Here is a 229,063-nt window from a genome sequence, read left to right as displayed (position 1 = left end):
ATGTAAGTTGATGGGGCCATTCAGACATTCCGTGTTTTTCATGCAGCGGGTGTCCGCTGCATGAAATTCACGACGTACCTATACTTGAGCGGTTTTTTAAGTCAATGGGTGTGTGAAAATCACGTGCAGCACACGGACGCACTTCCGTGTGCTGCACGTGATTCACGCAACAGTAGATCAGGAAATGAAGGGAAAAATAAAACCACTTCCATTTCTTTTTCGAAACCTCAAAACCACGTGTTATAAGGATGGCATATGCGTGAATCACGCAGCCATGCACCAAACACTTATTACACACGGAACTGCAACGCGCAAAAAACGCTGCGTTTTTTGCGCGCGCATAATCGCACAAGTTCGTGTAAATAAGGCCTTAAGGTGATACTAAATTTAAACAGATTATTTTTTAATGTACTACTTTTACAACAATATTCTGAGCCATAACTTTTTTTGTTGTCAATTGAGTGATGTGAGGGCTTGTTTTTTGTGACACGAGCTATAGTATTTGTTGGCACCGTTTTCGGAGTACAACTGACTTTTTTTGTTCAATCCTTTTATTACATTATTTTGGGGAGCCAAGGGAACCAAAAAAAAAAGCAATTCTGGAGTGTAGTAGGAACTCGGGCTATGACAACCCATGAGCCCGCTTCATATTCCTCCCCCTGGCAACTGTCATATGGGGTATGTGGATTAGGGATAAGGAGTTCAGAGGTAACGCCATCTTGAAAATTTATGTCTGCGGGCCAATGCATGCTCACATGATAATGTCATCACCTAGTGCTAAAGTATGCGTGGGGACCATGGTAAATGGTGGGGCAGAAAGCCTAGTACCCTGCTGTAGCTGTTGGCTTTATCCACGTACTAACATGGATCAAGTGGAAAATGAGCTCTGGCAAGAGTAAAAAAGTTTTTTAGGAGGAGATCCCTCCGCCAATGGTTCTCAGTAGAATGTACAAAGGGCAGAGGACCCTGGCATAGAACTATTGGGAATGTGATCTAGGGAGGATGATGTAATATGTGCAAAAACTGACCTGTTCGTTCTCTACTAAGCATCAAAGATTCACCCTGTGGAGCTTCTCTTTGCAGGAAAGTTGCAGAGCTATTCCACGTGAGGCTGTCGGCTGAATACTCTTTCCTCTCCTTTAGTATAGCACTAAAAGGAGTTGTCCAGGAGGAAAAAAAACATGGTTGCTTTTTTCCAGAAACTGCACTACACTTGTTCATGCGTTGCCTGCTATTGCAGCTTAGCTCAATTGATTTTAATGGGGAGGTTCTGCAATACCACACAGAACCTGTACACAGGTGTGGTGCTGCTTTAGAACAGGGGTCTCAAACTCGGCCGGGTAAGTGTGCCGCATATAGAAAAAATGGGAAGTTGACGGGCCGCATTACTTTCAAATTTGATACAATACAAAATTATTGTTAATCAATTAGTTATTTGAACTACTATAACACTATATTACTAGAATAATAATACTACATTACTATAATAATAGCGCTAGGTTTAAAATTTACGATATTTCTCCACATGCTTATTTCAACAATCCAGCTTTCCAGTTTAAGTGTCGCTAAATGCAGTCCAGCGTCTCAGTTAGCACACATGTCAAGATTGGGCAGCCCCTTTTTAGATAGTGCCGCAGTGCCCTCTGTGGATGCTGCCGCAGTGCCCTCTGTGGATGCTGCCGCAGTGCCCTCTGTGGATGCTGCTGCAGTGCCCTCTGTGGATAATGCAACACACCCCTAGATAAGGCCACAGTGCCCTCTGTAGAGGCTGCCCCAGTGATGTCAGGGGCTTGCCCAGAGCTGGAGTCCCAGGCAGAGCGCTAGTAGGCTCTTCCTGGGACTCCAGCTGTGCTCCTGACATCACTGGGACTCCTGCTCTGGGGAAGCCCCTGACATCATTGTCGATGTATGGACAGCGATGTCAGAGGCTTCCCCAGAGTCCCGGAGCAGAGCCGATAATAGCGCTCTGCCCGGGACTCCGCTCTGGGGAAGACCCTGACACACTGACCATATATGGGCAGCAATGTCAGGGAATTCCACAGAGTCCAGGAGCAGAGCCGACACCAGCGCTCTGCTCGGGACTCCGGCTCTGGGGAAGCCCCAGACATCGCTGTTCATCGCTGCTCCGCTCTGGGCAAGACCCTGACACACTGTCCATATATGGGCAGCGATGTCAGGGAATTCCACAGAGTCCCGGAGCAGAGCCTGTACTAGCGCTCTGCCCGGGACTCCGGCTCTGGGGAAGCCCCAGACATCACTGTTCATATGTGGACAGCGATGTCAGGGAATTCCAGAGTCTCGGAGCAGAGCCGATACTAGTGGCTCTGTGTCCCGCGGGCCTCAGATGACAGCCCCAGGGGCCGCATGCGGCCCGCGGGCCGCGTGCTTAAGACCCCTGCTTTAGAAGAATGTAACCATGTTCTAATCGTGGACAACTCCTTTTAGGCTGGGTTCACACTGAATTTTTTTGACGCAGAAACCGCTCCGCAAAAACCGTCCGAAAATGCCTCCCATTGATTTCAATGGGAGGCGAAGGCGGTTTTCTCCCGCGAGCGGTAAAACAGTCTCGTGGGAGAAAGAAGGGCATGCCCTATCTTCGGGCGTTTACGCCTCTGACCTCCCATTGACATCAATGGGAGGCAGAGAAAGCTTATTTAGGAGCTTTATGCCCGCGGCGCTCAATGGCCCCGGGCGAAAAACACCCCAAAAATCGGCATGCAGGCAGAGACCCCCACCATTGCTGAAACAAAGTTGCTGAGCGCTCTGCACCTCCAGCTGCACGAGACATGGCCTAACAGGTGCCTGTCCGTTTTATACTGATAGGCAGTAATACACTGCAATACAGAATTATTGCAGTGTATTATAAAAGCGATCAGATGATCGCACAGTAAAGTCCCCTAGTGGGACTAAAAAAAAAGTTAATCAGTTTATTAAAGCATAATAACTAAAAATCCTCAAGTAAGGAAAATTAACCCACTTTTTCCCTTTACAAAATACTTTATTATGAAAAAAGTAAAAAAATTATACATATTTGGTATTGCCGCGTCTGTAACAACCCCACCTATAAAGCTGTTACATTTAACCCACACAGTGAACGCCTTAACCCCTTCCCTCTTTAGCCACTTTTGACCTTCCTGACAGAGCCTCATTTTTCAAATCTGACATGTTTCACTTTATGTGGTAATAACGTTGAAATGCTTTCACCTATCCGGGCGATTCTGAGATTGTTTTCTCGTGACACATTGGACTTTAAGATAGTGGTAAAATTTGGTCGATACATTCAGTATTTAATTGTGAAAAACACGAAAATATAGTGAAAAATTGCAAAAATTAGCATTTTTCTCAATTTAAATGTATCTGTAAGACAGGCAGTAATACCACACAAAATTGTTGCTAATTAACATCCCCCATATGTCTACTTTAGATTGGCATCGTTTTTTGAACATCCTTTTATTTTTCTATGACCTCACAAGGCTTAGAACTTTAGCAGCAATTTCTCACATTTTCAAGAAAATTTCAAAAGGCTATTTTTACAGGGGCCAGTTCAGTTGTGAAGTGGTTTTGAGGGCCTTATATATTAGAAACCCCCAAAAAGTCACCCCATTTTAAAAACTTCACCCCTCAAAGTATTCAAAAATTTAGAAAATGTCTTAACCCTTTACACATTTCACAGGAATTAAAGCAAAGTAGAGGTGAAATTTACAAATTTCATATTTTTTTGCAGAAATAAATTTTTAATACAATTTTTTTTATAACACAGAAGGTTTTACCAGAGAAATGCAACTCAATATTTGTTGCCCAGTTTCTGCAGTTTTAGGAAATATCCCACATGTGGCCGTAGCGTGCTACTGGACTGAAGCACCGGCCTCAGAAGCAAAGGAGCACCTAGTGGATTTTGGGGCCTTATTTTTGTTAGAATATATTTTAGGCACCATGTCAGGTTTGAAGGGCTCTTGCGGTGCCAACACAGTGAAAATCCCCCAAAAGTGACCCCATCTGGGAAACTAGACACCTCAAGGAAATTATCTAGGGGTGTAGTGAGCATTTTGACCGCACAGGTTTTTTTACAGAAATTATTGGAAGTAGGCCGTGAAAATTAAAATCAACATTTCTTCAAAGAAAATGTAGGTTTAGCTAATTTATTCTCATTTCCACAAGGACAGAAGGAGAAAAAGCACCGTAAAATTTGTAAAGCAATTTCTCCCGAGTAAAACAATACCCCACATGTGGTAATAAACGGTTGTTTGGACACACGGCAGGGCTTAGAAGGGAAAGAGCACCATTTGGCTTTTGGAGTCCACATTTAGCAGGAATGGTTTGCGGAGGCCATGTCACATTTGCAAAGCCCCTGAGGGGACAAAACAATGAAAACGCCCAAAAAGGGACTCCATTTAGGAAACTACACCTCTTGAGGAATTCATCTAGAATTTATTAGAATTAGGCAGTGAAAATAAAAACAGTCCTTTTTCTTCAATAAGACGTAGCTTTAGCGCAAATTTTTTCATTTTCTCAACAAATAAAGGAAAAAAAGAACCCAAAATTTGTAAAGCAATTTCTCCCGAGTACGGCAATACCCCATATGTGGTCATAAACTGCTGTTTGGACAAACGGCAGGGCTCAGAAGGAAAGGACCGCCATTTGGAGTGCAGATGTTGCTGGATTGGTTTCTGGGCGCCTGTGGGCCCAAAACAGTGGAAACCCCCCAGAAGTGACCCCATTTTGGAAACGACACCCCTCAATGCATTTACCAAGGGGTGTAGTAAGCATTTTAACCCTGCAGGTGTTTTGTAGAAATTAGTGTTCACTCGATGTTGCAGAGTGAAAATGGGATTTTCTTCCATAGATATGCCAATATGTGGTGCCCGGCTTGTGCCATCATAACAAGACAGCCCTCTAATTATTATGCAGTGTTTCCCGGTTTTAGAAACACCCTAAATGTGGCCCTAATCTTTTGCCTGGACATATGACAGGGCTCGGGAGTGAAGAGTACCATGCGGAGTGGAGGCCTAATTTGGCGATTTACAAAGTATTGGTTCACAACTGCAGAGGCTCAGATGTGAAATAATAAAAAGAAACCCCTGAGAAGTGACCCCATTATGGAAACTGCACCCCTCAAGCCATTTATTAAGAGGTGTAGTGAGGATTTTCACCCAACAGGTCTTTTCCATAAATGAATGCACTGCGGATGGTGCAAATTAAAAATTTATATTTTTCCCTAGATATGCCATTCAGTGGCAAATATGTCATGCCAAGCTTATGACACTGGAGACACACACCCCAAAAATTGTTAAAAGGGTTCTCCCGGGTATGACGATGCCATATATGTTGAAGGAAACTGCTGTTTGGGTACGCTGTAGGGTTCAGAGCCGAGGGAGCACCATTTGGCTTTTGGAGAGCGGATTTTGCTTGGTACTAAATTTGTTTGAGTATTGCTGGTGGTTTATAATGTGGGGGTACATGTAAGCGGGGCGGAGTATATAAGGGGCATAGTCAGGTGGTATGAAAAAAAAGTAATAATCCATAGATGTGTGTTACGCTGTGAAGCAATCCTTTCCGCACAGGCCAGTGTCGCACTGATAAATGGTGTAATTTCTTATCCCCCTTTTGGTCCACACTCTGCACCTTTGTAGTTTGAGGAATTTTGCTGGGAAGTGTTGTCCTGGTATAATACGGGCACTGTCGCTTCCAGCGGATATGTTTGGGCCCTCCCTTTCCTGGTTCCCTAATTTTAGGTCCTTGATAAATCGCCTCTTCAAACAGAAGAAATGTTCCCCTCGGGCACAACTGCATATTTTTTTATTTCCTGACTTATTGGAGCCATAACTAATTTTATTTTTCATAGACGTAGCGGTATGAGGGCTGGTTTGTTGCGGGATGAGCTGTAGTTATTATTGGTACCATTTTGGGGTACATGTGACTTTTTGATCACCTTTTATCCTATTTTTTGGGATGCCAGGTAAACAAAAAAATGCAATTCTGGCACAGCTTTTTTCGTTTTTTTTATACAGCGTTCACCATGCGTTATAAACTACATATTAACTTTATTCTGTGGGTCAGTACGATTCTGGCGATACCTAATTGATAGCATTTTTTTATGTTTTACAACTTTTTTCACAATAAAATTACTTTTGTAAAAAGAATGTATTTTTTTTCTGTCGCAAAGTTGTGAGAACCATAACGTTTTAATTTTTTTGTCGACGGAGGTGTATGAGGGCTTGTTTTTTGCGGGACGAGCTATAGTTTTTATAGGTACCATTTTTGGATACGTGCGACTTTTTGATCACTTTTTATTCTAATATTTGTAGGGCAAAGTGACTAAAAAACAAACTCTGGTAACGTTTTTTACGGTTTTTTTTACGCTGTTCACCGCGTGCAATAAATAATACAATATTTTGATACCTCAGGTCGTTACGGTCGTGGCGATACCAAATACATATGGTTTATTATTATTTTTCAATAATAAAGGACTTGATAAGAGTAAAAGGGGGATTGTGTTTTATTTGATTACTTGAAACTTTTATTGTTTTCAAACTTTTATTTTTTGCACTTTTTTTTACACTTTTTTACACTTTTTTTATACTTTTTTTTACACTTTTCTTCAAGTCCCACTAGGGGACTTGAAGGTCCAACGGTCAGATTTTTTTTTTTCTAATACATTGCACTACCTATGTAGTGCAATGTATTAGATCTGTCAGTCATTCACTGACAGCAAGCCGATGAGGCTTCGCCTCCCGGCGGGGCCTAATAGGCTTCCGTAATGGCAGAGCAGGAGACCATTGTGTCTCCTGTTGCCATAACAGCAGTCGCCAGTCCCGATTGCCTGTCAGGGCTGGCGATCTGCTAGTAACCGCTACGATGCAGCAATCGCTTTCGATTGCTGCATCGAAGGGGTTAATGGCAGGGATCGGAGCTAGCTCCGGTTCCTGCCGTTACAGGTGGATGTCAGCTGTACAGTACAGCTGACATCCACCGCTGATGACGCCGGATCAGCTCCTGACCCGGCGCCATCTTGCCGGCAGCTACGGAAGCCGATCAGGCTCCGCCGCCGGGCGGATCTTGACCGGCTTCGGTGCTAGGCAGACCGGGAGGCCAGTATTAGGCCTCCGGTTGCCATTGCAGCCACCGGAACCCCGGCAATTTCATTGCCGGGGCTCCGATGAGCTGCAAACACCTTAAGTGCAGCGATCGCGTTTGAGCGCTGCACTTAAGGGGTTAATGGCGGGGATCGAAGCTAATTTCGGTCCCCGCCGTTACAGTCGGATGTCAGCTGTAAGATACAGCTGAGATCCGGTGATGATGGCACCGACTCAGTTTCTGAGCCGGTGCCAAACATTTGACGTACATGTACGGCATTTTGCGGGAAGTCAATGCTTTCCATGACGTACATGTACGTCAAATGTCGGGAAGGGGTTAAAGAGGCTCTGTCACCAGATTATCAAATCCCTATCTCCTATTGCATATGATCGGCGCTGCAATGAAGATAACAGGTAACGTGTTTTGTTTTTAAAAATGATCGTTTTTGGCCAAATTATGAGCAATTTTATATTTATGCAAATGAGCTTTGAAATGGACAACTGGGCGTGTTTTTTTTCGTATTTCCAACTGGGCGTGTATTGTGTTTTTAACTGGGTGTGTTTAGTTGTTTTACTAACTGGGCGTTGTGAATAGAATTGTATGATGCTGACAAATCCGCATCATACACTTCTCATCGTTCCCACCCAGCTTCTTTCACTAAAGACACACAGCGTGACGTCACCCACAGGTCCTTCAACCTTGTAGTCTGACAAAGAAGATACATCGGCTGAAAGGCGTCCAAAAGGTTAATATGCTCGTCTCTAGGGAGTTTGCTATGCTTACCTGCACATGGTGATGCTGCTGCAAATTCAACTGTACGCCTGGAGCTGTGGTGTTTTCTCTCTTCCGGCGCCAAGGTTGAAGGACCTGTGGGTGACGTCATCACTCCCAGCCAGCTTCTTTCACTGCAGACACAGCGTGATGTCACCCACAGGTCCTTCAACCTTGGCGTTGGAAGTGAGAAGACACCACTGCTCAGAAAAAGCTGTAAAAAAAAAATGACCATCGGCACAGAGCATCGTAAGACCCATTCAAATGAATGGGCTGATGTTTGCCGACGCTTTTGAGCCGCATTTTCGGACGTAATTCGGGGCTAAAACGCTCTAATTACGTCTGTAAATAGTGTGTGTGAACCCAGCCTTACTCTCTGACACCCTGCAGTCCGGTCTCCTTGGATGAAGTTTTATCCCTTGACGAAGAAGCACAGAATGAGGAGGGTATGTATACTGTCAGTTACTATACTAACTGGGGCCCATGTAAAACTACACGGGCCCCTGTTACTATAGTAACTGATAGTATACATACCCTCATTCCGGAGCGCAGCAGAGGTCCAAACGTCTCTTTAGGTCATGACGCTTTTTGGTTAATTTTGGTCATCTTGTCTAAAAAATGTAATAAAAAATGATCAAAATGTCGCAAGTACCCCAAAAGGGTACCAATGGAAACTACGGGTCGTCACGCATAGACAAGCCTTCCCGCAGCAATATCAACTGAAAAATAATGTTATGGCTGTCAGAAAATGGTGACACTAAAACATGATTTTTTTTTTTATAGAAAAGAGTATTTTTATTGTGGGAAAGTAGTGAAACGTAAAAAAAAACAATATAAATTTGGTGTCACTGTAATCGTATCGACCCTCAGAATAACGTTAACATGTTGTTTATACTGCACGGTGAACGCTGTAAAAAAAAAAAGAAACAAAATGGTACTAGAATTGCTGTTTTTTTTGCTTCCTCATCTCCCAAAAAATGGAATAAATAGTGATAAAAAAAAGTGCATGTACCCCAAAATGGAACAAATTAAAATTACAGCTCATTCCACAAAAACCAAGCCCTCACACAGCTCCGCCAACGGAAAAATAACACGTTATGGCTCTCAAAACGCAATGATGCAAAATGAAGGACCAGACTAATTTTTTAGGTCCCATAGTTCTTCACTAAATACCCCGCATCATCATTTGCTAGTCCCCACACGTGAACCCCCATAGATTTAAAGCGGAGATGAGGAAACTTTAGGGCCTTGTGCTTCTTATAGGGCTAGTGAAGAAGTCAAAGATTAGGAAATTTTTTGTAGACACAAGAGAAACAAAGAGTCATGCACTATTTAGTGTAAATATGAAAAATGTCAAATCTTTTATTATACAAAACATACTAGATAAACTAACAAAGCGGGTCCCATAAATATACAGCTATACAGAGGCTACACGTAGATGTTTAATAAAATGCAAAACAATGGTGTATTCTATGTAAGCAAGAGAATGCACAATGGATATAGAGTAGCATTATTGATTAATTTGAATATATATCCACATAGAAAAAATTGCATTTAAGGAGTAAATATACTAGAACAGCAAAATTGGCTGCTATGGTCTGGTATCCTATCAAAGGATGTGTATATATAATAAGTAACGAAAAAGGAAGGGGTGAACCCAACTCCTTATCAAAAAAGTGAATGAAAAGATCCTAATGAGATAACTTACCCGTGGGTGCTGAAGTAAACCATGTTCCCAGGTATAGCACCCTGACGCGCGTTTCGCGTTTAATCGCTTTCTTAAGGGGTACTAGTACTATGTGGATATATATAAAAATTATCAATAATGCTACTCTATACACATTGTGCATTCTCTTACATGGAATACACCATTGTTTTGCATTTTATTAAACATCTACGTGTAGCCTCTGTATAGCTGTATATTTATGGGACCCTCTTTGTTATTTTATCTAGTATGATTTGTATAATAAGAGATTTGAAATTTTTCATATTTACACCAAATAGTGCATGACTGCTTGTTTCTCCTGTGTCTACAAATGATTCGGTGGAGTTTCTATCTGTTACTTTTAAATATTTTTGGAGGTGAGATACAGTTCTTTGAATCACCTAGCCAAAGTGTTACTTCCTCTGGGAGATATATGTTTAAAGGGAACCTGTCATCAACATCTTACCTGTTAAACTCACCTGACCCCTCAATGGCCGCAGCTGTCCAAAGTTCGTTCCCGTTCTCTTCTCTCCTGAAGTCCAACTCTGTCCGTAAATATCGTCGTTTAAAGTCTTTGTGCCTTTTATGGTAATTATTTTTCACTCTGTGACGCAGCTTCTTAACCCCGCCCACCGCGGCCACCTGTCCGGCCCTGTCTGGCTAAATCTCGTTCAAAACATTACGCATGCGTGCTACACTACCCAGCTGTAGCATGACTGTTGCCGACGAGAAGTGTGGTGGAGAGCAATACAGCACAGCAACAAACGCTTACTTCTGCACTGCTTCGTCCACTCTGCTGTCAGGAAACGGGGCCTGGATTCGGAAGACGAACCAACGGTGATGACGTCACACTGAGCGCCGCGCATGCGCAGTAAAGTAATGAGCACAACAGGTTTAGTATCTCAATGCGCAAGCGTGGAATTTCGTGTGCAGTGCAGTGAGAAGAGCTGTCAATCAAAAAGGAGGCGGAATCAACTCAGAAACGCTGGTGGAATGAAAATCTGACTCTTTAAGAATGAAGATTTGACTCCTGCTCATTTGCATACGGTACCACTGAAAAATGGAATTCTAAAGGTACAGAGCTTACTTAGAACATATTTATAGGTTAGATAATGATTTTTCACCCACTTTCACCAGATATTGCTAGCTTGATAGTTAAAATGCTGGTGACAGGTTCCCTTTAAAGATTAGGCAATGCTGGAGAGAAGATATTTTGTATAATACCCAATAAACCCGGCCTGTGCATAAAGGATTGGTTCAAAGCATACCTCACCAATCCATGGATTATTAATTTTCTTATTCATTCACCCCATTATTACATTATCCTATTATGCCCTGATGTACTCTGCACAGCTTACATATACCATGATGCACTCCGCCAAGTTTACATATACCGTGATGTACTCTGCCCAGATTACATATGCCCCCACATTATAAGCTGAAATACCAGTAAAATGCCAACCAAAATCTACGCTTCAAAAGCCAAATGGGGTCCAACTGAGCCTGGCAGTGTGCCCAAACAGCAATTTATGACCACATATGGGCTATTACTGTATTCTGGAGAACCCGCTTAACAATTTATGGGGTGTGTGTCTACGGTAGTACAAGCTGGGTACAACACATTGGGCACTGAAATGGCATATCTGTGGAAAACTGCAATTTTCAATCTGCATCATCTATTGTGTACTAATTTTTGCAAAACACTTGTGGGGTCAAAATGCTCACTACACTTTTAGATGAATTCCTTGTGGGATCTAGTTTCCAAAATTGGGTAATTTTTCTGGGGTTCCACTGTACTGGATGCAATGCAACATGTGTCAAAAAATGAATCCTGTAAAATCTTCACTCTGAATACTAAATGGTACTCCTTCCCTTTAGAGCCCTGCTGTGTGTCCAAATAGCAGTTTATGACCACGTGTGGGGTATTGCCCTACCCTAGAGAGAATGCTTTACAAATGTTGAGGTGCTTTTCTCCTATAGTCCTTGTGAAAATGCTACATTTTGGGCTAGAACTACATCTCTTCGCAAAAAAATGTAAATTTTATTATTTTCACATCCCAATTCTAATAAATTCAGCAAAAACCTGTGTGGTCAAAATGCTCACTACACCCCTAGATCAATTCCTCAAGGGGTGTAGTTTACCAAATGGAGTCACATTTCAGGGATTCTTACTGTACCGGTACCTCAGGGTCTTTGTAAATGCAACATGGCGCCCAGGAATCAATCCTGCAAAATCTGCGCTCCAAATGCCAAATGGGGCTCCTTCCCTTGTATCCTGCCGTGTTTCCAAACAGCAGTTTATGATCACATATGGGGTATTTCCCTACTCTGAAGAAGTTGCTTTACAAATGGGTGCTTTTTCTCCTTTATTTGTTGCGAAAATGAAAAACGTTGAACCACTTCTACGTCTTATTGGAAAATAATGTAATTTTTCATTTTCACTGCACATTTCTAATAAAATCTATGAGACACCTGTGGGGTCAAAATGCTCACTACGTCCCTAGATGAATTCCTCAATGGGTGTAGTTTGCCCAGTGGAGTCACTTTTGGGTAGTTTCCACTGTATTGGTACCTAAGGGGCTTTGCAAAAGCGACATGGTGCCGAGAAACCAATACAGCAAAATCTGCTCTCCAAAAGCCAAATGGCGCTCCTTCTATTCTGACCCCTGATGTGCATTCATACAGTAGTTTATTACCACATATGGGATATTTCTGTACTCTGGAGAAGTTGTTTTACAAATGTTGGGGTGCTTTTTCTCCTTTATTTGATGAGAAAATTAAACATTTTGACCTAAAGCTACGTCTTAGTGGGAAAAAAAATGAATTTTTCATTTTCACGGCCCAATTCTAATGAAATCTATGAAACACCTGGTGGGTCAAAATGCTCACTACACGACTAGATGAATTCCTCTAGGGGTGTAGTTTCCAAAATGGAGTCACTTCTGGGGGGTTTCCACTGTACTGGTACCTTAGGAGCTTTACAAATGCTACATGGTGCAGAGAAATCAATTCAGCAAAAACTGCACTCCAAAAGCGAAATGGCGTGCCTTCCCTTCCGAGTCCTGCCGCTTGCCCAAACAGTAGTTTATGACCACATGTTGGGTATTTCCGTACTCTGGAGAAGTTGCTTTACAAATGTTGGGGTGCTTTTCCTCATTTATTTGTTTAAAAAATTAAAAATTCTGAGGTAAAGCTACATCTTATTGGAAAATAATGTAATTTTTCATTTTAACTGCCCATTACTAATAATCTATGAAACACCTGTGTGGTCAAAATGATGCGCACTACACCACTAGATGAATTCATCAAGGGGTGCAGTTTCCAAAATGGGGACTTTTTTGGGGGTGTTTCCTTTGTTTTGGCACCACAAGACCTCTTCTAACCTGACATGGTGCCTGTAATATCATTTAAGAAAAGGAAGGCCCTAAAATCCACTAGGTGCTCCTTTGCTTCTTGGGCCTTTGTTTCAGTTCATTAGCACACCAGGGCCACATGTGGGATATTTCGAAAAACTGCAGAATTAGGGGAAAAAAAATGTTCCGTTGTGTTTCTATGGTAAAAACCTTTAGTAATACAGGAACAATGGATTAATATTGAATTTCTGCAAAAAAAAAATGAAATTTGCAAATTTCCCTTCCACTTTGCTTTAATTCCTGTGAAACGCATAAAGGGTTAAGAAACTTTCTACATTCTGTTTTGAATACTTTAAGGGGTGCAGTTTTTAAAATGGGGTGATTTGTGGGGGTTCCTAATATATAATGCCCTCAAAGCCACTTCAGATCTGAACTGTTCCCTAAAAAAATAGGCTTTTGAAATTTTCTTGAAAATTTGAGAAATTGCTGCTAAACTTATAAGCCTTGTAACGTCCTAGAAAAATAAAAGGATGTTCAAAAAATGATGCCAACATTAAGTAGACATATGGGAAATGTTAACTAAATTTTGATGTTTTTCACCCAAAAATATTGGATTTAGTGACCAATTTTTTTCACTAACATAAAGTACGTCACGAGAAACCGTCTCAGAATCGCTTGGATAGGTAAAAGCATTACAAAGTTATTACCACAAATATTAACACATGTCAGATTTGAAAAATGAGGCTCTGTCATTTGGTCCAAAAATACACGCAAATGCACATTTTTTACAATAAATAAACCTTATAAAATATAAGTCCCAAAACATAAAATAATAAACAGATATTTGATATCATCACGACCATAACAACCTGCATAACAATTTTGTAGAATCATTCATGATTATCACTGTGTGCTGTAAAAAAACAAAACTAGATAAACTGCAGTGGAACTGCTTTTTTTTCCTGCATTTTTGTCAAAATAAAAATTTATATGAATTTCACAACAATGTAAATGAACCAAAAAATGGCACCTACATAAAGTAACACTCCCCAAAAAACACAATTTGGCAAACACCCCTCAAGGAATTTATCGAGGGGTATCGTGAGAATTTTGACCCCATGGGTTTTTTGCTGAATTTAGTGGAATGAGGCCGTGAAGATGAAAATCAAAATTTTTTCCCAATAAAACGTAACAATTTTACAAGCCATAAAGGACAAAAAATACCTTAACATTTGAAAAGCAATTTCTCCCAGTTAGGGCAATGCCCCATATGTGACAATAAACTGCTGTTTGGACCCACGGCAGGGCTTAGAAGGGAAAGGGCACCATTTGGCTATTGGAGCTCAAATTTTGCTGGAATGGTTTGCCCCTGCGGGACCAAATCAGTGGAAACCCCTAAAAGTGACACCATTTGGGAAACTACAACCCTGAAGGAATTTATCAAGGGGTATAGGGAGCATTTTGACCCCACAGTTTTGTTTTCCGAATTTAGTGGAATTAGGCCATGAAATTGAAAAGCTAAATTTTTTCCGATAAAACGTGGACATTTTCAATTTTTACAAGGAATAAAGGAGAAAAAGAACCCCAACATTTGAAAATACATTTTTCACGATCACGGCAATACCCCATAAGTGGTTGTAAACTGCAGTTTGGACACACTGCAGGGCTCAAAAGCGAAGGTGCACCATTTGGAGCTCAAATTTAGCTGGAATGGTTTTTGGGTGCCATGTCACATTTCAAAAGCCCCTACGGGGCCAAAACAGTAGGGGCCCCCAAAAGTGAACCCATTTGGGAAACTACACATCTTAAGAAATCTATCTAGTGGTATAGTGAGCATTTAGACACCACAGGTCTTTTGCAGAATTTATTGGAGTTAGGCCGTAAAAATTTATATCAAATTGTTTCCACTACGAAGTTGAATTTTTTCATTTTCAAATTTAGTGGAATTAGTCTGTGAAGATGAAAATCACCTATTTTTCTGTGGAAACATAGAATTTTTTTCATTTTTACAAGGAATAAAGGAGAAATAGCACCCCAACATTTGTAAAGCAATTTCTCCCGAGTACGGCAATACCCCACATGTGGTCATAACCTGCTATTTGGACACGTAGCAAGGCTCTAAAGGGAAGGAGTGCAATTTGGTGGAGATTTTACAAAATTCGTTCTCTGACACCATGTTGCATTAAGCTAAGGTACCAATACAGTGGAAAACCCTGAAAAATTACCCTATTTTGAAAACTACATCCCTGAAGAAATTTATCTAGGCGTACTGTGAGCATTTTGACCCTGCAACTGTTTTGCAGAAATTAGTGCATAGTGGATGTTGCAGATTGAAAATGTGACATTTTTCCATTGATCTGCCATTTCAGTGACCAATATGTTGTACCCAGCTTGTGCCACTGGAGACATACACCCCATAAATTGTTAAGCAGGTTCTCCAGAGTACAGTAATACCCCATATGTGGTCATAAACTGTTGTTTGGGCACACTGCCAGGCTCAGAAGGAACGCCTTTTAGCTTTTGGAGCTTAGATTTTGCTTGGTAGTAATTTTGTTTGGGGTTTTACTGGTATTTCACCTTATAATGTGGGGCATATGTAAACTGTGTGGAGTACATCAGGTTATATGTAAGCTGTGTGGAGTACATCGGGGTATATATAAGCTGGACGGAGTACATCAGGGTACATGTAATATGTCAGGAGTACATCAGGGTACGTGTAATAAGTCAGGAGTACATAAGGGTATATGTAAGCTGGGCAGAGTACATCAGGGTATACGTAAGCTGTGCGGAGTACATCGGTATATGTAAGCTGTGCGGAGTACATCAGGATATATGTAAACTGGGTGGAGTACTTCAGGGTATATGTAAACTGGGTGGAGTGCATCAGGGTATATGTAAGCTGGGCGGAGTGCATCAGGGTATTTGTAAACTGGGCGGAGTGCATCAGGGTATATGTAAGTTGGGCGGCGTACATCAGGGCATAATAGGATGATGTAATAATGGGGTGAATGAATAATAAAGTTAATAATCCATGGATTGGTGTGGTACACTTTAAACCAATCCTTTATGCACAGGGCAGGTTTTTTGGGTATTGTACAAAATATCTGCGCTCCAGTATTGCCTAATCTTTGACTTCTTCACTAGCCCTATAAGCAGCACGAGGCCCTAAAGTTTCCCCATCTCCGCTGCATCTACGGGATCCACCTGTGGGGTTCAGCAAATGATCATGTGGGGTTTTTAGTACAAAACTACTGTACCTAAAAAAATTAGTCTGGACCGTCATTTAGCATCGTTTTGCATCATTGTGTTTTGAGAGTTATAACGTGTTATTTTTCCGTTGACGGAGCTGTGTGAGGGCCTGTTTTTTGTGGAACGAGCTGTAATTTTTATTGGTTCCATTTTGCGTTTTTTTAAAAAAAAAAATTTTTAACACAATTTATTGCATTTTTTGGGAGACGAGGAAACTAAAAAACAGCAATTCTAGCACTGTTTTGTTTTTTCCTTTTTACAGTGTTCACCGTGCAGTATAAACAACATGTTAACTTCACTCTGCAGCGACGGCAAAAAAATCATGTTTTAGTGTCGCCATTTTCTGACAGCCATAACTTTTTTTATTTTTCAGTTGATATCGCTGTGGGAGGCCTTGTTTTTTTAAGTGACGAACTGTAGTTTTTTGGGGAACTATTTTGGGTACTTGAGACTTTTTAATCACTTTGTATTACATATTTTCTGAGACAAGGTGACCAAAAAAAGAAATTCTGTAAGTGTTTTGAATTACATTTTTTTTACGGTGTTCACAGTCCAGTAAAAATAATGTGATATTTTTATAGTTCAGGCCATTCCGAATGCGAAGATACTTATTATGTATAGTTTGTTTCATTTTTTTTCATTTATAAAGGACTTGATCAGGGAAACAGTGCGATTATTGTTTTTATTACCTAAAACCTTTTTTTTTTTCTTAAACATTTATTTTTAACTTTTTTTTTTTTTTACACTTGGGGACTTGAAGACCTGATCTTCTGATCGCCTGTACAATACACTGGACTACTTATGTAGTGCAGTGTATTGTAACTGTCATTTTTCACCTGACAGTTAAAGAGGCTGTCACCAGTTTCATACTTCCCTATCTCCTACCTAATATGATAGTCGCTGAGTTGTAGATAACTACTGTGTTTTGTTTTTTTTAAAAAAACAAACGTTTATTAGTGACAAAGTTGTGAGCATTTTAACATTTATGCAAATTTTTTGTAAAAGCCCAACTGAGCGTTTTTTTAACTTTTCACTTACTCCCGCAGTTTCTTCACCGGAGCGTCGGGAGAATGACCAGACATCTCCTCCAGCCGCCTCCTGGCTGGCATTATCCCGACGCTTCGGTGAAGAAACTGTGGGTGTAAGTGACCACACAGTGTGATCTCCCGAGATCACGCTGTGCTGTGAATAAAGCTGGGCATGAATGAAGAGAAATATATGACGCTGATTGGTCAGCGTCATACACTTTTCTTTACAACGCCCTTTTGGTTAAAGTAAAAAAAAATTACCAGTTGGGCTTTTACAAAAAATTAGCATAAATGCTCACAACTTTGTCACTTTTTTTTTTACTTTAACCAAATGGGCGTTGCAAAGAAAAGTGTATGACGCTCACCAATCAGCGTCCTATATTTCTCTTCATTCATGCCCAGCTTTATTCACAGCACAGCGTGATCTCGGGAGATCACACTGTGCCATCACTTATACCTGCAGTTTCTTCACCGGAGCGTCGGGATAATGACCAGTCATTAGGCGGCTGGAAGGTGACTAGTCATTCTCCCGACGCTCCGGTGAAGAAACTGCGGGAGTAAGTGAAAAGTAAAAAAAAACGCCCAGTTGGGCTTTTACGAAAAAATTAGCATAAATGTTAAAATGCTAATAACTTTGTCACTAATACATGTCTTTTAAAAAGAAAAAAATAAATACAGTAGTTATCTACAACACAGCGCCCATTAGATTGGTTAGGAGATTTGGAAGTATGAAATTGGTGACTGACCCTCTTTAAGCCTATTTGGTCCTGCCTTGGGCAGGATCTAATAGGCTTCCGTACCTGGCCAACCATTAAACCGTTGCTAGGCTTCCTGGTTGCCAAAGCAACAATCGGCACCCACAATCTCTCGCGGGGGAGCAGTGGGGTACAGAGGGAGCCCCCTCCCTCTTTCAACCACTTCAATGCGGCGGACGCCATTGGGCACATTACAGCTGACGCTCTCTGAAGATGAAGCGAGCACAGGTCCTGTAACCGCTCCATCTACATGATGGGTCTGGTACGTTGGATTGTGGTAAATTACTTGCAATTCCAACGTACTAGACCCGTCATTTTGCGGGAAGGGGTAAAGATACAATTGTATATTAAATACCAACAAAGTGCAAAGGGCATAATCGGACCTCATCGCAATGTGTATAATTCATGATAAATATAATATACCATCACATGTAATCTAAAATACATCCAAATCAGTGTACAATCTTTAAATATCCATAATTCAGGGGCATAGCTAGAGGGGGGCAGGCGGGGCTCCCGGGCGCAATTAGGAGGGAAGGTAGGGGGGAGCGCCAATGCTCTGGTCAGGGCTCCCTCTAGAAGTGGAATACCCAGCCAGAGCGTTGCCCATGCGCTGTCTGGGGGTTCCACTCCTAGAGGTAGCCCCTGACATCACTGTCCATATATGGACAGTGACGTCAGGAGCACCTCCAGGAGAGGAATCCCCGGCCAGAGGGTCGGCAGTGCTCTGACTGGAGATTCCACTTCTAGAGGGAGCCCTAATGGTGCTATCTACAGGGGTGTGTGCGTGTGTGGAACTTTCTACAGGGAATGCGTGTGGCACTATCTACTAGGGGGGAGTGTGGCAATATCTACAAGGGGGTTGTGTGGCTCTATCTACAGGTTGGTGTCTGGCACTGTGGTGATATCGGGTGCTCGGTGTCGCCATTGTGGGTGAAATAATCAAGGTGGACACAGAAAATAGTTTAACAGTTAAAACAGCGTGTTTATTTGAGGGAGACACAGAGGGGGCTCAGTACACATACCACCAGCTGTGATAAAGCCTATTGGTTGATGATATATACTTTGCTTTCTTTACTTTGGACCCAGGATAGCCCTGAAAAAATGGCTGACTCAGTCCTTCAACTGCTTTTTCCTAGCAACTGTCATGCAACAACAACCAGGCCTCCTGTGCACGGAACAGTCCAAAAGGGAAATTCTATGAGGGGAGATAGAGGGAAATACTGGGAGTGTCCAGGAGGGGAAACAGAGGGGAATAAATGGACGATACAGGGGCCGATCACCAGGCTTCATTTAAGAACAACTGTCTAAAGGCGGTACGGGTAGGAAAGACTGACATGATCTGACACTTGGAGCCAGAATACCACTCCTGTTCCGTCACAGGCACTTCCAACTAGGGGGGTGGGTAGTATGTCTACAAGGGTGGTGTGTATGGCACTCTGTACTGGGGTGAGTGGCAATATCTACAGGGGGCTGTGTGGCAGTATCTACAAGGGGGGTGTGGCACTGTCTACAAGGGGACTGTGTGTCAATATCTACAGGGGGGCTGTCTGGTACTATCTGCATCGGGGCTGTGCAGCAGTATCTACAAGGGGGGTGTGGCACTATCTACAGGTGGGGCTGTGTGGCACTATCTACAAGGGTGCGTGGCACTATCTACAAGTGGAGACTTTTCATTATGTCACCATATAGTCTCACTAGCCTCAGTTATACAATCTGTTTTAGTCCGGCACTGACCTCTAATTTATTGTTATGTTAACTACTTTATATAACTATATTGCTTGCAAAATGTACAAATGGTTTTATGCTCGAGTTACATAAAAAAAAAATAATAAAAAATAATTACACCTCATTGATTGGTAGAGAAAGCAAACATGGCGAGGGGGAAGGAGATGTCGGGTAAAAGGTTCAGGGGGGGGGGGTGCCAAATGAATCTTTGTCCCGGGTGCAGGAGAAACTAGCTAAGCTGCTGCATAATTGCATTCCATTACTTACACATGTATCAAATAAAGTGATCTAACAAATTTAGCATACAGGAAATAAGAGATTGGCACCCACCCAGGAGATCTAACTATCCACATATTCGTGTGTCTATGTTTGTTGCTGGCACTATTGTGCCTGTGTCCCAATCACAAGCGAAATGTGTGACAGCATGTGACAATATCACATGTTGCTGATAACAATGCACACATATCAAGCGCAACTGCGCACATCTCATTGTGACCCGAAGATACCATCTCATTGTGACCCGAAGATACCTTCTTACTAACTGGCAGACAGTCAACATAATAGTTGGCTATCCCAAAAGGACCCAGTGGAAAACGCCTCAAGTGTTGAATTTCCGTTCCCAAGGCAACGCCTGTAAATAACCGATGTTTCAATGTTTTTATGACAGCAAATTTGAGAAAACACTCACCGAGGAGAAGAAAATACATTAGTTTGATGTTGCTGATTTCTATGGATATAAAGAAAAGTTATTTACAATATTATGTTGTTTATTTAACCTGAATTAACCTGTTGCGTACCTGCTTCGCAATAGTACGGCACACACCGCTTATTGAAGCAAACCTGCTCCGTACTATTGCATGGCAGGAATAAACAGTCACTATGTGAAATCACATAGTGATAACGAAGAGGCAGCAGCTGTCATTGATAGTCGACCGTCTCTGTTACCAGGCTGGGGACCAATCAGCATGCCCGCATGCCGTCTTCAGAGACTGACCAATCACAGTCGTCTACAGGAGAAAGCTCCTCTCGCCATCTCTGATCTCCCCATTTCTGTGAGATCTGTGAGGAGATCAGAGAGAGACCTACACGTGAAAAAAAAAAAGCCGCTTTTTATTAACCCCTTCCTGCAAATGGGCGCACAGTAATGCCCTGAGGATGAAGCGGGCACAGGAGCTGTGCTCGCTTCATCTTCAGCTAGTGTCGGCTCTAATATACAGCCGACATCCCACTGCAAAGGCGGCAATCACAGTTATTCCCGATCACCGCCGTTTAACCCCTTAAATGGCACAATAGCGACAGCGGCATTTAGTGATTGACACAGAGGAAGGGGGGCTCCCTTTGTACCCCGTTGGCCCCCGCGAAAAATTGCGGGGTGCCAATGGTTGCTATGGCAACGACTTCCTGCTCGGCCAGGTACGGAAGCCTATTAGGTCCTGCCGTGAACACGGTAAAAAAATAAAATAAAAAACAATGGCAGAAATTCCTTTTTTGGTCACGTTGTTTCCAAAAAAATGGAATTAAAAGTGATCAATGTTGCAGGTACCCCAAAATTGTACCAATAAAAACTACAGTTTGTCACGCAAAAAACAAGCACTCACTTCGCTCCATGGACAAAAAAAATTAAAAAAATTATGACTCTCAGGATATGGTGACACTAAAACATTATTTTATTTATAGTAAAAAGTGTTTTTACTGTGTAAAAGTAGTAAAACATTTAAAAACAATATAAATTTGGTATCGCCGTAATCTTGACATGTGTGTCTGCCAAACGCTGCCAACTGAGCCGCCGGACTGCATTTAGCGACAATTAAACTGGAAAACTGGATTGTTTAAATAAGCACGTGGAGAAATATCTCAAATTTTAAACCTAGCGGTATTATTATAGTAATGTAGTATTAATTTTATAGTAATGTAGTGTTATTATTATTATTATTATTATTATTATTATTATTATTATTATAGTAATATAGTGTTATAGTAGTTCAAATAAGTAATTTATTAACAATAATTTTGTATTGTATCAAATTTGAAAGTAATGCGGCCCGTCAACTTCCCATTTTTTCTATATGCGGCCCACTTACCCTGCCGAGTTTGAGACCCCTGATCTATTGTGTACTAATTTTTGCAACACCTGTGGGGTCAAAATGCTCACTACACCTCATGATAAATTCCTTAAAGGGGTGTAGTTTTCCAAATGGGGTAACTTCTCGGGGGTTTTCACTGTACTGGTACCTCAGCGCAATGCAACATGGCGTCAAAAAACAATTTTGTAAAATCTCCACTCCAAAAACTAAATTGTGCTTTTTCCATTTAGACCCTTGCCGTGTAAGCCATTTACAACCACATATGGGGTATTTCCTTACTCAGGAGAAATTGTGTAACAAATTTGTGTCTTTTCTCCTGTATTCCTTGTGGAAATTAAAAATTATGAGCTAAAACGACATATTATTGGTAATAAAAGATTTTTTCATTTTCACATCCCAATTCTAATAAAATCTATAAAACATCTGAAGGATCAAAATGCTCACTACACCTCTAATTAAATTATTTGAGGGGTATAGTCTCCAAAATGGGATCACAGCTGGGGAATTTCTACAGTACTGGTAATTCAGGGGCTCTGCAAATGCGACATGGCCCCCAGAAACCAATTCAACCAATTCAGCAAAATCCAAATGGCGCTCCTTCCCTTCTGAGCCCTGCCGTGGGTCCAATCAGCAGTTTATTACTGCTGGGGTGCTTTTTCTCCTTTTTCGCTTGTAATAATTAGAAAATGGATTTAGACCAATTGATCTGGATGCCCCACAGAATCCCGAACTCCTGATACATGCGGACAACATGCTCCACATCCGACAACTGCCTTTGATACAGGAGCATGTCATCCGCGTACAAGAAAATTTTTTCCTCCTCGGCCCCGAACAAAAACCCCATGATACCTGGATCTGCCCTTATCTTTAGTGTCAGACATTCAATAACAATTGCAAACAAAAAAGGGGATAAAGGACATCCCTGTCGGCTACCTCTAGCTAAAACAAAAAATTGTGAATTTATCTTACTCACACCCACCTGAGCCTGGGGGGGGGGGTCCTATACATAAGCTTGATCCAGGAGACAAAATTTTCTCTAAACCCAAACCTCAAAAGAACTGCCCACAAAAAATCTAAATTGACCGAATCAAACGCCCTTACTGCATCGGTTGAGAGAATTCCCTCTTCCACCGCATAATTCTCTCCATACTGTAAATTAGTAAAGACTTTACGTAAATTGTAATTAATGGCTTTACCTGGAATGAAATCTGTCTGTTCTGGGTGAATAATATCCTCTATAACAGAGGCCAACCGGTTCGCCAGAACCTTGGCTACCAAACTTGATATCACAATTTAAGAGAGAGATCAGACGGTATGACGATCTTTATCTTTCTTCAAGATAAGAGAAATTAAAGCATCATTCATAGACTCTAGGCTTCCTCCATTGTCCCCAGGAACTCCCCCAGAATCTGCTCTTGATACTTAGAAAAGAATTAGAATGGAATCCCATCCAGCCCAGGGGACTTTTCTAGTGGCACTTGTTTAATAGCCGCCTCATATTCGACCCTTGACAAAGGTACCTCCGGAGCTTCCCTCTGAACCTCTGATATTCTGGGGAACGCTATTTTATCCAAATATCATTTCAACAATCCAACGTACAAGTTGTAACATCTATGGCCGAGGGCCGTCGTTCACACTTACCCTCTGACGGTCCTGGCCATGGACATCTGTGTTCTCAGCGACCTCTTCCTCCTGGGAGACACTGGCACTCACTTACGTATTCTCGGACTGTTTCCCGCAGGGCGCACGCGCCTGCGCGTGCACGGCCTTAAAGGGCCAGTACGCGTCCAGCTGTCATTACTCAATAATTAGCCAAAATGGCTGCTGGACTATAAAAAGGGCTCTGCCCACTTGATCCTTGCCTGAGCGTTGTTGTATACCTAAGTTTGTCTTGCAAATGGTCTCCCCGTGTTTTCCAGTTCCCAGTGTTACCCGTTCCTGCTGCCTGTACCCTGTATCCCGTGCTATCGTATCTACAGTGAGAGTCAAGTCGTGTCTTCCGCTGCATTTACTAGCCATCTACAGTGAAAGTCAAGTTGTGTCTCCGCTACTGTCTACATTGCCTCAGGTACCCGTTCTGGACTATAGACATTGTTTTGTACCTAGTTGGTCAGCTGCTACCCCGCTACACGGTACGGCCCAGTGGGTCCACACCCCGCGCCGTGACACAAGTATCCTCAGGTGCATATACTTCTTTATAAAAGGAAGCAAATTCGTTGGCAATTCTTACGGCATCCGTAATAATTTTCCCTGAATTTCTTCTAATCGCAACTGTTTCCGACTGCCCCTTCCGATTTTTCACGCAAGATGACAAACATTTTCTTCCAAATAATATTCACCTGAAATAATCTCATTTTTCTGCAAGGATCCCTGCCTTAGAAACTCGTCCTGCCTATTTTGAGACGCCTGCCATATCGCTGCCTTATCATCTGATTGACAACGGGTATACTCCTCCTCTGCTCTATTTAAATCCTGCCTCAAAGAGTCTACCACTTGTCTCTCTCTCCTGTTCCTCTCACATATGCTTTAAATGTGTCCCAAATTAATCTTCTAGATGCGGTCCTCTTATTAATCTGGAAAAACTCCATAAACTGAGCTAAAGCTTCCTCATTTTGTTTCATTCCAAGAATGCTCTCACAGAACAACCAAGCCTTATGGTCTTAATTTCAACAAGCAATGGTGAATGATCCGACAGGCCTCTTGCCTCATATTTCACCCTCTTGACTAAGCCCATCATTTGTTTATTTGCCAGAGCAAAGTCAATTCTTGAGAGGGATTCCAAGGTCTTAGAATAACAAGAGAACTGAAATGTGTCTGGGTGAAAAATCCTCTATGTATCAAACCATCCCATCACCTCCAAATAACACCCAAAAGAGTGACTAGTACTCCCAGGTTTTAAAGGGGACCTCCAGTGCTGATCTTTACTTCATCTGGAACCTTATTAAAGTCCCAAATTAGGAGAAAAGAAACTCCAGGTTTATTAGCCAGAAACAGGGTAACATTATCCAATGCCAAATAAGCAAAATGCAGGGCAACATACACTGACCCCAATACCATGTCCACTCCATCAAATCTCCTATGTAATAACACAAATCTTCCTGCATCGTCCACTAGGACCTCATGCATCTGAACCATAATACTCTTATGGACCAAAATACTCACTCCTCTAGAAAAGGACGAATAGACAGAGTGGTACATATGGGAAACCCACCCCCCAGATAGACCACCGAGCATCGTAGGAAGAAGATGGGTCTCCTGCAAACAAATCACAGCGGGCAGGTAATTCTGGATTAAATTAAAAACTGCCAATCTCTTAAATTTATTCCCCAGCCCCCTAAAGTTCCATGATAAAATTTGCATACTCCAAAAAGGACAAAAAACGAAAAAAATAAATAAAAAATCACATCCCCTCCTTCCCTTCTTTGTTCGCCAGGTCCACCCCCCTACCACCCCCTCCCCCTGAAGCCCCCCAGAAACCAATATCTACATTACAGGGAACTCCTACACGTGGTATTGCCCCTACCCCCTAACTCCATACCAAAATACCACATTTTGTGTATCTACACTGCCTGCATGATAATGTACCTAAACACCCTCTTGCCTTTCTATCTTGCTTTACCAGACCACATTTTTATCCACCGTTAAATCTCCTAGACATACCACCCCACATCTTATTTATAACATTCTCCAACAATCACAATTCCTTAGAACAGTCAGAGTCCATCCGGGCAACAAACAGCTCTCCTTATGGAAAACCCATAGTCCATCCAGATGGTTGCCTCCTCAGAGGAGGAAAAAAAAAAGTTTGCCCCTTATGTATCACCCGTAACTTTGCCAGGAATATCAAGGGATATTGTAACTCCGCTTTTCTCAGACGTTTCTTAATTTCAATTAACTTAAGCCTATTTTTGGAAGTAACCATTGAGTAGTCCGGAAAAAGCATTATCTGGGCTCCATTTACCACCATATTCTCCCTTGATCATGTATTTCTTAGGATTATATTCCCGTCTCCTGCACATAACAGCTTGACCAGAATAGATCTTGGGGCCTGGCCTGCAGGTCTGGGTTTAAACGGGACTCTGTGAGCCCTTTCCATAGTAAAGACTATGGATGATACTGCCTCTCCAAACCTCTCCAGCAGCCAATTTGTAATATATTCACAGCAATTTTCTTCTTCTAACCCCTCAGGGAATCGCATGCAGCGAATGTTTGCTCTCCTGGATCTATCCTCAAGTCCACCAATTTACTAGCAGAATCTTTCACATCTCACTCCAAAATGTCAATCTTAGATTTTGAAGTGGTCACCGTATCTTCAATAGAAGAGACCCTTTCCTTCGCTTCCTCCAGCCTCTCTCTTATTTTAGACAGGTCATGTTTAATAAGACTCGTATCCGCCTATACTCCCCCTATTTGGACAGTTAGAACCGCCACTCTCTGACTCCTCTCCTGCCATAATATAAATGCTCTTCCAGGTTACCCTGTTTTCCTCTAGAAGTCAAAGAGGCGGGGAGGATAGGAATTTATCTTTCCTTGGAGGTGCAGCTTTGCCTCCAGAGCCCCCTCTGTATCTTTTGCTTGCTGGAACATTATCCTTCTCATGTTTCTTTGGAGGCATATCTGCACCAAAAATATGATCTAACCGAAGTCACAGATCAGACCACTTTCCACTGAGTACTAAACAGACAACCAAAAAAAAATAATCCCTTTTGAGTAGAAATAATCAGCAGTACTAGCAACTGAAAAAAGTTAAAAAAGGAAAATTAAAAAAAAAGCAGCAGCAAGCAAGTAGCAGATAGACAGTCAGGCAGACGACCGTTTATAAATCAACACATATCAGCTTCTAAAAGTATAATGCACAGATAAACTCTGATATTGATAGGAACGATCTCACCCCTCCTGGTTTTGAACTCCTTAGGATCCTGGACTTATACAAGAATGTAGGAATGCAACCGTGCAGGCCTTGATGATAAATACAAAAATTAAGACAGGAGAGGCAAAACTGGAGTGCAGATAAAAACTTTGACCGAGCTCAGCATGCAAGCTATTAGTCATATCAAGGTGTAGGAGAGCCAGTAGACCAAGTTAGAAAGCCAAGAGGATTGGAGCTAGCTACAGGGAGTAGCATGTAGCAATCTTAGTAGCAGCATTAGCCCAGCCAAATCAGTGTGCCAGCTACATCAATTAGCAGGGGCTGGGTCCAGAGCAGCATAGCAGTGCATCGCAGGACAGAGGAGGTGGGGGTCACATGCCTGCTCCTTCCTCCCTAGAATGTATTCTAATAAAACGGAGGCCCCAAAATCCTCTGGGTGCTCCTTTGCTTCTGACGCCTGTGCTTCAGTCCATTAGCTCCCTACGGCCACTTGTGGGATATTTCTAAAACCTGCAGAATCTGGGCAATATTGAGTTGCATTTCTCGGGTAAAACCTTCTGTGTTACAGAAAAAAATTATTTATTTTGGCAAATACAATGAAATTTGTAAATTTCACCTCTAATTTACTTCAATTTCTTTGAAACGCCTAAAGGGTTAAAACACTTTCTGAATGCTGTTTTGAATACTTTCAGGGGTGATTTATGGGGGTTTCTAATATATGGGGTCCTCAAAGCCACTTCAGAACAGAATCCGTCCCTGAAAATATAGCCTTTTGAAATTTTCTTGAAAATGTGAGAAATTGCTGCTAAAGTTCTAAGCCTTATAACGTCCTAGAAAAAGAAAAGAATGTTCAAAAAATGATGCCAACATAAAGTAGAAATAACTTTTTGTGTGTGGTATTACTATCTGTTTTACAGGCAGATACATTTAAAATTAGATAAATCATAATTTTTGCAAATTTTCTCAAAATGTTGGTGTTTTTCACAAATAAGCAATGCATTTATCAACCAAATTTTTCCACTAACATAAAGTCCAATATGTCACGAGAAAACAATCTCAGAATCCCTTGGATAGGTAAAAGCATTCCCAAGTTATTACCACATAAAGTGACACATGTCAGATTTGAAAATAATGGGGCTGGTCCTGAAGGCCAAAATTAGCTTGGTCCTGAAGGGCTTAAAGAGGCTCTGTCACCAGATTTTGCAACCCCTATCTGCTATTGCAGCAGATAGGCGCTGCAATGTAGATTACAGTAACGTTTTTATTTTTAAAAAACGAGCATTTTTGGCCAAGTTATGACCATTTTTGTAGTTATGCAAATGAGGCTTGCAAAAATCCAAGTGGGTGTGTTTAAAAGTAAAAGTCCAAGTGGGCGTGTATTAGGTGCGTACATCGGGGCGTTTTTAATACTTTTACTAGCTGGGCGCTGTGAAGAGAAGTAACATCCTCTTCTCTTCAGAACGCCCAGCTTCTGACAGTGCAGATCTGTGACGTCACTCACAGGTCCTGCATCGTGACGGCCACATCGGCACCAGAGGCTACAGTTGATTCTGCAGCAGCATCAGCGTTTGCAGGTAAGATAGACTTACCTGCAAACGCTGATGCTGCTGCAGAATCAACTGTAGCCTCTGGTGCCGATGTGGCCGTCACGATGCAGGACCTGTGAGTGACGTCACAGGTCTGCACTGTCAGAAGCTGGGCGTTCTGAAGAGAAGAGGATGTTACTTCTCTTCACAGCGCCCAGCTAGTAAAAGTATTAAAAACGCCCCGATGTACGCACCTAATACACGCCCACTTGGACTTTTACTTTTAAACACACCCACTTGGATTTTTGCAAGCCTCATTTGCATAACTACAAAAATGGTCATAACTTGGCCAAAAATGCTCGTTTTTTAAAAATAAAAACGTTACTGTAATCTACAGTGCAGCGCCTATCTGCTGCAATAGCAGATAGGGGTTGCAAAATCTGGTGACAGAGCCTCTTTAAACCATTCTTATTGTCCGACATGCAGATTGGGCTGCTTTGGAATGTAAGGATTAGATGTAAATGACATAGACATGTGATTTGAAGATCCCTAAATGTCTATCCCATTACGGCTGAGACAAGACTCATGCCATCCAGTTATATTCTGGGGGACATGGGTTTGACATCAACGGTAGCGGTGGACACTATACACTGACGTGGAGTGCTGTGATACCGCGGATTATCAGACTGGTAACAAATGGGACACGACGAGGACAGATATAATAAATACACAGCTTTATCATAATTATCTGGTGTTAAGCACACTATTCAGAACCCGCCAAGGGAGGTGTATTGCTATAAGCATTGAGACGTCGGTTATTTACAGGCGTTGCCAGGGAACGGACATTCAACACTCCCTATTTTGAGGCGGTTCCACTAGGTCCTTTTGGGAAAGCCCACTATTCTGTTGACTGTCTGCCAGTTAGTAAGATGGTATCTTCGGGTCACAATGAGGTGTGCGCAATTGCGCTTGATATGTGTTCATTGGTTATCAGCAACATGTGATATTGTCTAACCTATCAGGGAGTGATTGGGACACATGCGCAATAGCGCCAGCAACAAACAGACACATGGACATGTGGATAGTTAGATCTCCTGGGCGGGTGCCAATCTCTTATTTCCTGTATGCTAAATTAGTTAGATCACGATATTTGATACATGTGTAAGTATTGTATTGCAATTATGGAATTTTAAAGATTGTACACTGATGTGGGTGTATTTCAGATTACATGTGATGGTATATTATATTTAGGGTATGTGCACACACAAACTCAAAAACATCTGAAAATACGGAGATGTTTTCCCTTGGAAACAGCTCCGTATTTTTGGACCTTTTTGAGTTTGTGCGTGCACATACCCTACAGACATTTTTAATTATACTCGCGTTTTTCGCTGCGTTTTTGATGCACGTTTTTGGAGCTGTTTTTCTAGAGTCTATGAAAAACGGCTCCAAAAACATCTCAAGAAGTGACATGCACTTCTTTTTTCCAGGCGTCTTTTTACGTGCCGTTTTTGAAAAATGGAGGCGTAAAAAAATGCCCCGTCGGAACAGAACGCCGTATTTCCCATTGAAATCAATGGGCAGATATTTGTAGGCGTTCCGCTACCGATTTTTCAGTGTATTTTGGGACTTTTACGGCCCGAAAAACAGCTGAAAACACTCTGTGTGAACATACCCTGATCGTAAATTATACACATTGCCATGAGGTCAGATTATGGACTTTGCACTTTGTATTTATTATACGATTGTATATTTAATGATGTTATTCAATTATGTTAATTTGTGTATGAGATGGGTGTGTGTATACACCCAGGTATCACTCGTTCACTTTGCTTGAAAAGGACTCTACGTTGGAGTCGAAGCGTCGCCTTCTCACCATGGGTGAAAAAAATATTTATTTATTTATATATATATATATATATATATATATATATATATATATATATATATATATACTATAATCACCACAGTGTACCAATGACGATGTGCCTTTAAGATGACTGTTTCTCCACTTGCAGCTCTGTTATTAGAGAAGAAGAATTAAAGCTGCATAAAATAGATAAAGAATTATCTTTAAGCATCAGCATGTTTTTTTCACTTGTCATCTCATTTCCAGAAAAGTCTTTCTAGGAGGATGAGGGTCTGAAAAGCACAAACATTATATTTTGGAAATAGGCGTTTGGATGTGGTTTAACCCAATTTGCAGGTAAGCTGATTCAATTAATAAATTAAGTCTAGAGTCTAGCACCTTTTATAACTTTTGTAACTTATGTTGTAAAGAGACATTCTCCCATTCTTGCTTTGCACTTTCTTGTGTGCGTGTTTTTGACCTCTCCTTACTGCTAACTTAAAATGAACAAATCAATGTGAATGTTTCAAGATTTGCTGTGAAAATAGGATGTTGCCAGGGTTTGCACAAAATAGAACCGTCCGCAGATGTGTCCGCAGCTAATTGTAAACTCGATGCATGACACAATGTCAGTGTAACAATGTTACTTCCGCGTGCCGCGCGTATTTCGCGCGTGATTTGCGCTACAGTAGTAAAATAAATGAATGAAAAAAGAAAAGCACCTCCTGCTTTTATGTTTGTAAACATAAAAACAGAGTGTCATCACGCTACCATATGCGCGGAAATCACGCAGGCATGCACCAAATACTCATGCCACACTGAACTTTTGCCGCCGCAAATGCACACGCTCGTGTCAATAAGGCCTTAGTGTAGTGTTCTGCTACTACTACAAATCCAACTGCCGACCGTAAAAATCGGCCGTAATTTCAGACCGCAATTACGGTCTGCAATTATGGACATGTTCACTTCTATTGCCCACTGACACCTTCCGGTTTATTTACGGGAAGGTGACCAGCCCGTAGAAGTGTACCGCAAAAGATAGGACATGTCCTATTTTGCTTTTTACGGTCCGTGCTCCCATACTTTGTATGGGAGAACGGGTCGAAAATGTGGGCGGACGGCCGTGCCCACAATTGCGGCCCGTGATTACTGGAACGGCCGTGTACGTGGGGCCTTAGGTAGTTGCTCTGTTTTCTACTCCTTTACTTTTTTGCCTTCTTTCTTGATCTAGTCTGGAATAATAATGTACCCACCTCTCTCTCATCTATGTTTTTGTTTTGCTCCTTTACAAAAGTAAATTGCTGTCTCCTACTCTTAGGCATCATTCACACATGAATTTGATTAGTATTTTGCGTCTGTTTTGTTTTAGCCAAAATCAGGAATAGATCCTAAACACAAAAAAGGTGTAATGCAAACGTTTATATATCCTCTTTTTTGTATCCTTTACTGATTACTATGGAAAATACTGATCAAATATGCAAGTGTGAATGAGGCCTTATGAGTCGAGGTTAAACATAGGGTCCCATTAGACGGGCACATATTCTTTGATGAACTATCGACGAGCGATGATTTAGCGACTCGTTAGCATCTCGTTGCATTTGAAAGATGGTCTATTACATGTGACAATAAGTGATTTTCATTTTCGCTGTTCTGTCGTTACTGCGATCGTTGCTTATTTACCCATACACCAATTACACACAAAGATTATTCAGCTTGTAGGGGGTGTGCTAGGGATAGTAGGTTTGACCAAAGTGCCAAATGGGACACAAAAAGTGCGTCTAACACCTACTAGCCCTCCTTCCACAGCAACAGTCTCCAGTTTGAGAAATTGTTTTTGTAGAAACGGCACTTTACTGGCTCCCAGTACACCTTCCAAGATGTCCATTATGGCAAAACAGAAACTAGCCATGGAAATTTTCAGGCACATTGTTGAAATGGAGTAATATCATCAACCCCCAAAGCGTCAGAGGTGAATTTGGACAAAACAGTGGCTTCAAAAGTGAGAAAGACTGTCTCATATGGGTTTACATTGTGAGTTTAGAGAAAGCAACCCAGACAACTTCCGCAATTATTTACGGATGTCTGAAACATCCTTTGAAAATCTATTGGAGACTGTGAGACTGTATATAGAAAAAAGACAAGGTCATGCTTGACGTAATACCTGTGGAGCAATGATTTGCAGCATTACTCTGCACATGTTGTGCAAAAGGATTATTCTATAATGCTCAGCAGGGGATATTGCATGTGCAGCCTATTCAGCTGCACAGGGTCCCTGAGGGATAAGGGGCCCACTCTGTCTCTGAACGGTTTTAAAACAAGTGTCCAGCTGTCAGGGGCCTATGAATAGCTCACGCTGCCCTAGATACTGACATTAAATATACCTGCATTTAGTCAATAGTAAATATTGCCATATAGATAGTGCCCCACTATAAATAGTAGATATTGCAATATAGATAGTGCCCCCAATAAATAGTGACCAATACATAATTCTTACCTATCCTTGTTCCCAAGAGGAGTTCAGTACTGCACTACAAGGGGTCTCTTCTGGCCCACAGCAAGGGCAGTTTGCAGCCTCACACTGGCGACAGGAGGATCTCAAGGTATCATGATGGCCAACAGCTGGTAATGCACAATCCTGGGTAGGCCGTAGCCGTCTGCCACTTTGTATATGCCACCAAATGAGTTGTTTTGATCCAGGGATCCAAAAGAGAAATGAATTGTGTGTATATATATATATATATATATATATAATTACATATTTATTCATTTTTTTGTATGAGCCACTTCCCTGCAAAGCAGCAGGAAAAATACAGTAAAGTCTGCTGTCCCTCACCTCCCAACTTTGCTCACGTTCTCCGTGGGTCCCTGATTAATGACACAGACACTGCATCATCCCCATGAGCTGATCACAAAGCATCTATGATGGTTGTGCTGCTGTGTGATTGACTAATAACTGATGCTGCATTGTCTGAGAAGTTTGCTGTCACGTCCTGGGATGGAGGAGCAACAGGAAGAGAGAGAAAGAGTCCTGTAGCCAGTGGCAGATCCCCATAGGTCAATTATGGGCGGCCGCCCGGGGTGCCAATGGCTGCACAAAGACCACATCACAGTTTTGTCACATTTTTGTCGCGAATCGCAGCAAAAACTGCAACAACACTGAAGGCCTTTTTTTGTGATGCAGGCGGCACGATGATGTCATTGTGTCGCTCCGCTGGATGCGGCCTGGTCAGAAGAGACCAGGCCTGCATTTTTGGAGAAGAGGACGGCGCTGGAATAGGACAGGTAAGTGTGGCACTAACTACTGGGGGGTGGCACATTCTACAGGGGGCTGTGTGGTGCTTTCTACAGGGGGCTGTGCGGCGCTATCTACAGGCGGGCTTGTGCTATCTACAGGGGGTGTGTGGCACTATCCACAGGGCATGTGTGGCACTATCCACAGGGGGCAATGGCGCTATCTACAGGGGGGTGGCGCTATATATAGGGGGTGTTGTAGCACTATCTACAGAAGTGGTGTGTGGCACTATTTACAGAAGGGCTGTGTGGCACTCACTACAGATGGTGGCGCTATCTACATGGGGGTTGGTGCTATCTACAGGGGGTGTGTGGCACTATCTACAGGGTGGCTGTGGCGCTATCTACAGGAGGGACTGTTTGGTGCTATCTACAAGGGGGGTGGCGATATCTACGGGGAGGGGGGTGGCGATATCTACAGGGGTGTGGCACTATCTACAGGGGGGCTGTGTGGCACTATCTATAGGGGTGTGTCATTATTTACAGGGGCTGTGTGGCCCTATTTACAGAAGGGCTGTATGGCACTATCTACAGGGGGCTGTGTGGCGCTTTCTATAGGGGGGTGGGTGTGGTACTATTTACAAGGGGGCTGTGTGGTGCTAGCTATAGAAGGGGTATATGGCACTATCTCCAGGGCGTCTGTGTGGCGCTATCTACAGGGGGCTGTATGGTGCTATATACAGGGGGTGTGTGGGGCACTATCTATAGGGGTGTGTGTTGGCCACTATCTACAGGGGGGTGTGGCACTTTCTACAGGGGGATGTGTGTAGCGCTATCTTCAGGGGGCTGTGTTTGTGATGATATCTACAGGGGGTGGGTGTGAGGCTATCTACAGGGGGTGTGTGGCACTTTCTACAGGGGGCTGTGTGTAGCGCTATCTACAGGGGGTGTGTAATGCTATCTAGAGTGGCTGTATTTGGCGCTATCTAAAGGGGCACTGTGTATGCTGTGCTTTACTTTACAGTGTTTAACACAATTATATTCAGGGGAACAGTGTTTGGTACTATTTTATTCAGGGGCGCAGAGTATGGTTATTATTATATTTAGGTGCACAGTTTGTGGCACCATGAGTGGCACCTTTATAGGTGTGGAAATGTTGGAAAAGTGAGGAGCCGAAGACATCCGAGTGGCAAATTCTGCAGAAATGGGTCATGGCCGGGAGAAGTCGTCATGAGGTTTGGACCAGATGGAGAAGAAAAGAGGAAATAAATCTACTAGAATGTGAGAAGACATCACCTGTGAGTCACTGGATTTATAGAGAATCTGTCACCTCTCCTGACATGTTTATTATATGAAATCCTTGTATTGCACATAATGTCTTTGTGCAGTACAGGACTAATAGAAATATTGGTATTACCATTCCCCTTGTCAGGAGGATGTGTTCTTGCACAGTGTGATACTGTCAGTGATCGTTGGAGACTGTCAGTATGTAGGGACACAGACCTTTGCCAAGGGGAATCGTAACCCATTTGTTAATGCTTGCACAAAAACGTAGTGTTAACAATGGTTACGGCGCGGCAGGGCAATGGTGGAGAAGGGGGGCCTAAGTGTGGGTAACAGCCCAGGGACTATGGTCTACTTAATCTGCCACTACCTGTAGCCTATAGTATAGGCGCTACTGGTAGTTTACCTTTTAAGGGAACCTGTCTTTCACATTATGCTGCCCTTACTGATTGCAGCATAATGTAGTGACAGACATGCTGATTTCAGAGATTTATCATTTATATTATGAACCTTTTAGTCAGAACTTACATGCAGAGCCCAGGCAGTGCCGCGAGAGATGATTCTGGCGTATTTATGAGTTGACGCTTGTTCTGTCCACTCTCTGGTAGCTCTGCCCACTCTTTGTTTATTAACAGTTGTCTCTCTATGCAAAGTAATATAGAGACATCTGGAAGCAGAGAATGGGCGGAGCAAGCAGAAAGTAGGCATAGTTAGTGGCAGCTGATGAAATACTTGGACTCATCTCTGACGGCGCTGCCTCGGCTTTGAATGTAAGTATTTAGCGAATAAGTGACAGCATCCTGAAATCAGCATGTCTGTCACTTCATTGTGCTGCCCTTAGTAAGTGCAGCATAATGTGGATTACAGGTATCCGTATATATGTTAAAATTAACCTCTTCACTGCTTTAGACTACCAAGGATGTTGTCATTAACACTTCCAATACCCTACTTCCCATAGATGTTATATTATGAACATGCAGGCATTTCCTGTACTGCCATAAGGAAACATGTTCTCCTCTAGAAGCAGTACTTCTATCACAAACTCACCTAGCCCGGCTCCAGCATAATCTCTCCATGAAAACGGAAGCCACATTTAGTCTTTCGGCGGGGACAGGCAGGGATGCTGGGTGGGGCATGTGCAGAGCACAAGGCCGCCTTGCCATTTTGAGAGGAAGAAACCATATTTAAATCGGCTATGGTGTCGCCACAGCACCAGTTGTTCAGATAGATTCCCTAGCTCTGCTCTTTTTTCCTGTATATGGTGTATGGATTGTCTTAACCCGTTAGTGACTGCCAATACGCCTTTTCACTGGCTTTATTCTGTAGCATACGCATGAAAAACTTTTGACATTTCATAGTGATATGTCAGTAGTTTTGATCGGTGGGGGTCCGAGCACTGAGACCCCCACCGATCGCTAAAACGAAGCAACAGAAGCGCTCGGAAGAGCGCTGAGCCGCTTGGTTTTTCTGATCGGCTTTTCTCGGAAAGTTGAGCAGTTGGTGTGCGTGCTCATAGACTTTCTTTCGAGCCTGTATGCCAGTAACTCGGCTTTCAGAGAAAAGCTCACCCGAGCTCTTCTGCCACTTCGTTTTAGCGATCGTTCGGGGTCTCAGCGCTCGGACCCCTACCGATCAAAACTTCTGACATGTCACTATGACAATATCAGAAATTTTTCAAAAGTTTAGTTACCCTTTAAGGCGCAGGTCTGAGGTAACCGTTGTATTGTAGAAGATATGTCCAATTACCCCTTTACATGAAAGAGCCGTCCAAACTGTAACCCCAGGTTGATTCAACTGTTCTTCAATTGTTGCAACAGGGTTTTCTGTTGAGTAATAAACACAGTTGTGCCTATTAACAGCACCTGAAAGTTTGAAGTTGGCTTCATCGGACCAAGTTATTTTGCTATGCCACCAACTTGTATTTCTTCATTCAAAATTACCTACCAAAATTGTAATTAGACTGTTTGAAAAATCTCCCCCCTATATGCCTACTTATGCACCCCCCTGTATATAATTTGCATGCAAAAATCACATGCCTGTCTTTTTGGGATTACAGTTACTTACAGTAACTGGCATGCATGCTTTGGCATTATAAAAACGTGCAATTTTTTGTAGAGCATACTTTATGTATAAGAGGTTTGCCTAAGTAAGTGTTTTAGTCAAACCTGTGTAAACCTCTGCTTGAGTTTTAGTTACAAGTGTGGAGTTATTTTTTTTAATCTGCTTATTGAAGGTGGTTTCAAAAATTGCATGAAAGTGGCCATGGCTGCTAATTACTGGGTAAAGCCTCATTCAGGGTTCGTTCACATCAGCGTCTGTTCCGTTCTTGGGTTCTGTCAGACTTTTCCGTCAGGGGAACCCATGAACGGAAACCAAACGGAAACCATAGTGTTCCGTTTGCATTACTTTTAATTTCAATGGTAATGCTTCCGTGACTAATTGCTTCCATTTGTCTCCGTTCGGTAAGGTTTCAGTTTTTTCTGTAGAATCAATAGCATAGTCGACTACGCTATTGATTCCGCCAAAAAAACAACATTGCAAAAGATCAACCTGGTCATGACTGTAAACTCACGTACATTATTCAGGTTGTCTGCTTTCAAAAAATTGTATATGGTTTGGGGGTTTGCTATCTTTTTAGTCCTCTTATGACCGGGGCTGTTTTGGGCATTCATGTTTTGAAATTCTGCATTCTAAGGTCTCTTTCACACTTCAGTATTTTGCATCGGTATTTTGAAACAAAACCAGGAGTGGATTCAAACACAGAAGAGGTAAAAATCTTTCCATTCTACTTTTTCTCTATGTTTGTCCCACTCCTGGTTTTGGCCTCCACATACTGAGGCAAAATGCCATGTCAAAGAACTAAGGCCCCATGCACACGACCGTATTTACATCTATCCGTAAATACGGATCCACAGTCATCCGCAACTTATCCGTAAATACGGTCCGTATTGCATCCGTATTTGATCTGTATATACAGTCCGTAAAAAAGAGAGGGAGGCTGCAAATGATGTCACCAACATGTTGCATAGCAACCCTTACATAATTACGGACGGTTTACTGATGCATATCTGTAGCTGTCCGTATATACCTAATCTCCCATAGGCTTCTATGGGAGAGTCCGTGACGTAATTACGGACAAGAATAGGACAGGTTCTATAATTTTTTCTGCACGGACACCCATCAGTAAAAATATGGAAAGGTGTCTGCGGCCAATAGAAATGAATGGGTCTGAAATTACGGTCCGTAATTACGCATGAAATATACGGTCGTGTGCATGGGGCCTAAAGGTAAATTATTATTATTTGTTTCCCAATCTACCCCAAAATGTTTTGTTTACTTTTGGCAGGACACATGGGGCTTTCTTATCATTTAACTGGTTGCCGACACAGGACGAGAATGCTCGTCCTGAGCGGCGAGTACTTGGCGCCTTAGGACAAGCATTCTCGTCCTGTGTGACAGCCGTCTGTGCGCGCGATCGAGAGCGGGGCAACGGCTGTAATACACAGCCACGGCCCCGCTCTGACAGTGGAAAGGAGAGAAACATCTTCTCTCCGCCGTTAACCCTTTGAATGCCGCGATGAAAGCTGATCGCGGCGTTCAAGGAGAGGGGACTGCACTTTGATCGCGTCACAGAAGATAACTGCCCATAACTTGTATGGCCAGACAGCCCAGGGTCCATTGAAGGACCCCAGGGCTGTCTGAACATATTTCCTGTTGTTAGGGCATACACAGGCTAATGTACTAGGCTAATGTACTAGCATATAGATCTAGTTACAAAATCAAAATCAAAATGATAAATCCCTATATGGGATTAAAAAAAAAGTTAAATGAATGTAAAAAAAGTTAATGATAAATAAATAAATAAAAAGTAAAAAAAATACACAGAAACACAATTTTTTTTATAATAAATAAACTTTTTAAAATATGAAATAATATAGACATATTTGGCATCGCCACGACCGAAACAACCTGTCCAACAAATGTATAACATTATTTATAATGATCGGTGTATGGTGTAAAAAAAATAATATTAAAACTGCTGCGGAACTGCTTTTTTTCAGCATTTTTGCCCAAATAAAAATTGATAGAAATTAAACGATAATCTATTCGTACCAAAAAATAGTACCTACATAAAGTACAACTCGTCCCGCAAAAAACAAGGTCTCATACAACTATGTCGTACAAAAAATAAAAGAGTTATGAGCGTCGGGATGCAAAGAGGGAAATATAAAAAAATTGTTCTGTCCTCAAGGCCAAAATTGGCCGTGTCCTTAAGGGGTTAAAACTGCAGCGGACATTAATTAACTTTGTAGATATTTTTCAGGGAATAATGGTCAAAAACAGGAAAAAAATACAGTTTTAGGCCCGTAATTATGATCCGCAATTACGGACCATAATTGTGGATCAAAATACAATTCATTAATTTCTATGTCCCAGGGACACCTTCCCATATATTTACGGGACGGTGTCCCGGCCGTAGAAATGATCCACAAAAATAAGAACATGTCCTATTTTTTTATTTTACGGACCGTGCTCCCATACTTTAAAATGGGAGCATGGCCCTGCGTGTCACGTGTTTTAAATTTGTGATGAATTTTTTCATTCCTAAACTCTGTTAGTATAATAAAAGTGGATTCTCTTTTAAAGTGGTTACGGTTTTACACTAAGTCCAGTTGCTTTTGCCATTTAGTGCTTGCGGAGAGATGGGTTCTTGGAATTTTACCGGTGCCTTTGTCTTGGAGGACTAGAGGGACCAGCAGGGCGGAACAGAGCAGCATGGCAGCGTGAAAGAGTAACTGATTATGTTTATCCCGTGGTGTGCCCAACCGCGTCTTTTAAAAAGGATATTGGATAGTGCCAATTCTCATACATATATTGCTGATACAAAATTACTTTTAGCGGTAAGGTGCAATTTTGCAATTGTATATTTCCCAAGAATACATTTGGGGACTTTTTCCTTATCCACACATTCTAATTATTCCACAAACTGCAAGTTAGACTGTTTAAACTACGATTAATATTTACTGGTCGTTTCCAGAATGTGGATCAGGAAAATGTGGATCGGTCCGTCAGAGTAGAGAAAAAGTGTTGCAGCTGACGTATCGGTCAATCTCCTAGCAGTTTATGGTCAGTAATATTTGACAGTGTCTCATGGGATGGACAATTACCGCCCTCTCCAAAGGCAGATGCCCAGAACCGGCCTGTCGACATCCAAGACCGAAATACTGGGTTGCTTAAACTTGGGGGGGGGGGACGACGACTCTAGATTACCTAAAATCAGAATAACCGGGAAGGGAGAGGCAAGACACGTGAGCACACTAAAAAATTTGAGCAATTAGCAATGGTTTGCCCTATGGTGGGATGAGATTTTAGTGAAATAACATAGGACGAGGCAATCCATGCTAAAGACAAAAGGGGAGGAGTCGCAAGATTATTTTTTCTCCTATGTCAACACAATCGATGATTTGTGATAAATGGGTAGCTAGATGATACAGTTTAAGGTGGGAGAGCCTTTGGTCTACAGAGAAGGGTTCGTTTAATTCCATCTGGTTTCCCTGCCAAAATAATGGTGTTTTGAATGGAAGTGAGCGTATTAAAGAAATGTGCTGGTATATGAACAGGTAGGGCCCTGAAAGAGAATATTCATTTTAAATATCTGACATCTACCAAACCAGGTAAATGTCCGCTTACACCATCTGGAACAAACGTCTTGTATGGAAAGTGGATTGGAGATTACAGGGGTGGTTTAGTAGCTAAGTTTAAATGACTGGTATCAAGATCAAAATGGCAATAAGAGCATTGTCAAAGAAGCAAATGTTGTCTATAGTTGACGACTGCAGAAGATGAAGATCCCTATGCTGAAGGAAGAAATAATCAAGCCTAGAGTACAAGTTGTGGGGCTTGGAGTAAAAAGAGAAGTCCTTATCAGATGGATACAAAATGCGTTAAGTATTTATCAGCTGGCGGTTGTGTAGAGTCCGTCTGATCTGACAGAGACAGGCCTATGTTAACGAAAAAAAAGTTATAGCTCTTTGGATGTGACGATGGAAAAAACGCATTGCTTGCTCATTAACCTGTTCCCACTCTGCAACGCAACTGTACGTCCTGGCGAGGGGTTGCTTCCCGCACCAGGACGTACAATTACTGACGGACAGTGCCCATGGACTGGGAGGTCAGCTGCCCCTGACAACTGACACTCCACTCTTGCCGGCCCATCTCCGCTGATTTTGGCAATTAACCTCTTAAATGCGGAGATCGATTGTGATCGCCGCATTTAAGGAGTTTGTAGCACATCGGCAACCCCCACAATGCGATCGCGGGGGATGCCTGACGGTTGGCATGGCAACCGGAGGCCAAACAATGGCCTCCGGGTCTGCCATATACGGAAGCCTCCAGCTGGTCCTCACACGCATCCTGTCAGAGTGACTGTCACGTCACACTGACAGTTATAATACATTGCATTACGTAGGTAGTGTAATGTATTATAGCAGCGATCAGTGCTGCAGGTCTTCAAGTCTGAAGTTAATAAGAATGTTTTGCAAAAGTGTAAAAATAAAAGTTCTACTTTAAAAAAACAAGAATTGCTTTTTTCCCTATAAGTATTTTAATATAGGAAAATAATTAAACCGTTAAAGTACACATAGGGTGGAGGGTAATTTATTAGGGGATTTTTTAAGGTTTCAGAAAGGCTTTGGCGGAATTGCGGATTCCAGAGGTTAAAACCAGCCAGGAGCAGAAAGTCCAAATCAGTAAGCAAAGGGTAATCCACAGACAAGACGAGGTCCAGTTCCAAAAAGTGCAAATCGTCAAAAGGTACAGGGTATAGTCTGTAGCTTGATCAAACACATGGAAACCAGGAAAATCACAAGCAAAGAAAACTGAACCAACCCATATTTAAATACTCCACACTTCAATCTGATAAGTAGAAAGACAGACAAGTGGAATAGGCTCAACAACTAAAACCAGAACCGCCCAGAAGCTAGACTAGAAGTCATGGTAATCATAAAGGGACGGACGTTTCCTAACACATAAAACAGAGAGAAATGCTTGATGCACCTATAAATATTGAAGAGGTTAAAGAGGCTCTCAGAATATCAGCTAAAAATAAAGCCTCCGGGATTGATGGGTTAGGGGCAGAGATACAGTATATAAACAATTTATGGAAGTTCTGATACTAGAACAGGTACAAGTGATTAATTTGTCGTGTGCTGAGGGTCAACTGCCGTGTTTCATGTTGGAGGTGATGATAACCCTGGAGTGATCCTGTCTGCTGGGCCCTGTATCTAAGCCTATCACATGGTAGGTGTAGATACATGGCCCATGTGTGATCCTAACTGATGGGCCCTGTATCTAAGCCTACCACATGTTAGGCTTAGATACAGGGCCCCAGCAGACAGTAATCTTTTTTTAAACTCGTTTTATTGAAAACATATAGTACAAATGCATTTAAATCATACACTGTGTACAAAAAGGAAAGCAGAGATGTGCACATTTCAAAGCATTTCAATTTGACACTTTTAAGAAGAATACATACATGTGAGCAAACATTTATTCACCTTGGGAGGACGCGGGTCCATCCATCTAAGAGCAATAGCTTTCCTTGCCATAAACAGTATTTCCCGAAGGAATATTTTCATGTAATGTGGCCAGCATTCGTCTTGGAGAATTCCGAACAAGCAAATCTGCGGAGTTGCCGGGACTGGGATATGCAGAATTCCAGTAGCCACCCCAACCACCTCCTCCCAGAAAGAGGAAACAAATGGACATGCCCAGATCATGTGCCAGAAGTCGGCCCTATGAAACCGACACCTGTGGCATTCCGTACTCGGATATCTACCCATTTTTTGTAGCCTAACAGGAGTGAGTTAGCTTTGATGTTTCATGGATAGTTGTATCATCCTGTTATTGGCCGCTGGGGACACATAGAGTGGGGAAGAAAGAATCTCCCCCCAGTCCTCCTGAGTGAGGTCGGGTATCTGTGCTCTCCATTTGTCCTTTACCGGTAGTGGTATGCTAACTTTGGCCGATATGAGGGACGTGTATAAACCTCTGGGTCCTTGAGATCTAAATACTCCTATCAATGGAAATTGTGAGAATGCCGTATCTGGGGCAGGGAACTGGGCCCTGAGAGCATGGCGCAATTGCAGGTACCTGTAGAAGGCAGACCTGGGCAGTGTAAATTCCGACTGCAGCTGTGTAAAGGACTTGAGACTATTTCCCTCATATACATCCCTAATATTGTGTATCCCATATTGAGTCCAAAATACTGGGGCCAGGTCCTCTGATACCTGGGTTAGGAGTGGATTTGACCATAATGGCATGTCTGTCTGTACATCAGAGTACCCATAAATTCCCTTAGCAGCTGACCATACCTGGGAAGCCACCCTATGAACAGGTAGTACATTTTTGAGTGCAGTCATGGGCCCCTCCAATACTGGCCAGAGGGTAGGTATTTGCAGGTAAACCGCCAGGTGCTGTTCTCTATTTGGCAGTGTCATGTCTTTTACCCATGCTTTTAGATATCGTAATTTCACCGCTAGATAATACAGAAAGAGATCCGGCAAGGCTGCTCCTCCCTGTGTTTTGGGCCGCTGCAAAGTTGTGAGACTGAGTTTCGACCTATTGGCACCCCATATGAATGTTGGGAATAAGGCATGTATCCATTTAAAAAAGGTTTTGTACACTGGTGTCGCTGCATGTTCGAGGACATACAGGCATTTGGGGAGGATGACCATTTTAATTAAGTTAATCCTGCCAGTTACAGCCAGGGGGAGAGTACTCCAGACCCTGAACTTGCCCCTTACATAATCCAGCAGTGGTACGATATTAGTATCATGATCATTCCTATGGTCCCGATTTATATTGATACCAAGATATTTAAATGAAGAGACCACTCGTAGACCTTGTACAGTGTCTGGCCATCCCATTCCCTGCAGGGGCATAAAAAACGACTTGGTCCAGTTAATATGAAGTCCTGAGAACTTCCCAAATAATTCTAAAGCAGTGATCGCCACGGGAAGCGTCCCCTTGGGTTGAGACATAAGGAGGACCATATCGTCTGCATACAAGCCAGTTCTTTCCACCCTTCCCCCCAGGCCTATCCCTCTGTACTCAGGGTGTTGTCGAATTCTTAGGGCTAGTGGTTCTATAGCCAGGGCAAACAGCAAAGGGGATAGGGGACATCCCTGCCTTGTACCCCTCTGCAGACAAAAATACGGAGATAACACCCTGTTCACCAGAATTTGTGCCCGTGGTTCCTTATATAGAAGGGAAATCCACCTGAGGAATTTCGGACCAAATCCAAATCTATCCAGAGTCTCCAACAAGTATGCCCATTCAATAGAATCAAAGGCTTTTGCGGCATCCAACGATGCCATTGCCCAGTCTGCCTTCATAGCTTCTCCTATCTGTGCAAGTATCTGTACCCTACGGATGTTGTCGGATAGCAGACAGCAATCTTATACAGTATAAGATTACTGTCTGCTGATGCCCTGTATCTAAGCCTAACATGTGGTAGACTTAGATACAGGACCCATCAGATAGGATCACACAAGTAGTCAAACAACCGAACCTGTAAAAAAACACAAACACACCAAAAAAATTAGTAACACATAAGCAAAGCAATTATTATCTTACCTTTCCTGGGTCCAGCGCTGGAGACGCAATGTCAGCGAGCTGAGTCCTATATCTAAGCCTATCATGTATGATAAAGTCCGCTGAAACAATGCATTCAATTCTATCCAGTGGCGTAGCTATAGGGGTTTAAGGCCTCATGCACATGACCGTAGCCATGTGCACGGCCGTGATTTTCGGGTCGGCCGGCAGCGGAGTGTCACCCGCGAGCCGCCCGCAAATTGCGGGCTGTGCACATGGCCGCATCCATTATTTCCTATGGGCCTGGCTCCTGGGCCATGCACGGACTGTGGAAACCACGTTTGTGTGCATGGCCCCATAGAAATGAATGAGGCCGCAATTCTCCCGTGGACTTTCGGGGGAATTGAGCCCGCAAAAGCGTGTTCGTGTGCATGGGGCCTTAGACTTATAGATAAACACTGATGCTTATCCTTTTTTTGTGTCAACTTCTGTATTAGGCTCGTAAGGCTGACACAGAAACTGCCACGAAAACAAAATGTAAGATTCCAGCCCTTGAGTACTATATGGCGTTATTATGAGGGCTTAAACTACAACAAAAACTGTCTAAAAATAGCAAAGAGGGGGGCGATAACAGTCTATTTTGCTTGTCACCCAGGACCCCATTTTCTTAAAGAGTTAATTGGCATAAGCGAAAAACTGAAATGATAAGTTCAGCTCTGCTACATCTTTACAGTTTTTAAAAAGTGAAAGGCTTGAGACTAGATTTAGGCCAGAATTGCACACACAGTTTTGAAGCAGTTTTTGGGACGGTTTTTGGCTCAGTCTTTTGGGCCAGGCACAGGAGTGGGCGCAAATGGGGGAGGTGCATCCGTGTTTTCTTTGTACCTTTCCTTACTTTTGTATCTAAAAAAAAAAGAAAGATTACTAAGATTCTATTTTCAGCAATCCTAATAATGAAATCAATATACCAGGGCTGGGAAAATCTTAGAAGTCAGGTAGTCAATGTGCTTTGGAATTTCTGCTTGTACTTAACTTTTCGGGTTGTTTTCTATTGATGTCAGGGGATCTTTGATTATATGTGTAAAAAAAATCAAACCGAACCCCGCCTTTCCAGCCCTGGAGGTGCGTCTCTCCTTCCTGGGTAGGTCTTCCACCAACCCCATGTATTTCACTCAGGTTCTCCCTGATGTATCTTTGCTCCCACTAGCCACGATGTGCCCAGCTGATACGCTGTCACCACGTCACATATTTGCATACTCCCAGTTACATTTTTATAGTGTCACTAAGCGTCGGGCCCATCTTCACCGGCCGCTTACATACTTTGAGCGGTTATGTGTTTCCACCAGGTCCCCTGCGCACGCCATCTCCACACTCTATAAACTACACCTATCCCAGCGATCCCCTCATCTCCCATCCTTCTGCAGGGCCTGGGAGACAGAATTGGACGCGACCTTCTCTAATGCTCAATTGAGACAGTGTTCCTACCTTTTCCAGAAGGCCTCAATAGCCATCCGAGTCCAGGAAACTAGCTACAAAATTATTTCTAGGTGGTATCGAGTTCCTGCTGCCCTGCACAAATGTTACCCATCTGTACCTGTCGAGTGTTGGCGGTGTGTGGCGTCGGGGGCTCCTGTGTCTCACATTTGGTGGAGTTGCCCTAATTTGCAGTTTTTGGGAGGCGGCTCTTAATATTATAGTGGAAGTTACTGGGGTTTCGGTCCCTAATTCACCTGAGGCGGTCCTCTTATTCATGTTCACTATGCCGCTACCCATTTACAAATGTTCTTTAATTAGACATCTCCTCCAAGCCGCCAAATCGGTTATCCCTCGTAAGTGGAAACGGCAGTCCCTCCGCTGCTAGATGAGTGGTTTCAGGAGGTCGCTTTGATACAGCGAATGGAACAGCTTCTGGCTCATTCCCCGGCCACTTCTATACGATACAAGGATACCTGGTCTCACTGGCTTACGTTCCTCTCTTCTTCCACCTATCGCACTGCAGTGACCTGAGAAAATCATCCTTTCCCATGAGACTTCGTCAACGTACTGACTACAGACTGGTGTTTTAGGGTTTGTTTGCTCTAACCACATCTCTGACAGGCGCATGGCTGCTTCTCATTTTCTCTAGGATGTTCAGGTGCTGGAGTCCAGGTTCGCCACGACCTCCCTTTCTCTGTTTGTTTCCCATTCCATCTTTTCCTTCCATCATTGTGTCTATTGTGAGTGGTCATTGCTTCCTGTGATTGCGCATATATGCTCTTACCATTGCATTTTAGGAGGTCTGGGGGGCTGGATTGGTGTATTTTCTTTTCTTTTTGTTACAATGCTCATTTCCTTTCAGCTTCCTCAGACTGCTGTGATTGTATTTTGCGCTTGTTATGGCTTGTGATGTTCACTCTCCTGTTTGGGCTGTGCCCTGATTGTCATGTTCTTGTTACTAGGGGGACACATTTTTTCCGATTGTGTGTGTAATTGTTTGTATTAAAATCAATAAATTTTTGGAATATGTTTAAAAAAAATCAAACCAGATCCTAAAGGCAATAGTAATTTTTCTGCCCCTGCAATATACCATTTACCCCTTAAGGACGTGGTTTGTCACCACATTCCAAAATAAATAATGTTTTCAATTTTTCTGTCAACATAGCCGTATGAGGGCTTTTTTGTGTGATCTGTTGTATTTTCTAATGGCACCATTTTGGGGGACATATAATGTATTGACTTTTATTACATTTTTCTGGGGGGAATGGAAAAAAAAACAGCAATTGCGCCATTATTTTTTTTTACTGCGCTCAACGTGCGGTATAAATGATGTGTTAACTTTATTCTGCAAATTGCTACAGTTACTGAGATACCAAATTTATATGGTTTATTTTATATTTTACTACTTTTGCACAATAAAATTATTTGTTTTAATGTAGCCGCATTCCAAGAATCATCAATTTCCTATTTTTTTATTACACAAGGCTATATAGGGGCTTGCTTTTTTCTGTATATTTTGCTATTTATTTAACTCCCATAGGCATCAATGGAGAGGGCCGCGGCCACCTCTCCATTCATTCTCCACCTGGTTGCGGCAGCCACCCCACTAGGCAGACATTTATGGAATACCCTTTTAAATCTAATTGACTAAAATAAAATACATGGGCCATTCCCTGTAGGGTAAGGCCCCATGGAGTGGCAATCACGAGGCCACGCCAGCACGTTATTCGGCGTGGATGTTAAAATGCTTGTTAATGGTCGTGCGTTTAAGGTAAAACTGCTCTTAACCTGCAAAATTGTGTGCCCATAAATGGTATATTCATTAATGGCTGTACAATTTGACAGGTAACCAGCAGTTTTACCCACAATAAGGCCTTATTCACATGAACATGTGTTTTTTGCGCATTGCAGTTGCGTGTGTCATCAGTATGTGCTGCGTGGCTGCGTGATTTTCACGCATATGCCACCCTTATGACACGCAGTTTTGATGTTTAGAAAAAGAAATTAAGGAAGTGCTTTTATTTTTTCCTTCATTTCTTTATTTACAGTTGCGCGAATCATGCGCGACACACGGAAGTGCTTCAGTGTGCTGCGCGTGATTTTCACGCACCCATTAACTTCAATGGGTGCGTGATGTGTGAAAAATGGCCAAGTATAGGGCATGTCGTGAGTTTTACGCAGTGAATGATTTTCACGCGCGTATCACTGACATTAAACACGTTCGTGTGACTAAGGCCTTACAGGCGGCTATTAATGAGCAATTTGACAACCCCTTCAATGCCGCTCCTTGGGGCCTTACCCTTAAGGAGAGCCAATGTTACTCAAAATCAACCAATGCTACATCAGCTATAATCCGTGGCGTAACTACCGCCGTAGCAGCCGTAGCGGCTGCTACGGCGCCCGTGGCATGAGGGGGCCCGTGTCAGGATAGGGGATACATGTGTGATCGCTGGCAGCGATAGGGAGAACGGGGGACTGAAAGTCCCCTGAAGTTCTCCATCACAAACCTCGGACTTCCGGGGTCTGTGTCGGCAGCTCCGTAGAAATGAATGGAGCGCCAGTCGCGCTTGTGCGAATGCGTGACCAGTTCTCCTTTCATTTTTATTGAGCTGCGCAGACGCCGGAAGTCAGAGGTTAGTCATGGAGAACTTGGGGGGACTTTCAGTCCCCCGTTCTCCCTATCGCTGCCAGCGATCACACAAGTATCCCCTATCCTGTGGATAGAGGATACATGTCTTTTGTCTTTTCACACTATAGGTCGCATTTTTTTGGGGGGTTGGGGAATGCTGTAAGGCGTTCCCTACAGGGGGGGCTGTATGGCGTTCCCTACAGGGGGGGCTGTATGGCGTTCCCTACAGGAGGGGGCTGTAAGGCGTTCCCTACAGGGGGGGCTGTATGGCGTTCCCTACAGGAGGGGGCTGTCAGGCGTTCCCTACAGGGGGGCTGTATGGCGTTCCCTACAGGAGGGGGGGGCTGTATGGCGTTCTCTACAGGGGGGGGGGCTGTATGGCATTCCCTACAAGGGGGGCTGTATGGCGTTCCCTACAGACCCCCCCTGTAGGGAACGCCATACAGACCCCCTGTAGATAACGCCATACAGACCACCTGTAGATAACGCCATACAGACCCCCTGTAGATAACGCCATACAGACCCCCTGTAGATAACGCCATACAGACCCCCTGTAGATAACGCCATACATACCCCCTGCAGATAACGCCATACATACCCCCTGCAGATAACGCCATACAGTCCCCTCTGTAGATAGCGCCATACAGCCCCCCTGTAGATAGCGCCATACAGCCCCCTCTGTAGATAGCGCCATACAGCCCCCTGTAGATAACGCCATACAGCCCCCTGTAGATAACGCCATACAGCCCCCCTGTAGATAACGCCATACAGACCCCCCTGTAGATATCGCCATACAGACCCCCCTGTAGATAACGCCATACAGAGTCCCCCCTGTAGATAACGCCATACAGACCCCTCTGTAGATAGCGCCATACAGCCCCCCTGTAGATAACGCCATACAGCCCCCTTTGTAGATATCTACAGAGGGGGCTGTATGGCGTTATCTACAGCGGGGACTGTATGGCATTATCTACAGGGGGGCTGTATGGCGTTATCTACAGGGGGGGCTGTATGGCGCTATTTACAGAGGGGTCTGTATGGCGTTATCTACAGCGGGGACTGTATGGCATTATCTACAGGGGGGCTGTATGGCGTTATCTACAGGGGGGGGCTGTATGGTATTATCTACAGGGGGGGCTGTAATAAAGGCACTATCTACAAGGGGGGGGGGGTTGTGTGACACCTAGGGGAGGGGGGGCCCCAGTCAAAAGTTTGCTATGGGGCCCAGTCTTTCCTAGTTACGCCCCTGGCTATAATGTAAAAGTTTAAAGTAGAAATACAGGGATGACTTGATGGATACAAGTTGCATATGACTGGCATATGATGCCAGGGATGAAATTAAAATTTTTAACAGGTGAACTAATTTGGCAGAACAGATAGGGCACGTTCACACGTGGCGGAATTGCTGTGGAATTCCGCTGCGGACAGTCCGCACTGGAAATCCGCAGCAGACAGTCTGTCCATTGGTTTCCACACCTTTTTAGTTATCTTCGTGCAGATGTTGCGGAATTTGGTGTCCGCAGCATACACTGGGTGTTGCGGACTTGATGCGTACTTGTGGCGTAATTTCTCTATTGTTTTCAATGGAATTGCAAAATTACGCAATGAAATCCGCAGATGTTATGTGTGTTGCGTTGCGGATTGCTTTCGCGAACAGGATATTTGATCATTCTGGCTGGACCTATGTGTTTCGAGGTCTATAGCCAGTCTGAGATGGAATGTTTTAAAAGAGAGCACCTGAATCCGCAACGACTAATCCACAGCATTTTATTTCACATTTTAGGCAACGTAATCTGCAACGCAGATTATGTGCAGCATTGATGCGGACAGTGTCTGCAGAATTCCGTCACGTCTGAACATGCCTATATACGTGCCCAGGGGGCTGCGGTGTGTTGTGCCATTTTCTAATAATCGAATAACAATTACAATATTCCAAATATACCATCTATTTCAGTGGACTTTAAATATATATTTTTGCATGTTGCAGTAATATCCTAGAAACTTCCTAAGCTTGTGTATCTTTCTGTCCAGAATGTTTAACTGCATTGCCACGCTATGTACAGTACTGTGCAAAAGTTTTAGGCAGTTGTAGAAAAATTCTGCAAAGTAAGGGCTTATTCAGACGAACGTATAATACGTCCGTGCTACGCGCGTGATTTTCACGCGCGTCGCACGGACCTATGTTAGTCAAACATAGCCGTTCAGACTGTCAGTAATTTTCACGCAGCGTATGTCTGCTGCGTGAAACTCATGACATGTCCTATATTTGCCCTTTTTTCGCGCATCACGCACCCATTGAAGTCAATGGGTGTGTGAAAACCGCGCACTGCACAAGACGCACTTCCGTGTGCCGCGCGTGATGCACGCTATAGTAGTCAAAACTATGAATGAACCACGTGCTTTTCTGTTTACAAACATAAAAACAGAGTGTCATAATGATGCCGGCTGTGCGAAAATCACGCAGCCACGCATCATATGCTGATGACACCCAGAGCTTTTGCGCGCGCAAAACGCACACGCTCGTGTGAATCCGGCCTAAGAATGCTTTAAAAAATAGAAGTCTTAATAGTTTTTATTTATCAAGTAACTTAATGCGAAGTGAATGAAGAGAAGACAAATCTAAATCAAATCAATATTTGGTGTAACCACCCCTTGCCTTCAAGACAGCATCAATTCTTCTAGGTACACTTGCACACTTTTTAAAGGAACCGGCAGGGACGTTGTTCCAAACATCTTGGAGTACTAAACACAGATTCTCTGTGGATGTAGGCTTCCTCAAATCCTTTTGTCTCTTCATGTAATCCCAGGCAGACTATGATTAGATTAGGGCCCTGTGGGGGCCATATCATCACTTACAGGGCTCCTTGTTCTTCTTTACCCTAAAGATAGTTCATAATGACATTGGCTGTATGTTTGGGGTCGTTGTCCTGCTGCATAATAAATTTAGAGCCAATCAGATGCCTCCCTGCTGGTATGGCATGATGAATAACTATCTGCCTGTATTTCTCAGCTTTGAGGACACCATTATTCCTGACCAAATCCCCAACTCCATTTGCTGAAATGCAGCCCCAAACTTGCAAGGAACCTCCACCATGCTTCACTGTTGGCTGCAGACACTCATTATTGTACCGCTCCCCAGCCCGTCGGCAAACTGCCTTCTGTTACTGCCAAGTATTTTAAATTTGTTCTCATGCATAATTGAGTCGCTTGGCCTTGTTTCCATATCAAATGTATGGCTCTTTGGCCGCAATTCTTCCATGAAGACCACTTCTGGCCAGACTTCTCCGAACAGTAGATGGGTGTTCCTGTGTCCCTCTGTTTTTTTCCACTTCTGAGCTGATTGCACTGCTGGACGTCTTCTGGTTTTGAAGGGAAGTAAGCATGATGTGTCTTGATCTGCTGCACTAAGTTTTCTTGGCCAACCACTGTTTCTACGGTCCACAATGTTGCCGATTTATTTGTGCTTCTTCAAAAGAGCTTGAACAGCACATCTTGAAACCCCAGTCTGCCTTAAAATTTTTGCCTGGGAGAGACCTTGTTGATGCAGTATAACTACCTTGTGTCTTGTTGCTGTTCTCAGTCTTGACATGGTGGACCTGTGACATGAAACTGTCTTCTACAACCTCACCTTTGTAGCTGTTCCTCACCCAGTTTTAAGCCTCATACACAGCTGTTTCTGTTACAGTTAATGACTTATGTTACAATCAACCTACATATGAAAATTATGATCATTATCACGTGTTTGGTAGCATTTGTTAACCATACGCCTGACTATAATCTTACAAAATCCATGACTTTGTACAAGTTTACGTAGAAAAATTGATTCGGTTTTGAAGGCAAAGGGTGGTCATACCAAATATTAATTTGATTTAAAGTTCTCTTTTGTTTACTCACTTTTTATTTTGTTAATTGATAAAAAAAACTATTAACACTTCTATTTTTTAAAGCATTCTGTCTTTGAAGCATTTTTCCACAACTGCATAAAACTGTAAGTTCTGTATATAATTACATAAACACACATATCTACCTACCCACACTTGTTATATTAAACTCACCCATTATGTATAGACCTGTATGTGCACATTCAGTACCTTAAGCATGCCAAGCGTGCTCAGCTGTGCACTGTGAGAAGGGCGAAAAACAGTATGACAAATATCCCGGCTAATGCACAGATACGGTGCCAGAACCAAACTTAGTACATACACTACCGTTCAAAAGTTTGGGATCACCCAGACAATTTTGTGTTTTCCATGAAAACTCACACTTATAATTATCAAATGAGTTGCAAAATGACTAGAAAATATAGTCAAGACATTGACAAGGTTAGAAATAATGATTTTTATTTGAAATAATAATTTTCTCCTTCAAACTTTGCTTTCGTCAAAGAATGCTCCATTTGCAGCAATTACAGCATTGCAGACCTTTGGCATTCTAGCTGTTAATTTGCTGAGGTAATCGGGAGAAATTTCACCCCATGCTTCCAGAAGCCCCTCCCACAAGTTGGATTGGCTTGATGGGCACTTCTTGCGTATTATACGGTCAAGCTGCTCCCACAATAGCTCTATGGGGTTGAGATCTGGTGACTGCGCTGGCCACTCCATTACAGATAGAATACCAGCTGCCTGCTTCTTCCCTAAATAGTTCTTGCATAATTTGGAGGTGTGCTTTGGGTCATTGTCCTGTTGTAGGATGAAATTGGCTCCAATCAAGCGCTGTCCACAGGGTATGGCATGGCGTTGCAAAATGGAGTGATAGCCTTCCTTATTCAAAATCCCTTTTACCTTGTACAAATCTCCCACTTTACCAGCACCAAAGCAACCCCAGACCATCACATTACCTCCACCATGCTTGACAGATGGTGTCAGGCACTCTTCCAGGATCTTTTCAGTTGTTCTGCATCTCACAAATGTTCTTCTGTGTGATCCAAACACCTCAAACTTCGATTTGTCTGTCCATAACACTTTTTTCTCCAATCTTCCTTTGTCCAATGTCTGTGTGCTTTTGCCCATATTAATCTTTTCCTTTTATTAGCCAGTCTCAGATATGGCTTTTTCTTTGCCACTCTGCCCCGAAGGCCAGCATCCCGGAGTCGTCTCTTCACTGTAGACGTTGACACTGGCGTTTTGCGGGTACTATTTAATGAAGCTGCCAGTTGAGGACCTGTGAGGCGTCTATTTCTCAAACTAGAGACTCTAATGTACTTGTCTTGTTGCTCAGTTGTGCAGCGGGGCCTCCCACTTCTCTTTCAACTCTGGTTAGAGCCTGTTTGTGCTGTCCTCTGAAGGGAGTAGTACACACAGTTGTAGGAAATCTTCAGTTTCTTGGCAATTTCTCGCATGGAATAGCCTTCATTTCTAAGAACAAGAATAGACTGTCGAGTTTCACATGAAAGCTCTCTTTTTCTAGCGATTTTGAGAGTTTAATCGAACCCACAAATGTAATGCTCCAGATTCTCAACTAGCTCAAAGGAAGGTCCGTTTTATAGCTCCTCTAAACAGCAAAACTGTTTACAGCTGTGCTAACATAATTGCACAAGGGTTTTCAAGTGTTTTCTAATCATCCATTAGCCTTCTAACACAGTTAGCAAACACAATGTACCATTAGAACACTGGAGTGATGGTTGCTGGAAATGGGCCTCTATACACCTATGTAGATATTGCATTAAAAAACAGATGTTTGCAGCTAGAATAGTCATTTAGCACATTAACAATGTATAGAGTGTATTTCTGATTAATTTAATGTTATCTTCATTGAAAAAAACTGTGCTTTTCTTTCAAAAATAAGGAAATTTCTAAGTGACCCTAAACTTTTGAACGGTAGTGTATATACAGCACCAGAACAAAGTTTAGTACATATATACATAACCAGAACCAAGCTCAGTACATAGATGCAGCACCAGAACTAAGCAGAGTACATAAATGCAGAACCATAACAAAGATCAGAATATAAATACAGCACCAGAACAAAGCTCAGTTCATATATAGAGCACCAGAACCAAAGCTCAGTTCATATATAGATCACCAGAACCAAGCTCAGTACGTGAATATAGCGCCAGAACTAAGCTCATTACATAAATACAGTACTAGAACCAAGCTCATTATTTATATACAGCACCAGAACAAGGCTCAGTACATATTAACAGCACCAGAACAAAGCTCAGTACTTATATACAGCAACAGAATAAAGCACAGTTCATATATACAGCACCAGAACCATGCTCATTACATAAATACAGTACCAGAAGCAAGCTTGGTACATAAATATAGTGCCAGAACCAAGCTCAGTACATAATTACAGAACCAGAACAAAGCTCAGTAAATATATACAACACCAGAACCAAACTCATACATATATAAAGCATCAGAACGAAGTTCAGTACATACATACAGCATCAGAACCAAGCACAGTACATATATACAATGCCAGAACGAAGCTCAGTACATAAATACAGCATCAGAACCAAGCCCAGAACATATATACAATGCCAGAACCAAGCTCACTACATAAATACAGTATCGCAACCAAGCTCAGTACATATACATGGCACCAGATCCAAGCTCAGTACATAAATACAGCACTAGAACCAAGCTCAGCACATAAATACATCAACAGACCAAAGCTCAGTACATATACGTAATACCAAGCACAAATACAGCTCAGTACATTTGCAAATTCAGTGTAACCCCTGCCATATAAGTTTGTACGGTGTAATACTACAGCTTCCAGTATGGCCTTAACAATGGTGAGGATATGCTGGAAGTTGCTTTTTCACAAAAAAGAAAGATACCATCCATCATTTATCTGCAGATCATACCGTGACTACAGTACTGATCAGTCAGAGGAAGAATAAAAATGAATATTTAGACCCACAAGTAACATCTTCTTAGATTCTAGTCGTTCTTTTTCTTTTTTCTAAAGAAATTGTCATTTAGATGTTTTTGGCTCCTCACTTTTACAACATATCCGCACCTATGAACTAATAAAAAGTCTCATGGTGCCCCACACAATGCCCCTGAATATAATAGCACCATGCACTGCGAACCTAAATATACCAACATACACAGTGTCACTTAATACTATTGTGTCAAACGCTGTAAAATAAAGCAACACACACACACACACACACACACACACAGACACAGTGCCGCCTGTAGATAGTGCCACACACATTGCCCCCTGTAGATACGGCCCCACATAGAGCCCCCTGTAGATAATTCCACTCACAGTGCTCCCTGTAGATAGTGCCATTCACAATGCCCACTGTAAATAGTAAATAGTTCCACTCACAGTGCCCCCTGTGGATAGTGCAACTCACAATGCCCCCTGTAGATAGTGCCATCTAAGATGCCCCCTGTAGACAGTGCCACTCACAATGCCCCCTGTAGATATAGATATAGTGCCAATCACACTGCCCACTGAAACAAAAACAAAAAACATTTTATACTCAGCTGTCCCCATATCTACACCGTATTCTAGGAATGCAGGCCTGGTCTCTTCTGACAAGACCTACTCAAGCAGAACGATGCAGGTGGCTTGATGTCGTCATCACGCCACCTGCTTCACCAAATGGCGGAGCAGGGTACTGAGAGTTCCCTTGCCTCGCCAGGGCTAGGAAGACTGCTCAATTGTATCCACATTGTAGGGACATGGATAGAAACTCATGTTTTTTATTAAAATGATACATGCATTTTTTATGGGGTCTCTTGTGGCTATTTTTTTGCAAACAAAGTGTTTTATTATCTGCATTTTTTGTGGAATTTTTCACATTGCAAATCATGTGATTCAAAGATCATGTAATGTAAAATTCCTCTTTGCAACACATGATCCCTTCTGAAAAAAACGCCACAAAAAACGCATTGACGTCTGTTTTTTTGGAAAGGGAAATAAACCTATGGAGGTTTATGGGAAAAAAACACAACAAACTACAGGAAAAAAATGTCAAACCAACCGTTGCTGCGAATTTAGAAACAAATGTCACTACGCCAAAAAAGCAAGTCAAAATTTTTAAAACGCCAACGAAAAAATGCAGTGTTTGTATCGTGTTCAATATTTCAGCATTGACTTTCAACTAACATCTGGCCATAGCATTTTTTGCAGCAGAAAACGCCAGGAAAACTCCCCAAAAAATTTGTCATTTTTCCTAAAAACACTGTGTGTGAAGTCGCCTTTATTCTTTACTTCAGTATGTTAACATATCAACCAGCCTGTAGTAAGGGGTATTGTGGCTGTTTCAAGCGACAGCATATTGGAATCATTGCTATAATGAACGGGCAACACCTTCCAAATTTTTCGCTGCACAGCACCACAGCTGTCCAGGCTCTGTTCAGGTACTGAAACTCAGCCACATTCAGTTGAAAGAGGCTGCGTTGACGTTTTCTGCAATGCTCCTGGACAGTTGTGGCGCTTCATTCTCTTACTTGGTGGAGATCCTTGGGGTCAGACCCCCGTGATCAGCAAGCAATGGCATATTGTAGCGAAAGCCGCAATACAACTTTAACCACTTCTATAATGTGTACAAATGATGAAAATATGAATTACCTGTATTAAGTATGTGTACATTATTGTTAAATTGCAGTTTGAAATCTCAAGAGACAGACTGTTTAAATAAAAGAAACAAAAGAATTCTGTCATCTGGCAAAAAAGTTGTTCCATGAGAGCCCAAAAAAATCGGAATGATGTTGAACTCTTTTCTGTCAACAAAAACAAGTTTTTCCAATGCTTTTTTAGGGAGAAAGAAACCCCCCTGCACTCCCATCGCTGAAATACTATAAGGCCAGCATCACAAATACAGTTTTGATTGAGTTTTTGATGCAGTTTTCTTTAGTCAAAGCAAAAAGTAGATCCAAAAGGAAGAAAAGAAAATCGATAAGTAATAGTGTTCCCTGGCTTTATAACTCACAATATACAATATCAGACCGGAGCAGGTAAAAATATAAAGATAGGGTGAGATCAGTGGCATAACTATATGGGTCGCAGCGGTCGCAATTGCGAGCGGGCCGAAGCCAGGGGGCCTGTGGCCCACCGCACCACATCAATGAAAAGTTACTATAGTAACTGGGGCCTATATAATACATGGGCCTCCGTTACTATAGTAACTGAGAGTACTTACCTTACTCGTTCCGGAGGGCAGCGGAGGTCCTGACATCACAGTGTTGTGCGCAGTTCATGACGTCACAACGCTATGCATTGTACACAACATCCCGACCCTGGATGGAGTCAAGATCTCCGCTGCGGCTGAAGAGAAGGCTAAGTTTAATACCACTGTCTGTTGGAGCTGATAGGTCGGGGTCTGACTCACGGGACCCCCGCCAATCAGCTGTTTTGAAGGGGGTGCAGCCGTTCATACGAGCGCTACGAGCGCTACTTCCCTTTCATTCCAGTCACTTTCTCACACTGAATCGCCGACACGGACGTGTCAGCGATTCACAGTGTGAGCAAGTAAAGGAAATGAAGGGGGAAGCAGCGCTCGCACGAGCGCTGCACCCCCTTCAAAACAGCTGATTGGCGGGGTCCTGGGAGTCGGACCCCGACCCATCAGCTATTCATGGCCTATCCTGAGCATAGGCTATCAATGTTTAGGGACTCTACAACCCCTTTAAGCCTACCATGTGGTAGGCTTAGATACAGGGCCCCAGCAGACAGTAATCTTATACAGACAGTATCACACATGCACATGGGCCCTTTATCTAAGCCTACCATATGTGTTAGGCTGTGTTCACATCACCGTTGCTGCACTATTGATTCCGTCAAAACAACGGAACCCTGTCAGAACGGTGAAAAACGGAAACCTTTAGCAACTTTTCCGTCACCATTGAGAGCAATGGTGAGGCAAATGGAAGTTGAGGTTTCAGTTTGCCTTTCCGTTGAGGGGTTACTCGACGGAAACCTCTGATGGAACACTTCAATGGAAGGGCAGCAGTAATGTGAACAGGCCCTTACTAATGTTTTTTTTTTGTATTTGTGTTATTTTACAGGTTTGGTCGTTGGACTATGTCGGATTCGAGGACTACTTCGATGACGGCTTTTTTTTATTATCAATAAAATGGTTAACAAGGGTTGTGTGGGGGGGGGTTTATTTCAATAAACTAATTTTTTCTATGTCTTTGTATTTTCTTTAAACTTTATTACTACTGCCTCAGTAATGGCCGCTGACTGATTGACATTACTAAGGCGGGGCTTAGTGTTAGCCGGTGAAAAGGCTGACACCAACCCCCATTATTACAACGCGTCACCAGGGGTACCAGGAAGAGTCGGGTACGATTCAGTACCTGACCATCTGTAGCGATGGTCGGGCACTGGGGCGGCCACAGGCTGGTATTATCACTCTGGGAAAGACCAAAAACAGTGGCCCTTCCTACCCTTCTAATGCTAGGCTGCTGCTGTGTTGTATTTGGCTGGTTATGAAAAATGGGGCAGACCCCACGTCATTTTTTTAAAATAATTAGAAAGAACGATGTGGGATTCCCCCATTTTCATAACCAGCCAAATACAACATAAAAGCAGCAGGCTAGCATTACCAGGGTGGGAAGGCCCACTGGTTTTGGGCTTTCCCAGCCTAATAATACCAGCCTGCGACCGCGCCAGTGCCCCTCCATCACTACAGATGGTCGGTACTGGATCGTACCCTGCTCTCCCCGATACCCCTGGTGGCAGTGGGTATCTGGATAATAATGGGGGTTAGTGTTAGCCTCTTCATTTCTAACATTAAGCCTTGCCTTAATAATGGACGTTGTCAATCAGCCAGCGGCCATTACTAAGGTGGTAGATATAAAGTTTAGAAAAATACAAAGACATAGAAAAAAAGTTTTTTATTGAAATAAACATCCCACACACCACCCTAGTTATCCATTTTATTGAGAATAAAAAAAAATGCTGTTATCGAAGTAGTCCTCGAATCTGACGTAATCCAACAACCGAACCTGTAAAAAAACACAAACACACAAAAATAATTAGTAACACATAAAAAAGCAAAACAATTGTTATATTTACCTTTCCTGGGTCCAGCGCTGGAGCCGCAATGTCAGCGAGCTGGGCCCTATATCTAATCCTATCATGTGTGATACTGTCTGCTGAGCCACTGTATCTAATCCCATTATGTGTGATACTGTTTGCTGGGCTACTGTATCTAATCCCATCATGTGTGATACTGTCTGCTGGACCACTGTATCTAGTCCAATCATATGTGATAAAGTCTGCTAAGCCACTGTATCTAATCCTATCCATAGATATAGGGTGGTAGTGCTATAGATATGCTGTCTCCTATATACACATATACATACACGCACACACATTTTTTTGGGGGGGACACATAGGTATTTGGGCTATTTCCCCTGATGTTTCAAGACCTTAGTGACGCTCCTGGCTGCTAGTGCTGCATCGTTGGGTCACTTAGCAGATCCAGCGAGGCAGCTGAAAGCTGCGGGCCGTTGGCCATGAGAAGTTTGGCGGGTGGGAGGCACAAGAAGAACCTTTGCATCGGGGCCCATGAGTCTTTAGCTACGCCCCTGGATGAGATCCTAAAAAACACCCTAATGAATAAAATGCAACAAATGTTTTACTGTTCTGACGGCACGAAAAATGATTGTCCAACGTGAAGTCAATCAAATTAATGTGTCCCAATCTTTCAGCGAATAGATATTCCAAAAACCGGTGGAGGTGCAGATAGTTCTTCTGGTCACTGTAGTTCCACAGAGTTGCTGCTAGTCTCCCAACGTCGACAATCCAGGCATCATGTGAACCTATAATTCACATGGAAATTCACATGGAAATAAAAAGGGACATAGTGCAACACCCTTTAACACTGTGCAATTCACGCTTGTTTTATTCCATACTCACAGGAAAAACATGATATCAAGGCTATATAAAAACTGATGAAATCAGTAATGCATAAGCGGCACACCAAACACTCTTGCCCGACCCTGGGTTTTGCCCCAGAGGAAGCCGGAAGGGCGAAACCCAGGGTCGGGCGAGATTCTTTGGCGTGCCGCTTTTGCATTACTGATTCTATCCGTTTTTATGTAGCCTTGATATTATGTTTTTCTTGTGGGTTTGGAATAAAACAAGCGTGAATTGCACAGTGTTAAAGGGTGTTGCATTATGTCCCTTTTTCTTTCCACACTGGAATTATAGGTTCACATGATGCCTGGATTGTCAACATTGGGAGACCAGCAGCAACTCTGTGGAACTACAGGGACCAGAAGAACTATCTGCACCTCCACCGGTTTTTGGAATATCTATTCGCTGAACGATTGGAACACATCAATTTGATTGACTTCACATTGGACAATCGTTTTTCATGCCGTCAGAGCGGTAAATCATTTGTTCCAAAAAAAACAACAACTGATGTATCTCCTTTCTTTTGTGTCCATTCCTGTGTTGGGCTCAAAAAAGAGCCAAAAACTGCATCAAAACTGAGTGTACGATCCTAGTCTTATGGGGCTGTGCAGGAATAGGTTAAATTACCACAATGTACATTTTTGTAAAAAAAAATCTTTCCAAAAAGTGTAGAGGAAAACATGTTGTGAAAGAGGTCCAATTCATCCATATTAGACAAAGCCATTTAAAGCTTTTCAGTCACACTATGGAAAAATCCTTGTAACTTGATGCCGGTAACTAGATATGTGAATAAACATGAACTGCTTAGAAATAATTTCAGATTTTATAGCTATTTCACTAGGGTTTATAGAGTTATTAATTATTATAGAGTTATTAATTATTGCTATTTTCCTATCAATGTAATGATGTTTTGTTAGAAGTGTTTACTTCTTTCTGAAGCCTTCTGAATAGTTATTTAGAGCTTTTTCTTTTGTAAGAGCTACTTATAGTGTAGTCCAGCCTCTATGCGATGCAATCGTTTTTACCGGAAAAGGAAGAACAGAAGGATTCTGCAAACAGCCTGGCAGTATAGTTTCCTTCCCCACCACAGACAGAATCCCATTAAGAAGTGTACCCAGGTATATAGCTGTTTATGAATATTTGCATTGTGTTCTACATTGTTTGATTTGATGAATGCGTGACGTTCTATTCTCTCTTTTTCTCTACCTCCTATATAATTCGATTTCACTTGGCTGTTTGTATATGTACCTGTGTTACAGTAGATTATGTATACTATTTGTCCTATTTAAGCTTCAGAATGAAGTTTAATTCATAGTAACAGTTGTCTTAAAGCCAATATCTATCATTAGTCACAAAAGGATACCTAAGCCATCTTATAAAGGGTTGTTGTTATTTTATCATGAAAATGAATGAAAAAGGTCATCTGTTTCTTGTCTGCAAATATTGAACTAACTCATCTACCAAAACTTTATAGCATTCTCCGCTTATTTGCTTTAGAATTAATTTATGACAAATTCCTTTAAACAATGAATATTGTATGGTCTACGTACCAATAGCTAATAACATGACACAACACTTTACAATATTGTTAAGTTCCCGAAGAATGCACCTGAGATGTCTCAAAAGCTTGCATGCTTAAAGAGGCTCTGTCACCAGATTTTGCAACCCCTATCTGCTATTGCAGCAGATCGGCGCTGCAATGTAGATTACAGTAACGTTTTTATTTTTAAAAAACGAGCATTTTTGGCCAAGTTATGACCATTTTTGTATTTATGCAAATGAGGCTTGCAAAAGTCCAAGTGGGCGTGTTTAAAGTAAAAGTCCAAGTGGGCGTGTATTATGTGTGTTACATCGGGGCGTTTTTACTACTTTTACTAGCTGGGCGTTCTGACGAGAAGTATCATCCACTTCTCTTCAGAACGCCCAGCTTCTGGCAGTGCAGACACAGCCGTGTTCTCGAGAGATCACGCTGTGACGTCACTCACTTCCTGCCCCAGGTCCTGCATCGTGTCGGCCACATCGGCACCAGAGGCTACAGTTGATTCTGCAGCAGCATCAGCGTTTGCAGGTAAGTAGCTACATCGACTTACCTGCAAACGCTGATGCTGCTGCAAAATCAACTGTAGCCTCTGGTGCCGATGTGTCCTCGCTTGTCCGACACGATGCAGGACCTGTGAGTGACAACACAGCGTGATCTCTCGAGAACACGCTGTCTGCACTGCCAGAAGCTGGGCGTTCTGAAGAGAAGTGGATGATACTTCTCGTCAGAACGCCCAGCTAGTAAAAGAAGTAAACACGCCCAGATGTAACACACATAATACACGCCCACTTGGACTTTTACTTTAAACACGCCCACTTGGACTTTTGCAAGCCTCATTTGCATAAATACAAAAATGGTCATAACTTGGCCAAAAATGCTCGTTTTTTAAAAATAAAAACGTTACTGTAATCTACATTGCAGCGCCGATCTGCTGCAATAGCAGATAGGGGTTGCAAAATCTGGTGACAGAGCCTCTTTAATCTAGTATTTTAATAACACAAATTTTTAATAGTATTGCTTTAATGGATTAATTTAAACACAATCCTAACTACTGTAGCATCACTTAATTTTTTGTATACCTTCATGTTAAAATAGCAGATCACCATTTTGTCATATAACATTTTTAATATAGCATAGATAAAATCATAATTACAGTCTCAAAATGGCATTTTTAGGTACGCAAAGCCAGGGAAAGACAGTCACATTTCAAAATAATAATATTAAAATGGTACATCTAAAACTACAGTTAATTGAGAATGCATTTCTTTTAATAACTAAGTTTCAACAGTCTAAAGGCAACTTACTAAGTAGGCAATATAGAAATATAAGACAAAAATAGAAAGGGGAAGCAGCGGACTTAAAGCTGAGCATAATAACAGCAGTAAAAACTGTATAATTCTAAACAGTTATCTATACATTGTATGTGTATACAGTATTATGAAAACGTTTGGGCAGGGCACTTCTTGCCAAATGACAACTATGGATTTTGTTAGCTTTAAGAACCACTGCAGGAAACAAACATAAATAAGACATATTTTTGCAAATTGCAATGTTCTGTGTAATAAACAGAAGGGTTCCCTTAACCCCTTAGTGACCAAGCCTGAAAGTGCCTTAACCCCTTCAGGACTGAGCCTGTTTTGGCCTTCAGGACGAAGCCGATTTTTCAAATCTGACATGTGTCACTTTATGTGGTAATAACTCGGGAATGCTTTTGCCTATCCAAGTGATTCTGAGATTGTTTTCTCGTGACATATTGTACTTTATGTTAGGGAAAAAATTTGGTCGATAAATTCAATATTTATTTGTAAAAAACACCAAGATTTAGAGAAAACTAGCAAAAATTTGCATTTTTCTAAATTTTTATGTATCTACTTGTAAAACAGATAGTAATACCACACAAAATACTTACTAGTTTATATTTCCCATATGTCTACTTTATGTTTGCATCGTTTTTTGAACATTCTTTTATTTTTCTAGGACGTTACAAGGCTTAGAACTTTAGCGGCAATTTCTCATATTTTCAAGAAAATTTCAAAAGTATATTTTTTCAGGGACCAGTTCAGTTCTGAAGTGGCTTTGAGGGCCCTATATATTAGAAAGTCCCCATAAATCATGCCATTTTGAAAACTACACCCCTCAAAGTATTCAATACAGCATTCAGAAAGTGTTTTAACCCTTTAGGTGTTTCACAGGAATTAAAGCAATGTAGAGGTGAAATTTACAAATTTCATTATTTTTTTCGAAAATTCATTTGTAATAAATTTTTTCTGTACCACAGAAGATTTTACCCATGAAATGCAACTCAATATTTATTGCCCAGATTCTGCAGTTTCTACAAATATCCCACATGTGGTCCTAGTGCGGTAATGGACTGAAACACAGGCCTCAGAAGCAAAGGAGCACCTAGTGGATTTTGGGGCCTCCTTTTTTTAGAATATATTTTAGGCACCATGTCAGGTTTGAAGAGGTCTTGTGGTACCAAAACAGTAAAGACCCCCCAAAAGTGACCCCATTTTGGAAACTATACCCCTCAAGGAATTTATCTAGGGGTATAGTTAGCATTTTGAACCCACAGTTTTTTTGATAAATTTATTTGAATTAGTATGTGAAGATGAAAATCTACTTTTTGTGAAAAAACATAGACATTTTTAATTTTTGCAAGGAATAAAGTAATAAAAACACCCCAACATATGTAAAGCAATTTCTTCCGATTATAGCAATACCCCATATGTGGTAATAAACTGCTGTTTGGACCCACAGCAAGCCTCATAAGAGAAGGAGCACCATTTGGATTTTGGATTTCTGATTTTGCTGGAATAGTTTTCAGTGCCGTGTCGCGTTTGCAATGCACTGGAGGGATGAAAACCGTGGAAACCCCCCAATAGTGACCCCATTTTGGAAACTACACCCCTCAAGGAATTTTTCTATGGGTAAAATTAGCATTTTGACCCCACAGTTGTTTTGCTGAATTCATTGGAATTAGTCTGTAAAGGTAAAAATCTACTTTTTTTCTGTAAGAACTTAGACATTTTTAATTTTTACAAGGAAAAAAGGAGAAAAAGCACCCCAGCATTTGTAAAGCAATTTCTCCTGATTACGTAAATACCCCATATGTGGTAATAAACTGCTGTTTGGACCCATACCGGGGCTTAGAAGGGAAGGAGCGCTATTTGGCTTTTGGAGCTCAAATTTAGCTGGAATAGTTTTTGGGTGTCATGTCGAATTTGCAAAGCCACTGAGAGACCGAAACAGTGGAACTACACCACTTAAGGAATCTATCTAGGGGTATAGTGAGCATTTAGGCCCCACACGTCTTTTGCAGAATTTATTAGAATTAGGCCGTGAAAATTAATATCAACATTATTTCCACTAAAATGTTGAATTTTTTCAATTTCACAAAGGATAAAGGAGAAAATGCACCCCAACATTTGTAAAGCAATTTCTCCCGAGTACGGCTATACCCCACATGTGGTCATAAATGTTTTTTCATTAGAAAGTAATTAACCCTTTCCAAACTGATCCATGTTTTGCTTTTTCTTTTTCGTTTTTCCTCCCCGCTTTCCGAGAGCCACAACTTTTTATTTTTCCATCAATAGAGTGGTGTGAGGGCTTATTTTTTGCGGGACGAGCTGTAGTTTTTATTGATACCATTTTTTGGTACATAAGTCTTTTTGAGCACTTGTTATTACATTTTTTGGTAGAGTGAAGGTGACCAAAAAACTGTGATTTTGCAGTTTAAAATTCTTTATTTTTCACGGCGTTCACCGTGCGAGTTCAATAATGGTATTTTGTAATAGCTTGGACTTTTACGGACGCAGCGATACCAATTTTGTGTATTTTTTTTATTTTTTTTACATTACTTTAGAGAAAAAATGTGAAAAGGGTTTCTTTTTGGAATATTTATTTAATTTTTTCCACTAATAATAACTATTTACTTTTGTTTTTACACATTTTATTAGTCCCCCTAGGAGACTTGAAACAGCGATCGTTAGATCACTTGTAGAATACACTGCAATACTAATGTATTGCAGTATATTGTTATTTTTACATGCTCCTGTAACAGTGCGATCGCTGTTTCTGTCCGTTAATCCCGGGTGTCAGCTGTAAAACACGCTCCATACATCACCCCCCACACCACGACATGCTATTAAGTCATGGTGCGCGAAGGGTTTAATGCGCAACGGATAGTGCAGAGTTAAAATTAAAATTTTCTACTGATGTGCCATTTTAGTGCACTATATGTTGTGCCCAGTTTGTGGCATAAATACCTCATAAAATTTTAAACGCGTTCTCCCGGGTATGGCGATGCCATATCGGTGGACGTAAATGGCTGTTTGGGCATGCTGTAGGGCTCAGAAGGGAGGGACGCCATATGGCTTTTGGAGCGCAGATTTTGCTTGGTAGCTCTGGCGTTTTGCTGGTATTTCAGTTTATAATGTGGGGGCATATGTAGGCTGCGCAGAGTACATCAGGGGCATAATAAGAGGGTATAATAATGTGGTAAATAAATAATAATCCACAGATATGTGGCCAGTGTGGCACTTATAAGTGGCGCCTGATCTTATCCGCTTTTGGAACACTGCACATTTTGCATCGCCATATTCTGGGAGCCAGAACTTTTTTATTTTTTCACCACCGGAGCCGTGTGAGGGCTTATTCTTTGCGGGACAATCTGTAGATTTTATTGGTACCATTTTGGGGTACATGCCATTTTATTGATCACTTTTTATTCCATTTTTCGGCAAGCCAGGTGACCAAAAACCATCAATTCTGACAATGATTTTTATTTATTTTTTACAGCGTTCACCCTGGGCTATAAATGACCATTATACTTTATTCTGCGGGTCGGTACGATTACGGCGATACCATATGTTTATCGTTTTTTTATGTTTTGCAGCGTTTGCGCAATAAAATCACTTATTTAGAAAATAATATACTTTTTGTGTCATCATATTCTGAGAGCCATAAGTTTTTTATTTTTCAGTCAATAAAGCTGTGTAAGGGCTTGTTTTTTGCGGGACGGGTTGTAGTTTGTATCGGTACTATTTTGGCGTACATGCGACTTTTTGATCACTTTTTATTGTATATTTTGGGAGCGGTGGTGACCAAAAAATAGTGATTCTCGCATTGTTTTTCGTTTATTTTTTTTGCGGTGTTCACCGTGCAGGAAAAATACTATTATAGTTTTATAGTTGGGGTCGTTATGAACGCGGTGATACCAAATATGTGTACTTTTTTTTACGTGTTCATTTTCCTATAATAAAAGACTTATTATAGGAAAAAAAGAAGTTCTTGTTTATATCACTTATAACTTTTATTTTTACACTTTTTTGAAAACATTTTTATTCTTTTTTTGTACTTTTTTCACTTGTCCCACTAGGGGACACTTAGACTTGCACCTCTGATCGCTGCTGGAATACATTACACTACCTACGTAGTGTAATGCATTCCAACTGTCATTCTGACGCAACAGTCACACTGACAGGAAGCCTAGGAGGACCAGCAGAGGCTGATCCTCATAGGCTTCTGTACATGGCAGCCCGAAAGCCATTGTCTGGCGTCCGGTTGCCATGGGTACCATCGCCAGCCCCCGTAATTTCACATGGGGGCTGCCGATCGGCGCTAAACACCTTAATTGTGGCGTTCAAAATCGAACGCCGCAATTAAGGGGTTAACTGCCGAAATCAGCGGCGATGGGCCGCTGATCGGCAACGGGGAATGCAGGGCAGACACCCTGCACAGTTAACCGCCGCTGCGGTGTAGCGCAGCGCGGCGGTTAACTGTCAAAGCACAGACGTTTCTGCACGTCAAGGTGCGCGAACTTACTGCACACATTGACGTGCATTAACGTCAAGGTGCGGGAAGGGGTTAATGACCAAGCCAGATTTTGTAAATTGTGTAAATTTATCAGATAATAACTCTGCAATAGTTTTGCATATCCAAGTAATTCTGACATTGTTTTTTCCTCACATGTTGTACTTTATTTAGGTAGTAAAAGTAGACGGATACAATTTGCGTAAATTAATAAAAATTACAAAAATGTATGACATTTTGGAAAAAATTTTCCTTTTCCCTTTTTTGAACTGCAATATGTCACATTTATACATACATACTGCTCACTTTTTTTTTAATTAAATATATATTTACATCTCTACTGTATTTTAGCAGCAGTTTTGAAAACTTTTTTTTTTTTTAGCAATTTAGGAGACTTACAACTGTTATAATAATTTTATACATTTTGAAGTACATTTTTTTTTCCTGCACCAAGCCAAGTTTTCAGTGGCTCATGGATGTCAGAATGTTGGAAACCACCAAAAATTACCCCATTTTTAAAACTACACTCCTTAAAGAGGCTCTGTCACCAGATTTTGCAACCCCTATCTGCTATTGCAGCAGATCGGTGCTGCAATGTAGATAAGAGTAACGTTTTTATTTTAAAAAAAACTAGCATTTTTGGCCAAGTTATGACCATTTTTGTATTTATGCAAATGAGGCTTGCTAAAGTCCAACTGGGCGTGTTTAAAGTAAAAGTCCAACTGGGCGTGTATTGTGTGTGTTACATCTGGGCGTGTTTACTTCTTTTACTAGCTGGGCGTTCTGACGAGAAGTATCATCCACTTCTCTTCACTCACTTCCTGCCCCAGGTCCTGCATCGTGTCGGACGAGCGAGGACACATCGGCACCAGAGGCTACAGTTGATGCTGCAGCAGCATCGGCGTTTGTAGGTAAGTCGATGTAGCTACTTACCAGCAAACGCTGATGCTGCTGCAGAATCAACTGTAGCCTCTGGTGCCGATGTGGCCGAAACGATGCAGGACCTGGGGCAGGAAGTGAGTGACGTCACAGTGTGATCTCTCGAGAACACGCTGTGTGTCTGCACTGCCAGAAGCTGGGTGTTAACTAACAGAAGTGGATGATACTGATTCGTCAGCATCATACACTCCCATTCATAACGCCCCGCTAGTAAAAGAAGTAAAAACGCCCCGATGTACACACATAATACACGCCCAGTTGTACTTTTACTGTAAACACGCCCACTTGGACTTTTGCAAGCCTCATTTGCATAAATACAAAAATGCTCATAACTTGGCCAAAAATGCTCGTTTTTTAAAAATAAAAACATTACTGTAATCTACATTGCAGCGCCTATCTGCTGCAATAGCAGATAGGGGTTGCAAAATCTGGTGACAGAGCCTCTTTAAGGTATTTATAAGGGGTGTTGTAAGTATTTGGTCCCCACAGGTTTTTTTGTAAGAATTCATGCAAAGCAGGTGCAGAATATTATTTTCTAATTTTTCCTACAAATGTATAATTTTAAAGACAGATTTCTTTGTAAAGGGAACATGAGAATGAAGAAACACACCCAAAAATCTATCATCCTGTTTCTCCTGTGTTCAAAAATTATCCCCATTGTGGCCCTAATGTGCTGCCTGGAGAGGCTTTGGGCTGCCAGAACGATAGAAATCCCCCATAAATTACCCCATTTAGAAACTAGACCCCTTAAGGTATTTATCTAGGGGTGTAGTGAGTATTTTGACCCCACAGTTTTTCGATGAATTTAATGCAAAGCAGGTTAAAAAAAATTAAATTTCACTTTTTCAACAAATGTACCATTTTAAAGACAGATTTCTTTGTAAAGCGAACTTGAGAATTAGGAAACACACCCCAAAGTCTATCACCCTGTTTCTCCTGTGTTCAAAAATACCCCCGTTTTGGCCCAAATGTGCTTCCTGGACACACGGCAGGGCCCAAAAGGAAGGGAGCACCAGTGGCTTTAGGGACACATATTTTGCTTGAAAATGTTCTAGGCCCCACTGCACATTTGGAGAGGCTTTGGGCTGCCAGAACGATAGAAATCCCCCATAAATTACCCCATTTAGAAACTAGACCCCTTAAGGTATTTATCTAGGGGTGTAGTGAGTATTTTGACCCCACAGTTTTTCGATGAATTTAATGCAAAGCAGGTGAAAAAAAAATAAATTATTCACTTTTTCAACAAATGTACCATTTTAAAGACAGATTTCTTTGTAAAGCGAGCATGTAATGACGGGGTAGGGAGACAGACAGGTGAGCCCTAATCTACCCGCCACTCAGTCCCTGCCTACTTGCACAGCCCGTCCTAGGTGACGGCGTACAACTGGGCGACGGTCCCTACGCTCAATATGTGCACGACAGACAAACAGACAAGGGTACACAGAAGCTAAGGGAAATGGCGCAGTTGCCCACGGCAACACCGTGAGCAACAAGAGTAGTGAACAAGCCGAGTCAAGCCAGGAGTGTATGAGGTACCAAACGCAGAGCAGGAGAGTAGTCAGTAAAGCCAGGGTCAATATGAAGCAGAGGTCAATAGTACAAGCAGCAGCAGCAGAGCCAGGAAACAGGCAGAATCACAGGCAAAGGAGGAGCAGGAAATGAAGGTATAAATAGACAGAGGGCGGGAGCTAGCTCCGTCTGGCCAGGCTGTGATAGGCTCTCCCACTTCTCAGCCTCCCAGCCCGAGTGGTAGATGATCGAGTTACTCTATCAGACTTAGGAGCAGGTGCAGACTGATTAACCACAGGCGTCGACACAGAAGCTGTGTCTGGCAGATCCTTTACAGAGCATGAGAATGAAGAAACACACCCCAAAATCCATCACCCTGTTTCTCCTGTGTTCAAAAATTATCCCCATTGTGGCCCTAATGTGCTGCCTGGACACAAGGCAGGGCCCAAAAGGAAGGGAGCACCCGCTGGCTTTCAGGACACATATTTTGCTTGAAAATGTTCTAGGCCCCACTGCACATTTGGAGAGGCTTTGGGCTGCCAGAACGATCGAAATCCCCCAGAAATTACCCCATTTAGAAACTAGACCCCTTAAGGTATTTATCTAGGGGTGTAGTGAGTATTTTGACCCCACAGTTTTTCGATGAATTTAGTGCTAAGCAGGTGAAAAAAATTTACATTTCACTTTTTCAACAAATGTACCATTTTAAAGACAGATTTCTTTGTAAAGCGAACATGAGAATGAAGAAACACACCCCAAAATCTATCACCCTGTTTCTCCTGTGTTCAAAAATTATCCCCACTGTGGCCCTAATGTGCTGCCTGGATACACGGCAGGGCCCAAAAGGAAGGAGCACCCGATGGCTTTCAGGACACATATTTTGCGTGAAAATTTTCTAGGCCCCACTGCACATTTGGAGAGGCTTTGAGCTGCCACAACGATAGAAATTCCCCATAAATTACCCCATTTAGAAAACTAGACCCCCTTAAGGTATTTATCTAGGGGTGTAGAGATACACAACGCAAAAATGTAAAAAGGAGGAATTAATGGGATTTCTCAGATAATATGGATATATATTATTTTATGCAAATTTTGAATACATTTTCAAATGAAGTGATAGAAAAATATATCTGTGTAAATTGGCTGCTGTGTTAGAAATATATTGCATTCTTATCTTGGGGGACCATACAGAAGAAAAGCGACACTATTTTGTAATAAGGGAGGCATGTGCCTAGAAATGTATTTGACCGTCTATATGATTATGTCTTGCTAACAAAGCAGTTTGTCCCACATTTGTATCATTCTGATGCCGTTGTGAACAGCGTTCTGGTCTGATGTGTAACAAATAATAGCGTAAAAAATAATCTGTACTGGAGTGAAGGGCAATATATACACCATTGATCGTTGCCTCGGTAGATTGACTGCCTTTGCCTGACCCAGTATTGTCTGTGACCAAGCCGTTGAGACTCCAGGTGGGAGCTCTTCATTCCGAGCTCATCTCTCTGTATGTCCTGTCTAAGGCCGTCAACCCCGTGCTGCTGGGTTTGCCTTGGCTCCGTCTTCACGCCCCAACCCTGAATTGGAACTCTGGAGAGGTTCTTCAGTGGAGCCCCAAGTGTCTAGACCGCTGTCTGGGCCCAGCCTTCTTCGCCTCAGTCATTGACAGGGCTACCTCCTTGTTACTCTCAGTTCGCTGATGTGTGTGTCGACAAAAAGGAGGCAGAGATATTGCCACCACATCGATAATACGACTGTCCTATCGACTTGGTTCCTGACTCTTCTCCTCCTTGTGGTAGAGTATAACCTCTTTCCTTGCCAGAGACCCAGTCTATGTCGGCCTACATTAAAGAGAATCTAGAGAGGGGCTTCATGTGAAAGTCTTCATCCCCGGCCGGAGCCGGGTTTTTCTTTGTCAAAAAGAAGGATGGATCCCTTCGACCCTGCATTGACTACAGGAGTCTCAATCAGATCACGGAGAAGATCAGGTACCCCTTGCCGTTGATTTCTGAGCTCTTTGATCGTATACGGGGGGGCGAAAATTTTTTCCAAGCTTGACCTGCGGGGGGCCTACAATCTAATCCGGATCCGTCAGGGAGACGAGTGGAAGACTGCCTTTAACACACGTGATGGACACTACGAATATTTGGTCATGCCCTTAGGTCTGTGTAACGCTCCCGCAGTATTTCAAGAATTTGTGAATGACATATTTCGTGACCTCCTCTATGTCTGTGTTGTGGTGTAACTCGATGATATCTTGATTTTTTCCCCAGATCTTGTGACTCATCAGGGCCATGTCCGCCAGGTGTTGCTTAGATTAAGAGAGAATCATCTCTACGCCAAGTTGGAGAAGTGTGTGTTCCAAGAGAAGTCTCTACCCTTCCTGGGCTATATCATCTCTGATCAGGGTCTAAAGATGGACCCTGAAAAGGTCAAGGCTGTCCTGGAGCGGCCACGTCCCCAAGGCTTAAGGGCCATACAACGCTTCCTGGGATTCGCCAACTTCTACAGACTGTTCATCCCCAACTTCTCTTCTCTGACAGCTCCCATCTCCACCCTCACTAAGAAGGGTATGAATGCCAAAGTATGGACTCCAGAGGCGGAGATCGCATTTGAAACCTTAAAGAAAGCCTTCACGTCTGCCTCCATTCTGCACCATCCTGATGTGTCCCTGCAGTTTTCGTTAGAGGTGGACGCCTCCTCTATTGGTGCTGGTGCTCTATTGTTCCAGAGGGGTTCGAAAGGCAAGACGGTGGTATGTGGTTACTACTCCAAGCTGTTTTCTTCTGCAGAGCGCAACTACTCGATTGGGGACCGGGAGTTACTGGCCATCAAGCTGGCTCTGCAGGAGTGGAGACACCTACTGGAAGGCACAGCTCATCCAATCCTGGTCTTCACGGACCATAAGAACTTGACCTACCTACAGATGGCTCAACGACTGAACCCCCGTCAAGCCAGATGGTCATTGTTTTTTGCTCGGTTCCGGTTCGAACTCCACTACCGACCTGCCGACAAGAATGTGAGGGCCGATGCCTTGTCCAGGTCATTTGAGACAGAGGACACTGTGGAGTCCCCACAGAATATTATCGATCCTTCCTGCATCTACTCTGTCAACCCTCTGCAGGTTAAAGACTTTCCTCCAGGAAAAACTTTCGTACGGCTGGCAGACAGAGGAAGAATCCTTTGCTGGGGTCACAGTTCCAAGCTGGCAGGACATGCGGGTGCCCGTAAACCCAAGACCTAATTGCCCATCAGTTCTGGTGGCCCACGCTGCCCAAAGACGTCATAGACTTTGTCTCCTGTACGGTGTGTGCAGCCAACAAGGGTGCCCACTCCAGACCGGCCGGTCTGCTTCAACCACTGCCTGTGCCCGAGGCCCCCTGGCGGCATATTGCTATGGATTTTGTTACAGATCTGCCTCTCTCTGCAGGATGCAGTGTGATCTGGGTGGTGGTGGATCGTTTTTCAAAGATGGCTGATTTTGTTCCCCTGACTGGCCTGCCTTCTGCCGCTCGACTGGCTGATCTCTTCATGCAACACATCTTCTGTCTGCATGGATTACCTCTGCATATTGTCTCGGATAGAGGGGTCCAGTTCACTTCTAATTTCTGGAGAGCACTCTGCGGCCTACTCGGGGTAAAGTTGGACTCCTCAGCTTACCACCCTCAGTCCAATGGGCAAGTTGAGAGGATTAATCAAATTATGGAGAACTACCTACGGCACTTTGTTTCCAGAAGACATGATGACTGGGTGCAGCTGCTCCCGTGGGCGGAGTTCTCTTATAATAACCATACCAGTGAGTCCACCACCTCCAGCCCGTTCTTCATAGTCTACGGCCAACATCCTCAAATACCCCTGCCCGGCTCTACTATGTCTCAGGTGCCTGCAGCCGATTCTACTTTCAGGAACTTTCTGCAAATATGGCAGCAGACACAATCTGCTATTCTGCTGGCGGTGGACCGCATGAAGAGAAAGGCAGACACTAGAAGACGAGAACCTCCCCAGTTTCTTCCAGGTACTAAGGTCTGGCTGTCTTCTAGGAATATCTGGCTGAGGGTGCCATCTTGCAAGTTTGCTCCCAGGTTCCTTGGACCCTTCGAGATTCTGCTGCAGATCAATTCTGTGTTGTACAAGCTTCGACTACCTCCTACCCTCAAGATCCTTAACTCCTTCCACGTCTCCTTGCTAAAACCCGTGGTTCTGAACCGCTACTCCAGGACTCCTAGTTCCGCAGTGGCTCCTGGCGGTTCATCCGGAACTTTCGAAGTGAGGGAGATCCTGGCCACCAAGAAAGTAGGAGGCAGGACATTTTAGTTTGGTGGATTGGAGGGGATTTGGTCCAGCAGAGAGGTCTTGGGAGCCAGAGGAGAACATCGATGCCCCTGTCCTCGTGAAGAAATGTATTTCCCGCTCTGGTCCCAAGAAGAGGGGGCGTAAGAGGGGGGATACTGTTACGTTCATGGTCGCCGTTCTAACTCACCCCCTGACGATCCCAGCCATGGACATCTCTCTGCTTGGCGTCCTCCTCCTCCTGGCAGACCGGGGCACTCTCTTCCGGGTCCTCGTGCTGTTTCCCGCAGGGCGCGCGCGCCCGTGCGTGCACGGCCTTAAAGGGCCAGTACGCGTCCAGCTGTCAAAAATCAATTATCAGCCCAAATGGCTACTGGACTATAAAAAGGGGCTCTGCCCACTGGTTCCTTGCCTGAGCATTACTGTATACCCTAGTTTGTCTTGCTAAAGGTCTCCCAGTGTTTTCCAGTTCCCAGTGTTACCCGTTCCTGCTGCCTGTACCCTGTATCCTGTCCTATCGTTACCTGCTGTGAAAGCCAAGTCGTGTCTTCCCGCTGCATCCGCAGAGTCACCTGCTGTTAAATCCAAGTCGTGTCTTCCCGCTGAATCCGCCGCATCACCTGCTGTGAAAGCCAAGTCGTGTCTTCCCGCTGCATCCGCGGCGTTACCTGCTGTGAAAGCCAAGTCGTGTTCCTGCCACTTTCTACATTGCCTCAGGTACCCGTTCAGAACTATAGACATTGTTTTGTACCTTGTTGGCCAGCTGCTACCCCGCTACGCGGTACAGCCCAGTGGGTCCACACCCCGCCTCGTGACACTGCTGAATGCACTTGGGCACGCAAATCATGAAGATTGGCTGCTGGTAGCTCACTTTGCAGTTGCTGACTAATGGCGTCGCAGATGTGCTCGATGGGAAACAAGTCCGGAGCCGCTGCAGGCCATGGTAGCACTTTTAGGCCACGCAGGCTGCTCACAGTAGAATGAGCAACATGCGGCCGGGCGTTGTGCTGTTGAAAAACGGCTTCTTGAATTCTTTGGAGAAATGGCCATACCACTGGTTCCAAAACCAAATCAATGTAACGTCGGGCTGTTAGTGTACTTGAAATGAAGACTAGAGAGTCCGGCTACTGTACATTATGCCACCCCACACCATCTTCCCGATAGTAGGACCGGTGTGACGTTCCCTTGTGAAGACTTATTCATGGCGTTGACATGGTCTCCAGATCAATCTCCGGCTATCATTGTATCCAAAACAAAAGCAGGACTTATCGCTGAAGAGGATACACCCCCATAGCCGTCTTGCTGTGCACCATGATGGCCTTTGAGAGCAGCGGCGTGTGGTTAATGGAAGACCTGTAGCTGAATGTCTGGCTAGTAGCCCAATGTCGTGCAAACGCCTTCTGATGGTTTGTGTCGACACTGGTTGCCGCCCTAGGCTTGGGATGTGACATCTAATTTCATTTTCAGTACAGAATGGATCACTATCCACCATTCTTCCAATCAGACGACCCATCCATGCAGAGGTTCGCCTCGCGCACCTCCTGCTGTCATTCCTGTTCATTCTTCTCCCAACCTCCAGGACACGCAACGTTGAACATTGCTGACGTCTCGGCCTAGACTAGTAGCGATCTGCCGGATTGCATCTGAAACTGGTAGATGGTACGGTGTATACCACAACTAATGAGATGAGTGTTACTGAACACTATGAGCCAGTGTCTAAACCAAGGGGTGACACACAAAGCCACTTCATGGATGCGGAAAGGTCCCTGAATGTAGGGCACAACACATGGAAATACGGCTGTGATCAGCAAAAGCTAGTAGTGCCTACAAGGGATGAGGATTCCATGCTTGGCAACATAGAAGAGTTGCTGGAGCACCCGTATAATACACCCACGGGTGATTATCAAATGTCTGTTACTGTAGAGGTGACCCTAAGGGTATGTTCACACGTAGTCAACAAAAACGTCTGAAAATCCAGAGCTGTTTTCAAGGGAAAACAGACCCTGCTTTTCAGACGTTTTTTTACCAACTCGCATTTTTCGCGGCGTATTCACGCCGTTTTCGCGGCGTTTTTTACGTCCGTTTTTGGAGCTGTTTTCATTGGAGTCTATGAGAAAACAGCTCCAAAAACGTCCAAAGAAGTGTCCTGCACTTCTTTTTACGAGGCGTAATTTTACGCATCGTAATTGCCGTACGACGCGTAAAATTACGCGTCGTGTGGACAATACAGCGTTCTACCCATAGAAAGTAATGGGCAGATGTTTGACAACGTATTTGAGACGTATTTCCAGACGTAAAACGAGGCAAAATACGCCTCGTATACGTCTGAAATTTGGCCGTGTGAACATACCCTACGTGTAATTATGTCCCAATGTAAGAGCTTTGACCCTGGAGGGAGGTTGAAATGTGATCAGTCCTACGGCCTTTATCAAAAGGGGGGGGGGGGATATGTAGTAGTGCAGCTACTGGACAGTGCAGAAACTGTCAGGTTTTTAAGCAACCAAAGAGCATGTACAGCAGAGAGGGTTTTTCTCTGCTGTTGCTTGGGTGTAATGCCCGGAATAGGGCCTTGTTTGCAGGAGTGTAAAGAAGAAGGGCGGGCTTTCACTCCATACAGACAGTCCGTGTCTTGGGCTGTCTGATGAGCCTAGGTAGGCTTCACCTGAGGCGGCCCTTTAATTGAGGTGTGTGCTGTTCACACAGTGCTCTCAGTCTGGGAAAGACAGGCATGCTAGCCTGTGAGAGTCACCAACGTGTAAGGTAAAACTGCCTATGTTTTGAGGTACTGGGCACAAGGCTCAGGGTCTCTTAGTGAGGGACAATTAATGTTTAGTTAGAGGCTGGACGGCCTAGGGTTTTTTTTGTATGTTTTTTGTTGTAACACTGCTTGCTGTGGTGAAGACAATAAAGCTAGCTGCGGCTGGTTTAAACTTTTATTCAATGAGTTTGAGTGAACTTTATATGTGTGCCAACCATCTCACCCTGGAGATGGCGATCCTGTGAGCTAAGTGGTCCCCAAGATGTCACAATATATATATATATATATACACAGTGGCAAAATCCCATTGAATGTACTGTACCTGCAGACAGGATTCAAACGCTCTCTTGGTGTTTTTCCTGTTTTGTTGCATTACAACCTTGAATTTATTTTTTTTTTGCGGAGGGGTGTTGCACTATTTGATTTAGGCAACATACCTACTACTTTCAAGGTGGAAAAATATGTTTTAGTAGTCGACTGCGCTACTGATTCCGTAAAAATAACGGAAACCTGCCGGAATGGTGACAAACGGAAACCATTAGCAATGTTTCCGTCACCATTGATATCAATGGTGATGCAAACCGAAGCTAAGCTTTCCGTTTGGCTTTCTGTTGAGGGGTTCCGCGATGGAAACCTCCGACGGAACCCCTCAACGGAAAGCCAACACTGATGTGAACAGGCCCTAAAAGAGAAAGCATAGAGTTTTAATGTGAATGAGTTTTCACCCACTCAAAGTCTATACTTTGTGGAGCTGCCTATTTCTGCAATTACAGATGCGAGTCTCTTGGGTTATGACTCTATTAGCTAAGCACATCCCAGCACACTGGGATTTTTGCCCATTCTTCCCGGCAAAACTGATCCAACTCCCTCAAGTAAGATGGGTTGTGTTGGTGTACAGCAGTCTTCAAGTCAGTGCGTTAGTATAAATAATTCAACGATACCTTTTACAAGTCCAAGTTGAATAGTCAGTGTGCATGTCTGAACTAAGGATACAAAATCCACGCATGCACAGAAGGAGCAATAATCTCTCTATGTGCTATGCAATCTGACCTAAAAGGCTTAAAACTATATCACCCGTACAGATCATGTTAAATAAAATTGAGTTTTCTAAGCATCAATAGAAGAGGGGAGATGAACAAACAAATAATGTTTTCCTAAAATGAAATCTGTATACTATTAAACATGACCTAAACAGTATTACGTTATTATCAGTGATCCATGAGGATTATTTTTGTTTAAATAATTGCTCCCTTGTCATGGTTATGCAACATGCTCTAATACCTGCTGTCTTAATTGGGATACTGAGTAACCCGCTGAAATAAAGTAATGAGGAACAGGCAACGTACAGTGGAGGAAATAAGTATTTGATCCCTTGCTGATTTTGTAAGTTTGCCCACTGTCAAAGACATGAACAGTCTAGAATTTTTAGGCTAGGTTAATTTTACCAGTGAGAGATAGATTATATAAAAAAAAAAAAAGAAAATCACATTGTCAAAATTATAAATATTTATTTGCATTGTGAACAGAGAAATAAGTATTTGATCCCTTTGGAAAACAAGACTTAATACTTGGTGGCAAAACCCTTGTTGGCAAGCACAGCAGTCAGACTTTTTTGTAGTTGATGATGAGGTTTGGACACATGTTAGATGGAATTTTGGCCCACTCCTCTTTGCAGATCATCTGTAAATCATTAAGATTTCGAGGCTGTCGCTTGGCAACTCAGATCTTCAGCTCCCTCCATAAGTTTTCGATGGGATTAAGGCACTGGCGTAGCTATAGGGGTCGCAGCGGTCGCAATTGCGACCGGGCCCCGAAGCCAGGGGGGCCCACGGCCCCCCGCACCACATCAATAAAAAGTTACTATAGTAACTCGGGCCGCGGGCCCCTGTTACTATAGTAACATACTTTACTTACCTTCCTGGTTCCGGATCGCAGCAGAGGTCCTGACGTCAAGCGCTGTGCGCAGCGCATGACGTCACAGCGCTATGCGCCGCGCACAGCATCAAGACGACAGAACTCCCGCCGCGGCCGAAGAGGAAGGTAAGGTTAGCCCTGACTGGCGGGGTCCGACTCCCGGGACCCGCCAATCAGCTGTTTTGAAGGGGCCGCAGCACTCGTACGAGATCTGCTCCCCTTCATTCCTGTCACTTCATTCCGGTCACACTGTGAATCCGTGTCGGCGATTCACAGTGTGGGCGAGTAGTGAAATGAAGGGGAAGCAGCTCTCGTACGAGTGCTGCGGCCCCTTCAAAACAGCTGATTTGTGGGTCCCGAGAGACACATCAGCTATTGATGGCCTATCCAGAGGATAGGCCATCAATGTTTAGGGACTGTACAACCCCTAAGCCTACGTTGTAGCAGGCTTAGGGGGCCCATGAGACAGGATCACAGATTGTGTGATCCTGTCTGCTGGGCCCTGTATCTAAGCCAATCACATGGTAGGCTTAGATACATGGCCCATGTGTGATCCTGTCTGATGGGCCCTGTATCTAAGCCAATCACATGGTAGGCTTAGATACATGGCCCATGTGTGATCCTGTCTGATGGGCCCTGTATCTAAGCCAATGACATGGTAGGCTTAGATACATGGCCCATGTGTGATCCTGTCTGATGGGCCCTGTATATAACCCAATCCCATGGTAGGCTTAGATAGATGGCCCATGTGTGATCCTGTCTGCTGGGCCCTGTATCTAAGCCAATCACATTGTAGGCTTAGATACATGGCCCATGCGTGATCCTGTCTGATGGGCCCTGTATATAAGCCTACCACACTGTAGGTTTAGATACAGGGCCCCAGCACACAGTAATCTTATACTGTATAAGATTACTGTCTGCTGGACCCTGTATCTAAGCCTACCTTGTGTTAGGCTTAAATACAGGGTCCCACAGACAGTATCACACATGGGCCCTGTATCTAAGCCTAACAAATGTGTTACTAATTGTTTTTCTTGTGTGTTTTCTTACAGGTTTGGTCGTTGGACTACGGCGGATTCCAGGACTACTTCGATGACAGCTTTTTTTATTATCAATAAAATGGTTAATGAGGGTCGTGTGTTTTTTTTTTTATTTCAATAAAATATTTTTTCTATGTCTTTGTGTTTTTTTTTAAACTATATTACTACCGACTTAGTAATGGCCGCCGGCTGATTGACAGCGTCCATTGCTAAGGCGGGGCTTAGTGTTAGCCGATGCAGAGGCGAACACTAACCCACTTTATTACCCTGGTACCCACCGCCACCAGGGGTGCTGGGAAGAGCCGGGTACGATCCAGTACCTGACCATCTGTAGTGATGGTCGGCCACCAGGGTGGCCGCAGGCTGGTATTATCAGGAGGGGAAAGGCCAAAAACAGTGGCCCTTCCTACCCTGGTGATGCTAGGCTGCTGCTGCTTTATTGTATCTGGCTGGTTATGAAAAATGGGGGGGACCCCACGTCATTTAAAAAAAAAAAAAATAATTGGAAAGAACGATGTCGGGTCCCCCCCAATTTTCATAACCAGCCAGATACAACACAGCAGCAGCCTAGCATTACCAGGGTGGGAAGGGCCACTGTTTTTGGCCTTCCCCAGCCTAATACTACCAGCATGCGGCCACCCCGGTGCCTGCCCGTCACTACAGATGGTCGGGTACTAGTTCGTACCCGGCTCTTCCCAGTACTCCTGGTGGCGGTGGGTACCGGGGTAATAATGGGGGTTAGTGTAGCCTCTGCACCGGCTAACATTAAGCCCCGCCTTAGTAATGGAGGTTGTCAATCAGCCGGCGGCCATTACTAAGGCGGTGATAATAAAGATTAAAAAGATACAAGCACATAGAAAAAATATTTTATTGAAATAAAAAAACACAACCTTCATTAACCATTTTATTGAGAATAAAAAAAACGCCGTCATTGAAGTCCTCGAATCCGAAGTCCAACAACTGAACCTGTAAAAAAACACACAAAAAGAATCAGTAACACATAAAGAAGCAAAATTATTATTCTTACCTATCCTGGGTCCAGCGCTGGAGACGCAATGTCAGCGAGCTGGGCCCTGTATCTAATCATGTGTGATACTGTCTGCTGAGCTGTGTATCTAATCCAATCATGTGTGATACTGTCTGCTGGGCCCTGTATCTAATCCAATCATGTGTGATACTGTCTGCTGAGCTGTGTATCTAATCCAATCATGTGTGATACTGTCTGCTGAGCTGTGTATCTAATCGTATCTTGTGTGATACTGTCTGCTGGGCCCTATATCTAATCCGATCATGTGTGATACTGTCTGCTGAGCCACTGTATCTAATCCTATCATGTGTGATACTGCCTTCTGAGGCACTGTATCTAATCCTATCATGTGTGGTACTGTCTGCTGGGCCCTATATCTAATCCGATCATGTGTGATACTGCCTTCTGAGCCACTGTATCTAATCCTATCATGTGTGATACTGTCTGCTGAGCCACTGTATCTAATCCTATCCATAGTTTATAGGGTCGTAGTGCTATAGATATACTATGCTGTCTCATATACACACATTTTTTTGGGCGGACACATATGTATTGGGGCTATTTCCCTGACATTTTAAGCCCTGAGGGTATGTTCACACGGCAGCGTCTGTTACGGCTGAAATTACGGTGCTGGTTTCAGGAGAAAACAGCACCGTAATTTCAGCCGTAATGGCATGTGCAGGCGTCTTTCGCTGCGTCCATTACGGACGTAATTGGAGCTGTTTTTCTATGGAGTCCATGGAAAACGGCTCCATTTACGTCTGAAGAAGTGACAGGCACTTCTTTGACACGGCGCGTAAAAAAATTGACCGTCGGCACAGAACATCGTAAGACCCATTCAAATAAATGGGCAGATGTTTGCCAACGCTTTTGAGCCGCATTTTCGGACGTAATTCAATGCTAAAACGCCCGAATTACGTCCGTAAATAGGGTGTGTGAACCCAGCCTTAGTGACGCCCCCGGCTGCTAGTGCTGCATTGTTGGGTCACTTAGGAGACCCAGCAATGCAGCTGAAAGCTGCGGACCATCGGCCATGAGAAGTTTGCGGGGGGGGGGGGGGCCCAGTAAGAATTTTTGCATCGGGGCCCATGAGCCTTTAGCTACGCCCCTGGATTAAGGTTTGGAGACTGGCTAGGCCACTCCATGACCTTAATATGCTTCCTTTTGAGCCACTCCTTTGTTGCCTTGGCTGTATGTTTCGGGTCATTGTCGTGCTGGAAGACCCAGCCACGAGCCATTTTTAATGTCCTGGTGGAGGGAAGGAGGTTGTCACTCAGGATTTGACGGTACATGGCTCCATCCATTCTCCCATTGATGGTGTGAAGTAGTCCTGTGCCCTTAGCAGAGAAACACCCCCAAAACATAATGTTTCCACCTCCATGCTTGACAGTGGGGATGGTGTTCTTTGGGTCATAGGCAGCATTTCTCTTCCTCCAAAAACGGCGAGTTGAGTTAATGCCAAAGAGCTCAATTTTAGTCTCATCTGACCACAGCACCTTCTCCCAATCACTCTCAGAATCATCCAGATGTTCATTTGCAAACTTCAGACGGGCCTGTACATGTGCCTTCTTGAGCAGGGGGACCTTGCGGGCACTGCAGGATTTTAATCCATTACGGCGTAATGTGTTACCAATGGTTTTCTTGGTGACTGTGATCCCAGCTGCCTTGAGATCATTAACAAGTTCCCCCCGTGTAGTTTTCGGCTGAGCTCTCACCTTCCTCAGGATCAAGGATACCCCACGAGGTGAGATTTTGCATGGAGCCCCAGATCGATGTCGATTGACAGTCATTTTGTATGTCTTCCATTTTCTTACTATTGCACCAACAGTTGTCTCCTTCTCACCCAGCATCTTACTTATGGTTTTGTAGCCCATTCCAGCCTTGTGCAGGTCTATGATCTTGTCCCTGACATCCTTAGAAAGCTCTTTGGTCTTGCCCATGTTGTAGAGGGTAGAGTCAGACTGATTAATTGAGTCTGTGGACAGGAGTCTTTTATACTGGTGACCATTTAAGATAGCTGTCTTTAATGCAGGCACCAAGTTGATTTGGAGCGTGTAACTGGACTGGAGGAGGCTCAACTCTTAATGGTTGGTAGGGGATCAAATACTTATTTCACTGTGCACAATGCAAATAAATATATATAATTTTGACTATGTGATTTTCTTCTTTTTTTTTAATATAATCTATCTCTCACTGGTAAAATTAACCTACCCTAAAAATTCTAGACTGTTCATGACTTTGACAGTGGGCAAACTTACGAAATCAGCAAGGGATCAAATACTTATTTCCTCCACTGTATATCAGATTTATATTTGCCATGTGGTCCCGTACATGCTGGGTGGTTTCCCCAAAATATATGAGACCGCATGGGCATATAAGTTTTACATAGTTACATAGTTAAAAAAGACACATGTCCATCAAGTTCAACCAAAGGATGGGAAAAGGGAAGGGAAAAATTTCTACACATAGGAACTAATATTTTTTTGTTCTAGGAAATTATCTAAGCCTTTTTTAAAGCCATCTACTGTCCCTGCTGTGACCAGCTCCTGCGGTGACTATTCTATAGATTCACAGTTCTCACAGTAAAGGCTTGTCGCCTCTGCAGATTAAACCTTTTTTTCTCCAGACGGTGGGAGTGCCCCCTTGTTTTTTGAGGGGGTTTTACATAGAACAGGATCTCATCCCTGTTTTTTTGTATGTGCCATTAATATATCTATATGTTAGTCATGCCCCCCCCCTTAGTCGTCTTTTTTCAAGGCTAAATAGGTTTAATTGTTTTAATCTTTCCTCATAACTTAGATTCTCCATGCCCCTTATTAGCTTCATTGCTCTTCTTTGTATTTTTTCCAACTCCAGGGGCATCCTTTCTATGAACTGGAGCCCTGAACTGAACTGCATATTCTAGATGAGGCCTCACTAATACTTTGCAAAGTGCTAATATTATATCCCTGTCCCGCGAGTCCATGCCTCTTTTAATACACGACAATATCTTGCTGGCCTTTGAAGCAGCTGATTGACATTGCATGCTGTTATTTAGTTTATGATCTACAAGTACACCCAGACCAGATCCTTCTCAACAAGTGACTCCCCCAGTGTAGCTCCCCCTAGGACATTGTTGGCACCCAGATTCATAACTTTATATTTATCTACATTAAACTTCATTTGCCAAGTGGACGCCCAAACACTTTGTTTGTTTAAATCCGCTTGCAATTTACGAACATCTTCCATAGACTGAACATTACTACATAGCTTGGTGTCATCTGCAAAAATAGAAATAGTGCTATTAATCCCATCCTCTATAACATTAATAAATAAGTTGAATAATAGTGATCCCAGCATGGAACCCTGGGGTACACAACTTATAACCAGGGACCAATCAGAGTAGGAATCATTGACCACAACTCTCTGGATACGGTCCTTGAGCCAATTCTCAATCCAATTACAAACTATATTTTTGAAACCTATAGTCCTTAATTTACCCATTAGACGTCTATGCTGTACACCGCAAAGGGGGAGCAACGTAAAAAATATTTTATTGGGAATTGTTAACCTGTTTGTGGATGTCATACGGTATCATCAATAATTACACTAGAACATTGGCACATTCCCCTGTTCAAACTGTGCTCAAACTTTCTACCCAACGAATTGTTGTCGTGTTGTATGTTTAAATTAATTGATAGAATTTAAGAGTTGGATAGAATGGAAGTTTATACTGTAGTAAATTCAGTTGTGCTGGGTTCAGGTTAATAGAAGAGATATTGATTACTAGTTTGATGGTGTACCTTTGAGCAGGTTTGGACCCATATGTTTTCTCCTAAGGTTCCTGCTCAATCGTCTCATGGTTTTGATGGATATCGTCTCGGTCTTCCCAAAAAATGTTGTCCTATGCATGTAGATGGGGCTTCACTGTTAGAGCTAGAAGAACCCTGATCATGTGGTCGTCATCTAAAAAAGTCATAGCCTCGATGTGTAGAGTGCTGAGGATCCTGCCATCTAAGCACCCGATGGTGGAGATATTCTTCAGCATTATGCAGATATTTCTGATGTTTAGTGGATTCTGTGTTTTTCTTAAAATCTGCTAGGATCTTATATGTTTTCTCCTTTAAGAGCAGTCCAGTCCTCGGTGGGTAAGGTGTGAGATAATTGCAATTCAATGGCTTCCACACTTCCCTTGGATTCTGTAATAGATCATCTTTGGAGAAACTAAATTGTTAGAAACTTTAGATCTAAAGATTTTTTTTTAGAATGTTCTCAAAATAAGAATAATATGTTTGACCTTCACTAACTAAGGTAGGTCGCAAGCGAGATCTCAGGCCATGCGGACTATGATTATTTGTATAGTACTCAGCCATAGTGATACAATTTAATTCAAGGGAAATCATGCGTTGCGATTCCCTCTGATAATCTCTGGTCCTAAATTCATGGCCTAGAATATGTAAAAATGAATTCAGTAACTTCACTCCGGCAATGATCATAGAAGCAGTCTTTGCATTATAAGCAAATGTATTAGTAGGGGGATTGATAGACATTCATGACGGTTGCACAAAAACAGTACGGCTAAATCCAATGTATAATGTTGGAGCACTCCATCAAAGAAAGTAGGTGCCAATGAAATGACCAGAATAGGTCCCAATAACGCTATAAAAAGTCCTCGGCTCTCAGTATAACTGCCTAATCACACGTTAGCAACTTTATTTGAAAGATCAATACAAACAGCAGAAAAATATTTTCAATTAATATGGTTGGTATAATCACTCTATTTGTGTATATCAATATACCATTTATTCAAGAATCGGACGCTCTCTGCAGAACCACAAGTCTGTGTGTGTGTGTTCTCGCGGGAGGGAACACGGCGCAAGCCGTCCTCAAAACGGCTGCGTAAAAAAACAGCCCGTCGGAACAGAACGCCGTTTTTCCCATTGAAATCAATGGGCAGATGTTTGGAGGCGTTCTGCTTCCGATTTTTCGGGCCTTTACAACCCGAAAAATGGGCGAAAATAGGTTGTGTGAACATACCCTTACAGTTGTAGTGGGGGCATGGATATTTCACATCCAGGGGACGAGGCTCACCCTTATTCTTTGGGCGATGTTGATGATGACTGACCATGGCAGGCCCCTGGGTCCTTGGACATGCTGGCAAGCATGGCAAGCTGCATGCTTTCTTGCTTATGTGCTGACAAGCGTATCATTAACATAAAGCAAAGGGATGACTATTGGATAGCCATGTTGTTAGACCCTCGATATAAAAGCAAAATGGGCAAGTTTTTTTTCTGCTTTCCAATGGGAGGGTAAATTGGAGTACTATCAAGAGAAGTCTAGTATTTTTGGAAGGCTTTTTAAAAAAAAATAACAGCAACTTATTCTTCATTTTTCAACCACAATCAGGCACACCGCCACAATTTTTTTTTTAAAATAACACCAAACCTGTTGCATTTAAAAACTCCCCATGAAGGGATAATTTTTGGAGTACTTGGAAAAGCCATTGCTTCTTCCAATCCCACTGCCGTGTGCCTCTGCCCCAAAAAGGGATAATTTTTGGAGCGTTTTTTTCATTTAAAAATAAATAAAAAATCAGACAGTGCAGTGTGTGTTTATTACAAGCGGCTACCATCCATTCACCCATAGCCATATATGTTGCTGTCAGTTTGACATTACTAGGGCTGTGTTTGCATTTGAGAGCTAGAAATGGGTGGAATTTTAAGGCCACAACAAAATAATTTGGCCCAAAAAAACCTCTGACCCGAAATGGCCGAATCAAAAACGAAACTTAAGAGTTTTGCCCATCTCTACTCAGGATATTTTCCCAGCGTATATGCCAATAGTGCACCAAAGATTGGGTGTGAATCAAATTGAGCCTATATGTTAACCATAACCTCACCAATCTGACTGATATGATCTACCCTTTTCCTGTCCATATGGATGGATGGATGTATAGAGACATAAAAAAAAAATACAAAGAAGAGCAGCACCAAAAAAGAGATTAATTCCTTTTTTGAAGGATTGTGTGTGCAAGCCTCAGGGCCACGACATGCTTGAGAAAGGCCCATGCTGGGGCTGAAACATCGCACTTTGCCATATGGGTGAATAAACTTTTTTCACTTTTGATACTATGATGTGGAGTGTTGCCTATTCTTTGGATCTCTGTATAGAGACATAGATAAGAGTGAATAAAAGTGAACAAATACCATTTTATAAGGCACATTATGCAATATTTTGTAGGAAGAATTATATGAGCAGTATACTGTATGCACACATTTTTATGTAGTTCGAATTTGTACCTATGGTAACAAATAAAGTAATGCTAGCTATGGTTAATAAACCATTCTAATTAACAATGCAAAAATTAAACTGTACATCAGTTCTGATGTGTATTCTTTTAATTACAGGAGTCAATCATTCTCATTGTCTACCAATAATGGAGTGGATTAAGCATATCCTTTCACAAAATGCTTTGTGGACTCTCAAACATTTTTTACTGTGCATCTTTCTTCAAATTAATTCATGTTCTAGTGATGATTTGTCCCAGAGAGCACAAAATCTTATGGAGTCACACCCTTTAATCGATGGGTGAGTATATCTGTTTACATCTTTACTGCTATTTTTATAATGCCAACAATTTCCTACATCACATTACACACAGTGGGACAGGGCAGTGTATATATTTAGCTTCCTTTTACACCGGCCCATTTTGGCCATAACAACAAACGCCGGTTAACGAGACATCTTATTGGTCGGTTCTCGTTGCTCATTTCACAAGGAGCTATTATCAATAATGTATGGGGACGAGCGGTGGTTACTACGATAGCTTATCATCATACATTTCTATCATGTCGGCAGCACGTCTCCTTGGGAGACGTGCTGCTGGCAACGATAATATTTTCTGCTACAGAAACTATACGATCAGCCGATGAACAAGCGTTTACTTGTTCATCAGCTGATCGTTGCCCTGTTAACACAGTTCGGTCGTTATCCCGATAATTGGCTTGTGTAAAAGGGCCTTAAGGGCTTATTCACACCTGCATATTTTGGTCCCGTATTGTGTTTGTATGAAATTAGCAGAGTATACGTCAATGTTAATATATGCAGCTATTCAAATGTTTTTGGGAAATTTAAATCTACTAATGTGGTGTATTTTCATGTCAAGGGAGAAGCAGCACTGTGTTTCACAAAAGTAACCAAAAAAACCATGTTCACAAGGCGGAATTTTCACACGGATCTCGACGGAAATTCCGCACTGTAATCCGCATGAATCCGCGTCCCATTGTTTTCAATGTGATATTCACGCCATTGTTCACACAATGCATATTTTTTCCACTGCGAATTTTTGATCTGCATTAAGGAAAAAAAGACGTCACGATCTGTGCTTTTGTGGACTCACTAGGCCGCACCGCCATAGCTGAGTAGCAGCTGGCCAAACAGTGTACCAAGTCTATACAATGTCCAATCACAAGGGTAACTGTAATAGCCAAGACAGCAACGGAGGCTTAGACACAGATGCAACTTTGACGGTAGATGATGAAAAACGTGCCAGATGACACAAGACGTGGTGTAAGACAGCAGGCATAGTAGACGGCACAACACAACTCCAACACTAGAGATGGCACAGGAACAGATACAGCACGGGATACGGATAGCAGGGCACGGGAACACTGGGAACAGGATACGACTAAGGGACCATTTGCACGACTAACATAGGAATACAAACAACGCTCAGGCAAGGAGTGAAAGGCAGAGCCCTTTTTATAGTCCATAGTGATTAGGGCTAATTAACAATATATTACATGTGCACGCGCTGGCCCTTTAAGGCCGGGCTTGAGTGCGCACCCTCCGGGACACTGCAGAGCGTAGCGGAAGCGAGCACTTGTGTCTCCTTAGAAGGAGATGCCGACCAACAAGTCCAAGGCCGCAGCCGTCGGGGGGTGAGTTGGAATGACGGTCCGTGGCCGTGGACGTTACAACTACTTGTTGTGGAAGCCACGACGGGTAGCTACATGCTGATTTGTCCCATTAAATGAGGTCTGTCTGGTTCCAATGTGGTGTCCATCGTTGTAAATGGGAAGAATAGCGCTGCTTGCTGTGCTATTCTGCCTATCAAATATGATGTAGTCTAAAATAGAGGTTTCTAATGGAACCTCCGACGTAGAAGTGAAGAGAGCCTAAATGAGGCCTAATTCAGAACAAGAAAAGAACGAAAAATTTTTAATTAAAGCAATGAAAAGTCGATTATGAAGACAGAGAAAATGATTTACAAAAAAAACCTTACAATTAACACAACTTTCATGAATATTTCATGAAAACATGGGATTTAAAGTAATAATTAATACAAAAAATGACTATATACAATATAAAGCAGAAATAAATATTATTATTTTTTTATATTTTATGAATTCCCATTCATAAGATGACATTTAAAATGGTACAAAATATTGTTAACTCATACAGTACCTTAATTTTCTTTATTATAGACACAATGACCTTGCCCTGCAGCTCAGAAGGATTTACAAAAATAGGTTATCAGAAATTAATTTGAGGACTATCAATACCACAAGGACCAATTTGAATAAACTTAAAACTGGTCACGTTGGAGCTCAGGTACCTTTATTATTATTATTATTATTATTATTATTATTATTACTTATTATACAATAATGAAAGTTATTATTTAAATATATTTTAACATATTAGGTCTGATAAGGGGAAAATAACAATTTCAAGGTATGTCATGTTATTCATTACACTTTTTTAATTTTTTACTCATGCTCTGAATTGATAATAATGAATTGATTTAAGGGTTTTACATTAATATTTGACTGCAAAGAATACCCATCAAAAACAGGAACTATATGGCCAGTTTCACACAGGAGAGAAATGCTGTGTATTTTCTGTGTGTAAAACCCGCACCGGATTTCAGTACCAGCCATATGTATGAAAGTTCAAAAAATCGCATACACATGCTGCGGAACATTTTTGCTCATTCTGTTGTGGCTGTTCATAGTGCATTACACCTTTTCCAATGTAGGGGTGAAATCTGCAGTGAACCTACAACAAATCCACTACGTGTAAGGGTACCCTAAAGCTGCCAATACAATAAGAAAAAATGTCCACCGACAATGCCTAGGAGGATCCCAACTGTCCCTTGATGGCAGATGTTGGGGCAAATAACATTGGGTTTCAGCATCATAGTTATGTACGACGCTAGCAGTCCCTGCCTTGCTGCGGGACAACTGTCCTGTACTGGAATCATGTTTTCAGTATGGAACAGTAGTTCCACGGAGAGGCAGGGTCTCCTAGCGTCATACATAACTATGATGCTAGGAGCCCGGCTCCCTGCAATGTGTTCGGTCCCGGACTTGCAGCCGAAATACGTTCCATCCTTTACGGACCGAACATGCTCATGTGAATCGAGCCTTAATGTAAAACTACAACTCCCAGCATATCCTGACAGTCTATCCCCACATATTTAAATTATTTTTTTTGCAGAACCCTCTTGTATAGAGATGAGCGAACTTATGAAAAGTTTGGTTCGTCTAGTTCGCCGAATTTCACGAAAAAGTTCGATTCGGACCGAACTAGTTCTGACCGAACCTGTAATTTCCGTGCGCCGAGCATAGTACTGTCCAGGGTGCTGAAAGAGTTAATGGGCTGCACTAACTCTTTCAGCAACCTTGACAGTACCATGCTCGGCGCGCGGAAAATACAATTTTAATGTAATAAAAAAATAAAATAAAAAAATGTCATACTTACTTTCTTCCTGTCCGGCCTCCAGCGATGACGTTTCATCCATGTCGCCGCTGCAGCCAATCACAGGCTGTAGTGGCGGTCACGCACGTCAGAAGGCCAGCCTCCAGGGATGACGCTTCATCCCACGTGACCGCCTCTGCAGCCAATCACAGGCTGCAGCGGCCTCTGCAGCCAATCACAGGCTGCAGCGGCCTCTGCAGCCAATCACACGCTCCTCTCCTGAAATACTCTGTGCTGCCTTAAACTCTGTGGACAGGTCAGGATCCTGTTTCTTTTAAATGCTGCTGGGGAACCCGCTCGATCCACTATATAAGGCTGCGCTACAGTGCAGCATTTAAAAGAAACAGGATCCTGACCTGTCCACAGAGTTTAAGGCAGCACAGAGTATTTCAGGAGATGAGCGTGCGGATCTTGTGCGGGGTGGTGACTTGCCAATCATGTGAAGGTGTTATTGAGGACAGGAGTGGAGGAGAGGTAACAGACTGACCTACGTAATGGTAAGAGCAGAGTTCACAGCAGCACAGAGTATTTCAGGAGAGGAGCGTGCAGATTCAGTGCTGCTGTGAACTCTGCTCTTACCATTACCATTACGTAGCTCAGTCTGTTACCTCTCCTCCACTGGATCGAGCGGTTTCCCCAGCAGCATTTAAAAGAAACAGGATCCTGACCTGTCCACAGAGTTTAAGGCAGCACAGAGTATTTCAGGAGATGAGCACGGCCGGGCACGGCCGGCAACGGGCAGCCGGTCGTTTTTCCGAGCCGTGTTCCGATTATAAAGTATAGGAGCACGGCCCGTAAAATAAAAAAATAGAACATGTTCTATCTTTTTAACGGCACAGGAACCTTCCCGTGAGAAAACGGGAAGGTACCCGTGGCTAACAGAAGTTTATGGGCCCGCTATTTCGGGTCGTAATTACGACCCGTAATAACGGGTGTTTTTACGGTCGTGTGCATGAGGCCCCGTAATGACGGGTTGCTACATGTGTGCATCCGTCATTACGGCAGTGTTGCTAGGCGACATCAGTAAATAGTCACTGTCCAGGGTGCTGAAAGAGTTAACTGATCGGCAGTAACTGTTTCAGCACCCTGGACAGTGAATTCCGATCAGAATATAGAGTAACCTGTAAAAAAAAAAGACGTTCATACTTACCGAGAACTTTCTGCTTCCTCCAGTCCGGTCTCCCGGCCGTTGCCTTGGTGACGCGTCCCTCTCGACATCCGGCCCGACATTCCTGGATGACATTACAGCCCATGTGACCGCTGCAGCCAATCACAGGCTGCCGCGGCCTCTGCAGCCAATCACAGGCTGCAGAGGCCTCTGCAGCCAATCACAGGCTGCCGCGTCAGAAAAGAAGGACTCGTCACCAAGACAACGACCGGGTACGTATGAAATGCTCTTTATTTTATTTTTAATCAGCAGCCTCTTTTCTAGATCAGTGATTGATAGAGACAAGTGGCTGCCGATTTGTATAATATTTTTGACCGGGTTCGGTCAAAACGTGTTCGGCCGAACCCGGTGAAGTTCGGATTCGCTGTGAACCGAACTTTTCTCGATGTTCGGACCGAAACCGGGTTCGGTTCTCCCGGTTCGCTCATCTCTACTCTTGTATACAAAAGTGTGGTCAAATACGCTTTTCAATACACTTTAATCCCTTGCTGTCGCATCCAGTTTTGACCTTCCTGACAGCCACAATTTTCAAATCTGACATGTCTCAGTTTATGTGGTAATAACTTTGAAATGCTTTTACTTATCCAACCGATTCTGAGAGTTTTTTCGTGACACATTGTACTTTATGTTAGTATTACGTTTTGGCCAATACATTCATTGTTTATTTGTGTAAAACGGCAAAATTTATCAAACTTGGAAAGAGCTAGAATTTACTTATGCAAGTCCTCTTTCCTGTAGTCCAAATTGCAGCACATACATAAGGGGATATAGGGGAATAAGGATTAATTGAACTTGAACAAACCCTATAAATGGACCTTAGCTCCTCCCCCTCACCGTGTATTTTTAAGGACTAGACTCTTTATTGGGAGGGTAATTATGTGCTGTTGCTTGGACCACAGGAAAGAGGAATTGCGTAAATAAATTCTAGCGGTCCTAGATGTCCTGCACAGCAGTACATACATATGGGGAGCACGATCCCTTAAGAGTGGTAAAACCCAGAAGACAAAACTGTGTGTCCAAAAGAAGAGACCTCTCATTCAGCGAAGTCTACCCAATAGTGACTGATGCGGGTATTTGGTGTACTTCACGACACGGCCCAGCAGATGCTTCCAGGTGGCCCTCGAGCATGTTCTGCCCATGAAGTGGCTGTAACTGGTTGAGTGTGCCCAGATGCCAACTGGGGAGATCTGCTTTTGCTCTTGATAGCATCTTTCAGCCACCTAGCTATTGTGGATTTAGAGGCTTTTCCCTTTTCTGTAGGCCACATGTGAGCACATATAGATGATAATTTTTCCGTAAGCTCTCAGTCCGGGACAGGTAGATCTTCAGACTCTGCCCCACTTCTACTGTCTGTAAGCGCCATTCCTCCTCTGAGATAGGTTTGGCGCAGAAGGCTGGCATAACCATCTCCATCTCCTGATTTATATTTGAGAAGGATGGACATTTTGGTCTGAATGAAGCCACAGTCCTCAACACCACTCTGTCATCTTGGAAATGCGAAGCTGCAGCCAAGGCTTATAGCTCACTGATCCGCCTGTCTGATGTTATTACCACCAGGAATGACACTTTCTCCGATAGGAAGAGCAAGTTTGCCTCTTGTAGGCAAAACCCACTTTGGAAAAGAGCTGACTGTAGCTGGCCAAGGTTTCTGATTGACCACTAGGAACTGCTTTATCAAAGGTTCTTTTGAGAGAATTACCAAGAAGTGCCGAAAGAGTGGAGATCTGGACTCTGATTGCTATAGGAATTAGCCACTTCTTAAATCCATTCATGCAGGAATTGGAGTATATCTCTGAATGTTGGCTCCTATGACAGTAGCCTTTCTTAGTCACACTACCAGCTGAACGTGGAGTCTCATAGGCTTTATGTGTTGCCGCTCCTTGGGCAGTTAACAGGGTTGAGACCACTGCATCTGATAAGCCTATTCTTAGTAAGTGGACATGTGTCTTTTTTCAGCCGTACTAACTATGTAACTATGTAACTTCCATTCTGTCAGGTTCTCAGACTACTGGCTGTCCTGCGACACCAGGTCCGATCTGAGCAGAAGCCTCCAATATGTTCCCGACTCTTCCTTACAGCAGGAGAAACCAAGCTCTTTTTGTCCAGAATGGTATGACAACAGTCACAGAGGCTTGGTCTTGCCTGACCTTTGTCAGGACTCCTGCGACCAAAAGCACGGGAGGAACAGGTAAGCTAATCGTAAATTCCACAAGATGGTGAGAAGAGGGCCGCACCGTCCATGAGGTGAGATGAGAATCTCGCCTCAGGCGGGGCCCTGCTGCCTCTCTGAGGGGGCGGCGGCGCCACTGAAACCAGCCGCCGCCACGCCCTCCTGCACTATAATTGTACCTGCATCTTTAGGACTCATATCCAATTACATCCATAAGTGCTGAATGGCAGGACATGTTCCGTGTCCCCAGTGGCGTAACTACCGCTGTAGCAGCCATAGTGGCTGCTATGGGGCCCGCAGCATGAGGGGGCCCATGCCGCTATGGCTGCTACAGCGCGACACCACTGAAGGGGTTGTTCCTACAAAAGACAAGCATCCTCTATCCACAGGATAGGGGATAAATGTGTGATAGCTGGGACGCTTAGCGATAAGGAGAACGGGGGACTGAAAGTCCCCTGAAGTTCTCCGTGACAAACCTCGGACTTCCGTGGTCTGTCGGCAGCTCCATAGAAACGATCTGTACACCGTTCGCGCTTGTGCGCATGCGTGACCAGCACTATTTTCATTTTTATTGAACTGCGCAGACCCTGTGGATAGGGGATACATCTCTTTTGTAGGACAAACTATAGGCCATTTTTGTTTTTTTGCGGGGAGGGGGGTGGTTGGGGGCTGTATGGCGTTACATACAGGGGGTGTTTAGGGCTGTATGGCATTATCTACTGGGGGGTTTGGGGCTGTATGGCGTTATCTACAGAGGGGGCTGTATGGCGTTATCTACAGGGGAGGGCTGTACGGCATTATCTTCAGGGGAGGGCTGTATGGCATTATCTACAGGGGGTGGGCTGTATAGCATTCTCTACAGAGGGAGCGCTGTATGGCGTTATCTACAGGGGGCTGTATGGCGCTATCTACAGGGGGTGGGCTGTATGGCGTTATCTACATGGGGTCTGTATGCCATTATCTACAGGGGGCTGTATGGCATTATCTACAGGGGGAGGGCTGTAAGGCGTTATCTACTGGGGGCTGTATGACATTATCTACAGGGGGGTGTATGGCGTTATCTACAGGGGGCTGTATGGTGCTATCTATAGGGGGTGCTGTGTGGCGGAATCTATAGAGAGGCACTATCTACAAGAGGGGGATTGTGTGATACCCAGGGGAGGAGGGGCCCCAGTCAAAAGTTTGCTACAGAGGGTAGAACTGAATGTGGGGGGCTATATGTGCAGCACTATCTACATGGGGTAGGGCTGTATGTGGGGGCTATATGTGCAGCACTAACTACAGGGGGGTAGACTTGTATGTGGGGGCTATATGAGGAGCACTATCTACAGGGGGTGGGGGCTATTTGTGGAGCACTATCTACAGGGGTCGGGGCAATATCTGGAGCACTATCTACAGGGGGCTATCTACAGGGGCTCTATGTGGTGCACTGTCTACAGGGGGCTCTGTGTGGGGCACTATCTACGGGGGGCTCTATGGGAGCACTATCTACAGGGGGCACTATGTGTGTGTGTGTGTCCGTGTGTATGGGACACAGTGTAGGGTACTATTATAACTAGATGTGCAGTGTATGGCACTATTATATTTAGCGACATAGTGTGTAGCACCATAAGAATTGTATCTTCGTTTATAGGTGCAGAAATGTTTGAAAAGTGAGAAGCTGAAGACATCTGAGCAGAAAACTGCAGAAATGGGCTGTGGCCAGGAGAAGTCATCATAGAGGTCTGGACCGGATTGAGAAGAAAAGAGAAAAAGAATAACTAGAATCTGAGACGTCACCGGTGAGTCACTTAATGTATATGTTTATGCTGCCTCTAATCAGTAATGTAGTCACTGTATGATCTGCAGTGAGATGATGGGTGGTATGATTTTTTCTGTGAGGCTGCTAGTGATGTAGAACAGGCTGGGGGGGATGCGCCATTTCAATTTTCGTATCAGGCAGCCAAAAAGCTAGGATATGCCCCGGGTGAGAAGTCGTATATAGCGTATGGTCTGTCTTTTGCATAGATAGAGCAAAAGTACTTGAGCTTGGTGTTGGTTCTCGGCATTTATCTCTGGAAGGCCCCATCTTTCTACCAGTTGTGAGAACAGAGTCGGGTAAAGAACCACAAGTCTGGAATTGGTTGGACATCGATTGAGACAATCTGCCCACATGTTGAGTTATTTTCAAATGTGGATCAATGAGATCTCTTCCAGGTCAAAACCCTCGTCACTTCTTCTAGAAGGGCTGGGGACCTTGTTCTTCCCTGTTGGTTCATGTGAGTCACTATGATGACCTTGTCTGACTGGACTCTCACAGCTCTGGTAAAATCAGACAAGCAGCTGATAAAATTGGTGCTGTGCTTTGAAAATCGCCTGCAGTTCCTTGGCTTTGGAGGACGAAACAATCTCCATGGGAGTCCAGACACTTTGATCTATCTCTGCTGAAACATGGGCACCCCATCCTTGGATTGATGCATCAGTAGTCAGAACTAGCCACTGAGGAGGAATCATGCTTCTGTCATTCTTCCGTTCTATCCATCAGAGAAGGTAATCCCTGGTTTGCTGGGATAACCTGAAAGGTCTGGTTAAGGGAGTCCTCCTCTCTATCCTATCTCCCTAGGACTTCCAACAGAAGTCGCCTGAGATGTCATTTGGCCCACAAGACTGCATCTGACGCAGTCAACACTAGGCCAAATACTCGCATGACCTGTTGTATGGAAACTGGTCCGGGTTCCAACAGATCCTGCATCTGGGAGTCAAAGAGTTCACCCTTTAAGGAGATAGACAGAATTTCATTCTCAGAGTCTACTACAAAACCCTGGAACTGGAACCTCCTGTTTGGAATCAGCTTCGATTTCATGATGCTCCAAAAGCCATTCTACAGAGGATAGAAAGGTTATTACTCTGTTCTTGTGTCTCTGTAGGTCATGCAGAAGCGTAGCTAGGTTCTCCAACACCCGGGGCAAAGATTCAGTTTGGCGCCCCCCCCCCAACCTCTTTCCCGACATCTCCTTCCCCCTCGCCGTGTTTGTTTTCTCTACCAATCGACGTGTCATTTCTTTTTATGTAACGCGAGCATAAAATTATTTGTACATTTCACAAGCAATATGGTTCTATACACAACACCAGAACCAAGCTCGGTACATATATACAGCCCCAGAACAAATACAGCTCAATTTAGTGCAACCCCTGCCGTATAGGTGTGTACGGCGTAAAACTACAGCTCCCAGCATAGTCCGAACAATGTTAAGGATATGCTGGGAGATGCCGTTTCACAAAAAATAAATCCTATCATAATCATACCACCCATCATCTCGCTGCAGATCATACAGTGACTACAGTGCTGATTAGAGGCAGAATGAACATTTACATTGAGTGACTCACCGGTGACGTCTCAGATTCTAGTTCTTTTTCTCCATTTGGTCCAGACCTCTATGATGACTTCTCCCGGTCCATTTCTGCAGTTTGCCGCTCACATGTCTTCAGCTTCTCACTTTTCCAACATTTCTGCACCTATAAATAAATATAAAGTTATCATTATACCACACACTACGCCCCTAAATATAATAGCGCCATACACTGCACCTCTAATTATAATAGCACCATACACCGTGTCCCACACACACACTGTGCCCCCTGTAGATAGTAATAATCCAAGAAAATATGATCGACTAATGCACATAAAGTTTATAGAACAATATACAAAATTTTATTAGAATAAAAAACACATGAAACAATAAAAGTGGAACAGGGAATGAGTCACTCAATAAAAAGACATCAAAAAACGGTCAGAAACCAGGTATGAATGTTACAAGAGTATATAAATGGTATACATATTATTGGAGCAGCAAAAGAGAATTGTATATAGTCTCATGCACAGCTGTGTCTGATAGAGCCACAGTAAATTTGTGAGAAGTCAGAAGAACATCCAATGACATCCAACAGATGTATATAATCCAGTACACCTATTGAAAGGTATATGATATAAACTACATATAGGCGTGTAAGCGTGATAGTTATCTGAATGGACATAAAGGGTTAACGAGAACCGCAACCCATGATGTGGATGCTGCAAGCTGAACACTGGAATGTCAAATGTATAAAGTGCATGGGCTCAAACAGACAGAAAGCAGACAGATGGAAGTCAATAGCAGCTCTCTACCAACGAAACAGTGTGAAACATACCGGTGGACATGGTGAAGATATGGACCGAGATGTCTGTACCCGACGCGCGTTTCGGGAAAACTGCCTTCGTCCGGGGTTAGGGTCAAACTACTGATGTCCCCCCATATATAGTACATAGCCCAGGTGTTTGAGAAATTGTAAAATGAAAGGAGAAAGAGGAGGAGGCAGGACCGGATGAAGGGAATCGGCGTCTGATGCGGGGTACAAAGATGGCGCTGCCCCACTTCCGGTATCGCGTCATCAGAGAGGGTGTGAGACGGCGTGGACTAACCACGCCTACCCACAACCTACTCCAATAGAAGACAGCGCTCGGAAGAGGTCAGGGCCACTCCCCCCCCGGAGAAACATCTGATCGGGATGCAACAAACATCAGCGCACAACCGGACATCAGTACATACCAGAGAAGAAACAAGAGGAGGGGTCACAGTACAAATGATGATTACAGAACACTGTATCTGACTAAGAAAAGAACGATGTTTACGATATAGTGGAATTCCTCAGTGTTTGAATGCATAATGTATGAACTGAGAGGGATGTGATGTAGAACACGAGAAAAATAGGAAGAAAAAAACTTGGTGAAGAGTGTAGTGATATGTTGAAAGTGAGTGTGAGATGAGATGCTGTTAATGCAAAAGAATGATAGATACTGGGGAAAATGGCAATGTGAGTGAGATGACGAACGTGAATGGAAATGTGTGCAAGCGGTATGAAGGTTGTAAGACCAATGAAGTGAGAAACATGATGAAGAAGTGAGTATTGATACATGCAGAAAAAATATGTAATGAATTAATACATGGTGAGTGTGGATGTTGGAGTGACCAAAGATGGTAAAAAAGAAAACAGTGAAGAGTTGATATGTGTACGTATAGATTGATGGTGACCTATAGAAATCTATGTAGATATCAGTATATAGTGAATGTAAATATACAGATGTGAAACATACATTGCATTTAAACCACATACAATCACAAAAACAACTTTGCAAAACATCATTGTATACTGCAAACATAACAAATAGACAACAAACATTTATGAATATATCACATATTGAATGAATGTTAATATCAAATATGTAGAAAACATGAAAACAAAAATAACACAAAATTACATTCTACATGTATATTGTCTACTATGGAGATAATAAAGAAACAACAAACATGACTGTACATTATATACATAAATTAGATGAAAGAAAGTCCCCTTATGAATATAATACATATGGTATAAAAAATGAATAAACGAAAATAATAATAATGTGATGAAATAAAGATAATAATAATACACAAAATGATGATCAATGAAAATGAATGAGACACCGATTCTGTATTCTTCTTTGAGTGAAGTAAAAATGGTCCAAAAGATAGCCTCCTCAGGTAAACTCGATGGATGATGTTATGATACTATGTATATAAATGAAAAGAAGAAAGGGGGGGGTAGTTAGTGCTAAAAAAGTGACAGCGAGAGTGAGGGAAAAATAAAAGCCAAGACCCGCAGCAGGAGTCAATGGTTACAAAAACGATACATAGCTCAAGGATTCATTTAATCCATGTGGAGACATTGTCCCAAGGGTCCATATCCAGCGGGACTCGCGTTGTGCGAGTTTTTGTTTAATGGCCCCACCTCTCATACCACATATAATGTGGTCAATCCCCCTCACCTTCAATTTGGAGGGATCGCAAGAATGGTGTATTTTAAAATGTCGGGCCACAGGTTTCAGCGTCTCCAAGTTCTCTACCCCTGATGCTCGTTTTATGTCGGCCATATGTTCGCATACCCGAACCTTCAGCTCTCTGGAAGTAAGACCAACATAAATCTTTGGGCATGGGCAGACAGCATAATATATAACAGCTTTGGTTGTACACGTAATGGAATGAGTAATGTTGAAAGTTTTACTATCAGATGCATCAGTGAAAGTGTTGACTTCTTCTATGTTGGGGCATGCTACACATTTTCCACAAGGTTTACATCCCCATCTTGGACCCTTGGTCCCAAATGGGTATTTAGTTTTTATCGGATCATAAAAACTTTTTACAAGGTGGTCTTTCAAATTTTTAGATCGTCTGGCGGTGACGCAGGGATGTTTTGTGATGAATTTATTTAGAGTGGGGTCTGTCCGGAGAATCGGCCAATATCTTTTGAGAATTTCTCTCATTTGTGGCCAGCGGGAGTGATATCCTGTGATGAATCTGACCTGACTCTGTTTTTCTACTTTCTTTTTGGGAAAAAGCAGGTCATCCCTCGGTGTCCGCTTTGCCCTATAATAGGCTTTTTTTATTGATCGCATACTGTATCCGCGCTCCTGGAAACGGTGTTTCAAATCCTCCGCCTGTTTCTCGAATAATGAGTCGGAAGAACAGATCCTCTTTATCCGTAAAAATTGTCCAGAGGGGACCGCTGAGATGGTCTGCGGGGGGTGAGATGAAGATGAGTGGAGCAGTGCATTCACAGAAGTTTCCTTACGGAAAACGTCACTGTGAAGGAAACCTCTCTCGTCTGTGAAGATTTTAACATCCAGGAATTCCAAACAACTGGGATGTGCTTTATAGGTCAATTTGAGATTTACATCATTTGTGTTCAACCCGACCATAAATTGGTCAAGATCAGCATGTGTGCCCTTCCAGATGACCAGGATGTCATCAATGTAGCGGGCCCAAAGGAGGACCCGCGCCATTGAGTCACCCCGGTCATCTGAAAAAAGGGTCCTCTCCCACAGCCCCAGGAAGAGGTTAGCGTAAGATGGTGCACACGCTGCCCCCATGGCTGTTCCCTGGAGCTGTAGGTAGAAATGACTGTTGAACACAAAGAAGTTGTGTGTTAGGATGTATTCAAGCATCTGTACAATGAATGAGCACAAAGATTTATCTAATTCTGACATCGACAGAAAATATTGGACTGCTCTCAAGCCATCTTCGTGCTTGATACATGTATAGAGAGACTCCACGTCGATGGTAACAAGGAGCATGTCACTATCGATGCTGACACCGCTGATCTTCTGTAGTAGATCAGCCGTGTCACGAACGTATGAAGGTAAGTTGATTACCAAATTTTTCAGATGAAAGTCGATAAATTTGCATATCCCTTCCGTGAGACTGCCCCTGCCTGAAATAATAGGCCTTCCCGGTGGAGTCTTTTCATTTTTGTGAATCTTAGGCAGCAGATAAAGGGTTGGAATAGTGGGTTCATCAATTGAAAGTGCCATATTTAATTCTTTAGAGATGACATTATCTTCTACTGCCTGGAAAAGTTTGACCTGTAACTCAGATCTGAAGGCCGACAGGGGGTTAAAAGTCAATTTCCTGTAGCATTGTTTGTCCCTAAGCTGTCTGTTGGCCTCTGCCTCATACATAGTACATGGCCAAACTACCACATTTCCCCCCTTATCTGCTGCCTTGAATACCACATCATTAATTTTTTGTAGTTGTTTGAGGCTGTTTCTCTCTAGGGGAGTTAAATTGTCATGTTTGATGTACCTTGGAATATTGAAAAACTCCTTGGTCACTGATTTAATAAAGAGGTCCACCGCAGGGCAAAGGCTAAGGGCAGGGAAATTTTTAGATTTAATGCGAATGCATGCTGGAATGTTACCTGTAATTTCATCAATGTTGTGCTCATCAAGCAGATCTTCAAGTGCTTTTAATGCCTGTTGTTCCTCTGATGTTGGAAAGTATTCACTGTCCACTGGTTTGTTAAACCATTTTTTAAAAATGAGTGAGCGGCCGAAAATATGAAGGTCCTTCACTGCAGAAAACATGTCAAAACCCGCACTTGGTGAGAACGTCAAACCCTTAGCTATTAATTCTAAGTCAATGTTAGAGAATATATGTGATGACAAATTGATTACCTTTAATTGATTACTCTGATCCCGTACATCTGGACGTTTTTTATTAGCCACTTGTCTCTGTGCCAGCTTTCTTTTTGGACGAGTATTAAAGGTAGATCTATAAGGCATGGTGTCAGTTTCGCTCTGAGATGACACAGAGGAAATTGAAGGGGTGCGGCTGCGGCCTCCTGGAGCCTGGTTTCTTCTCCACCTATACACTTTGTTGTTTTGAAAGTCTCCAATATCTCTAGAAAATTTTCTAGATTTGATTTCTTGGATATCTTTCTCCCACTCCACAAATTGACTGTCAAGATTATGTTTAAATTTAGACATATTGTCTGTGGACATGAGTGGAAATAGTTGGGCCTGAACACTTTCTATCTCTTCATCCATAGATGATATCATTTTGTGGTTGAGGTCAACAAGGAGCTCCATGAATTTTCTGGAGCCCTGGTTGCATACCTCTTCCCATTTGGAGATAAATTCTTCTTCGATGATTGGGAAGGATGGAAAAATCTGGATTCTTAGGCCCCTTGGGACAAGGTTTCTCTGGATATAATTTTCCAGAAAAGTTTTGTTCCACCACACTTTCATGCGGCGATGTAATAAACTTGTGTATTTGTTCTGGAGCTCACTGACGTTTCTGCACACATTAAAACCAACTATTGGGGACTCATCCTTGAAAACCTGTTCCATCTGAGAACGCCAGGCACATTCCCTGGCTTTATAGTCCATGGGACCCGAGGTACTGGACTCTGTGAGAACACAGAAAAGATTAGATATATACCGATAAGATACCAACAGAGCAGGATACCAGCACAGAGTAATAGTCAAACAAGTGTACAGCAATGTTGCTGGACTATATAACATCTACTGTGTTGAATCCTGGGTAATAACCAAGATGACCTTGGTGCATCGATCAACAATTAACATGAGAACAATCCAAGAAAATATGATCGACTAATGCACATAAAGTTTATAGAACAATATACAAAATTTTATTAGAATAAAAAACACATGAAACAATAAAAGTGGAACAGGGAATGAGTCACTCAATAAAAAGACATCAAAAAACGGTCAGAAACCAGGTATGAATGTTACAAGAGTATATAAATGGTATACATATTATTGGAGCAGCAAAAGAGAATTGTATATAGTCTCATGCACAGCTGTGTCTGATAGAGCCACAGTAAATTTGTGAGAAGTCAGAAGAACATCCAATGACATCCAACAGATGTATATAATCCAGTACACCTATTGAAAGGTATATGATATAAATTACATATAGGCGTGTAAGCGTGATAGTTATCTGAATGGACATAAAGGGTTAACGAGAACCGCAACCCATGATGTGGATGCTGCAAGCTGAACACTGGAATGTCAAATGTATAAAGTGCATGGGCTCAAACAGACAGAAAGCAGACAGATGGAAGTCAATAGCAGCTCTCTACCAACGAAACAGTGTGAAACATACCGGTGGACATGGTGAAGATATGGACCGAGATGTCTGTACCCGACGCGCGTTTCGGCAAACTGCCTTCGTCCGGGGTTAGGGTCAAACTACTGATGTCCCCCCATATATAGTACATAGCCCAGGTGTTTGAGAAATTGTAAAATGAAAGGAGAAAGAGGAGGAGGCAGGACCGGATGAAGGGAATCGGGAATCGGCATCTCAGCGGTCCCCACTGGACAATTTTTACGGATAAAGAGGATCTGTTCTTCCGACTCATTATTCGAGAAACAGGCGGATGATTTGAAACACCGTTTCCAGGAGAGCGGATACAGTATGCGATCAATAAAAAAAGCCTATTATAGGGCAAAGCGGACACCGAGGGATGACCTGCTTTTTCCCAAAAAGAAAGTAGAAAAACAGAGTCAGGTCAGATTCATCACAGGATATCACTCCCGCTGGCCACAAATGAGAGAAATTCTCAAAAGATATTGGCCGATTCTCCGGACAGACCCCACTCTAAATAGATTCATCACAAAACATCCCTGCGTCACCGCCAGACGATCTAAAAATTTGAAAGACCACCTTGTAAAAAGTTTTTATGATCCGATAAAAACTAAATACCCATTTGGGACCAAGGGTCCAAGATGGGGATGTAAACCTTGTGGAAAATGTGTAGCATGCCCCAACATAGAAGAAGTCAACACTTTCACTGATGCATCTGATAGTAAAACTTTCAACATTACTCATTCCATTACGTGTACAACCAAAGCTGTTATATATTATGCTGTCTGCCCATGCCCAAAGATTTATGTTGGTCTTACTTCCAGAGAGCTGAAGGTTCGGGTACGCGAACATATGGCCGACATAAAACGAGCATCAGGGGTAGAGAACTTGGAGACGCTGAAACCTGTGGCCCGACATTTTAAAATACACCATTCTTGCGATCCCTCCAAATTGAAGGTGAGGGGGATTGACCACATTATATGTGGTATGAGAGGTGGGGCCATTAAACAAAAACTCGCACAACGCGAGTCCCGCTGGATATGGACCCTTGGGACAATGTCTCCACATGGATTAAATGAATCCTTGAGCTATGTATCGTTTTTGTAACCATTGACTCCTGCTGCGGGTCTTGGCTTTTATTTTTCCCTCACTCTCGCTGTCACTTTTTTAGCACTAACTACCTCCCCCCTTTCTTCTTTTCATTTATATACATAGTATCATAACATCATCCATCGAGTTTACCTGAGGAGGCTATCTTTTGGACCATTTTTACTTCACTCAAAGAAGAATACAGAATCGGTGTCTCATTCATTTTCATTGATCATCATTTTGTGTATTATTATTATCTTTATTTCATCACATTATTATTATTTTCGTTTATTCATTTTTTATACCATATGTATTATATTCATAAGGGGACTTTCTTTCATCTAATTTATGTATATAATGTACAGTCATGTTTGTTGTTTCTTTATTATCTCCATAGTAGACAATATACATGTAGAATGTAATTTTGTGTTATTTTTGTTTTCATGTTTTCTACATATTTGATATTAACATTCATTCAATATGTGATATATTCATAAATGTTTGTTGTCTATTTGTTATGTTCGCAGTATACAATGATGTTTTGCAAAGTTGTTTTTGTGATTGTATGTGGTTTAAATGCAATGTATGTTTCACATCTGTATATTTACATTCACTATATACTGATATCTACATAGATTTCTATAGGTCACCATCAATCTATACGTACACATATCAACTCTTCACTGTTTTCTTTTTTACCATCTTTGGTCACTCCAACATCCACACTCACCATGTATTAATTCATTACATATTTTTTCTGCATGTATCAATACTCACTTCTTCATCATGTTTCTCACTTCATTGGTCTTACAACCTTCATACCGCTTGCACACATTTCCATTCACGTTCGTCATCTCACTCACATTGCCATTTTCCCCAGTATCTATCATTCTTTTGCATTAACAGCATCTCATCTCACACTCACTTTCAACATATCACTACACTCTTCACCAAGTTTTTTTCTTCCTATTTTTCTCGTGTTCTACATCACATCCCTCTCAGTTCATACATTATGCATTCAAACACTGAGGAATTCCACTATATCGTAAACATCGTTCTTTTCTTAGTCAGATACAGTGTTCTGTAATCATCATTTGTACTGTGACCCCTCCTCTTGTTTCTTCTCTGGTATGTACTGATGTCCGGTTGTGCGCTGATGTTTGTTGCATCCCGATCAGATGTTTCTCCGGGGGGGGAGTGGCCCTGACCTCTTCCGAGCGCTGTCTTCTATTGGAGTAGGTTGTGGGTAGGCGTGGTTAGTCCACGCCGTCTCACACCCTCTCTGATGACGCGATACCGGAAGTGGGGCAGCGCCATCTTTGTACCCCGCATCAGACGCCGATTCCCTTCATCCGGTCCTGCCTCCTCCTCTTTCTCCTTTCATTTTACAATTTCTCGAACACCTGGGCTATGTACTATATATGGGGGGACATCAGTAGTTTGACCCTAACCCCGGACGAAGGCAGTTTGCCGAAACGCGCGTCGGGTACAGACATCTCGGTCCATATCTTCACCATGTCCACCGGTATGTTTCACACTGTTTCGTTGGTAGAGAGCTGCTATTGACTTCCATCTGTCTGCTTTCTGTCTGTTTGAGCCCATGCACTTTATACATTTGACATTCCAGTGTTCAGCTTGCAGCATCCACATCATGGGTTGCGGTTCTCATATACCTTTCAATAGGTGTACTGGATTATATACATCTGTTGGATGTCATTGGATGTTCTTCTGACTTCTCACAAATTTACTGTGGCTCTATCAGACACAGCTGTGCATGAGACTATATACAATTCTCTTTTGCTGCTCCAATAATATGTATACAATTTATATACTCTTGTAACATTCATACCTGGTTTCTGACCATTTTTTGATGTCTTTTTATTGAGTGACTCATTCCCTGTTCCACTTTTATTGTTTCATGTGTTTTTTATTCTAATAAAATTTTGTATATTGTTCTATAAACTTTATGTGCATTAGTCGATCATATTTTCTTGGATTGTTCTCATGTTAATTGTTGATCGATGCACCAAGGTCATCTTGGTTATTACCCAGGATTCAACACAGTAGATGTTATATAGTCCAGCAACATTGCTGTACACTTGTTTGACTATTACTCTGTGCTGGTATACTGCTCTGTTGGTATCTTATCGGTATATACCCCTGTAGATAGTGCCTGCCATAGAGCCCCCTGTAGATAGTGCCTGCCATAGAGCGCCTGTGGATAGTGCCCCCATATAGACCACCCCTGTATATAGTGTCCCACAAATAACTCCCCCTATAGTGCTCTACAGATTGCCCACCCCTGTAGATATAGCCCACCCCTGTATATAGAGCTCTACAGATAGCCCAACCATGTATGTAGCCCCCCTGTAGATATAGCCCACCCCTGTATATAGTGCTCCACATATAGTCCACCCCTGTATATAGTGTTTCACAGATAGCCCACCCCTGTATATAGCCCCCCCTTGTACATATAGTCCACCCCTGTATATAGTGCTCCACTAGATAGTCCACCCCTGTATATAGTGCTCCACAGATAGCCCACCCCTGTATATACTATATACAAGGGTGGGCTATCTGTGGAGCACTATATACAGGGGTGGACTATATGTACAAGGGGGCTATATACAGGGGTGGGCTTTCTGTGGAGCACTATAGGGGGAGCTATTTGTGGGATACTATATACAGGGGTGGGCTATATCTACAGGAGGACTATATACAGGGGTGGGCTATATCTACAGGGGGACTATATACAGGGGGACCATATCTACAGGGGGACCATATCTACAGGGCTGGGCTATACACAGGGCTGGGCTATACACAGGGCTGGGATATACACAGGGGGGCTATATCCACAGGGGTGGGCTATACACAGAGGGGCTATATCTACAGGGGTGGGCTATATCTACAGAGGGGGGCTATACATAGGGGGGCTATATACAGGGGTGGGCTATATACAGGGGAAATATATCTACAGGGGGCTATATCTACAGGGCTGGGCTATATACAGGGCAACTATATCTACAGGGGGGGCTATATACTGGGGTGGGCTATCTATGGAGCACCATATACAGGGGTGGGCTATATCTACAGGGGGCTATATACTATATAGCCCACCCCTGTATATGGTGCTCTATAGACAGCCCACTCCAGTATATAGCCCCCCTGTAGATATAGTCCCCCTGTATATAGCCCCCCTGTAGATATAGTCCCCCTGTAGATATAGTCCCCCTGTATATAGCCCTCAGCAGATATAGTCCCCCTGTATATAGCCCAGCCCTGTAGATAGTCCCCCTGTATATAGCCCCCCTGTAGATATAGTCCCCCTGTATATAGCCCCCTGTAGATATAGTCCCCCTGTATATAGCCCAGCCCTGTAGATAGTCCCCCTGTATATAGCCCCCTGTAGATATAGTCCCCCTGTATATAGCCCCCTGTAGATATAGTCCCCCTGTATATAGCCCAGCCCTGTAGATATAGCCCCCCAGCAGATATAGTCCCCCTGTATATAGCCCAGCCCTGTAGATATAGTCCCCCTTTATATAGCCCAGCCCTGTAGATATAGTCCCCCTTTATATAGCCCAGCCCTGTAGATAGACACCCCCCGTAGATAAAGTCCCCCGTGTAGACAAAGCCCCCCCCCCCGCAGATACAGACACAGACACACACTTCTATTACAATTTAAAAAAAAAAAATTCAAACTCACCTTATTCCCGCTCCCACGCAGTCCGGCAGCCATGGAGACCTGCTCTCTTCTGCGCAGGTCTCCAGGGGGTTGAACACAGCGTCTATGAAAGGCGCTGATTGGCTGGGCAGGATGACTTTCCCTGTCTGTCAGTCAGCGCCTTTCATCGACGGAAGCGTCACTGGTACAAAAGGTACAAGTCGCTTCATTCGCGGAAAGGCGCTGAATGGCCGGGCACGGAACGTGCCCGGTCATTCATTGCTTCTAATTGTACCTGTGTCCTTGCGACACAGGTACAATTATAGTGCAGGAGGAGGGGGCGCTGGCGCCCCCCTCTGAACTGCGCCCGGGGCACATGCCCCGCTTGCCCCCCCCCCCTAGCTACGCCCCTGGGTCATGGTTGACCCTGCCTTGATCGTCTAGATAAGGCACAATGATATCGTTAGGACAAGTTTGGAGAGGATCCTGGGGGCTGTGGATATCCCGAAAAAGGAGCACCCAAAACTTGAAATGTCAGATGCTTGACCCCTGCCTGATGGCTAGTCTTAGGAATTCTCTGTGGGTTTGGGCCACCGGGACATGCAGATAGGAGTCTTCAAGATCCAGAGGAACCATATAATCTTCCATCTATATAAGGTATTTTACCGATCGGATAGTTTCCATTCTGAGCCATTCCTGTTGAATAAAGGTATTGAGATACATCAAATTGATAATGGTTTTGAGCATTCTATCTGGTTTTAGTATTAGGACTATTTAGCAATAGACTCCCCACTGGTCTTCTGGTACCTCTTCTATTACATTTTTGAGAGAGAATTCTCTCAATGCGGGTAGCATTGCAAGTTCCTTTGAAGACAAGGATAGCAGGCTGGAAAGTACGAACCTGTCCCTTGGGGCAACTATATACTATAATGTAACCATATTCTACTATACGTATAGCCCATAGGTCTTGAACCAAATCTCACCATTGAGAAACAAAAAAAAAAACAGAAATGAAGACACAATACCCTCTGGCGCAGGGTATGATCTTCTTATTCCCATTGATGATCTGCGTGAGTTGCTCTGGAAGGGAATACTAGATCGATCTCTGGTTTCGCTGGGAAAGTGTTGTCCTAGTACAATACTCGCACCCTCTCTTCCAGCAGTAGTACTTGGGCCCTTCCCTTTCCTGGTTTCCAAATATTAGGGTCTTGATAACCACCTCTTGAAACAGAAGGAATGTCACCCTCTGGCCTGCACATCTGGATTTTATTTTATCTCTGCCTTATGAAGGCCTTAACTTTGTTTATGTTTTCATAGACGCAGCCGTAAGAGGGCTGTTTTTTGAAGGACAAGCTTTAGTTTTTATTGTTACCATTTTAGGGTAAATGCGACTTTTTAATCACTTTTTATTCCATTTTTTTGCAGGCAAGGTAACAAAAAAAACGCAATTCCTGTACAGTTTTTTTTAACAGCGTTTACCATGCTGTATAAATGACATGTTAACTTTACTCTGCTTGTCAGTACGATTTTGGCAATACTAAGTTTATATAGTTTTCAAAAGTTTTACTTCTACACAATACATTTGTTTTTTTTCTAAAAATCATGTTTTCGTGCTGCCATAATCTGACAGCCATAACTTTTTTTGTTTTTCTGTCGATGGGCTTGTCTTCTGCTAAATGATCTGGTTTTATTGGTACATGCAGCTTTTTGACCACTTTTTATTAACTATTTTGGAAAACAAGGTGTCAAAAAAACAGCAGTTCTTATTTAGGTTTTCTATCACAAAATTCAATATTATTATAGTTCAGGTCGTTGCGGACGCAGATACCAATTATGTACAGTTTTTTTGTTTGTTTTTTCCAATGATAAAGGACTTGATAGTGGAAAAAGGACGATTTTTTATTTTATTACTTGAAACTTTTATTTGACTTTACATTTTATTGTTAATTTTTTTTTTTGTCCTACTAGGGGACTTGAAGGCCTGAACTTCTAATCACTGTTATAATACTGTGCACTACTTATGTAGTGCAATGTATTACAACTGTCATAATTGCACTGACAGGCTGCCTATTAGACTCTGCCTCTGGCAGGGCCTATTCTGATACCGTACATGGAAGACTTGGAGCCTATTGTTAGGCCTCCAGTTGCCATGACAACCATTAGCAGCCCCACAATCACGTCGTGTTGGGGCCGATGGTCTACAAGCCATATAAATGCTGTGGTCTCATTTAAGGGGTAAATGCTTAGCCTTGATCCCGACCGTCAAAGCAGAGTGTCAGCTATTACATACAGCTGATGCCCGTGCCATCAGCCTGTCGTAATTGTATGGGAAATTCTGGGAAAACTGGTATGCTGTGGCATAAGTGGACTCTGCAGGAATCCAACTCTCCCGTCATATTGGGGCCAGTGCTTTCTTCAGTGCCAGCCCCATTTTTTTGGATAGTTGTACTGCCTGACGGCCCTGTCTACAAATGGTAGTGAATTTACCCTTCCATTCTCTTGAAGAATCTGGAAAAGTGCTTGAAATTTCATGAGCTGCAAGTTCTCAGACATTTGCATGTAGCGATGCAGCGATGAAGCCGGGCAGCATACACCTCGCTGTGCGGTGCGTGACCAAGTAGTACAAGGCAATGGCACATCCAAGAAAGTTGGGGGAGGCTGCTAGTGATGTATAACAGCCAGGGGGATGTCAATTAGGCATGGGAAGATGGATTTGGAGGCAGGACTATTTGACTCTTCAGGATGACCGGCCACCCTACGACCCTTTAATGAGTAATTAGAATACAGCTTGCGCCATTTTAAGAGTTGATTTTATAGATTTTACTTCATCTGAAAAAAACATACAAGGGAATGTTTGGAAGTATTGTCAGGTCATGTATTATCACATGGTGGCGGTTCAAGGGGTTAAAACTACCTGACAGGTTTCCATTAAATATACAATGAATTGAGTAGGGTAGGTCTGTGAACGTGGTGTATCTAGTCTTTTCAAAGGCATTTGATACTGTGCCACATAAAAAGTTGGTATATGAAATTAAAATGCTGGGACTGGGGGAAAATATGTGTAAATTAGTTAACAACTGGCTCAGTGATAGGAAACTGAGGGTGGTTATTAATAATACATCCTCAGATTGGGTGACAGCAACCAGTGGAGTTCCACAGGCATCAGTTTTTGGGCCCTCTTATTTTTTATATGTTTATTAATGACCTTGTAGAGGGTTTACAAGTATAATTTCAGTATTTGCAGATGATACAAAATTCTGTAAAGTAATCAACACAGAGGTGGATAATGTAATACTACGGAGGGATTTGGGGAAGCTGGAGGTTTAGGCAAAGAAATGGCAAATTTTAATGTTTAAAGTTTAATGTGGATAAATGTAAGGCTATGCACTTGAGCCAAGGAAACAAATTCTACAATTATGCATTAAATGGTAAAATACTGGGTAAAACTACTTCTGAAAAAGACTTGGGGATATTGTTGAACAGTAAATTTAACTTTAGAAAACAGTGTCAGGCAGCTGCTGCCAAGGCAAATAAAATCATGGGATGCATCAAAAGAGGCATAGATGCTCATCACATGAACATAATTTTCACTATACAATCACTAGTGAGTCCACACATGAAATATTGTGTACAATTTTAGGCACCTGTGTATAAGAAGGACATGGCTGAACTAGAACAGGTGCAGAGAAGGGCAACCAAGGTAATTAACCCCTTCAGGACACAGCCTGTTTTGGCCTTGTGGACACAGATGATTTTTTCAAATCTGACGTGTCACTTTATGTGGTAATAAGTCCTGAATGTTTTTACCTATCCAAGCCATTCTGAGATTGTTTTCTCGTGACATATTGTACTTTATGTTAGTAAAAAAAATTTGCTCGATAAATTCAATATTTATTCGTGAAAAACTTCAAACTTTAGCAAAAATTTGCAAAAATTTGCATTTTTCTAAATTTAAATGTATCTGCTTGTAAAACAGTTACACAAAATAGTTACTAATTAACATCCCACATATGTCTACTTTATGTTTGCATCATTTTTTTCACGTACTTTTATTTTTCTAGAACGTTACAAAACTTAGAACTTTAGCACCAATTTCTCATACTTTCAAGAAAATTTAAATAGGCCATTTTTTCAGGGACCAGTTCAGTTCTGAAGTGGCTTTAAGGGCCTTCTATATTAGAAAGTCCCCATAAATAACCCCATTTTGAAAACTGCACCCCTCAAGGTATTCAAAACCACATTCAGAAAGTATTTTAACCCTTTAGGCGTTTCACAGGAATTAAGGCAAGTAGAGATGAAATTTACAAATTTCATTTTTTTTGCCGAAATACATTTGTAATAAAAAAAATCTGTAACACTGAAGGTTTTACCAGAGAAACGCAACATTTATTGCCCAGATTCTGCAGATTTTAGAAATATCCCACATGTGGCCCTAGTGTCCTAATGGACTGAAACACAGGCCTCAGAAGCAAAGGAGCACCTAGTGGATTTTGGGGCCTCCTTTTTTTAGGAATATATTTTAGGCACCATGTCAGGTTTGAAGAGGTCTTGTGTTACCTAAACAGTCGAAACCCCCCTAAAGTGACCCCGATTTTGGAAACTACTCCCCTCAAGGCATTTTTCTAGGGGTATAGTTAGCATTATGACACCACAGTTTTTTTGCAGAATTTAGTGTAATTAGTCTGTGAAGATGAAAATCACCTATTTTTCTGTGGAAACATAGAATTTTTTCATTTTTACAAGGAATAAAGGAGAAAAAGCACCCCAACATTTGTAAAGCAATTTCTCCCGATTACGGCAATACCCCATATGTGGTCATAAACTGATGTTTGGACCCACAGCAGGGCTCAGGAGGGAAGGAGCGCCTTTTGGATTTTGGAGCGCAGATTTTGCTGGATTGGTTTTCAGTGCCATGTCGGATGTGCAACGCCCCGGAGGGACCAAAACAGTGGAAACCCCCCAAAAGTGACCCTATTTTGGAAACTACACCCCTCAAGGAATTTTTCTTGGGGTACAGTGAGCATTTTGACCCCACAGGATCTTTTTTAGAGCTAAGGTGACCAAAAAAGTGATTTTGGCGATTTAAATTCTTTATTTCTTACAGCGTTCACCGTGCGCAATAAATTACGTTTTACTTTATTCTGCCGGTCGGTACAATTACACCGATACCATATGTGTATAGTTTTTTTAAAGTTTTGCAGCGTTTGCAGAATAGAATTAAGTTTCTATAAAATAATTTTCTGAGACACGCTATTCTGTGTGGCTGTGTGGCACAATCTACAAGGGGACACTATCTACAAGGCGGGGGTCATTATACTGTATAGAGGCCACTAAGCGGACATTATACTGTGTAGGGGCACTACAGAGGGCAATATACTGTGTGTGGCACTTAGGGGGCATAATACTGTGTGGGCACAATTAGAGGACAAAATACTGTGTCCTTGAAGGGGTTATAATATATTATTATCATACTGTATGGGGGATAATAAAGGGACATTATACTGTGTGTGGGGCACTAAGGGGACATTATACTGTGTGGCATTATACTGACATTATACTGTGGGGGGGCATTTTTTTTATGATGGGATGGAGTGCCAAAAGATCATTTCGCATGGGGCGCCATCTATACTAAGGCCGGCCCTACATACCAGTATCCTTTTTCTGACATAAACAGAAATTGTTTGTTTTGGGAAAAGTCTTGCAGATTTTATTAATATACTCCATGCAAAGATTTAATATCGTTTCCCAACTCTTGTCTGTTTAGAGAAGTAGCAGTATGCAATGTATAACTCCACTGTGTCTAACTGACGGAGCGGTATGCCATTGTTTATATATCCCTTCCCCCATGAAATTCTAATACATCAATGCACTGAATTGTACATCTTGTGTTCATCAGTAAATTTGGCACAATTTTTGACAACAGTAGACTGAAAGCAAAATTATGTTTCTTTATACATCTATATCATTTGTTTAAATCAGTTTAATTAAAACGTGTGGGTTTTGAAAATTATGGCACGCTGGCACACATTTCAACTGGTGTGTGCATCTTTCCTATGTATTCCGGACCTGTACGACAGCTTGAAGCACGCATACCTGTAGTGCAAATGTATAAGTTGTTTTGAAAATTAAATATTGTAAACATTTTGTTTGTTCTAGTTCTGGTCAGCCTACGTTTTGTGCAGTGCTCAAGATAAAGATGCAGTAAGGCTGGCCTTGGAACAAGTCGATGTCATCAAGAGAATGTGTAAAGAATATGAAGAGTTGGAGTTTGTTACTTCATCTCAAGGTGAGTTCTTAACTATATACTGTATACTGAATATCAAAAATTGGTACCATGTTAGATCTCTAATTGATTAGCTCAATTTTGTCCATATTAGCAGATTGGCTTCAGAAATTAAGGCGACAGAAAAATCCATTCCATAAAATTGAATAATGTTTCTGCAGCATATGTATGGATCTCTGCAAACCTCAAGTAGATAAATGGGACAGTCGCAAAAATTTCTGCAACAAATCTGCTGCATCTGAACATACCCTTAGCATTTTTGTATGACATTTTAAAGGTTTTATCTGGTTTAGAAAACACATTTTCAATTACCTTATTTTATTTTCTCAGTCAATAGATGGCAGTCCCTAATTCATAACCTTTATAAATTAGCTGGTGCAGAGAGCAGCCTCAAACTATTTTTTTTCTCTCTCTGGAAGACCCGGCATGTCTGTGTTTTACATAGACAGCCCATTTATTGCAATAAACACTATGTAATACTTAATTTCACCTGTGGTGGTGCTGCAGAGAAATTGAGCACTTGCTCCTGCACATCCCTAGTTGATCACCAGGGGTTCCAGTAGCGGTACACCCTGTGATCAATTTATTTTCATTGGGCACTTGTAACAAAAAGGGGTTGTCCACTACTTGATGGACCAGTATGAACTGCCAGTAGAATCAATAAGCGTGCATCTATATCCTTGTGGCATATAAACGTTTTAAATATATGGTTATCTAGTGAAGCAGTTGAGTCCTTGGTGACCAGTAGACAATAAACTGGCTCCACACGCACTGTAACGTTTGACCTCACAGCTACACTTTTTCCTCTGCATTGACTGAGGGGTATCATAGCATGATTCATGTAATTTCATGTTCTTCTACTTGATTCACTTGAATGCAGTGTGTAGCATCCATGGCAGCGGACTGTCGGGATTACTCACCCCCTACAGCCACAGCCATGGATCTGTGAGCGCTGGCCCGCATCTCCTCCCTAGGAGACGCCAGTGCTCATTTCCGCTCCGTTCTCCTGTGTCCCGTGGGGTGCACGTGCACGCTCGTGACCGGCCTTAAAGGATTATTTCCAACGCACATGGAAATAATTATCTATTCGCCCATGATCACCCTGGACTATAAAAATGGCTCTGCCCCTTTAGTCATTGCCTGAGCGTTGTTGTGTTTACCCGTGTTAGTCTTGCAAATGGTCCCTTAGTGTTATCCTGTTCCCAGTGTTCCCATACCTTCTACCTGTATCCTGTATCCCGTGCTAACTTTGTTCCTGTGCCTTAGAAAGTTAGAGTTGTGTTGTGCCACCGGTCATGCCTGCTGTGTTGCACCATGCCTGGTGTCTGCTGCCAAGGTCCCATCTGAGCCTAGCCGTTGCTACTGTCTGAGCTACCACAGGTACCCTTGTGCTTGGACTATATATACATTGACTTGGTACACTGTTTGGCCAGCTGCTATCCCGCTACGGTGGTACGGCCCAGTGGGCCCACAGATCGTGACACAGATCAATAGCGGAATGCTATTGGGTTCTATCTTATTGGCGGAGAATGTATATTTTCTGCATCTTATTTCTTGCAAATTTTCACTGTTTCTTCTGTCAGTAATCTCAGTCTAAAAGGTAAAAAGTTTGTTTCTGAATATATGTACATATAGTCTTTGTTTATTCCCCTTCCCATCAGGAATTGAAAACACCACAAAAATTGCCTGTCTAATTGGGTTAGAAGGAGGGCACATCATAGACAGCAGCCTGGCCGCCCTACGGATGTTCTATGAACTTGGAGCTAGATATATGACACTGACTCACATGTGCAATACTCCATGGTAATGTTTAAAACCACCTTTGTCTCTGTTTTATATGTTGTGAGTCCATTTATTCTTTAGATATTCTCTAAATAATTAAGTAGTATTCCAATGGTGATATGAATTTTCTATCCTCCCCTATGTTTGTGTTTATTGAAAAGAAAACTATATCACTGGTTCTGTCCTCCACAATGATAATAATTACCCTAAATTACATCCCTTGTGATCCTCCTGGGTTAATTTTTAGTGGGGGGTAGTCTAAGCAGCGGCCAAATCACCTGCAAAACTCATCTATCTACTACAGTTCCCATCATTTCTCCCTACAGTCTCCTACATTGCTGGACTGAGGCTGGGTAAATTAGCAAACCACGCATGTGCGGGCCAACGCGTGCTCTCGTGGAGTACATAGTAGTAAACTGAGCTGCATTCTGAACGTTGATAATGGCAACTGCAAATAAACAAAAAGGTGCACATCTTAGGCTCCATTCACATCCCATTTATTTGCCTACGTTTGACGTATACACCAGGAAAAGCTCCCAACTTATCTGTTAAACGTCGGCTGTGACCGATGCCTACCAGTGACATCCATCCCCCATAGGCTATAATGGTGTCCATTTAATGGATACCTCATGAACTCCCGTGACCCTCGTCATGACGTATCTGTTAAACGGATACCATTATAGCCTTTACGTGTTACATTATTTTACTGGACTGAATGGTGTAGTCTACTAACTATTCCATACTTTTTTTATTTGCGGCATACCTGCATATACCGGCCAGATAAAGACTAAAAGGACCCTCTTTTGCCTTTCATCTGACAATAGAGTGCTGGAGACACGTTTAGTGTGTATGTTGAGAGCTTTCCTGACATACACATTTAGTAAACAAAAAGCATGATGTGAACAGGGCCTTAGGTTTTTGTTCTCTTAAAAACAATGATAATGGAAAATTGGTAATTTTTATAACTTTTATGGTTAAATTGAGACAAAATCTTTGTTCCTGGAAAACCCTTTTAAACTAGAGCCAAACACTTTTCGGGTGGCAGAAGCAATGGTCAATACTTTAAGAGGGGATTTTATTAACTTTTCCTCAACAGTTTTCTGTAGAAAAATCGCAAATAGCTGAAAAGTCTGAAAAATTTAGATTTTTGGGCCACTTACCGTATTTTTCGGACTATAAGACGCACCTGACTATAAAACGCACCCAGGTTTTAGACAACAGAAAATAGGAAAAAATGTCATATTTGACTACTTTTACAAAGAAAAAAATATTAGTTAAAAAAAAAAAATTGTTCGGTTTCACCACATTTTAAGAGCCATAACTTTTATATTATTTCATCGTTTGAGCGGTGTGAGGGCTTATTTTTTGTGGGACGAGCTGACGTTTTTATTAGCACCATTTTTTAGTACATACGATTTTTTTATCACTTTTTATTTTATTCTTTTTAGTAGTGACCAAAAAACAACTATTTTTTATACGCCGTTCACCGAGGGCGAGTCAAATAATGCTATATTGTAATAGTTTCTGACTTTTACGGACGCAGCGATACCAATTATTTTTTAGTTATTTTTTATTTTTACATTGTGCTTGGGGAAAAATGGGAAAAAACATTTTTTTTAACGGTTAATATTTTTTTACACTCCTGAAAATGTAGCTAACTTTTTTTTGACACATTTTATTAGTTCCCGTAGGGGACTTGAACCAGCGATCATTAGATCGCTGCTACAATACACTGCAATACATGGATGAGTTACGGAAACAGTGTAACTGGCAGAGCTACACTATTTCCGTAACTCCCATAGTAGTGAATGGCAGTTACAGAAGCAGCGTAGCATGTTACGCTGTTTCCGTAACTACTATTCAGTTCTACGGGAGTTACAAAAACAGCGTAGCTCAGCGAGCACCCGGCTGTTTCCGTAACTCGACCATTTACGCTATATTCGTAGCTACCGAGTTCAAGTATTTAAAAAAATTTGACATTACTTTAAGGGAAAATGTTTTTTTTAACGTTTTTTTTTTTAACTTTTAAGAATATTTTTTCTCTGTATATAAGAAAAACTGAATTCAACAGTTTTTAACTTATTGTATTAGTCCCCCTAGGAGACGAACAAGCGATCATTGTATCTCTTGTATAATATACTGCAATACTTATGTATTGCAGTATATTGTGTTATTTACTGGTTCCTATTAAGCCCTGCCTCTGGCAAAGGTGGTAGACCTGGGGGCCTTCATTAGGCCCCCAGTCTGCCATGACAACCATTGGCCCTTTCTAACCACTTAGATGCATCTAAGTGGTTGAACAGTCTGGATCGGAATTATCTCTGATACCGGCAGTTGCTATGAGGTGCCCGGAGGCATCCGAAACAGCTGATCAGTGCGCGGTCTGGGTGTCAGACTCCCACCGATCATATACTGATGACATCCTGTGGATATGTCATCAGTATGAAAAACCGCCCCGTACCCGGACAACCCCTTTAAGTTATTTTATTGTGTTTCTATAGTAGATGACCTTGCTCTGGGAGGCTAGTCCGATGTTCAGGAGTTATACTGCACTGTGTACATATCGTGCTGTTGTTAGGTGATGTGGACTATACTTTTTTCACATTTTGTCATGTTAAAGCCTTGTGCTAAAACAAAAAAAATAAAGTTTTCCCCCACCATTCTGCACTCAATACCCGATAATGACAAAGTGAAAACAGTATTTTAGAAATGTTTGCACATTTTTGCAAATTTATTAAATATTAAAAGCTCAAATTCCACATTGTAACTTTATTTTGTTTTAAGTCAAGGCAAATGGCAGTTGGCTTGCTGGTCTTTTAAACAGATGCATGGCCCAAACACCATTTTGAATGTGTTTGCTGCTCCATAACAAAGTGGTGACATGCAGCATGGCTACACTGCATCACCACACTGAGGGCGGTGCTTCTGGTATAAAATGGCGGCTGGCCTGCAAAACCATGTTCAGTATTGGGAGTGATCTGTTCTCCAGTTTTATATGGAGATAGAGTACTGAGGGAGAGAGCTGCTGAGGATCGTTGGGCATCTGGCAAAGGTCCTAAAGAGCGAGTAGTGGGTTAAGACTAAAGTGCCCCAATTGTGAGGTGTTTGATCATGTGAGCAGTGGCGGGTGTGTGGGAGCTGGCTCACAGAACTGCAAGTGAGAAGCCTTTCTGCAGCCTACTAGGCCTTCTTACCAGACCAACCCCTATATCCCAGCATATAAGTTAAACGGATGCCATAAAACTTAATGTGAACATGGCCTATGCAATCATTCCCAATTTAACTGTTTAGAGGAGCACAGTTATCCCTTTTTAACATCATATATATAGTTGAAAACACTTAGGGTATGTTCACACGAGGGCGTCCGTAACGGCTGAAATTACGGGGATGTTTCCGCCTGAAAACATCCCCGTAATTTCAGCCGTAACGGCATGTGCAGGCGCTTGAACACCGCATCCATTACGGACGTAATTGCCGCTGCTATTGATTGGAGTCAATGAATAATGGCTCCAATTCCGGCCAAAGAAGTGACAGGTCACTTCTTTGACGCGGGCGTCTATTTACGCGCCGTCATTTGACAGTGGCGCGTAAATTACGCCTCGTGTGAACAGACAAACGTCTGCCCATTGGTTTCAATGGGCAGATGTTTGTCAACGCTATTGAGGCGCTATTTTCGGACGTAATTCGGGGCAAAAACGCCAGAATTACGTCCGTAATTAGTGCGTGTGAACATACCCTTATAGACACATTACAGACATGAACTCTCTCTCTCTCTCTCTATATATATATATATATATATATATATATAGCAAAAGAAGATATGCGGCACTCCAATGAAGAAAATGGTGGTTTATTAATAAATTTATTATTATTAATAAACCACCATTTTCTTCATTGGAGTGCTGCATATCTTCTTTAGCTATATCTGACATTTCGACCGAGGATCGGGACGTTTTTGCTGGGCACCCGTTCATTGATTTCCATGTGAGTGCTGCTGCTTTCTCTTTATATATATATATATATATATATATATATATATATATATATATATATATATATATATATATATATATATATATATATATATATATATATATATATATATATAATTGTATACTAAGTCATAGGGTTTTAACAAAAGACTCTTCTTCTGCCCTAGGTCTCACTACAATTACAATGTGAGTAATAATGTATTCATTTGTTTCTATCTGTAGGGCCAAAACATCTGGGGGAAGTCTCCATAAATTCTACCAAGGAAGGAAAAGCTTGACAGATTTCGGCAACGTAAGAAGAGTGCTTTTAAAAATTGTAAAAATTTTAGGACCAAGACTTTAGAGAACTGTTGGCGGAACGCTCGGTCAGCCAACAGCTATTCCTCCCGACTCCCCCATACACATCCTCACTTAGTTCAGCCAAGTGTATATGTGTTATAATGGGATGAGGGAAATAAGCCGTTGCCAGAAATCTCTAGCAGAGACTTAGCTCCCACAGGAACAAAAAAACGGGCATGTTAAAATGTTTAATCCTTTTTTCCCCATGCATGCCACCTATTGTGAATTATTTGTGCATCTGATAGTTTGGTAAAATTCCTTGATCACGATCATAATATTTTTAGGATACAATTACGCTATTGTCTTGGGCAAATCACGTCTCTTGGCCATATCTTCCACTTTGATTGATCTTTGAGATATGTTAGTGACAAGGCTAGGAAGAGGAGTAGTGACCAAAACTTCCCCTTTAACCTCTTGAAGACAGACCATTTTTGTTTATTCGTTTTTTCCCATCATCGCAGTCCAAGATCCACAACTTTTTTTTTCCATCAACACGTTTTTTTTGTGGGGCGAGTTGTAGTTTTTAATTTTACTATTTAATGTACCATATAATGTACTAAGGACCTTTTAAAAATTATTTTGTGTGGTGGAATTGAAAAAAACTCTGCAATTCTGCCAAAGATTTTGGGGTCTTGCTTTTACGTCGTTCACTGTGCAATATGCGGGTCAATACAATTATGACGATACAACTTTTATATAGTTTATTTTTTATTTATTTTTTCTACTTTAGCAAAGTAGAAATACTTTTTTTTTCTATGAGCGGAGCAGGGTGTGGGGTTGTTTTGCAGGACGAGCTGTAGTTTTTATCAAACAAATACCTGCTCTCTAGGCTTCCTTACAATATTATGTAAAATATATGGTACATACAGAAATGGAATGGCTATACAAGGAAATACAAAAATTCTTAATTTGTCAATCATTTAAATTTTAGAAAAATGAATTACGCTATGGTCACATATATGTATTGCAGTGTATTTCCGTTGTCTGTGCTCAACTATTAAGCCTTTCCTCTGGCATGTCTTAATAATGCAGTACTGATGGCAGACGAGGAGGCCTTCATTAGGCCTCCAACTGCCATGGCAGCAGATCGGCACCGGAGATTTTTTTGGGGGGCGTGATCGGGAACAGAGGGAGCCCCCTCCTTCTCTCTAACTGCTCAAATGCCATGGCATTTGAGGGGTTTAATGTATGGGAGCAGAGATTTCTCCAATCCCGGCTGTTGCAGGCAAGTATCAGCTGTTTGAAACCGCCGGCAACCTTCGCATATGGCGCGGGCTAAGTTCCTGAACCCCACGGCATCTTGGGGTAGTGCCTATCCGGTGTAACTGTACATCGGATGACACCAAAGGGAAAATGCAGAAGACTTAAACTGCAATTGACAGCAGTGAGCAGTTAGTCTCATGGAAGACTTTAATCTACTGTCACTTTATTTGTTTTTCTCAGAACAAAAGATCCTCTTTAAAGGGACACTCCAGCCAAAACTAAATATTCCCATGTGTACCATTATGATATTCCATGTGTCAGTTTCTCACCTGTTATTTTTCTTCCTACTCCTATCTCTATATATCAGACTGGGATGGTTGCTTAGCAGCAGTGTGAATCAGGCTCGGTGACACGCTTTCTCTACTTGATTCTATGGAGATCTATGTCTCACCCATCACAGGCCTCAGCAGTTCTTGTACCACACTATTATTATATAGGGGAGGAGAGAAACTTCTATTATCAGCTACCACTGATACTTAGACATGTTCCTGTCACACAGGTATAATGTAGAAGAATATAGTGCAGCCTCCCGGTCTGTATACTTATGGTTTCTTAGCTTATTTAGGAGAAAATAGTGAGACTGATAATCACAGTGTCCCCAGAAATGGTATGGTCTTTAGGTGGTCATGTGATGCTGTGCTGAAGCATCATAGGATTGATAGCAAAGCAGAGAGGAAGAGAAAGCATGGGAAATCTAAGAATCAAAAGTACAGTATACATAAAAGAAGTGTAGAGTGTGGTATACAGTCAGGTGGGGAATGCAGACATGGAAAGTTGTGCCTTAACATTCTGAATGATAAAGGTCCAACATTTAGCTCGATCTTGAGAATGAGTGTTTTTTCCTGCAAAGAGCGCTCATGTCAACCCTCTGTGCAAGGGATTGCAACAAGGCACCATTAAAGGGAATGGGGCTGTGTTGTAAAACCCTTCTCAGCAGGTATCCTGGAGGGTCGCTGTACAGGAAAAACACAGGAAGGAGCTGCAGCTATAAACTGTCACACCTATGTGATCATCACATGCTTAGGGTGGATTTTTAGTCCCTGCATCTAAACAAACATTCACCTACAGCAAGTAGAGTTCTTAAAGCTGTGAGGAATTTAAATACAAATATTAGAAAGCTGCATAACTTTTTATTAGTAAGCTTTAGTGACATCATTTCCACTAACCCCTTTAATCTACAAAATAGATAACATTATCCTTATATCTAAAATGATGACCGTTCTCTTTTTTTTTTTTATCTTTTAGGAAGTGATAAAAGAAATGAACAGAATAGGTATGATCATTGATCTATCTCATACCTCATCCAACACATCTCGGGAGGTCCTAGCAATATCTAAAGCACCAGTTATATTCAGTCACTCAGCAGCCTTTGCTCTTTGTGGGATAGAACGTAATGTTCCAGATGACATTCTACTAAGCATTGTAAGTAACATGTTTTACTAGAAGATAAACTAAAGCTCCATGCTGTCTTCAACTTAGTCTCTATTTACCTATCGTAAAATTATCTGTATACAATTGTCACATTTCAATGAAGACACTTTGCACTTTATTAGGAGAAAATTTGTAGAGTATACATTACATGCAAAAATGTATACATTGAGATACACAAGAATGTAATGTTTGATAAATGTTCACACTGGATTTATCCGGAAGACCTTTATCTGTTTATACATGAAAGAATTACCGTATTTTTCAGACTCACCTGACTATAAGACGCACCCAGGTTTTAGACAACAGAAAATATGAAAAAATGATTTCATATTTTACTACTTTTACAAAGTAAAAACTATTTGTTACCATGTTTCTGTAACTTCCATTATACTGAATGGCAGTTACAGAAGCAGCGTAGCATGCGAGCTACGCTGTTTCCGTAATTACTATTCAGTTCTATGGGAGTTACGGAAACAGCGTATAGTGGACATTGGTCTTCTGGAGCGCTGTTGTAATAGGCCTCAGAGTTCGACGTCTGATGAGCGTGGAGGTAGCGATATCTGCAAACAATTGTACAGCCAGGGGGATGCACTGGCTGCTGCCAATATGCGATTTCTTGATTCTTTATTGGTAAGTTGCAGGACAATGTCTCTGGTTACATTTAGGATTTTAAGGTTTTGATAATGCTCGAAAAATGCGCTTAATGCAGAGGTCAGCTGCAGTAGCTTGATGTAAGAGCGCCTGGAACAGATTGACTATAGCCTTGCGTAGTTGAGTGATAGTCTCCGGCATACTATAAATGTGGATGTCGCCTCTCCTAGAATGATTCTCCAAATCTTTTCAAATACTTCCTTAAAAGTGGATAGGAACACTTGAATATCACTCATAATTAGGTTGTTCTATTCCCATAAGGGTGATGCCCAGGCCAGAGCTTTCCAAACAGTAGAGAAAAAATCTAGGCCACCTTGGCTGATTAGAAGCAAACTAATGCACCATCACCTTGAAATGAATTGTGCACTGATTCGAAAATCCTCTGCAAAACTTGGAGTCGCCATCATAGCAAGAGGGAGTTGGTAGGTGCAATCCATGGCTGTAAGCAGCAGCTTGAAGTGGAGGCTTTTGCACCACAGGTGAGGAATAAGGCACTGCTGGAGAAGACAAGGCACTAAGACGAGAAGACACATTTTGCAACACCAGGAACAATTGATCCTGGCGGACAAGATGTCTTGTAAGTTCCTGGGCCAGGTCATGAGCTTCACCAAGTTCCATTGCCTGAGCAAACTGTCATGAGGCCCATAGATATTAAAGACTTTCATGGGGCCAACAAAGGATGGTGTGGACCCACTGTGCTGCCAACATATTTGGTGTAGGGCTAAACTGGGGAGCGGAGTCTAAGGGATAGCTAGGTGTTTAACCTTTAACCTCCGTATGGAGATGTTGACTTGGCCACTAGAATCCTCCTCACGTCGCTATCCCCAGAGTAGTCTCCATTGGCAATGGCCAACATGGGCAGATGAGGTTCAATGACAGCAGGCACATGCAAGGTCAAAACCAAAGGCGTGGGTCAGTGCTGGGGGCAGACATTCCCTCACGGTTAGCAAAGCCACAGGTCAGGGCAGGCGTCAGACAGTCTTCACGGTAAACAGGCATAAGGTCAGGGCAGGAGGCAGACACGGAGGGTCGGTAAAAGTAAATCCAATAGTTATCACAGAAGAGCAGTACTATCAAGCTAGACTAAAGAACCTAGTTGCTCAAGCAAAGCGCAATGGGGATAATACCTAAAGTACCCGGGAAAGCTGAGTGAATATGGCGCACTAGTGGCTGACAGAGGAGATGAAGAAGAGCGGCAGCAGGGTAGGCCGCCAGTAGCATAGAATGGAGGAGAGATGTGGCGCCGGTTTGGAGCCAGAAGACGCCACAGACTGGGGACTACATGGAGGCGGGATCGGGCAGCAGCATAACGTAAGGCACATAATTGCATTGAATCGAAATATTTATAGAGGTATTGTGCTGTTTTTTGTTTTGGTACTGCTTTTTTTTTTTCTGGATTCAGTTGCTTTCTTAAGTCCATGTAGTCACGTGGCTACTATGTGGCCCTTGTAGACAAGGGGCCCAAACCATGTAGGTCTCATCCCTTTTGCTACTGGATGGTGAGAACCTTTGCAGGACTTCCCTTTTCTAGAGGAACTGCATTTTTAGCAAACAAGGGCATGGGGAATTTTAATGGTCATGGAAAGGGAGTGCAGGGTGTGGAAAATCCTGGCACCATAATTTGGCCCCCATTTTGATCTTTGCTATAGAGACGCCTCTCTTTTATGTAGGTCACTGCTTATCGCCTGACGTGCAGCGCAACAGAAAATGACCGACGGTGCAACCATGTGTGGGGCCGGCAATGAACGAGAAGCCACAGAACTCATACCATTCCGGTCCTCCTCCGGCACTGCATGTGCTTCTGCCAGCTTCCCCTATATGGTGTTTTAGGGTCTGAGGTCTGTCTCCGTTAACTTTACAGGGATGATGAAGCGGTCATGTGCACTGCAGTACTCATGATTCAAGGGTAATAGCTTGAGGGATGTACAATAAACTATATCAAATTGTGTCCTTACAACATTTTTGGGCTGTCCATGATTTTTGGCTAGTTGTGCAGAAAGAACTGAATAGGAAGTTGGCAACCCTGATCACATTCATTGTAATCTGAAATGTTTTCCATTAAAGGGGTTTTCCCACGAGGGACAATTATGACATATCCACAGGATATGTTATAAATGTAAGATAGATGTGGGTTCCACCTCTGGGACCTGCACCTATCTCTAGAACAGGACCCCCTAAACCCTGTTTTAGCTTTTTGTGCGCACACTAACTCCCGGCCACCTCCCGATTACATGGTCAGGAGTTACGAAAACAGCGTAACTCACAGAGCAACGCTGTTTTCGTAACTCCCAATGTTGTGAATGGCAGTTACGGAAGCCGCGTAGCACGCGAGCTACGCTGTTTTCTCCTTCATGATGGGAAATCAGCTGGAACACAAAGAGGTAAAATGGGGTTTAGAGAGCCCCGTACTAGAGATAGGTGCGGGTTCCAGGAGGTGGGACCCGCATCTATCTGACATTTATGACATAACCTGTGGATATGTCCTAAATGTCCCTCGTGGGAAAACCCCTTTAAGTAAGAATTCATTGGCTCTACTACAGCCCTAATTCTCTAACTCTTTATGTAAAATCAGAGTGAGACATGGATAAGTGTCCTAAATGTTTTACTGAATCTGCTGATTTAATCCTTCTTTTATGGCAGTGTCCCAAGGTTCATACTGTATATATTGGAAGAAGGTAATCTGTAAACGTCAAGGGATATTCCAGCTAGAATCATTTATCACCAATCCACTTTTGGTCCGGTCCCTCCCCACAATGTAGCAATACTTAAATTGCTTATTTTCTGCTTGATTTCAGAAGAAGAATAGAGGACTGGTGATGGTGAATTTTCATACGGGGTTTGTTGCATGCAGGAAAACAGCAAACATATCTACATTAGCAGGTTTGAATTTCTATGTCACTGTTGTCACTGAATTTCTCTGCCACCCCCGCCCACATAGAACAAAAAAGGTTGTAATATATTACACAACTGGTACATTGATATATGAACATTTTTGGGTGGATGTTGTCTGAACATCAATCGAGGAATATAATTTGTAGTCTGTTATCATTTTTGAGGAGTAATACCCACCAGTTGATAACAGGCACGCTACTTTGAAAAAGAGAAAAAAGCCCAAAGTGCCAGCTGTATTACATCTATATTATTGTCAGCTATACTACATATTACACCAGTCCTGTTGTCCACGTAACAGCCATACACATTGCTTCCATAACAGTGCCCCCACACCAACGTTGTGGTTGTATTATAATACCAGACTTTGATTTAGCAGAACATTAGCCATCTGTAGAAACAGAAAATGTAGTTACACTATGTGAAAACTTTTTATTGACTTTGTGAGTGGCTTCAGACTTTGTTTTCCTGCGTAAAGAATAGCATGTGTTTCAGGTTTTTGTTTTTTTTATTGCGCTTTTGCATTTTGGTAAAAAAAAAGGGCAAACAAATGCCATAGCTAGAGCATGTTGAAACAGCAATGACCCCAATAACACAAAAAAAATGACAAAAAGTTGTATGCCATGTATGTAGGATTTTTCATATTTCCCTATAGATTTTAAACTAACATCTGACCTCAGTGTTCTTATTTTATACCAAAAAATGCTATGAAAAATGTCATTGAAAACGTGTCTATGATTTGTATGAATTTGGTGTTAGAGGCAGGTTCATTTGCTTTCTCAGAGCATTTTGTTGTAAAGAAAGTGGTATGTTACAAAATAGATTTATTTTATAAGTGGACAAAGCACAGAAGAAATGCTTTTCAATTTGACAGATATGTGTACAGATGTAGCCATCTTTACCTTGACTTTTAACGCATTAAATAAACAATGGCTAGATCTCTTATCTTGACTTTTTCAATGACTTTTCAATGGCTTTTGTTGTGTGATATCACGCTGCAGGAAGTTATCCGAATCAAGTTAAAGATGGCTACATCCGTAAATAGACAAATCATTCCATATATACATAAGTCTCTGAAACCCAGTGATTAATTTGCGCAAATAAATGTGTCTAATTCTCTTCTTCAATATATGCAATAAAACAGGCAATAGTTAGCCCAACATTTTTTTTCATATAAAAAGATTAATAAAGTCACTAATCCTTATGTGTTTGTTTCTCTGTGTTGTGATCTGTAGTTCCACTGTATGCTCCAGTTCTATACCTGTACGTGGACAGTTCAAGGTACCTGTGGCTATGTATAGAACTGCAATGCACATGCTTCAGAGATTGCTGTTTACCTGCAAAACCGTGGCGATTAATCAATTTCAAGAACTGTGTCAATTTTTGCTTAGTCTTTGGCCGCGTTTTGGCTGCTACGACTAAACTCAACCTAAAGTAGATACAAGCATGTTCATTAAAATAAAAGCAGCACATCTTTGAGCTAACGTCTTAACACTTTGGTACCATCCTCTGTACATTTCCAACACTGGCGCTAGGTAGTTGCTATAAATGTATGACGCAAGTATGGTTCAGGTTTAGTATCAGTGACCGCAAAGGGAGCTCCCTCTGTCACCCCATCGGCACCCCTGTGATGCGAATGCGGGGTACTGATGGGTTTCCATGGCAGCCAGGAAAATTATGAAGGCCCCGAGGTCTGACATCTTTGTACTCCTATTATACCCTAGAATAAAAAGCGATCGAAAATTCGTATGTACCCTAAAATGGTAAAAATAAATACTATAGCTTGTCCCGCAAAAAAACGGAGGTAATGCCTATCTGTGGGTTTGTGTGAAAGGATGACACTAGTGTATTGCTAATTATACTCATTTTAGTATCTAGGAATTTTTTCTTTTTTTTGAGTAGTTTAACTTCGAAGTGATGTTAGTGTGGGAGGAATTGTTTGTTCACAATTGCATAAACTGTAGATGTAGCAACGCTCCAGACTTTACATTATATGTACAACGAAAGAGCAGTGTATATCATACAGGAATAAAAAAAACGAATTTTTTAATTCATGATCATCATAGTAATATCAAACTAGAAAACTCCATAATCATATACAGTAGTGTTAAAAAAAAATAACAGTCCAACATCATTAACCTGATAAATCAGTGTTTTTGGTAAATGTGATATTTCTACATAACAAATAATTTACTTTGCTGCAGCGGTAGTTACGCCACTGCTGTGACCTCTAACCAATGATAATTACAATCCCAATAAATGGCACAAACTGATTCAACTGCAAAATAATTACGGGCACTGGGAAAAAATACCCTTATTTTTACGTGTCCAGGAATGTACGGACAGTTGGCAACCTTGCCAGTGCCCCTCTGGAGGTATGCATGCTGCCATAAGACAGGTAAAAGTCAGGGGTGTGTGGGCTTGACGTAGAGGCGATGGGCGTGGTGGAATGGCGCACAGCTATGGAGACTGATACGGACAGCTGTAAAGGTGGCTGAAACGCACATAATGGTCCTCCTAGTCAGAGTATCTTACTGGGGAAAACAGTAAACACAAGATGGAATCATCATAGAGTAAGGGTATGTTCACACGGCCTATTTACGGACGTAAATCGGGCGTTTTTGCCCCGAATTACGCCCGAAAATAGCGCCTCAATAGCGCTGACAAACATCTGCCCATTGAAAGCAATGGGCAGACGTTTGTCTGTTCACACGAGGCGTATATTTACGCGCCGCTGTCAAATGACGGCGCGTAAATAGACGCCCGCGTAGAAGAAGTGACCTGTCACTTCTTTGGCCGTAATTGGAACCGCTATTCATTGACTCCAATGAATAGCAGCGCTAATTACGGCCGTAATTGACGCGGCGTTCAAGCGCCTGCACATGCCGGTACGGCTGAATTTACGGGGATGTTTTCAGGCTGAAACATCCCCGTAATTTCAGCCGTTACGGACCCCCGCCGTGTGAACATACCCTAATAAGGGGGAATACTACCTCCATTGGGTCCATGGTCCCAGGCTGGGGAGCATGAAAAGAAGTGTGAAAATCTAAAGGAATATACCTATATACGAGGAGGAAAATGACACCTGACATGCTACTGTGGTTTAGATAGTGACTAGACATACATTAATAAAGATAATCATGCATCAACAAAAGATACTATGGCAAGTCAGAGAATTAACATAAGTACAAAAAGAGATGCCACTTGGTACTAGATGAATGATGACATGCCTCCCCTTCATAACAGTTTGCCCAATCCAAGTCAGGACCAGCAAGGAAAATAATCACTTAGAAATACAAATAAAGTAGTACACTGTAACAGATATAGGTAGATAATCCCTATTCAACCTTTTTGTATGTAGTGCCCCTCATAAAGCCCCCTGTAGATAGTGCCCCTCATAAATAAACCTGTAGATAGTTCCACTCACATTGTCCACAAAAAAAACCTGTATATACTCACCTGTCTCCATTCCCACCCATCCTCCATCGATGCAGGCCTTTTCCCTTCTGACCAGGCCTGCTTCAGCAGAACGACGCAGGCAGCACGATTACATCATTGCGCCACTTGCATCACAGGTCAAGCGCCAAATGTTGAAGCAGGGAACTGGTAGTTCCCTTGCCTTGCCAGCTCTAGACTGCTCAATTGTATCTGCGTGCTATGGACGAGGATACAATTGAGTGCAGGGGACCGCAACCGCAACTGCTGAAGGCTCAATACGGCTGGTGTGCTGGTGGAGGCCCTGGGGCATGCCTCGGGTGCTCATCCTTCAATCCAATCCTTACCATTGTAAGGGCAAAAATAATGACAGGGCCTAACTCAGGAATCAATAGTAAACCCAAAGCACACACTCTCACCTTAGAAGTACCCACACATACTTACTTTAACCCCTTAATGACTGTCGATGAGTTTTCACGGCAGCCATTAAGGGTACTTATGTCAGAGTGCCGCCTTTTCACGGCGGCGCTTTGGCATAAGATAGCGCCCCTGGAAGGTGCTTAAACTCCATGTACTCAGCTACAGAGGCAGCTGAGGCCTCGGAGCACAGACCGAGGACCGTTTTGTCCGGTCCCCTGTCACGTGATTGCCGTTATTCAACGAATAACGGAGATCGCTTTAAAAACAGCAGTGTTTAGTTCTCTCTCTTCTCTCACAGAATATATTCTGTGAGAGAAGAGAGAAATGGTTAAAATAAGTGCCAGCACCCCCTATTAGACCCCCCGATCACCCCCTGTCCGCCCCCACGTACCTGATCATGAAGATGGCGTCACTGGCTGTCACGTCACAATGACAGAACACATTACAATACGTAAGTAGTGTAATGTACTCTAGCAGCGATCAGAGCTGCAAGTCAAAAATGTCCCCTAGTGGGACAAGTAAAAAAAAGTAAAAAATAAGATAATATAACTTTTATTTTTACACTTTAAAACATTTTTAAGTGACATAAACAAAAAATGCTTTTTTTTTTCTATAATGAGACTTTTATTATAGGAAAAAAATGAACATGTTAAAAAAAAGTACACAATTGGTATCACCGCGTTCGCGACCCCAACTATAAATCTATAATATTATTTTTCCTGCACGATGAACACCGCAAAAAACAATATCTAAGAAAAAAATGCTAGAATCACAATTTTTTTGGTCACCACCTTTCTCAAAATATACAATAAAAAGTGATCAAAAAGTCACATGTACGCTAAAATAGTTCCAATAAAAACTACAACCCATCCCGCAAAAAACAAGCCCTTACACAGCTTTTTTGACTGAAAAATAAAAAAGTTATGGCTCTCAGAATATGGTGACACAAAAAATACATTATTTTATAAATAAGTGATTTTATTGCACAAACGCTGCAAAACATAAAAAAAACGATATGCATATGGTATCGCCGTAATCGTACCGACCCGCAGAATAAAGTAAAATGGTCATTTATAGCCCAGGGTGAACGCCGTAAAAAAACAAAGAAGTAAAAAACATTGGCAGAATTAATGGTTTTTGGTCACCTTGCTTGCCAAAAAATTGAATAAAAAGTGATCAAAAAAATCGCATGTGTCCCAAAATGGTACCAATGAAAAGTATAGATTGTCCCGCAGCAAATAAGCCCTCACACTGCTCCAGTGAAGAAAAAATAAAGAAGTTCTGGCTCTCAGAATATGGCGATGCAAAATCTGCAGTGTTCCAAAAGCGGATAAGATTGGACACCATTTATCAGTGTGACACTGGCCACATATCTATGAATTATTATTTATTTACCCCATTATTATACCCTCTTATTATGCTCTGATGTACTCCGCACAGATTACATATGCCCCCACATTATAAACTGAAATACCAGCAAAATCCCCAAACAGAACTACTACCAAGCAAAATTTGCGCGCCAAATGCCACTCCCTCCCTTCTGAGCCCTACAGCGTGCCCAAACAGCAGTTTACGTCCACAAGTATGGCATCGCCATACCCGGGAGAACCGTGTTAATATTTTATGAGGTATTTGTCTTCAGTGGCACAAGCTGGGCATAACATATAGTGCACTAAAATGGCATATCAGTGGAAAATTGCAATTTTCACTCTGCACAATCCGCTGCGCATTAACCCCTTCGTGCACCATTACTTAATAGCATGTCGTGGTATGGGGGGTGATGTATGGAGCAGGCTCACGTGCTGAGCCCACTCCATACGCTGCGGGTGTCAGCTGTGTATTACAGCTGACACCCGGGACTAACGGACAGGAACAGCGATCACGCTGTTACAGGAGCCTGTAAAAATCACAATATACTGCAATACATTAGTATTGCAGTGTATTGAACCAGCTATCTACTGAGTACTGATTCAAGTCCCCTAGGGGGACTAATAAAATGTGTAAAAACAAAAGCAAATTATTATTAGTGAAAAAAATTAAATATTTAAAGTTAAAAAAAACAACTTTTGAGTAATGTAAAAAAATACACAAAATTGGTATCGCTGCGTCTGTAAAAGTCCAAACTATTACAGTATACCATTATTTAACTCGCACGGTGAACGCCGTGAAAAATAAAGAATTTAAAACTGCAAAATCGCTGTTTATTTGGTCACCTTGGCTCCACCAAAATTTTTTATAAAGAGTCCTCAAAGTTGTATGTACCAAAAAATGGTACCAATAAAAACTCTAGCTCGTTTTACAAAAAATAAGCCCTCACTCCACTCTATTGACGGAAAAATTTAAAGTTATGGCTCTTGGAACACAGAGAGGGAAAAACGAAAAAGAAAAAGAAAAAATGGATCAGTCCGGAAAGGGTTGATTACTTTCTAATGAAAAAACATTTATGACCACATGTGGGGTATTGCCGTACTCGGGAGAAATTGCTTTACAAATGTTGGGGTGCTTTTTCCTCCTTTATCCTTCTTGAAGTTTAAAAAATGCAACATTTTAGTGGAAATAATGTTGATATTCATTTTCACGGCCTAATTCTAATAAATTCTGCAAAAGACCTGTGGGGTCTTAATTCTCACAATACCCCTAGATCGACTCCTTAATTGTTGTAGTTTCCCAAATGGGTTCACTTTTGTGTGGTTTTCACTGTTTTGGTCTCTCAGGGGCTTTGCAAATTCTACATGGCACCGAAAACCATTTCAGCTAAATTTGAGCTCCAAAAGCCAAATAGCGCTCCTTCACTTCTAAGCCCCGCTGTGGGTCCAAACAGCAGTTTATTAGCACATATGGCGTATTTACGTAATTGGGAGAAACTGTTTCACAAATGTTGGGGTGTTTTTTCTCCTTTATTCCTTGTAAAAATTAAAAATGTCTACGCTTTTTCAGAAAAAAAGTAGATTTTTACCTTTACAGACTAATTTCAATGAATTCAGCAAAAAAACTGGTTTCAAAATACTAACTATGCCCCTAGATAAATTCCTTGCTGGGTGTAGTTTCCAAAATGGGGTCACTTTTGGGGGGTATTTACTGTTTTGGCACCACAAGACCTCTTCAAACCTGACATGGTGCCTAAAATATATTTAAAAAAAAGGAGGCCCCAAAATCCACTAGGTGCTCCTTTGCTTCTGAGGCCTGTGTTTCAGTCCATTAGGACACTAGGGCCACATGTCGGATATTTCTAAAAACAACAGAATCTAGGCAATAAATATTGAGTTGCATTTCTAGGGTAAAATCTTCTGTGTTACAGATTTTTTTTTATTACAAATGAATTTTGGCAACAAAAAAAATAAAAATGTGTAAATTTCACCTCTACTTTGCTTTAATTCCTGTGAAACGCCTAAAGGGTTAAAACACTTTCTGAATGCTGTTTTGAATACTTTGAGGTATGCAGTTTTCAAAAAGAACTGAACTGGTCCCTGAAAAAATAGCCTTTTGACATTGTCTTGAAAATATGAGAAATTGCTGCTAAAGTTCTAAGCCTTGTAACGTCCTAGAAAAATAAAAGAATGTTCAAAAAATGAAGCAAACATAAAGTAGACATATGGGAAATGTAAACTAGTAACTATTTTGTGTGGTATTACTATGTGTTTTACAGGCAAATACATTCAAATTTAGAAAATGCTAATTTTTGCAAATTTTACCCAAATCTTGGTGTTTTTTACAAATAAATATTGAATTTATCGACCAAATTTTTTCACTAACATAAAGTGCAATATGTCACGAGAAAACAATCTCAGAATCACTTGGATAGGTAAAAGCATTCCGAAGTTATTGCCACATAAAGTGACACATGTCAGATCTGAAAAATCGTCTTCCTCCTGAAGGCCAAAACAGGCTCAGTCCTGAAGGGGTTAAGGGAAGAGGGTTAGGGATACAAATATACAAAATACCAAGAAAGATAATTAACAATAGTCTCTGCCGTTGTACATGTGAAATAGAAACAAATATATACAATTTTATACAAAATTGTAGGTTCTTTGGGTTATATGATATACATATCTGGCATCAAATTATTTTAAGTTTTAAAGTTGGATATGAGAGGGACACCTCATCTATCACATAAAGTTAATTCAGAAACCAGCACTCTGTGCTTACATTTATCTATCCCAGTTCATGTATTATTTATCTAGATTTTGTTTTATTGGCCATTTACTTTTTTCGAAAGATTGTAAAGAACAGATTTCGGCATTCCACTCTGAGACAGATGGTGTATCTGCCTCCCTCCAGTGTCTAGCAATTATTAGTTTTGCAGCGTTTAAAAGATAAGGGATGATGGATTTGTGGTTTATGATCTGAAATTACATATCAAGATTTAGGATTACTAGGTCTAATGTCAAAGTAATTTTGTTATAGAGAACAGTGTTTATGATGGTTTCTATCTTATTCCAAAATGGCTTGATTAAATCACAATTAAACCAAATGTGTGACAAATTCCCTGTTTCTTTCTTACAACGCCAGCCTATTTGTTTTTGGTTGGGATCGATTCTGTTCAGGAGTTCTGGTGTTTTATACCAGCGTGCTACTAGTTTATAGTTTAGTTCTTGCATTTTGGTAGAGCTAGAATTAGATTGAGAATTTTTTTTAATTCGCTGTCTGTTCCTTAGTGAACGTTTTACCCAGCTCCCTTTCCCATTTTGTTATAAATGAGGGTATTTCTGAATTAGTGATAAGAAGTTGGTCAATTTTTTAAACCGTTTTTTTTAGGCAAAGTCTTAGAAGACTAAAAGTTGGTTAACAGGTTAATTGTATTTGAAACGAAAATATCAGGTAAGAAAACCTTAATAGATTCAGCAATTATGTTATATTTCTGATCAGCAAATGTGAGTTTAGGGAGAATACTTTTCATTTCTTCCAGTGTGATCACAGTTGTGTTTTGAATTGCTTGCTTGAAGTAATGCTTCCTTCTTAGATAATTCCTTCTTAATTTTTTTTACTGTATTAAATATCAAAAAATAGATTGGTGTGTGAATACATATACTACATATAAAATTGTGGTTTTTGTTTAGTTTGTACCAGGTTCTAATAGTCTGATTAGTCAAAGGGTTAAGTATATCAGAATAGTTGAATCTGTTATAAGTTGTTGGCCATAAAAGTTCTTCAACACTGGTTTTTAGCAAACATAACTCACGTTCAACCCAGAGCTTACGTTTTGTAGAGCTTTGTCATTCCATGAATCTGCATAGATGAACAGCATCTTTGTCGTTTTCTAGGTTTGGTAGACCTATTCTGCCGGCTTTTTTGTTTTTTAAGGGTATGTGCACACACACTAATTACGTCCGTAATTGACGGACGTATTTCGGCCGCAAGTCCCGGACCGAACACAGTGCAGGGAGCCGAGCTCCTAGCATCATACTTATGTACGATGCTAGAAGTCCCTGCCTCGCTGCAGGACAACTGTCCCGTGCTGAAAACATGATTATACTACGGGACAGTTGTCCTGCAGCAAGGCAGGGACTTCTAGCGTCGTACATAAGTATGATGCTAAGAGCCCGGCTCCTTGCACTGTGTTCGGTCCGGGACTTGCGGCCGAAATACGTCCGTCAATTACGGACGTAATTAGTGTGTGTGCACATACCCTTAGAGTGTTCTATATACTTTAGATTGCCATATAAATTTTGTTAGAATCTTTTTGAATTTATTAAAAAATATCAGAGGCACTTCAATCGGTAAAACTTGTAGTAGGTAAAGTATTTTTGGTAATATTACCATTTTTATGATATTATTTCTCCCGAACCACGAGATCGGTGGAGTACTCCAAGTCTACTTCTATTTTAGTTAACATTGGCTTAGAGTTTAATTCCAAAAGGTCTTTATAGGAATTGCTAACCTTTGTTCGTAATAGGTCATATGAGCACATTTACTTTTAAAGGGGAAGTTTTTAGACATTTCCTTCTACATTTTGGGGTCTATATTTACATTTAATAATTCTGATTTTGTTGCATTCACTTTGAAGTTTGAGATTTCTCCAAATGTTTTTAATTCCTGTAATAAGGCTTTAACTCCTTCCCGTATTTTCACGTAACTGTACGTGGGGGAATGTTTACGCATGCCTATGTGCATGTACGTAATGCATTTAAACTGTCGTCGCGCCACGAGATGCGGTCCCAGCTCAATGCAAACTGCGGTCCGGTACAGCATAGCAACCCGGCAAGCTGACGGGATCAACACAGTGGTCCCGTGTCGGCAATCGCTGTGATTGGTCTTTCAGTGCAGACAGACCAATCACAGTTTAGTGACGTAGGCAGTTACTGTTTTGCCTGCGTCTCTGGCTCTGATCTTCTCTGTTATTGTTGAGAGAAGATCAGAGCCGGAGTGTTATTAGAGAGTAGAAGAATTTTTCATAAAAAAGTTGCAATGTTAAATACTTTTGTGTCAAAAAAGACAAAAGTATAGTAGGTATGATACTTTTATTGGCTAGTATACCCAGTGGCGGATTAAGAAGACCATGGGCCCTGGGCTGTTACCCAAACTTGGGCCCCCCTTCTCCACCACCACCCTGCCGCGCCGTAACTATTGCTAACACTACCTAAACACTAGTACACAAAGTAGGCACATTATGCACAAAGTACGCACATTATGCACAAAGTACGCACATTATGCACAAAGTACACACAGTACACAAAGTACGCACATTATGCACAAAGTACACACAGTACACAAAGTACGCACATTATGCACAAAGTACGCACATTATGCACAAAGTACGCACATTATGCACAAAGTACACAAAGTAGGCACATTATGCACAAAGTACACACAGTACACAAAGTACGCACATTATGCACAAAGTACGCACAGTACACAAAGTACCACATTATGCACAAAGTACGCACATTATGCACAAAGTACGCACATTATGCACAAAGTACACAAAGTAGGCACATTATGCACAAAGTACGCACAGTACACAAAGTACGCACATTATGCACAAAGTACGCACAGTACACAAAGTACGCACATTATGCACAAAGTACACACAGTACACAAAGTACGCACATTATGCACAAAGTACGCACATTATGCACAAAGTACGCACATTATGCACAAAGTACACAAAGTAGGCACATTATGCACAAAGTACACACAGTACACAAAGTACGCACATTATGCACAAAGTACGCACAGTACACAAAGTACCACATTATGCACAAAGTACGCACATTATGCACAAAGTACGCACATTATGCACAAAGTAGGCACATTATGCACAAAGTACGCACAGTACACAAAGTACCACATTATGCACAAAGTACGCACATTATGCACAAAGTACGCACATTATGCACAAAGTACGCACATTATGCACAAAGTACGCACAGTACACAAAGTACCACATTATGCACAAAGTACGCACATTATGCACAAAGTACGCACATTATGCACAAAGTACGCACATTATGCACAAAGTACGCACATTATGCACAAAGTACACAAAGTAGGCACATTATGCACAAAGTACGCACAGTACACAAAGTACCACATTATGCACAAAGTACGCACATTATGCACAAAGTACGCACATTATGCACTAAGTACACAAAGTAGGCACATTATGCACAAAGTACGCACATTATACACAAAGTACGCACATTATGCACAAAGTACACAAAGTAGGCACATTATGCACAAAGTACGCACATTATGCACAAAGTACGCACATTATGCACAAAGTACACAAAGTAGGCACATTATGCACAAAGTAGGCACATTATGCACAAAGTACGCACATTATGCACAAAGTACACAAAGTAGGCACATTATGCACAAAGTACGCACAGTACACAAAGTACCAAATTATGCACAAAGTACGCACATTATGCACAAAGTACGCACATTATGCACAAAGTACGCACATTATGCACAAAGTACACAAAGTAGGCACATTATGCACAAAGTACGCACAGTACACAAAGTACCACATTATGCACAAAGTACGCACATTATGCACAAAGTACGCACATTATGCACAAAGTATGCACATTATGCACAAAGTACGCACATTATGCACAAAGTACACAAAGTAGGCACATTATGCACAAAGTACGCAGAGTACACAAAGTACCACATTATGCACAAAGTACGCACATTATGCACAAAGTACGCACATTATGCACAAAGTACGCACATTATGCACAAAGTACGCACATTATGCACAAAGTACACAAAGTAGGCACATTATGCACAAAGTACGCACAGTACACAAAGTACCACATTATGCACAAAGTACGCACATTATGCACAAAGTACCACATTATGCACAAAGTACGCACATTATGCACAAAGTACGCACATTATGCACAAAGTACACAAAGTACGCACATTATGCACAAAGTAGGCACATTATGCACAAAGTACGCACATTATGCACAAAGTACACAAAGTAGGCACATTATGCACAAAGTACGCACAGTACACAAAGTACCACATTATGCACAAAGTACGCACAAAGTACGCACAGTACACACATTATGCACAAAGTGCGCACAGTACAAAGTAGGCACATTATGCACAAAGTACGCACATTATGCACAAAGTACACAAAGTAGGCACATTATGCACAAAGTACGCACATTATGCACAAAGTACACAAAGTAGGCACATTATGCACAAAGTACGCACAGTACACAAAGTACGCACATTATGCACAAAGTACGCACATTATGCACAAAGTACGCACATTATGCACAAAGTACACAAAGTAGGCACATTATGCACAAAGTACGCACAGTACACAAAGTACCACATTATGCACAAAGTACGCACAAAGTACGCACAGTACACACATTATGCACAAAGTACGCACAGTACAAAGTACGCACATTATGCACAAAGTATGCACAGTACACAAAGTACACACATTATGCACAAAGTACACAAAGTAGGCACATTATACACAAAGTATGCATAGTACACAAAGTACACACGAGTATGCACATTATACACAAAGTACACCTTGTAAACACATGAATATGGACATTAAACATACATGAATATGGACATTAAACACACATGAATATGGACATTAAACATACATGAATATGGACATTAAACATACATGAATATGGACATTAAACACACATGAATATGGACATTAAACACACATGAATATGGACAATAAACATACATGAGTATGGACATTAAACACACATGAATATGGACATTAAACACACATGAATATGGACAATAAACATACATGAATATGGACATTAAACATACATGAATATGGACATTAAACATACATGAATATGGACATTAAACATACATGAATATGGACATTAAACACACATGAATATGGACATTAAACACACATGAATATGGACATTAAACATACATGAATATGGACATTAAACATACATGAATATGGACATTAAACATACATGAATATGGACATTAAACATACATGAATATGGACATTAAACACACATGCACTTACCTTTTATGTCTTCACTGCAGCTCTTCTCCTGCTCACAGCACGACACAGAGCCCGCCGACAGTCTCCCCTCCCCCATGTCCCGACAGCTAGCAGCAGAGGAGAGATGTTTAGAGCAGGGAAGGGGGGCTGGAGGGGGAGCTTCTAAAGCAGCACAGACCACGGCTGCTAAGTAGAAGCGAAGCTCCCCTCGCCTGACAGGTGCGGTCCTGGCACCGGGGCTCCCTCCGGTGCTAGCAACGCCACTGGGCATGAGGGGGTTCGGGCGGTCATGGGCCCCCTGGGAGCCTTGGGCCCCCGGGCGACCGCCCGAAACGCCCTAATGATAATCCGCCACTGAGTATACCTACTATACTTTTGTCCTTTTTGACACAAAAGTATTTAACATTGCATATTGTTTCTGGCTAACACGGTTTTACTGTACTTCTTAAAAGACTTTGATCACAATTTTGATAGTTTTGGAATGCACCATGTGATCAAATGCACCTATCTATTTAAGATGATGCTTTTAGATTTGTTGTTAGGCTTGAGAAAGACCCTTCACTCACTGCAGGTTAAAAAGTTAGCCTGTTTGTCGCAAGATATTTTGACAATAAAACCTTTTTGAAGATTTGGAGACGTGTGTTGTTGTCATACTGCTTTGTTGGAAATTACATTATGCCAGAGAAGGTTTGCCTGGCTTGACAGCGTGCACCGCACCAGGAACTCGGGACTTGTGCTGCTACAAAAATTTCACACTGTGCTGTGGATCATGCTGGGCTGGAACAATGAGAAGTGTATGTCACTGATTGGTCACTGATTGGTCAGCTTCATACACTTCTTTACAACACCCACTTGGTCAAAAGTAAAAACACGCCCAGTTGGTCTTTAAGAAACAAAATCTAAACTTACTCATAACTTGCTAAAAAATGATCGTTTTTCAAAATAAAAACCACTGCTGTTATCTACATTACAGCGCCGATCAGATTATGTAGGAGATAGGCCACTTATAATGTGGTGACAGAGCCTCTTTAAGCAAGTGAAACTCGATCTTGATCGGGTTGAGATCTGGTGATTGACTTGGCCATTGCAGAATATTCCACTTCTTTGCAAACATGGGTTGCTTTGGCAGTATGTTTTGGGTCATTGACCATCTGTACTGTGAAGCCACGGACAATCAACCTTGCTGCATTTGATTAAATCTGAGAAGAAAGTATATCCCTGAACAATTCAGAATTCATCCGGCTGCTTCTGTTTTCAGTCACATCATGAGTAAACATTAGTGACCCAGTGCCTTTGGCAGCCTTGCATGTCCATGCCATGACACTGCCTCCACCATGATTTGCAGAGGATGAGCCGTTCCAAGCCTTCTCCATACTTTCTTCCTCCCATCAATCTGGTACAGGTTGATATTAGTTTCATCATTCCAAAGAATGCTGTTCCAGAACTGGACTGGCTTCCAGGAGCTCCTTTGGTGCAACTGTTCTTGGCGTTCTATTGTTTGTGCACTTTTAGTTGTAGTCTCTATTGGAGTTATGAGAAGACTCGTTAGTAATCTCAGTCTTATAGGTACATTGGTTCAGTATTAAAGGGGTTGTCCAGGCATGGGGCAATTTGTCATACTGATGACCTATCCACAGGATAGCTTCGATCTTTCTTGGGATTCTGTTGGCACTATAGGAGATTCATCCTTCAGTATTCAAAGATTCCTAAGTCCTTAATAGGCTAACTAAGGAATACTCACCTCATCTCATTAAAATCAGAATGTAAAGAAACTCTACTGTAATGTAAATGCACCCTTTGGAGATAAGTGGGATCAAAAATGTAATGAAGCCTTTGAGAAACTGAAAGGATAAATAAACTTTTGAAAAACATTTGACGTGTCATAGTGACATGTCAGAAGTCTTTATCAGTCTGAGTACTGAGACCCCCACCAATCGTTAAAATTAAGCGGCAGAAGCACTCAGGTGAGGGCTGTGCTGCTTAGTGTCTAGTCGACTGTCCTCGGAAAGCCGAGCAAGTGGTGTATTGGCTCAATAGAAAGTCTATGTACACCATTTGCTTGACTTTCCTCAGAAAGCCGATGAAATGGGAAGTGGTACAGTGTTCACCCGAGCGCTTATGTCACTTTGTTTTAGTGATCGGTGGGGGTCTCAGTGCTTGGACCCCAACCAATCAAAACTTCTGACACGTCACTATGACATGTCAAATGTTTTTTTTTAAATGTTTAGTTAACCTTAAAGTATTGTTTGACTTAAGCGTCTGTGAAGCATATGCAGATCCTTAAAAGCTGTATGTGTTGCATGCGATTGCCTCATTGAATGGGCAGGGAGCTATATTATACCAGGACTATGATGGGACACTTAGGTCAGTGTATTAAAACAGTCGAGGGTTAACAGTAAGTGAGAAGAACTACCAAGCTCATAATCAGAATTTTTAGTTCTTTAATGGGTCATAGTGGACAATCACCATGATTACCTCTATGGCATTGGTACTGCCAGAAAATTATTGAGAAATGGTTCTCAGGGTTCTGCATGATGAGCATGGCCATTTGGGAATAGAAAAACCAACCAATCTGACGTGTTCTACATGACTGGCGCATAGCAAATGTTGTGCTAATATTCAAAAAGGAGCCAAAAATCTAACCCAGCAAATATAGCCCTGAAAGTAAAACCTTAATTGTGGGTAAAATGTTTGGAGGTTGTCTAAGAGATGCTATCCTATAGTATTTCAATAAGAAAAAAAGAACAACTCCATATTAGCATGGCTTTAAGAGGGATCGGTCCTGTCAAATTAATCAGATCAGCTTCTTAGAGGAGGTAAACTCTAGACTGAACTGGGGTGTGTCATTGGATGTCATACTGTATATCGTTTTCAAAGCATTTGATACTGTGCCGCAAAAGAGATTGGTACATAAAATGAAAATGCTGGGACTGGAGGAAAATATGTGTAAGTGGGTAAGTAATTGGCTCATTGATAGAAAAAAGGGGGTGGTTATTAATGGTACATTCTCAGATTGGGTCACAGTCAATAGCGGATCCCCATTGGTGCATTAAGGGCAGCCACCTGTGGTCTTCACTGCAGCTCTTCTCCTGCTCACAGCACGACACAGAGCCCGCCGACAGTCTCCCCTCCCCCATGTCCCGACAGCTAGCAGCAGAGGAGAGATGTTTAGAGCAGGGAAGGGGGGCTGGAGGGGGAGCTTCTAAAGCAGCACAGACCACGGCTGCTAAGTAGAAGCGAAGCTCCCCTCGCCTGACAGGTGCGGTCCTGGCACCGGGGCTCCCTCCGGTGCTAGCAACGCCACTGGGCATGAGGGGGTTCGGGCGGTCATGGGCCCCCTGGGAGCCTTGGGCCCCCGGGCGACCGCCCGAAACGCCCTAATGATAATCCGCCACTGAGTATACCTACTATACTTTTGTCCTTTTTGACACAAAAGTATTTAACATTGCATATTGTTTCTGGCTAACACGGTTTTACTGTACTTCTTAAAAGACTTTGATCACAATTTTGATAGTTTTGGAATGCACCATGTGATCAAATGCACCTATCTATTTAAGATGATGCTTTTAGATTTGTTGTTAGGCTTGAGAAAGACCCTTCACTCACTGCAGGTTAAAAAGTTAGCCTGTTTGTCGCAAGATATTTTGACAATAAAACCTTTTTGAAGATTTGGAGACGTGTGTTGTTGTCATACTGCTTTGTTGGAAATTACATTATGCCAGAGAAGGTTTGCCTGGCTTGACAGCGTGCACCGCACCAGGAACTCGGGACTTGTGCTGCTACAAAAATTTCACACTGTGCTGTGGATCATGCTGGGCTGGAACAATGAGAAGTGTATGTCACTGATTGGTCACTGATTGGTCAGCTTCATACACTTCTTTACAACACCCACTTGGTCAAAAGTAAAAACACGCCCAGTTGGTCTTTAAGAAACAAAATCTAAACTTACTCATAACTTGCTAAAAAATGATCGTTTTTCAAAATAAAAACCACTGCTGTTATCTACATTACAGCGCCGATCAGATTATGTAGGAGATAGGCCACTTATAATGTGGTGACAGAGCCTCTTTAAGCAAGTGAAACTCGATCTTGATCGGGTTGAGATCTGGTGATTGACTTGGCCATTGCAGAATATTCCACTTCTTTGCAAACATGGGTTGCTTTGGCAGTATGTTTTGGGTCATTGACCATCTGTACTGTGAAGCCACGGACAATCAACCTTGCTGCATTTGATTAAATCTGAGAAGAAAGTATATCCCTGAACAATTCAGAATTCATCCGGCTGCTTCTGTTTTCAGTCACATCATGAGTAAACATTAGTGACCCAGTGCCTTTGGCAGCCTTGCATGTCCATGCCATGACACTGCCTCCACCATGATTTGCAGAGGATGAGCCGTTCCAAGCCTTCTCCATACTTTCTTCCTCCCATCAATCTGGTACAGGTTGATATTAGTTTCATCATTCCAAAGAATGCTGTTCCAGAACTGGACTGGCTTCCAGGAGCTCCTTTGGTGCAACTGTTCTTGGCGTTCTATTGTTTGTGCACTTTTAGTTGTAGTCTCTATTGGAGTTATGAGAAGACTCGTTAGTAATCTCAGTCTTATAGGTACATTGGTTCAGTATTAAAGGGGTTGTCCAGGCATGGGGCAATTTGTCATACTGATGACCTATCCACAGGATAGCTTCGATCTTTCTTGGGATTCTGTTGGCACTATAGGAGATTCATCCTTCAGTATTCAAAGATTCCTAAGTCCTTAATAGGCTAACTAAGGAATACTCACCTCATCTCATTAAAATCAGAATGTAAAGAAACTCTACTGTAATGTAAATGCACCCTTTGGAGATAAGTGGGATCAAAAATGTAATGAAGCCTTTGAGAAACTGAAAGGATAAATAAACTTTTGAAAAACATTTGACGTGTCATAGTGACATGTCAGAAGTCTTTATCAGTCTGAGTACTGAGACCCCCACCAATCGTTAAAATTAAGCGGCAGAAGCACTCAGGTGAGGGCTGTGCTGCTTAGTGTCTAGTCGACTGTCCTCGGAAAGCCGAGCAAGTGGTGTATTGGCTCAATAGAAAGTCTATGTACACCATTTGCTTGACTTTCCTCAGAAAGCCGATGAAATGGGAAGTGGTACAGTGTTCACCCGAGCGCTTATGTCACTTTGTTTTAGTGATCGGTGGGGGTCTCAGTGCTTGGACCCCAACCAATCAAAACTTCTGACACGTCACTATGACATGTCAAATGTTTTTTTTTAAATGTTTAGTTAACCTTAAAGTATTGTTTGACTTAAGCGTCTGTGAAGCATATGCAGATCCTTAAAAGCTGTATGTGTTGCATGCGATTGCCTCATTGAATGGGCAGGGAGCTATATTATACCAGGACTATGATGGGACACTTAGGTCAGTGTATTAAAACAGTCGAGGGTTAACAGTAAGTGAGAAGAACTACCAAGCTCATAATCAGAATTTTTAGTTCTTTAATGGGTCATAGTGGACAATCACCATGATTACCTCTATGGCATTGGTACTGCCAGAAAATTATTGAGAAATGGTTCTCAGGGTTCTGCATGATGAGCATGGCCATTTGGGAATAGAAAAACCAACCAATCTGACGTGTTCTACATGACTGGCGCATAGCAAATGTTGTGCTAATATTCAAAAAGGAGCCAAAAATCTAACCCAGCAAATATAGCCCTGAAAGTAAAACCTTAATTGTGGGTAAAATGTTTGGAGGTTGTCTAAGAGATGCTATCCTATAGTATTTCAATAAGAAAAAAAGAACAACTCCATATTAGCATGGCTTTAAGAGGGATCGGTCCTGTCAAATTAATCAGATCAGCTTCTTAGAGGAGGTAAACTCTAGACTGAACTGGGGTGTGTCATTGGATGTCATACTGTATATCGTTTTCAAAGCATTTGATACTGTGCCGCAAAAGAGATTGGTACATAAAATGAAAATGCTGGGACTGGAGGAAAATATGTGTAAGTGGGTAAGTAATTGGCTCATTGATAGAAAAAAGGGGGTGGTTATTAATGGTACATTCTCAGATTGGGTCACAGTCAATAGCGGATCCCCATTGGTGCATTAAGGGCAGCCACCTGTGGTCCTGGGCTCCTGGGAGGCCCATGTCCCCCAAAGAATAAAACCACATCTTAGTTTTGCGAATCGCTACAAAAATAAGGGACAAAGCTGCTTTGTGTATGGGGCAGAAAGCACCCTGTGACAAGGGCCGGAAGGCTCTTACATAGGACTCAATTGTATCAGTGTCCTTTGAACACGGATGCAATTGACAACGCTGGTGAGGCAAGGGAAACATCAGTTCCCTTCCCCGCAATTTGGCGCTTTTTTGTGATACAGACAGTGCGGTGATGTCATAAGTGGGGTGCTACCTACAGGGGGGCAGTGTGGCGTTATCTACAGGGGGGGGGTGTTGCACTAACTACAGGGGAGGGGTTGTCGCTATCCACAGGGGACAGTGTGGCACTATCTACAGGGGGCTTAGTGGCACTATCTACAGTGGGATGTGGCGCTATCAACGGTGGTGTGTGTCACTATCGACAGGGGGTACTGTAACACTATCTTACGGCAGTTGTGTGTGGCACTATCTACAGGGGGGTTTGGCACTATCTACCGGGGGTATGTGACACTTTCTACAGGAGGCGTGTGGCACTATCTACAGGGGTTACTGTGGCACTATCTATGGGGGGTACTGTGGCACTATCTACAGGGTGTGTGTGTCCCTATCTACAGGGGTACTGTGGAATTATCTACAGGGGGTATGTGGCACTATTTACAGGGGTTACTATGGCACTATCTACAGAATGGGTGTGTGGCACTATCTACAGGGGGCTGTGTGGCACTATCTACTATCTATTCCTTGGGTGGCCATGGGCAGCCTCCCTACACAGATCTATGGGATGCGCTATTGACGATGACCCAACCTGAGAATGTACCGCTAATACCCACCCCATGAAGAAGCTGTGGTGAAACACACGTCAGGTTCGCAGTGGTGTATCCTGGATCTGTGTGGCACTATCTATCTATAGGGGGGCTACAGTGGCACTATCTACAGGATGGGTGTGTGGCGCAATCTATTGGGGGTGTCAATTTCTACAGGGGGTACTGTGGCACTATCTATAAGGGGGTGGGACTATCTATAGGGGAGTTTCTACATGGGGCTCTATCTGCAGTGGGCTCTCTACAGGGGGCTCTGATGGGCACTATCTACAGGGGGCACTGTCAGTGGTGCTATCTACAGGGGGCGTTGTGAGTGGCACTTTCGATTGTGTGTGTGCAATTCTTTACAGTATTTGACACAATTGTAAACAGGGGCATAGTGTATGGTACTATTATATTCAAGCGCGCAGTGTATGGTGCTATAATTCTTAGGGGCGCTGTGTATGTTGCATTCTGGTGAACTGGGCCAGCTGTTACTCACATCGGGACCACATCAAGGGGTAGCGAGCAGGTAGTCTCCCCACAGCGAAGTCCAGATCCCTATATTGAGGTTAAAGAGTGAAGACCAGGGAGGCTACTTAGATAACACCCTTGGAGGTGGCCCTAATCCAAACCAGTTAAGTAGCACAGTGCGTCCACAACCTGCTGTTCCTTACACCACTGTTCTCAGCTCAGCATCTGGTGGCTACGCACACCACCGATGCTCTACTCTGAGTCCTACTGCATGAGCGCTGACCCTTGCTTTTTTAAAGGACCAGCAAACGCCAAAATTATTTTCACCCAACTTCCCTGGGTATTTAAATTCAATCACCTTTTCTTGCTTTTTGCCATAGCAATTTGGTTCTTCTAGTGTTCCAAGTGTTCCTAAAGTCTAAGCTAGCTAGTTTATTGGATTTCCTATGTTTTGACCCCAGCCTGTACTTTGATCATCCCTGCCTGCCCTGAACTTTTGCTTAGTTACCCGTAACAAACTTCTGACGCCTTCCCTGACGATCAGTTACATGACCCGTTATGAACCTTGCGCCTGCCTTGACATTTTGCTATACCAGACCACACTCATTGACACTTCACCTGTTAAGTAGGCCGTCACCAAGGGAGACGACTCTGGGGATAGCAACTTGGGGTTCTCCTGCCGCGAAGTCCACATTCCTGTACAGGGGTTAAAGGGTGATGTCCAGGGGTTCCCTTAGACTCTGCTCCCCGGTTTAGCCCCACGTCAATTCCCTTGGAGACAAGGTAGGTTCACACCGCCTTCTGCTGGGCCCGTGACAGAAAATCCCAGGGTCTCATGACAACTAGATTGCTGTAGATGGGTCATTGATCCAGGGATTTATTCTAATTACAATGGGATGAGAAAAATTGGCTTTTGCCTCATGGGGGTTTTGTCTTTTTCTGGATCAACATTACAGAATAATTTTTCAGTCTTACAAATTATAATACTATTATACTATGAACTTTGTCACTGATTGATATTTCTGTCATCTCATGGACTGTCATCTCTTAGACTCCGCTCCCCAATTGCGCCCCAAGTCAAATCTTTGTCCCCAAGCTAGGTTCACACCACCCTCTGCTGGCCCCGTGACATAAAATACGACTAGCTCCATAACACACAGCAGTATGCACAAATACTCAGTTTATCTCAGGTTGACCTAATATGCAAGACTATTCCTTTCAAATAGGAGGGGGCCCATAGTGATTTTCAAGTTTGTTTGCATTGAGCTCAGATATTGCAAACGGCAGCCCTGCCTGAAGAATTAGCTAATTTACCGTAAAAAAAGAAATATCTTCCTCTTTTAGGAAATCCAAACAGAGCAAGGTAGAAGCAAGGAGGCAGCACACCAATATGTAATTCAAAAGGTGTTTTATTCACCCAGTGTGTATGGGACGTTTCACCTTCTCATTGAAGGCAAACACTATTCAAATGGCGTATGCACATGTATTTATTGCTTGAGAATGCCTTCAATGAGAAGGTGAAATGTCGCCTACACACTGGGTGAATAAAACACCTTTTGAATTACATATTGGTGTGCTGCCTCCTTTCCTTTGGATGATTCCTGCGGACTTTGCATGGCTTCTTCTTTTAGGTTTGTGGCTTCTATTATATATCAGCAGTCAAAAGTTTGGACATAGCTACTCAAAGAAGGGGTTTTCTTTATTTTTCCTATATTTAACCATTTATAAAATATATAGTAAATAGTAAAGTAATTGGAACTAAAAAGTTACAGTCCACAGGGGACTGTGGATGCCAGGTCATCCATCGCTCTTCTTTTTTGTCAAGCAGCTCAGCCTACACAGCCTGGAGGTGTGTTTTGGGTTGTTATCCTGATGGAGCAACTAACCACTAACCAGATGGAATGGAGTGTCGCTGCAGAATGTTGTGGTAGCGGTATTGTGTGCCTTCACTTTTTATAGATCGCCAATAGTGTCACCAGAAAATCATCTCCATACCATCACATTCCCACCGCTATGCTTCACAGTGGGAACCACACATCCAGACATCATTTGTTCACCTTCTCTGCGTCTAACAATGTAGAGACAAAAATCTCAAATTTGGACTCATCAGACCAAAGGACAGATTTCCACTTGTCTTATGTTTACTGTATATGTTCCTTGGCACAAGCAGGTGTCTACCTTATTTATGTGCCTTAGTGGTGGGTTTCTTGCAGCAATTCTATCATGGAGACCTGATTTCCGCAGTCTTCTCTGAACAGTTGATGTTGAGGTATTTTTGCTGTTTGAACTCATTGGAGAATTCAATTGCACTCCTATCTGAGGGGCTGTTCATTTACAATTTCTGAGGCTGGTGACTCGAGTATACTAGTCCTGTGCAGTAGGACTGCTTTTCCTGTAGCGATCCTCATTATAACCTGTTTCATATTAACGCCTAAGAGTTTTTTTAGTTTTTATTCAATTTTTAATGGAGTGTAGAACTGAGAAAATCGCTAGTGTGAAAATCACCCTATTTAAACAAATACAATATTATCAAAGACGAAAATAAAAGGTTAATTAAAAGGCAAATACAGTTTTCTAACTCTCTAATGAACTGTCTAATAAACTCTTTTTTTTCTTTAGACCATTTTGACTACATAAAAAAGTTAGCAGGATCAGAATCTATTGGAATTGGTGGAGATTATGATGGGGTAACTGGGTAAGTCATTCTGTTTAGAATTTATTATGGGAAATGTCACACTACCTATGTGGTGTTCATATAAATGACTGCAAGAGATTGAGAAAATGTTCTACCCGCCTAAAACTGTCATCAGTTTATACAAAAGAATATCATACTACTCGAAAAAATCATTAAAGGGGTTGTCCTACAATTAAATATTACATTTCTGTTAGACCACACAAAATATAAAAATATTTCCTTTCGAATAATTTTAAAAAGTGCTCCAGTGTCTAGATATTGGTGTTACATACTTGTTATGGCACCTCCTGGTGTTGTTTTGTTTCCCCTCTCAGAGTATCCACCTAATGTGTTCAGTGTCGGTGAGAAGAAATCGCTTCAAGTGTTCTAATTCTTATTGGCTGCCTGCACGATAGCCGAAATCACTCCACAGAGTATGTACAAGAGCTATTTGACATCAATGTCCATCGCCACTAAACACAATAGGTGAATGTTGTGAGAGGAAATCCGAAGTACAGCCGGGGGCACCATAACAAATATGTAAAATATTTAGACACAGGAAGATTTAAAAAAATGTGCAAGCACACCAGCAAATCTTAATGACTAAAGAAAAAAAAATAAATCAAGGTATTGGAATGGCCAAGTCAAAGACCAGACATCAATCCCTTAGATGCTTTAGAGGGATCTTAACAGAGCTGTGCATAAACGTGTGCACTAAAACTTCAATGAACTGAAGCAATGTTGTAAAGAAGACTAGGCTCAAATGTATCCAAAACGATGTGAGAGACTGATAAACTTCAAGTTATTGTTGCTGTATGTTGTTCTACATGTTACTAAATTAGGCCATGTTCAGACGTAGAAGATGTGCTGCTGATTTTCGGGCAGATTCTACACAGAAAATATGTGGCAATTTACAGTACATAGTTACATAGTTGATAAGGTTGAAAAAAGACACCGATATATGAAGTCCAGCTTATAATCCTAACGAATTGGACCAGAAAGGCAAAAACCCAAATAAGGCAGATGCCAAATGCGCCATATTAGGGGAAAAAATTCCTTTCTGAAATCTAGTACCAGTAACTTGTAATATTATATTTTTCAGGAATGGCTTCCCGGCCCATTTTTGAACTTGTTCAAAGAGTCAACCATCACAACAATGGTTGTGGCAGCAAGTTCCATAATCTCACTGCTCATACAGAAAAGAATCAATGTGACATTTTCTTTCCCCCAGACATAGAGGATGCCCCCTTGTCATTGCTACAGGCCTGAGTGAAAAAACAGCATTAGAAATATCTCTGTCTGGTCCATTCATAAATTTGTACATTGTAATTAGATCACCCCTAAGCCGTCTTTTTTTCTAAAATGAATTACCCCAAGTTTGATAACCTTTTTTGGTACTACAATCCACCGGTTCACCTTGATCGCTCCCTACTCTACACCCGCTCAAATAGGTCTATAGCTTTCTTATTTACAGGTGCCTAAAATCGTACATAAAATGTGTGGTTTGACTAGTGATTTGTATAGAGGCAAAACTATGTCCTTATCATGATCATCTAAGCCTATTTTGCCATTTTATCTGCCTTGGCAACAGCTGTCTGGCTCTGGTTGCTAAAGTTGTCCTCCAATATTGCACAGTATTTTTCAGTGGTAGGTTTATCCAGTAGTTTTTTTTTAACAGATATTTTTTATTGAACATTTTGCATTGTTATAAACAATACAAAACATAAACCAACGTCAAATAACATACATTTCCCCAAAATAACTTGCCCCCCATCCCCCTGAGAGACAGTCAGATATAACATCAGTACAGTATGTATTACCTGAATAGTGCAAAAATGTTGCCTAGTACAATAATTATGTATGTGTGGTCAATAGCATACGTTTGAAAACTGTAGTGAGATATGACTGTATATGATACGATAGGAATATATAAACTCCTCTATGCACTGATCAACCAGTTATACAGCGTACCATACCCAGAGAGATACACTATATGGACACTGATGTTGGAGGAGAGGACCTGGCTCACAATCTGCATTCTAGTTAATTCCAAAGGTGTTTTATGGGGTTGAGGTCAGAACTCTGTTTGGGCCAGTCTAGTTTTTCCACACCAAACTCAGCCAGCCATGCAATTATACACCTTGTTTTGTGCACTGGGATACAGTCATGGTGTAACAGAAAAGGGCCTTCTCCAAACTGTTCCCACAAAGTTGGAAGCATTCAATTGTCCAAAATATCTTGGTATGCTGAAGCATTGAGATTTCCCTTCACTGGAATAAGGGGCCCCAGCCAACCCCTAAAAAACAGCCCTATAGCATTATCCCTCCTCCACCAAACATTACAGTTGGTACAATGTTGTCAGCAGAGTGTTAGATTTTTTTTCACTATGCGCCCACTGGCGTAGCTATAGGGGTCGCAGCGGTCGCAATTGCGACCGGGCCCAGAAGCCAGGGGGGCCCACGGCCCCCCGCACCACATCAATAAAAAGTTACTATAGTAACTCGGGCCGCGGGCCCCTGTTACTATAGTAACATACTTTACTTACCTTCCTGGTTCCGGATCGCTGCTGAGGTCCTGACGTCAAGCGCTGTGCGCAGCGCATGACGTCACAGCGCTATGCGCCGCACACAGCATCGAGACTACAGAACTCCCGCCGCGGCCGAAGAGGAAGGTAAGGTTAGCCCTGACTGGCGGGGTCTGACTCCCGGGACCCGCCAATCAGCTGTTTTGAAGGGGCCGCAGCACTCGTACGAGAGCTGCTCCCCTTCATTCCTGTCACTTCATTCCGGTCACACTGTGAATCGGTGTCGGCGATTCGCAGTGTGAGCGAGTAGTGAAATGAAGGGGACGCCGCTCTCGTACGAGTGCTGCGGCCCCTTCAAAACAGCTGATTTGCGGGTCCCGGGCGACACATCATCTATTGATGGCCTATCCTGTGGATAGGCCATCAATGTTTAGGGACTGCACAACCCCTAAGCCTACGATGTATCAGGCTTAGGGGGCCCATGAGACAGGATCACAGATTGTGTGATCCTGTCTGCTGGGCCCTATATCTAAGCCAATCACATGGTAGGCTTAGATACATGGCCCATGCGTGATCCTGTCTGCTGGGCCCTGTATCTAAGCCTACCACACTGTAGGTTTAGATACAGGGCCCCAGTACACAGTAATCTTATACTGTATAAGATTACTGTCTGCTGGACCCTGTATCTAAGCCTACCTTGTGGTAGGCTTAGAGACAGGGTCCCACAGACAGTATCACACATGGGCCCTGTATCTAAGCCTTAGGGTATGTGCACAGACACTAATTACGTCCGTAATTGACGGACGTATTTCGGCCGCAAGTAAAGGACCGAACACAGTGCAGGGAGCCGGGCTCCTAGCATCATACTTATGTACGATGCTAGGAGTCCCTGGCTCGCTGCAGGACAACTGTCCCATACTGTAAACATGTTTTCAGTACGGGACAGTTGTCCGGCAGCGAGGCAGGGACTCCTAGCGTCGTACATAAGTACGACGCTAGGAGCCCGGCTCCCTGCACTGTGTTCGGTCCGGTACTTGCGGCCGAAATACGTCCGTCAATTACGGACGTAATTAGTGTGTGTGCACATACCCTAACACATGTGTTACTAATCATATTTTGTGTGTTTTCTTACAGGTTCGGTCGTTGGACTACGTCGGATTCCAGGACTACTTAGATGACGGCTTTTTTTTTATTAATAAAATGGTTAATGAGGGCTGTGTGGGTTTTTTTTTTATTTCAATAAAATATTTTTTCTATGTCTTTGTGTTTTTTTTTTAAACTATATTACTACCGCCTTAGTAATGGCCGCCGGCTGATTGACAGCATCCATTGCTAAGGCGGGGCTTAGTGTTAGCAGGTACAGAGGCTAACACTAACCCCCTTTATTACCCCGGTACCCACCGCCACCAGGGGTGCTGGGAAGAGCCGGGTACCATCCAGTACCTGACCATCTGTAGTGATGGTCGGCCACTGGGGTGGCCGCAGGCTGGTATTATCAGGAGGGGAAAGGCAAAAACAGTGGCCCTTCCCATCCTGGTAATGCTGCCTGCTGCTGCTTTATTGTATCTGGCTGGTTATGAAAAATGGGGGGGACCCCACGTCATTTAAAAAAACCAAAAAAAAAATAATAATTGGAAAGAACGATTTCGGGTCCCCCCCAATTTTCATAACCAGCCAGATGCAACACAGCAGCAGCAGGCAGCATTACAAGGGTGGGAAGGGCCACTGTTTTTGGCCTTCCCCAGCCTAATACCAGCCTGCGGCCACCCCGGTGCCTGCCCGTCACTACAGATGGTCGGGTACTGGTTTGTACCCGGCTCTTCCCAGTACCCCTGGTGGCGGTTGGTACCGGGGTAATAATGGGGGTTAGTGTAGCCTCTGCACCGGCTAACATTAAGCCTCGCCTTAGTAATGGAGGTTGTCAATCAGCCAGCGGCCATTACTAAGGCGGTGATAATAAAGTTTAAAAAGATACAAGCACATAGAAAAAATATTTTATTGAAATAAAAAAACAACCCTCATTAACCATTTTATTGAGAATAAAAAAAACGCCGTCATTGAAGTCCTCGAATCCGAAGTCCAACAACCGAACCTGTAAAAAAAACACAAACACAAAAATAATCAGTAACACATAAAGAAGCAAAATTATTATTCTTACCTATCCTGGGTCCAGCGCTGGAGCCGCAATGTCAACGAGCTGGGCCCTGTATCTAATCCTATCATGTGTGATACAGTCTGCTGAGCTGTGTATCTAATCCAATCATGTATGATACTGTCTGCTGGGCCCTATATCTAATCCGATCATGTGTGATACTGTCTGCTGAGCCACTGTATCTAATCCTATCATGTGTGATACTGTCTGCTGAGCCACTGTATCTAATCCTATCATGTGTGGTACTGTCTGCTGAGCCACTGTATCTAATCCTATCATGTGTGATACTGTCTGCTGAGCCACTGTATCTAATCCTATCATGTGTGGTACTGTCTGCTGAGCCACTGTATCTAATCCTATCATGTGTGGTACTGTCTGCTGAGCCACTGTATCTAATCCTATCATGTGTGATACTGTCTGCTGAGCTGTGTATCTAATCCTATCATGTGTGATACTGCCTTCTGAGCCACTGTATCTAATCCTATCATGTGTGATACTGTCTGCTCAGCCACTGTATCTAATCCTATCCATAGTTTATAGGGTCGTAGTGCTATAGATATGCTATGCTGTCTCATATACACACTTTTTTTTGGGGCGGACACATATGTATTGGGGCTATTTCCCGGACATTTTAAGCCCTGAGGGTATGTTCACACGGCTGCGTCCGTTACGGCTGAAATTACTGTGCTGTTTTCAGGAGAAAACAGCACCGTAATTTCAGCCGTAATGGCATGTGCAGGCGTCTTTTGCTGCGTCCATTACGGACGTAATTGAAGCTGGTTTTCCATGGAGTCCATGGAAAACGGCTCCATTTACGTCTGAAGAAGTGACAGGCACTTTTTTACGCGCCGCCTTTTGACAGCGGCTCGTAAAAAAAATGACCGTCGGCACATCGTAAGACCCATTCAAATGAATGGGCAGATGTTTGCCGACGCTTTTGAGCCGCATTTTCGGACGTAATTCAATGCTAAAACGCCCGAATTACGTCCGTAAATAGTGTGTGTGAACCCAGCCTTAGTGACGCCCCGGCTGCTAGTGCTGCATTGTTGGGTCACTTAGGAGACCCAGCGATGCAGCTGAAAGCGGACCGTCGGCCATGAGAAGTTTGTGGGGGGGGGCCCAGTAAGAATTTTTGCATCGGGGCCCATGAGCCTCTAGCTACGCCCCTGTATGCGCCGCAGCACTCGGTTACCCCAATAAGTAACTTTACTTGGTCTGCCACCTCGTGGCTGAGTTGCTGTGGCTCCTAAATGCTTCCACTTTGTAATAATATCACTCAGTTGATCGTGGAATATCTAGGAGGGAAGAAAGTTTACAAACTGGCTTGTTGCAACAGTGGAGTCCTATTACAGGACCACGCTGGAATTCAGTGAGCTCCTTAGAATTACCCATTCTTTCACAAATGTAATGGCAAACTACATGACTAGATGCTTGATTTTATACACCTGTGACAATGAGACTGAATGAAACACCTGAATTCAATGATTTCAATGTGTCTCAATACTTTTGTCCATATAGTGTATATGAGAAATATACCATCAATAGCCATAACATGCTCTTCGCAATCCTTGTGAAATACATACCCCTGTTGCGTGGTAAATAGTGGGTCAACAGTCTCATCAGGCTAAAATGAATATTGAGCAAAGCCTGATTCGATGGATTGGGAGTATCAAGCCACCTGCTCAAAATGGAATAACATTTTGATATGCAATTTCTCTTTATTACACCTCACATTTCAAATTGATAGTTTCATTCATATTGGATATTCATTCTTAATTTGTGGGGGGTCTGGATTGTATCCAGTGGTCCGCAATAGCTTTCCGAGTTTGATACAGTATTCTTTTAATCCCCAACACGGTCAATTGTTCCATTTCTATGTCCCATGGAAATCCCAACAGACAAATTTCAAAACTCTTTGAGTAGGAGGTTCGGATAATGGAGAATGGTAATCTAAGGTCGTTGGCAGAACGTAGAGCGCGGGTAGGCTGGTAGATAGAGATGAGGGAGGAGATGTGAGGAGGTGCAGCACTGTGGAGAGCTTTGTGGGTGTAATAGGTTTTCATTTTATAAATGTTACATTTTTAATCTGAAGGGAATGGGCAACCAGTGCAGTGACTGGCATAGGGTAGAGGTGGCTGGTCAGGGTAGATTGGAGAGGGGAGAGTTTAGTGAGTAGAACAAAGATTAGTAATGAGTTACAGTAGTCAAGACGAGAGTTATATCTGTCACACACGGATACTGGCTGGTGACCGGCTCATGCAGCTTTATGTGTACTACTCCATGTGTATAAAAGATGGCTGAACCGATGTACTTAACAAGCACTTTTCACATTTTGTGTAACTCCTTTTTCCTCATAGATTGTAAGCTCTTGCGAGCAGAGCCCTCACTCCTCTTGTTTGCATTGTTAATTAGTTTTATCACTATCTAATGTCCGATATTGTCTGCACATGTTCCCTCTGAATTGTAAAGCGCTTCGGAATATGTTGGCGCTATATAAATAAATATTATTATTATTGTTATTGGTCAAGATTGCGGAAACAGCTGAGCTCACTGAGCTACACTGTTTCTGTAACTCCCTTTCACTTCTATGGGGGTTGTTCCATTTCTATGTCCCATGGAAATCCCAACAGACAAATTTGCAGCAACAGTGTAGCTTGACGAGCTGAGAATGTCTATCAGACATGTATAGCATATCCTATGGATATGCCATAAATGTCTGTCGTGAGACAACCCCTTTTACCCCTGCAGAACTTGGGGGTGTATGTTAGCTGGACTGAGTAATTTGTCTATTCTATTATTTTTAAGGCGGCACTGCACGTCTTCCTACGTTAAGCTTTATGCAATACATGACGATGGGGTTTTTAAAACCGGATCCACATGCAGTGAAAAAAATCAGCACACTAATCAGAACATGCAGAAAATCTCTGCTACGTCTGAACTCAAATTTATGTCAACATGTGCCCTCTTTCATAAATATGTCACAACATATATCACTGCCTTTAACTTTTACACTGCCTTATATTACTCCACTTTTTCCACTTCATGGTCTTTTGTGGTCCAAACTGCAAATTTTTTTTTCCATATTTTACTCCAAAAATGTTATATCTACTGTGTGACATATTTATTAACCATTTGTGCCAGGTTTTAGAGTCATTTGCGCCATACACGTTAGTTTGTAATAGTGGAGTGAAACATGGGCGTGGCTTACTGCTTGTCCAGGACTCACATTTATGAAATTCTACTTTTTTTTGACAGTCTCAAAAAAGTTGCATCCCTACTTCATACAGACTCTGGCATGCAAAAAAAGTGGTATAATTTTAGCCAGTGTAAAAGTTAATATCGGCAATGTATGTTGGGACAGATTTATCCAAGAGGGCAAATGCAGTCATAAACTTGTTGCAACATACTGTCAATAAAGTTGTCTAGCTTTAACTTCAGCATTGACTAAAATGACACCACTTTTGATAAATATGGGCCTGTATAAAGTAGAGATGCAACTTTGATTTCCGAATTTTTAAAAAAAAGTTGCATTTCACAAGTACATGAAGTTCAAATTGCACAAAATTTTGCTCAAATGGTTAATAAAAATGTTGCATAGCAGATAAAACAAATTTTTGGAGCAAAATGAACTAAAAACACATTTATCATGCAGTTTACACCAGGTTTTGGTGTAAACTACTCCATTAAAATGTCACGTTATAACATTTTAGAGGTAAAATTTGCAACATTTCTCGTTGTTTTCTACATATGGCAAGTGACAAGAAAAGTGGGCATGGTCTCCGAGGGAGATGTTGTTTATGCCAGAATTAATATTTAGAAAGGGAGAAAATCTTGCAAAATTTTGGCACAATCTATGCATTTAATTTCCTTACAGTTAGAGAGTTCAAAATTCACCAATTTTTTAACGAGATGTGCACCTTTTAATAAATTTCGTGCAAATCACTCCAAGTGCCTCCTTTACATATTGTGGGGAAAAAAATACAGTCTAGGCAAATTACTTCTCCACTACATACTTAAATTTTATCAATTATACTAAATTAAATACATGATACCTGATACAGCAAATTTAAGCTGTAATAATACATATGCGTTCAGCTTTCCCGAGGGGCGGCTGCTGGCAATAATGCTGTAAAACCATTCTGCAAAGACTGAGGCATGTAGGAAGGTGAGGGGTTAACCCATTACTTTCTTTTGTGTACACCCATGAGAGAAGCATCTTCTTCAACAGTGAGGGGATATGTCGAGTATGGTGAGTTTAGTAGGTGTATAGTACCAACATAAAAGACGTGGTTGTGGTTTGTGCAAATAGTATTATTATTATGATCAGCAAAATGCTGCTAGCTAGCTAATCCATAAGAAAAGATAGTTGGAGGTGTAGTCCAAAAAACTAAAAGAGGCAGGGATCCCATTTGTAAATCAAAATTCCACCTTTAAGCAATATTTCACAGTTATAAATGTACTATCCTGAGGATAGGCCATCAATTTTTATCACCTGAAAAAACCCTTTAAGGTGGAACAGAAAAGGCATACAATAGTATAAAATGTCTTTGTATGCTGTAGCATTAAAGTTCCCCTCTACTGGGAATAAGGGGCATAGCCCAAACTGATTTCTATTAGGCCTTGTACATCGCGACAAGCTTCCCTGGGGTCCTCCACCTTTCCAGCAGACTCCCCCTGCTTTTTGCCCTCTTTCTTGAAGTAACGGGAATAGGGGTGAGCGCCCCCACAGCCCAAGCCTTTGTGATGGAATTTACAAGACACTCCTACCTTGCATTGACCATTATTGAAGAGCCAGAAAATGTGTTTATTGGCAAGGGCCGGCTGCAAAATCCTTGCCCACTGGCCCCCACATGAATAGGGGTGGGCTGCTGCATGGAACTGATCCTGCATGGAACTGATCCTACAGAATGGAAGGGCACACAGCCAAGTGCTGGCGAAACTGCTCTTCATTCCATAACCATGCCAGGCCTCCATATGTTTATCACGCATCTCAAATACTTTCAACATAAGAAAAGCGCAATGCACATCTCTCCGGGAACTTAGACCAGCAAACGCTCGCAAAAATACTAAAGTCCCGCAGCCAATTGACAAACGTCCTAGGAATTTTCCTATACCTCTGTTTACATTCCTTCTTGTCCCTCTTCCTCTGCTTCTCAATACCTTTTGTCTCTTTTGTTTCTGGAAAATTATTCAACAGCAAAAGAGAGAATACCTCGACGTACTCACCCTTCACAATCTGCTCCCATAGTTACGGCGAGCCTCTAGCAGGCCTGAGAAAGCCAAATACATATTCCTCCTAGTAACATTCAACAACAGAGAGCCCTGCCCCAGAACTTAGACAATCCGCTTCCTTGCCAGACGATTCCCCCCGCCCAGACTCACTGGCGCAGACCTAGAAGGGGAAAGACCCGAACCCGGCCAACCCCACCATACCTGGATTTTTAAAGGGGGTGTTTCTAAATGCATACTTTTTAAAACATGATACTTTTGCCATTCTCCAACTACCCTCTGTTTTTTATGCTACGAGTATTGGTCTGCACGTATCCACCAGCCTACATAGTGCAACACACAGTGCCTTTTGTAGATTGTGCCACAGTCCCCCTGTAGATTGTGCCACAGTGCCCTTGTAGATTGTGCCACACACTGCCCCCTGAAGATAGTGTCACAGTGCCCCCTGTAGCTAGTGCCACAGTGCCCACTGTAGATAGTGCCCATTGTCTATGTAGATTGTGCCACAGTGAACATGTTGTTAGTCCCCCAGGGCCCATGTAGATAGTACCACACACTTCTCCCTGTAGATAGTGTCACAGTGCCTCCTGTAGATAACGCCATAATGCCCATGTAGATAGTGTCACATTGCCTCCTGTAGATAATGACAGTGCCTCCTGTAGATAGTGCCCCCTGTAGACAGTGCCACAGTGCCAGCTGTAGATAGTGCCACAGTGAGTCTCATAGTTCCCCACACTACCCCCTGTAGATAGTGCCCCACACTGCCCCCTGTACATAGTGCCACACACTGCCCCTGTACATAGTTGCACAGTGCTCATGTAGAAAGTGCCAGACACTGCCCCTATAGATAATGCCACACACTGTCCTTTGTAGATAATGCCACAGTGTTCAGCGATAGAGGCCTGGTCTCTTCTGACCAGGCCTGCTCCGGTGGAACGATGCAGGCGGCGCGATGTTTTTCTTGCCTCAAGAGCATTGTCTTTTATATCCGCATCCTAATGGTGCGGATACATTTGAGTCCAATTATTTGTGAGAGCCCCTCGAGCCAGCAGGGATTGTCGACTGCCTCCCTGAGCCAGGGGGATAGCGGGGCCTGGAGCTGGGGATCCAAGAGCACCAATGATAATTTGGCCCTGGTCAATGGGTTTCTTGACAACTGGAAACAATCCCCCAACCCTCGGATGGAACAAAGTGACGAAACTGAACTGACAACAATACCCATACGTCCTCTAAGACCCTCACCATTTCTGTGGACAACCCACAGCACTCACCTCGGCTCCCTGCCGATAAACCCATAGTACCAACAACTCGTGTCTGAAATCCCTACTATCCGTGCCATACATTAGCCTGTTAGCTCTAGGAAAAATGGCAAGACTTTATGTCTATGTCTTGGACTTTGCGGAGACCCTTTCCTGTCTTCTCCTGGAGATTGTAGTGACAGGGCAGGACTGAGACTTAAAGTCATCCCTGGCATTTTTAACCCCACAGACCCACCGCAGGCCCTACGCAGCCGCCAGTGTCAGGCTGGGAATCATGGGGGCCGTCTTTCAGCTCCTGTATACGAAGACGTAGGGGAGATTTATCAAAACTGGTTTGTAAGTGAAAAGTGGAGTAGTTGCCAATAGCAACCAATCAGGTAACGTCTTTCATTTTCCACAGGGCATCTGAGCAATAAAAGGTGGAATCTGATTTGTTGGTATGGGCAACTGCTTCTCTTTTCCTTTGCACTAGTTTTTAATTTAAATCTCCTACATTGAAAATGTTTTCCGATGCTCCCTGAAGCACTGCCTTCCTTTTATGCTGTCCAGATATTTGAAAAATGTGTAAATCCAACACAATTGCTAAATGGGAGCAGCGCACTGGCGCACCGGTCACAACTCTCATATAGGAACAGTGTGTGTTTATCTTCTATGAAATGTTTGCATAGCCCAAAAGGAAGACAGCAGCAATCGGGACCTGATGGAGAGGACTCAATGGTGACAATACCGGAAATTTACTAATTTATAGTTCATTTTATAATAAAAACAAAACGATCACAGAAATATTAAGAATATATGTGTGCGATGAATATAATACATGATACACCATCAGGATATGTAACGTGTCCCTATTTTACTTATGTAATATATTTTTGGGCATTAAGGAAAATGGGATGTTAGTTAATATTTTGGTAATCATTACTGCCCAAGTTCATCATATTCATTATATACTGTGTTATGGAATAAATATATGTATAATGTATCTGGGACCCCAAGGAGTGAAATGTTATGGAAGAGGAACATGTATTAGAATATATTCTGGGAAAGGTAATGGAATGGATATGCAGACATTCTTTAGATAGTAGAAATTGGGGCCCTACAAGGACTTACCAGACACGAAGGAGTCTGTTTGATGTTTAATGTTTAGATGTTTAATGTTTAAATGTTTGATGTTTAATGTTCAAGGTTTGTGTATACAGCCAAGATAAGATAAGGACCAGGCACCAGATCAACAACTAAGAGATAAGAACAATGTACATTGTGACATAGATCACAAGGGAAGAAACCACAAGAATGTAAATGATTAAATGTGTGTCTGCACGTAGTCATGTGATATTTTTACTATATAAACTCTGTGTCTCTGCAAATAAAGTCAGAAGTATTTTGCCTTGAGAAACGTCTCAGTGTATCTGTTACTTCTCCGAGCAGCTCGCCCCCCCCCCCCCCACCTGATTTGAACCTGCATGGAGATCAAGGCGTAACGTGACTCAAATTGCGATCACAGAAATTGGCGCCCGAACAGGGACTTGACCAGAAGGACGGCACCCCACCCAGGGGATCTCCCGGGACTAGAGTGGCGACCTCCCGGACGAAGGAACGGGCAGACCACTGCTGCAGCAAGGTAAGAAGACTTAATTCTTACAAACTCTGCTCTGCACCTTCCCGTCTGGTAGGTCACCTTCCCGGTAGTACTCCTGAGGAATAGAGGGGCCACATGAGGGTATTTTTAGTGTAAAAATCTGGTCAAGTCTATATGTAATCCTACCCTCAGGATAAAGTGCCTGATCTCCATGACAGTATTTGTATGAATGTTGTAGAAACCCAGTTTTGTGTCACAAATGCATTTTAGAATAAGGAAATTGTTTTTGGAAAAAAAAAACTTCCGATAATCCGGCAAATTACCAGAAACATGTGTACATGCTTCAGGTGATTACGGGGATTATGATAGGCTAAATTTTAGCCCGGAAATCGAAAATTTTCTGCAATCCGATAATCCGGCATGTCAAATGAACAGCTTGATTTTACGTTTGCCTTGTTATTTGGATTAGGAATATTTGTCATATTACTCTTATGGTGTGGAGGATATCTCCTTGAGTGGTGTCTCAGACGAGGAAAGTTATAAAAGGACTGTGAAAGGGAAAGATCCTCTGGCCAGAGTGGAAGAAGTATAAGAAGTATCAAGTGGATAAGTAACTGTCGAAAATAGGCAAGAAAGAAATTTGCCTATCAGGAAACTTACCCCTTGAATTACTTAGGGTGTGCCAAAAAAGGCCACCACTTACAGTCACATGAGGAACTTGGTGTTCCTATTAAGGAGTTTCGAGGGGATAAGTAACTGTCTAAAATAGGTGAAAAAAAAAAAAAAAAAAAAAAAAAAAAAAAAAAAAAAAAAATTCACCTATCAGGAAAATTACCCCCTACGTAACTTAGGGTCTGCCCATAGGCGACCACTTATAACTAGGTAAGATGGGGAACTTGGTGTCCCTATTACAAGATGAGCACCCACAAGGACTGACAGCCAAACAGGTAGTGGCGGAAAAAGAGGGAAAGGATGTGACAAAAGGAACGAATCAGTTAATGAAGGCATGTGGAATGGGAAAAGCGGGAAGATTAGATCTGGAAAAATGGAATGAATGTTGTGACACAAAACTTGGATGGTTGAAAGATAAAAAGTTACAGGGGAAAGCAGAAGCATGGAGAAAAGTGTCAGAAGAAGTAGTACGAGGAGGTTTCAGGGAAACAGAATGTAAAGATAAGTTTTACTACACTTGTTATAATGAAGGTGGTAAACAAGGAAACGGAATAGCAAGTAGTCCACCGGGGTATAGGGTAGTCACGACGCAGGGACCAGGGGGATGGACGTGTGGAGTGTGTGGTCAGCAGAATCAAGCATGGAGGGATACTTGTTTTGCATGTGGGGCAGCAAGAACAGGAGAGAAAAATCCCCTAGGGATATATCCAGTAGTACCAAGAATGAGTAGTACAAACCCCTTTGCCCCCTCACCTCAACAAGTACCAGAACCATATAAGCAAACAATAGGATTGGCCCCTGTAGTGTTGGCAGGAATAACCCCAGTAACAGCAGGAGCCGAGGGCTCAACAGATGAAAGAGTAGAAACTAGAGCGTATAGAGAGAAAAGGGAAAAAGAGGAGGCAGAAGAGAAAGAGGAAAGGGAAAGACATCAGCGTAATATGGATCAGGCAGAAGCAGCAAGGAAGCTTCCCGAGTCAAAAGATACGACGCAAGCATTAGAAAACGTGGGAAAAAGGTTACAAGTGCTGACAGACCTATTTGCGACTGAAGCTGACAAGAATTTCAATAAAGGAAGAGAACATAAATATAAGCCATGGAACCCTAGGGATGCGTTGACTTTAGTTCAGAAAGCCCCTGACCCGGAGACAGAGCCTGTCCCTTTCTGGAGATATATAGAACAAATTCAGAAAATGTATTCAGCAACATGGGAAGACTTAGTGCAGCTCATACATACCAAAATGGGAATCTATAGCTCTGCTGTCATGGATGATTTAGATTCCCCGGTAGGAGGGAATTGGGCTCAGACGGAGCCATCAGGACAGGACATGGTAAATCAATTGAAAGAATGGGCAGTGAAAAAGCAGGCAGAGCTAGGACTTAACCTGACAGACCTTACGCAAGAGGAAAGTGAAACAGTGGAGAAATTTTATGCTAGACTTCAGACAAGCTGGAAAAATATGGGATACAGAAGAGATAACCAACTAGATACTAGACTACTGACAAACTGTTTTATAGACGGGCTAAAACGACACATAAAAGACGCATTGTTAGTAGCTAGACCTGAGTACCGAAGTTTGGCCCCAGGAGACCTGTTAAAAATAGCACAAGGTATAGAGCAGGGTCAAAAAGCACAAGGGCAAAGAAAAAAACAAGTTGTTGGTACTGGAGTATACCAGCCTCAGTACCAGCAACAGGAACAGGCACCAAGGCCATTACAGAAAGATATAACTTGCTATAATTGTCGGAAGCAAGGACATGTAGCCAGGTACTGTAGAGGTCCAAAACGCCCACGACAGTTCCCGCAAGCAGCACCTCCGCAGATACAACAACTGCAGTCATACCAAGCATAGGACAGTGGCAATCCCGAGGAAGGGGCAGTAACACAGATACAAGTAGTTTCCTTAGGCCCCGCCCCTACGGTCCCGTTAAAGATAAACGGAGGTCCCTCCATACCCTTCCTTATAGATACGGGAGCAGCCATGACTGTCATCAAAACCCAATTACTTCCGTCCGAGATGTTGTCCCCAGATTATCAAGAATGTGTGGGTGTGGGAGGAGTTGTGGTGAAAAATCAAATAAGTAAACCTGTCACACTCCAGTTTGGACCACACAGCTCGCTCGTTACTAGGTTGGTCACTTGTGATACTACTCCTGCTTGCTTGCTTGGTGCTGACCTGTTACAAAAATTACAGGCCACCATCGAGTATTTGCCAGATGGGACGGTAAAACTATGTGGCCAGCTGAATGAGGAGGAGTTGTGTTTGGTAGCGGCTTGTGACACCAATCCATGGAGTACCTCTATGCAAGCATACGTACAAGCATATACTCCCACAGAGCAAGAACAATGTTTGAAATATGTACCACACAAGTTGTGGTCAAAAAGTCCTACAGATGTAGGCATACTGCCAGTACCCCCGGTAGAGGTCAAACTGAAACCCAATCATCCACTACCTCAAAAGAAACAATACCCCCTCAGTCAAGCCCAATCAGATGCTATAACCAGTAGCATCAGGGACTTCCTACAAGCAGGAGTACTAAGGGAAATAGTGTCCCCATGTAACACTCCCTTATACCCTGTTAAAAAGAAATCAGAAAAAGGCCAACCTACAAAATATAGGATGGTCCAAGACCTGAGGGCAGTAAATGCGGCAACAGTTTTTTACACACCGATAGTGCCAAATCCCCATGTATTATTGGCTCAGATCCCAGCAGCATCTTCGCATTTCACGGTGGTGGATCTGGCAAACGCCTTCTTCTCAGTCCCATTGCACCCAGATAGTCAGTATCTTTTTGCTTTCACACATGAGGGAAAACAGTATGCATGGACTGTTTTGCCCCAGGGAGCACATAACTCTCCAAGTGCCTATACGGCCGCAATGCAGTCGGTACTTGCAGAATGGGTGCCTCCCGAGGAAATAGTATTATTACAGTATGTTGATGATCTACTCCTTTGCTGTCCCTCCCAACAAGAGTGCGCAGAGGCTTCTGTGTCACTCCTCACGTTCCTAGCTAACCATGGCTGCAAAGCATCAAAAGACAAGTTGCAGTTTTGTTGCACACAAGTGGTATTTTTAGGACACTGTGTAGCACAAGGCACGAGGCATCTCACACACAGCAGAGTAGAAACTATTGTACAAATACCAGTTCCAAAATCTTTAAATGCTTTACGTACATTTTTAGGTTTAGTCTCTTACTGCAGACCCTGGATCAGATCAGCATCGATCCTCATGCAGCCCCTGTATGATTGCCTAAAAAGTCAGCCATTCGGACTCACCCCAGAAGCTGAAGAGAATTTTCATAGCCTTAAATTAGTAGTACAAACAGCTCCAGCCCTTGGTACTCCAGACTATGACAAACCCTTCAGGTTGTACTGTACTGAACAAAATGGACATGCCACTGCAGTTCTCACACAAAGTCATGGACCACAGCAGCGCCCGGTAGCATATTATTCAGCTAGACTAGACCCTGTGGCCCGAGGTTCCCCATCATGTGTGAGAGCTATCATTGCTGTAAAGGCAATGTTAGACAAGGCCTCAGATTTGGTCCTAGCATTTCCAGTCCAAGTGTTTGCACCACATGATATTACTGCTATTCTTACTCAAATACAGCCGAAGCATTTGTCAACTGCAAGACATTTGAGATTAACCTGTGCTCTTCTTCTTCCTGAGCAGGTTACTTTACACCGCTGTACTACATTGAACCCAGCTACCTTACTGCCTTTGGAGCAAGGGGGAGAAGACGTAGGTAAAGTATGGTCACAATTTTTGCCTGAAACTGATGAACATGATTGTATGGCCCTTATGGCCCAGGAAACAGTGGGGTTCGCACATGTAAAAGATACCCCACTCCAAAACCCAGACCTAATACTCTTTGTGGATGGTTCAAGGTATTGTGTAGAAGGATCTTTTCTTACAGGATATGCAGTAACCACCGAAGATGTAGTCCTAGAAGCAGCCTCCTTACCAGCGTCCCGCTCAGCACAAGAAGCGGAGCTTAAGGCCCTGGCAGCAGCATGCCAATATGCAGAAGGAAAGACAGCAAATATATACACTGACTCTCGATATGCTTTTGGGATTGCACACGATTATGGCCCCATATGGAGGGCAAGACAATTTTTGACCTCTGCAGGTACACCTGTGAAGAATGCAGACTTTGTAAAATACTTGATGGAGACCCTGATGTTACCCACTGAGGTAGCAGTAATAAAGATAAAAGCTCACACTACGGCCAACACACCAGAAGCAAGGGGAAATGCCCTGGCAGACGAAGCGGCAAAGCAAGCAGCACAGAAGCTACCCGTGTTAGCAGCCGTATGTCAGATAAAAGATCCAGAGGAAACAAGACCAGCTGTAAGCCCGGAACTACTGCAAAAACTTCAAGGACAAGCAACAGAAGAGGAAAAAGACAAGTGGACGGCCCAAGGAGCAACGCTACGAAAAGATGGCCTCTGGCAATGCAAGAATAAACTGTGCCTGCCTAAGACAATGTTCCCAATGATGGCCCAAATAACACATGGAGAGACACACCAGTCAAAAACGGCAATGATGGACTTGGTAAACAAGGTGTGGTATGCCCCAGGGTTTAGTGTGATGGCCAGCAGTTTTACACAAGGATGCATGATCTGTGCAACACATAATATTGGAAGAACTGTAAAAGTACCACAGAAGCACACACCCAGACCAATTTACCCATTCCAGAGACTACAGATAGACTATATTCAATTACCAAAAGTCGGTACCTATGAGTATGTGCTTGTTTGTATTGATCTCTTTTCAGGATGGCCAGAAGCTTTTCCAGTCACCAAAGCTACAGCCGTAGCCACAGCAAAGAAACTGATCAACGAGGTGGTGTGCAGATATGGAGTTCCAGAGGTGATCGAGAGCGACAGAGGAACTCATTTTACGGGTGAAATCATGAACCATGTGTTGTCAGCTCTAGGCATAAGTCAAGCCCTACATACACCATACCATCCACAAAGTAGTGGGAAGGTTGAGAGACTAAATGGGACTCTCAAATTGAAAATCCAAAAAGCAATGGTAGAAACCGGGAAACCATGGACCGAGTGTCTACCATTAGCCTTGTTCTCAGTAAGATACACGCCCACAAAAAGAACAGGTCTCAGCCCATATGAGATCTTATTTGGGTCGGCTCCCAGATTAGGATGTTATTTTCCACAGGTGCTCCAAATGCAGTATGGTAGACTAACAGATTATGTGTCAACCCTGAACAAACAATTGACCAAGGTGCATGCACAAGTTTTTGCTTCCATTCCAGATCCCGATTCAGTTGAAGGGACGCATAAGCTGGAACCGGGAGATTGGGTAGTCGTTAAGAGACACGTGAGGAAAAGTCTAGACCCAAGATTTGACGGACCGTTTCAAGTCCTACTCGTTACAAGCACCTCAGTGAAGCTCGAAGGAAAGACAAGTTGGATTCACGCCAGCCATTGCAAAAAAATTACAGTACAAACGAAAGAAGACTCTAAGGAAGATGTTTAGAATTTTTATGTGGATGTTGGGAATTCTAATCTTGAAAGAAATTGCCCCCCATACACCGTCAGAATTAACACGACCTCCTCAGGATTGTGGAAGTTTTAAAGCAGGATGGTTACAGAAGAGCAACCAAACGGAACACGGTAACTTTACGTGTGCACCTTCCCCTCCGGAAAAAGCGAACGGGAGTAGTTTTTGCACTATTGCCAATATTTCCATCTCTGCACCAGCCTTATGTAAAAATGGACCCCCAGATTCACGGATGTTGTATGTAAGAATACCCAAAGATGGTGATAATATAACTATGAAATTAAAAGGGTATCTTGATTGTTATCAGATACCAAAAGGAACATTTATGCAGGAACAGCGGCAGGTAGGGTTTCTGATGAAATATGATGCCCCAAGAAATACGGACAGATGGAGGTTCTACAATGAAACACAATACAAATATCCAAAATTGGCTGCTACTTTCTCTATTGATCAAAGTATGTTTGGACTTTGGTGCACCAATAACACCAAGATCGAAAATAGAACTACCTATGTGTTATGTGTTGAATTTTTACACGATGGCCACAAACCAAATGTTACTGAACAGAATTTAGAAAGAATACCACATACATGTAAGAATGCTGTAACCCAACAGCAGAAAGAGAATGTACACTTCAATATTTCCTTCCCTGAACCCCCCAGCTGCCATAGACAAAAAAGAGAATGGTATGACACGTTATTAGGAGGGGCAGGAACGGGATTAGGAGTATTGAATGGTATACAGTTAGAAACAGTTATGAACAAATTAAACTCAGTGGGAGACGACACATCTACTGCATTAAGGATAGGTGCCTCATGGTTACCTACTACCTTTGCCATACAACAGAGAGGGTTAGCTATAGATGAACTGTTCCTAAATGTTTTCAATGAAAATATGCTAACCGAATATAGAACATTACAGAATGTATCAACTTTTGTAAATTGGACAGTATGTACGCTTAAAACGATGTGGCAACAAGAACAGATGAATAATTTTAAGAATAAATTGTTTAGTAGTCATGTTAGGCAATGGACAGACATTCTGCCCGTAAGAGAGAGAAATGATACGTGGTTATTGTTACAGCCTGAGTATACTGAGTGTACACCTAGATGGTGTGCAGGAAGACTAATAGCATTTAATGTGAAAAATCCTACTCTATTATGCAAATTTATTGTTATGCCAATGGTAATGATTGATCCGGTGACATTATTAGGACAATATTGGATGCCAGAAATAAAAGGAACACACATAGACTCTCAAAATAAGACAAGGAATATAGATTTGTGCCAATTAACAGAGCAAGGATATGTATGTAATCAACAGTCAGGGATATATGAACCCTGTCTAATGCAGCACCAGGATAATGTATGCGCACTCACTATAATCCCAGAAGCTAACCTACAGGTTTATATTGAAGTAGGTCCACAGCATGTATGCTTAATAACTAACAATAGACAGACCCTTAGCCAGTTTAATCTCATGGGACCATTTTCAGGATGTCTATACAATGTGACGCATTTGACTTGGGGGAACCAAACTATAGTGTTCCTGCCTACTTTAGAAGAAATAATGTCCACTGTATGGGTACCTGAACCTTTGCCCTATGGAAATTTTAGTTTGCCACTGGAAGAGTTAAAACAAGTGTTACAAAAGTCTAAAGACGTAAAGAAATTGATAGCAGCCCATAATGTAACTCTAAGTAAAGTGAAAGTATTGGCTACAATAGCAGCTAAGGAAGTAATAAATTTATCGTCAGCAATAAAAGATGCCAGTGCCCATCATTGGTATGACATATTTACAGGATTTTCCCCCACTGCCACTAAGATACTGCATGTGTTATTCCAACCCTTGATATGTTTCATAATATTGTTTATATTGCTTACATGTTTCAATTGTTATGCATTTTGCAAAATAAGGGAAGCATTCAAACAGAGGCCTATACATTATGATGAAAGAGTGTTGTGAGATTACCCCACCTACATACCTGTGTGAATCAAGTGAAGAAATGGATCGAAGCCTTGCTATCAGGAGATAGAAGTAGCATTGGAATTTAGGTGTTGGTAAAATCACAAAAGGAGGGATTGTTATGGAATAAATATATGTATAATGTATCTGGGACCCCAAGGAGTGAAATGTTATGGAAGAGGAACATGTATTAGAATATATTCTGGGAAAGGTAATGGAATGGATATGCAGACATTCTTTAGATAGTAGAAATTGGGGCCCTACAAGGACTTACCAGACACGAAGGAGTCTGTTTGATGTTTAATGTTTAGATGTTTAATGTTTAAATGTTTGATGTTTAATGTTCAAGGTTTGTGTATACAGCCAAGATAAGATAAGGACCAGGCACCAGATCAACAACTAAGAGATAAGAACAATGTACATTGTGACATAGATCACAAGGGAAGAAACCACAAGAATGTAAATGATTAAATGTGTGTCTGCACGTAGTCATGTGATATTTTTACTATATAAACTCTGTGTCTCTGCAAATAAAGTCAGAAGTATTTTGCCTTGAGAAACGTCTCAGTGTATCTGTTACTTCTCCGAGCAGCTCGCCCCCCCCCCCCCCACCTGATTTGAACCTGCATGGAGATCAAGGCGTAACGTGACTCAAATTGCGATCACAACTGTGAATAATAAAAATTCAGTTTTACATAGTGAACACATGAGTAATGGCATCATATATACTGTATACATGAATATTGTCATCATAACAAAACACCTCCTTATACTGTACATATGAATAATGTTACCATACACATAATTCCTCCATATACTGTACATATAGAACAAACCTCCATATACTGTACATATAAATACCACCATATACTGTGCCTATAAATAATACCTCCATATACTGTACATATAAATACCACCATATAGTGTATATATAAACAATACCTCCATATACTGCATATATAGATACTGATGCTATATACAAGTAATGATATTATTTAGTAAAGCTTTGTTCACATGTTAAGAATTTGGCTATGGCAAATCCAGGCATGTATTTCACAAATAATCCGCGGCAGAAATCCCTGGCTGACATTCGGATTTCTGCCACAGATGTGTCGATGGATCGGCACGAGGATTAGCCGCATTGTCATTTAATGGGGTAATCCGCTGCTTTTCTGTGCAGAATCTGTTAAAATTTTGAATATGCTCATTATTCTAGTGGACGATATTTTTCGCAGCGCGGATTAGATTGTGCCCAGATTTTTTCCACTGCATGTGAATGGGGTTTAAAATACCCCATTCACTTGCATTGAATGCGGAATGTTAGTGGATTTGATAAGGGTTTAGGTGCGGAATCTGGGCAAATCCTGAACGTGTGATCATGGCCTAATACTGACATAAAAAGATCGGAAACTATACTAAAATATCACAAAACCGTTACCATATAACAGTATGATTCCAAAGTCATATTCTGCCATGTACATGCTAGGTACATGCCACACAGATGCAACCCAAAATTTGGACACATGGCACACACACATAGGACACATTTCACACACGTGCCAGTCACATCTAGGACTAGGCTAGAGATGTATAAACTGATTGATTACCTGTGGTTCGGCTAACCAGCGCAATGCTTGATCTCTGCAATGCACCCTCCCATCTTTGCGTACACAGCAATGCATCTCACGGCAAGATGTCAATTTGAAAACAAGGGAGCAGCAGCCATTTTTATGTTGGTGCCTGGACTCACCATTGTCCTTCACTGATTGTGTGTGGACGGCCAGAAACAGACCCACTGTTCACCAGTCTATCTGGCGTTTGGTGGTGACAGATCTTTGATAAAGTTCTAGGTTTAGAAGGCCCCAAGTATAAACTTAGATATCCAGTAACCTAGTAGAAGGGATTTGGTTAAAGCTTTTCCTCCACTACCTTGTACAGTAAAAAATAGTGTAGTACCGTGTTAGCCAGAAACAATATGTAACGTCAAATGCTTTTGTGTCAAAAAAGACAAAAGTATAGTAGGTATGATACCTTTATTGGCTAACCATAAAAATTCTATATGCGGCTTTCAGAGCACAGAGGCCCCTTCTTCAGGCAGTTTACAAAGGAATGACTGAGAAAAAAGCACAACATTTAATATGTTACACAAAGACAATTAGTACATGAGGTGATACATAATTAAGATAAGACAGGGCAACTTCCTTGTAAGCACTCAATCCCATTTTTGAATGCTTACAATGAGTCTGCAACGCAGTATGCATGTCTGAATAAGCCCTTATTCCCAACAAACAATATGCAAAACAGGTGGTAGTATAAACAAGTAGCTAACGATTTTAATAATTTGCATTAACCAAATATTTTACATTCACAGGTTTCCTGAAGGTCTTGAGGATGTGTCAAAATATCCATTGCTGATTCAGGAACTGCTGAGACGTGGATGGCAAGACCAAGAAATTAAAGGCGTTTTGAGAGAAAATTTCTTGAGGGTATTTAGACACGTGGAGAGAGTAAGTGACAATATATCTACATAATATCTACATTTTAAATATTTGTTTGTTACTATATAAGCCAAACTGAAACCCATGAATATTTTCCAAATCCCATTGACCCTAATTTAGTGCTTTAAAAACTAAAAACAGGTTTAGGTTACAAAGAAATGCAGCGTTCTGCACAGGCTGCTACTGTAGTGATAATTGGAGATTTTAATTATCCAGATATAAACCCCTTCCCAACATCCGCCGTATATATACGGCACACGTCGGGTGGGGGAATACAAAGCGGGCTCACCTGCCTTTGAACCCCCTCCAGCTCTCCTATTTGGGGCCCAAAACTGAATTCCATACTCAAGATGTGGCCTTACAAGGGAATTATAGGAGGGGTAATATTTGAATCACAGATTTTGAACTCTCTTTTTATACACCCTAAAATCCTTTTTGCTTTTGCAGCCGCTGCTTGACATTGAGTGCTGCTTATCTTATTTGTGACCAAAATACCTAGATCCTTCTCTTGTTGCGTTATCCCCAGTTTTATTCCATTTAATGTATATGCATTAATAGTATTATTGTGGACTAAGGGCATTACTTTACATTTAACAACATTAACCCCTTCAAGTCCAAACCATTTTTTTGTTTTTCACTCCCCGCCTTCCTTGCGGAAGGAGTTGTAACTTCTATTGGCACTATTTAAAGTACCATACCATCTAAAGTACTGGGAAACTGAAAAAATAATCTCAACAATTTAACTTTATTCTGCAGGTCCTTGCGATTATGGTGATTCCACAATTATATCTTTTTTTATATTTTACTACTATCAAAAGAAAACATAATCTTTTAAAAAATAATTGATTTGTGTCGTCATAACTTTTTAATTTTTTTGTAATTTGAGCAGTGTGAAGGCTTACTTTTTGCAGGATGAGCTGTGGTTTTGTTTTGTACCATTTATTTTTTTTGGTGCATACGACTGTTTGAAAACTTTTTATTCCATTTTTTTCAGGGCTAAGGTGACAAAAAAACTGAGATTCTGGCGCTTTAAATGTCATCGTGCGGGTTAAATAATGTTATATTGTAATAGTTTGGACATCTAAGTGGTTAAACGGCCAGGTTCAGAGTTACCTGTCACGATTCGTGGGTATGTGGACCCACTAGGCCGCACCGCCGTAGCGGAGTAGCAGCTGGCAAAACAACTGTCCTAGTACAAGAGCACCTCTGATAGTCCAGACAGTAGCTCGGCACAAATGAACTTGAAGACAGATGACACCAGATGTGGTGTGGGACAGCAGGCAAAACAGATGGCACAACACGACTCCAACATTTTAAGGCACAGGAACAAATATAGCACGGGATACAGGATACAGGTAGCAGGGCACGGGAACAACGGGAACAGGGTAACACTAGGGGACCATTTTCTAAGACTAACATGGGTAAACACAACAACACTCAGACAATGAGTGAAAGGGCAGAGCCCTTTTTATAGTTCAGGGTGATCATGGGCTAATTAGTGATTTTTTACATGTGGGCGCACTGGCCCTTTAAGGCCGGGCGCGAGCCTGCGCACGCTACGGGAACCTGCATAGCGAAGAGGAAGTGAGTGCCGGCGTCTCTCAGGAGGGAGATGCCTCCCAGCACTCACACGTCCATAGCCGCGGCCGTCGAGGGGTAAGTCAGAACACCGGTCCGCGGTTGTAGATGTTACATTACCTCTGTTCGTAGCTGTTAGTGCGAGGTGTCAGCTGTCAGCCTTGTCCATACTTCAACCCCCAAAACATGACATACAGTTTCATCAGGGTGCGTCAAGGGGTTAAAATACATCTGCTATGCTTTTGCCCATGCTGCCAGCTGAACAAGTTCTTTCTGTAATATATTATAGTCAAGCTGAATTTTAAGTATCCTACAAAGTTTTGTATCATCATCAACAAAGACTGACACCTTACTATCTATCCCATCCACAAGATCATTAATAAAGACATTAAAAAGAATTTGACCTAACACAGATCCTTCTAATACCCCACTGCTGACTTTAGCCCATTTTGTGTAAGTACGATTTATAACGACTCTTTGTTTTCTGCCCCTTAACCAATTCTTTACCCACGTGGTCCCTCAGTCCCTGCATCTGTAGCTTCAGAACAAGACTGTTGTGTGCTACAGTATCAAGTGCTTTTGCTAAATCCAAATATATCATATCAGTCACATGACCAACCTCCAGATTTCACTCACTTCCTCATAGAAATTGAGCACGTTGGTTAGGCACAACCTGTTTTTCATGAATCCATGCTGGTTGTTATCACGGCTATGGAGTATGTGGACCCACTAGTCCGCACCGCCCTAGCGGAGTAGCTGCTCGCCAAACAGTCAATGAAAGTCTTTAGGACAAGAGTACCTGGGTAGAAGATAGGCAAACACTTGGTGTGGCAAACAATTGGTGTGGCAAATACTTGGCGTGGCAAACACTTGGAATGATGGCACTTGGCGTGATGACACTTGGCACAGATGTCACTTGACACAGATAACAAACTCGACTCCGACACTATACTTCGTACTGGAACAAACACGATTACTGGATCGGGATACAGGATACGGGAACACTGGGTACAGGATACAACTAAGGGACCATTTGCTAAACGAACATGGGTAGACACAACATTGCTCAGGCACAGGAAGGAGGGCAGGAAAGAGTTAGGTAGGTCAGGGTGCACAGGGTTAGGTTAGAGAAGGTTATTGCGGTGCACACGCTGGCCCTTTAAGAGTCACCAGGGCGCGAGCGTGCACCCCACGTGAGCGAGCAGCGGGCGGGAGCCGTACATGCTGGCGTCCCTGGGGAGGAGAAGAGAAACACCGGCACAGAGGTATTAGATGCTGGCAGCCGCCAAGGGAAGCCGGATAGTGGCGATCGGCAGCTAATAATAATAATAATATTTTATCTACCACTATATACTTTTGCAGTTCATCTCTTAGAATACCTAATATTTTACATACCACAGATGTCAAACTTACTAAACAGTAGTTACTTTGTTCCACCTTATTACCCTTCTTAAAAATTGGTACTTAAGACGTCCTCCAATTCTGTGGCACTGATCCTATTACAAGAGACTCTAAAAAGATGAGACACAACAGTCAGTCCATTACTGAGCTCAATGCCCTAAATACCCGTAGATGAATGCTGTATGGGCCAGAGGCTTTATCAATATTTAATTTGCTCAGACAAATTTGTACTTCCTCCTGTAGGTGGAGAACTGTTATTACTGTCCATCTGAACATCTGGCACTGGCAGCTCATCAGTGAATACCGAGGAAAAATATGTGTTTAATATCTCAGCCCTGCCTTCGTCCCCTACAATTATTTTCCCATCGTCATCTTTAAGAGGTCCAATATTATCTGATTTTTTATTTTTGACATTTATATTGTAAAGGATTTGCCTGACACAGCTTCTGTGTCGACGCCCGTGGTTAATCAGTCTGCATCTGTGCCTAGGTCTGGTAGAGTGACTCGATCTGCTACCACTCAGGCTGGTAGGCTCAGGAGTGGGAGAACCTATCACAGCCTGGCCAGACGGTTCTAGCTCCCGCCCTTGGTCTATGTATACCTTCATTTGCTGCTTGTCCTTTGCGTGTGATTCCCTCTGATTCCTGGCTCTGCTGTTCCTGCTACTTACATTTGACCTGCTCCATATTGACCCTGGCTTGATTGACTACTATTCTTCTGCTCTGCTTTTGTTACCACGTACTCTCCTGGTTTGACTCGGCTCGTTCACTACTCCTGTTGCTCACGGTGTTGCCGTGGGCAACTGCCCCACTTCCCTCTCTTCTGTGTACCCTGTCTTGTGTTGTCTTTCGTGCACATATTGAGTGTAGGGACCGTCGCCCAGTTGTACGCCGTCGCCTAGGACGGGCCGTGCAAGTAGGCAGGGACTGAGTTGCGGGTAGATTAGGGCTCACTTGTCCGTCTCCCTACCCCGTCATTACATATATATTAACATATAAACATTTTTGGCATTCATTCAAATGTTGTTAGCGATTTATTTTTGTGTGAATAACTTTGATAACTTGATTTAATTTTTACAATTCCTGTTGAGATCTTTGTAAGTCTGGAATTCTTTTTCTGAACCCTCAGCCTTCAGTGTTTTAAATGCTTTTTGTTTCTGTCTTATTATATTTAGCCATATTGGTCTCCTTTTATTCCTAGACATTTTGTTACCAGAGGGTATAATCTTACTACACAATTCAAACCCTACAGACAACACACTGTTTCTCATCCACAGTCTCGGCGACAGATAACCCTATCTGTCCGCTTATAAATAGAATCTCCTACCATCAGCATCTGTCTGACCTTTTCTGCACTCCTACTCCCATACTTCCTGCAGCAGTCATTGTCCTAGTTGCTAGGGTATCTGCACACACAAGATCAAAAACGTCTGAAAATACGAAGCTCCTGATTTTCAGATGTTTTTTATTCAAACTCGCGTTTTTCATTGCGTTTTTACGGCCGTTTTTGCAGCTGTTTTTCTCTAGAGTCAATGGAAAATGGCTCCAAAAAGGGCTCAAGAAGTGACATGCACAAAACAGCCCGTCGGGACAGAACGCCGTTTGTCCCATTGAAATCAATGGGCAGATGTTTGGAGGTGTTCTGCTTCCGATTCTTCGGCCGTTTTTCGGCCGTTTACGACCTGAAAAACGTCTGAACATAAGCCATGTGAACATACCTTTAGGAGCTACGCCCTTCTCCAGTGATGCTGGCCCTGGATTTGCATCCCTAATATCAGCCATACATGTATATTTACTAGGTTGTGCCAGCTCAGGACTAGCCTCCCTGGCACTTTTCCCCCCACCCCTTCTTTAACTGTTACCCAGCTACTGATCTCTGGGTCCTGATATTGCCCACCTCCACCCACCTCCATTTCGCTGGCCACAGCTTGTTCCTGCTCAGTGAGCACTAAACCCCTCTCCGGGTTTGCAATGCTCCTGAGTGTTGCAAGCTGCATATTTAGATCCAAAACCTGGGCTTCCAAAAATACAACATGCTTGTATATAGGCATGCATAGATTGCGCAAGACACACACCTGGTAGCATTGTCCATGGAGCACATGTTTAAACAGTAAAATAAAATGAATCACTAAATGTCTTTCCCCCCTTTTAGTACAGCATACAACACTGCACAAAGAAAAATTACCAAACCTTAAAGAGGTTGTCCACTACCGGACAACTAATGACCTATCCACCGGATAGGTCATCAGTATATCATCGGTGTGGGTCCGACACCCGGACCCCGCACCGATCAGCTGGTTTGACTGCCTGTGTTCACCAGATGTAACAGTATGCAATGTACGAAGCCAGAAGCAGTTGGCTCCGTACATTGCATAGCAGTTGTGCTGCCGAACTGCAGCTCTGCTCCTATTCATTTGAATAGGAGCAGAGCTGCAGTACTGCAGCTCGGCCGCTATTCCGTGGCCGGAGTCATTTGCTTCCGGTATGGACGTCCGGTACCCGGAGGGTGTTGCACTCCCACCGATGATATACTGTTGACATATCCGATGGATAGGTCATCAGTTGTCCAGTAGTGGACAACCCCTTTAAATTCCTGTGTCCTTTTGTTAAACTGTGGCCCTGTATGTAAATATGCACTTATCTGCAAAATTGCACTTTACTGCACCCTCGCAAACTTCGCTACACTCAGCAAATCCTCGCCTGCAGCTCAGACAGCAATCAGACTACAGGTGCAACAATTTAAACAGATTTTTTATTTTTTTTACACTTTCCCAAAAATTTAAATCACACCATATTTAACCCTTTCTTGCATTCCCATGTGCATGTATGTGATGCAGTTAAACTGTTACTGCACCGCGAGACGCCGTGACAGTTTACTGCGAACTACTGTCCGAGACAGCTTAGCAATAGGCTAGCCGGCAGGGGACACAGGGCCGGCTCTAGGTTTATGTGGGCCCTTGGGCGACACAGACTAAGTAGGCCCCTTTGCGGTGGAACTCACGGCGGCAATAAAATGGCAGAAAATTTCACTTTGTGTCCCCTCCAGGTAGTGCCATACAGCCCCCTCCCAGGTAGTGCCACACAGCCCCCCCAGGTAGTCCCACACAGCCCCCTCCTCCCACTTAGTGCCACACAGCCCCCCTCCCTGTAGGTAGCGCCTTTGGGATTCCCTCTTGAAGTATAATGCCCAGCCTGAGCATTGCCGATGCTCTGGCTGGGGATTCCGCTTCAGGGAAGCCCCTGACGTAACTGTCCATATATGGATAGTGTTGTCAGTGGCAACCCCAGAGCCATAGTCCCGGGCAGAGTACTACTAGCACTCTGCCTGGGAACTCTGCTCTGCTCCTGACATCACTGTCCATATATGGATAGTGATGTCCGGAGCAGAGCTGAAGTCCCGGACAGAGCGCTAGTAAAGGCTCTGCTCCGGGCTCTGGGGAAGCCCCTGACATCACTGTCCATATACGCATAGTGATGTCAGAGGCAACCCCAGAGCCAAAGTTCCGGGAAGAGAGGTACTAGCACCTGGGACACTGCTTTGCTCCTGACAACACTGTCCATATATGGACAGTGAGGTCAGGGGCTTCCCCAGAGACAGAGTCCCGGAGAAGAACCGCTTGTGCTCTGCCTGGGACTCCTCTCCTTCTCCATATATGTACAGTGATGATGTGACGACTGCAGCGTCAGCACATAGGGGCCGAGTGGGCCCCCCCAAGGGTAGAGGGCCCCGGCACTTGCCCATGTTCGCCGGGTGCTGTCGCCGTTCCTGAGGGGACCAATCACAGTGGTCCCCTGTCGGTGATTTCTGTGGTTGGTCTGTTATTGCAGATAGACCAATCACAGTGAAGTGACATAGGTAGCGCTTGTTTTACAATAGTCTCCGGCTCTGATGTTCTCTGTTGGTGTTGAGTGAAGATCAGAGAAGTGTTAAGTCAGAGCTAGAGAATAATTTCTAAAAATCATTATAAAAATATCCCCAGTGCCCAATCTGTACCCTCCTGTGCTGATCAGTCACCTCCTGTGCTCCATCACCACATCCCTGTGCCCTATCAGCCCATCCCTGTGCCCCCTCAGAACCCCAATGTGCCCCATCAACACCCCACTGTGCCCCATCAGCACCCCACTGTGCCATATCAGAGCCCCATCAGCGTCATCTGTCACTGCCTAGTGACAGAAATCACTGGATCAGTATAGTCAGCCAGACTGTGTGTGAAACCCCTTTGGTGGGTTTTTCCCCGTGTTTTTTTTCTTTTTTTTTGTCGGGTGGCCACTGCTGATGAGCCATACGCCTTATTCTGTGCTGATTCAGACTCCGCAAGCAGAGATATGGTGGCATTTTTTTATGTCATCATCCTCAAGTGACACTTCTAGTGAAGAACCCCCGCATAAACTTTCTAGGGCTAGTGCGCCAGCACAACCCTGTACAGATGCCCCTATGTGGATTGCCCCTGACAATTATATACCCCAGGTGCCTGAATTTATTGCCACCCCAGGCACCAACGTGGACACTACTGGATTTAGAGAGAAAGATTTAAAAAAAAATTAAAAAAAATTCTCTGAAGATTTAATTTGTCTTATGGTACAGCAGAAAAAATATTTATGCGGCACAATTTATTGCCCGCAATCCCAACAGTTATTATGTCAGGCCCCAAAAATGGACCCCTACTAATACAGATGAAATACAGAAGTTTTGGGGCCTCCTACTTAACATGGGTATTACAAAAAAGCCCACTATTGGCTCCTTTTAGAGCACTGATATGCTACACCATTGCCCACTGTACTGCCTCACCATGCCAAGGGCTCGTTTCGAGATCCTGTTAAGGTTCCTGCATTAGAATAATAATGAGCAATGCCCACCCACAAATCACCCCAGTTTTGACAGACTTTTTAAATTTAGGCCAGTAGTTAACCACTACAATTCGAAATTTACACCCCACAGAAAAGCATTGCAGTGGACAAATCCCTGGTGCATTTCAAAGGCAGGCTACACTTCCGCCAGTACCTGCCCAACAAAAGGTCTAGATATGGCGTGAAGCTGTACAAAGTGTGCAAAAGTGTATCAGGGACACAATTTCAAGTTCAGAATCTATGAAGGAAAAATATTCTAAAATAGAGCCCCCTGTCCGAGGAATAAGTGGGAAGATAGTATGGGATTTGCTGCACCCCCTCACTGGACCACGGATACCATCTTTACATTGACAATTTTGACAATTTTTATAATAGTGTCCCGATTGCACTAGTATAAAAAATTGGCCGTGTATGAAACACAAGTGGCACTATATAATTTGTTTGTTCTGTATAAAAGTGCAGGCCATAGGTAGACTTTTCAAGAAAAAATTATGAAAACATTGATTTTTGAAGACCAGGAAGGGGAGGGCAGAAGTGGAAGCAGCAGTGCTTCTGCAATAGGGGGCTCAAGAATTGTCCATGGGCAGCATTTCCCTGGCATACTTCTCACAGAAAAGGAAGCCCCAAAAAAGGTGTTGCGTGTGCTCAATGAGGGTAATTAGTAAAGACAACTGACTTCTGTGAGACCTGCCCCTCCAGACCGGGTCTCTGCATTGGAGAGTGATTTTGAGCATACCACACCTCTGTTGATTTTAATTAAATCCCTTTTCTTCCTGTCTTAACCGTCGCCTGGTTATTTATTTTCTAAAATTGATTTCATTTTCAATAATTTTGTAATTTCCCATTTTGTCCCCATTGACATTTTAAAAAAAAACTACCAAATAAAACAAAAAATTCCCATTATACCCCTAGATGAATACCTTGAAAGTTGTAATTTTATTCAAGTAGGCATTTCATGAATCTTTAAATGTTCTGGCACCCGTGTTGTATAAAAATCTTCAGAGTTAAAAGTGGGCCCTAAAAACCTCCTGGCACTCCTTTTAGTTCTGAGTTCTGACGTGCAATCCTGACATCCCAGTAAAACCACCAAATAAAACAAGAAATTCCCATCATATCCCTAGATGAATAGCTTGAAGCACAGGAGAAAAGGCACACCAAATATTGAGGCACTTTGCTACTCTGAAATGTACTGCCCAAAAAAAAGGACACTAAGCTGTGAAAAAAATGACACGTTTTCCAATCATTTCTGCATAAATACCTGCTTTCCATTAATTCCTGCGAAAGAAATGTGGGGTCTTTATACTCACTACACACCAAGATAAAAGTGTAAGGGGTATCGTTTTCAAAATATTTTCAAAATGTAAGAGAAGCTGTAATGACTGTGTCCTGCCGCACAATGCTCAATTTTTTTTACTGTATCGTGAAATGGCCATATTTTTTATTTGGTGGATGTCTAATAATCAAACTGTTCCATATTAATACACTATGGGCTTTATTATAGTTTCGTTCGGGATTTTACTGAATCTCTTACACCCGACAATACTTCGAGAAATACTAACATTATTTTGGGGACTAGTGATCCTTTACTGTTCCTATAGATGGTTTGGGCACAGTCCTTTTATATATTCTGTAGGTGATTGGTTGTTTAGTGTGCATAGCGGTTCCTACCTTGCTGGGCAGGGGCCTGTTATGGTGAACCTCGTCACTTGGCACGTTCGTCTCTCATATAGGGATTGATGGGGCTAAAGAGATGTTGTATGAACAGTCACTATAAAAAATAAAATGTTATCATAGCCCTACCGGTGTTTTATATCTTGTGAACAAACTCGAGTTTGCCAGATAGTTGGATATATTTTCCTCCATTTTTTTTTTAAAATATATTGCCCTTCACTCCAGAACAGTTTATTTTTTCCACTACAATTTATCATATATCAGACCAGAATGCTGTTCACAACTGCATCAGAATGACACAAATGTGGGACAACTGTTTTGTTAGCAAGACATAGTCATATAATCAGGCAAATTCATTTTTCGGGACATGCCTCTCTTATGAGAACATAGTGGTCAGCATGCTCACTACACCTCTGAAAGCTTAAGGGGCATAGTTTTAAGAATTGGTCATTTCTTGGGGGTTTCTATCGTTCTGTAAGCTCAATGCCTCTACAAGCGTAGAATAGGGCCTTGAATCCCATCACTTGTGCCCTAAAACTAAGGAGTGCTCCCTCCATTTAAGGCCCAGCCGTGTGTCCAGAAAGCAGGTTGGGGCCACAATGAGGATATCCCTAAACACAAGAGAAACAGGGTGATACACTTTGGGGTGTGTTTATTCATTTTCAAGTTCACTTAACAAAGAAATCTGTCTTTAAACTGATACATTTGTGTATTTGTTTTCACTTGCTTTGCATTAAATTTAGCAAAAAAAACTGTGGGGTCAAAATACTCACTACACCCCTAGATAAATAGCTTAGGCCTCATGCACACGACCGTAAAAACACCCGTTATTACGGGTCGTAACTACGACCCGAAATAACGGGCCCATAGACTTCTGTTAGCCACGGGTACCTTACCGTTTTCTCACGGGAAGGTGCCCGTGCCGTTAAAAAGATAGAACATGTTCTATTTTTTTATGTTACGGGCCGTGCTACTATACTTTATAATGGGAGCACGGCTCGGAAAAACGGCCGGCCGGCCGTGCCCGGCCGTGCTCGTAATTACGAGTGCGGTCGTGTGCATGAGGCCTTAAATAATAGCTAAACGTTTCCCAAACTTCTGACATCTCATAGTGACATGTCAGAAGTTTGGATTGGTGGGGGTCCAAGCACTGAGACCCCCATCAATCGCTGGAACGAAGCAGCTGAAGCGCTCGTGTGAGCGCTCAGCTGCTTCGTATCTGTTCAGCTTTTTCCGGAATAAATGTATCGGAGTACGGTCTCATAGACTTTCTATTGAGTCCGTACTTTGATACGTTTATTTCTGGAAAAAGCAGAAAAGAGACGAAGCGGCTGAGCGCTCACACGGGCGCTTCAGCTGCTTCGTTCTAGTGATTGGTGGGGGTCTCAGTGCTCAGACCCCCACCAATCCAAACTTATGACACGTCACTATGAAATATCAGAAGTTTGTCAAACGTTTAGCTACACTTTAAGGGGTGTCGTTTTTTTAAATTGGGTAATTTATGGGGGGTTTCTATCCTTCTGGCAGCTCAATGCCTCTCCAAATGTTCAGTGGGACCTAAAACATTTTCAAGCAAAATGGGTGTCCTGAAAGCTACTGGGTGCTCCCTTCCTTTTGGGCCCTTCCGTGTGTCTAGGCAGCCCATTCTCTAAACCCAGACAAAAAGAATCATTCTGGATATACAAATGACTTGATCTATTTGGCCTCAATGGCGTCATTTTTATCCTCCTTTCATTTTTCTAAACTTTCCTCATCTTATGTCTTTATAGATGTTTCACTGCATGCCCGTCTGCCTTTGAGATTTTACCATGTGTCTCGTTTACCACTGTTCTATATACATTGATTTAAATATGTTTTTATCATATTATACATATATTATTATATGCTGCATACATTATTATATTATCTTATTATATGTTACATCATCACATTCTCTAATTTAATGTATATATAGTCATTAACCTTTCAATGCCATATCTTTACTTTGCCTGCACACCGTACCATTCCAATTTCATACGATACCCTTTTATCCATATTGCACCAATCCCTTATATCCCCCATATTTCCTTCTTTTCCCCGTGCATCACCCAAATCCCTATTCAAATATACTAACCCATGTACATCACCCTTTCCTCATTACTAGATAAGCCCAGAAGAAAAATTTACACAGCGCCTCATAGTGCAGGTCAACCAGGACAATTTTAGGGAGAGAAGGGTAGCAAATATGCTTACATGGGAACGTTATGCTAACACAGGCACAAACATGGTAAGAAGAAGGAAATTTTAGGATGGTCAGCTGCAGCTTTATCCTTGCCAGTGGTCAGATTAGTCACAGCTATTTCAATGGTGCAAAATGTTTGGAAAAAAGGAAAAATATATAGCAGCGCTGCTAACATCAGGCACTGACAAGACCTTTATTCAAAGAAGTCTTTATTAGGTAGCCTACGTTTTGACACTAATGTCTTCATCAGGCCAATAATACACAGTTCGTAATAGACCGGACGCTACAGACTTGTCACAGACAGATGGAGGCTGACTGGCAGCGGGCAGCTTGATGCCGGCTAAGAGCAGAATGCTGGACACAGGCGGATAGCTGGAAACAGGCTGATAGCGGATGACTAGACACAGGCTGATAGCAGATAGCTGGAAACAGGCTGATAACGTATGACTAGACACAGGCGGATAGCAGATAGCTGGAAACAGGCTGATAGCGGATGACTAGACACAGGCTGATAGCAGATAGCTGGATACAGGCAGACAGCGGATGACTAGACGCAGGCTGATAGCGGATAGCTGGACACAGGCTGACAGCGGATGACTAGACACAGGCTGACAGCGGATGACTAGACACAGGCTGAAAACGGATGACTAGACACAGGCTGACAGCGGATGACTAGACACAGGCTGATAGCGGATAGCTGGACACAGGCTGATAGCAGGTGGATGGACGCAGGCTGATAGTGTAATGTCCCCCAAGACATTACTTGTGAGATAATGTGTTGTAAATGTATTATATTAAATTTTTTGCACTTTTAGGTACTGTCACTTTAAAATAACAAATGTAAAGTAACAATGCTCTGTGTTACAGCCTATGCAGGAATGGCTTAGACCAGGGGTCTCAAGCACGCGGCCCGCGGGCCGCATGCGGCCCCTGGGGCTGTCATCTGCGGCCCGCGGGACACAGAGCCGCTAGTATCGGCTCTGCTCCGAGACTCTGGAATTCCCTGACATCGCTGTCCACATATGAACAGCGATGTCTGGGGCTTCCCCAGAGCCGGAGTCCTGGGCAGAGCGCTAGTACAGGCTCTGCACCGGGACTCTGTGGAATTCCCTGACATCGCTGTCCATGTTTGGACACACGATGTCTGGGACTTCCCCAGAGCCGGAGTCCCGTGCAGAGCGCTAGTATAGGCTCTGCTCCGGGACTGTGGAATTCCCTGACATCGATGTCCATATATGGACAGTGTGTCAGGGTCTTCCCCAGAGCGGAGTCCCGGGCAGAGCGCTAGTATAGGCTCTGCTCTGGGGAAGCCTCTGACATCGCTGTCCATACATCGACAATGATGTCAGGGGCTTCCCCAGAGCAGGAGTCCCAGTGATGTCAGGAGCACAGCTGGAGTCCCAGGAAGAGCCTACTAGCGCTCTGCCCTGGACTCCAGCTCTGGGGTTGCCCCTGACATCTCTGTCCATATATGGACAGTGATGTCAGGAGGAGAGCTGGAATCCCAGGCTGCACTCACAACTCTACTATTATATCATGTACTTTACTCAAGTCACATCCAGAGCTGCACTCACAACTCTACTGTAACATCATGTACTATACTCTAGAGACATCCACAGCTACACTCACAACTCTACTGCAAGATCAGTAGATGCAGATGCAAACATCAAACATCTTGTCTTATACTCCAAACAAATCCAGAGCTCCAGTCACAACTCTACTATTATATAATGTGCTATACTCCAGTCACATCCAGAGCTGCAGTCACAACTCTACTGTAACATCTGTCTTATACTCCAGCCACATCCAGAGCTGCAGTCATAACTCTACTGTAACATCATGTCCTGTACTCCAGTCACATCCAGTGCTGCAGTCACAACTGTACTGTAACATCAGGTCCCATACTCCAAACAAATCCAGAGCTGCAGTCACAAATCTACTGTAGTTCGAGTGCTAGAAGCGGCTCTGCTCCGGGACTCCAGCTCTGGGCAAGACCCTGACATCACTGCGGTAGCATCTGCGGAGGGCACTGTGGCCTTATCTAGGGGTGTGTTGCATTATCTACAGAGGTCACTGTGGCAGCATCTACAGAGGGCACTGTGGCAGCATCTACAGAGGGCACTGCGGCAGCATTTACAGAGGACTCTGCGGCAGCATTTACAGAGGACTCTGCGGCAGCATCCACAGAGGGCACTGCGGCAGCATCCGCAGAGGGCACTGCGGCAGCATCCACCGAGGGCACTGCGGCAGCATCCACCGAGGGCACTGCGGCAGCATCCACCGAGGGCACTGCGGCAGCATCTACCGAGGGCACTGCGGCAGCATCCACCGAGGTTCCTGGTTCAGTCAGAGTGGCAGTTGGAGTTTGGGAGCAGTTGGAGTCAGTTGACAGTGAGTAGTGACCAGTTCTGCTAGGAGATCACCACATTTCAGTGAAGCCCCTGAAAACAGGCAGAGCAGCTTGCAGAGGAAAGATAAGCAAGAGAGAAAGTACAGGCTGGACCCGGCAGAATGCCATAGGGGGAGGCCACCATGATCAGGGATGTTAGGAAGGGAAGGAGTTAAGGAGTTAGGGGTGTGTTTAGGAGGGGGCGGATGTGAGGGGGGGCGAGGTCAGTTTACTTAAGGGTAGGAGAGGGAAAGGCGTCGCCATCTTTAGTAACAGCTCAGGGAAGCTTGCAGCAGCACAGGGAAGCTGGTGATCTTTAGTTAACAGCACAGGGAAGATTGCAGCAGCACAGGGAAGTTTGTCCAGTACTTTATAATGGATGCACTACTTACCCAGCTCCGTGTTTGGATCTGGGGAGCAGGCGGTGCCGTCCTCTCCTCCCCGGCGGCGGTCACGTCGCACGAGGCCTCCGGAGAGGTTGAGCCCGGAAGTGATGCCACGAGCCAGGCGCAGGGTAAGGAGCCCCACGAGGGACCCTCCAGGCCGGGCCCCTCGCTCGGCTGCCGTGAGCAGGACGGCCTGGTCTGAGAGGAATCCTGGAAGCCGGCCTGGCTCAGCGGAGGTGGTAGGGCAGGCACCCATGCATCCGGGACCTCCCTCTGCCTCCAGACGACGGGACCCAGGACTTGCGGTGGGCCGTGCTGGCGATGCTCCAGTCGGGCGGCCCACCTGTACCCAGGATGGTGCAACCAATTCCAGGCGTGTGCCACGGTCGGTGGTGACACGGCGGGCAGGAGGGCGGCTACCTGCGGGCCGCGGGGTGGTCGAGCCTCCCCAACAGACGGGCGGAGAGGCCCAGTTCATTGGCGCAGTTAAGGAGCGCTCCATCAGAAGGTCGGGGATGTCATGCGTGCGGCGCTTGTCCTGGCCCGTCTGGGCAGGATGAAGTGGACGACCGTGAGTTCGGTGACCAAGAGGGACGTCTGGATGGATCCTTCGCCCCGGCTGGTGGGGACACAGCACCTGCGCAGCCCGGTGAGTCGCTGTCTCCTACTTTTTCATTGCCTGCTGTATTTCGGTCCCCAGGGGTAGGGGGTGGGGGTTCACTTTTGCCTACGGGATTGCCGGGGTGTAGCGGGGGGATTACAGGAAGTACGGGTGGTGGGGGTGAGATTCAGGAATTGTTGTGTTGTGTGCGTGACCTTTTGGCGCGATGCGGAGGGGGGGCGATAGGTTCCCCGTCCCCGGTTGCAGCTTGGGTGGGGCCGTCGGGGCCTGCAGTGGTGGATAGCACGCTATGGGGAGCTGGGGTGGTGTCTAGGGAATCGGGCGTGGCAGTGTCGGTGCAGACAGAAAAGGATGTGGCAGTGGATGAGGTGTGGTTGGATGATAAGGCGAAGGGCGAGGTCTATGTTTGTTTTGAGGGCCCATTGGGGGCGCATCTGAAACCGGAAGTAAGGGAAAAGATATGGAGGGATGAATATGTGGAAATTTTTTCATTGTTGCCGTTGGAGAAGTTCAATTTAGATAAAGGGAAGTGGTTGGAAAGCAAGAAGGAGAAGGAGGAAAAACGTCGGTATCGATTGATTCCCCAAACTTTTGTTAATTGGTTGCAGGCGTTTGCTATTTTGGCAAGCGTAATTGGACAGAAGACGCCGGAGCATTGTTCCGGCCTCTTCTGTTATATGGATGCTATCGGAGAGGCTCATCGAGTTTACGGCGGGCAGACGTGGCTGCGCTATGATGAGCAGTTCCGGCAGCGGAAGGCAGTGAGACCTGACATTAGGTGGGATAACAAAGACATAGGGTTATGGTTGCGGGTCATGGCTCCAGTGCGTTTTGGCCAGTCCTTTCAAGGGGGTGGGGCCGGGGTGGCCGGCCCCTCATTGCCTTCGGGGGGGGGGAGCAGGGGGGACAGGAGGAAAATCCGGGTTCTGCTGGCAGTTTAATGAGGGCCAGTGTAAGTTCGGATCGGGTTGTAAGTTCAAACATAGCTGCTCCTCCTGCGGGGGGATCTCTCACGGAGCGGTTAAATGTTTTCGGAAGGGAAAAGGACGAGGGGCCGGGGGCGCTAGTCAAGGGCCGGACACCGGTGAGGTGGGAAGACATGGAGCCCTTTCTAAATAGGTACCCTGATAGGTCCAGGGCAAGTTTGTTGTTGGATGGTTTGCGGGTTGGTTTCCGGAACCCTGCCCCTGCTCACAAGGTGCCGTTTACCTTGCGTAGTTTGCGTTCAGCGTTGCAGTATCCAGGGGTAGTAGGGGATAAGTTGCGGAAGGAGGTGGAGTTGGGGCGCATGGCAGGTCCGTTTGAGAGTTGCCCTTTACCGGAGCTGGTGGTGTCACCACTGGGGGTGGTGCCTAAGAAGGAGCCGAATAAGTTTAGGCTCATACATCATTTATCTTACCCGAGGGGGCGATCGGTTAATGATGGGATTTCTCCAGAACTTTGCTCGGTGGCTTACACGTCGTTTGATGCGGCAGTTGCGTGGGTGCGCCGCTATGGTGTGGGTGCATTAATGGCAAAAACGGATATTGAGTCGGCCTTTCGCCTCCTCCCTGTGCATCCTGACAGCATACGGCTGTTAGGATGTTATTGGGACGGGCCTTATTTTGTGGATCGCTGCCTCCCTATGGGGTGTTCTATTTCCTGTGCCTATTTTGAGGCTTTTAGTTCTTTCCTGGAGTGGGTGGTTTGCGATGTTGCGGGGGTCTCGTCGGTCATACATTACTTGGATGATTTCCTGTGTGTTGGTCCAGGCGGGTCTTCGGTTGGTGCTACGTTGTTGAACATGATAGAGTGGGTGGCAAAGAGGTTCGGTGTGCCTTTGGCCCAGGACAAAACGGAAGGACCTAGCTCCTGTCTGGTCTTTTTAGGAATCACCATTGATTCTTTGAGGATGGAGTGTCGGCTCCCGCAAGATAAATTGGTAGCGTTACGGGCGGAGGTGGACCGGGCTAGACATTTGCGTAAGATCACGTTACGTGCATTACAGTCATTATTGGGTAAGCTTAACTTTGCTTGCAGGATTATGCCCATGGGCCGGATTTTCAGCAGGCGGCTGTCGGGAGCGACGGCTGGGGTGACAGCCCCTCATCATTTCATTCGTCTGACACAGGCGCTGAGGGCAGATTTGGCAGTTTGGTTTGAGTTTTTGCATCGTTATAATGGGAGGTCCTTGATCATGGCCCCGGTGGTTGACAGCGTAGATTGGGAGCTGTTTACAGATGCTGCGGGGGGCGTGGGATTTGGGGCTTACTGCAAGGGTCAGTGGTGCGCGGCGCGGTGGCCTGAGGAATGGGCGGAGTTGGGTTTGGTGAAGAACCTGGCATTCCTAGAGCTGTTTCCCATAGTAGTGGCGGTGGAAATTTGGAGTGAGAGGTTTCGGGACAGCAAGGTACGGTTCCATTGTGACAACTTGGGCGTGGTGGGGGCTATTAACAACGTGTCAGCGTCATCCCCCCCGGTCGTCCGGCTGTTGAGGCACCTGGTTTTACGTTGCTTGTCTTTGAACGCTTGGGTTGTGGCGGTTCATGTGCCAGGGATCAAAAATGACATCGCAGATTCTCTTTCTCGCTTGCAGTGGGAGCGGTTCAGGATGGTGGCTCCGGACGCGGAGGAGGACGGGATCGCTTGCCCGGAATGGTTGTGGGGGCTGGGTTACGAGCCGCAGGAGGTTTGATTCAGGCTTCGCTTGCGCAGGGTACTTGGGCTGCTTATGATTCGGCGTGGCGGGAGTGGGAGAGTTGGTTGGCAGTTCTGGAGGGTGTAGTGACGGATGATGATCGGGTGGTGGCGTTGTTAGTCTTTCTGGGGCAAGTCTCTATCGCGGGCTGGTCAGTGTCCAAGGTAAATCGTTTTGTGGCAGCCCTGGCTTTTGGTTTTAAGGTCCGGGGGTACACAGATGTTACAAAAAGTTTTTGGGTTGGCCAGGCCCTGAGGGGGTACAGGAGAGGGAGGATGTTGCCGGATCGGCGGCGCCCTGTCTCGTTTATGTTGTTGGAACAGTTGTGGGGGGTGTTGTGTGACATTTGTTTTTCCAGCTACGAGGTGACCCTGTATAGGTTGGCATTCTCGTGGGCATTTTTTGGGGCCCTGAGGGTCGGGGAGCTGGTGGCTCCCAGCACAAGGAGACCTGGGGGGTTGAGAATGGAAGATGTGTTGGTAACGGATCGGAGTGTGGAATTCTGGATCCGGCGGTCTAAGACGGATCAAGGGGGTCGGGGTAAGAGAGTGGTGTTGGGGGTGGCCAAGGGGGTCAGGATGTGCCCAGTCGCCTGCTTTGCGGGGTTCAGAGAGGTCTCAACGGTGCGTAGGGGACAGTTGTTGTGTCATGAGGATGGGTCCTTTATGTCCCGGTATCAGTTTACGTGGGTTTTTCGTAGGTGTCTGCGGAAGTTGGGACTGGAGGAGGCGTTGTTTTCCCCCCATTCTTTTCGGATTGGGGCAGCGACGGAGGCGGTGGCATGGGGGTTGGGTGAGGAAGTGGTAAAGCAGATAGGTCGATGGGATTCCCGCCGCTTCCAGCTGTATGTGCGCCCTCAGTTTATATGATAGTCCAGTCGTAATCCCTCCTTCTCTACACTCCCTCCAGGTCCCCTCATCGTTTTTCTCTCCTCCTCCATGTTTCGCTTGCATCCTTACTCGTTTTGTTAATCAGTGGTTTTATTTTTCAGGACCAGCGGGGCGATTGGTGTGGATCGTCGGGCATTCCTACGTTCATTGGGGGGCGGAGCGGGCGGATGTTCGTCCAGACGGGCGGCAGTTGGGTTTTCGGCGGGAGGATGTAGTCGTGCGGTGGCTGGGGAGTAGGGGGATGCTGTGGAGTCGGGTGTTGCCGGACGTGCATCGGTTTGCGCTGATGGACAGGGCCCCGGATGTCTTGGTGTTGCATGTCGGGGGTAACGATTTGGGTAGTCGTCCTTTTCGGGAATTGATCAGGGATATAAAATACGATCTACTCAGGTTATGGTCCGGCTATTAAGGTGGTGTGGTCAGAGATTGTCCCGCGGAAGGTTTGGCGGCATGCTAGATCGGTGCAGCGGTTGAATAAAGCCAGGGTTAAGGTTAATCGGGCAGTTTCGGGTTTCGTGGTGAGAAACGGGGGGGTCTTCGTGCGTCATTATGACTTCGTGGATGGCCAGGGTAATTATTGGCTAGGTGATGGTGTGTACCTGATGGCCGTGGGGATCGACCTGTGGACTCTGCGCCTGCAGGAAGGTATCGAAAGGGCCCTCTCGTTGGGTGGGGGCTCGCATACTTAAAGGTGTCTAAGTATGTTCGTGTGGCGGATTGGGGGTCCTTGGAGTTGGTGGTAAATTACTGTGGGGGGGGGATTCATAGGGGGTATGGTCCCTCCCCAATTTATTATGGTTGGTAGTCTGCTCAATTTGGGCTCCTGCTGGGTGGTGTCCCGAGGAGTGGTCAATTTGGGCTCCTGCTGGGTGGTGTCCCGAGGAGTGGTCAATTTGGGCTCCCGCTGGGTGGTGTCCCGGGGAGTGGTTGCGGTTGAGGTCAGCCAACTGCTGGTATAACGGTGCCCCTGAGCCAGTAGGGTGACGGCTGGGAGAAAAATACTATGCAGGTGGGCTGTTTCGTGACAGACTTTTGTAGCTCCAAGGACTCCCCTTCCATTGTTATTATTATTTGTAAATTGGTGTTCTTGATGTTTGTTTGTAAATAAAATGGCTGCTGTGGCCAAATTTATCCAACCCAAGTGTCTGAGTCTTATTAGAGGGACAGGGGGTTTGGAAAAAGGTATGGCCATTAATGGGGAAGGTGAGTAGGTGAAGCCACTTCCCCCCGGTAGGAGTGTACGCACTCTACAGTCCCCTGATCAAGTACAGGCTGGACCCGGCAGAATGCCATAGGGGGAGGCCACCATGATCAGGGATGTTAGGAAGGGAAGGAGTTAAGGAGTTAGGGGTGTGTTTAGGAGGGGGCGGATGTGAGGGGGGGCGAGGTCAGTTTACTTAAGGGTAGGAGAGGGAAAGGCGTCGCCATCTTTAGTAACAGCTCAGGGAAGCTTGTCCCACCCTCCCTCCCAAAATGATGTGTTCATCTGTGTGACTATTTTGGTATTTCGCTTTGTTGCTCGTTGTTTTTGTTTTTCCGCAGGTACCGGAGGATGCTGTGGAACAGTTTTGCAATGTCGCAGCAGTTGTATGGCGGATTGGGGGTCCTTGGAGTTGGTGGTAAATTACTGTGGGGGGGGATTCATAGGGGGTATGGTCCCTCCCCAATTTATTATGGTTGGTAGTCTGCTCAATTTGGGCTCCTGCTGGGTGGTGTCCCGAGGAGTGGTCAATTTGGGCTCCTGCTGGGTGGTGTCCCGAGGAGTGGTCAATTTGGGCTCCCGCTGGGTGGTGTCCCGGGGAGTGGTTGCGGTTGAGGTCAGCCAACTGCTGGTATAACGGTGCCCCTGAGCCAGTAGGGTGACGGCTGGGAGAAAAATACTATGCAGGTGGGCTGTTTCGTGACAGACTTTTGTAGCTCCAAGGACTCCCCTTCCATTGTTATTATTATTTGTAAATTGGTGTTCTTGATGTTTGTTTGTAAATAAAATGGCTGCTGTGGCCAAATTTATCCAACCCAAGTGTCTGAGTCTTATTAGAGGGACAGGGGGTTTGGAAAAAGGTATGGCCATTAATGGGGAAGGTGAGTAGGTGAAGCCACTTCCCCCCGGTAGGAGTGTACGCACTCTACAGTCCCCTGATCAAGAGACAGACATTACAGCACAAGAGTCTTTGACTACCAAACTCCATGAAGGAGAGTAACCTCAGGAATTGGATTCAGAGCCAGAAAGTCTGACAGGATTAAGAGATACTGTTCTGGGTTAGGAAGCCCTACACAATTTATATTCCAGGTTCAACCACGGGTAGCCTAGGAGTAAACTACTGAAGGGAAAAAACTGCCATACTTGTACTACGTTGTGTTATAGACTGACATTATCACAGTACTGTGTACCTCCATTTTGTGTGGACTTGTTACTAATATTGCACAACCAAGTAAAGTCTGCTGCAAGCGGAGTCTGTTAAACTGCCACTCTTCAGCCTCCTGTCTTATTTTGCACCTTCAACATCAAGGACACCCCAAAACCCCATCAGGACAGGAGCAGACACAGGGAGTGTCCCGGGGGGATATTTAGAGACTACCATCCTCATTACCCAGTGCAAACCCCCTCATCACTAGCTGTGAGCAGGCCCTGAGAGAAAGGGAAGGCCTGTTTGCCATCGTGATCCACACTGAGAGCTGAGCCGACTGCCAATTTGTGGGCCTATGCCTTTCCCCTTTCCCATCGCTCCTCGGGTCACCCGCTCGCATGCTACATTTTGGCGTCACGAACAGGATCATCACCTCTGTGTCTTATGTGCTGAATTTTCACTAAACTCTCTCACAAAAGAGGTTACTCAGCCATTTTGCAAGATGCTTTGCTTTATTTCAGCACATTAGAGGTTAATCAGCCATTTTGGAAAGACTGTGAAAAACACTGTCTACCATATATTATTGATACTCTGCAGTGTGATCTGTGAGACATATGCTTAGAAATCGCTGTCTTAAAAGTGAAAAAATGTGCTGTGAGAGACTTTATTTGTGTTTGAAATTGTTTGTTGCGCCATTGCTGAGCTTTACACCAGCCCTGCAGGGGTTAAATACCAGAGTCGCCAACCGTCAACTCGAAAGTGGGCAAAAAAAGGCAGGGAAAAACAGCCGTTGCTAGACGTCCATAGAAACTAAAAGTACGTCACAAATCTAAAAGTTGACCAGCCCTGAAAAGGTTAACTGCAGTGAGCTAAACCAGCTAGATCAAGTACAATTTAGCTGGATCTAAGAAGTACAGCCCGAAACCAGAGTTCTGCTCTAAGAGTTTCCTGCACAGCCAGAAGGTGTACACCGGAGGAAGTCTGGGCGCCATCTTGGAGAAAGGCCGGAAGCCATACCTTTACGTTGATATGTAAACCGGAAGTTGCTGGGCGCCGCCATCTTGTGAGTGATACAAAGTGCCCAACGGAACCACAAAAAGCAGCGGTGAAGACCGACAAAGCTGGTGAGTGCTCAAATGAGCCAAGACACAAGTGGCACTGAGATTTGAAGTAAAAGATGGCCGTTGACAGAGTTCAAAAAGCAGGAAGAGAAACCCGTAAGGCCGGATAACAGTGAATCCCAGGGAGATTGTGCATAAACCTGCCATTGAGTATGCTGTTGCTAAGGGCAACTACAGAACAAGGAATAGTCATGTCTGACGATGGCGATAACGGCTCCCCTAGCCGCAGCCAATCACCCTCAACTACGCCGGTGATGCCGCTTACCATGCTTCATTATTTTGGAGCACCCTGGCTCCCCCGCTATAAGGGTATGTGCACACACACTAATTACGTCCGTAATTGACGGACGTATTTCGGCCGCAAGTCCCGGACCGAACACAGTGCAAGGAGCCGGGCTCCTAGCATCATACTTATGTACGACGCTAGGAGTCCCTGCCTTGCTGCAGGACAACTGTCCCGTAGTATAATCATGTTTACAGTACGGGACAGTTGTCCAGCAGCGAGGCAGGGACTTCTAGCATCGTACATAAGTATGATGCTAGGAGCCCGGCTCCTTGCACTGTGTTCGGTCCGGGACTTGCGGCCGAAATACGTCCGTCAATTACGGACGTAATTAGTGTGTGTGCACATACCCTAAAGGTAAAGTACACACTTTAAGGGAATTCAGAGAAAAGATGCTCTCCATGTTTCGCTTGTATCCTGTCTCAGCAGATCAAAAGGTTTAGATACTAATAGGACAATTAGAGGGCACAGCGCTTAGAGAAGTGAAGTCCTGGCCCCGCACCGAAAAGAAAACAGCAGAGCAAATCCTAGATCTGCTGCATACCACATTTGAAGTAAGGACTGTAGCAGAACTCAAGATGAGATTCTTTGGAAAAAAACAGCAGACCGGTGAGTCATTAAGAGACTTTGCCTTATCCTTACAGGAGGCCCAATGGGCAATTATGCAAGTAGAACCCCTAGACTCTGTAATGGCTGACAAAGCTTTAAAGAGGCTCTGTCACCAGATTCTCAAATCCCTATCTCCTATTGCATGTGATCGGCGCTGCAATGTAGATAACAGTAACGTGTTGTTTTTTTTTAAACTTTCATTTTTGGCCAAGTTATGAGCTATTTTATATTTATATGCAAATGAGCTTTGAAATGGACAATTGGGCGTTTTTTTTTTGTTATGTCCAACTGGGCGTGTATTGTGTTTTTAACTGGGCGTGTTTACGTGTATGACGCTGACCAATCACTGACCAGTCAGCGTCATACACTCCTCTTCATTCATTTACACAGCAGCGATGTGCAGCCACATACACAGAGATTAACGTTAATCAAGTGTCCTGATAATGAATACACATGACCATCCAGCCTGGACGTCATGTGTATTCAGAATCCTGACACTTCTGACTCTTTTCTTTGAGATTTCCAGCAAGGGAAACAAAATCTCGTTTACCTCCGTAATCTCGCGAGATTACGCGTGGCTTGCTGGAATCTCACAGAAAAGATTCAGAAGTGTCAGGATTCTGAATACACATGACGTCCAGGCTGGATGGTCATGTGTATTCATTATCAGGACACTTGATTAACATTAATCTCTGTGTATGTGGCTGCACATCGCTGCTGTGTAAATGAATGGAGAGGAGTGTATGACGCTGACTGGTCAGTGATTGGTCAGCGTCATACACGTAAACACGCCCAGTTAAAAACACAATACACGCCCAGTTGGACATAACGAAAAAAAAACGCCCAATTGTCCATTTCAAAGCTCATTTGCATATATATATATATATATATATATATATATATATATATATAAAATAGCTCATAACTTGGCCAAAAATGAAAGTTTTTAAAAAAAACAAAACGTTACTGTTATCTACATTGCAGCGCCGATCACATGCAATAGGAGATAGGGATTTGAGAATCTGGTGACAGAGCCTCTTTAAGGGAGCAGTTTGTGGAAAGAGCTGGAACCGAAGCACTTAGAAGCCAACTCAGAATGTTGGCCTCCCAAAATCATAGCTGTCCCTTCCTGGATTTTAAAGACACTGCAATTAGAATCCTAGGCACTGAAGTGGCGAATGCGCAAAGCGAAGTTCTCCCTCATTCCACAAAGCCTTATGGGGATTCCCACTTAGAATATCCTGTCATTGGAAACCAAGCTGCACACAAGCAACCTCAAGATCCCGTGGCTGAATTACGGGACCAAGTCGCCCTCTTAACCAAGAGTCTCGGCAATATGTGCCAGAAATGAGAAGATATGGAGGAGCTCCAACAGGAAGAAACCCGCAGGTACCCAGACAATAAGTTCAGGGATAGGCCTAATGGAAGAAACTATCAGACTCTGGATAAACGTCCCCCATACAAGCCCCATATTGCTAGTAAAAATGCAGTGTAATTACGGGTATCGGCGCCTGACTGAAGAGGGTCAGTATACATTGTATACTGACCTGACGAAGGGACCAGTCCGGTCCAGAAACGCGTCGTCTTCTCAATAAAAGATCTCCTAGATCTTATGCACTTGACTCCGTTCCTGATCCTCTTCAGCCTGGCGCCGATACCCGTAATTACACTGCATTTTTTCTCTTCACCTTCTGACCCAGGTACTAAGGATTTAGCACCAAGGGACTGCAGTGGGTGTTAGCCGGCTATCTACATTTCACCACCTCATAATAGTCTCGGAGGAGCGCCGCTATCCCCTCACCTTTATTAGCTCATATTGCTAGTAGGCCTTTCTGTCTGAAGTGCCAAAGATATGGCCATGTCAAAAGAGTTAAACAACATACCCCCGAGGCCAAGGACCGCCCCTCGGCAGGAAGTAAACTAGGTCCTACTCCCACATCACCAGGATGGATTCCCAGATACATCGGACAGAGTCCAGTTGTCACTATTCAACTTAATGGAGTGCCACTTTCAGCCTTATTGGACACTGGCTCTCAAGTAACTACTCTCCAGAGACATTGCTATGAGAAGCACTGGGATCTCGATCAGCTGGTACAACCTCCAGACACCTGGCTTAATGTCGTGGCCAGTAATGGACAATCAATACCCCATGAAGGTTACTGGGAACCTACAGTCAAGGTGGTAGAAACTGAAATGCAATGACAAGGTGTGATTGTTGTGAACATTCGGGATGATGGTTTTCCCCCAGTGGTACTAGGCATGAATGTTATAAGAAATTGCTACGAATAAGTGCTGATTACCCTACACCAGGGGTCGCAAACTCGGCCAGGTAAGTGGGCCACATATAGAAAAAATGGGAAGTTGACAGGCCGCATTACTTTCAAATTTGATATAATACAAAATTATTGGTACTCAATTAGTTATTTCAACTACTATAACACTATTTTACTATAATAATAATAATAATAATAATAATAATAATAATAATACTACATTACTATAATAATACTCCTAGGTTTAAATTTGAGAGAATTCTACACGTGCTTATTTCAACAATCCAGTTTTCCAGTTTAAGTGTCGCTAAATGCAGTCCGGCAGCTCAGTTGGCAGCGTTCGTTTGGCAGACACACATGTCAAGATTGCGCAGACCCTTTGTAAAGGATCTGCCAGGCTCAGCTTCGGGGTTAACGCCCATAGATAATCAGTCTGCACCTGCTTCTATGTCTGTGAGACTGACTCCATCTTCCACCACTCAGGGTGGCAGGCTTAGGAGTGGGAGAACCTATCACAGCCTGGCCAGACGGAGCTAGCTCCCGCCCTCTGTCTCTTTATACATGCCTTTCCTGTTCCTCCTTTGCTTGTGATTCTTTTCGTTTGGTTTCCTGGCCCTGCTGCAGCGTCTTGTACTATTGTCCTTGCTTCATATTGACCCCGGCTTGCTGACTACTCTCCTGCTCTGTGTTTGGTACCTCGTACACTCCTGGTTTGACTCGGCTTGTTTACTTCTCTTGTTGCTCACGGTGTTGCCGTGGGCAACTGCCCCTTTCTCCCCCTAGCTCTGTGTACCCTTGTCTGTTTGTCTGTCGTGCACTTATTGAGCGTAGGGACTGTCGCCCAGTTGTACCCTGTCGCCTAGGGCGGGTCGTTGCAAGTAGGCAGGGACTGAGTGGCGGGTAGATTAGGGCTCACTTGTCTGTCTCCCCACCCCCCGTCATTACATAATCACAAGCCCATACCTAGTCTACCCTGGTCCCTGACACTACTATGGACCCCCTTGAGACCCTGGCTAAGCAAATGCAGGGTCTCTCCCTACAGGTCCAGGCCCTGGCTCAGAGGGTCAACCAGCCTGATTCTACCTTGGTAGTCCCCCTCACCTCACCTCTTGAACCCCACCTCAAGTTGCCCGACCGGTTCTCAGGGGACCGGAAGTCTTTTCTCTCCTTTCGGGAGAGTTGTAGGCTCTATTTTCGCTTAAAGCCCCACTCCTCAGGTTCTGAGAGCCAGCGGGTGGGTATAATTATGTCCCGGCTCCAGGAAGGGCCCCAAGAATGGGCCTTCTCCTTGGCTCCTGACGCCCCTGAACTTTCCTCCGTTGATCTTTTCTTTTCTGCTCTCGGACTCGTCTATGACGAGACTGACAAGATTGCTTTTGCCGAGAGTCAGCTGGTGACCTTACGTCAGGGTAAGAGACCTAATGAGGAGTATTGCTCTGACTTTAGGAAGTGGTGCGTAGCTTCTCAGTGGAATAACCCTGCCTTAAGGTGCCAGTTTAGGTTGGGTCTGTCGAACGCCCTGAAAGACCTGCTAGTTAGCTATCCCTCTTCTGACTCCCTAGACCAGGTTATGGCTTTAGCGGTACGACTTGACCGACGTCTCAGGGAACGACAACGTGAACGTTTATGTGTTTTCTCCTCTGACTCCCCCATGATGCCTCCCAAGGTTCCGTTGCTTCGTTCCTCCCCGGAAGACTCGGAGGTACCTATGCAACTCGGGGCCTCCGTGTCCCCCCAACAACGTAGAGATTTCCGCAGGAAGAATGGTCTCTGCTTCTATTGTGGGGATGACAAGCATCAAGTGAACAACTGTCCTAAGCATAAGAATGCAGCCGGAGAACTTCCACGCCTAAGTGATCATCGGGGAGGTCACTTGGGCGCACAAGTATTTCCCATAAATATGAAACGTAATAAAATCTTGCTTCCCTTTCAGGTCTCTTTTGGTGGTAGGTCTGCTGCCGGCAGTGCCTTCGTGGATTCAGGGTCTTCTGCTAATATTATGTCTGTGGAATTTTCTATGTCTCTAGCTATGCCATTGATTGATTTGCCTAAACCTGTCCCGGTAGTGGGTATCGACTCCACTCCTCTTGCTAATGGTTATTTTACACAGCATACCCCTTTTTTTGATCTCCTTGTTGGCTCCATGCATTTGGAGCAGTGCTCTGTACTGGTGAGGCAGGGATTATCGTCCGATTTGGTTTTAGGCCTTCCCTGGTTGCAGTTGCATAATCCCACGTTTGACTGGAATACTGGGGATCTTACCAAATGGGGTAATGAATGCATGACGTCATGTTTTTCTGTTAATTCTATTTCTCCCCCTGAGGAGGTGAACACTCTACCTGAGTTTGTTCAGGACTTCGCTGATGTTTTCTCTAAAGAGGCCTCCGAAGTGTTACCTCCTCATAGAGAATACGATTGCGCAATTGATTTGGTACCAGGAGCTAAGCTCCCTAAGGGTAGGGCTGGGTCTAAAAATATTAAGGCTGATGCACTGTCGCGTAGCTTCATGGCCAGCCCTCATTTGGAGGAAGATCCTGCTTGTATTTTGCCTCCAGGTATAATCATTTCCTCTATTGATTCTGATTTAGTCTCTGAAATTGCGGCTGATCAAGGTTCAGCTCCCGGGAGCCTTCCTGAGAACAAGCTGTTTGTTCCCCTGCAATTCCGGCTAAGGGTACTTAGGGAAAATCATGACACTGCACTATCTGGCCATCCAGGCATCCTGGGTACCAAGCACCTCATTGCCAAAAACTATTGGTGGACTGGGTTGCCCAAAGACGTTAAGGCCTACGTCGCCGCTTGTGAAGTTTGTGCTAGGTCCAAGACTCCCAATTCCCGACCAGCGGGCTTACTATGTTCTTTGCCCATTCCCCAGAGACCTTGGACCCATATCTCCATGGATTTTATCACCGATTTGCCTCCATCTCAAGGCAAGTCGGTGGTGTGGGTTGTAGTAGACCGCTTCAGTAAGATGTGCTACTTTGTGCCCCTCAAGAAACTACCCAATGCTAAGACGTTAGCTACCTTGTTTGTCAAACACATCCTGCGTCTCCATGGGGTCCCTGTCAATATCGTTTCTGATAGAGGGGTACAATTTGTTTCATTGTTTTGGAGAGCCTTCTGTAAAAAGTTGGAGACTGATCTGTTCTTCTCCTCTGCCTTCCATCCTGAAACTAATGGCCAAACTGAGAGGACTAATCAGTCTCTAGAACAATATTTAAGGTGTTTTATCTCTGACTGTCAATATGATTGGGTTTCATTCATTCCCCTCGCCGAATTTTCCCTTAATAACCGGGTCAGTAACTCGTCAGGGGTCTCCCTCTTTTTCTGTAATTTTGGGTTTAATCCACGGTTCTCTTCCGTTTCACCTGGTAGTTCCAACAATCCCGAGGTAGAGGTCGTTCATCGAGAACTGTGCACAGTCTGGGCTCAGGTTCAGAAGAACCTAGAGGCGTCCCAGAGCATACAAAAAAACTCAGGCAGATAGAAAACGTTCTGCTAACCCCTTGTTTATGGTCGGGGATCTGGTGTGGCTATCGTCTAAAAATTTGCGCCTTAAGGTCCCGTCCAAGAAGTTTTCTCCCCGGTTTATAGGGCCGTACAAGGTCATTGAAGTCCTTAATCCTGTCTCCTTCCGACTGGAGTTGCCCCCATCTTTTCGAGTACACAACGTGTTCCATGCCTCCCTCCTTAAACGCTGCTCCCCGTCCTTGGCTCCCTCGAGGAAACCTCCGGTCCCTGTTCTCACCCCTGAGGGGGCAGAATTCGAGGTGGCCAAGATTGTGGACAGCAGGATGGTCCAAGGCTCCCTCCAGTACCTGGTCCATTGGAGAGGATACGGGCCTGAGGAGAGGACTTGGGTACCCGCTCGGGATGTTCATGCTGGGATATTGGTCAGGAGGTTTCACCTTCGTTTCCCCAGTAAACCAGGTCCACTTAGAAAGGGTCCGGTGGCCCCTCATAAAAGGGGGGGTACTGTAAAGGATCTGCCAGGCACAGCTTCGGGGTTAACGCCCATAGATAATCAGTCTGCACCTGCTTCTATGTCTGTGAGACTGACTCCATCTTCCACCACTCAGGGTGGCAGGCTTAGGAGTGGGAGAACCTATCACAGCCTGGCCAGACGGAGCTAGCTCCCGCCCTCTGTCTATTTATACCTGCCTTTCCTGTTCCTCCTTTGCTTGTGATTCTTTTCGTTTGGTTTCCTGGCCCTGCTGCAGCGTCTTGTACTATTGTCCTTGCTTCATATTGACCCCGGCTTGCTGACTACTCTCCTGCTCTGCGTTTGGTACCTCGTACACTCCTGGTTTGACTCGGCTTGTTTACTTCTCTTGTTGCTCACGGTGTTGCCGTGGGCAACTGCCCCTTTCTACCCCTAGCTCTGTGTACCCTTGTCTGTTTGTCTGTCGTGCACTTATTGAGCGTAGGGACTGTCGCCCAGTTGTACCCCGTCGCCTAGGGCGGGTCGTTGCAAGTAGGCAGGGACTGAGTGGCGGGTAGATTAGGGCTCACGTGTCTGTTTCCCCACCCCCCATCATTACACCCTTTTTATATAGTGCCACATAGTCCTCTGTAGATAGTGCCACTGTGTACTCTGTAGATACTGCCACAGTGCCCTCTGTAGATAATGCCACAGTGTCCTCTGTAGATAATGCCACAGTGCTGTCTGCAGATAATGCAACACACCCCTAGATAATGCCACAGTGTCCTCTGTAGATACTGCCACGCACCAACTTGTTGATAATGCCACAATACCCGCTGTAAATGCTGCCACAGTGCCCTCTGTAGATTCTGCCACAATGCCCTCTAGATTCTGCCACAGTGTCCTCTGTAGATGCTGCCACAGTGCCCTCTGTAGATTCTGCCACAGTGCCCTCTGTAGATAGTGCCACTGTGTACTCTGTAGGTACTGCCACAGTGCCTTCTGTAGGTACTGCCACAGTGCCCTCTGTAGATGCTGCCACGGGCCCTCTGTAGATGCTACCACGGGCCCTCTGTAGATGCTACCACAGTAGCCTCTGTAGGTGCTACCAGTGCCCTCCGTAGATGCTACCACAGTGCCCTCTGTAGATGCTGCCACAGTGCCGTCCGCAGATGCTGCCACAGTGCCCCCCGCAGATGCTGTCACAGTGCCCTCTGCAGAAGCTGCCACAGTGCCCTCTGCAGATGCTGCCACAGTGCCTTCTGCAGATGCTGCCACAGTGCCCTCTGCCGATAATGCCACACACACCCCAAGTAGATAGCTCCATTGGGGCTCCCTATAGGAGTGGAATCCCCAGCCAGATTGTTGCCGACACTTTGACTGGGGATTACTCTGCTGTTGGAGCCCCTGACATCACTGTCCATACACAGTGACATCAGGGGATCCTCCTGGACCGGAATGTGATATCAGGGGCAACCAACAGAGCCGGTGTCCCAGAGCAGAGCACTAGTATAGGCTCTGCGCCGGAACTCTGGGGAAGCCACTGACATCAGTGTCCATATATGGACAGAGATGTCAGGGGCTTGCCCAGAGCTGGGGTCCCGGAGCAGAGCCACTTCTAGCACTCTGACTGGGATTCCAGCTCTGCCCCTGACATCACTGTCCATATATGGACATGAATATCAGGGGCAACCACAGAGCTGGAGTCCTGGGCAGAGTGCTAGTAGGCTCTTCCTGGGACTCCAGCTGTGCTCCTGACATCACTGAGACTCCTTCTCTGGGGAAGCCCCTGACATCACTGTCAATGTATGGACAGCGATGTCAGAGGCTTCCCCAGAGTCCCGCTGCAGGGCCTATATTAGCGCTCTGCCCGGGACTCCAGCTCTGGGGAAGCCCCAGACATCGCTGTCCATATGTGGACAGCGATCAGGGGATTCCACAGAGTCCCGGAGCAGAGCCTATACTAGCGCTCTGCACGGGACTCCGGCTCTGGGGAAGCCCCAGACATCGCTGTCCATATGTGGACAGCGATGTCAGGGGATACCACAGAGTCCCTGGAGCAGAGCCTATACTAGCGCTCTGGCCGGGACTCCGCTCTGGGGAAGACCCTGACAACACTGTCCATATATGGACAGCAATGTCAGGGAATTCCACAGAGTCCTGGAGCAGAGCCTATATAGCGCTCTGCCTGGGACTCCGCTCTGGGTAAGTCCCAGACATCGCTGTCCATATGTGGATAGCGATATCAGGGAATTCCACAGAGTCCTGGAGCAGAGCCTATACTAACACTCTGCCCAGGACTCCGCTCTGTGGAAGACCCTGACAACACTGTCCATATATGGACAGCGATGTCAGGGAATTCCACAGAGTCCCGGAGCAGAGTCTGTACTAACGACTCTGTATCCCGCAGGCCGCAGATGACAGCCCCAGGGGCCGCGTGCTTGAGACCCCTGCCCTACACCGAACTTCTCCAATGGCTCCTGTCGACAATCAACACACGATCCATCATCCTGTCCACCTTCAAACCTCCCAACAGAGATTCGCTAATGAAGAGGGCGAGATTTGCCGTGCCTGTATCATTGACAACCAACCAATAACCTTGAAACCTGAGACCGAAACTATGGTGTGGTGCCGGGCTCGTCCAGGACTGCAAGGTAAAGATTACCTGGCCCTAGTGGAGGCCCTCCCTCTGGAAGGACATCCAACAGTGTTAGTAGCCAGAAGCCTATGGACTGTTGCCAATGGAAGAGTACCCATACGCCTTCTGAAGCTCAGTGACACAGCTGTTTAACTGAGTAAGTACAGTTCAGTTGCTACCCTTTCACAGGTCTTCTTTCAAGATGTCTGGAGCGCCGATACTAAAATTTTCCAACAAGTTACACAGAGTCGGGCAACACCAGAGACTGTAGGTCCCTGGTGGGCTGAGATCCATGTAGGGAATGATAATACTCCAGAAGAACAGATTGAGGGAGTTATAGCTGTTGCCAGAGAACATCGACAAGCAAACAAATATCATCCAGCAGCACATTTCAACAGGAACCCATCCTCCTATCAAAGAGAGGCACCATCCCATACCACCGGCTATTTATCAGCTAGTGAAGAAAATGCTCAAGGAGATGGAGGATGCAGCCACAGCCCATGGGAAGCACCCTTAGTCCTCGTAAAGAAGAAAGACGGCAGCATCAGATTCTGTGTGGACTATCACAAAATTAACAACATTACACACAAGGACGTTTATCCCCTGCCACGAAATCAAGAATCCCTCACTGCCTTAGGGTTTGCTGCTTACTTCTCCACTCTGGACTTAACCAGCGGGTACTGGCAAGTACCGATGGCTACTGAAGATAAGGAAAAGACTGCCTTCACTACCCCTATGGGCATGTTTGAGTTCAATGGTATGCCCTTTGGACTCTGCAATGCCCCAGGCACCTTCCAACGGCTGATGGAGCGTTGTCTAGGTCATAAAAACTTTGAGACAGTCCTTCTGTACCTGAATGATATCATCATTTACTCAAAAACCTACAAGGACCACTAAAAACATCTAACAGAAGTTTTCAAGACCCTCATCAAGTACGGGCTAAAGGCAAAACCATCCAAGTGCCATCTCCTAAAACCATTACCTGGGACATGTAGTGAGTGCTGAAGGAGTAATTCCTGATCCAGAGAAAGTAGCAGCCGTAAAGAATTGGCCAACGCCAACTACTGTGAAAGAAGTTCGAAGTTTCCTGGGATTTGCTGGATATTATAGGCGTTTCATCCCACACTTCGCCCAAGTGTCAGAACCCCTCCAGGGGTTATTAAGAGGTCATTCTAAGGAGACCCTGAAGAGAAGAATCACAATTGAATGGGCTCAGGCCCAGGAAGAAGCCATCCAGAAATGATAACAGTTGTTGATGGGATCCTGGGATATCCTGACTACAATCAACCCTGTAAGTTGTATACTGATGCCAGTAAGAAGGGATTAGGAGCTGTGCTGTATCAAGCCCAAGACAAAAGAGAAAGCGTCATCTCTTATGCTAGCAGAGCTCTTCAAAGTACAGAATGAAATGGTGAAAATTACAGTTCGTTCAAACTAGAATTCCTCGCCCTTGTTTGCGCAGTAACAGAGAAGTTCAAAGACTACTTGGCTGCGACACCCTTCACTGTATTTACGGACAACAATCCGTTGGCCCATTTGGATACAGCACGACTCGGAGTCCTTGAACAAATGTGGGCCTCCAGACTGGCAAACTATCAGTTTGTAATCAAGTATTGCTCTGGGAAATCAAATGTGAATGTCAATGCCCTATCCAGACTGCCGTTGGGTGAAGATCCAACCAAAAGTGATGATGAATGGGAGGAAGTAGAGATGCCTGCCTTCTTTACCCGTTTTGACTGGCAAAATACAGTAATAGTCAGAGGAAGGAGAGATCACCTATGACCAAAAGTTACTGATTATTCTCGAGATCTTAGACAGTGGGTCAGGCTTCAATGTGAGAGCCGAGGTATTCAAAAGTTGCTGACTGCTCTTCTACAGAAGAAGACGCCAGAAAGAATATGTAGAGGTCGAGCCGACCCACAGATGAAGCGCCTATGTCGACAACAGAAACGTCTCTTCATAGAAAGAGGACTATTGCAGAGAAATGCTCTGGATCCTGTGATAGGCAAGCGCCTGCATCAAATTGTCGTACTCAGGCGGGATGCCAGAACAATCATAGAAGCTTACCACGATAACTCAGGGCATTTTGGAGTGCAAAAAACAGAGGCTACAATATGCCGACGGTTCTATTGGGTTGGCTTGAGAAATTACATTGAAAAATGGTGCAGGGAATGCCCTGTCGATGCTCTCCTTTATTCTGAGCATAAAGACCAAAAGGCTTCGCTGCATCCTATCATCAGTCATAGGCCTTTGGAATTAGTGGCCATCAATCATGTCAATCTAGAACCAAGCCGCTCAGGATATAGATACGCAATGACTATTATTGATCACTACACAAATTTCGTGGTAGCTGTGCCAGTAAGAGACTTGATGGGCAAAACTACTACTGCAGTCTTCTGGAAGACCTTTGTACTCCCTTATGGCTGTCCTGACTGATCGCGGATCTGCATTTGAATCTCAACTATTCCATGAGTTGTGTTCTCTCTACAGCTGCAAGTCTGTTAAACTGCCACTCCAGCCTCCTGTCTTATTTTGAACCTTCAACATCAAGGACACCCCAAAACACCATAAGGAAAGGAGCAGACACAGGGAGTGTCCCGGGGGATATTTAGCAAACCCCCTTATCGCTAGCTGTGAGCAGGCCCTGAGAGAAAGGGAAAGGTGTCATCAGTCAGAATTCAACTACAAGAACAGTGAGTAACACAGTTAAGCCCTGTTCTTCAGTAACAGTTGTTAGCTTGGTAGGTTGAGACTGATAGACGACGCCCACTGGCATCACAGGAAGTGATGTCATACAGGGAGTGCCATTTTACTTGAACGACTGAATGGACAGATGTCCTAACAAGATCGCTTTCTGAGCCATGTGTGAAAATGGCGGAGAAGATGATTAGTGGTTCACCTACTCAGACTCCTCCTGAAAGGCGGCTAGATGAAGAAACCCCAGTTCTTCAAGAGACTCCGGCTGGAGTACGCCGCTCTGCACCACCGATTCTTCCGCCTCGTGGACGCGCGCAGGTGATTAAAGATAAAGATGCTCTTAAATGAGGCAGAAGAGTAGAGGGTCAAAGTGGAGATGACCGCATATCAGTGGAAAGCCGGTCGGGAGTCCCGTCCCCACTGGTTTGGTGGAGAGAGGAACTGTACTCGACTTCAACATCCAGCAAGGTTACGGGTTCCTCTGGAAAGAAGAGCAGCGCCTGAAGGTGTTTGTGAATCGGCGCTCAGTGAAGTTGCCCTCCTTACCGGAACATCTACACAACTTGTGGCCAGGGGAAAAGGTGAGCTTCACCCTAAAGAGAGGCGCAAATGGTTACTGAGTGGCAGAAGTGGATCAAATCCCTGTAGAGTTGGCCAATGAGATCTGGCAGAAAAGCCTCATGCGATGGGATGTCTCCAGCCGACCAAAACTGGAATGCAATTCCGACCATTTCCCATCAGGGCTGGAGACCCTGCTTCGTCACCACCAACGACAGCTGCGGCCTCCATGCCAACTGTATATTCCTCTGTGCAGATACAGTCGACCCCAATAGAGGCTGGACTTCTTGTTTCAGCCCCATTGGCTGCCGCCACAATTTCCACAGTGGCCTGCTCAGTGTGCATTTTAAACAGTGGACACCTGAATCTTCACGGAGACGCAGAAGTTGACCGTACCAGTCAGTAAAGAGAGCCAGAGGGCTTGAAAAAGAAACTTTTGATGTATTGCGGTTGCGTATAAACCCATTTTCCTTGTTCTCTAATTGTTCAGTGCCGAACTTGTGGACACTGCCCAAGTTGTGCTTGTTGCACCCCTTCTTGCTGAAAAGGACAACGGACCTTGGAGATGTATCCCTCAAGTCATTGCTGCACCCCTTCTTGCTGAAAAGGACCTATGCCCTTTTTCCCATTTGCACCCTCTTCTACTGGACGAGAGTCATCGCCCCTATTCCTTTGTTCCTGATATCCTGCTAAAGAGAACTGTTGTGTATTCGTATGTTGCATTTGGATGTCACATGTTGGCATCATAACCTAAAAGTGTCTTATTGAGTGCATTTAACTTGAATGTTGCACTAATATTTTATGTACCTGTACTTACAGCATTTCTGATGCACCAGAGGAGAAGACGCCGAGGATGGCTTTATTTAAAGTCTGGGCGAATGTAATGTCCCCCAAGACATTACTTGTGAGATAATGTGTTGTAAATGTATTATATGACATTTTTTGCACTTTTAGGTACTGTCACTTTAAGATAACAAATGTAAAGTTACAATGCTCTACGTTACAGCCTATGCAGGAGTGGCTTAGACTAAGAAGTTTCCAGAAGGTGGGAGGAGCTTAGGACATAGAGGGGTTCGTGGTTCAGTCAGAGTGGCAGTTGGAGTCAGTTGACAGTGAGTATTGACCAGTTCTGCTGGGAGATCACCACATTTCAGTGAAGCCCCTGAAAACAAGCCAGAGTAGCTTGCAGAGGAAAGATAAGCGAGAAAGAAAGAGACATAGATATCTTTTCTACTTTTCCTCCTTTATTAATGTCCACTATGTCATCATCCATGTGTATTCAAGAAGAGAAGGGGGGAGAGAAGACAGCCCTGCCTCACTCCTCAATGTATTTTAAAAGGGCGAGAGCTCAAACCAAGACCTATCCTTGCTAATGGTTCCTGATACATGAACTTAATCCACCTAATATATCCTTCACCAAAGACCATTTCCCAAACACCATACTGCGTCCCAATATATATAGACAGTGAAGTACTCTCCTTATTAATGTCTATATACATTTTAGTTGCATTCATAATGCTTTCATAAGTAATTTTAGCCAAAAGGGATTTTTTTTAAAATCTTTGCTGCGTCTTTATCTCCTTTAAATGAAATACCACAGACAGTACTAGGCGCGTGGCCCAAAAGGCACATTGTTTCACACTTCATTTTTTTTAACTATTCTCAGCATAGATGCCTTTCTCAATTCCAGGTCAATGCGAGATGAGCAGAAGTGTGTATTAGAATGACAAGAATATACTACCATATTTGTATTTTTAATATGCCTTAGATCCCATAGTCCTAATTCAGATATCATACTAGCAAATGTTTAACTTCCAGGTAGAGCACCAAAATCCTTCTTATTGAGTCAAGAATTCAAGATCAAGTTAATATTCCAAATGACTACAATTGTGAAATTTGTTTTATTACAAAGATATTTACTCAAATTTGTGATTACATCTATCGAAAAAGTTGGAGCCTTATATAACACTGCAATTATCCATCATTTTCCTTTTATTTTACAACGTAAAAAAACATATTTACCTATATTATCAGATTTATAACAAAACTTCAATGTCTAAACTTTTTTGAATTAATATTGATAACACGAGAGTGTGATGAAAAAAAAAAAAGAATGAAAAGCTTGACCTAAAAACCCTTTCATGGGAGACCCTGCTGATTCTTGGGTCAAATGGGTTTCTTGAAGACATACTATTGTGGGCAAATGATTTTTTATGGTATTAAATATTGCCAATCTTTTTAATATGTGCTCTAACCGCTTGACAGAATCATTTAGAAGATAAAAAAAAGGTACACAATGACACAGCATAGGGCATTATCCCACAATAAAGTCGAGCAGTAAAATATATCAAATTATGCTCACCTGATGAAGTCATGCTAGAAGCACGACATCCTTGTAGACGTAGTAATGTAGTGGTGAGATCCAGGGAACTGCATGCCCACTGGTCTGTCTGGGTGATGAAAGCTTGCCCGGTACAAATTGATAATGAGAGATATGCAACATGCACCTGTAGGTAGGTAGGGTATAAATGGCACAAGCAGCCCTCTATTCGGCACAATTCCCTTCTTATTTTCTTGTGGTCTGTGCTCCCAAATGAGAATAACAGTGGAGTCATCAGAAAGGTAAAGCCTTTTATTGGGGTTCAATCACATCAGCAATGCGTTTCGAGGCCGAACCGGCTCCTTCCTTCAGGCAATATCACGCAATATGGTATTAAATATTTCCAATCTTTTTAATCTCTGCCCTAACCCCCTGACAGTCCATAACAATATCTTTAAATCATTCATTATCCCTCAAACAAAATTAGTTACCCACTGAGAAGTGAAAGAGAAAGAGAAGGCAAAAGTAAATGATAAATTGAAAAGAAAAAGGTGGATAGGTCATCAGTATGAAAAAACGCCCCGTGTCCCATGTCCCCGTGTCCTTTAATTCAGTCGTGCAATGTTTCGGCTCAGCCATCTTTCTCAAGCACTTGAGAAAGGCTGCTGAAGACAAATGTTGCATGACCGGAATACTTTAGCATCAAGACGTGAGTGCTGTGCATTAGTGTATACTCTTGTATATAGTCCCATAAGAGCCCCTCAAACATTTTTCTCATAATAGAAGTTAAGCATACTACTCTATAATTACCCACGGAAGAACTAGAGCCGAAAAAAAACGGTCCCTATGGGCTTTATCGCCCTAGTTCCCATGAGCTTTTATTTGGCCAAAAAATAAAATAATAAATATGAAAGGGAATGCAGACCATTGTTATGTGAATAACACCATTTATATATTTTTATATTTCTAAATCTGCAGGTCAGAGATGAACAGCTAAACTTGAGACCTTCTGAAATAGAAATTCCAGAAGATGAGCTGAGTTACTCTTGCCGTTTAGATCTTCGTACATTTCAACATCTAAGAGGAAAGTCATCCGGCATTCAAGAAAGAAGCATACCTGCTTTCACTCTAGCAATATATATCTTGTCATGCATATATGTATTTTAGTAACTATATTATTCATTGCTCAAATGAGTGACATGTCAGACGTGACATGCCAGAAGTTTTGATCGGCGGGGGTCTCAGCACTGAGACCCCACCGATTGCTAAAAAGAAGCAGCAGAAGTGCTCGTGCTGTACCGCTTTTTTTTCTGATCGTCTTTTCTCAGCTTTCCTGGGTGGGTTGTACATGCTCAATAGAAAGTCTATGAGCCAATACACAGCTAGCTCAGCTTTTCGAGAAAAGCCGATCAGAAACTAAGCGGCACAGCGCTCACCCAAGCACTTCTGCCTCTTCGTTTTACCGATCAGTGGGGGTCTAAGTGCTTAGACCCCCACCTATTATAACTACTAACTTTTCACTATGACATGTCAAAAGTTTTTTAAAAGTTTAATTACCATTTAAAGCATATGTACACCGTTGCAACCAATTTCAATTGCTCTAATGAAGCAGCACTTTGCAAACAGTCTTGATTAAAAATATTCTACTGATTTGTGTATACAGCTCAAATGTAGATCAGATCTACTTCTAGCTAATGCACAGACAGAGAGGTTGCAGTTGGAAATTATTAAATGGATACTAACTTTTCAAACAACTTAAGCTAATCTAATAGTATACATGATATACATCAACTTTGTTATTTACTTACTGTTAAAATTGAGTTGTTTTATCCATGCAATTTCTGTGTAAAGTTACTGCCACTGGGTGTATACCTTCTTGTAATCTGCTGTCCATCCCCTGCATGTTGTCAAGTAAAATCCGTCCCTAGTTACAGTTGGACTGCAGAATGTGGGGTGTGTCTCTTCACTGCCTGCCAATACAATTCTATGGAGAGGGGAGGAGGGCGGAGGCATAGTGAGAATGAAACAGACAGATGTGTTGCAGCCTCTTGGTAAGTATTACTGTCTCACCCAGCAGCTACACTGCTCCTTATTGCTGTATTATGTCCCCCATTCTGCTGCAATTTATATATATATTTGTGATAGATATAGTAAAGCAGGATTCTCCTCTTCTGTGTGTGCAGTGTATAGAAGACATGATCGCAGTTAGACAACTGAGACAACTTAGCTCAGAGACAATGGAGATTTAGAGAGTCTTCAGAGCGAAAAAAGGCAGAACAATGCAGAATAGAAGTTATATAATGGCCAGAAATAGTACTTTTCCTCATGTATTCACGCACACATGACGGCTTATCCTGCAAAATCATCTGAAAAGTTGGGTACACTTGAACATATGACTGCAAGATCAGACTACACATTTGAAGGCTGTAACTGCGGAGACACAGGTCCTGTAGGCACAAAACCGTGGGCAGCACATCTCACTGTTTACACAGGGAGATGTGCTGCCGACAACTATATTTCTTGCAGTATAAATGATACAATCAGCCGATGAATGAGCGTTTGCTCGGTCATCGGCTGATCGTTGACCTGTTTACACAAAGGAATGATCGGGAACAATCATTCATGTTAGTTTTCCAGATAATTGGTAAAGGGCTAAAAGATTATGCAATTTAAGAAGAAAAACAACAAGCTCACTTTATAATAATGTATTAGACAAAAAAAAACACAGGTATGACATTTTCTTCTGTGGAAAAAGTAACTACACCTATGGCTCTGATACCTGGTATTGTCCCTTATAACTGTCTACTAGCTGTACAATGTTTGAGGGGTTTCTATCATACACAACCAATTTAAACCTTACTCCCATGACACACACACACACACACACACACACACACACACACACACACACACACACACACACACACACACACACACACACTTTGACTTTGCCATCCAAGAACCCTCAGTTTTTTTCTATCAGCCATTATTTGGTATATTTGGTATATTTAGGGTCTTTGTCATTCATCTGAGCTTTAAAGAGGCTCTGTCACCAGATTCTCAAATCCCTATCTCCTATTGCATGTGATCGGCGCTGCAATGTAGAGAACAGTAACGTTTTAAAAAAAAAAAATTTGGCCAAGTTATGAGCTATTTTATATATATGCAAATGAGCTTTGAAATGGACAACTGGGCGTGTATTTATTAGTATGTCCAACTGGGCGTGTATTGTGTTTTTAACTGGGCGTGTTTACTTGTTTTACTAACTGGGCGTTGTGGTGAGAAGTGTATGATTCTGACGAATCAGTGACCAATCAGCATCATGCACTCCTCTCCATTCATTTACACAGCAGCATCGTTCTTACTAGAACGATGTGCAGCCACATACACAAGTGTCCTGATAATGAATACACATGATCTCCAGACTGGACGTCATGTGTACTCAGAATTCTGACACTTCTGAATCTTTTCTGTGAGATTCAGCAAGCCGCGCGTAATCTCGCGAGATTACGAGGTAAACGAGATTTCAGGATTCTGAGTACACATGACGTCCAGGCTGGAGGTCATGTGTATTCATTATCAGGACACTTGTGTATGTGGCTGCACATCGTTCTAGTAAGAACGATGCTGCTGTGTAAATGAATGGAGAGGAGTGCATGATGCTGATTGGTCACTGATTTGTCAGCATCATACACTTCTCTCCACAACGCTCAGTTAGTAATACCAGTAAACACGCCCAGTTAAAAACACAATACACGCCCAATTGGACATACGAATAAAAACACGCCCAGTTGTCCGTTTCAAAGCTCATTTGCATATATATAAAATGGCTCATAACTTGGCCAAAAATGAAAGTTTTTCACAAAAAAACACGTTACTGTTATCTACATTGCAGCGCCAATCACATGCAATAGGAGATAGAGATTTGAGAATCAGGTAACCCCTCTTTAACCCCTTGGAGACACGGACAATTTCAGTTTTTTCATTATCGTTTTTTTCCACCCCGCATTTCAAAAGCCATAACTTCTTTGTTTTATTGTCGACATGGCCGCTTCTCATGGCACCATTTTTTGTACCACATGATGTACTGGGAAGCTGAAAAAAAATTATTTGTAGGGTGAAATGGGAAAAAAAACAGCGATTATGCCATTTTATGGGGGGTTTTGTTTTTACGGCGTCCATCAGGCCGTAAAAAACAACATATTCACCTTATTCTACAGGTTGTTGCGATTACGGCAATACCAAATTTATATGTTTTGTGTCACCATGTTCTGAGAGCCATAACTTTTTTATTTTTCCGTAAATCTAGCGATGTGCGGGCTTAATTTTTGTGAGGCGAGCTATAATTTTCACCGATACCATTTTGGGGTTATGCGACCTTTTGATCACTTTCTTGCGTATTTTTTTTTGAGAGCTAAGGTGACCAAAAAACAGCAATTTGTGTGTTTTATAATTTTTTTATTGTTACGGCGATCACCGAGCGGGTTAAACAACGCTATATTGTGATAGTTTGGACTTTTACGGATGCAGCGATACCAGTTATGTTAACTTTTATTTTTTCAACATTACTTTAGGGGAAAAATCGGAAAAGGGGTGTTTTTTGAACTTTGAATACTAATGTATTGCAGTATATCGTGATACAGACAGTCTCCTTTGAAGCCCTGCCAGAGGCCATTGGATCTAGGCATGTGAAGACAACACATTTTAACAACAAAGAGCAAATCAAATTTTATGTCGGAGGAACCGGTCTTATTTAAACCTCAAAGATTATATCTAATCATTTGCATTTGATCTGGTGCAAATTATATTTAGATGTTACTGTAGTAGCAGGGGTCGAGTTTACTACATGGGCCCCAGTTAATACAGTAACTATTAGCAGACCTAGTGTGGAGGTGGGGCATGGGCCCCACGGGTTCAGGGACCGGTCACAACCGAGATCGTTGAGACCACTATAGCTTCACCACTGCTGCTGAGCAATTACGGCGGGTGGCAGCACGTGCAGGGCTTGGGACGCCTGACCTATCTAAAAGACAGCCCTGACTAGTGCATAGACTTACAGTGGTGCTTGAAAGATTGTGAACCTTCAGAATTATCTATATTTCTGCAGAAATTTGACCCAACCCTACATTAGATCGTCACACAAGTCCTAAAAGCAGATAAAGAGAACCAAATCAATCAAATGAGTCAAAAATATTAGACTTGGTAATTTATTTATTGAGGAAAATAATCCAATATCAAATATCTGTGAGTAGAAAAAGTATGTGAACCTTTGCTTTCAGTATCTGGTGTGACCCCCTTGTGCAGCTATAACTGCATCTAAACATTTCCGGTAATTGGAATTTTAGCCCATTCCTCCATACAAAACAGCTTCAACTCTGTCACTGTATGTTGTTGGGTTTCCTCCCATGAACTGCTCACTTCAGGTCCTTCCAGAGCATTTCTATTAGATTAAGGTCAGGACTTTGACTTGGCCATTTCAAAACGTTAACTTTATTCTACGTTAACCATTCTTTGGTAGAACAATTTGTGTGCTTAGGATCATTGTCTTGCTGCATGACCCACGTTTCCTTGAGATTCAGCTCACAGACAGATGTCCTGACATTTTCCTTTTGAATTTGCTGGTATATTTCAGAATTCATTGTTCCATCAGTGATGGCAAGCTATCCTGGCCCAGATGCAGCAAAACAGGCCCAAACCATTATACTACAACCACCACTGTGTTTCACCGTGTCCAAACTCTTTAGAGATGATTTTGTAAACTTTACCAGCCTGATGAGCGTCAACAACTCTTCTGATGTCCTCAGAAATCTCCCTTGTTCGTGCCATGATTGTGAAGATCAGACTTTGATAGATCGTTCACTCTTTCTACGACCAGCATGCATTACGGACTGTTTTCTGAATTTGGATAAATATTAAAACACTGGTCCTTAGTTTTGTATGTGTGCAATGTTGGGTGATAATCTTCTTCCCATCCACATTTTTTTTTGTTCACTTCCTCACCTCTTTTGCTTATGGTAAGCTTAAACATTGCGCTTTGTGTGGTTTATATTTTTTCATTTTCATTATTATATTTTTTTTCACATATATTTATAACACCTTTTTTATTACAAATGCATATATCTTGACGTAGATATATGTATATAAATATGCAAATTATTTCACTTTATATATATTTTTCACACATACATCTTTTTGCTCACATTGATTCTATCTCATTAGACAATTATATATTGATCTACTTTTTCACCATTATATTTTGTGCTTCACATATATTTTATAAATATTGTGCCATTCAGTTATGTATGCCTTTAGCTAAGTATTATTGTCCTTAACCCCTATCCACACGAGTAAGTAACTGTACGTCGTTGTGGGAGGTTACTTCCCGCACAAGGACGTACAGTTACTTAGTTTTTTTCGGTGCACACTGTCCTTTGGCGCTAATTTTGGCGAATTAACCCCTTAAATTCGGCGATCGGTTGCAATCGCCGAATTTTGGGGGTTTCTAACATATCGGCAGACCCCGGTCCAAAATTGCGGGGGTTTGCCGATAGTTAGTATGGCAAATGGAAGCCATGGACGGAAGCCCATCAGGACCAACGTTCGGCTGGTCCTGATAGGCTTCCTGTCAGAGTGACAGGAAGTCACTGTGTCGTTCCCGATGCACACCGTCGGCGACAAGGTGTGCATCGGGAACTTGGAGATCAGCTGTCCCCGACAGCTGACACTCCAGTATTGCCGTTCAGCGGCTCATCGCCGCTGATTTCGGCAATTAACCAGTTACATGCGGGGCTCGATTGCGATCTCCGCATGTAGGGGGTTTGTAGCACATCAGCAGCCCGCATGCAATCGTGGGGGCTGCTGATGCTAGTGATGGCATCCGGAGGCCAGGCAACGGCCTCCGGGAATGCCATGTATGGAAGCCTATGAGGATCAGCCTCTGCTGATCCTCGTAGACTAACTGTCAGAATGACTGTGACGTAACACTGACAGTTGGAATACGTTACACTACCTAGGTAGTGCAATGTATTCTAGCAGCGATCAAAGCTGCAGGTCAAAAAAATAAAGTGTAAAAAGTTAATAAAAATGTTTTATAAAAGTGTAAAAATAAAAGTTTTTGTTTTCCTATAATAAGTCATTTATTATAGGGAAAAAATGAAAACGTTAAAGAAAAGTACACATATTTGGTATCACCGTGTTCGTAACAACCCAAACTATGAAACTATAATGTAAATTTTTCCGCACGGTGAACGCCGCAAACAAAATAAACAGGAAACTATGTATTTTTTGGTCACCACCCCTCCCAAGATATAGAATAAAAAGTGATCAAAAAGTCGCATTTACATTTCTGGCATTGAAAATAGCATTATCAAACACTCCCTCACACTTTGGTTAATTTGTCGGGAAAAGTTTAAATTTATATCTAATCCATCCGCATTACAACCATTATTGCTTAATCCTGATTTTCCGCCGGGATTACACCCGGAGGCCTTCCAGTGGTGGACCTCATTAGGTTTCACTTCATTACTTAAATTGTGCAAAGATGGTAAATCCCTTTCTTTTGAGGCCCTACGTCAGGATTCTCAAATCCCGCTCAGGGAATATTTTAGATATCTACAAATACACCATCTTCTCTCGGGATCTGTCTTTTTACCAAGCGACACTAGTATAACCTTCTACGAAGCTAACTGTCGAGACTCCCCAAGGGGGAAAGGGCTGATTTCAGTTTTGTACTCCCAATTCAGAAGCGAAACATATAATGGTCCTACTTCATATATGATGGCTTGGGAACGGGAGCTGGGAAATATACCAGACTCGACCTCGTGGCAACAAATTTATGATAACACAGCTAAAGTATCTCAATCGAATAATATTAAAGAAACATCGTATAAAATTCTAACGAGGTGGTATCTTACTCCGGACAAATTAGCAAAATAGTTTCCAGGTTGTTCGGATGCTTGTTTCAGAAACTGTGGGGAGAGGGGCACTATGGCTCATATCTGGTGGTTCTGTCCAGTAGTACAGGCTGATGTACCCAAAATAAATAGAAAATTAATGTCGCATATTTTATCAGCAGCCAAATGGACGGTAGCCATTAGCTGGAAATCACTATCCCATTCCCAAGGACGCTGAACAAAATTAAAGAAATACACCAATTTGAGAAATTAATTAGTATACTGGAAAACAGATTACCACAATGTGAAGCCCAGTGGATCAGTTGGACCTCATAGAAATCGCTTAGAGCCTTCTGTTAGTTTTGAGGACACACCAGTATAGGACAAAAATAGACTCTTTACTATGGATAGCTGCACCATGTTTGGTAGATTTTGGTTTAATTGTTGTTTCTTCCTAGCCGGTCCCGGTAATCGTGGGCTGGAAAACTCTACTTTTCCTAGAGACACACATTTACTAACTTTTACTTCATCATACACTAGGAAGGGGTTAAGTGTTTTATTGTTACACTGTACTCATAAATATCATTTAAAGTATTGATATAACAATGTTTTAGATAAGATGAGATATTCTCGCAACACTTGTATAGAAATGAACCTCTATCACTATGTTTTCTTCTGAGAATGTTATCAAAGCTCTACGTAGCGATATATGATCCCGATATGTGGGAATGTCTACTGATTTGTTATGTCTTGTTTACCAAATAAAGAGTATATAAAAAAAAAAAAAAAGTCGCATTTAACCCAAAATAGTGCCAATAAAAACTACAACCCGTCCCGCAAAAAACAAGACCTCCCACAGCTTTTTTGACGAAAAAATAATAAAGTTACGGCTCAGAATAGCGTTTCTCAGAAAATACATTCTTTTATAGAACCTGAATTTTATTGTGCAAACGCTGCAAAACTTTTAAAAAAACTATACACATATGGTATAGGCGTAATCGTACCGACCCGCAGAATAAAGTAAAACATCATTTATTGCGCACGGTGAACTCTGTAAGAAATAAAGCATTTAAAGCGCCAAAATTGCTGTTTTTTGGTCACCTTAGCTCTAAAAAAAGATCCTGTGGGGTCAAAATGTTCACTATACCCCTAGAAAAATTCCTTGAGGGGTGTAGTTTAAAAAATAGGGTCACTTTTGGGGGGTTTCCACTGCTTTGGTTCCTCCGGGGCGTTGCAAACCCGACATGGCACTGAAAACCAATCCAGCAAAATCTGCGCTCCAAAATCCAAAAGGCGCTCCTTCCCTCCTGAGCCCTGCTGTGGGTCCAAACATCAGTCTACGACCACATATGGGGTATTGCCGTAATCGGGAGACGTTGCTTTGCAAATGTTGGGGTGCTTTTTCTCATTAGGACACTAGGGCCACATGTTGGATATTTCTAAAATCTGCAGAATCTGGGCAATAAATATTGAGTTGGGTTTCTCTGGTAAAACCTTCTGCGTTACAGATTTTTTTTTTTTATTACAAATGAATTTCAGCAAAAAAAATTTAATTTGTAAATTTCACCTCTACTTTGCCTTAATTCCCGTTAAACGCTTAAAGGGTTAAAATACTTTCTGAATGTCTTTTTGAATACATTGAGGGGTGCAGTTTTCAAAATGGGGTGATTTATGGGGACTTTCTAATATAGAAGGCCCTCAAAGCCACTTCAGTACTGAACTGGTCCCTGAAAAAATGGCCTATTGAAATTTTCTTGAAAATATGAGAAATTGCTGCTAAAGTTCTAAGCCTTGTAACGTCCTAGAAAAATAAAAGTACGTGAAAAAAAATGATGCAAACATAAAGTAGACATACGGGGGATGTTAACTAGTAACTATTTTGGGTGCTATTACGATCTGTTCTACAAGCAAATACATTTAAATTTAGAAAAATGCCAATTTTTGCTAAAATTTGATGTTTTCACAAATAAATATTGAATTTATCGAACAAATTTTTTCACTAACATAAAGTACAATATGTCACGAGAAAACAATCTCAGAATCCCTTGGATAGGTAAAAGCGTTCCGGAGTTATTACCACATAAAGTGACACGTCAGATTTGAAAAAATCATCTGTGTCCACAAGGCCAAAACAGGCGGTGTCCTAAAGGGGTTAAGGGATGTAAATAACTGCCAAAGTACAATATTGGTCTAGTGTGGGCAGTTTGCCCTCCTTACCGATAACTGCGGCTGTCTCCATTGCATTGGAGTGTGGTCTCCATGGAGCGCATGCGCACTACGTCGGCATGGCACCTCGCACTGGGCCTTGGCAGACGCAATAACGCGGACAGTGCTGGACACACATCTGTAAATATACTGAAATGCGTCTGGGACCAATACAAATGAATGGATCCGCAATTTGATCCGTAATTACGGATGAAGACTACGGTCGTGTGCATGGGGCCTAATATGGAGTTGTTCCCCACTTTACAGCTAAACCAGCTACCATTTTTCTGGGAAAGCGCCCTACAACATTTTCAAGCGTGTCTGTGGGAATTTTTGCCCATTCATGCAGAAGAGTATTTGTGAAATCAGACGCTGATGTTGGACGAGATGGCCTGGCTCACAATCTCTGTTCTAGTTCATTCAAAAGGTGTTGGATGTAGTTGAGGGCAGGGCTCTGTGCGGGCCAGTCAAGTTCTTCAAAACCAAACTCACCCAACCGTGTCTTTATGGGTGTGTATGTTTTTAATTGTCCTCTTAGTTATATGCCTGCTGCTGAGCTGGACACACAGATGGGCGGGCTTACATTGATCGTAGGGGAGCTCCTTTTGCGGTTCAGCTGCTATATACCTTCTTGTGTCTGTTCATCTAATGTGATTAGCCTTAGAAAGGCCGATTGGCCGAAACCGAGCTAATGTATGCTTTAACGCTTGCCATGGAAAATAAACGCGGAGCTGTAATGGAACACGGTGCCTTGGAAATTTCTCTTTGATTGCAGTTTGTCTGGTAATAGAGGATTGGAGGATGTACCAATATTTAGGAATGGTAAGACCGTGGAACCGAGTAACTACCGTCCAGTAAGTTTGACATCTGTGTTATGTAAAATATTGGAAGGTATTCTAAGAGATGAACAGCAAAAGTATATAGTGGAGAATAGTCTAGGGGTATGTGCACACACAAAATAAAAAAACGTCTCCAAAAATGGCTGAAGCGACATGCACATTTTCGTGGCCGTTTTTCAAAACGGCCACGTAAAAAATTCCCCATCGGAACAAAATGCCCTTTTCCCATTGAAATCAATGGACAGATGTTTGGATGCGTTCTGCTTCCGATTTTTCAGTCGTTTTTGGGATGTTTACGGCCCGAAAAATGTCTGAAAACACTCCATGTGAACATACCCTCATAACTGATAACCATCCTGGATTTATGAAAAACAGGTCGTGCCAAACCAACATGCTCTGCTTCTATGAGGAGGTAAGAGCAAATCTGTATGTTGGCTATGAGGGCGATATATCTAGATTTTGCAAAAGCATTAAATACTGTACCTATAGAAGCTACAGATACAGGGAGTGGGGGACCATGTATGCACACGGGTAAAAAGTTGGTTAAGGGACAGAAAACAGTCATTGTAAATGGTACATACTCAAAATGGGCTATAGTCTGCCGTGGAGTACCAAAATAATCTGTCAGGTCCTATTCTATTTAAGTAGGAAATACGTATGGTCGTGATCCACTTGACAGTATAAACACATTTATTCAGTAATTGCTTCATAAAACACCCGGCATAGTGAAGTGAAAATAAACTGTTTCACTTACATTGGTCTTTTTGATATTTAAATTTGTATCCAACGCTTCAGACGTGTGCTTCGATTAAGAATGCAGTTGGCGTTCAAAACGTGTCATGTATTTTCACTTTGCTATGTCGGGTGTTTTATGAAACAAATGCTGACTAAAAACATTTACACTGTAACGTCAGAACCCCAGAATTTCTTCAAAGAGACTGCTTTCACCAGGTCTGCTCTTGGGCTGAATCTGGCATGGCCTGGCCTCAGCAAATTCTCCAATTGTACAGTACATGATCTCCTGGAGAGTTGAATCATTGATGTCCAATTGTTTGGCAAATGTTTTTGAATACATTTTTCAGGAATTGACAACCTTCTTTTTAAAGGCATCCAAGAACTCTTTGAATCAGTGATACCACACATTTTAGCAACAAACTACATGTCAAAGACTTAAATAAGACCGGTTCCTCCAAGATCCCCTCTAGTAAAGTTCTAATAATTTGTATCTGACCTGGTAAATTCAGTTTTAACTTGTATCTGTCAGAAGTGCGTATGTTGTATGATGCAAAATGTACTGAAACCTCTAGCAGTAGTACATAGAGTACAGCAGGGCCGGTCACATGACGAAGAGTCATGTTGTCATGAAGAAAGACTGCCACTAGACTGTAGGTCCCCTGCCAGCACTCTAAAAATCTACTAAAATCTCATAATCAGCGCAACGGGGGACCGAACGTATATTAGCAAGTGTAATCACATACTGCAGTGAGTAGACTGCTAATACTTTTCGGTCCCCACATAACCCCTTTAAGAAATGTTAAATGTATGAATATTTGAATGACTAATTTTCTGCACCATACAAGCTAGGGATGGGTATGTGATGTGTTGAATAATTTGTAGATGTATTCACTTCTCTATTTCCATTATTAGATTATCCAATAATATATTTAGTTTTAGCACTGGCACGGTCACATAGATTCTCTACTACAAATTCAATCCCAGGCTTTGTTGACATCACGTCTGTGATGTAAGTTCTACGTATACACTGGTAAAGTCACAGACTTCCGAGTCAAAACATACAGTATAACAAAAAACAATCCTTTGGACATTCCTTTTGGCTGGTGTATGATATATGCAACTTTATTAGCAGAGTTGAATACATCTGGGGCATTAGTTTAGCAGCACTCTTCACGCTGAACACAAGCCCCAAACGTGATGTGAAGAGCGCTTTACAAGGTGCGTGATCAGACAATGCTGGCTTTACTATGCAATTTTAATTATTTTCAGTTCATTAAAACATAGGTACAGATTTTTGTTTTCTTGAAAAGCAGATACTTTTAAATATTCCAAGAAAGCAGTAGTAGTATAAATTTGATAGTTTATTATGTTAATACATAGGAAAATAAACGTGATGTCTAATGACAGAACAAAAACAAATGAAACCATTAAATATACTTAAAAGGTAAATTGCACACGTTAGGAAAAATTATATTTTGTAACTGCACAGACAAAAGGCAAAAAAAAAGTTTTTATTTTATTACAAATGTCAAAACAAACTAGTATTACCAATGGCAATTGTAGGATGAGGCATTTGCCGTGAATCCCATAATTCAACACAATGCACTAATGCTTTGGTGATTTTTTTTTTCTTCTTTTCATCTTGCATTTCTTATTTACCGTCAACATTTCAGATTTTTTTTCACAGGGAAGCTAATGTCATTTTTCTTTTAGAGAACTTCTTAAACTCTTATAGAATGCCAAGCGCAAATAATGTTATTCTTTGATCAGTAAAGAAAGCATATAACTATTTTGTTCAAGCTTTAAAAAACCGTTTCATTAAGAATGAACAACAAGACCTAACAAGTTGAACTATGATTTTCAAATACAAAAAAGTCAATTGTTTTATTTGAATTTCATATCTGCACTAATATGCACCAGCAAAAAAACACTGCAAACCATTTTTAATAATGGTGGAAAGGGACATTTGATAAGAAATTTAATACACCTTCGATAAAACATTTAGAAAAAAAAAGAAAACATTTTGGGATTCAGAAAAGTACGGTTTAATTGGTTCTCGGCAAAGTACACAGAAAAGAATGGTTTGGGGGGTTAGTAGAAGTAAACACTTTTTTGATAAAGATAAGCCTCTTAGTCCGGGTCCACATGTAGCGGAAACGCTGCAGATTGTCCGTACCGACTTGCGCATGAAAAACACGCTGCGGAATACGGTTCCTGCCATGTGAATAAGATTTGAACAAATCTCATCCACATGCTGCAAAATATTTTCATAATGAAATTGACCTTGCGGTGCGGAATGTGAGATCCACAGCATGTCATTTTCACCGCAAACTTCACTTCTTTCAATGTAGAGGAATGAAATCACTAGCAAAATCTGCATATTCGCAGCAGATTTGCATAGAACACTACTAAAGTTCTGCGCTCTCCAGAGCCTTCTGCTACACCTCTGGTCCACAAAAACTACACTTTTATGTGTTTCAAAGCAATGCTGTGCAACGAAAATAAAAGATATTGCAAAAGAAACAGCCTTGCATTTGTCCCACGACATATCTGGTGATTAGGCGATGCAACTCCAGACTGAGGCCCCATGCACACGAACGTAAAAACGCCCGTAATCATGGGCCGTAATTACGGGCCCATAGACTTCTATTGGCCACGGGTACCTCCCCGTATGCTTACGGGAAGGTGCCCGGGCCGTTAAAAAATATAGAACATGTCCTATTTTAGGCCGTAATTACGGCACGGGCAGGCCCATAGAAATCTATGGGGCTCCCGCAATTACGGGTGACTACGTGTGTGCACCCGTAATTACGGGAGCGTTGCTAGGCGACGTCAGTAAATAGTCATTGTCTAGGGTGCTGAAAGAGTTAAACGATCGGCCGTAACTCTTTCAGCACCCTGGACAGAAACTACCGATCACAATATAGATTAACCTGTAAAAAAAAAACCTTCATACTTACCCAGAACTCCCTGCTTCTTCCTCCAGTCCGGCCTCCCGGAATGACGTTTCAGCCCATGTGACCGCTGCAGCGTCATCCAGGGAGGTCGGGCTGGATGTCAAGAGAGGGACGCGTCACCAAGGCAACGGCCGGGTAAGTATGAATTTCTTTTACTTCGGAAAGGGCTGCCCCTTCTCTCTATCCTACACTGATAGAGAGAAGGGGCTGCCGATTAGCGCAGTGCAATTTTGCAGCGAAAACGTGCCCGTAAATACGGGTGGAATACTGGTGACACTGGACCCGTATTTACGGGCACGGGTCCGTAAATACTGGCGCAATACGGGTCGAATACGTGTGACCAAGGACCCGTATTTACGGGAGGAAAAAAATACGTTCGTGTGCACGAGGCCTGACCTGGCCATTCCCCAGTTTTACTATCTTGGCCAAAACAAATAATTTTAGTTTGTTTGGTACTTGCGGAAAACCAGTTGCTAAATTATTTTGTTTACAAACCCCAATTTCATTCTATTAGGAATAATGGTTTTAGTGAAGTGAGAAATAACTAAGTACAACTGCATAAAACGATCGCTTTAGCCAGGAGTTAGGCAGGGTTCACAAGGAGTTTTTTTGCAGGTGGAAAATCTGCCTCAAAATCCCGTTTGGAATTTTGAGGTAGATTTTGCTCTACCTGCACCCCGATTTTCGCTGCGTTTTTCGCCCGCAGCCATTGAGCGCCGCAGGCAAAAAAACCGGAGAAATAAGTTTTCTCCGCCTCCCATTGATGTCAATGGGAGGTCAGAGACGTAAACGCCCGAAGATAGGGCATGTCGGTTCTCTTTCCTGCGTGATGGTTTTTCCGCTCACGGGAAAGAAAAGCTTCCGCCTCCCATTGAAATCAATGGGAGGCATTTTCGGCCGTTCTTTTACGTGGTTTCCGCGTCAAAAGACTCCGTGTGAAATGGCCCTAAGGGCGGATTCACGCACTGCAGATTTTATTGCAAAAATGTCTGACTGAAAATCAGTTCAATTCATCTGAATGGAACTTGCAGAAATCGATGTGCTTACTGCAGAAACAACCACATTCAGATGAATGGATTTTCTGTCAGAAATATATGCAACAAAATCTGCAGTGCGTGAATCCTGGTTTTGGATAAAAAAAACGCATGCAAAATCTGCACTGTGGGAACCCAACCTAAGGCCTCATGCACACGACCGTAAAAACTCCCGTTATTACGGGTCGTAATTACGACCCGTAATAACGGGCTCATAGACTTCTATTGGCGACGGGTGCCTTCCCGTTTTCTCACGGGAAGGTGCCCGTGCCGTTGAAAAAGATAGAACATGACCTATTTCAGGCCGTAATAACGGCACGGACAGTCCATAGAAGTCTATGGAGCTCTCGTAATGACGGGTGGCTACATGTGTGCACCCGTCATTACGGCAGCGTTGCTAAGCGACGTCAGTAAATAGTCACTGTCCAGGGAGCTGAAAGAGTTAACTGATCGGCAGTAACTCTTTCAGCACCCTGGACAGTGACTACCGATCAGTATAAACCTGTAAAAAATAAAAATAAAAGACTTTCATACTTACCGACAACTTCCTGCTTCCTCCAGTCCGGTCTCCCGCCCGTTGCCTTGGTGACGCGTCCCTCTCGACATCCGGCCCGACGTCCTGGATGACGTTTCAGGCCATGTGACCGCTGCAGCCAATCACAGGCTGCAGCGGTCACATGGACTGCCGCGTCATCCAGGGATGTCGGGCTGGATGTGAAGAGAGGGACGCGTCACCAAGACAACGGCCGGGTAAGTATGAATTTCTTTAACTTTTATTACAGAAAAGGCTGTCCCTTCTCTCTATCCTGCACTGATAGAGAGAAGGGGCTGCCGATTAGTGCAGTGCTATTTTGCCGCCAAAAACGTGCCCGTAAATACGGGTGGAATACGGGTGACACCGGACCCATATTTACGGGCACGGGTTCGTAAATACTGGTGCAAAACGGGTGGAATACGTGTGACACCGGACCCGTATTTACGCCAGTATTTACGGGTGGAAAAAAATACGGTCGTGTGCATGAGGCCTAAGGGAGAAAATTTTCACTTCTAATTTATAGCTAGGTATAACACGCATGTAATTTTCTTTGAGTAACTTGTACTGAACTCGAAAGGTAGCAAGTCTTAAGGTCCTGTTACACCGGCCAACTTTGGGCAGTGCAACGATCAACGAGACAGCTCCAATCGCTCGTCCCCATACATTGTCAGCAGCGCATCTATGAACGCTTGTTTGCCGATAATTGGCCAGTGTAAAAGGGCCTATAGACACCATTTATACCCAGATTAACTTTCAGATAGTGATGAATATCAAATGGAATTTCCCTGTCAGTTCACTTTACATACAGTGTCAGCCATGCCGATTTACTTTTTGCAAGATATAGAAGTTACACCAGAAACCACTACAGTAGGCCAATGTAATCTTCCTAAATACATCGGAGTGCATCACAGAGAAGCAGGAGTGTCTTCAAACAGAAACCTGCCGACTTATGAATATTAAAACATGCTATAATGCAAGATCAGTACATAAGTAAAGCAAAATATTTACTCTATATTGTATATGGAATCTATAGATAAATAATTTGCAAACTAAAGTTCACGAGATAACCTACACATTAAAGTTGGATTCACACATTCAGTTTTGATGCAGTTTTCTTTTTTTTTAAAGTCAATGCCAGGAGTGATTACAAAACAGAGTAAAAGTATAATACTTTCTTCTATACTTTTCCTTCCTTTTGTATCTACTCCTAGCTTTGGCTCAAAAGACTGCAAGAAAACTTCAAGTGTGAATCCAGACTAAAGTGCCCATCTTCAAGCAATGCAGTGTCCAACCCCGCAGTTCAATACAGCAGTCTTTCTAATGACGACTGGATGAGATTTGCTGACTGACCGACAATACTCCTGAAGTGTCGAATGCAAGTCAGAAGGACTGCAAATAAAGTTTTAAGGGACTGTTAAACCTGTTATTTTACAGACAGGTGCTTGAGAATCTTCATACTATCTGATTATTCTTACTAATTTATGTAGCATTTATAGTGTACACCCAATTATGTTTCCTATAATATTGTACAGCACTTATCAACTAATGCATAATATGTATTTTACACTTCTGAATATATAAACAGCCTGGACTAGCCAGTCTCTTCGAGGACTCTCATATAATGAAGTAAAGAAGACAATGCGCAGCCCGTCTCAAACTCCAGTAGAAAGTAAGCTCTGTGCCTCCTATTGATTTCATAGAATACAAAAATTAGCTGGTTTAGTGTTCCATGATATTTTTTTAACTTTTTTTTTTATGTACACTTTAAAGTGTAACTAAACGTTTTACAAAGTTCTGAAATGTCATAGTGACATGTCAGAAGTTTTGTTTGGT

General features: G+C 43.1%; 1 protein-coding gene across 3 annotated transcripts; it reads left to right on the top strand.

Annotated features, from left to right (window-relative positions):
• Nucleotides 1-30,264: 30,264 nt before the first annotated feature.
• LOC142660696 (dipeptidase 2-like) lies at nucleotides 30,265-214,061 on the top strand. 3 transcript variants are annotated; one of them, XM_075837483.1, is made up of 11 exons: nucleotides 30,265-30,349; nucleotides 87,256-87,436; nucleotides 89,335-89,461; nucleotides 114,301-114,430; nucleotides 116,089-116,230; nucleotides 120,424-120,493; nucleotides 123,049-123,225; nucleotides 126,681-126,765; nucleotides 150,127-150,202; nucleotides 173,456-173,591; nucleotides 212,012-214,061. In XM_075837483.1, the coding sequence occupies exons 2-11, from the start codon at nucleotides 87,285-87,287 to the stop codon at nucleotides 212,198-212,200; spliced, it is 1,284 nt and encodes a 427-aa protein (XP_075693598.1). In that variant the 5' UTR covers nucleotides 30,265-30,349; nucleotides 87,256-87,284; the 3' UTR covers nucleotides 212,201-214,061. The 3 variants fall into 3 exon arrangements, with proteins under 3 accessions (XP_075693598.1, XP_075693596.1, XP_075693597.1); XM_075837481.1 differs by lacking the exon at nucleotides 212,012-214,061 and adding an exon at nucleotides 187,368-187,849; XM_075837482.1 differs by lacking the exons at nucleotides 30,265-30,349; nucleotides 212,012-214,061 and adding exons at nucleotides 61,093-61,159; nucleotides 187,368-187,849.
• Nucleotides 214,062-229,063: the final 15,002 nt, after the last annotated feature.

This window comes from Rhinoderma darwinii, chromosome 9 (assembly GCF_050947455.1).
Source record: "Rhinoderma darwinii isolate aRhiDar2 chromosome 9, aRhiDar2.hap1, whole genome shotgun sequence".
Classification (NCBI taxonomy): Eukaryota; Metazoa; Chordata; class Amphibia; order Anura; family Rhinodermatidae; genus Rhinoderma; species Rhinoderma darwinii.
This window is presented reverse-complemented; position numbering and strand designations above follow the sequence as displayed.

Coding starts and splice junctions, on each gene's coding strand:
- LOC142660696 (XM_075837481.1), top strand. CDS start 87,285: ATGGAGTGGATTAAGCATATCCTTTCACAAAATGCTTTGTGGACTCTC. Junction 114,431..116,088: donor GTTTGTTACTTCATCTCAAG/GTGAGTTCTTAA, acceptor CCTTCCCATCAG/GAATTGAAAACACCACAAAA. Junction 150,203..173,455: donor GATTATGATGGGGTAACTGG/GTAAGTCATTCT, acceptor TTACATTCACAG/GTTTCCTGAAGGTCTTGAGG.